Source organism: Notechis scutatus, chromosome Z (assembly GCF_049901735.1).
Source record: "Notechis scutatus isolate UNSWTSFEM ecotype Mainland chromosome Z, rNotScu1.2, whole genome shotgun sequence".
NCBI lineage: Eukaryota > Metazoa > Chordata > Lepidosauria > Squamata > Elapidae > Notechis > Notechis scutatus.
Window position 1 is genome coordinate 35,977,588 of NC_142025.1, and position 288,358 is coordinate 36,265,945.

A 288,358-nucleotide genomic window follows, 5' to 3' on the forward strand; every position below is an offset into this window, starting at 1 on the left:
AATTTCCTTGTTTTATCTAGGTGACCTTTAGGCAGACATGTATGTATAAGGTCTTAGATTAATCATTACTCAATACTGGAGTCAGAGTTATTCCCACAGTCTTGGTGTAAATATTCTCAGTATACATAAAAGAAAAGATATATTCGCCAAGAGTCAAGAATCATAAGGCACAACACTTAATGATAGTCATAAGGTACAATCAGCAATCAAATCATACTAGGAAACAGTCAATATAAATCGTAAGGATACAAGCAACAAAGTTACAGTCCTACAATCACAAGTGGGAGAGGATGGGTGATAAGGAGTGATGAGAAGATTAACAGTAATACCGTGTTTCTCATATAATAAGGCCGGGTCTTTTTTTTTTTTGAGCCCTGAAAAAATGGCTAGGCCGTCTTTTCGGGGGGTGGCTTAATTCCTCCCCCTTGCATCTTCGGGCGGGCGGGTGACGATGGCTTGGATGTTGACCTCAGCGTTGGTGGGGCACTTCGCATCGGGGTCAATGCAGGCAGCACCATATCCGGGTGTGCAACAAAAGTACTTCCTAACGGCAAGCCCCCCACCATTCCCCCCATTTCGCATGTTTTAATATAGGCCTTAATTTGGGGGGAGGGGCTTAATTTCATTTCATGCCTATAAAACATGCTGGGACTTCCTATTGGGGGAGGCCATATTGTTGGAGAAGCAGGGTAGTAGTGCAGACTTTGTAATAGTTGAATAGTGTTGAGGGAATTATTTGTTTATAAGTGATGGCTTTCGGGGGAAAACTGTTCTTGTGTCTAGTTGTTATGGGGTGCAGTGCTCTATAGCGTCGTTTTGTGGGAAGGAGTTGAAACAGTTTATGTCTGGATGTGAGGGGTCTGTGAATATTTTCACAGCCCTCTTTTTGACTCATGCAGTATATAGGTCCTCAACTGAAGGCAGGTGGGTAGTAATTATGACGGGATAGTTTATCTTGCTTGGTAGAACATGTAAAAAAGCTAAAAAAATTGGATTCAATTTCATACTTGTGTTGATTTTAAAGATTAATATTCCACTGAAACCAGAACTTTTCCTTTTACGACTAATGGATAAACAGATAGATTAAAGCCATGAAGATAATTTTAATATATGATTACTAGCATGAATACCCCCATGCTTCACGACAAAACTATGTGGTTGGGCTTAGTTTTTGGAGAGGAAAATAAGAGGAAAAAATTCTGCCTCTGCCTACCAGCATCCATCGGTTTTCATCTGGCTAGGGTCCTGTCAGTGTGTTAGGAAACTGAAACAGTATTTTCTGTGTGAGCAAGAAGACAACAAGGAGCCTGGGCATGGCTTAGCTCAACTGTTCTGTACTAAAGCTGCTTGGTGCTGTAAAACTAAAACGGAAACTGATACTCCTCTCCTCTGCTTGTGTTTTGCATTTGGAACAGATTTCTTTTCAGGGGGAGAGGGGGAGAACTCCTTAGCATCAGAGCGTGTTAATAATAATATACAAAATACTGAGGACTTCCGGTTTGTCGGCTTCGGCAGCAGCAGGGATTCGCGATACTGCGCGATCCCTGCGGCGCTAGCCGTCTTGGTGCCTCCGATCCGGACAGGTCTGGAGGCTAAGGCTGCCCGTAGAGGCAGCCGAAGATAGGAGGATCCGGACAGGGGTTGGGGTTTTCGCAGACCCCTTCCCCACCCGGCTTAACCCTCTTTTCTCAAGGCGGTGGAGCGGCGGTCAGCAATGGCCACCACAAAGAAGCTGACAGCTGGATAAGATTGTGCTGGAGGAAGGAGAAAGTTCTGAAGCGAAAGTTTTTGGCTGAACTGGACTATAAGATACAATTAATATCCTGAAAATCCTGATTTTTGAAAGATACTTTGTTTCCAGAAGAGATTTACAAGCGGCGAGTGAAAGTGCTTAAAGAGAAAGTTTACTCTCCTTCCACATGGATTTAACAAATGGATATTGAAAATCCTGCTATTTTATAGAAGGTAAAAATTTAAAGCTTTCTGTTATAAGTGGGAAGGGAGAGGACAAAAGGAAAATTTATATTAAGATTTTGTTGGAGGAGATGCCTGGAAGATTTTGAGATTGGAAGTTAATTGCAATAAGACTTTAAAATACAGATTGGTTTTTTTTTTCCCTTTTCAATTGATATTACCCCAGGAAGAAAAAGTGTGAAGGGAAGAACTTTGTGCTCTGTTTGGACTGTTTGATGACTTTGGGACTTTGGGAATTGTTTTAAGCCTTGAATTATCTTGGTTGTTTTAAGAAGAAAAAGAAGGGAAAAAGAAGGGAAAAAAGGTTTATAATGACTTTATCTGTTGATGAACTGAGAGAGGAATATGGCAAAATAAAGAAAGAAGGAAAAGACACTGTGAAAGAAATTTTTGCTTTTTAGAAATGGCGCTTGCTACTTATCAGAAAACACAACAATTGATGGAGGAGGAGGAGGAGGAGGAGGAGGAGGAGGAAGAAGAAGAAGAAGAAGAAGAAGAAGAAGAAGAAGAAGAAGAAGAAGAAGAAGAAGAAGAAGAAGAAGAAGAAGAAGAAGAAGAAGAAGAAGAAGAAGAAGAAGAAGAAGAAGAAGAAGAAGAAGAAGAAGAAGAAGCCATCTTTAATGAATCTACAAAGTTGATTAAGAAAGGAAGGAGAAAGAGAGGAAGGAAAAAGGACACAAGACTTAAAAAAACATCCAAGAAAGTGAAAAATAAGATGCAAAATCAATACAATGTTAAAAAGCAAAAGAAAAGAGAAATACAACAGAGAGGGGAAGTTAAGGGGGTAAAAGACCAGATGGGATAAGATAGGGAGGAAGAAGGGGAAAAAGCCATAAAGGTATGAAACAAGATGTGCAAAAGAAATTTTTTTTAGGGATAAAGGGTAATATAACTTTGTTTTAGGATTCTGCAAGGTACATAAGATAGTATTGTAGTATTTGTATTAGAAATAGAAAATTAGAATCTTATAAGACTTGAGTAAAGATTAAAACATTAAAGGTTTAATAACTTAATAAAATATTAAAAGGAATGTTTAAAATATTTAGTTTAAGTATAGAGTTCAATTGACTATTGTGTGGATGTTAGTATGAATATATTATTGTAGTATTTTGTTTTTGAGATAGATAATTGGAATGTTATGAGATTTAATCTTTAATTATATATTTAATTACTTTGTACTTAGTATGTACTAAGCAGAATCAGATAGGGAACTAGGTGTTAACTTAAATGTTGATTTAGGGGTGCGATGGAAAGGCATCATACTTCGATTAGTGATTTCAGGAGAAATCTTTTTTTTTTCTTACTATAGGGAATGAGATAAATAGATAATTGGAAAAGAATGGACAAAAGATACAAGTATAATGATTCAAACTAAGATGTAATAAATAAAATAGAATTAAGAAGAGTGGAAAGCGGGGAGAAGTTATAATGAAGATATAGAATGGTAAACAAGATAGGTAATGGCATATAAGATGAATATGAATTTAATTGAAGTCCATACAAAGAGAGGTAATCCGGGGCCAAGCTACTTTTTGAAAAAGAAGTTTTATTTTTTTGTGTTTTGTGTGTGTATGTTTATTTGAGATTTAATAAAACCTTGGAGGAAAGCGAGAGGAGAATAATTGCAAACAAGACAGAGGGAAATATGAATAGGATGACTAAGTGCAAAGAGAAGTAATGAGAAATTTGCTAAAAGATATTTAAGTGGAAATGGGATATATTAGAATTGTATTGTATAAAACAATGTTTTATCTGCCTTGTAAAAATTTATAATGGAAAGAGGTTTAATGATGTTTTGTTTGTCTTTAAAAATTAATAAAATTTGTTTCAAAAAAATAATAATAATATACAAAATACTAATGCTCTGAAAAATCCGTTCTTAGTGAGTACCTAGAAGTCAAGAGGAACATACGCGCCAAATTTCAAATTTGTAGGCTTTATGGTTCTTGAGATTTTGTGATGATTTGTGAGTGGTATTTTGCTTTTAAATATATAGAAGATGCAGTGAGATTATTATAAGTACAGAGTTGGAAAGTTTCAATACTGCTCACTATGGATCAGAGGTGGGATTCAAATTTTTTAACAACCGGTTCTGTGGGCATGGCTTAGTTGATGGGCATGGCTTGGTGGTCATGTTATTGGCTGGGCGTGGCCAACTCAATATCACTCACATCGAAACATGCATCTCCTCGCCTGGCTTCTCATGACTGTGGGGATGCTGCAACAGTCGTAAGCGTGAAAAATGGTCATAAGTCACTTTTTTCAGTGCCATTGTAACCTTGAGTGGTCACTTCACACAAGCAAAGGAGGGGAAAAAAACTCCAGAGATGTTCCTGAGACAGGAAGTCTAGTCCTGCCAAGAATGTAATATGGGTTAACGGAGAGGCAGTTTCCGTAAGCAACACCAGAATGTTTCCTTCCTGCCTTCCTTACAGGATTAAGCCAGTAATTTCTTCTAACAACCGGTTCTCCGAACTGCTTAGAATGTTAACAACCGATTCTAGCGAATAGGTGTGAATGGTAGAATCCCACCCCTGCTATGGATTAATGAACGGTGAAGTTCAGAGATACTTATTGCTGAGATTATAAACTAACTTCTTTGATTAAGAAACTATCTACACTTATTGGTAATTGGAAATATTTCTAGACTTTTTTGCATAAAAATAAAAAATATCTTTTTATTTATGGATTTGATGATTAGACAGAATAAAATATAGAAAGAAGAGTATTATGATGTTACTTTAATGAGAGTGGTTAAAATATATTTGTAATAACTGATAAGAATATGAAAAATCTGTTATGCTTTATATTCTTTTTTCCCCTATTTTTTAATTTTATTTCTTTTCTTGCACTTTTTACATTAAAGGAGAATATTTGTAGCTCAGGATTGAAATGAGGGTCCTTGGGTGCTCTCTGAGCTTACTTGTTTGTTTGTTTTTTGTAGATGATGATGTTACCAAATTAGGGTAATAAAACGTCTGCAAGAAAATAAGCTCAGACAACACCAAGGACACTTCACTTTACATACTTTTTCTTTTTTGTTTACTTTATATTAGTTTTTATTTTTTAAAGTTTCAATAAAAATATGTATTAAATTATATTTTTAAACTTCAGCCAGTTTCTTTTGTATGTCCAGTAAAGCAACAGATAGATCTTTCAAATCATTACTTTGGTCTGTCAATTGTTGTTCTACTTTTGTGACTTTTGCTATATAGTCAGATAAAATTTGTTCCACATCTATCATTCCTTCATTAACATCTTTTTTTTCTATCAGCAATTTTTGTAACTTCACTCAGGACAAAAGGTAAGCAAGGTTTTGCCTGGTGAACACCTGGATATGAGGTTTCAAGGGAAGAGATTAGGAGAAAGACTCAGGTTATTCATGCAGTGGTCCCAATCCAGCCTAACTACTGATAAATCGTCAACGCAATCATTCCTTTAGTGAAGTTACAATAGTGCTGAAAAGAGTGACTTATGAGCAGTTCACATACTTATGACCGCCAGTCTTGATATCCCTGTGGTCACTTGATCATCTGGTGGTCACATGATCAAAATTGGACACTTTCCAATTGGCATATATTTATGACTGCTGCATTGTCCTCAGGTTATGTGATCACCATCTATAAGTTTCCCAGCCAACTTCCTACAAGAAAATGTGGAAATCAGATTCGCTTAACAACCACAGGATTCACTTAAAAGTTTCAATGATTTGCTTAATAATTGTGGCAAAAAAGTCATTCAAATTGGGCGCAACTTACTTAACAACTGCCTTGCTTAGTAATGAACATTTTGAGCTCAGTTGTGGTCTACTTGTAAATAAAATGCATGGGATGATTTTCCTGATATATGGAATAATATAGTCTATCACACTATTCGGTGCAGGATCCATTAGAACATTTCAGACAAATGATCACCCAGACCCTAAGTATCTACAGCAAAGAAAGATTCATTGCTTTGGTAGTCTGTTCCATTGGATGACAATACATGGAGTTTCTTTTACTTTTGACACATTCACTTTCTTTTAACGTTTTAACTCAACCCACTTTCTTTTAGTTTTAACTTATTCATTTTAGCCCTGCTATCTTCCACGATAGCCCTTATCTGACGATTACTATCATCTCTCTCCTTCATTATGTTTTTTTAGGCTAAACGTAGCTTGAACCTTTAATCATTCCTCATGTAGTTTGATTTTCAGCCCCTTCATCATCTTGGTAGTCCTCATTTGCCTGACTCCTATTAATATTTTCTAGTTTAATTTAAACACAATAGTTTGAGTTAAGAGGCCACTCTTCAATCTGCTTTTGAGTGTCATTCTTATTGAACTTCACAAATATTGTCAATGTTTGATTCCGGACAGTCCCCAGTGCATAAATATGTTAATCCTAGTGGGGCTTAATTTGGGGTCCTGGATGAATTAATTTAAAAAACATCGTAAAAAGACAAAGAATATATTGATTGACTAAGATCTATCTTGTTAAATAAAGACCACTTTACATGTTTTTAAACTGGAATGATAAAAAAGCAGCCAACAATTGCCCCTCTATAATAGGAGTGGAATGCTGCTCCAAATATGGAATGCAATTAAAAAGTTAAAATAGCAGTCAAACCAGTATGTACAAAACTCCATCTGCATTTTATTTGTGAGGCACATAAAAATGGATGCAGCATTAATCATGGCTACTATCTTGATGTTTTGATTAGACTTTACTGACATCTTTGTTACAAGTATTATCTTAAAATCCTGGTCTTCATGTCAGATTGATCTGTTTACACATCTCTTTAAGCTAACAGATGAATTGTGCAATTTTATTTTTAAAATTTTTATAAAGCCAGCCAGTTATTTGTACAATAAGGTATGCAATTCCAGATGTGATTTATTTAGTAATCCAATTTTATGTAACCATGGTTTAGTTTAGTATGAGCATTTAGTCTTTGGTCCTTCTCCTCTGAATTGTTTCCACAAAGTGGCTCCAGTCTCTTTCTCTGAAGACATGAGAAATATTGGCATGGATAGTGTCACAAGCTGCTTTGGAACAAATTTCTCTTTATCTGAAAGTTTATCCAAACTTCTTTTATTCCATTAAACTGGATAGAAATCCCATAAGATTCCTTACACTGGATATGTGATGGAACAATCCCATACTGTGTCAGAGTAAATTTATTTTAGTTCAGAACAAAGCCATAAATAAAATATATTTGCCAAGAGAAATAAAACTATTTGAAATGTGTTGATACATAGAAAAGAAAGAAATATTGATATATTCATTTTGCAGATTACATTATGGACATTTAATGCATTCCACTACAATTCACTACAACCAATCAGCACACTTTGGCTGGGGAGGATTATAATAAAGGTAGTATGCTTTAAGAAAGAATAAATAAATTTAGATGTTTTATTACAACAGACTGATTGCAGTACAATTGCTGGATGGACTTTGTGCTTTAGCAGGAAAAATGATAGAGAAAGGCAGATCTTTCTCAATAGTGATATGGAATGATTGTTTCTACTCCTTAAAAATAAATATTTAAAGAACAAAATAAAACAAAACTTTGTTGGTGCTTCTGGAATTGATTATGTAACAATACAACTTCTAATTTGGATGGTACCTTTCAGAGTCTTCTAGTTAGTTTTTCGTCCAGCTACCAGTCAGATCAGTTTCAGCTCAGAAATGATTCATCCATATAGTCCACCACAAAACTTAAATCAAGATGTAGTTCTGAGTGCTTGGAATCATGAAATGACTGCCTCATTTAGAGAACATTTGTAGTTATGATAATGATGCAAAAGTAACTCAGTATTTCATTTAGTGATCTCTTTGCTTAATAATGAAATTATCAATCCCAATTTGAATAATCTCTTCCTCCATATGATAGGCTCTAGCAATTGCTACAATTTATATTATAAAATTATAATTTTATAGTTAAAGATTGTAAAATTATATACGTTATGTATTGAACTGATACTATAATGAAATACTTAAATACTGTAATGACAGAAGGCTTAATAAAAGGAATACATAAGATTTGCAAGGGTGGCCTATTCTTCATCTGCAAGAATACAGATATGTTCTCTGGAATATAAAAGAGCTTCTTCGTAATACAAAAAATTCCTCGCTACTGAAGATCCATTTATTTTCATCTTTCTTGACTTTCCATTACAAATAAGCATTTCTTTTATTCCATGAAAGAAGGTTTGGTAATTTGATGCTTTAAAAAGTTAAAACTTTGTGCCTATTTAAAAGATTTTAATGTTTCGTGGATTTTTAAAATTACTGTTAAAATCCAAGTAGTATTATGGTGATAAGATACAAATTTTCTGAACAAATTAAGATTTATTTGAAGAATAGTTAGAATCAATGGATTTTTCCCGGATACATGAAGTTTGACATTAAGTAAATATAAATATATTGAGAGAGTTGATGAAAGTTCAAGTGTGAATCATTTTCAAATAGAAAAACAAACTTGCAGATTACGTATTTATTAGTAAGCATAAAATTTCAGAGGCTTTCATTTTCCAAATGCTAATGAAAATGGTTTGCAGACTGTCCAGTTCACAATATTTAAAAGGTTGTTTTCAGATGTCAACATTGCCTTACCAAATGCTATTATTATCAACAAAGTGAATGTAAAGGTGATGCAATTTTCTTAAGAAATCTTTGTTCTCTAAAACCCTAAACTACAAACCTAAACAATTAGAATCATTTGAAGATATTTAGGTCCAGAATTTAGTAAACATTCTCCAGAACTGTTGAATTGAGCAATTTGATATTATGGTGGAAAATGGTTTATTGATTTCTAAGAACTGAATATCCATCCAAGGCTCAAGTGTGCCACCCAGTGACACCTTCTTAAATTACAGCTATTTACTTATATAGGTATAGTTTATCTAACTATCCATAAAAGATTAGAGAAGTTTGAAATAAGAAAAAGAGATGAAAATTTCAAATCTTGCATTTATTACAAAAAGAAAACAGAAGAATTTTTTTTTTTAATCCACACTCAAATGTTGAAAAATGAAAGTTTAAAAACAGTACAAAGAATATTTAGTTGATACTAAATGTAGGGTAATGTTTACACCAGGGGTCTTCAAACTTGACAGCTTTAAGACTTGTGGACTTCAACTCCCAGAATTCCTCCTCCAGTCATGTTAGCTTAGGAATTCTGGGAGTTGAAGTCCACAAGTCTTAAACTTGCCAAGTTTAAAGACCCTTGGTTTACACAAACATAATCAGAAAATTATAAATTAGAGCCTATGCATTTGAATCTAGTCATTTTCACTTTACAGTACAGAAAATCTGGATGATAGAATAATTGATTATAAAGTAATTTTAGTTGAAATACTGTAAATAACCATCAATTTGGTCATTGTCTATCCACTGCAGGATGAAAGCCTCTTCCACCTGTTTCCAACCAACACAGTCTTGAACTTTTTTTTTGCTAATTGGGCCCACAATACTTGATTTCATTTTCTATCTTGTTTTAGGTCTCTTTTTTCAATTGGGATCTATTTTATGATTGCCTTGGTCCTCCCATCAGTTCTTCTTGCTATGTGACCAACCCATTTCCATTTCAATGTAATATTCCCTCTTAAAAATTATCTGTATTTATATCCATTGTCATGTCTTGCAAATCATGTAACTTTAAGCCTAAAATGCTGATATACTTTTTGTTTGAACATCTTTTTAAACCTAGTATTTTACTACAGGACTGGTTGTTTGAGAATACTAATAGTTAAAGCTCAGTTAAAGCTCTTTGGATATGTGAAATGGGCTTATACTGGTAACAGGCTAAGTGAAATGGTTACTTTAAGTAAAGTAGTGATGACATTCAAGGTATCTGAATTACTACAATGGCCAACGAGACTCTTATAAAATTTTGTACCATTTTCATCATCTCCTGTTCCACCCCAACCCATGAAATAATATTGGATTGAACTCCTGAAGAAAAAGCAACTGCAAATGTAAATATTTTTATTCTGCTTCAAAGTATCTGAAAAAGCAAAGGTGAGTAAAACTGGGACAATGATTTATCAATAAATGTTATTTGCAAGTTGAGTCCATTATTAATCTATAACAGTATTTTTATTTTGTTTCATGTACGCTGTCTCCAGGAATTCAAAGTGGCTTTCTTACAACAAAAGCTACATAGAACAGTATGGCCCACAGGCTGCATGCAGCCCTGGACAGCTAGTAATGTGGTCCCAGCAAGATAAATAATAAAGGAAGTTTGTTATTTGTATACATTAATACATAATGTGTGTTTTATATGTGACCAGAGGCCATTCTTCTTCACTCATTGTGGCCCAGAGAAACCAAATTATTGGTCCATCATGACACACAATATGCAGGGTTCAAAAGAAGATGACTAACAAAGATGCCTTATTGAGTACAAGAGGGTAGTTGTAAAGTTGGATCTAAGTTTTAGTCCCTCACTTTATGCATTATAACACCCTGGTAGTTTATTATCAAAGAAAATGGGTGATACTACAAAATCATGTCATATTTTTACTTTTGCAACTTTAACAAGGAAATTACTTCAAAAAGTTTGGAAAGATACATTTGAAAAACAAATGAGCAAATATATGATACAAGTTACCATTTATGATCATTAAAAACCAAAAATGGGGGGAGGGGACATAGGAAGGACTTTATTTGCAGAACAATGTCTTTCAAAATCTGTCTACATGGCTGCTAAGAGTCGAAAACAACTTGATGACACAACCAATTGTTTACCAACCAGAATTGAAACAATTGAAGCACTGATAATAAATCAGTGAATCAGGTCACCGGTCTCTCCAGCAAAGAACCTTGGCACAATAGATTTTCACATAAAATTGTACAACTTTTCATGTAAAATTATATTATTACATGTTATAGGTTTTAAACCCTTGAATAAAATTCCACGGCACATCCTATGAGCCGTCTGGATTACTGGATTCGTGTAGCAGTGCTTACGTACGGTGATCTCAAGGATTTTCCCACCTTGCCGCCTTTGCCTGAGATCCATTTCCGGAGAAATCCTTCCGGACTAGAAACACGAATATCGCAGGACAAACCGATGGAGCGCCACCCCCAGGTTTACAACTCCGTCAGCTTCAGAACCGGATGAGGAAGTCTCCATTCTCGCACGTGCAGATGGTAAGTAAGCAAAGCCACCGTACACAAGATGGCCGCTGAATCACATCCGGAAAAGGAAGAGTCCTTTTCCTTTTCTACTTTCAGCCATTTGATAGGTTGGCCCCAGCAAAAAAAAAAAAAAAAAAAAAAAAAAAAAAAAAAAAAACCAACCCTCCTCTGTGATGACGTCATCACCAAGTGACAGCAAGGAGAGAGGGCGCCTTGGGACATAAGGGTGATCCATTTTTTTTTCATGGCGAAGATGGAGGCCGGCTCGACTTTTGGAGCGGCGGAGGTTGAGGCGGCTGTTGTGACCTCAACGGCGGCGCCTAATGCTCCGACGACCCTTCCCACCTCCGTCGAGCTGCCTTCTTTTGAGGCTGTGCGAGCACTGGCTGAGAACCGCTACTCTTGCCTTGTGGTGGTGCAGCACCGGAGGCATATCGCGCTCCCGCCGCGCTTCTTGAATCGCAAACGGACCGGGATTTGCGCGCAGTTAGATGCTGAACTGCGCCGCTACTCGGATAGGTACGTGCCATCATTGCGTGTAAAAATACTCCGTTTAAAGACTTCAGGCTCTAAAGGATAAACTGGTGAGAAAGCGAGTTACTTCGATGAACTTTCTAGAAGTTGTTCCATATTTTCCCTCTTAGTCTTATTGTTCTCCGGTTCTAAAACTGAATACAGGTTCCGAGGGTCCTAGTTCAAAGTATATTTCGGGACACCTTTTTTTTTACAAAAGGCAGTTAACAAATTACAGTCCCCCTTTCCCCCTCTCCCGCCACGGCCATTATATCAGACTTGTTTCATATCTTTCAGTAAAACCAGTCTTTTAATAAACCGCCTACATATAGAGCAACCCATCGTGCTATTCCTTTTCAGTGTAATACCTTAGAAAGAATACAGAAGATAATTTAGAAATACTCCCCACCCCAAAATTAAAGTATTGACTTCAATAAGCACTATTAAGTATTTCTATATCTTTTTGTCCTTGTAGTTTGTTTTTCCCATTATATCTAAACGGTGCATTGTTGTGAAACATGGTGCAAATGTAATTTTAAGAAATGTAAAACCAACATTAGTGGATTAATTGAATAAAACATTTTTGAAGGAGTGAAAAATTTGGTATCTCATTTGTAACTAGTAAGTGAGTCACTTGGGTAGAAAGAACATTCCATTGCTAAGACCTTCCAAAAATATCCATTAACCCTTTATTGGCAGGAACATCATTGGCTATCTTGGTTTATCACTTTAAAGAGCTTCTAAGGTCTGTGTAGCCAACATGAGGTAAATGGGGGGGGGAGGGGGGAAGAATGATCATTTATTTGCAATTGAAGTTCACTGTATAAAGAGGGAACAAAATAAATTTGTTCTGCAAATTTCTCACATAATTAAGATGTTACACAAATCCCTTTATTAAAATGTTAGTTACAAATCATTACACATTGGAAACCATTAAGGGCACAGTTGAGGTAATTGCTTAAATAAAAAACACAGGATTAATTTAAGAAAGAGAGTAAATTCCCTATTTGTTGTGAACATATGTGTTCATTATTTCCTCTGTTAGCTACAAAATAAACTTGGATGGAAATTTCTTCTTTTCAATCAGTAAGTAGTTCATAAACATATGATGGTATGTAACATAAGTGATGTTGTAGTCATCTGTTATATTGTACACTACTAGTGGGCCTCCTAACTACGACATTTTTCTCAGAATCATAAAATCTGCATTTGTGTAACTTTCATTTATTTGAATTGTTTGTTACGTCTTTGTCATGGTAAGGATCATAATTACAGTGTTTTCTTCCTAACCTTAAGTACATTTATGCTGATTATATTGTTAAGTGGTTTATTTTATTTATTTATTTTATCCTCTAGTTTTCAAGGAGTTCCTGTGGCTTATAATGCCATTAAAATAACTAAAGAACTGGGTGATATAATTGATGATATTGGAGCCATCCACCTGGATATAGAAGCTACTTTTGTTGTCTTTCAGCCTAAGCCAGGAAAAAAACTCATGGTATGTATATAAATAACTCAGTACTTTTATTTGTACGGTGTTGTCTCAACTTACATAGTAAGTTCATTTGCTTTTTTCATTAATTATTTAATTATTTATTGGATTTATCCTGCCATAATAATGACAACGATAGTAATTTACAATGCAGTGAAGAAAATAATAAAACATACATGGTATAATTAAAAATATAAAACATAATTTGACCAATTATCAGTCCACCATTACTGTTGTTACTATTGTACACATACTCATTCTAATTTTTCTTACAACAACCATGTGATGTGGGTGGGGCTGAGAGAAAGCAACTGGCCCAAAATATCTCAGTTTTCTTTCATGTCTTAGGAAGATCAAGAACTTATAGTCTCCTGGGTTCTAGCACAGTACCTTTATCACTATGCTACTCTAACTCTTTAGATTATACATATAAATAGTATATATCATCTCAGATACATACGATATTTAAGAAATTATTACAGTTGATTATATACTTAAGCATGTTTAAATTTTATATTTTGTGATTTATTAGGTTATAATGTTTACAATCTTTGACCTTTTTCAAGTATGGTTCTTTAGTTAATTATAAGAGTAATGGGCTAAAACTAGCACTGTAATTAATTGTTTTATATGAAAATATCTTTTTAAATGTTTTAGAAAAAATATCAAATGATCTTATTCATAACATTTGTAACATATTCTGGCTAGTAACTGTTAAAAATTAGTTCCACTGTTGATCTTTTACAGAAAAACAGTTTAGAGTTTATGCAATATTAGTCAACTGAGCAAAAACCAACTCGGAATGAAAGGATAGTGGACCAGTTGACCTAAAAAATTAAAAATAAATTGTTCATGTATCTTTAACATTCAAAATATGTAAGAATACATTTTAGTTCCATATATAATGGTACCTTGGTATTTGACTATTTTCCAAACTCATTGAATGTGGTACTCAATGCATTTTGATGTGAAAATATTGTCCCAGTATTTGTAGTTTCTGCATGCAAAACAAGATGGGGATAGAAGCAAAGAGCAGACAGGAAGTCGCCCATGCTGGTAATATAGTTGCAAAAGGAATAGGGGGATAGCCAAAACAAACCAGGTTTGTCACCTGGTTTGTTTGGCACTCATATTTTTTTACTTCCCGTCATGCTTCTCTATCAATTAATGTCAAGTAAAGAGGTACCATTGTATTTGGTATGTACCTATGCTAAATATTGATAGAAACAATAGTATAGTTTCTCCCAAAACAAATGATGTGGTGCTAACATTTCTTTTTTTCCTTTCCTTCTCCAGGGTATAATTAATAAAGTGGCACCTAGCCATATTGGCTGTCTGGTTCATGAATGTTTCAATGCTTCTATCCCCAAACCAGATCACATAACAACAGAAGAATGGAAAAACTTTGGTTTTCAAATAGGTATTAGACTGGTATTTAAGGTGCTGCATTTTGATTCAGATTCTGCTGGAGTATTCTGCATTCGAGGAAAACTTTGTAAAAACAGGTAATACATACATTTTACAAAATAGATAGAGTGGCTTGATTATGAATATAAGATTTAAGGACAACAGTTCTTTTATTATATAGCATATCACAAAAATCTTAAGATCTCATTTATTTCTCAAAAGTTTAATGGAAACTTATGTGAGATCTAAAATAATTTGGAAAAAAAAATGTGGAAAAATTCCTACCAATAATAATAATGGTTTGTGTCCCAAAATGTTTGTTTATCTTCTATTTAAAGGATATGTCAGGATAGTCCATTTAAAAGATAGAGGATAATCTAGATGTGAAGGTACTATTACAATTGAAAACAGTCAGGTATGAATAACTTTGGATAAATTGTACAGTGTTTTGCTTCTGTATAACTGCAGGTATTTACTAGTCTTGTAAAAGTTGTTTTCTCAGTTATTTTTTTATTTTTAGTCTTGGAGAAGAGATGCTGAAGGAAAAATGCAAGAAAAAATATGAAAAACATTGTGATGTACATATTGGCTCAGAGGAGATGGAAGTTGATATATCAAGTGTTGGGATAGAAGACAGAGAAATGCATAGTGGTGATGATGAAGATGATCATGGTATATATGATAAGCCCGAGACAGAGAATGGGCAAGATGGAGCAGAGGTGGGAATGCATGCCAGTGACTCCAGTGGTTATCATAGTGATCATGGCAAATCTAAGAAAAAGAAAAGAAAAATTTTTGAGGAGGAAAATGGACATTCTGGTTTGTTAAAATCTAAAGCTAAAAAGAAGAGAAAAGAATGAAAATGTCTGAATAATACCAATGTGCCTTACCTGTATTTGGAACTCTTCTAGCAGTAATATTTTGATATTTTTAGCATCTCTAATTGAATGTCTGAAGAATTCCATTGTAGATGCTGGACTTCAATAATGCCTAAAATAATAAATAATATGAGAAAAGACATTTATGTTTTTGTCTAGCCCTTAAATAGTAATTATTAGTGTATTTAAAGGTTTAGGGGGGAAAATGTCCAAACCCTAAATTGAGTTCATCCTCTGAGCTGTATGTTTAGTTTAAAGTATTTGTTTTCAAAGTGATATTAAAGGATCTTCCTGAAAAATTACTATATGAGAACTTACTTGTACTCTTTTAAAATTCCAATATCTTTAAAGACTTCTATTATGTCAACATAGTGAGTAAGAAATTGATCTCTTAATTATAAATGTATATATATAAGGAGTGGGACTTGGGTTTTCTAATTCGGTACTTTGAACTACAGCATACCTAGGGACATTTGAATGCACTAGGTTCTCTCACCACCCTATGAATAAATAAGCAAGCAAATTGGCATATTGAAAACAAAAGTTCCAGGTCCAAGTATCATCTTTATAAACAAGGAGGATTTGGAGCTCAAATACAGACCCATAAGCTTTATTTAAAAATAAAAAGAGTGGAAGGCTGTATCCATCAACCTTGTTTAAAAATGTCCATTACTACAATGAAAAAAATAAGTTGGTGCAATAGGAAGGGTCTTTGGTTCTTTATATTATTAAAAAGGAGGCAACTTAGAACCTTGATAAGTCCATGTTTTGTAGTTAATTATGTTCTTTGGTAGTCATGCCATTTCATTTGCTATTTTGTGAAAATCTTCACAACTTTTTAAATTTCTAATATGGCACTCAGTTTGAAAAGAAATAGTAATAGTCTTTTTAGAGTATTCTATTACTACAAATACTTTTGAAAAGAAATTTTAATGATTTAATAAATTGTCATACAGATGAATGTATACATTTTCTACAATTTTTTAAGACAGGACTCTAATCAATGGGTTTAAACAAACAAAATATATCTTATAAATGTTGGGTACTTTTGCCTACAAAGTTTTTAAACAATAGAACAACATCTTGGAAGAAAGTGGACATCACTTTCATTAAATGTTTAAAAAGACTAGATAGCCACTTAGGAGTTAAAATACCAAGAACTTAAAATATGACCCGTAGTATCAATCGTATATAGGAATACTTATACTGTGTATATTGTGTTTTTGAATCATTTAAATACAGAAACGTAAAGAAAAGGATTCACTTTTCAGATGACTTCTAGGAGATAGTATGCAAACAGTTTTGTCCTCTTTGAGGTTCACCAGATATATATATAGTGATAGATTCAGCTGTGCAGTTCAAACTTTCACCAGGAATTGAATTCATAGGCCATTAACTGATGATTATGCATCATATCAGAATTGGACAAGCAGCAGGTCCTCCCCAGGAAATGGAAGTTGGATTTTGAAAAAGCAAGATAGAAATAATATTTATGCTTTTGAAATTAGTACTGGAGAAGACTTCTGAGAATGTCATGGAGGGCCAGAAAACAAATAAATGGGTGGTATCGGTAACAGAGTCACAAATTACTGTGTTTGGACATAGATATATACTGTATACTAGTGGTCAATATATATAAAAATACCAAGTAAGATATTCAGTATTTAAAGACAGGGAAATTCCCCTCCTTGCAATCTTCATGTGTCTATGGGTAAGTCAAGTTAAACTTTGCATGTTAGAGTATGATGTAACATTCCTAACTGGTCACAAAGTTTAAGAAAGTAAGAGAGATTATATATAAGTAATGCCAGTTAGGTGATTCTTCACTCAAGTCACTTCGTAGGATTGTTGTAGGAAAAATAGGAAGAAAGATATTTTCACTGTTTTGAGTTATTTATAAAAATAATATAGGCGGGATTAAAAAACCTTTAAAAAGTCTTTAAAAAGATACTTTCTATAGGATAAATAGTAAATGCTCTCTTTTACAGAAGAAAAGAGCTCAACTGGATCAGACTAACAACTATTTTAGTCTGTTACTTCACATTGTTAACACGGTGCTCACAAGCTGAAGTTAGAGGCTTGATTTGTGCATTAAAATATTAAATATGTAATGTAGACATTTTCCTGCCAAAGGAATGCTGTTGGCTGCCATCTAAAATGACCCAGAGTTTATATTTTTATTGTTACCATGGGTTTAAAACTTCAGAATGAGCAGAATCCAATCAGATGTAAAGCTCTGTGAAAACACTTGAAAACTATATATCATCTTCAACCATAACTGTGAGATTATAGTCCATTGTGAAAAAAAAAAGAAAAGAAATTATGATTTCTCAGTTCCACATAAAATTGATGACTGAAACGTGGCAACTCAACTGAGGGTTTGTGTTAATGTGAAATAAATGGCTTTTAAATGAATGAAGATGTTTTTCACAATATAGGGTGGATTTGTGATTAAAGGGGAAAAATACCTGGCAATCTCAGTGGAAAAGTATGGAAATCCAGCTTTTACCTTCCTTACTATATAACCAGGGGAGTGGGGGCATACACTTTCTTTGTTCACCTCTGGGTTTAATGGTCTGCAGTACAATGGACTGCACATTCCATTGAATCCTAAGTGGGAAGTCCACCAAGGCATTTTTTCCCCTCCAGATCAGCAAGGGTGGCCAGTCAGATATATTTTTCTTATTTTCACAATATCTTCCTACCCAACCCATCCTCACAAATAACTTGGAACACAAATTCAGAACAGACACATACAATGAACTGTTATAACTTTAAACTCTCTGAATATCACAAGATGAAAACAAGCTCTAAAGATAATTAAGCAATACTAGAGTGCTGCAGACAACAAATAGGAAATAATAAAGACTTGCCAAAGTTAGTAGTATTAGTATTTAAATGCAAGTCCAAAACATAAATAAAAGGAGAAAGAAAGTTGAGAAATTTGGGAAGGATCATGTTCCAAATTGAACTGCTATATGTTCCATCGATTTAAAAACGTAGACCAGGGGTGTCAAACTTTCGGCCCGTAGGCTGGATGAGTCACACACAGGTCATGCCCACCCCAGTTCCGCAAAGGAAAAAATATTGTGATACGTCATAATACGTCACGTGACGCGATCGAGTTTGACACCCTTAATTTAGACGTTTATTCAGTAATAACCCATCACTCAGATACTGGTAGGACTAAATTAAGTGGGATTACTTTAGTGAGAGAAAGCTTTTACTGTAATGATCAATATGCTATCCTGTTAGAGGCTAGATTATTTTTAAAACAATTAGGTTTCTTTAATCATGACTCATCAGTTTTGATTGCATTAATTTATAACACAAGTCCCCAATCTTTCTGCCTCATGGATTGGCAGTGGTAATGGGGGAGATGGTTTCGTATGTGCAACCTATAACCTGCACATGTGCAAATGAAGCTACCGTACTTACCCAACAGGTCACAGACTGATACAATAAGACTATTTCATAAACAAATAAAGGCTAACCAAATTCATATATTAACCAAATTCATACATTTTAAACATCAAAACTGAATGTTCTTGCCTTACTGCCATAACTAAGATGTGCATGTTTCTATTTATTACAGAAAAAAACATACAGTATATTGTTCTGCTCATCTTTATTAAGAATTAATTCCCAATTAGTGAGGTAGACTTATATTAATCTCAGTAAGCATGTATAAATTTCTAGCCTTGATTTTCTTCACAGCTATAAAATATGTTTTTAAAATTACCAAAAATGTTTACAATATAATTCTCAAGAGGGAAATCATCAAATGACTCCATAATACCTTGCGGGACAAGGACACCTGAATGCAGCTGAGTGTTTAGTGGCTGGATACCCTTCCTGGCACCAATGCGGAGTCCCCCACCCAGCAGATATATTCTCAGTGTGCCCTGAGAGATAAATATCTGCCTTTACCTAGGATCGAACTCGGCTCCTAATTGTGAGGTGAGAGCTCCACCTCTAGGCCACCGCATCACTCTAAAGAAGGAAATATGGAGTGTAAATGTTTTATATAGGATAAGAACAGAAAAAGAAAAGGAGAAACGTTCTGAATTTTTGGATCATGTTCTGGAATTCTTTGAGAATTACGTCCTTTTAGAGGAATTACCTCTCACAAAATGACTACTTTTCACAAGTTCTATGCTGTTCCAGTTTGCTATTGTCCTAGAGTGAGGAGACAATGGGCATACGTCCAAATATTAGGAGGCAGCTACTAAACTTTTTTTAAAAAAATCTAGAAATATTGTAGCAATATTTAAAAAAATCATGAGCAGCAGAGGAACCCTACTTTCCCATTTACAGGTTTCATTGTGATATTTGAATGTTTCCCCATTCAAGCTTATTGTATTTACTTATATTTTTATAGCAGAAATTTGTAAAATGCTTTTAGGATTTATTTCATTTTGAAACTTTCTCAAAACATTTTTATTTAGGGGAACCCTGTCTCCAAATTATTTCTACTTATTACCCAGTATTTATAAGAATGTCAAACCTTGTGTATTAAAATCTAAAAGACTGTTTTATTTTGCTGTTCTCTAATGCCACAGGGTGGAGTATTGTTTTATATATTGATAATAGATCCTATGCTTACATAATAAAAATTGTGGAAAAGTCATCAGGAGTTTTTCATTTACAAGCCACATAGAAACTGTATGCCCAGTGTGTGGAGAAGGTATAAGAAATTGTAAACCAATTAAATTAAACATTTCATTCACACCTCTATTTCTGTTCTCGCAAATCATTCTTAAAGTATTTTCGCTATAATCATTGTTTCATGTATTATTTATTTTTAAAACTTTTCACCTCACTATTTCTCAAAATCTTAACTTTATTTAAACATAGTGCAATAGTCTTTTCTTAATTTTGAACCCTTAATCTTTTTCATATATGTGGTCCTCATTTTTTTTAATTTGCCACAAACCATGCATATGCTTCTGTACTCTTCAGTGACTTTTATAATCAGTTCTCACTTATTAATATCTATTCATTCTGGATCCCATTTTTTCTTTTTTTAAGCATCCAATTTTTCCTGTATTCAACACAGTGTTTATGTTTCTCTGAACATATCAACTCTTATTTCCAAACAGCAAAACTGGCAGTAATATGCTGTTGTATGCTGCCATTTTATATTATTTTGACAAACAACATCCATTCATATCTTTTTACCAGCTTCCTCTATCCATTCTCTTAACTTTAGTAATCATTCTACCAAGGTATCATAATTATACTTGTTCTAGGTTTTTGCCATGTATTTATAAACCTGCCACTTTCCTTGTCATCCTTGGTTTTAGATATATTGATTCTCAGATACATACTATATCATTGCATACAATATTTCAGGAAAATAATTTGCATTGTCTAATAATAACATAGAATCATTGCGGTATAAAAGTACATATACATTTGTCTACAGCTACTTGTGATATCACAAGCATTTCTTATTAATACATGAAACTATTAAGATAATTATGCATCTTTATTTCATGCCTACTTAATGTTAACTGATTGGCTGGACATTCTATTTCGTCTCACATATGCTTGATTTCTGTCATATTGCTCTTATTGCATTTAGCAACCAATTTTCAACTGAATCATTATAGTAAAACTTCCATAATTCAAGCTAATTCATTTTGTCACTGGATTTCTCTAAATCAAAAAATGTACATAAACTTTCTCATTTTCATAAATTTGTAAATGATGTTAAGGAAAAAATCAAGTCTGCTTATCCTTTATCTGGTAAAAAAGAACAACCCTTTTACCAAAATTTAAGTCATACTGTGACAAAACTTCCAGCAGCCTTCACAAATTAATCCCGCTTCGGATTTGCTAACTTTTTCCTATTATAAGGTATTGTAGTGTTGATACATGTTATACAAGTGGCATACAAGACCATGGGCAACGATTATACTTCAATATTTATTTTATATGTTTCTTTCCTATTTTTCCTTGTCTGCTGTTCCATAGCATGCTTTTCTTCAGCATTCCACAAAACATTCTTTGGTTCCCATGAGCATTATTCTCACACTTTTATGGCATTGTGCACAAAGTCTTTCCAACCTATTCCAAGTAGCTTTATGTGTATAGTGTTGAGACATCAAATTTAGTTTCCTCTCAGCTTAATTGCTTTTTTTTCTGCAGACATTTCATTACCAGGCTAGATAACATCATCTGTTCATAGAAAAGGAATATTTGCTGATTACTAGTGTTTACTAGTTTGCATTATCAGTCTTGATTGTAGTTTCTTCATTGATTGTTGCTTGGATATAGTTTCCTCTGGTTGTTTATTTGGATGTTGGGTGCTATGAGTGATGTTTGTTTTCTTAGTTGACTTTTGGTGCTATCTTTTAAATGGTATGTGGATGGAGTTTATCTCTATGTGTCTGTTGATGGCTGATTTATTGAATGTCAAGCTGCCAAAAATTCCCTAGCATTTTATGGATTTGGCTTGGTCAAAAATGCAAAGTTTCTCTACTAAAATTGTGGAGAGAAATTAAGGAATTTGTATCCTGTTTTCCAACTGCTAGCTGATATTCATGATTTTAATCTGAAAGGGCAAAACTTAGATCATGGTATCATGTTGCATCATTTTGATGTCATCTTAATTAGGAACAGGCAAATTTGCAATTACAGAGCACATAAATATACATAATGTATTACATTTATAGGCATGTACCTGAGATGCAGACTTTCTTTGTGAACAATTGAATAAGCTATCAAAGAAGAAAATGTAGATGACCAATTCTAACTTTATATTCATTAAGAAGTTCCAATTTTCCATATTACAATGCAGCTGTAGATGTATCTTAAACATCTTTTACTTAACTGGCAATATCTTAGCACACAGATTTGGCAGCTTGTCTTTGATCAAATGCTTTTTTCTGCTCTGCTTCTTCTCATGACCTTTTGAACATGATAGGCTCTTCCTTTGCTTCCCTCCCCCACTTTGCACATCTTTTCCCCTATGGAAAAATCAATCATCCTGTCTAGAGTATTTTAAAATGATGTCAAGCTTTTCAAGTGCACCTTCCAGTTCTCTTGTGTTGATTTATAATTTTGCATGCTACTCTGTTGTCTACACTTCCCCACTGTCTGTTAATTTCTTAAGAATGGCTGAGGACAAATTCTGTGTTAAATTAATTCACACTTTCAGTAGCCTTTCCTGCAGTTGTAGGAGGTTACAGTTTGCAAATTCCCTTGATACATTCCTTTAAAAAGTTCCATATGATTCTCTTAGCTTAACACATTTTTTAAACTATTTCTGCCTCCTTCGGTTGACTTTTACAAGTTTGGAGATTGATGGCAGCAACTTTTGATTAATGACTTCCCCAAAAATTTAAACAAACATTAAGATGTTTGAGGAGAAGAAGAAGAGAAAAACCAACCACAAATATTCTTTCTGAGAGAACCTGTACATATATAAACAGGCATATATACATTCTGTTTGTTTTCCAGAGCATAATCTGTGCTGGAACATGTCATTATGCTCTGGAAAATATAGAATGGGGTATAATTCTGAGGCCCCATTTGGGGGATGATCCATTAGGTGGTCATTTTTTTTCTGCAGAATCTTCCCAAAATAATTATTAGTCCTGTGATCATTAAAATACCAACGGAGAAATGGTTTCCTATAGTAAATAAAAGTTGTCAGAGTGGGATATCATTTTACAACAGGTGGGAATTAGCACCTGTAGGAGATTTCTGCATTTAGAAGTAGAAAAGAGACAGTCTCATGTGAAAGTTGGAAGTTAAAACTTTTCTTTTAAAATTATCATGATAGCAAATTTTGAAACCTGGTTGGAGTCATGGATTTTTACATTCCACTTTTCATTTAATATACAGAGGGTGACATTAATTTTGGATATTACAGTATAAAATCTGAAATAGTAGGTTGTCTCTACGATAATTCCTAAGGTAACCTTAGGGTAAGTAATGGAATATTGAATTATAGGATATATAAACCTCATTATCCCAGAGGCATTCTTGAAAATGAAGATGAAGCCACAGACAGGCATTGGGCCACATTTTGACTTGTTGCCTCTGTGCTTGTGTGCCTGCTTGATAGAGCAAAGAACATGGAAGGACTAGGTCTTTCACTACTACCAAATTATCATGTTCTAATAGGAATTGCAATATTTTGAATTCTTCTTGAACTAGAAAAGAACACGGTATTTCCCCTTCTCTGTATTGAAATATATTTTAAGAATTGGTATAATAAAAAGGCCTAACTGCTGTGCCAATGGCTTTTTGACATCTGAAAATGCTGATATGAAAACAAAGTGAAAGAACCCTGAAATGCTTTGAAATGCTCCTGGCCATTGCTACTGATCATATACCCTGACATATGCAGTCCCGGATGCATCTGTTTATCTGATCTAGATTGGAAAGAGACAGAAAAGAGCTAATGTTGCACTTCATAAAATTGCAGCCAGACTGATAAATCTGTGTTTATTTGTCTCAGAATGCATCCTGGTTTCTTTAACAGAGACATCTTGTGTTTGTGCTGATGGCAACATTGCCCCCCCCCCCCCAATAACCCCTTTGGGAGAGTTTGCTGAGAATTATTTAACCTCAACCACTCACCCCCCACTCCTAATTCCTCCATGGCAACTGAAAACTTGCAACTGGCTTGGTTTAAAGTCTGTCTTGGTGATTTCAGTACAGCTTTTGCTTTGGTAGCAAATTATGATCTTGGGAATGATTGATACTGTGTGGGAGTTGATGACATAAATCTGCTAAAGTGTGCCTGATGTACAGCTTCCCAGACTTCAGCTTTGGAGCCATGTTGCTGTTCTTAATATAGTGACACTGAACAGATTGTAGCAAATAAAAAAGGGAGGAAAAAAAAAACCCCTCCCAAGTCTTTTTTTGCAATGGGTATGAATAAAGTTTATTACCTTGAAACCAGCAAAACATTCAAGTACTATTAAATGATTTGTGATTGGGAGGGTTGGAAGAGATGAATGAAGAATGGTAAGATTATTTTGTTAATGGGTACAGAAACAAACAAACAAAACCTAAACAAAAAATAATTTTAAAAAACCCCAGGAAATTAGACATAGATAAAACAAATTAAAGATTCTCAGGTTTTTGTGATAAGGGATCAATGTTGCACTCTTGCATTTGCCTAATTCATTTCATTTTTAATCTCAAATTAAATGCATTTAAAATTGACTCCTAAATTTGGGAAGAAGTTGACTACACTACATTTATATGCAGAGGACCAGTCCTGAGTCAGATATTGCAGACAGCATTTGTAAATCCTTTTGAAATATAAATTATTAATACTTTTGGATAAAGTTCATTATATAAATACGTTGCATGAGATTGCATCAGAAAGTAGTACAATATACTATGTAAGAATACATTAGTGTTCTATAATATGGTTGCATCCTTATTCACACAGACAATCAAAATGTATGTAAAAATAGTTTTTTGATTGCTTTAGTCTTGCAACACAGGTTCTGTTTTGCAACCAATGCAAAGAGATTATAAATTAAAATGTGATGTATGTAAAATTATCCTATTACATATAATTTTACTAAATGTAAAATTGTACAATTATATTATTTACATTAATACAACTATTAGTATAATAAATTATATTAAATTATTACAAAATAAAAATAATATTATAAATAAATAAATAAATAAATAAAGAAAGAAAGAAAGAAAGAAAGAAAGAAAGAAAGAAAGAAAGAAAGAAAGGATACTTTGGGTGAAATATTGTTTAGTGTAATTCACATAGCTATAAAAGCTTTAAAATGGGAGTTAGTTTATTGGCAAGTAATAACTATGTTGAACTCTGTTCAGAATAGCAGAAATCAGCATTGTTAATTCAGAACTTGATCCCAAAATATTGTGGCTATATCACTGTCATAGGCCCAAGAATTACCATACGTATTAAAACAATGCTCCAGTTGTTCTAATTTTCTGCTCAACCAATATGGCAGGTGGTGGATATAAATTGATTGGCCAGTAAATCAATAAAAAAGTATTTTATATGCAGTCTTCCTTTGCATTTCAGGAGACTGTCTAAACTTTGCCCAAATGTGCAACATTTCTTCCAGAGCCCATCTCATTTACTCATCAATATATCTTATCAGCCAAGAATTGTTTTTGAAATTTTTCAAGAATTCTACTTTGGAATAGCAAAAATGCAGCTTGAAGTGTGGGCAGATGAGGGTAAATGTTTGCAGGTTTGTTTGCATACCCAGAGTTGTTTTGGACTTGAGTGCCTAAATATAATAATAAAACAAAGAAGTAAATAAGTAGTAAGTCAGGATACATGTTGTTAAGGGAATTTGTGTGTGTTGGGTGTTTTCATTTTCAGAAATAATATCTAAAGTTTATAACTAATTGAAAGAGGCCAAAGTAAAAGAAATGATATGTAAAAACAATGTATTATTAAGGCATTAGAATATATTTCTAAGTAGTCTGCCTATTGCTATTTTAACATACCATTTTGAAAATATATACATTTAATGTGTGTTTCCCAAATCTGTCATTTCTCTACCAGTCATGGACATTTGGGCAAAATTATGCCATTTAATGAAAGTTTTTGGTATTAATAGTATACATCAGGAATTATTAATATTTTTTTCTTTGAATCTATGAACAGGACTTATATTTCATTGGAAATTATATTTAGTCATTTGCCATAAATAGCAGATTGGCTTTGAGATAATTTACTAATAGCAGGACAGTCTGATACTTCTTGTTGGCTTCTAAAAAAAATTATGTTAATACAAATGTTCCCAGCATTTCTGACATTTATCCTAATATTCCTGCCTAAAAAATGTAAGCAGAACTTTACAGCTGCATTTCTAAATGGGCACTTAACAAACATACACAGAAACAAAGAATAATTCAGTTACCTCACTTTTTTTTACAGCTGTGTTCTAATAGGATAGATATTGTGGATTTATTCCAAATGATGGGTTGTATTTATTTTAAAAAAAAAGTAAGTGTGGAGAAGAAAAATAGGCATTTTATAATACCCACAAAACTTTGAGATGTTCAAACCTGTAAATACTAAAATATAGTTTTCTTTCTGAAGAATAGATTAAGTGTTACTATTAATTAACAATCTGATAAGTAATCCAATTTATTCCACTTAATTAGTTTTTGTGTCGTTTGGTACCATTTAAGGCTAAAATAAAAATGTGCATTGATAAAAATGTGCATTTCATATCAGTTAAATAGATGAGTAGATATTTGGCTACACTTCTTAAGTGTGTTTCAAAGAAATCTTTTTCTGTTTTAAGCTAGAAACAACATCAAAAAACATGTAGTTAGACCTAAAGTTTGTTTAACTTCAAAACTCTCAATAAACAATTATTCTATCTTGGATAGTTAGGACTAAGGGGCAAGCAAGGAAATGGTCCTATCATTGTATCCAGGCACTCTTATGAGTACAACAGATGTATTTGTTCAATATTCTGTGTAATTCAAGAAGTTGGACTAGAACACTGTTTTTCAAACTTGGCAACTTTAAGATGTGTGGACTGCAACTCACAGAATTCCCCAGCCAGCATGATAGCTGGGGAATTCTGGGAGTTGAAGTTCACACATCTTAAAAGTTGCCAACATTGAAAAACACTGGCTAAAATTTCCAAGTCTTGTATTATTGTGCCAGCAGTGTAGAGTTTCCATAACCATTTGTATGCTAATCGTTCCTAACATAATATTGCATCTTTTAGAATTGAATGCTGGGATCTTAAATCTCTGGTGAGTACAAGATTGGAAAGAAGTTATAGCTCCTTAGCTGGCAAACTTCCAGCACAAATTTCAGAATGATTTCTCAGAACATTATTCCAGTATCTACTTTAAAAAGTTGTTAATAATATTCTTAAAAGGATTGCTGTTACTCTCAGTGAACGTACAGCTTGTTAGACCAAGTTAGGGATTCTTCGTTGATTTCAATAAGAGTTGTGCTTAAGTTTAATTGAGATTTTCTATTTACTTTTTAAAATATTTCTATGGCTGCCTATCTTAATTCACTGCTGGCTCATGCAGCAGTATAACCCAATAACTTAAAATATAACCCAAAAATGACAAAATAGTAAAACAGAAACAAAAAAGGGATAGGGGGATGTTCTACAGTCAGATCCAACATTCCATTCTGTCTATTCTTTATTATCACAGTGATTTGCTAAAAACAGGTTTTGATGGCCTTCCAAAAAGCTAAAAGGGTGGGGGTCTGCTGAATCTCTGGGAATGGATTGTTCCATAAGCAATAGGAAAAGCAGAGGTCCCATAGATGGCAGATCTCAGAGAAGGAATCTGGACCATGTCTATGCTATGCATTCTGGATGGATAGACAGACATTCTTAGGGAGCATTGTGATTAAGGCATGAGTGACTATAAAAAGTCCAGGAAAAGATGGAAAAATTGGCATACAAGATGATCTATGCAAAAGCCTTCCTAGTTATGATTGTTACCTGCTCATCAAGAAAGAGCCAAGAATCCAGGAAGACCCCATAATGGAACACCAGCTTAGTCCAGGGAATCTCATCCAAGTCAGATGAAGAATCAATAGATGGGCCAAACCCCAGAGCCACTCCATATTGCTAGCACTGAGCCAAAGTTAGTTCCTCTCATCCAGAACTTTATATCCTCCAGAGACCATAACAGCCAGGGGTGGAGATGTATAACTGGGTATCATCAACCTACCAATAATATCACACCCTATGTGTTGGATGACACCCCCCTCCCCCAGCAGTTTCAAGTAGATATTTAAAAAGGAGAATAGGAGGACCTGAGCCCATGGCATCCCATGCTGCAGGGGACTAAAGCTTGACCTCACTTCTTCCTGAACACCAATATCACTGACCATGGAGAAAGTAGCCATCACAAAACAGTGTCTCCCACTTCTAATCTCCAGAGCTAATCCAGAAGAATACCATGTTGGTTTTATTGAATAAGAGAGGTAGGAAAGCCAGATCAGTTGTACCACCCATATCCTTCAAAGATAAGCATAACCAATCCCTTCAATAAGCATAACCAATCCCTTCTCAATGGGTTTTTAAAATGGCAAGACCTATTATGTTCTACTTAATATTTTCAAGGACAATAAGCTGGGGAGATTTCAAAATCAAAATTGATTAAATAAATAACAATAGATGGTCTAACCATAAGTCCAACAAATCTCTTTGCAATGAAGATAAGGTATTCTCTCTGGTAGTACTTTCCTAGCAATTTAACATGACGAGAATGGTGACAATTTCATAGTTACAATCAGCAAATTATTAGGTTTTGGTATATTACATTGCCTTTAGTTCTTTCATATTCTACTTCAGTTGTATTTTAAACTTTTATATATTCTTCCCCAACCCACATTTTTATGTATCCTATTCCTAGAACATAAATAGAACAGAGGTGTGGCCAAATAAACAAATAAGTGAAATAAAATACTCCCCCAAAGTTGTAACTGTTTATTCTTTAATAGAATTCCTAAGATCTTTCCCAATTAATGAACCAAAAATCAGCTGAGATATTATTTAAAAGGTTGATTTCTTTCTAATAATAAAAATTTAAAAAGCACATAGTGGGAAGAAAATAACCAGCCGATTTAAGAAGTTAATGGAACTTTAAGCATTATTGCAATTTTAATCAGTAGAAGTTTTGTTCCCACTACAAGGGAGATATATATTTTCATTCAAGAGTTGTTAATTAATAGTTTGTCCCTGGGTTGTTGTTTTTTTTACATTTAACAGCTTGAATAATGCTGTTAAATTTCCTCAACAAGACATTATTTTGCCAAGAATCTAATTCTAGTTTTTTAATCTATATCAAAATCTGTATCTATATCATCATCTGACTAGTACTTTAAAGCAGTGGTCCCCAACCTTTTTTGTGCCAGGGACCAGTTTCACGCAGAAACACTTTTTCAAGGACTGGGCAAACCACCAAGTTCAGGGAATGCCAATGCCTCCTCATTGCAACCCTGAGCAACAGATAGCCCCTGCAGGACGGCTGAGAAGCCTCGCCTCTTGGCCCTGCCTTCATCAGCCCCATCCCTCAGGTGTCTCCCTCCCTCCCTCAGCCTCATCCCTCAGGTGTCTGCCTCGTTCCTCTCTCAGTCGCTCTCTCGCTCCTCCACCAGCCCAGGAAGAAACTGCTTCAAAGAAGCCTGCAGGGTGGCTTTTCCTGTCGGCGCAGCTCTTCCAAAGCGCCCGTTCACCCCCACCCCGCTGCCCATGGTTCAATCCAGTGCTCCATTCTGCCTGCCTGCCTTCGTTTCTGGTGGTTTCGGGAGCGCAGCTCCTCCCGAGCGCCTGTTCACCCCGCCCGCCCGCGCCTGTGGTTCAATCCAGTGTTCCGTTCTGCCTGCCTGCCTTGGTTTCTGGTAGTTTGGAGCAGCTTGGCTGAGTAAAAGAGGCGAATAGTTATTATTCTCAGCGAAGCTGCTCCGAAACTACCAGAAAGCGAAGGCAGGCAGGCAGGCAGAATGCGAGCACTGGATTGAACCTGGATTGATTGGCGGCGGGGTGGGGTGAACGGGCGCTTCGGGAAGCTGCGCCGACAGGAAAAGCCACCCTGCCGGCTCCTTTGAAGCAGTTTCTTCCTGGGCTGGTGGAGGAGCGAGAGAGCGACTGAGAGAAACGAGGCGGAGGAAACCGGCCGCTGAGCCGGAGAGCAGGACAGGCTTTGGTTGCTTCCTCCCTCCCCTTCTTTCATTTGTGTCCTTGATCCCTGATCCCAGCAGCATTCACCGAAGGCGAAGAAAGCCGCCATTTTTTTAAATTTTATTTTCTTTGCGGCCCGATACAGAGTGATCCACGGACCGGTACCAGTCTGCGGCCCGGTGGTTGGGGACCCCTGCTTTAAAGGAATACAAAAAATAAAATGAACCCCATTATTTTGTATCTACAAACCTAATGACTAAAACATATGGGGTTTTCCAGGTGTCTGATCAATGCCATAGACCTAAAGATTGATGAATAGGCATATAACAAAGGAAGAATAAAAAATGAATTGGATGAAGGAATATTAGTGAATGATTAAACCGATTCCACCATACTACAAAAAAAGAGAATGTGATTTATAATTAATTAGTTATTGTTTTTGTATGATCAAACTTTCAAATTTGATTATATTTTATTCAAAAATGGCAATTAATTTTCACTAACACTTCTGTAGGAACTGATTGGTAAGGACTGAAATCAATACATTGTAACCTGTCTTAAAAATATCACTGTGGTACAAAATTTAATAAACTTGTAATTCAAATTTAGGTTGAGCAAGATTAATACCTTTTAATAGCAAAATACTTTCATTTGATCCATCTCATATTTTATGCCTGCTGATTTTATAGATGTCTATTCTGAAATAATCCTTGCTTCTAGAAACTGGTAGTTTGAAGAGTATATTTCAAGCTATTATTCTTATAACAGAATTCAGCATGGGAGGGACTTGTGTTTATTCTGATAGTTTGGGTGACTTTTTGCCCTCTCTTTTATTTGGCTGTGTTGCTTATAGCCAGCTCTGCAAAATGTCAGAGAACATAATGTCTAGCTAAACTATTCTTCATGGGGGCCATAAATAAGTTTCCCACTCTAACAGAGGTCCTCAAATACTTGCCCAGAATGCACTAGATGTAATCAAAGACTTTTTGAGCCAAGATATGTTCACATCTCGGCGCTTTCTCACAGCTTCCCTACCTCATCTAACAACTGCTTTGTTGTGATTTCTGGTCTCCTACATAATCTTACTGTATAGTTTTGTAGTATTCTTGGAGATACATAACTATTTATTTATTGTATTAGTATCCTCATTCCTCTTTCTCTATGGGTGTGGGTGGGTGTGATTGATACAAGGTACCTAACAAAATAAAACAATTTTTATAACAAAGAAAAAAAATATTGCTTATAATAAAACATCTAACAATGTGAATAATTACATTGAAAAGATGCATTCTGACTCTCTTTTCAAGAGAAAACAGCATTGGCTGGCACTCGTTAGAAATCCAACAATGGTGCATTGACAAAGGAGAAGGCTCTGTCCTACATTCCCGAAAAGCAGGTCTGTATTACAACAATCTCTTCTGCAAATCTGGGAGGAGACAGGTACTTCCTTAGTAACCAATCTCTGGGCCATTAAGAGCCTTAGAATCTATTCCTCCTCCTTGACATATTAGAGAGAAAATGGAATGCAGTTGGCAACCAAAGCAAATTTTTAGTATGGGTGCGGTCTGATCAGATTTCTTCAAAGCTATAAGTTTCTGGATACTGTTTGAAGATGGTTTTAGATGTAGGGTATAGAACTTGTACTATCAAAGTGGAATAACGGCCAGAAACAACTGATTTAAGGGATAGATAAGTCCAGCAAACTTGGCTTTATCCTCAGTTTTAGCTTGCATGAATTCTGGACAACTTGAATCTAAAATAGCAGAAAATGTGAAGTTACTTATTCTATTTCATGAGGATTCCGTGTTAATATGTTATGTATTGAATTTATATTTCCACCTATTCGCACATGGCTACTCAAGGTGGCTTACAGAATATACAGTCTCATTTAAAACAATAAAACAAATGAAAAAGAATCAAATAAATTAATATAATAAAATAAAATCATCCCCCACCCCTGCCCCAATGACAGCAGATCATATGAGCCATTTAATGGGCCCCATCCCGCTCTGTGTTCCCCAGGCCACTGACAGAACTAGGTCTTCAGCTCCTTCCAGAAGAGTGTTAGAGTGGGGCCAATCTAATCTCTGGGGGAATGATGTTCTAGAGAGAAGGAGCCACCACAGAGAAGGCCCTTCTTCTGGGTCCCACCAGATATATCTCCCTGGGGATGGGACCCACAGCATTCCCTGTCTCCTCGCTCTGGTTGGTTAGATGTGACCAGTAAGAGATGGTCCCTCAGACAAACCTGGTCCCAAGCCATGAAGGGCTTTAAAGGTGACAACCAGCACCTTGAATTGCACCCAGAAGCAAATTAGCAGCCATTGCAGCTCCCGCAGGAGAAATGATACATGTATACACCGGGGTCTGCACAAAATCATGTGGGCTGCTGCATTTTGTACCATATTAGAGGGTAGGTCATTCATTACATGAAACTAGGGACAGTGCATTATAAAAAAAAAATGATGATTAACTACAAATTTGCTAAATGTTTATGGAAAGGCACACATTTAAAAATAGTTACTATGATAGAAATAGAAATGCAGGCTACAGCTGTGACAATATTTATTGTACAGTAAGCCTGCTTAGTTAGCTCTCCCGGTATTAAACACTTCTGCACAAGTTAAGGTCCTTCTTCTCTAGTTATGACCACCCACCCCACTGTAACTTGAGCTGGAAGCCATTCAGAATTGTTTCTTGACAAACCATCAAAGAGAAAGATAATCTTTTTAAGGATAAGTTACATACTTAAGTTACATACTGTATAATGTCCAAATATGACATAGTTATGTTGACCTATGCTTTACTGAATAAACCACCATATGCTATGTCATAAATTATGGTTAGCACAACATGCTAATCTGAATCCAAACCAAATACATTGTGGCTTAGCCTGACATGTGAGCCAGATCAATCTTAAGATACTTGACCACACGCATGGAAGCTAGAAATTTTGCTGAAGAATACTATACATTAACTGGACATAGGTCCCATTGAGTTCAATGTGGCTTACCTTTTAGGAAGTACATTTATTGCTGCAGACTTAATATAGTAAAACTTCCATTCTCTTCTGTTCAATGAACATTTCTGGGCAGTTCGACATTTGTTAATCTCAGTACTAGATGATATAATATATATTTTAAGAATTCACATATCAAACAAAAACAGGGTTGCTCTATATCTATTGAGCTATCCTGTTGCCGAAAATGTTAAAACTTGCACATGCTTTAAAAATAAAGCCCAGATGTACAGATATCCAATTTAAGTGAGCCAGTGATGAGATACATTTTTCCATGACTGCTTCAGCTTTTCCTTATTAAAATATTTATTTGTAATACAGTAGCAATTACAGTGTGTTTTGTGGTAAAACACAATATGATCCCTTCATTTCAGATGTAATGGGATTTTTTCACCATGCATGCACCAATGCCATACTAAAAACAATAAACCAATAAAATAAATCTATGCTTATAGAAAAGTATCAGAGATCATAGATAGATTATTTAAGGAGATGGATAATGTATCCAGATCACAGTATTTCTGTTTTTAATCATCTGAAGTAGGTTTTTTTATCTAATTTATTTTTTAACAAGAAATAACCAAAAGATATATAGGATTTTTAGATGACATGCTTCAAATATTGTTGCCTTGTGATCTCACTCTCTGACCATAAATGTTAAGCTAGCAATTTGGGAAAATACAAAAAAGATCCCCTTCTCCTCTTGATTCCCCACTATGGATATTTTGCTGAATTTGCCCTTTGCTACTCATCCTTCATTTGCTGAAAATATGCCAATGTATATTAGCATCTAACAAAAAGCAATTTGACAATTGATCCATAATTCTTGAGGCTAGAAGTGGAACTTTTGATGTGAAATTCCAACTTCTTGGTGGTTGGAACCTTCTATGGTGACTTGAGCACTCTGCTAGATAGGCAAGTCTACATATAGACAAGGACTTTTTTTTTTTTTAACTTTCCCAGGTTTGGAGAAGCGAGTAGAATGTAAGGAAAAATGGAGGTAGAAGAGGACTGTTTCTTTGGTTTAAAACTTGTGCTATATTGATTTAAGAGCTTATACTATAATGAGATCATCATGTCAAAATGGCAGTAAATTATTTATTGCAGAAATTGGCATGAGAAGAAGCTCTGTAAGCCACAGGCACATACACACATTCACAGAGAGACAGAGAAACTCAAGGTCCACATGTGGCCCGATGGTCATAAATTGCCTATCACTGATTTAGGTAGTAGATTAAATATACAGTAATTTTAATAAATACTTAGAATACACCTATTGAAAACAAGGGGACCTAAGTATTCATGACTCTGATAAGATCCAACAAAGTTGGTCTACTGTCCCACCAAATTCAGTAAGGAGTTCAATAACTCCTAAAAAGACATGTTGTTCATCATGTTATATTTTGAGCATTGATAGACAGCTTTAAGCAGGATAGAATTGTCTAACAAATACTTACACACAGCTTTTAAAGCCACAGTTCTGAGCACACCTGCATTTCAGTTCAAGCATGGAACATCCTATTAATTCTCTCCCCCACCATCTCTCTCTCTCTCTTTCACACACACACACACCCACACACACACACACACTCTTCTGCTTTTACTTCTGAGTCTTTGCTTTAATTGGTTAGTTTCATTAAAAAATATCATGGAATTCTGGAGTTCTTACTCCTGAATAAGCATGTTAAACTGTGAGCTGTAGACTTAGATTTTTTAAAATTCTTTTATTTACCTTGTATTTGACATTTACACTTAACTGAGCCTTTGCTGCTTTGCTTCTCTGCTCAAGATGAACAAGATTTTGTTTGGGATTGCAACGTGCTCCCTTCTACAACTCTGCAAAAACAACAGAAAGGAGCAGTTGGTAAAGCCATCAGTGTCTCTCACTCAAGCATACAGCAAACATGGACTGTGACCTTAGCCCTTCTCTTTTGATTTACAGCTGCAGTGGAAGGCAACTTAACAAGGTGGCAGGGAACTTCAAGAGCAGTTGAAGTCAATTTATTGTCTAAGTGTTATGGATGTTAATTAGATTAGGAATATGCTGAGGCTATTACAATTCTTTTAGGGGAAGAGAGAGAGAAGAAAACTTTCTGAGACACCCTTTTTGTGGCATGAAAACACAGGAAAAGGAGAAACCCTACACCGAAGGAAATTGTAGGGTTCCTTTGGAGTCCACAGAATTGTAAAAGCTCCAATAATAATAACATTTAAGAAAGAGCCAAGAAAGTACCACACATGTTTTTAAAAATAAAAGACCTCTATTATTCTTGCATTGTTTTTGCTATAATGTTGATAATCAAGAGACAACTAATGACAAAACAAGTTAAAGCATATTTTCTGCATATGAAGAAATATGTTTGAAAAGGGATCAGTGGGGAAGATAAAAGGTAGCAGGAAGGAAGAGTAGTATCTTAGCTGTAGCAGTCTAAAATAAGCCAGTTACACTGTGTGTGTGTATGATTGAGAAAGAATGTGTACACTAAAATAATTGTTCAGGAGTCATTTAACACTCATCAGCAGCTTTAAGCAATTATTTTAAAATTTTGGAAAAATATGCTTAATTCATTAACTGTGGCTATGTAAGTGTAGCTTCAAGGCAACAGATGGTTAGTCTGCATTGATTATTTAGAGAGCTTTTAACTTTGGTGATGGTTGCTCACAGTTTGCAAGTTATAGCCACCATGTCCTAAAGCAACAACATATAAGTACTTTTTAACAAAATCAAGATTGTTTTAGAGGAGACAGAAGAAGAGGAAACAGCAGTAGTAGCTTTCCATTTTCCTGATTAGAAAGATGGTAGAAGGGAGTGCTCAATTTCCAGGAGAATAGACTTTTCTGTCAGATATTATCTATTTCTTTCATATTTCTGTGTAAGATTGGAGAAAGCACTGAAGCTGATTTGAGAAAGCAACACAGAGGAAATAATTTGCATGATGTAGGACAGGGATGTCAAAATCAATTTCTTTGAGGGCTGTATCAGAACTGTGATTGACCTGGGGGGGGGGGTGTCCGACAGGGTAGGTGTGACCAACTGGGTGGGTGTGGCCAGATTGACGGCGCTCCCCAAACTGCTAGCATGTTTCCTCTTCACATTGGGTAGACCGGACCGAAGCCATACTGGCCTGATCTTTCCTCTTCGCACTGGGTAGACCATGATAGCTCCGCAGGCCATATCTGACCACATCACAGACTGGATCCAGGCTGCGTGCCTTGATTTGACACCTCTGATATAGGATGTAGTAGTGATGAGAAAAATAAGGTCCTGCACTTAGGAAAAACTAAATTCATATGTTCAGGAGAGACAGTACCTGGCTCAACAGTAGTAACTGTGAGAGGGATTGAGGAATCCTAGTGGATAATCATCCAAGAATCAATAGAATGCTGCACTGCAAAAAAAAAACAAAAAACAATTCAGTGCCAGGTTATATCAACTGACAGATAGTATCAGGAACAGGGAAGCGATTGTACCATTCTATACTGGATTACTGAGGCCACATTTGGAATGCAGGTAATCCTCAATTTACGATCACAAGCCAAAAGTGGGAGGAAATGAAAAAGAAGAGGATTAGTGATTTTGATGCACATCTCAGCATTACATCTATCCTACATCATATTTGTTTCTGGTTTTAAAATTTGTTTTAATTGTGTTTTCTGTTACTTCAGAACAGGGATTTCCTAAACAATACCAGGGGTGGGATGCTACCAGTTCGGCCCAGTTCTATAGAACGGGTAGCTCTGAAGAGCAGCAGACACTGAACCGGTTCAGTGTCTGCTGTTCTGTTTGGCCTACCCGCCTACCCGGGCTCTTGGCTGTCCTTTATTTCCTGCTTTTTCAACCTCAGCTGCTTTGCGTGGCATAGCTGAGATTGAAAAAGCAGGAAAGAAGAGGATTTTCAAACGCTGCACACCCACCCACAGTGCTTGTCAGCTGTCCAGGCAGCACAGCTGAGGTTTTTAGGAAATGGTCTACATGCGCGCTTAAAGCGCACTCTCACCAGGGGTGGGATTCTACCTGCCAGAGAACCAGCAAATCATGCCACTGGCTGGCCGCCCCACCCACTCACTGCATGCCATCAAACTTGACTGCTAAGTTGCTATTTTTCCTCCCCGATCATCAGGTGTTCTGCTGTGCCGGGAGATTTAGATTAGCTAGAAAGCAGGAAACTGTCAGATTTCTTGCTTTGTAGCTAATCTAAAAACAGAGCTGAGCCTGAAGCTTCTGTTATTCAGTGCAGACTCAGGTAGCAGATGGAAGAAACACAGATCTCTAAGTGAATCTTGATTCTGTGAGCAACTCAATCTGCCTGCTGCTTTGCCTGATTTTGGGTAAAAGTTGCTCTTTTTTATAACAATTCAATATTTACATACATGGTGTGTTTGTGAGTTAGCAAATTTTATGTGACAGACTCAGGTAGCCGATTGTAGAAAGATAGACCTCTGAATGAATCTGTGATTCTGTGAGCAACTCAATCTGCCTGCCTACTTTGCCTGATTTTGGGTAAAAATTGCTCTTTTTTTATAAAAAATTCAATATTTACATAAATATTTATAATATTTACAAGCCATGCCCAGCCAATAACACAACCACCAAGCCGCACCGACAAATTAGGCCACACCCACAGAACCGGTTGTTAAGAAATTTGAATCCCATCCCTGAACAATACCAATAAAAAAAATTGTAAGGAATGATTCTCTCTTTTTTAGGCAATCTAAGGACACTGCACTATGAAAAATTACAGTTTCTAGTAGCAATTACTGCATGATGTTTATTCACTTGAAATTTGTCGTTGTCAGTAGAAGAACTTTAAATATGTCCTTGAGGGAAGACTGTTATAGGCTACTCAATATTTGGAACATTGGATAATGCAGATGTTTCTATCTAGAGGAAAGTTTCTAAAGTTAGGAAGGGCCTAGACAACTGAATTGGGATTGTTTAAGCAAAGCATTTGTGAACCAGTCAATCTCCAGTTCCATTGGAAAATAGTCCTAGAATTCTGAGCCATTAAAACTCTCTCAAATATCTCCATATCTCTGGAATGTATCAGAGGCTGCCTTTTCCTGTGATCCTAAAATGATGTTAGTTTCAGTCCAACTTTTTCAAGTGCACCAGATTGCTGAAGTTAATAGATTTGCACCTTGCTGCTCTTTGGTTTGCATATTCCATAGCCTTCTGTTGAACTTATGTGCATATTAACTACATGTGGTATTTAACATATAAAAGATCCCATAGTTTTAAACAACTGTAAACTCTTTTGTTGTCATTTTCTTTTATTTGTTTAGAAAAATTAATACATTTCCTACTTCCTCTTGCTGGAATAAGGGGAAATAAAACATTAGTCGGATGTTTTAAAAAACCCACCAAACTAAGTTAGTAAGTTTGATTACCAGTCTTGTATATCAGTTGCATTTGTGACATTGTATATCAATAACATTTGTGACTTGAGGAGAAAGGGAGAAAATAAATAGGGATTGCCTTTGTTTTGAACTTATAAAGCCACGTATGTGAGAAATGTGACCCATTTTTAAATTTCATCTTTAGAAGACTGGTTGTTTAACAGTAACAATTTAATCAGCAAAACTACCCTTGTAAGGTAAGCATTCAAATTCCAGGCAAGAAAGGCAGACATTTTTTTACAGCACTTTCACAGTATAAATATGGGCAATGGGTTGTCCTGTTTTTCCTTTAGCAAGATATTTGTATCTTCATGGTGAAACAACAATCTGCTTACTTGTTGGACATAGTGCTCAGTTCCATTCAAATTATCTCTCATGACTGTAAAATATATTTCCTAAATGAGGATTGAGGTCCATCACGTATTATTGAATCATAATTGATAGTCTCTTTCACCACCAGCAACATCAGGAAAGCTGCTGGTTTCTCCTTTGTCTTAAAGGATGAAAAAGATCATATTTATTCTAAATGAGTTGGTGAAGGTATGAAAATTCCAATCTTTATGCTAATGCCTCTTGAGCTTCTTCTGGGCATATCTGTCTTAGAACAGTATATTTCCAAGTCACATCGACACTCTTATGTCTCTTATGTCTTGTGTCTGATTCTTAGTAAAATTCATATGAAGATGACAAAGGAGCAAGCCTTCATATAATTTCAAGAGAAATTGAGTTGTGTCATTGTATGTTTCATAGGAATGGAAAAGTAATGAAAAATAGCATATTGGGTATTGCCCAGATGTGTCCCCCAATATTTTATCTGAAGTCTTATCCAAATTCTTTTGAAGTGTTCAAAATCTTTGTATCCTATCAGAGAAAAGCTTTTGGCCACCATAAAAGAATAACCTTTATGACCCTCGGTAGAGAGTAATTGAGCATTTCTGAGTGAATTGTTCAATTTGCAATCAATTTGCCAATGTGTTTTCATAACTAAACAGCCAATTCTGATAAATTACAACTGAAACTATTTTGTCTCTTCTAATAGTAGCCTGAATGCAATAAGAAAGTTGTCTTATCTATTTAAACATTTTGATAATAAGTTATCTTTATTTTATATTTGGCAGAATATTTACCAGTTGTCACAGGACTAGATTGTTTATGGGACCATATTTCATCCAGTGTGTTTCTCCTTGACCCATGAGATCTAGCAGAGATGAAATACTTCAAGTCCCCTCTGCTAAACAATGCTGTCTTGTGGGATCCAGCAGTTGTGCCTTCTCTGGGGCATTGCTTGCTGTGTGGAACAACATTCCCACAAAAATCTGAATGGACTTGACCCTGTTAGATTTTCTTAAAACTCTGAAGATCTGGCTGTTTCCCCAGGGTTTTGGATCCAATGTTATACTATTGAAAAATATCATTTACCAGAACTTGTATCGATTATTGTTTTAATATTAATACCCAACAATTAAAACACAGAAGAGTCATGGCTATGAGGTGGGCAGCCATGTAAATTATTTTTATATCTTTTTATGTATATTTTACACTAAAATGCAATAAAACATAAATTTGTTAGAGATAAGACTATTGTCCTGGAAGAATTGTCTACATTCTAAATTTTGCCAAGCAGGGATTGGGGTATTTCCAGTAAATATGTCTAACAAATTCATAAAAAGTTCCAAATAGCATGATGACTTAAAGTCATAATGTCAAAATATAGAACCACATAGCTTGTCGTTGCAAAATTTGATGGCTCATGAACCACAAATCAAAAGTGAGTAGAAATGATGCTTTTCTTCTTGAAAAAAAAAATCAGCATTCCGAAATAAAGGAGGAAGAAAGGAAAGAAAGAAGGAAGGAAGGAATTAATTTGGAATTTCATCTTTAAGTAAGGAAAAATGTAAACAATCCATTTACATCCTGGAATCCAATGCTCAAAGATGAACATTTAAAAATAATTATTCTTAGGTTAATTACATTAATGGGACAGCATTTCTGTGTATTAAGCTAGGACTTTAGAATTTCCCTTCCCTGATGCTGTATTTCATCAAGACATTCTGTTTACAAAGCAAAGGGCCTCACTTAAACTATGTTTGCTGAAAAAGAGTGCTGTGCCGAGGAAATGTGAGTGGGTTGAACCGGGGATCCCTGTAGAGCTCACTTGGCAGGACTAGAGATCCTGGCTCTGCCTGATATTAAAAGTGAGTCATCAGTTTACCCACCCAGCAGGGCTTCTCTCTGGCTTTCTCACAGCGAGCAACTTGACAGAGATCCAGAAGTTTATTGTGTAATTAATTTTTTAAAAACTATTTGAAAGAAGCTCCTTGTTAAAAAAATGTCTGCCTTCGATGTGTGGCTGCTGTCAGGAACAACCCATTGATAAATATCCAGAAGTACAAATCCAACTTATCACTTAAAAGGAGAGTTTAGATGGCAATAAAATGTACACTTATGGAAATGGACTGAAAGATGTGCCTGAATTTTATCTGCATGATTATCAGTTTGTTTCTATAAATGGATTATAAATATTTCAGAATTCAAAATAGCTATACTGTAGGTTGGTTAGATTTTTTTCAAACAGGGCACACAATGGGGGTGTTAAAAAAAGTCATCATGGTAGCTGTGATTGCACAAAGTTCACTCTCCCCTTTTTTCATACAAGCTTTGCATGCAGAGATTTAGGTAAGCATTTGAGACAATCATCTGGGTGTGAGAAGTTCTCAATGCTTCTGTCCCTGTGGAGGAAAATCCCTGGATCAAGGGCACTATTTCTGTAACAAATGTACCTTTAAATAAAAAGCATTTGTATTTGGAAAAGGAACACAATAAAACAATGAATTAATATATTATTTAATCATTTTATTCTTATTTTCTTTAAACTACCAAAGATACAGAAAGCGTAAGTGTAATCACTACTCTTCAACCTGAGCTTGTGATGTTTAGTGGCTAAATTAAAGATCTCATTACTTAACTTTTTATTTCTACCAGATTCTTAGCATTTGTAAAACCATTCAAAAGATTCAGAAGTCTTCAAAATTTAACTGCATATTAGTTTTTTACATATTTTGTGACAATATGCAGCCTAAGAATCAGTTCTTGTATTTCATATTTGCTCTTATATATTTTTAATTCATGCCTTGTGGTGATGACCTAAAATACTTGTCTCTGAAAATGATGACAATGTGATGGTGTTGATGATAATTTCTATATACATCATTCTGTTGCCTTCCAACAATTCTGTCAAACAATCGAAATACTAATTACTTAACATAACTTTTGGCTTTTTTTAAAAAAAATGGATTAACTAGGTAAAAGTTCACATGTTGGCTTGTAACCAGACCTTTTTTTGGAATACCGATAAAAGTTTGGGTAGCATAACATAAAAACAGAGAGGAAATCTAAAAAGGAGAGCTTCTGTTATATATAATCTTTATCTGCATCTCAGCATTTTGATTTTTCTTCTATATATTTATAGTCTGTAATTAATTAAATTGAACTAATATGTTAGCATGATTTGAATTTATAGTCCTTAAATTAAAACTTATTATTGTTTAGGGATGTACAAAACATCCAAACCCCAGAGATGATGTCTCAAATACTTAGTTCAGAATAAGCACTTCTACTTTTGATATTTTTAAAATCCCAGTAAAACCAATAGAAGCATTAGATGGGCCGGACTTTTGCACCTGGTCTAACATGAATTTGCACACATGCACATGCATGCATACACATAAACACACTCTGAACGAAGTTTTTGTGGGATTAGTTCTAGGTATTATTCAGCACTGATTTCTATGCCGTTTATTTTTGTGGCTTTTAGATGAAAGCAAGGTTGTTTTGTTCCAATTGTTCTTGATGGAAGAACTTTTAAATGTTTTGAGTTTTCTCCCAATAGAACATATCAAATAGAACATACCAAATGAGACTGTTCCGTTCCTGAATGGAACAAAATGTTTTAGGTTAACATTGTCCACATCCCGGATCATGCTTTAGTGTAGCTTTCTGGTAGCTTAGTTTTAATGCATATCTTATCTGGGTACAAGCTTCATTTAACTTACTAGAACTTGCTGTTAAATAGATATTCTATAGGACTGTTTAATTTAACTGATCAGACAAGGAATTCTTTCCAAGGAACTTCAGTTTTATTTTTGCAGGATCGAAACATGTTAGCTAAACGAAAAAAGATTTAAAAGTCTTTTAGTTTTGAAATAACTACTGAATAATATATAACACAAAAATTATTAAAAAATCAATTTATTTTCCAAGTCTTTTTTTCCTTTTTAATTGAAGCAAGTTAGAAGAAAATGCTAAATAAGTAGATTCTTATTTAAGATGGAACTTAGAGAAATAGAATGAAAGTTTGGAATATTGTAAAAATGCATATGTTCTTTGTAGGGGAAATGCATATAGAATATATTTTCAAATTATAGTTGAATGAATGGTATGATTACTTCTTCATTATACCTTTTATTCAGCTTTTATTTGAAGGCTTCTGTTGAGATAGAGTTGCAGAACAAAAATCAGTAGTTTTGGAACAATTTGTCATTTCATGATTCTTCCTTCCATGATTCTTTTTTCTCTCGTCCCAACAGAAACTTGTTAACATAATCCTCTTTTCAAAATCTCTAACCTACTAAACACATAGAAGCATAGTTAATTATGTCTTTTGGCTTGAAGTTCTATTTGAAGTTTGCTCTATCCATATTCAGTGATGACAATATATTAATGAATTGTTCATATTAAATGACAGAAGTTCTTTAATTATTTCCCCCCCAATATATTAGTTTTCTCTATAGCAAGAGCTAAGGTGTAATCAGAAGACAATGTTGGTATATTTTTCCATATCCTGTATTCACAATGAACACGTGTCTTCAAATTTTCAGACTTCAGTTGTTGAGCCAGGCAGTCTGAAGGATTGTATTCAACAACAAGAGACCTGAGAAAGCAATATCTGCCATCAAGCTGTATGGACAGTTATACCTGAATATAAATAAATGGAATTGCAAATGCAATTCTTATTCAAACTTAAAGAAATTGGCACCGAAGGGCATGATAGTATTGGTAACAGAAGGGTAGAACAAGCATTCCTGGATTCCTACATATTTTGTTCTAATAAAACCCCAATTCTGAAGATGTTTCAGAATAAATTTTTCTTTATATTATAGACAGCAAAGGCCTACATTTATTTATTTGTATTTGTCTTCAGGATTATACCTTATGCATTTCAACCACACCGTGATTTTGTCTCTTGTACTCCTTGAATGTTGAACACAATGTCCACAATGATTGTGAACCTTGACATGTCTAACAATTATCAGAGTTGACTGCCAATCTGTTGCCATACTCACAAATTTTGCAACTCAAGCAGGACTTTAAATCCCAACAACACTACTGTGCTGTAACATCCACTATTCTTGCCCTGGATTTAGCAACACTAACTAAATCAGAAGAGTTGTTTCTAAGTTAGTGAACAAAGCTGTAGCAGAATAATTGAAACATACAGAATTATTTGCAACTAACCTGGAAGTACTTGAGGTTTGATTTGGACCAGTTGTGTCAGATAGAGTCAAAGATTGAACTATAATTGGGGAGTATCCAGGGGCATTTATAAATAAATTTGCAAATCCTAACTGTATGTTTAATGGAAGGTACAGCAAGAAGCCTGACTAATACCAAGGGAAATGATTTGGGTATAATATGCATAAGTCTTTAGAGGTTGTGCGTATGTGTGTGTTTTACATGTGTTCCCCATCTCTCGCTTTTAGAAGAATGACTGATTCCAGCATTTTACCATTTGAAAAAAAAAAGTCCTATTATTTTTATAAATCCTATATTTTTTAAATATTTCTGATTTACTTAATTAAATCTTTCAAGGCATAGGAAAGTAGTTTGCATAGGGAATTTTAAGAAATTCTGCACAAACTATGACATTTCCTAGCAGAGTATTAAAGGAACTGCAAACCAGATATCCAAATATCTAATACTAGTTTGGAGTTCTGTTGTCTTAGCAGGGGGTAGTTAGAACTTCCATGTATTTTTCCAGGATAATTGGATTTTTATCTCACTTTCCCTGTTCTATAATCCTAAATTAGTGTAATATATACATGCATGAATCTTGTTTATATTAGCCATATTTCATTCTTTATTACAATAAATTGATTTCTGATATACTAAGCTTTTGATGTACAGTCCCTTCATTTCTGTTTTAAAATCAATTACCATTATTATGCTTATCTATTCAAGCAACTCCTATTTAATTGGAAAGATTTATTCCCAGGAAACTATCTATAGGCTGCAAGTCAATGGAAACTATTCATTAATATGATTGGTTTATGGATGAAAATTAACATAAAACAAATTGTTGGATATTGGCTTCAGAAATAGAAATGTCAAAAAAAATTAAAATATGTTGAAAAATGTAACAATGTTCCTGTACATTTCAGTGGGAAAAATTTATAGGAAATCTGTCCTGCACAAGATACTAATATGTGACTGACCTTAAATTACTCTCTAATTTGAGTGAATAAAACGTGGATGAGTCTATTTTAGAAAACATGACCAGATTACAAGTCAAGTACCTCTTGACTCCTTAAGTGTGCTGTGAAATATAATCACTTTAAACTGATTTGTCTTTCTTCACTCTGTTCCTAACAGCAACTATTCCAAACTTAGACATCCTATTAACCCTCCAGCAGATGTATCAAAAGGATTCTAATACACAGCAATTCTGGCAGATTCTAATACACAGCATAATCCTACCTTCATTACTTGCAGGGGGTCCTTGTTTTCGCTTTCATCACCTCTACTTTGACTTTATTCTACCCCTTCTTTATCCATTTAATGCATTTTCACATATCCATGTGTTTGCATATGTGTTGCAAACATATTCAAATGTTTTAAATTGTCAAGTTATCACCATACAACCATGAGGATATCAAATTAATAAATATATGATGTGACAGTTCACACAGTGCTTAAGTGTTTATTATCCACATACTCAATATAATGCCTTTTCTTTGTCTTAGTCTACAATAACTATATGTCCCTTGTAGAATAACTTTGAAATTCTGATTTTCATTATTCACACCACTGATAAACATTCTAAAGTCATTTACAGGCAAATTGTTAAAAGTTCTTGAACCAAATACAGCCATTTGGTCATCTTCTAATGGACTTTTATTACAAATTATAATGGTTTTATTTCTACATAAATTAATTGTATAAGAACAACATTTGGTTATATTTCTGTATAAGACAGGTATTGAGAAATGGCAACTTATTTTATGTATCAATCAAGTTCATTAATCCAAAGTGGAAGATTGAAGGTTGCCTTGATCATAATGTTATTTTCGCTATCCATGACCCAATTATGATCAAGTAAAGATGTTTGTATTCTTTTTTTAACTTGGGATACTCTATTTTTCACTTCCTTTTCTATTGTTTCTTCATTTTCCTAGACCAACATTTATACTAGCATAGGAGCTTTCACTTCTTATAGAAATTTGGACCTATCATGCCTATGATGCTCTTTCTACTCTTTATTTGGTAGCCTATGGAAACATAAATGAATTTCATGTATTCCTAAATACTTCAACAAGAACAGATATGGTTAAAGTTTGGGAGGAAGACAATGAGAAAATCCTAAAGATGTATATTAACCTGGAAGTTGGGGGAAAAAAGAAATCCCAGCAGAAGATAACCACAAATCTTTTTTGTAAAGTAGCCAAGAAAACTATAGAGATGTTTCTGTGTAATTACCAGGAGTTTTTCCTTTTCCTTTTAATTCCCCAAATTCTTTTTGTTCTGCTTGTTTCTAGGACTATTAGAAAGTAGCGTACCTTATCCATGCACTTTATTCATCCATCCAGTTTTACCAACCAAATAGCTATTATCTTTTATAATCTATGTTTCTTATATATAAAATACATTGTGTGTAGAGTGATATTAAAAATAAATGGTCCAATGACTCTATATTTATAAAGAATTTCCTAGGAAGACATGCATAAGAGGACAATATGGCTATGGACCCTCACATTGGGAGTTAGTTATAAGAAGCAGCCATCGTACTGATCCTCTGCTGTACATCAGTTAATACCTAAAAATGAAAGTGATTAGAGACCTTGACTGAAGAAAGGCTATACTTGATATAAGTGTCATTTCAGCCATGTAATTGTGGACATTCTTTCCCACTTAACTTCTGTACTTTCCTCAGTAGTATTTGTAGTAGTATTTATTAATAATATTTAATGGCAGCTCATATGCAAATGTGCTTATCTATGTTTGCTAACTACATATTCAACTTTCGGTCAACATTTGTCTCTTAAGGGTTCCGGAACTTGTAACTTCATAAGATCATAGCAAGCTTCATATTATAGTTATAATTAAAGTATAGGGGAAAGAAAAGAAAAAGAAAAAGGAACCCACTAGGCAAATGAACTAAAATGTCACACCATATTAAGACAAAAACCAGAACCTGTTTTCCACTTCTGAAGTGGCATTTCTATTTGTTGCCCAGAACAAAAAAAGTCACTACATTTTCTGTATGAGATATAAACAGATGGATAAACCACTTTAACAGCCAAAATGTTTCCTGAAATCCATAGAAGACAATTATATTTTTCTCCTGAGTGTGCAAAATAGATTATGCATTTTAACAAGCACTTGTTATACACTACACAGAGCAGAAATTTATAGATTTTCTTTAGAAGAATTTTAGTAAAGAATCAGAACACCTCTTTTGCCTGTGTGTTAATTTTTTACAGCCAACAAAAGGTGAATTACATATATCTCTATTTTTTTCTCCATCAAACTATTCCTGCATTCCCAATTCATCATATTTCAGATTGTTGTTTGCTGTATCGCATAGTATAAAACTATGTTAAACATTTTAATGATATTAAATGCTACTTACATTTTATCATATGAATATATATTTAATTTGATTATGTGCCGTCAAATTTGTACTGAATCTTAAAAATCAAATCAAGTCATTCTTGTCTGAATATAAATGAAGAATAAATTCTCTAATGAATAAGACTCTGTTAATTATATTTTGATATCCCTTTAACTTTTTTCATTTCAGTTTTCTATGAATACTAACTATATAAACTGTATATGATCATAACAAGATGGAATGCACCAAAATCAAATTGACTATATTACTGGCATTAGAACCTGGAACAATAAAGATGTGACCAGTGATTGTCTGTGCAACAGATTATGAGCTGCTTGTGTGCAAATTTGAAGTCTGAAGTCAAAGAATAAAATCAACCATGATATTAGCATGTACCACCATTCCAAGGAAAAATGAAAAACTTCTTTCAAGTTCTGCAGCTTATTGACAGGGAACAAGAACACACCAGGACTATTATTGAATATGAATTTTAAAAGATACTGCCTAAGACTATGACATGTAAGAAGAAATCATTAAATTGCCAAGAAAAATTGCCAAAGTCTAGAGAGAGAAATATCTCAGAAGGGAACTTAATGATGAATTTCAGGGAGCTGTTAAAAGAGACAAAAAACAGTATTTGCACCGACATCTGTAAATATATTCAAGATAAAAACAGACATGGAAAAACAAGAAAAAAAGTTCCAAAGAGCTTTGAACTCAAAAAGAGGTTTCAGACTTTGATTGGTTTGCTGAAGGATACAATTTGACAGCAAGCAACTGATACAGAAAAGATCAAAGATAGGGGGGGAAAGTACAATGAAATTCTGTAAACTAGAGGTGTCAACATCCAAGGTACCTTAGAAAGGTATGCCCTATTATCAAGAGCATCTAGTATTAAAAGATGAAATTAGATTAGTACGCTAGTAATTACAAAGTTGGAAGCATACAGCAATTTATCAAAGATCCTTGAATAATGAGAAACTGAAAAAGAATCCTGTAAACCACCTTGAGTTGCTATGTGTGAATAGGTGGCAATATAAATTTTCTAAATAAATACATAAATTAGTAAAGTTTCTAGCCAAACTATAGATAAGGACACAGTTGCAGATACATTAAAAAAAGGTCAGCCTACTTGAAAATGACAATGTCAACAAAAAATATCAGCATGTACAGCTACCATACAATCTTCTTAATCTCATATTCCAGCAAAATAATACTTAATTCAATGTACATTAGAACATTATATGTAAAGAAAGATGCCAGATATTTATGAGCTGTGGTGATGTAGTGGTTAGAATGCAGTACTGCAGGCTACTTCTGCTGACGGCAGTTCGGTTCTCACTGGCTCAAAGTTGAGTCAGCCTTCCATCCTTCTGAGGTCAGTAAAATGAGGACCCAGATTGTCAGGGGCAACAGGCTGATATTGTAAACTGCTCAGGGTTGTAAAGCACTATAAAGCAGTATATAAGTCTAAGTGCTATTGCTATATTTAGAAAAGGCCAATGCACATAAAGCATAATTGCATAAGCATAATTGCATAATTACAAAAATAACTCAAAAATGCTTAATTTATATACTCATAGAAATCTTTCTGATTATGTTGACAATGTTAAACTGGACTGTGCTTATGAAAATGGAAATTCCTAAATATTGTCTTCATGAGATATCTATACCCAGATCAAGAAGCTGCAGTCTGGGTGAAATGTGGTATAAAACCAGCAAAGGGGTAAGGGTGTAATATAATGTTCTCTATTTATTAAATCCCTATCCATAATACATATTGAGTAAGGCTGGATTGCAAGATAAATATAGTTTTCAAATTAGTGGAAAAATGTCAGTAGCCTGCATTTTTCTGAGATTACTCTGGTAGCTGAAAAGGCAGATAATCTGAAAGCTGTAGTACTGAAAATCAAAGAATGGGGGGAAGTGGGACTACAGTGGAATTATAAAGAAGGTCTAAATAATCACAACAGGTACAGCACCCAGCCTGAAACTGACAGTGAAGATATTGAAGTGCTAGATAGCCTCTACTTTTTGAAATTGACTATAAACAGTAAATGAATTAACAGTCAAGAAACTCATCACAATCTAACACTTTGATAGGCTTTGTTATAGATACTCTGAAGCTGTGCACATCTACAAAGATCAGAAACATGCATTAGTTTTTCCTATTATATTTAATGGAAGTAAAAGTTGGATTTCAGAGAAGCAGAATAGAAAGAGAATTGATGCTTTTGAAAGTTGAAGTGGGAGAGGACTCCATTTTTATGTAATAATTTTATCAAATATTATAATTACAATAGTAAAAGGTAATACAAACTAAAATAATGGAAAGAAGAAAAAGAAAAAAGGGGAATTTTTTTTCATCACGTGTATAAACAATTTCAGTAATTCATCTAATCACTTCTTCCCATATCCCGTTTCTTATCTATAAATAGTTTTTATTTACAGTTTAGTCTAATGACTAATGTATCATATTAGAGAATAAAAGTCATGAGTTCTAGTCCTATCTAAGCCATGAAAGCCAGCTGGATTATCTTTCTCTCAGCCCAACTCACTTTCAAATTTCTTGTTGTGGGGAAAATAGGAGAAGGAAGGTGCGTTGAATATGTTCTCTGCCTTCAGTTTTTTGTAGAAAAAATAAAGGTGGGATAGAAATAAATAAAATAAACTTTGTTAACCTCACTCAAATAAACCAAAATTATATTCATTTTCTTAATATTTAGTCCATTGAAATAATGTCACAGAACTTGATTTTTTCAATGTCTTCTTTGACTCTTCTCATGAGATTCTTTAAAACTTAAGGCCTCTTTTGTGAATCCTATATAGGAATATTACCCGGTCACTCTTATTCATTATTTGTGTATACATTTAATTATTAAAACATCAGTTGTTTCTTTGGTATGTCAAATATAACATCCTTTTTCATTTCATTCTTACAATCTGCCCTTTATAAATCTATTTTCAACTCAGTTTTGATCGTGTGTCAAGCATGAAAGATCAGGCCTGCATGTAAAGGTTTAATTAATTTGAAATGATTTATTGCTACTCACACTTAGGAATATTCTCAACTAACTGTTAGCATCTGCTAGGAATTAGAAGAGGGTCAAGGGATTTCAAGGGGGTGTTGGACTTAGATTCCTTATGGCTATGTAGACATTCTAGGCTGATCCTTCTTTTAGCTTCAGCCTCAAGTACTTCTTCCCCTATGTCGTGTTAGGTAAGAGTTGTTCTCTTCCATAAAAATTTTTAGACAAAGGGTCACCACAAAGGCAGATGTCTCTGTAGATATTATTATTAACTTCTGAGTTCAATTTTAAAAAATATCCCTCAATATATCCAATGTTATAATATTTTGTTTCATTCTGTAATTATAAGTTGAGTTTATATATTCTTGCCTTTTAATTTCAATTTTAAATTTACTGTCTAATTTTTAAAATGTTACCTTATTTTTTTAAATCAAAATAAAAGCATATTCTCATGAGAAGGAGTCTTTAAAATTCTAAATAATACAATTCTCATTTCAAATTTATCTGGACCCTTAGTCTATTTGTAACTTTCTAAAATCAATTTTTAATCACCTCTTTACTATTTATTTCTTAAATTTGTAGTTAAAACTTCCATTCACTAGGGACTAAAAGGAAAATTAGCCAGTGCTATTGAATTTGTCAATACAAATATTTTTTACTAGCTGAAAAGCAGTTTGCAAGCACCTTCCAAATTATGATTAGAAAAAAAAGTATGCGAATTTACTGTATTTTCCAAGGCATTTACTGTGGTTTGAGGGAGATTCATCTCCCAGAACTTTGAAACCACTGGAGATTACTGTCTTATGGTAGTTTTTTGAGAAGCAGTTGTCTGGAGCACTTATTAGTAATCTCAAGTCCTCTCTTTGTTAGAGTGGTTTGAAGTGGTTTATTTGTTCACTTGTTGGCTCTTCATTCTTCACTGTGATTGTTGGCTTCATTTTTTGTACAGCCATGTTCAGTCTGCCATTTGTTCCTTGGAAATCACTAAAAATGATGTGGGAGAAGATTGCTAGATATCAAGAAAATAAGCAGATCATGGAACACATCAATCCCAAATTCTAATATAAGGAACAAAATGACCCAGCTCAAATTATCCCATTCTGCATCCATTCTTCCAATACCTACCTATCTTGAAAATTTATAAAATTGTGAAAGGTGGAAGGATAGAGTAGAAGAGCAAGTAGCAAGATAGATAGACTCAATTGCAGTGGCAATGCATGTACCATTGCAAGACTAGAAGGGTTAAGGTAGGAAAAGATTATCTGAAGAAGGTCTATTTATGTCCTCCCTAAGAGCCGACATTGGCCTGATCATAATCAAATTCCTTTTGGCATAAAAAATATTAAAAGTGTCATTTGCTCAATTAAGTTTCTTCAACTGGTCAAATGCATTTCATGAAAGCATAAGAAACATAACATTCAATGTAGACTTGTACTAAATCATGTAATGAGTATAGTTCTGTTTATATGAATAAATATAAAGTTGCATATGAATAAAATCCCAATGAATGTCTTAGATGACAGCTGAATTTACTACCCTGCATCAATATCTGAAGAAAGAAAATTATCCAAGCCTCATTATTAGGTTGGCATAAAATTAAATCTTTATTTGCAAACTTGGCATGATAGAATTATCTTTTGCAGTGTCCTGAACACATAGTTTAGAAGCCATGAGTTAAGATGTGTTTTAATTAATTGAAACCTGGCTTGCCTCAGTTCTCTAGCAATCTTTGCAGACCTGAACATGAAAGCAAGAAATATTTATTGCAATCTGTAGCAGGCACACTTTGTTGCTCATCTCAACATATTGCTGGTATTTCACTCCATAAAATAATGAACATTGAAACTGTCTTTTCTAAACTAGGCAGGCAGACTTATCTAATTTTAATGGGAAAAGGTAATAAAAGTCAAGAGTTCCAGCAGTGAAAGTAACTCTACGATTGCCTTAAAAGGTTTGCTTTAGTCTTGGCTTTTACACTAGGATCTAAGAATGTCAAAGGCCTAACATGGAACAAGGATTAATTCTAACAATATTATAATAGTATAAAAAGTAAGTTCTCTAAGAGTTATGGAATATTTGTTTCTGCTTTTTATATTTGGTTACCAGACATTTTTCTTTTGTGGCTTCCTGCCCAACAATCTATTATCTTTTTACACACACACACAGGGGGGGGGGGTTGTTTAAAAGAAAGATAAAAACTAAAAGGGAAAGGGAAAAAAGAAATAAAGATAAATGTGCAATAAACAAGTAAAATAAAAATAGGAAGGAAAGAATATATTATCAAACATAATGTATGCACAGAAGTAGGTATAGCATGATGTTATTGCTTTTTTTAAACCTTATAGTGCTATAGGAAAGTAAAATGATAAAATTGCCTTATCATATCTAGCAAAAAAGGAAACACTTCAGGTCACGTGCTATCTTCTTGGATCCTAAATTCGTGAGCTCGTACCTTCTCAGTGGCGGTGCCTATCCTGTAGAACTGAATAGAATAGAATAGAATAGAATAGAATAGAATAGAATAGAATAGAATAGAATAGAATAGAATAGAATTCTTTATTGGCCAAGTGTGATTGGACACACAAGGAATTTGTCTTGGTGCAAATGCTCTCAGTATACATAAAAGAAAAGATACATCCATCAAGAGTCAAGAATCATAAGGTACAACACTTAATGATAGTCATAGGGTACAATAAGCAATCAAATCATACTAGGAAACAATATAAATCGTAAGGATACAAGCACCATAATTACAGTCATACAGTCACAAGTGGGAGGGGGTGGGTAATAAGGAGTGATGAGAACATTAACAGTAATAGTAGTGCAGACTTTGTAAATAGTTGAACAGTGTTGAGGAATTATTTGTTTAGCAGAGTGATGGCATTTGGGAAAAAAACTGTTCTTGTGTCTAGTTGTTCTGGTATGCAGTGCTCTATAGCAGGGGTCACCAACTTTTTGGACCCCAGGGACCGTCAAGCTCATAATTTTAAATCCTGCAGACCAGAGACCCTGGGAAAATCCCCAAAAAAGTCTGCAGGAAAATTCCCCACCCCTACCAATCAATCATTCTTTATTTGGGATCACAGGATACTGTCTCCAGCTCCGTTCTCAGGGTGGGGAGAGACTTTGGCTTCATGCAACAAAAGCAGCAGAAGCAGCAGTCTTTCTTTCTCTCCCCCAAACTCTGCTAGAAATGAGTCTTTGTGAGATTTGTTGCACCGGTGCAGCCTCTTGGAGCAGGATTCTTTGCAGGGTCCCAAAGACTAATTTCTGGTGGAGTTTGGGGGAGAGAAAGAAAGACTTTTGCTACTTTCCTTGCGTGCAGACAAAAACAGAAGAAAGAAGCAGAAAGAAGCAGCCCAGTGGCCAGGCCAGGCACATGGGACGAGTGGAGCAAGTTCTCCCTCTCCGCCCTTCTCCCCTTCCCCTCACTACCTCATGTTGTTCACAATGCAAGTGACGCAAGCCTTGTGTTCCCGTGGGCCATGTGGGTGGCGCAGCCTTGTGTTCCTGCACAGCCTAGATTAATTGCTTTGGGGGAGGTGCTTTGGGGGAGATGCTTTGGGGGGTGACAATTCTCTGTGGACCACCAAAATTTTCTCATGGACTACCAGTGGTCCCCAGCCCATTGGTTGGTGACCACTGCTCTATAGCGTTGCTTTGAGGGTAGGAGTTGAAACAGTTTATGTCCAGGATGTAAGGGGTCTGTAAATATTTTCACAGCCTTCTTTTTGACTTGTGCAGTATACAGGTCCTTGATTCTGGATTCCAATAATTCTCCAGCAGGTATAATGGTTAAGATGCTGATCTAGAAACCAGGAGACTGTTAGTTCTAGTGCTGCCTTAGACATGAAAGCCAATGGGGTGACTTTGGGCCAGTTGCTGGTGCTGAACAGAAGGCATTTTAAGTTGGAGCGGTCACTTTCACAATCAATTTAAGTCCTTGGTGAAGGCTGTAACCTGAAAGGAGGGGATGACAGCCATCATCTTGTCACTCTGCCTTTGTAACAAGAAGTTATACCTTACACCATCTCTTCGGCAGGTGATGAACAAATGCAGAGATTTAAGACCATACAGACTTTTTTGGGGGGTAGCAAAGGCCAGTTTATCGAGAATGCTTATTATCAGACTAGTGTTCCATAATGCTGAAGTCACTGTAAATTTCATGGCTCAGAAGCATACATGCTTCTTCCTGAATCATGATTTCTTTCTTTCTTTCTTTCTTTCTTTCTTTCTTTCTTTCTTTCTTTCTTTCTTTCTTTCTTTCTTTCTTTCTTTCTTTCTTTCTTTTTTGTAGTTAATTAAATGTTTCTTCTGGTATTCTACCAGGAGAGAACAATATTGTCTTCAACAAGAAGATGAAGGAGAGAATGCAATATTGTCTTCATCAAGCAGCCAACATTTCAAAAATATTTGGGTCTCTGATCTTAGTGTGGCTATAATAGCTGAGTAGGGCAGACTGGTTAAAAAGTTAGCAGCCAAATTATGAATGCTATGAGATGGCTATGAATTAACATTTATTTCTGCACCAGAGGATTTGACTATAACTTTGGATCAGAAAACTCCTAGAAATTTCTGGAAGCTATAACTAATCCTATTTTCTGTTCCATGCAAGCTGCATTGTAATTGTGTTTCCAATTGTCAGATTTCCACAGTGATGATAACCCACAAACCCATAAGTTGAACAGGAAGTTAGAAATAGTATCACTGAATTCTATCATCATTCCTGTAGCACATTTCTGCAGGTACACTTTGAACCAAAGATAAAACACTCAACGTGAAAATTTGCACAGTTGTCATTGCAGTGTAAGGTTCTGACCATTTCCCATCATCCATAAATATCTTAAGATCACCACAAAAATAAACTGTAAGCTATCAAATTAAACATTGTTCGATTTGCAATAAAACATATATGCCTTTCTTATTATAATTGATTGAAATTACAAGTATCTATTATTTCATAGAAATAATTGCTGTTATTAGGATGTGGGGAGGTGCTAGATTGGATGTATATGGAGATTCTCAGACATCCAGGTCATGTTTATCCCAAAGGTACTGTTTCAAGAGGCAACTGGCCTTTCTGGTTTTTCTTTGGAGATATTTGGCTTCTCATTCAAGAAGCTGAAGAAGCTCAGTGTAGAAAAAATTGTGCTACTCCTGAATAAATAAGGAAACAAGAGGAATTTGGGTGCTGTAACAGTCCTCTGAAAAATTATTGTTGAGATTTCCCATTTGGTTCTGCATACTGAAATATGGTAGCACCCTTTCTGGAATAAGATTTCATAAGCTGACTTTTTTTGCTCTCATAGACTAGCAGAACTGTCATCCTACAATGCATATTGGTGTTTTTCTTTTTGTAACTTTCCAGTCAAATCTCTTATGTGGCAGGTATCTTACTCATCTATGTCCCTCAACACCCATTATTTTTAGAAAGCTCAATACCTGGGGGGAAGATAAATTTCATCATTATTCAACCCATATTTAAAAAAGTAACTCTCCTCCCATCCCAATTTCCTGTGAATCTCTTATGATAAAAATTGATCTATAACTTCTGGATTGTTATAAGATGCGTAGTTAAAATTGTTTCTACCTTGGGAGAAACTTTGGCCTGCTATAGCTAACCCCCCAATTGGGGTATCATTTTTAAAATCTAGAATGTAATTATTATTGTGTTATTTTTTTCTCTGGCTGTCAAAAAAAGACATACCACTTCAGTTATTAGATCCATTAATTATATCAGATTCTAAAAGACTGATTTCAGAAAATAATTAGACATATTATTTGGGAGGATGGAAAATGGATTTTAACAGCACTTTAAAATGTATATAACCAACATTTACAATATATAAGGATTTTTCATTCCAACATCTCACTTCAAGACTATTCCTATACTTTAAAATTTTGTTATGGGTGTTAATTGTTGCTTTAATTCCAGAAATACCATATATATATATATATATATATATATATATATATATATATATATATATATTTTCTTAAGTTTTCAAGGGTACTTACATGTATGGTGTTTCGGCTTGGTTCGGGTATTTTCCCACGTCATTGTAGTTCTTTTAAAGTTGTAGCAACGCTTTCAGCAGAATCTCATCTGCCATCATCAGGCTTCTGTATTGTGTCCGTCTGTGAGTCAGACTTTACAGTGGTTTCAGAAACCACTGTAAAGTCTGACTCACAGACGGACACAATAAGCCTGATGATGGCAGATGAGATTCTGCTGAAACGCTACAACTTTAAAAGAACTACAATGACGTGGAAAATACTCCGAACCAAGTCGAACATTATATATATATATATATATATATATATATATATATATATGTGTGTGTGTGTGTGTGTGTGTGTGTGTGTGTGTGTGTGTGTGTGTGTGTGTGTGTGTGTGTTCTGTGTGTGTGTATATATATAAATATATATATATATATATATATATATATATATATTCTTAAGTTTTCGTGGTACTTACATGTATGGCATTCAGCTTTGTTCGGTATTTTCCCACGTCATTGTAGTTGTGCTTTTAAAGTTGTAGCAACGTTTTCGGCAGAATCTCATCTGCCATCATCAGGCTTCTGTATTGTGTTCATCTGTGAGTCAGACTTTTATAGTGGTTTCAGATTTAAATTTGGGGCAGCCTATTGCTGTGCCAGAATGTTTTTTTCTTCATCCTGATTGGTTGGGAGTCTTGGTCTGTGTTTATTGGTCTTGGAGTTTGCTGTGTTCTGCTTGATTGGTGTTTCTAATATCTTTTGTCTGTTTTGTGGCTCTTTTTGTATCTTGATTGGCTGGCAACATTGTATTCCTTTATTGGAGGCCTTTAGTGCAGCTTGGCTCCGGGTAAATGGACGGTTGGGATGTGTTTGAGCTGGAGGTATCAGGGGGGATCTGTTTGTGCCCAGGTGCTTGTCTGGCTAGCGGTGTGGAGATTTTTTTTGTTTGTGAGTGCAGGCTTCCAAATGATTGACAGTCTGGTGGAATCATCTCTTCTATTCATGCTTTCTGGTCTTTTTTCAATCTCTATGGCTTCTCTGATGATTCTGTGGCTGGGGTTTTCTATAGTGGCTAGGGTTTTGGTGCCATTGAAGTTGATGCTATGACCTGTGGCTTCCATGTGTTGGACTAGTGAGGAAGTGTGTTCCAGCTTTTTGACTGCATTTTTGTGTTCATCCAGGCGGGTACTTATTCTTCTATTGGTCTGTCCAATGTATGTGGCCAGGCATGATGCACAGGGGACTTCGTATATGCCTTGGTTTTCCTTTCCAAAAACACACTGAGACATAATGGAGACCTAGAAAATGAACAGACCTATGGAACAGCTGTCCTGCCCTACATAAGAGGTACTACAGACAAAATCAGTAAGATACTACACAGGCATCACATCAAAACTGCCTTCAAAACAGACGGAAAAATAGCAGCCATCCTTAGAAACCCCAAAGATAAAATTGACCTGGAAAACCAAGGCATATATGAAGTCCCCTGTGCATCATGCCCGGCCACATACATTTCAAGGGTCTCTTTTATTGGGACTTGAGTGAATAGTGAAACCACATCAAAACTTACAAGCAGATCTTCTTGCTCCACGTGTATATATATATATATATATTTTCTTAAGTTTTCGCGGGTACTTACATGTATGGTATTCAGCTTTGTACAGTTATTTTCCCACGTCATTATAGTTGTACTTTTAAAGTTGTAGCAACGTTTTGGCAGAATCTCATCTGCCATCATCAGGCTTCTGTATTGTGTTCGTACATATACATATACATATACATATACATATACATATACATATACATATACATATACATATACATATACATATGTATGTATGTTATTCAGCTTTGTTCGGGTATTTTCCCACGTTATTATAGCTTTGCTTTTAAAGTTGTAGCAACGTTTCGGCAGAATCTCATCTGCCATCATCAGGCTTCTGTATTGTGTTCGTCTGTGAGTCAGACTTTTACAGTTGTTTCAGTTTTAAATTTGGGGCTAGTCTACTGCTGTGCCAGAATGGTTTTTTCTTCATCCTGATTGGTTGGGAGTCTTGGTCTGTGTTTATTGGTCTTGGAGTTTGCTGTGTTCTGCTTGATTGGTGTTTCTAATAACTTCTGTCTGTTTTGTGGCTTTTTTTGTGTGTGTGTCTTGATTGGCTGGCAACATTGTGTTCCTGTATTGGAGGCTTTTAGTGCAGCTTGGCTCCGAGTGAATGGACGGCTGTCATTTGTTAGGAAGCTAGGTTTCATCTGGGTGCCTGGTTGGGGTGTGTTTGAGGTGGAGGTATCAGGGGGGATCTGTTTGTGCCAGGTGTTTGCCTGGCTAGTGGTGTGGAGATTTGTTTGTTTGTGAGTGCAGGCTTCCAAATGATTGACAGTCTGGTGGAATCATCTCTTCTATTCATGCTTTCTGGTCTTTTTTCAATCTCTATGGCTTCTCTGATAATTCTGTGGCTGGGGTTTTCTATAGTGGCTAGGGTTTTGGTGCCATTGAAGTTGATGCAATGACCCGTGGTTTTCATGTGTTGGACTAGTGAGGAAGTGTGTTCCAGCTTTTTTACTGCATTTTTGTGTTCATCCAGGCGGGTACTTATTCTTCTATTGGTCTGTCCAATGTATGGGGCCAGGCATGATGCACAGGGAACTTCATATATGCCTTGGTTTTCCAGGTCAATTTTATCTTTGGGGTTTCTAAGGATGGCTGCTATTTTTCTGTCTGTTTTAAAGGCAGTATTGATGTGATGCCTGTGTAGTATCTTACTGATTTTGTCTGTAGTACCTCTTATGTAGGGCAGGACAGCTGTTCCATAGGTCTGTTCATTTTCTAGGTCTCCATTATGTCTCAGTGTGTTTTTGTGGATCAAGCCAGTGATTTTTCTTTTGTGGAAGCCGTTGGCTGTCAGTACTTTAGTCAGGGTGCATAGTTCAGTCTTTATGTGTGTCTTGTCTGCCAGGCGTTTGGTTCTAGCAATTAGTGTTTTAGCCACGGAGTTTATCTGTGCTGGGTGGTGGTGGGATTGGGCGTTGAGGTAGCAGTTGGTGTGTGTTTTCTTCTGGTATATGGTGTGTCCTAGTGTGCCATCTGTTTTTTTTGTAGATTAGTACATCTAGGAATGGTAGTTGTTTGTTTGTTTCCGTTTCCATGGTGAACTTGATTTTGGGGTGTGTGCTCTTTAGGTGTGTTAGGAAATTGTTTAGGTTTTCTTTTCCATGGGGCCAAATCACGAATGTGTCATCGATCTATCTTAACCATAGTTTGGGTTTGATGATGGCATTGGCCAGGGCTCTGGATTCAAATTCTTTCATGAACAGGTTTGCAATGACGGGTGACAGTGGTGATCCCATAGGGGCTCCTTCTATTTGTTTGTATCTTTGTCCTTTGTATATGAAATATGTGTTGGTTAAGCAGTGTTCTGTTAGTTCCATGAGGTGTTTAGCTGGTTGGTATTTATTTTTGATGATTTCAAGGGTCTCTTTTATCGGGACTTGAGTGAATAGTGAAACCACGTCAAAACTTACAAGCAGATCTTCTTGCTCCACGTGTAGATCTTTGATCATTTCCAAGAAGTGGTATGAGTTTTGTACATGTGAAGCTGCAGTTTCAGCATGGGGCTGTAGCTCTTTTGCTAGGTGTTTAGCTAGGTTTTGTAGTGGTGCTCCTCTGGAGCTGACTATGGGTCTGAGAGGTATGCCTTCTTTGTATATTTTTGGGAGGCTGTACAGTTTGGGGCATCTGGAAGATTTTTCTCTTGGGATGATCGTCTGTTGGATCTCTTTGCTCATGTGGCTGGTTATAATTTTCTTCTTGGTTGATTTTTCCAGATATGTGGTTGGGTCCGTGTTTATGGGTTTGCATGTGGAGTCTTGGAGTAGGTCTGTCAAATCTGCTGGAAGTATGATTATGCTGCTATCCTTTTTTAGGGCTTGCAGCGCTTTTAGTTCTTTGTGCAAATTGCTTTTGGGTGGTTTGCTTGTGCATAGGATGTTAGTAACTTGGTGTCTTATTCTATCAGCTTCATCTGTATTTAATTTAGTTAGGCTGGATTCTACTGCACATATGATGGATTCTGTGGGGATTTTTTTGGGTGCTATAGCATAATTGAATCATTTGGTTAGGACATCTGTTTCTGTTTTGGTGAGTTGTTGGAAACGTTATATACTAATTGTTTCAGGTGTTGTTGTGAGTTGTTGGGGGCTTTCTTGTCATGTTCTAATTTCTTTAGTTTCTTCAAGAGTTTGTCTTTATGTGTGTCTTGTCTGCCAGGTGTAAAGACTGAACTATGCACCCTGACTAAAGTACTGACAGCCAACGGCTTCCACAAAAGCAAAATCACCAGCTTGATCCACAAAAACACACTGAGACATAATGGAGACCTTGAAGATGAACAGACCTATGGAACAGCTGTCCTACCCTACATAAGAGGTACTACAGACAAAATCAGTAAGATACTACACAGGCATCACATCAAGACTGCCTTTAAAACAGACAGAAAAATAGCAGCCATCCTTAGAAACCCCAAAGACACCATTAGCCAGGGAAACACCTGGGCACAAACAGATCCCCCCTGATACCTCCAGCTCAAACATACCCCAACCAGGGACCCAGATGAAACCTAGCTTCCTAACAAATGATAGCCGTGCATTCACTCGGAGTCAAGCTGCACTAAAAGCCTCCAATACAGGAACACAATGTTGCCAGCCAATCAAGACACACACAAAAAAGCCACAAAACAGACAGGAGACATTAGAAACACCAATCAAGCAGAACACAGCAAACTCCAAGACCAATAAACACAGACCAAGACTCCCAACCAATCAGGATGAAGAAAAAAACATTCTGGCACAGCAGTAGGCTAGCCCCAAATTTAAAACTGAAACAACTGTAAAAGTCTGACTCACAGATGAACACAATACAGAAGCCTGATGATGGCAGATGAGATTCTGCCGAAACGTTGCTACAACTTTAAAAGCACAACTATAATGACATGGGAAAATACCCGAAAAGGATAAGGCCATTTTCAACACCATCACTTAAAATCAGATAAAGATGTATGTTCAGTAATCCAGAGATCACCTATAGGCTAGGCAAAATACCTGAATTAAACATTAGTGAACATATTTCTTAAGGCTCTAAGCCAGGAAAAGCAGAGTCAGTTGCATCAAAACAAAAGGAAACAGAACTAATTAAAATGTATCAGGAATTTGATCTATTAGACATATGTATTTTATCACAGCAATTTGAAAGAATTGGGTTTTTTTGATTCCACAATGAAGTAAGAGTTTACTCTTGACAGTTCACCAGCACTGCAGACAAAGGAAACTGTCACAATATAAAGAGCAATAGAAATGCAAAGTGACAGAATACTTGGGATAACTTGTTCATATGTCCTGAAAGTGTATTTTTAATGTATCCTTTTACTTTTGTGTCCAATCACACTTGGCCAATAAATAATTATATTTACTTTAGACTGAACTTCAGGTAAAAGGCAGCTTTAAATGTGTAAGAATTAAGATTTTATAGGCATAACCTCATTCACAGACATAACTACAATTGATATCAAAATAATGTTGCATTGTAATGTCACATACCGGTATACAAGAGGCAGAGGTTTCAACACAATGGAGAATTCATCACTTACTGCCTCTTGTCCTCCCCCACAACACATCTATAAGCTACAAGTTGAATCTAGTCTTGTTATTATAAGTTTCCTATGTTCCCTGCTGAGGCAGAAGAGTAACTTACAAATTGCATTTTGCTAATGGCTTCTTCAGAACTCAAGGATTTCACAATTGTCCAGTATGATGAAACTCTGCCTCTTGTGAACTTGAAGTTCTGGAAATTGAAGTCCACCACATACATCTTAAAGTTGCCAAGTTTGCAAAAAAAGAGTTCTAAAGTCGTATCATAAACTGTTACAAAAACTGATTTTAACATATTTTCTATTTTGTACAATGCTTCTTTTATTTGAGTAGCAGAGATAAGCTAAATAACCATAAGTATACAGAGCATTCATGATTAATATTTTGATTATAAAGCTAACTGCCAAAAAAATAAAAATCCTAACTTAAAAGGGCAAAAACACTCCAGTGCTGAAATGAAGGCTCTTGGAAGCTAGAGGGCGCTGTCTTTCTTTTTTGAAACTGATGGTACTTGTAATCATCTTTGCCAAAAACACAAAACATTCAAAAGCAAGATAGTAGAATATATTTCTGAAATGATGTTTCACATCTGGAAAGTTTCCAGAATAAGATAGAGCTTGTGTGTGCATAATACCAGAATAGCCATATGTGAACATGTAGCACAGTCTTCCAAATCTTTCAGTGAGATCTCTGTCAGTTTTCCTACATTTGGTCAATTTGGCACTTCAAAGGCCTTTGCATCTGAGCATTTTTTTTTGACTCTTTCCAAAAGTGTGTTTTAGAATGATGTTTGCCAAAGTTACCTAAGAGCGCATGAACTTGGAGCGTGACACATTTTAACAAAAACTAAAGTGATTTAAATTAACAGCACAGCAAATGAGCAGCAGATTAAGTAGTTTCTCTTAAATTAGGCTTATTCAGTCTCAAGAGCACTTTGCCTGATTTTCCACAAATGCACTGACAATAAAGCTACATTTTAAGTTTTCTACATACAAGTTATTGATTGATCAATTGATTATTAAATGAAATATAAGCCCAGAAGAAGAAAATAAAATAACAATTGTTAACATATATCTTTCTAAATACATTTATTGTTTATTTTAAATTAAGCAGAGTGGGATAATAAAATAATTATTGTAACAATGGAATACATGCTTAAGTACATACATGCACACATAAACCATATTATTGGGACTCTTTAGATGTAAGTATCTGTGCAACTGTCAAATGTTGCATATTATGAATCAGCAACGGAGTGTCAGTAGATTGTCCTGCCCTCTTTCTGAGCAGAATCCTTCCCACAAGCATGGCAGTAAGCTTCTCAGTGATAGGGTGACTTTTATCCACTTGGGCTTCAAGAAATGCAACTGTAAATAATGCCTCTGTTGTTTTGCTTTCTTCTCCATATTCCTAGAAACTAAAGCCATTACTGTCCAAATATAAGCCATTGCTTTGGATTAGTTCTAAAGAAACATTTTTGATTTATCAGTGAGTTTGCCAGATTTTCTTAGAAAATGCCGCAAAAGTTTTAAAAGTTTCATATTATCATTTGACAAAATTTCATGCAGAAATACTTGTACCAAATGAAATCAAAGTGACAACATGCATGAACTGATGCTACTATATCAGTTGTGATTATAAACTTGCTTCCTAGTGCCTGATACAAATATGTAAATGCCAGTATTTGTACGGTTTATCATTTATTCTTCTGAGGGTCTCCCTGTGGAAGCTTATGAAACAGAGACCCAATTCAGTAAAAACCCAACAGCATTTCCTCTTTACACTTTTCTTTTTGAGTTACTTCTGAAAGATCATTGTTGCACGTACTGTAGTATATGTATCTTACAGTTGGTAAATGCACATCCGTCTTATTGTCAGTTTTTCTAAAGTTTAGTTCTAATGTGGTTTATATTATCATTTTTATGTTTCAATGATAAAAGTTTAGCTTGATGTAGTGTCAAGGCAGGGCTGTCAAACTCCCGGTCCATGGGCTGGATGCATCACACACTGGCCACGCCCAAGCCCGGTTTAATAAAGGGGGGAAAGGTTCTGATGCATCACATGATGCTGCCGTGATGACATGAATTTGACACCCTTGTGTTAAGGCATCATGTTACGAACAGGGAAATCATGTTTAAACTTCTGCTGAAGGCAAAGAATCAGGCAATCATTGTTTCCAGTTTAGATCAGGTTGCCGGTTTGGTGGTGTTTTTTAATGCACCAGGTTAGAAACCAGGAGATTGAGTTCTTTTTTTTTTTTAAACAAATTTTATTAATTTTAAAGACAAACAAAGCATCATTAGACATTAAAGACATTAAACCTCTTTCCATTATAAATTTTTACAAGGCAGATAAAACATTGTTTTATACAATATAATTCTAATATATCCCATTTCCACTTAAATATCTTTTAGCAGATTTCTCATTATTTCTCTTTGCTCTTATTCAATTACATTTCTTCTATATTTATCCATTTTATACTCATCATATTCATATTTCCCTCTGTCTTGTTTACAATTATTCTCCTCTCGCTTTCCTCCAAGGTTTTATTAAATCTCAAACGGACACACACACACAAAACACAAAAACATAAAACTTCTTTTTTAAAAAGTAACTTGGCCCCGGATTACCTCTCTTTGTATGGACTTCAATTAAATTCATGTTCAACTTATATGCCATTACCTATCTTATTACCCTTCTACATCTTCATTATAACTTCTCCCCGCTTTCAACTCTTCTTAATTCTATTTTATTTATTTCATCTTAATTTAAATCATTATATTTGTATCTTTTGTCCATTCTTTTCCAATTATCCATTTATCTCATTCTCTATAGTAGGAAAAAAAAAAAAGATTTCTCCTGAAATCACTAATCGAAGTATGATGCCTTTCCATCGCTCCCCTAAATTAACATTTAAGGTAACACCTAGTTCCCTATCTGATTCTGCTTAGTACATTCTACCTACTGAGTTTTCTTAAAAAAGAAAAAAAATAAAGTAATTAAATATATAATTAAACATTAAATCTCCAATTATCTATTTCAAAAACAAATACCACAATAATAAGTTCATACTAACATCCACACAATAGTCAATTAAACTCTATACTTAAACTAAATATTTTAAACATTCCTTTTAATATTTTATTAAATCTTAAAATCTATCATTATTAAACCTTTAATGTTTTAATCTTACTTAAGTCTTATAAAATTCTAATTTTCTATTTCTAATACAAATACTACAATACTATCTTATGTACCTTGCAGAATCCTTTTGAAACAAAATTATGCATTACCCTTTATCCCTAAAAAAAAATTTCTTTTTCTCATCTTGTTTCATACCTTTGTGGCTTTTTCCCCCCTTCTTCCTTCCTATCTTATCCCATCTGGTCTTTTTACCCCCCTTAGCTTCCCCTCTCTGTTGTATTTCTCTTTTCTTTTGCTTTCTAACATTGTATTGATTTTGCATCTTATTTTTCTCTTTCTTGGATGTTTTTTTAAGTCTTATGTCCTTTTTCCTTCCTCTCTTTCTCCTTCCTTTCTTAATCAACTTTGTAGACTCGTTAAAGATGGCTTCTTCTTCTTCTTCTTCTTCTTCTGCTCCTCCATCAATTGTTGTGTTTGCTGATAAGTGGCAAGCGCCATTTCTAAAAAGCGAAAAATTTCTCTCACACCGTCTTTACCTTCTTTCTTTATTTTACCATATTCCTCTCTCAGTTCATCAACAGATAAAGCCATTATAAACCTTTTCTTCTTCTTTTTTCTCTTCTTCTTCTTAAAACAATCAAGATAATTCAAAGCTTAGAACAATTCCCCAAAATCCCAAAGTCATCAAACAATCCAAACAGAGCACAAGGTTCTTCACACTTTTTCTTCCTGGGGTAATATCAATTGGCAAGGGGAAAAAAAACCCCAATCTGTATTTTAAAGTCTTATTGCGATTAACTTCCAATCTCGAAATCTTCCAGGCATCTCCTCCAACAAAATCTTAATATAAATTATTCTTTTGTCCTCTCCCTTCCCACTTGTAACAAAAAGCTTTAAATTTTTACCTTCTATAAAATAGCAGGATTTTCAATGTCCATTTATTAATTCCGTATGGAAGGAGAGTAAACTTTCTCTTTCAGCACTTTCACTCGCCGCTTATAAATCTCTTCTGGAAACAAAGTATCTTTCAAAAAATCAGGATTTTCAGGATATTTAATGTATCTTATAGTCCCAGTTCAGCCAAAAAACTTTCGCTTCAAAACTTTCTCCTTCTTCCTCCAGCACAATCTTGTCCAGCTGCCGGCTTCTTTGTGGCGGCCATTGCTGACCGCTGCTCCACCGCCTTGAGAAAAGGGGGTTATGCCGGGTGGGTAAGGGGTCTGCGAAAACCCCAAACCCCTGTCCGGGTCCCCCCTATCTTCGGCTGCCTCTACGGGGCAGCCTTATCCTCCAGACCCATCAGGATCGGAGGCACCAAGACGGCTAGCGCAACAGGGATCGTGGAGATCACGAAACCCCACCGCCACCGAAGCCTGGCAAAACCGGAAGTCCCCAGGAGACTGAGTTCTAATCATGCCTGAGGCACAAAGCCAACACGATGACCTTGGACCAGTCATCTTTCTCAGTTGCAGGTAAGGATAAACTGCTTCCAGAATCTTGCCAAGAATATTTCAGGGATTTGTCCAGGCATTTAGCAGATGTCAACACTGACTTGAAGGGAACAAACAAACAAACAAATAAAACACAAAAAGCTTCAGTGAAACACATCATAGATTAATTTTGTGAAGCAGTAACAACTCGTCATGATAACTCACAGCAAAAATGAACTAAAAATAATAATTGAACTATCAATTTATTGAAAGCAGGTAGTCTGAGAATGGAAGATGTACTGCAATTGTTTATCTTTTCCTTGCAGCCATGCTGTTTCATGGCTCCAGATAGCAATAAGCATAATATTTAATAGAATCATTATTTTACCAACTCTATATAGAATGGTTTTGTTATGGAACCTGAAGTTGTATGACATCATTTAAAACACAGACAATCTCAGGATGCAGTCAACAGACAGCTGATTAGCAGTGAATGCAGGGAGGTCAGAAGGATTTTGTCCAAGAAATTTAAAACATACATTGGAGATTTGATAGACCTCTGTAGATTCAGTATGAGAATCTTACAACTTTAGAAGTAGCTCTTACCAATCTTGGTCTCCTTTATTTCATCTTATCATTATGAGTCAATTGCAGCTTATCCCAAGGACAACAGATGTCCTGAAGTGTATCCCTGGCCATAAGGTATATATTTAATGTCAAAAGTTCCATTTAGCTTGCAGGATATATTTATTTAATTGTTGCATGCTTTTGCTAACTGGGGATGTCAATTTTTTATAACTAATCTTTTTTCAATATTACGTTAGTCATTCTACTTGTCACTCTGTATTTCTTTGTCTACCACTGCCAATTAATAATTTCATTTTAAATGATTGCACCAATTATTTAAGTCATATTAAATCATAATATATAAGAAATTTAACTCTGGCTCCAAATACCAGTTTTACAGAATAGTTTATTGGACCAGACAACAGAACTTGATTGTTACTAAACTTCTTAAAAGTACAGTTTCCAATATTTTAAACAGAACTGAATCAGGAACACACAGGTCTATTTTCAGTCACCATGATGAGAAAAAATGTTATTTAACTAATGTAATACTTTTAACAAAGATTTCTGTTGAATGACTAACTTCTTTTTAAATTAAATGGCAAGCATTCTTAAGCTATAATTTACTAGCACAGCTGAATCCCCAAAAGTAATAAAGCAATCTATAATGTTTTATTTTGGAATTCACTATAATTTTCCAGAAATGGACAGCATTAGGTCAAACAATAAACCCAAGCATATACATAAGATAATTACAGATTATACTTTTAGTAATAGATTGAAAATAAGGACACAACTCATCCAAAATTAAAGACTTTTAAGTCCCATTGATTTCAAGAGAACAATTAATTGAATACATAATCCTTTCCTTTGAAATAAAACAGTTTTAAAGGTAATTGTAATTTTGGGAAAATAGAATACAGAAACATAATAGAGCTTATTCCAAATAAATATGCATAGAACTGAAATGTATAATTTGGCCTGGAAACATCCTCAATATTTTTTGTCTTATTTTGCATTTTTGCTAGCTGTAGTCACTAAGATATCTGTTAACCCTTTAAGACACAATTTAACTATTAATGATATCAACATTGACTTAAGAAAATGGGAACAGTCTTTGTCAGTGAGAACTTCTTCCCTAAATTCTGTGAATTACCCTAATTTAATCTCATTATTAATAACATAAGAGAAATTTCCTACTTTTTGCTTTGAAATATGCAACCTTCAATAAAAGGAAGGATGAAAGTATTACTCCTAAGATTTTCTATTTTGCACAATTCTAATGGATTATTATAAATATATATTTCAATAGTAAACCATTAAGGTGTTAATTATTTTATTGAAAATACAACCAATTGAATTTGACTTTAACATGGACTTTGATTTTGACTGGTAACATGGAGTCCATTTTTAAAAACTATCCAGGAGCTTCATTATAGTATTGCTTTGGGTGCTATGATTAACCAAAATACATCTTCCTAAAACTAAACACTTCCTTTTGAAATATTATCTTCTAAAAATGATATTTTTACAACATATTTTTTCTTTCCTCTTTTTCAACTCAGTACAATTTATAAACCAAATTAAAACCCCTCTGCTTCTTCCCTTTTGCAGAGGCCTTCAGTCATATCTTGATTTTCCTCCTATTGTTTGACCTACTTAGATCACATTATTACTGCCCACAGTACTGTATCCACATCTATTTCTTATGCTTTTGTAAATTTATATTGAACTGTTGAACAGCAAGTTGGCTGTAAATAAGGCTGATTCTTTGAAATACTATATTTCTAAATAAAATTTCTCTGTCAGGATTCTAAGATTAGGTTTGGAGTCAAATTCATGTTTGGTTTCTAAATAAATGCCCACCTAATCGACCAGTTCTAGCATAGAAATTGCAACCCTCCTGAGATAGTGTGGGAGTAATGGCAGTTGTACAATGCCTGGAAAATCTAGTTCAAATCATAAGCAACCCATAACATTTGGTGCATTAGGTGAATAAATAAATAAATAAATAAATAAATTTGCTTCCTCTACCCATATGACGTGCTTAACTAACTCATGACAGAAGAACAAACAGGAATTCCAAAGCTGTATTAAAAAAATACAATGCTATTATTTTCCATAGGTTGTATCATGGCACTCAAAGAACCTTAGGGCTGCCATCTTAAGCTCATTTATGTAAAGAAACACCCACTGAATTCAGTGGGATATACTTCTCAGTTCATATGTAGAAGTCCTAAGGCATTTGAGTAGAAGTCATGTGTGACTTGCAAGTTCAAAATCAACAATATTAACCCATGTTTATGACTTTCACTTCATCTGTATAATTGCTAAGAATTAACATTGACTGGATGATCTATAATCAATTAAATTATCTTCACGTGGATTTATATTAACAGGAATTAGTGTTCATGGGACATACCATATATTGAAATATGGATTAAGATCCTCATTTTGACACCATGTACTCACCCTCATTATGTGATGATATTAAAGACAGGAGTTAGCAACTTCTAATATGGACCTTGGCTGTTGGTGAACTTTTCTGGGAATTCTATAACTGTTTTTCACACTTACTATCATTACAGCATATCTGTGGTCATGTATTCAAGATTCAGATGCTTGGCAACTGGCATGTATTTATGACAGTTGCAGGGTTCCAAAGTCATGTGAACATCTGAAATATACAGTACTCATGGTGCTAACAAAGAAATATTTAAAATAAATATTTTCTTGCTTAGTGCTTTTGAATAAGTCTAAAGCAATGAATACTCAGATAGTAACATTCGAAATAATAGTACAACATAACCGAAGAAGTATATGAACTGAGATGTAAAAGTAGATGTTATTTGAGAAGTCTGATTATACAAACTATTTTTCAAAATTTGATTTCATCGGATATTACAAGCCACAACTACTGAAAAACTAATTTTCAACTACTATTGTATAAAACTACATTTTATACAATGCTTCCAATTAATATTTTCTTTTCCCTCATATAAACCTGGAAAATTTTACATGTAGGATTCTGAAGTGGAAAATTAGCTCTTTCCTTCAATAGATGGAGGCCTTCTCTTGACCCAGTGATTTTCATGTTTACAATGTGCACTATAGGATTATTAATTTATTAGCTCTCCAGTTTTGACTAAAGATGGAACATTCCACAAATCCCAGCATGGAGGTTATTTGATGATCTGTATTGTACAGTATATCCAGGAGTTACAGTTCTTTTTTTCCAAAGAACTTTCATTGTCCAAAAATTTATGGCAGCAATATAAACTTACAAGTGTCTCTTTGTTGCAGGGAGTTGGCTTTAGTAGCTGGATGATGGATGATATAACCAAGGGTGATAGCAAGCACAGCTGCAGGGGAAACAAGAAAAATAATAATTAGAAAATAAAACTGGACATCTCATTTTAAATTATACGTAATGCCCATATTATAATATATTTGGCTTAGTTGTTAATTTTTTTGTTTCACTCTGTTAACAATCAGAATTACAGAGTTAGAAGACTTGATTAAGGCTATCAATTCTTACCTTCTGATCAATGTATAGAAAATTAAAGTATCCATGACAAACCAGGTATCTAGCCTTTATTTGAACACATATACATCTAAGTGCTGCTCCAATTTTTTAAGCATCACTCTGAGTTAAAATGTGCTGAAAATACATGCTATATTGTTTTGGACAGGAATACAAACACATCCATTAATTAGATGGCTCATAACTGCAAATTACCAGTACATCTCTATTTTCACATTGTTTCTTAAGGCATTGCCAGAAGACGTTTTTTTATTTCTTCTTCTAGTAAGGTGTATAACAGATTTGTTTAGAGACCGCATTAAATTTCTGTGAGGAAACTGCAGGCAAGTCTGCCCTTTGGAATATTGTCTCCCTTGACATGAGATTCATACCCAGGCTCTTGGCTATAAGAAAGGGCCTGAAATCCTGACTCTGAGAATTGTCCTGGGGGTCTAATAGAGGTGGAGCCCACTAGAGGTAGATAATGGATTAAAAGATTATTCTACTTCCATCTTATGTGTATCTTGCTCCCTTGCTCACAATCTTTGTCAATTTTAAGGTTAATTTTATTGCTAATGTTTATTAATGGAACATTTTTTATTTTTACTCTGTTGCTTTTACTTGTTGTCCGCCACTAGAGTCGCCTCTTGGTGAGATATGTAGCATATAAATTTCAGAATAAATGAATTAATGAATGAATGTTATTAATTTCTAATGGATTTTCACGGTTGTTGCTGGGAATCTGACTGCCTTATATTCCTCTTAGGGCCTGTGTCCCATCATCTACTATCATCAGCTCTCAATTCTCATACCTGGCAATCATTAGCTTAAAAAACAATCCACTGACAGAATTTGCCAGAACAATGATTTTGTGGGTAAAAAAAGTTTGTGTAGAAGGAGTCAATAAACTATGAATTTTTTTTGGCATTTGCTAATCAATAATGCTCAGCGGCTAAGATGCTGAGCTTGTTGATCAGAAAGGTTGGCAATTCGGTAGTTCGAATCCCTAGCGCCATGTAACAGAGCCCCCGTTACTTGTCCCAGCTTCTGCCAAAGTAGCAATTCGAAAGCATGTAAAAATGCCAGTAGAAAAATAGGGACCACTTTGATGGAGAGGTAACAGTGTTATGTGTGCCCTTGATGTTTAGTCATGCTGGCCACATCACCACGGAGACGTCTTTGGATAGTGCTGGTTTTTCGGCTTTGTAACAAAGATAAGCACTGCCCCCTAGATTGTAAACAACTACCACCTTTTAATCAATAAGGATCCTCAATAATGAGCATTAATTGAGAAGACGTGGTAAATCAGAAAACATGTATGTGCACACAAGATGTTTAATTTACACATTGAAGTAAGCAAGTCTGTTCTAAATTTATGGTGAGTTTGCATGTTTACATTTATAAGCCTATTGTACACTTTCTATATTAATTAGTATTTTTAAAAGAAATCTACATGCCAAATCAATATATATTTTGATAACATATTGTATTAATTTTTCAGACTTCAATTTAGCAGAATTTGGGTGCCATGGACAAAATCAATTCAGCGTTCTACACATAAGTGAGATCAAGTTACTTGTAAGTAAAACCCAATTTACCATTTAAGGATCATTTGGCATCCAATGCCCACTGTTTTCATATATTAGTTTGTTAATTAGAAGGTTTATTCTCCTTAAATATTAATATATGATGCCATTTTACTAATTTTTTATCAGAACCAAGACACATTAAATGAAATGTATTCTCCAAAATTTTCAATGAAATGTTTATATTGTTTATATTTGCAATATAAAATAAATTTAATACAGTAGTTAAATTGTTGTGTTTAATGGTCAGAGTAAAAGTAAAAGTAAAAGGTTTAAATAGAATGTTCCAGTTTGTATCAGACTATTGGCATAAGGAGGCATCGTTATGTTTCCTAGTATTTATTCGAAGCAATTGTTTTCCATTTTTAATATATTCTTTTTAGATAAATAGAATAGATAGATAGAATTCTTTATTGGCCAAGTGTGATTGGACACACAATGAATTTGTCTTGGTGCAAATGCTCTAACTGTACATAAAGAAAAAGATACATTCGTCAAGAGTCAAGAATCATAAGGTACAACACTTAATAATAGTCATAGGGTACAATAAACAGTCAAATCATACTAGGAAACAGTCAATATAAATCATAAGGATACAAGCGACAAAGTTACAGTCATACAGTCACAAGTGGGAGGGGATGGGTGATAAGGAGGGATGAGAAGATTAATAGTAATAGTAGTGCAGACTTTGTAAATAGTTGGACAGTGTTGAGGGAATTATTTGTTTAGCAGAGTGATGGCATTCGGGGAAAAACTGTTCTTGTGTCTAGTTGTTCTGGTGTGCAGTGTTCTATAGCGTCATTTTGAGGGAAGGAAGTGAAACAGTTTATGTCCGGGATGTGAGGGGTCTGTAAATATTTTCACACACCCCTTTTTGACTCGTGCAGTATACAGGTCTTCAATTGAAGGCAGGTGGGTAGTAATTGTTTTTTCTGAAGTCCTAATTATCGTCTGAAGTATGTGTCTCTCCTGATGGGTTGCAGAACCAGAGGTTCAGATGAGGGACTCAATAATTCCTCTGTAGAACTGTATCAGCAGCTCCTTGGGCAGTTTGAGCTTTCTGAGTTGGCGCAGAAAGAACATTCTTTTTTAAAAAAATAAACTTTTAGTTTTTTATAACTTTTAAAAAAACAAGTAGTAGAAATATCTTAACTTCAACAGTTTGTAGCATTCGTCTTATACTATTTTGTGAATTATTTACAAATATATACAATTTATGTGAATGTAAACATAGTTTATATGTTGCTTATCATAAATTTTTTCATCATCCATTTATCTATCTTTGATCAATCCAGTCATACCATTTTCCTCAAGTCTTATAATACTCGGTCTCCTCTTTCTCTTGTAACATCAGAGTTAATTTATACCTCTCAGCACAAGTCATTATTTTTTGAATGATCAATTCATCTGGTGGTATCCATGTATGTTTCCAGCACTGGGTGTAAGCAATTCTGGCTATAGTTAGAATATGTAATACTATATATTTTATATTTCTCCTGTATTTCTTTTGAATATCCCCAGTAAAAATGGCTCCAGTTCTAGTTCTGTGGGTTCATTAATAATCTCTTGCAACCATTGCTTAATTTTTAACCAATATTTTTGGGTGTCCGTGCAGGACCACCACATGTGGTAGAATGTACTTTTTTTTTTTTTTGCACTTCCAACATGCTGGATTCATGTTGGGATACATTTTCGCTAATCTCAAAGGAGGCAGATACCATCTATAAAGCATCTTGTAAGCATTCTCTTTATATGCAGCCGATTTAATTTATAATTTCAATTTCACATGCTTTCCCATTCTGTCAAATTTATGTTGTAACCAATATTTTGGGCCCAGGCTATTATGCATCTTTTAACAATCTCTTCTTCCAATTCTACCTCCAACAAATACATATAAATTTTTGTATTGTTTTTTTTGTCTGGGCCTATTAAAATTTTGTCTAATTGTTGTGGTTTCAAATATATTCCAAATCTTTTATGTCTTTTTTATACCTATTATGTAACTGAAGAATATGTATCCCTTGTCTTTGGAGGTCTTGCATTGATTTCAAATTTCCTTCTGCATCTAATACGTCTTTGTATTTTGTCATCTTACCTAAATCTAGATTATTTGGATGAATCATGGCCTCCATAGTAGATAGCCAAATTGGGATCTTCATATAGTGTCTATTTTTAATTTTAGTCCAGTTTTGTAATAGAGAGTCCCTAATTAAATGCCTATGAAAATACTGTTGCTTTCTAGTTCTTGTTTCCCACAAAAAGGCATGCCATCCTCTTTGCAGGTCATGACCTTCCAAGTTTAATATTCTTTTATTGGTTACATTAATCCATTCTTTCGTTCAGATTAATGCTGCCGTCCTATAGCATAACTCCCAATTTGGAAGCCCAAATCCTCCTCTGCTTTTTATATCTTGTAATGATTTTGTCTTTATTCTGGGTTTTTTAACCTAACCAAATAAATTTCACCATAATTTTATTGAGTTTATTTAAAAAAAGATTTCTCTAATCTGATAGGGATCATTCGGAATAAATATAAAAATTTCAGTAAAATAGACATTTTTATGGCTGCTATTCTTCCCAGCAATGATAACTGCAATTTGGCCCGTAGTTCTAAATCTTTTGTTGTTGTTGTAGTAATCTATCATAATTATTCTCCATTATTGTTTTGCATTGTACAGTCAGCAATATACCTAAATATTTAATTTTCTTTATTGTTTGTAATTCCATTACCCTTTCTAATTCTATTTTTTGTAATTCTGTTAAATTTTTGGTTAAAAGTTTCATTTTCTGTCTATTAATTTTCGGACCTGCCACTTCCCCATATCTTTCTAGTTCACTAATTATCTCCTTCCCTGTCTCTATCGGGTCTTCAATAAAAAAACACCATATTGTCCACAAAAGCTTGCAATTTGTATTCTTCCTTTCTAACTCTAGGTCCTTTTATTCCAGGATTTTGCCTAATTCGTCTTAATAAGGTCTCAAGTGACAATATAAAAAGCAGAGGAGAAAGAGGGCAGTCTTGTCTAACTCCTTTTCTTATTTATAAGCTCTGGGTATTTTTACCATTAACTATAATATTTGCCTTTTGGGTAGAATATATTGTTGTTATTATGTTCTCAAATTTAGTTCCTAGATTCATACTGTAAATTTGTTGTATCATAAATTGCCAATTCAAGTTGTCAAATGCTTTCTGAGCACCCAAAAAGACAAATGATATTTGTTTCTCCAGGTGGGCATCATAATATTCCAAAATATCTATTACTATCCTTACATTGTTCCTAATTTGTCTATCTGGTAAAAATCCATTTTGGTCTGAATGAATATATTCATTCAGGAGTCTCTTCAATCTATTCACTATTATAGTAGTAAATATTTTGTAATCGCCGTTAAATAGAGAAATTGGTCTATAATTTTGGGTTAGTCTAATATCTGTGCCCTTCTTCAGGAGAGAAAGAACATTCTTTGTTGTGCTTTTTTGATGAAGTTTTTCATGTTACATGTCCATTTTAGGTCTTGTGTTATGATAGAACCTAGAGATTTGAAGGTCTCTACTGTTGATACAGTTTTGTCTAGTATTGTAAGAGTGGTAGTATGGGAAGGTTTCTTTTAAAATCTACCACCATTTCTACGGTTTTGAGTGTGTTCAGTTCCAGATTGTTCCAGTTACACCACGAGACAAGTTGAACAACTTCCTGTCTGTATCGGATTCATCATTGTCTCGAATGAGACCAATCACTGTTGTATCATCTGCAAACTTCAGTATTTTAACAAATGGATCGTTTGAGATGCAGCCATTAGTACCGTATTTGCCGGCGTATAAGACGCCTTTTTTGCCCTGAAAAAGATGCCTCCAATTGGGGGGGTCGTCTTATATGCCGGGTCGTCTTATACGCCGGCAAATAGTAATTGGGAAGCACTGCAGCTGCCCGCGGCTGAGGCACTTTTGCGCACCGTGGAAACGAATCCCGTGAAGCCGAAAAGAGCAGCCAGCCTTCTCCCAGCTCCCAAGGAAACGAGGCTCGCACCGCCCGAGCTCCGCTGAGGTATCCGGCTGGGGCTGTCAGGAGTTGTTACCGCTGGCGCGGCTCCGCGCGCTCCAGTCCCGCTTTGCCTTGGGAAGGGAAAGGCAAAAGCAGCGGCTCTTCCTTTTTGCAACCCGAGGCAACGCGGGACTGGAGCCGCGGAGCCGCGCCAGCGGTAACAACTCCTGACAGCCCCAGCCGGATACCTCAGCGGAGCCCGGCGGTGCGAGCCTCGTTCCTTGGGAGCTGGGAGAAGGCTGGCTGCTCCTTTCAGCTTCACGGGATTCGTTTCCACGGTAGAAAAAGTGCCTCAAAAAAAAAAAAAGTGCAAAAGTGGAAGGCGTGCGGAAGAGGGGACGAGTATATAACAAACTATATTTTGAGTGGAAATGTTGGGGGGTCGTCTTATACACCGGGTCGTCTTATACGCCGGCATATACGGTATATAGGAAGAAGAGAAATGGAGAAAGCACATAGCCTTGGGGAAGCCCTGTGCTAATTGTACAAGTATCAAATGTGACTCTGCCTAGCGTCATCTGCTGCTTCCTATCTGTTAGGAAGCTTATGATCCACTTACAAATGTGTTCAGGCACCGCTAGTTGATTTAATTTAGTCAGAAGAATGTCTGGAATGATAGTATTGAATGCTGAACTGAAGTCTACAAAGAGGACCTTGCGTAGGTATTTGGAGATTCAAGGTGTTGTAGGATGTAGTGCAGAACTACATTAACAGTATCATCTGTCGATCTATTTGCTTGGTATGCAAACTGCATGGGATCTAACAGCGGATCCATGATGGTTTTCAGGTGGGAGAGCACTAGCCTTTCAAAGGTTTTCATAACTACAGATGTTAGACCAACTGGCCTGTAATCATTCAGTTCTCTGATGGAAGGCTTCTTTGGCACTGGGATGATAGTAGAGTGTTTGAAGCAAGAAGAAACATAGCCCATCTCTAGTGATTTATTGAAAATTCGGGTGAAGATGGGGGCCAATTGGTCAGCACAGACTTTTAAGCAAGAAGGAGTTATCTTGTCTGGCCCTGGTGCTTTTCCTGGCTTTTGTCTGTGAAATAGATCTTGCACTTCTTTTCTGTGATCACCAGAGGTTGTGAACCCAATGGGTTGGGGACAGTTGTGGGAGGTTTGGTTGTTGGTATGTTTGAGATTGGCATAGTGGAGATAGGTGGCTGCAGGTCCCTTTCAAACCTGCAGTAAAACACATTCAGGTCATCTGCTAGTTGTTGATTTTCTTCTGCCTGGGAAGGAGGTTTACTGTAGCCAGTGATGTTTTTAAGAGTTTCCACATGTTTGCTGGTTCATTTGTTGAGAACTGATTCCTTAACTTTTCAGAGTAGCTTCTTTTTGCTGTTCTGATCTCTCTTGTTAATACGTTTCTGGTCTGGTTGTATAGCATTCTGTCACCTTTTTAATATTTTTGAAGCATAGTTATAGAGGCTTGGTGGCTCAGTGGTTAGAGTGCAGTACTACAATCTACTCCTGCTGCAATTTGGCAGATTGAATCCCACCAGGCTCAAGGTTGACTCAGCCTTCCATCCTTCTGAGGTGGGTAAAATGAGGACCCAAATTGTTGGGGGCAATATGCTGACTCTGTAAACCGCTTTGAGAGGACTGGAAAGCACTATAAAGCTGTATATAAGTCTAAGTGCTATTGCTATTGCTATAATGAAGACTGGATACTCCCAATCCTTTGTTATTCAACATATAATACATATGGCAATTTATTTGGGATCATTTTCTATTTCAATGCCAAACTGAATACAAAGGAATTTCCAACCAGATGAATGTATTGAATTAATTGTCATAAATATATGGCAATGGATTTCAGCATTAATGCTTATTTTTACTAGAAATTATGCAATTTATCTTCCAAAATCCAGTCCTCTGACTTTCTACTCTTGCCAAGTATTCAACACATTTTCATACTGTAAATATAATTCAACTGAGATCAAATTATGGAATTTTAATTTGGTAATATGTTCATTCTAAAGCTAAATAAAACTGTTTTACAAGAACCATCAATAAGTACCCTAGCTTTTGAATTATATATTGGTTTCTACATGTTCTTTCAGTTTTTTTATGGGATGAACTGAGTGCATTCCATTCAATCATATTGCTTGGGCAATTGGCTTATTTTTTACATATCATGCCAAAAGGGAAAACCAACAAACACTGTTCACTTACATTATAATAATAATAATGTTCTACTTAGGTAACCATTAAAGAAACAGTTCCAATAAAAGATTATCTTGGGTCCCCTATTCTTTAGAAAAAACTTTTTCTTTTTGCCATCCCCTTTTTTCCTGTTTCCCCCTTTTCCCTTTGTTTTTTTTTTTAATAAAAGTTAAATTTCCCCTCATCTTATAAGAATTAGATTTATTTTACTCCTATATACAAATTTCATGCTATGATTAAAGATGAATAGTTTCTTAGTGCCATCAAAAATTACCTTTCAATTATGAGAATAACATTTGGCCTTTGTTGTAGTTGGTTTTCTCCAATTTTGTAAGCGTACCCTGACAAGAAGGTGGTGAAAAGTCTCCTAAGATCTTGACATAAATTTACATTCATCATGTTATTTCCTTTTATATAAACTTCTCTGCCAGGCCACAAGATTGTCAACCTTAACCACTGGATCTGATTGTGTGCTAATTGTGCTATTCTTTCAACTTCTCTTGCTTTCACTAGCTGACCTAGTACTTTCTTTCAGGAACTAGTAATTTCAACCAACAATTGAGAAAAAGAAAGAACAATTGGGACAGAAAGACATGTATTTCTTTGTAGATGAGAGACTGAGAGAAATTGACAGGTTATTGGTTAGTACACTAGTACAACCTTTATAGATATTTTCATTTCTGGGAACATATTTGCTTTTTCAGTGTCCACATCATCACTTCCATTTTATATATATGTACAATATGGAAAGGTTATGAAAATAACTGTAGAATCTTGCATGCTTGTGCCTTTTTTTTGAAAGAAGGCCATTTTACATAGTTGGCTTACTCCCAGTTAATTGCATGTAGGGATTATAACTGACGTCATCATTGCTTGCTTTCACTGGCTGATCTAGTACTTTTTTCAGAAACCAGTAATTTCAACCAACAATTGGGAAAACCACTCAGTCACATAAAAATAATCCCTTTTAGCATCCAGGATTGAATTAGTAATTATGATGAGGTAGTTTCAGTTTTTTTTAAGACAAATCCCTCTCTAGAGAGCCAAACTGCATTCCATATTTCCAAAAACACAGCTTTCTAAAACAAAGACTACATTTAACACATTAAAAAAGCTACTTCATAACCCAAGTAACATGGCCCTGGAATTTTTTCCCCTACATTCCACTCTAATATTCAAATAAAGCCTTTCTGAAGCTGGTTTGCCATAGAAACATGACCAACCATGAAATGGCTGCTGCGGAGACCAGAAATGGGCAAGAATATAACTGCATATAATAAATACAAAATAAGTCTTCATAATTTTTATATGGGATCTACCACAAACCACCATTAAATTAAAGTTTACATTTATTAACTATACATTAAAAGTTATAGATCTAGAATTTGCTATTGTCACAGAAGGACAATAGATGTGGATCCAAGGCATATTATGGAGCATCATGATTGCTACATGGGATGCCAAGAAACATAGTGTCAAATTATAGGATACTTATAAAGACAGAGAGATGACTAGTAATTTTATTATACTTGTGGAAATATACTTTATAAAAATCATGAGGATATATAAATATTCCAGTTTCAGGTGTATATTTCTGTGTCATGGCAGAATAGCTGGGCCTGTAATGTTTAGAGTACAATTCACCAACCCCAGTATTCAGTGTAATGTTATGGTAATAGCAGGCAAAAATAATAATGCATATCAGGAAGAAGCTTTTTATGTTTTCAAGAATACAAGACCACATTAAATCAGATCAAAGGCCTACACAGTTCAACTTTCTTCTTACATAGTTGTTAAAATTATAGATCTGTACCACTGTATGGGGAAATAGCATAGGTGCATTTTTAATTAAAGTTGTCAGAAATAATTTGCAAGGAAAAAATTCAAATATAAGATTTCCAACAGTTGGCTGCTAAAGCAAAGGTAGTATAAACCTAGGCTTTAGGAAGGAATCATCCAACTTGTTCACCAATTATTTATGTTGGGACAGGAAAACAAAGGGTTAGTCTCATAATGTTGCTCCTACAGTTGCAGTTGCTCATGCCATTGTTGCTCCTACCCTGGGTTTCCAAATGTTTTCTCTTAACTTTTTCCTTACTGTGGATGAAAGCTATAAACGCTTTTTTGTGGATAAGATGTGGGACTTTTATTGTTAAATTTATTTCTGAGGGCTTCAGGGAGATGGTTTATGCTAGCGCAATTATACAAGCAGAGAAGGCAATACACAACTTTTGCAACGATGATGAACATGATTTATCTCTCTTTTAAAAGGAGGAAAATGTGTGTGTTAAAACTAGCAGTTTAATATACTTAAAACTTTCTATTGTGATTTTACAGAAAAAAAAGAGTAATTTATTTACAGAGAGGTCTATCAACTGTATAGTAGTGTACAAAATGCAAATAAGAAGATCATTTCATTCCTTAGAAAACAAAAACAACAGGTGTAATAAAAGGCAGTTTTGAGACAGGTGGATAGACTTAGAAGCAACATCATAATCCCATTCATATTTCATTTTTTAATTTTAAAGCATAGTCCTTTGGAACTTCCTGCCCTATTATATTAAAGACCTGCCTTAAGTATTAATTGTTTAAGTGCTTTCCAAAATAAATGCATAGTTATGAAGTTTAAGATACTATAGCAGAAGTGGTATTCAGCAGGTTCTGACCAGTTCTGGAGAACTGGTAGCAGAAATTTTGAGTAGTTTGGAGAAATACCACCTCTGACTGGAGATTTTACAGTATCCTTCTCCTGCCATGCCCACCAAGCCATGCCCACAGAACCGGTAGTAAAAAAATTTGAATCCCACCACTGTACTATAGAAAGATAAAATGGTGCATATCTGAATAAAGCACATTTCAATGAACACATTTCCCCCCTGGTGGGGGAACCAGGGAGAGAGAATCAATATAGTCAAAATGGCAGCCATAACCATGCAGTCAAAACCACACCCCTTTTTATGTGTGACATGATCTTGATTTTGTTATCCTCCTGTAGGATAAGATGCAGGATAAGATATCCCCCTCTGCAGAAAAACAGATCTCTCTCTGAGCTAAACAAAGCAGCTGACGCAAGGAGAGACTGAAAACTCAATAGAAGTAAAGAGATGAGTAAAGACCATCTGTCTCTTATAATAAATTTAAGTTTCCAGTGCTAGTTAAATTATAAAAGCTTGTGAAATATCATTTCCGAACCCCACTATGTGATCTTTGAGAACTCTTGAAAATTTGTTCAGTGACAGAGAACTGATGAAAAGGCATTATTTTTCTGTCTTCAAAAAAGGGGAGAGAGAGAGAGATGAGAGAGAGAAAGCGAGAATATATATGTGTGTGTGTATATGTGCATGTGTGTGTGTATACATACGTATATACATACACAGACAGACAGACAGACAGACAGACAGACAGACAGACAGACAGACAGACAGACAGAGTAAAACCAACCAGATTGGGAACACAGTGTATAAGAATGTATGTAGACTCCAGTGAAGAATTCAACAATGTCTCCTAAGAGATTCTAGTGTCTGGCAAAATGTCAATTGCCACTTAGTATTATAGAGAATTTCTAACCATGCCCACAGAAAGTATATCAATGGCTCCAGGTCAAGCTGGAAGGAAGTAATAAGTGTCTCAAGGCTTCTTTCCTAGGCTTTATGCTATTTATTTATAAAAAGTCTGCAGGCGGGATAAGGAAATATGCACAATGATACAGGGAAAGCAAGCACCATAGAGGGCAGAATCAAGATTCAGGAGAGCTTAGACAAGGTGGAAGCATATGTAGCTACATGTCAACATAGTCAGATGCAATATCCTAGTTTTAGGTGGTAAAAATCAACAGGATCAGATTGAGAAACAATATGTGGAAAATGGATCTGCATGCTAGAAATTAATCATGAGTCAATAGTCTAAATAAAGTAAATGTAATCAAAAGCTGCATCAAAATAAGAACAATGTAGAGATCAAAGGAATTCAGCATTCTTCTCTTTTTTATGATGCTCATATCAGTTCTAGAATATTGTAACCAGTTCTGGACAATGAATTTTAAGAAATATATTGACACACTGTCCAGAGGAGAGTGATTTAAGTGATTAGGAGCTAGCAGGAAAATACATCTGCAATAGTTTAAGCCACTTGGTATGCTTAGTCTGGAGAAAAGATGCTGGAATTATGTGTCCTATCTTCAAGGATCAGAAGGGCTGTCCTATAGAAGATGGGATTGTAGATTAGAAGAATTGTTTAGAGGTGTTCCAGAAGACAAAAATAAGTGGATTTAAAATACAAGGAAATGAATTTTGGTTGACTATCAGAAGCCTTCAGAATTGGAACAGATTCCATAGGTAGCAGTGGACTGCTCTTCATTAGAAGTGTTTTCACAGAGGATGCATGGTCATCTATTGGAGATTTTGTAGTGGTACTACAAAAGAATTGGAAGTGACAATCTTCAAGACCCCTTCCAACACTTGCTTTCTATGAATCTAAATAAGGGACCATTTATCCCAATATAAAAATCACTTGTTTTTTAGATCATCACGAAATCATCCTTTGGAAGATCTGCCCCCTGGAAGTAGCTTTCTTATATAGTATGAAGATGAGGGCCTCCTGTTTGTGTCCCAAATTATGGAATACATGCCCCAAGGGGGTCTGTTTGGCTAACATTCTCTCAGTATTTAGGAAAATGGTGAAAAAACAAGTCTTTCACCTAGCTTTGGCTCTTGATTGGATTTTGATTTTATTATTGACTTCATTGTATTTTTATTACTATGAGGTGAAACATTAATTGATTGATTGATTGATTGATTGATTGATTGATTGATTTCAGTGGAACATGATTTTCTAAGCTCAGTTTTCACTGACTCAATTTTCATCATCTAAAAATATAAGATGCATGTAGGAGCAATTCCACAATTATGTTCTTGATTGTAAAAATCGCAGTAATTCCTGCTTTGTTTATGTCTATGATAAATTTCAAACAGGCTTCTTGGCATTGGGGTTGTTTAGTGACTTATGTCATCTGACCTCATTATGCAGTTGCCACTTTTCATTATTTCATGGAATACTTATAAGATTGTGTTCCATATTCAGAAAGTTGCCCTTTAGCATGTATGAAACTGCAGCCAGTATTTTCCATAAGCAGAGAATGGAACCCTTAGGTTATCTGAGCAGCTGCACATATTGTACCTTTAAATTTGAAGACTCAATATTGTAGAATTTGGGAAAATTATCAATGGCTTGTAAAGTCCTTTAAATATTAATTTGTAATGAAAGATTCAAGAAAAATGCTTATGGGATTGTTCCATATCTTCATACAATATTTTTCTTGGAACAGATGTAATTCACAATTATTATTCTGCCATAATGTTATTTTAAGAACTCATTCAGCAATCAGTACAGTTCCAAATTTGCCAATGCACTGGAACAGGATACAAGAGGAATTGGGAGAAAGAATGATTTAAAAAATCATTCTAAAAGGAACTTCCAACAATTGGAATACTACAGTATTGTTTAAACTTGAGTCTTCTAGTTGCACTAAACTGCAATTCCCATTATCCATAGATATGTCACCTGTATTCTGTGGAGAGGAATCATTCATTTCCTACATAATTCTAAGGTAGCAATTCTACAAAATTTAGATGGCTCAGCAGTTTAAGACCATGTCAGCTGGAGAGCTGGTAGCCCAGGTTCAAGATTGAGCACTATGCAACAGGACAAGTTCCTGATACTTGCCTCAGTTCCTGCCCACTTAGCAGTTTGAAGACATAAAAATAAATATAGATTAATAGGTACCACTTCAGTGGAAAGATAAAGCATTTCATGTGCCTTTGGCATATGGCCACAGAAATTGTCTTCATACAACATTGACTCCCTTGACTAAGACAGGGAAAGCTTTACTATATTTATTATATAATTTCTGAAGGCCATTGACATCTCTCACTTTAAAATATATGGATTTTCCTTATTTAAAACAAATCTTTAATTTATATTCAACCTTTTTAAAAGTATTTTTGTGAAGATTACACACACACACAATGGTAAATGGTAGTTTTTCATAGTTAATAAATTATGGTATGCAGATTGGGAGCTGTATTAACAGGTTTCAGTGCTTACATGGGTGAAAGAATGGGTAAATCTGAGGAATAAAAGAGTATTGACCTTAGAAGGACATGATTTACAATTGAGGTGTCATGCATTCATGTGGTATGGGGAAAATAAAATACATAGTTATTTCCAAAGACATTATATTAGAAATGCTTTATTCTCAGTATGGGAAAGAATTAAAGAGAAACATTATATGAAAATACTGATTTGGCTATCCACGATGGAAGCACTATTTCATCTAAATGTTGTTGAATTAGGAAAAATTTTAAGATATAAAGATATTCTAAATGAACAAGGGAAATTAAAATTGAAACAAAAACTGGAAAACCAAGGAATTGACTTGGCCTGGTGGCCATTCATCCAAATACAATCAAGATACAAGAAAGATGCAGAAATGTATGGATATTATAAAGAACCTTTAGAACTAGACCAGATATTTTTAGGGACAGATAACAAATTAATAAATATATATATATATATAGTTACTTATTGAATTTTAAATGGAAGAAGAACAGGTAAAAGAAACAATGATAACATGGTCTAAAATTTTTGGGTATACTATAAAATTAGACAAATGGCAAAAACTTTGGTAAAGGAATTATAAATTGACAATATAAAGAAAATTTGTATAAAATGTTTAGTTTGCTTTATTGTCATTGGACCTCGTACAACAAAATTAAATACCATCTGCAGTGTACATTATGACTATGAAAATAAACACAAAAACACATCCTTCACTATATATATATATGGTATTCAGCTTTGTTCGGGTATTTTCCCACGTCATTATAATTTTGCTTTTAAAGTTCTAGCAACATTTCGGCAGAATCTCATCTGCCATCATCAGGCTTCTGTCCAATCCAATACAGAATCAATCCAGAATCAATTGCTTCAATCCAATACAGAAGCCTGATGATGGCAGATGATGTTAGAAAATTAAAATCAAGGAGAATATGTAAATGAAAATGAAGTAAATGTATAACTAAATAATGAATGTTGAATAAATAGGATAAGGAAATCTGATGATAAATGTGATAAATGTGATATTTATAAGGTCTGATATTAATTAATTATATGATAAAACTGAAGAGTGTTTAATTAAATAATGGAAACTGTTTAACAAGGATAAGTGAAGATTATGGTGAATAGATTGAGTGAATAATATTTATAATTAATGTGTGTATAAGGTTTGTTATTTGTATTTAAAAGAGATTGTACCCAGACAGTAAGTACACTGCCATTGTGGTTATGGAAATTTTATATATAATAATGGAAATTGCACAATAAAAATAATAATACAATAAATTCTGGTATGAATATGACTTTTGAAGTCTATTTACATTTTTAAGGTAAAGGGTTTTTTTCATTTCTTTTTAAATTGCTGTTTTCTTATGACTTTGATATGCTATTAAAAATATATTTCCTCTGTAGTTTTTCTGAACTAGACCAGTGTTACTCCTGCCCTTCATATGTAGCTCAATCCATTGTACTTGCATGGAGATGGGGGAATTAAAAGAAAGAAAGTCAAAATGGTAACTGAAAATCATGCAGTCAAGGTTCTGTCCTTTTTCAATGTAGATTACAATGCAAGTAAAGGAGGACAGGATTTCAATTACATGGTTTGATATACCATCTTGATTTTTTTAAAATGGTTTTTCTGCAGTACCCCAGATCTCAATCCTAAAATGATCTGTGTAAAATATTACATCTTCTCAAGCTGTTAGAGATTTTTAGCATAGATTATTATTGTTAAAATTGGTCACGTAGTCAGCCAGATGTTGAGACTAGATTTGACATTTTTATCCATCTATCAAGTCCCATTCAAAGACCTCGGATATGCTGATATGGTCTGATGGGGTTAAAGATATCATCACAGTATGTAAATTGTTCCAAGTAATGCCTTTTGAAATTGACTGGTGGTGATTTGTCAATGCCAATGGTGTTTAAATGGTACTGCAGTTTGTTTGGGATTACACCCAAGGTACAGATTACTATTAGTACTGTTTTAGCAAGCACAGCACAGCACAGCACAGCACAGCACAGCATAGCATAGCATAGCATAGCACAGAATACTCTATTGGTCACGTATGATTAGACATACAAGGAATTTGTCTGTATGCAGAATCTCTCAATATACTCTCTGCAAAGCAAAAGAATAATAGATACCATTATTATGCATAATAATGGTATCATTATTATGATTCCTTGTAGGTCTTTGCATTTTGTGATTTTCTCTAGTTTTTTTCAGTTTTAATTTGCTTTGTCCAAATACTGCCACTTCCACTATTCAAAGTTTTTGTCTTATCAACAATGATTAAATCTGGGTATCATGTGGCAGGTGCTTATCCAAATTCTAAAGTCCTTCTCTAACTTCTTCATTAGCTATTACTTTGTCTATGGTCTCATCAATTCTTACTTACAAGGAAATGTTATTTCTTCCAATGCACCATTGTTGCTATTCTGTCATATAATTGTTTGTAGTCAATCTGTACAGTCTTCTTGTATAAGCTAGCAAAATAGTTCACTTTTTCTACAGCTTCTTTATGGAGATAGCATTTACTGTCAGCTATTTTCTTCGCAGGTCTGATTCTGCATACATTTGTTCTTAATATTTAGTTTTCTGCAGCCAGAATTAGCCTTTATGTCTCTTTGTTCAATTTTCCTGCTCATGGCCATTGCCAGATCTTCTTGTTATCTGCTGTGCCTGCTAGTTTATGTGTGTAGTGGTCATGTAATATTTTGTTGTGTTAGTTAAACTTATAACATTATTGTTCATTCACTGCTTCAACAGGCAAACTCTTACTGAAATTCTATATTGGGTTTGCTTTGGTTCCTTAAATTATAATTCCAACTTGCATATTCCATGGAGGTCTATCTATTTGTCTATAGATTCAAATTCTAGCACAGGTCATTGACAAAATGTAAATAATAAATAAATAATTTTATGTAAGTAAAAATAACCATCAAATCACAAATTTTTAAACTTTAGTTTTTACTTCTGTCACAAATTATAGTCAGTCTGTAAAAGAACTTCTATTATAGGAAGAAAGTCATATTAACTTCTGATAGCAAGAAATAATAGCCACCTTTTCCAAAAAAAAAAAAATTGCAAAACTCACATGCATCAGAAGATTTCAAAGCCATCAGAAGGTCCAGCAAACACAATGGGCTTTTTTACAGATTGTACTTGTACAATCTGTCTCACATGTAACCTGCTTCTGCCTAACCAGCTTGTTCCCCCTCCTTCTCCACTTATACCACTTTAAGTCAGACTTCTCTATAATATGATGAAGGGAACTGCAGCTCACTAAAGCTGATACCTTTCAGTGAAATCAGTGAGTTGGAAAACTCCCTCTGATGTTTTGCTTTTTCTTGCTGTGCCTTATACTAAAGCTGAATGTGGCCAAACAAGTTATTCTAAATTTAAATCAAAGGGAATATCACTTCAGTTCAATTTCCTGCCTTGAATTGTTGGCCACCTATTACTTCATCAATGAGAGAGGAAAATCATTTATTTACTTTTGATTAAGATGAGAATTTAATTTCCTCATGTAACTGAAAAACCACCACCTCAGGAAATGTTTCATAAAAAATCTCCGTTGCATCAGTCCTGTTTTCCTTCCAAACGTGTTGGCCTGTAACTTACATTATATCCATATACCAACTGTATCAGAAAAGTACAAATGTAACAATATGTATATCCTCCTCCTCCTCCTCCTCCTCCTCCTCCTCCTCCTCCTCCTCCTCCTCCTCCTCCTCCTCCTCCTCCTCCTCCTCCTCCTCCTCCTCCTCCTCCTCCTCCTCCTCCTCCTCCTCCTCTTCTTCTTCTTCTTCTTCTTCTTCTTCTTCTTCTTCTTCTTCTTCTTCTTCTTCTTCTTCTTCTTCTTCTTCTTCTTCTTCTTCTTCTTCTTCTTCTTCTTCTTCTTCTTCTTCTTCTTCCTTCTCTGATTAAAGAGTTTTAAAATGTGGTTTTACTCTGCTCTATTATCTTCTAACAGGTGCTGGCTTGAATTCAAATAGAAATACACACTGAAAGCTTTTGGCAAGACCAAGGTTTAATCAAGACCAGAACTCTTGTCTGATTCTACCATTGCTAATTTATACAGTAGTACTGTAATGAATACTGCATTGGTTAACCATAATCTTCATTTACCTCATACATCTTTCAATTGAGTTAAGTCATTAGGGTGGAAAAAATAGATTAAAGAATGAAGCATACAGTGGGACAATCTCTTCTCTGCTGAAAACAGCAAAGTTAATGGAACATTAATGTTTAAAACATAGGATGTAGGCTAATTTGAAGTCAAGTTTTTACTGGAGTGCTAAACTGTACCTGTACCCATTTCAGACATCAGATGAGGAAGTTCATCTGCAGGGAAACAAAAGACACTGTCTATGTTGCTAAATCAGATGTTGCTAAATTACAACTCCCAGCATTTTACCATTACTAATTCAGGCTGGAGCTGTTAGGAGCTGCAATTCAGTGAAAATTAGAGGTTACACCATATCAGGACCTATATAAAATACAGCAACAGTTAAATATTGGGGAAGAGGTTTGTAGCTTGGTCTTTCCTGACATACTTTGGCATGAAGGATGTAAGTCACACTTTGCTGGCTTGGATTTTAAATGCACATCCTAAAAGTATGATAATATTCCTTATCATATTTTGGAATAAGTAAAACACTATACATTTATTTCATTGATTTTAAATTTGTATCCCATTTTGTTCTATGTGCCCTAGGTAGTTATAACAGTGCTGTTTTCAGAGCTCTGTGAAAGATTACAATTGGCCCAAAGTCATCCAGTGAACTTATAAGGTAAAGGATAAAGTTGAACCTGATTTCTCTAATTCCCAATAATACCTTGGGCCACACCCGCTCTGGTTCACAATATTGCATCTAATTCATCGGATTTAAATTTTAAATCTAAATTTACTTGCTAAAATTATCAGAAGACCATTTAATCAGGAAGCTTTTTTATTGTACATACCTCCTTAAATTGAAAGAAAGCTGCATAACCATTTTATAAAGTTCTGGTTTATTTAAATGGAATTTAAGATTTGCTGGTGCATCATATGGTTCATGAACTTTATAATTTGCAGATCAAAAGTTCATCATAAAGGAAGGAAATGTTTTGTTCCTTATTCTCTAGTTTTGTGGGTATTTGCTTCTCCTGTAGTATTTCAGTTGTTAGTATTTTATCTCTCTCCTTCTTTCTCATGTCTATCTATTTTATATGACATCCATCTTGCCTAGAGCCAACTTTAGGCAGCTAACAACCAATTAAACCAAGAAGGTAAAACATAAAACATGTAAACAATAAATATTGATGTTAAAATTGACTTCAAAAATAATAAACAAGGGAGCTAGCAAGCAAACAGAGCAATACTCTCTACACTGCCCAGGGCAAGAACCACTATTTGAAGGATTTACTATCATGGTTATTTTATTTTATTAGGTTTATTTGTTAGATTTTTATTCCACCTTTATTACTTTATAATTGTGAAGGTGGCAAACGTACATAATACTACTTTCTCCATACAACAAACCTGTGAGGTGGGACTGAGAGACAGTGTTTGGTCCAAGATCACCGACCTGGCTTTCATGTCTAAGGTAGGACTAGAACTCACAGTCTCCTGGTTTCTAGGCTAGCACTTTAAGCATTGCACCAAACTGACTCACAGATGCGTAAAATTTTTACAAATGCGTAAAAATATCACTGTAATAATAAATATAAAATTTCTATAAAGTAGAATATAGTAATGTTAACTATACTCTTTACTCAGACAGCATACTCTAACTCTGTTCTTCAAAGGTCTTCTGGAATAATCAGGTCTTAATGATCTAGAAAATTGCCTATTCCAAAGAAATGCCTGCTGCCATGCCCTTTCAGTCAATTATCTCAGTGGGATGGAATAGTCAATAGGTTTGTACACAGTGGGCAGGCAGATTCATCTGGAACAGGATCTTGTATGTAGAATCATACTTTTCATGGAAAAGAAAACTATGTCTGTCGGTTACAATGAGGCATTCAGCATGCATGATTCTGGTGCATTATCTTACTGATTTTGTAAGAGTTAACAAAATTTTAGCTATTAATTTGACTTAAATTAATATGGAATGATGGAATCTGTTCTTGGTTTCTCTCATTACTTTTCTATTTATATGTAAAGCTAAACATTACCTATTACATTAATCACAAATAGTATTACACTATAAACCATGATTTATAATGCAAATAGTTTATGGATTCCTGTAACATACTAAGCCAAACTAGAAACAAACAAACAAACAAGAAAAATAAACAAAAACATTGTGGCTTATATTTAATTTGTTATGCTTCTTTGTTGTACTGAGGAAAGTTTTTAAAGCACTTTTCTATGTGTGTTATTTGTTCTTGCCTGATATACAAACTTTAACAATATACTTTCCCTAATAGCAAACAATCTAATATGCTTTTTCTGAAATACATGTTATGTAGTCCACACAATTTGTATATACTTTTTGATGGAAGAATTGCATCTCAAAATTTAAAAAAATTGCCAATTATAAAAAATAAGAGGTTTTTGTTTTCATATGGACCTTAAGTTCTATACTTTCCCATAGTAGGTAACAAGAGGAGTTGTTGAGAAGTTCTAATGGGTTTAAGCAAATATATATAGATCATTGTTTCAAACACACTCTACTATGTCATTATTAAAGTGTTAATGAATATAGTAGAATTGTGGCTGTTAAGAAATGGATTTATGGAAATGTATCATGACTTATCAGGCAATTCAATTTGGATTGATAAAATCACTGAAATAGTATTCAGAGTGAAGGGATAAAATTATTGTTAGAGAAAGTCTCAGTTTGATCTGTCAATTAATATGTTTACAGTGAAACACATTAAGTAGGAACCATGGGAGAGGCCTCAGACCTTGGCTGGGATTGTTAAGACTCTTTGTGAACAGCTGGTCTCTTTACAGTCTTTGTGATACAGATTAAATGAAAATAATACAGGCAAAGAAAAAAAAAGGTAAATCATTTGAACTTTGCAAGTTATAGCTCTGATCCATTTTGCTACAGCTCATTAGGGAGTTTATGTTTATACCATAATGCCTTTAAATATATCTGGTTTTTCTAAACAGTTTTGAAAATTATAACTTTCCCAAGGGGCTATCTTAGTGCAAGCTGTTCTAATTGGACTGCAGCCTGGAAGAATAGGCGACAGCGGGGATGGGCAATATGTGGCCCTCCAGATGTTGTTGGACTGGAACTCCCATCATCCCTCCTCACTAGCTATGCTAAGGGAAACTGAACATTAAATGGAAGGGGATGTGCTGCTCTGTAGGATAGAAGAAACTACCAAAATAGGCAGGTTAGGATGTCTCTTTGCCAAGAAGCTGCCTGTGGGTGGCTTTCAGCAGTCCATTCTTTCACAACTTAGTTTTCATTACAGACGTCTCCCCAAATCAGATAAGAGAAACATTGGAATAACAATGAAAAATGATTGTATAAATATAAAAAGTGGTTTCTATTGTTATATATGACTGTACAAGGAGGATTAAAAACCCATATATATATATGGCCTTCGGCTTTGTTCGGGTATTTTCCCACGTCATTGTAGTTGTTCTTTTAAAGAACAACGTGGGAAAATACCGAACAAAGCCAAGTACATGTAATCCATGAAAACTTAAGAAATTATATATATATATATATATATATATATATATATATATATATATATATATATATATATATATATATATATATATATATATATTCTTAAGTTTTCGCGGGTACTTACATGTATGGCCTTCGGCTTTGTTCGGGTATTTTCCCACGTCATTGTAGTTGTTCTTTTAAACTTGTAGCAATGTTTCAGCAGAATCTCATCTGCCATCATCAGGTTTCTGTATAGTGTATATGAATAATGAGGGACATGAAATTAATTTTGAGGGTACCAACTTAATCTCCAATACTGAACACTTCAACAAGAGAATAATCAGGGAAGCTATCGAAATAGAGAAACACCCCCATAACATGAATAAACGGGATGATATGTCCCACCTACCAGACATCTGGAAACTAGCCCTTATCAACAAACGAATCCCAGCCATGAAAACCAACACCAGACCCAAAACAACACATGATGCCACCATCAATCTCCCTCACCAGACTCAAACCCAAACCCATCCCATAGACGAAAGGCAACCACCATCCAGAAACCAGACCATGGCTGCATCACCAGCTGCCACACACCCCAACCCCCAAACCAAGCAAACTAACACAAGCCATGAACACATAGCCAGACCTCAAACTCAGAGCCAAACCAAAACCTGGAACATTACATCACAGCCACCCACTCGGGATATCACATCATGGAACTCAGGAGGTTACACCACAAAACCTCAGGATGTTACAACACAGCCAACAACCCAGGAGATTACAGCACAAGACCCAGGAGGTCACAACAATAGAACTCAGAAGATCATCACACAGCCCATTACCCAGGTCGTTACAACACAGGAGATTACAGCACAAGATCCAGGATGTTACAACAATAGAACTCAGAAGGTCATCACACAGCCCATTACCCAGGTCATTACAACACAGGATATATACACACAGTATACAGTATACACAGTACACACACACACACACACACACACACCATGAAATAATGTGACATTAACCTAATACATGTCATTTAAAATTATTATGATATCATCCTGGCATGATGAATAGGCCCAAAATACCAATGCACTACAACTATATATGAAAAGGATTGGCACATTGAAATTGCTACAGATACAGTTTGGCTCCATGATTTCAGCAAAGTCATAGTGAAAGACCAAGATATTTAATATATTACACACTTGGTCATATCAATATATATCTATATGTTGAAACATGTAACCGAACAATTAGGGCAAATGTTGGCTAATGTTGTTCCTTACGTATATTTCTCTTATTCTATTTCCTCCCATGCAGAGGTGGTATTCATAAGGTTCTGACCAGTTCTGGAGAACCGGTAGCAGAAATTTTAAGTAGTTCGGAGAACCAGCAAATACCATCTCTGACTGGAGATTTTACAGTATCATTCCCCTGCCACGCCTACCAAGCCACGCCCACAGAACCGGTAGTAAAAAAAATTTGAATCATACCGCTGCTCCCAAGCATATTCTTAGTTTGTGAAGGGAAATAATCTAAATGACTTGATATATTACTAGGTATGAATCTGGTCTATAGAAGTCTTAATAAGAAAAGACCATGAAAGGTGGCTTGAGATTTTATAATTTCTTCAGACAGCTGTCTGAGAACATTGGAAGCTTTTCAATGTTTTTTTAACGCTGAGCAAATCTTTGTTCAATCTGCATAAATGGAAACTATATATAATCTGAACAAAGGGCAATGAGCACTAAATGAAATTTATCAAACTTCTTTGGAGAACTAGAACAGTTGATTGTGTGTTTTCCGCACTGTCTTCTTGGCCTCTACATCTACATCTACATACATCTACATCATACATTGCAATGTCCTACCTGTCAATGAATACTTCAGCTTCAACCATAACAACACAAGAGCACACAATAGATACAAACTCAAAGTTAACCGACACCAAACTTGATTGCAGGAAATACGACTTCAGCAATAGAGTGGTCAATGTCTGGAATACTCTACCCGACTCTGTAGTTTCTTCCCCAAACCCCAAAAACTTTAACCTTAGACTGTCTACTATTGACCTCACCCCTTTCCTAAGAGGTCTGTAGGGGCGTGCATAAGCGCACCAACGTGCCTACCGTCCCTGTCCTATTGTTTCTCTTATTCTTCTTTTATTTTTCTTATATGTACCCATTTCATGTATTCACAACTATGTATACACTTATACTTATTATCTTGTAAACAATTGGCAAATCAAATAAATAAAAATAAATAAATAAAATAAATCTAACTCCTGTCACCAGATAGCACTACTATGTTAGCTCAATATGATAGAATCTTTAACCCCAAATATATGATGGTATCAGGTTCAAGACTGTCAGTCTTACGAAGTAGACCAAATCAAAAAATCAATTCCACTTGAAGACTAAAATTACTTTTACTAATATTGCCTATAGTAAATAAATCTTGCAAATGTAATTATATTGTCTCCTCATCTGCTTATATTTTTATGAATTTAGGAGATGTCTGTCTGCCTTCTTCCCCTTTTGGACATAATTCATGTGTTAGCCTTGGTCTGAATTGGTCTGACCTATTTCTATCAGAGTTTCCTTCTGAAGCCTCTACAGAGACCAAGGTATAGAATTGGACTTGCTAAAAATATATTTGTTTTAATGAAAAGGAAGAAGTAGATTCCTCCTCAGTTTACAGGCATTTTGAAAGGATAAATTGGGATATCTCCATGCAAGCCATAATGAATTATTTGCAGTAGGGGAGAGATTCATGACAAATAATAAGATTAAGACCGGTTTAAGACCATCAATGACTAAGTGTAATCCAAAAAATATTTAAAGAGCATTTGGAATTAGTTAATATAATGTCCGTATTTCAATTTTTTTCCTCATAAGTATTTACAACATTGTTCATTCAGGAAAAATGAAACTCACACCCTTCACACAGTGTCATTATCCATGGCTTTCTGCAATTCTCATATATTTTGCATGCAACTTTTTCACTCAGTAGTAAATGCTTGATACAGCCAATGTCTTTATAACATCAAAAAGGATGAAGAAGAGTGCTGATATTTCCCCAAGGTTGCTTTCGAGTCTGCATTTCTAAACCAAACTAACAAGCAATGATAATTGTTTATAAAAATGAGGAGAGCAAGGAAAAGAAGATGTGGTTATTTTACTAAGACCTAATGAGGACAGGAACCTATTCGGCATCTCTCACGTTGCTTTAAGATGGAGAAGATAGACCCCAATACCAGGGTAGAGTTAGCAAATACTATATACTATCATTCAGACTTGTTTAGACTTTTTCTTTTGATTCATGCCGTTGCTGCATTTTGTACATCCTCCTGACCACTTTAAGCAGCTGTAACAACACTTGTGGTATTACCAGTAATTTGCAACTTATCAAACATGATTGAACCTTGTTCTTTTGTGTAAATGAAACAGAACTCTCTGGTTAGCTTTCTTTATACTTTGGAAATAGTGCAAAGGAAACCAAAGTTATATTTGCATGCCAGACAATGAAATATAACACACAATGTATACATGCCTTTGACACTGTAATTACTAGCTGTTGTTTAGATTCCATGTATGGTCACTGACTTTGGCGGTGTTGAAATCAGCTGTATCAACATTTAATCAAAGTCATATAGATTTGGGTTGTATATTTTTCTAATGTCAAAATGGAAAAATAAGTTGGAGTGGGAGGAAAATGCTTGCTTGATAGGCTGCAAAAAAAAATATCACATGTTTGCAGCATAATGAGTGTGGCCCTCACTGAGATTTTGTCCCTAATGAAACAAACCAGAGCTAGCCATTTTTTTCAGCTAGAATGTTTTTCCTCTGATTCTCAGCAACTTTTAATTAGTTCATCTGGGAATCCAGATGAAACATTAGATATTTATGCTCTTCCATTCAATGCCTTTTAATTGACTTGGGTGCTCTTTTGAGCTTAGAGATTGATTCCTTTTTGTCACAGATAAAACAACTTGTGGTTTATGTCTTCCAGGATGGAAAAAAATACTGAAACACCATTCACTCTTAACCTTAGATATGCATATACATATCTTATTTCTATTCAAGGAAGGAGTTTGTAGTCCTCTAAATTGCATGCCCATATATGCTTATCACTGTTCATATTGAATGCTGGGAATATTATTCAGCAATTTCTAAATATAACACAAAATATCCTTTCTTGATCGAATGAAATACTAATGCATACCATAGGTAGTAAGTAGTCCATTACATTATTTCCCACATAATCTTAAAGACCAACAATGAAGTGTGCTTACAAAACATTCAGAAAATAAAAAAGGGGCAAACTGAGCATATATTTTCTTGCTCAGGACATTTAATGTTACAATGGTTTTATTAAAACTATGCTGATCTTCAAAGAGGCACTTTATTGTATATATGTGCATATCTATATATATCTCAAATGTATATGATAGAATCAAACATATCTGATTATTATAATATAGTCTGTATTTTCTGATGGAAGATATCCATCTACTGAAATTCATACTACATATGTACTCAGGATTGCATAGTTTTATCTAGTATATGCTTATTTTATTTGTTTATACAAAATAATTATGCCCATCTCTTAATTTCATCAAAATAATAAAACTTAACAATAAAATGAATCAATCAAAATAATGCAGATTGGCAGTAGCATCAGATAATATGAAAAGGAGAAGAAAATAGAAGTACTGTCAAATTTATCTAAATTTGAGCCAAAAGGAAACTTGATCAGCAGAAGGGAAACTTGGAATTATTGGTCAAGTTTTCCTGCTTTTTGTAATCATATATATATCAGATTGCTCTGAAATGTTTTGAGTTTATTTTATTATGAATGGAGTAAATGGGCTGCATGCATTCTCTTGTTGAATCTACAGATATGTTTGGGAAGATCGGTCTTGATTCAAAGATATTTTGCATATCTACCTACCTACCTGCATTTGTCAATAAGGCAAAACATAGAACACATGGTCAATCCTAGGAATTTAAGAATTGCTATGAGGACTGTTACTTAAATAAATCTTGCCCAACCTGCTCAGTATGATTCAGGAACTGGTTTTGGTACTTGGAGTTATGAAAATGGAAGCTCAGGAGCTTCCGGTAGCACCTTCCTCACTGACAGACTGGAGACTGTGATCATGCGCAGCTTCGATCCGTGCTCTCATCGGAGGGCCACGAGCATCTGCTTTTGGAGTCAGAACCACCCTGTAGGAATGGTGAAGAAGGGGGAGACCGCCATCTGGGTTGAGGGGAGCTGCATTTCCCCTCCCTGGTTAGACATACTTCCCTCCGAAGATGGGCTGTAGTAGCGGTGGTCAAATATGGCCACCCTGAAGAGGAAGAGCTAACCGGGACAAAGATTGTGCTGGAACAGTGAAGAAGAGGACAGCATGAAAACTGGGCTAACCAGGCACAACATCTGGACATAAAGGTACCCTGGAATTAAGATTCTAAGAAATTTTTAAGAAAGAGAGTAAAAGCAGCGACCAGAGAAAGTGGGGGGGGGGGAATTGACAGCTGAAAGTGGCTTTGAACTTTGAAAGGAGGAAGCCAGAAGAAAATATCTTTTCAAATTGGATAAATATATGATTTTGGCACTAAATAGGCATAATTAAATCTGAATTTGAACGTGTCAAAAAAAACCAGTAATATTTTGATTTATTGGATTTTTGAAATTTAAAAGCCCTAAATAGAGAAGACAAAGTGGGGGGAAAAGGGGGGGGGGATTTGGATATAACAGAGAGTGCCACCTAGTGGTAAGGAAAATTTTTGTGACTTTTTAAAAAAAATCACCTGGCTCTTTTAAAAGTAGAATTTGATACAAAATAAGAGAAACTTTGTTACAATAAAATAGAAACTCTGGAAAGTGGAAATACAGAATATGAAAATAAAAGAAAGAAGTGTGAAGAAATTACTCTGGGATGTTTGGTGATCTTGGCATAAACTTAAATTTATGGATCTTGGACTATTTGATGAATCTGGGAAAAACTTAAAGAGAAATTAATAAAAGCTGATCGCTGGAAATAAATATTAAAGACGCTGGTCAAATTAAATTACTGGACAATTGGTTTGGACTCAAAGAGTTAAGAAAGAGATAAAGAAAATATAACAGAAGTGTTTAGAAATGGCAGAACTAATAAATTACTTAGAAGGTAGGAAAATGTAGACTTTTAAAATGAAAAGATTGGAACTGATGTTTTCTTGTTATTAGAATACTTTTTTTGTTAAATTATACATAGAGATAAATAGAATAAATGTGAAAAAGAGAAATGATGATAAGTGTATTAACTATGTTTAATGAATTCAAGAATATAATTGAAACAAATTATGAGGATTGTTGTAAAGAGATTAACACCAGTTTTTATGATCAATTGAATAGATTAATTTATTTGAAATTATTAATGATTTGATGTAACTGAAGGGGAAAGTGCCTTGCGAAATCCGGTCTAGAATTAATATGTGTTATGTAGTTGTTAGGAGATTATTGTTATTAATTTTTAAGATGATAACTCAAAAGTTAATTATTATTGGGAATTAAAGAGGAGTTAATTAAATGATGTATAAGGTAATGGGGTGGTACACTCAAATTGGTGATTGAGGGGGGAATTTTTTTAAAATTGTTTGTATTGGGATGGAATTTTTGAAATGATGAAATAAGAATATGCGATGAAATTGCAAACCTGACAGATAAAAGTATAAAGTATAATGAATATGAAGATATGAGAATTATTTAAAGTAAAAAAAAAAATGGTTAAGAAAGGAATAGAAAATATATAAAATAAGTCTGAGAAAAGTATTTGAGAAAATTTATAGAAAATGTGTAATGTAATGATAAGACATGAAATAAAATGTGAAAGATGAATATGTAACCAAGGTCATGTTTGTATGGAAATGTGAAAACTTGGAATCATGCTGTTCACTAAAAGTGATGTTTTTGAAATGTGAAAAAATAAAAAACTTTTTACAAAAAAAAAGAGAAAGAAAATGGAAGCTTCAGTCAGAGTAATTTAAAGTTTTGAAATATTTTGGGGAAAAAGAGAAGGCATAATAGATGAAATCAGATAAAGTGAAGACTGATTGGAAAAACAAACCAAGCTGTTTTTCAAGAATTTGAAACTGTATGTTTGTAAAACTACTGGACAAATGTGGATGCATTCCTAGCTATAGGAAAAAAATGAGTCCCACAAAATTTGCTCAAACGTGTGTGGATTAAGGCCAAGAATTATAACCAATGGGGGAAAATACTATTGATGCCAATGATCAAGGAAGTTTCTGACCCTACAAACCTTGTAAAGTTTGTCAAATCTCCAATAAGGTCTTTCATCTTTCTTCTTCAGAAGACTTGTAGCAAAATTAAATTGTAACATAAGAACAGTTCCTCCTGAGACAGGAGGATTGGGATGATCACCTTCAGTGCTATGCAGAGGAATTTGTAGAACATCTTATTTCTGAGTTGAAAATTACTAAAATCTGTTCCCAGTTGGTATATAAAAGACAAATCCATTATAGATACATGGGGAGCGACCTTACCTGGTTATCTGGAACAGCTTGATCCTGTTTAGACCTGATGAAGTTGACAGAGACTTGAGGCTGTCAGTGAAACTACCTGTCAGTTAGATCTGTGTCTCCTCTGGCTAGTGAAAGCCCCCAGGATGGTGACCTCCAGGTGGGTTCAAGCATTGATAAATATATCACTGCTGGAGGGGACATTCCTGAGACTTTTAAGGTGGCCATGGTGTGCATCTCCTTAAAAAGATGAAATGGATTATCTGACTCCTTCCTGTTAGATTTCAGTCCCAATTGTGGGTCAGAAACAGTACTGGTCACACTTGTCAATGATCTCTACAAAGGGAATAAACATCCATCCTTGCTCTCAAAATCCCTTTGTATCAGCTGGGGGACCTGAGAATGGGTTGTGCGACTTGGGTTTGATTCCTTTCTCCAAATTCAGTTCCAGCCCATGGCCACTCCTTTGTAGCATACCTCAGGGCTCAATATTGCCTCCACCACTTCAATTTCTACATGAAGTCACTGGTGAGATCATCTGCCACTAATTTATATATCCATCCTGGATGACTCAATTATTGTGTTTCTGTCCTTTCACAGTACCTGGAGATTGGGAGTCTGGATGGGGGGTGTTCAGTAAGTAGGCTTCAGCTGAACCTTGGTAAGATCAAGTGAATATGGGTATGGGGGCTTCAGGATCTGCACATTTAACATCTTTAATTCTGGCTGGGATTGCACTGCCCCAGACATACCAGTGTGCAACACAGGCAAGCTTGGAAGACAAAGTAACTAGTTCCAAATCTACTGTAATGATTTGTACCAGTGATGGTGAACCTTTCTGTTGTGGTGTGCCGAAAGCACGCACACATGCAACAGCGCGTGTGCATGCATGCTGGCACCCACAATGCAATGCTCCCTGTCCCCCCTGCGCATGCATACGCAACACCCCCTCGCCCCCTTACCTGCACTGCACATGTGCACAACTCCCAGCTGATTTTTGGCCCATTTGAGGCCTTTTTCAGCCTCCCAGCGGCTTGAGGGAAGCCTCTGCAGCCTCGGAAGGCCAAAAACCAGGCCTGTTTCGGCATTTCCGGTATTTCTGGAAGGCCCGTTTTTGGGGGTTCCTGAGGCTGCAGAGGCTTCCTTCAAGCTTCCGGGAGGGCGAAAAAGGCCTCTGTTCTGTACAGTCATTTACATACTCATAAACGCCGCGCGGTGATTGGACAAGACGCACGGCGAGCTGATTGGCCGAGCGAGCTGCAGTGATTGGCCCGCCGCGAATCTCCCGCGATTGGTGGAAACTAATCGTGGGAGATTCAAAGCGGTGTCATTGGTCGCGGCCGCCGCGGCCAAAGAATAAAAGCCGCCGCTTTTCCCCTTTCGAGCCGAGCCGATCTCGGAGCAAATAAAGAGCTGAAACTAAGTCACTGGCTTCGAGTCTTTCTTCCACGACGGACATGACACTGGCGACGAGGGTGGGATACCAAGCCTAAATCCCAAAAGCACGTGTCCGGAGGAAATAAGACCAACGAGATGGCCAGCATCGCCCCACCAGCGCCTTTCAACCCCGCTACTGAGGATTGGGAATCGTACACCGACCGATTCCTGATGTTCCTCGAAAGTAGCAACCTAAAGGACGCGAATGGGCAGAAGAGCCGTCTTCCTAACGCACTGCGGGCCCGCGGTGTTCAAGATGGCGAAAGCCCTTACGAAACCCAAAGTTGTGAAAACGATGGACTGGGCCGATCTCGAACCCTTACTCCAAAACCACTATGCCCCCGCCGTGCCCACCCTCATCAGGCAGCATGATTTCTACCGGAGGGACCAGAGAGTGGGCGAGAGCATCAGCAATTTCGTGGCTGACCTGCGGAACCTCGGGAGCATGTGTGGCTTTACGGACATGGACGAGGCACTCTGAGACCGCGTCGTCCTAGGGCTCCGAGATCCGGTACTGCAAAGCCGACTAATGGCAAAAGGCGACATCGCCCTCGCCGACGTCCTCGCAGATGCCACCGCGGCCGAAGCAACCCGGAAGTCGGCGGCTCGAATGCGGAGACCCACTGCGACCACTGATACAGGCACGACAACCGAGACACGTGCCGAAGCAAGCCTCCGGGAGACCACCATCACACACCAGGGCGACCTCGACTCGGGTTCCGACACCACGGACAAGGAAGAGGACATCCATCGACTCCAGACGGAATGAGACCGGCGCGATCGGCGGAGTCGTAAGTCAGGGCCCCAATGCGCCGGGTGCGGAGGCGACCACCCTCGATCGGAGTGCCAATTTTTTAATGCGATATGCCGGCACTGTGACAAAAGAGGCCACATCGCCCGAGTCTGCCGACTTAAGAAAAACCACAGCCCCCGGCGGAGAGAGAGCAGCAACCGGAGATGAGACAGCACCCCCCCCCCCAGGCCCAGAGACCGCCAATCCGAAAATCGCTGGAGCCGAGAGGGACGGGGCCGCCGAAATGGCGACAATCGGCAGAGAGAGGAAACCCACCAGATGGTCGTCATCGGCCATTCGTCCAGCAATGACGCCCGGAAGGTATATGTGGAAGTGAGCATCGAGGGCGAACCATGCAAGATGGAGGTGGACTCTGGATCCTACCTCTCAATGGTTGCATGGCGGGAAATCAAGCACCTGGTGCCCAAAATCCAAAGAAGGGGACTAGAAAGCCAGAAACTAATCCTCAAGGACTACCAGGGAAATCGCATCCCGGTAGTCGGAACAGGCCAGTTCGAAATAAAATTCAAGGGACGAAAGGCAAGGCTCCCATTGACGATCGTGGACCGAGACCGACCCAACCTTTTAGGACTACAATGGTTCACGCCACTCAGGATCGAGGTGACGGGCATCGATCACATCGGGGAAGCCGATTGGGAGGAACAACTCACAAGGGACTTCCAGGAAGTGTTTGACACCACCCTAGGCAAGTACCAAGGGCCCCCTATTTCTTTCAGCCTAGACCCCAGCGTTCCCCCAAGACGCCTAAAACCACGGCGGGTACCTTTCGCACTCCGGCCCAAGATCGACGAGCAAATAAACAAGCTCGTCAGTCAGGGGGTTCTCGAACCAATTGACCACATCAGGTGGGAGACCCCCATAGTCACCCCAGTCAAGCCCGATGGGTCAGTGAGAATCTGCAGGGACTATAAGGCCACCCTCAACTGCGCATTACAACAGAGCGCCTATCCCGTCCCAGTGGTTCAGAATCTCCTACACTTACTGGGGGGAGGCAAGGTTTTTGCGAAACTCGACCTGGCGCAAGCCTACCAACAACTGCCGGTCGACGCAGAAACCGCCGAGGCGCAAACCATAGTAACCCACCGGGGGGCTTTCCGATGTAAGAGACTCCAGTTTGGAGTCAGTGTGGCACCAGGAATATTCCAGAGCCTCATGGAGAGACTCCTGCAAGGAATCAAGGGTGTGGTGCCCTACTTCAATGACGTACTGGTGTCGGCAGCCAACCAAAAAGAACTGGAGGGCCGCCTGAGGGAGGTCCTAACGAAATTCAAAAATGCGGGGCTGAAGGTTAAAAAGGAAAAATGCCAATTACATACCGAGAGGGTCGAATTCCTAGGGTACCTTTTAGACCGGCACGGAATTCACCCAACCGAAAAAAAAATCAGAGCGATCAAGCAAGCCTCCAGGCCGAAGAATAAAACGGAACTACAGGCATTTCTAGGGCTGCTTAATTTCTATAATGTTTTCCTGCCACAGAAGGCGACCGCGGCGGAGCCTTTGCATAGGCTCTTGGACAAGGCGGCCCCGTGGACTTGGGGGAAACGCGAGGAAGCCGCCTTCAACAAAACCAAGGACCTACTCACCTCGGATGCTGTCCTCATCCAATACAACGAGACCCTACCGCTAGCTGTCACATGCGACGCATCACCCTTCGGCGTCGGCGGCGTCCTCAGCCACACTCTCGCCGACGGAAAAGAAGCACCCATCGCCTTCTTCTCAAGGACCCTCACCAAACCGGAAAGAAACTACAGCCAGCTGGACAAGGAGGCCCTGGCTATCGTTGCCGCTGTCAAAAGGTTCCATGAATACATCTACGGCCGGACGTTCACCATCATCACCGACCACAAGCCGCTGCTGGGAATCCTGGCAGGAAACAGGGCCACCCCAAACATTCTATCTCCAAGAATGACAAGGTGGTCTGAATTCCTTGCCGCCTACAGTTACCGGCTCACACACCGACCCGGTAAGACAATCACCCACGCAGACGCCCTGAGCCGCACGCCGCTACCCGACCTGGACACCGACCCAGCACCCACGACGACCTCCCTTAGCATAGAGGCTCTGCCCGATCTACCCGTAACGCGTCAGACATTGCCCTTGAAACTAATAAAGACAAACGTCTGGCGCGAGTGTTACATTGGGTAGAGAAGGGGTGGCCTAAAAAGACGTCGACGAAACATTCAGGACATTTGAACCGGCAAACAGAACTGTCATTACAAAAGGTTGTTTACTTTGGGGGATAGGGTTGTCATCCCGGAAAAATTACAGGGAAAGGTATTGGAATTGCTGCACGAGGGACACCCGGGCATTGTGCGGACTAAAGCCTTGGCCAGAAGCTACGCATGGTGGCCAGGGATAGACAAACAAATCGAGGCTTGGGTGGCAGCATGCAACCGATGTCAGGAAACCAGGCCTAGCCCCCTGCCGCCCCAATCCTGGAATGGGAAACCCCCAGGGGACCATGGTCCAGGATTCACATAGACTTTGCCGGACCCACAAAAGGACACACCTTCCTCATTACGGTAGATGCTTACTCCAACTGGTTGGAGGTAAGCAACATGAAAACTACCACCACAGAGGCTGTTACCAAAGAACTCAGCAGGCTGTTCGCAACCCACGGCCTCCCAGACATCGTCGTATCCGACAACGGGCCCCAATTTACCTCGCTAGAATTCGGAAAATTCCTAGCAGAGCGGGGGATACGACACGCATTAACAGCGCTGGCACATCTGGCGGCGAACGGGAGGGCGGAACAGATGGTTCAATTTACAAAAAAAACAATCCAGAAAATAGAAAACGGGGAAATCCAAGACAAAATAAATAAAATGCTTTTGATACAACACATAACCCCGAACACAACAACTAACAAAAGCCCAGCAGAACTATTAATGGGGAGGAAATTAAGGTCCCCATTAGACAGGCTGCACCCCACATACAACCCAGAAAAAACCCCAAACTCCTCAAGCAAAGACCGAACATTTAAACCAGGTGACACAGTATACGCAAGGAACCTTACCGGGGACCCACTGTGGATACCAGCAACCGTAACCCAAGTGACAGGTCCCCGCTCGTACCATTTACAAACAACCGACGGACGAGCATGGAAACGACACATCGACCAATTAAGGTCAAGAACTACCACGGGAAACACAACCGACACGCAAACAGACACAAACACATACCCAGAAAAGAAGGGGACCCCCAACACAAACCAAGGGGAGGGAAGACCCCAATAACCAACCCACACCAGAAAGAAACTGGGAATACTCACCAGCAAACAGCCAGCTCGAAGCCTCACCAGGAAGAAGCAGCCAGGCCAGCTCAACCAGCCCAGAAAGACCAGGCGGGAGCGGCAACAACCGCAGCTCAACCAGCCCGAGTAGACCGGGAGGGAGCTGCGACGAAAGGCCCGGTTCACCCTTCCAGGCGGTTCCATGACGAGGCAGAGAGCAACACAGAACCCGACTGAACCGGCCAGGAACCAAGCACCTGCGTAGGTCAAGTAGGCAAGTACGAACCCCCGCCTACTTACGGGACTACGTCACGTAGGACCATACCAAGAAGGAGGGGTGTTCTGTACAGTCATTTACATACTAAATGCGCGGCGGTGATTGGACAAGACGCACGGCGAGCTGATTGGCCGAGCGAGCCGCAGTGATTGGCCCGCCGCGAATCTCCCGCGATTGGTGGAAACTAATCACGGGAGATTCAAAGCAGTGTCATTGGCGCGGCCGCGCGTAAAGAATAAAGCCGCCGCTTTTCCCCTTTTGAGCCGAGCCGATCTCGGAGCAAATAAAGAGCTGAAACTAAGTCACTGGCTCCGAGTCTTTCTTCCACGACGGACACAACAGCCTCAAATGGGCTGAAAATCAGCTGGGAGGCGCATGTATGCGCAGTGCAGGTACGTTTGGCTGGGGCTTGTGTGCCCGCACAAATGGCTCTGTGTGCTACCTGTGGCATGCATGCCATAGATTCGCCATCACTGATTTATACAATAACTCAGAATCCTAAATGTAATATAGATAATAAAAAGAGGTATGCTGAGCCACATAGTTTTATCTATGTATGTAAAAAGCTCTGGCCATTTATTAATCTATCACTGAGGTGATGTACATAAAACCAAAAGTTTTGATTGCACTATCATGATCATCATCCTGAATTGGTTTTTATTACATCCTGTAAGACTTGTCCTAAAATTGAAAAGATATCATTGTAGGGACTAGGGGTTTAAGAGCATTCCTTCAGTTGAAAGACTAATGTAACTGGCTTTTAATGTTTCTCTTGTCACCAATTTTGTTGGGAAACAAAACCCCATCATTACCTAGAAATGTACAATTGTAATATGCCTGCAAACAAAACCTATCTTCATTAGATATGTGGATTCTTTTGACATTTAAAAATATTATGAAAGTTAAGCATGATATTTAGTAACATTTAGCTCCAAAGTTACTGCAAGATCTTGGATTAGTCAGCCACTGGAAAGAAACTCGAGTACCTCTCAATAATCAGAATAATTATAATATTACCTATTTCTCAAAAATTCAGAGGATAATCAGGTGGATACAACGGTATCCAAAGCAATAATATTGATTTAAAAATGTTCACTTCAATTGTATGTAACCCCTTCCACTTTTTACATGAATGCAATTTAAAAAAAAAAATTTAACAATCTATCATATATTTCATTTTGAAGCCTGTGACCATTGCTGTGAATATCCTTGGATAAATAACAGTTTAAAAATGATCTACAGAAAGTTCTTGACTTATGACTACTATTGGGGCCAATTTTTACTTTTCTAAGCGAGACTGTTATTAAGTGAGCATGCCTTTTTGCTACAGTTGTTAAGCTAATACCTGCTGTTGTTAAGTGAATCATATCATTGTTAAACAAATGTTAAACAAACTAGCTTCCTCCATTGACTCTGCTTGTCAGAAACCAGCTGAGAAGGATATAAACGGTGATCACATGACCCCAGGACATTACAAATATTATGTCGTAAGTACTTTCCACCTGCCAAGTACCTGAATTTTAATTAAATGACCATGCAGAATGCTATGAAGGTTGTAAGTGTAAGCTATAATTTGAACAGTCGCTATATAAATGGTTGTAAATTGAGGATTATCTGTAATACATTATTCTAAAGTTTATGTCTACAAAAATGTCAATATATGTATTGGGAGACTGTACACATTTTTATATTTTATATCTTAAAGTGGAAATGGATGGAAATTATGGGTAAAATATGCAAAAATGATACAGAATGGAAAAACGAACACACAACTCATTTTCATATTCTAGATTTTATTTCATATACAGAAAGGTGGATATATAGATCACCCTAAATGTTTTTTCACTGTGATAACGTCTCCCAGTCCAATCAATGTCAATTCTAGTAAAGAGTAGGGCATCAATTTATGTTTCTATTAACTTCTTTAAAATGATCCATTAGAAAAAACATTAACTTTTTCAGTTTCCCCTAATTTATAGAGCATTGATAATGACATTTCTTCTTCCGGTTTGCAACCTTTCGGCGGCAGCAGGGATTCGCGACCGCGCGATCCCTGCTGCGTTCACCGTCAAGGTTCCCCTGATCCATTTGGATCTGGGGGATATAGCTGCCCCGCAGAGGCAGCTGAAGACAGGGGGGATCCGGCAAGGGGTTTGGGGTGTCGCAAACCCCTCCCCAGCCGGCTAAACCCCCTTTTCCCGAGGCGGAGGAACGGCAGTCAGCAATGGCTGCCACGAAAGCTGCAGCCGGACAAGCAGGTGCAGGAGGGAGGAAGCTGAAAGAAAAGTGAAAGTTGCTTCTAACTGGGACAAGACGGGAGAAAGTGACCTGGAACCTTGAAGGCTGCTAAGTATATATTGTTCCCTGTGAGAGTTTTAAGCTGCGAATATTCTAAAGGGGAAAGTTTTTTCTTTGTTCTACTCTCCTTCCTAAAGTGACAGTGGGGGGAAAAAAAAAAACCTTTTTGGCTGTGAGTGGGAAGGGAGAGTGAAAAAAAGAATTAGAGCAAAATTTGAATAAGGAGAAGATTGCCTAGAATTACAAAGAGTTTAAAAACTTCCAAAAGATAATGACATTTCTTAATATTATTTTTTTCCTAAAATATACTACGCAAGTCATAGAGATAATGACTTACATTTTGATTTGTAAAAAGGGTAGTCATAACTATCTGTTGTTCCTTTTTCTACTATTTTCTACTATTCTTCCAATACAATTGCTATTATGGATTTGCAATTAAAAAGTTGCTGTTTTATTGCTGCTTCATTTGGTATTACATTTTTTTAAACCGAAAATGTATACCAAATGAAAATAATTTGAAAATTGCAAAGAGCAGCTGTAACTTGTTGAGTCAATCACAAAACAGGATATCTCGAAGTCTGTTTTAAAACTGTGTGTGCATGCATATATGCAGGATACACATACACTCACAGGCATATCAGATCTGGGAAATATTGAGATTCATAACAGGCAAGAATTTTTCAGTAATTATTACTCAAATAGCAGTAACAGATTCTCAATCTTCAAAGCATTTTCAAGTTGAAACAAAGTTTTTGTATTATTAAAATGAGAAAATTGGTTGGATCCAGAACTTTTTTGGTCTGCCTTAATTGCTGTGGGCTAGGGAAATGATCTCTGTAGCTGTCAAAGTTTATCTTGTATATAGGACTGACAAAGGAACTCTGGTCTCCCTGTAAACAGAAACACTGAGAAATCTATACTTCTGTGGTCTATATTATTATATCTATCTCATGCCAACATTTGTTTTTTTAACATCTAATCATCACGTAGAAATCATCTCCCACTGTCACCTAGCCAACAAGCAAAACCTCAGGCTTTAAAGAGCAAGAGCTACAGCACAATCTCAGTTGAGAGATTAGACGGCACACTAACCATTCTACAAGAAGGGAAAGAGAAAAGACAGCAAGACCAAGTTTATTCTTCTGCTGAAAAGGTAGCCCTTTTGTCTCTTGCCAATTGTAATCCATCCCAAAAAGATTCCATTATGTCCCCCCAAACCTTTCTTCATCCCATCTGATCATGATAAGTGTACTAATTTTAAGAACTGGAGTATGATTGCTTTTCTCCACCCCCGCCCCCCCTTCAGATTGTCTTTCTATATATCATTCAATTGTCCATCTTAGGCAAAATATCTCATTCTCTGACATTTATAATCCTCTGCTGAAGGTAAGGAATCAGGAAATTACGGTTCCAGTTTGGATTAGATTGCCAGTTTGATGTGGCAGTAAGGTACCAGGTTAGAAACCAGGAGACCACGAGTTCCAGTCCTGCCTAAAATAGAAAGCCAGCTGGGTGACCTTGGCCAATCACTCTCTCTCTGTTCTAGGAAAGAGGCAATGGCAAACTACTTCTGAACTCTTACCAAGAGAACTGTAGGGATTTGTCCAGGCAGTTGCCAAGAGTCAAATGGAGACTAAAAAAGAAACATGGCAAGGCAAAGTACAGAACAAAAACAACGAAAATCAGCAGATAACAAGACCTGGCAATGGCTAAGAGCAGGAAAGTTGAGTAAAGAGACAGATGGGCTAATTCTGGCTGTACAGGAGCAAGCAAATGCATACAAAGCCAGAATTGAGAAGATAGTAACACACACAAAAATGCATTCTCTGAAAAAAAAAGCTGAAGAAACAGTGGACCAGCTAGTTAGCTGCTGCAAAAAGATAGCACATACCACACAACACTCGGACTTAACAATTATTAATAAGAAAAGACAAAACAAGTCTAGATAGTGGACTTTGCAGTATTTGGACAAAACAGAACAGAAAGAAAAAAAGTCACAAAATATTTCTTCTTCTTGTGCCATATCCATCATTGGATGTTGGCGATCCTTTTTTTATCAACAGCCGCACAAAAAAGTGCTGTTGAATTTTGTCCAAACCAGTCCTTCAGATTTTAAAGCCATGATGTTCTTCTGGACCTTGTTTGCCTTCAATCTTTCCTTGGATAATTAAGTGAAGTATTTTTCTAGGTATCACATCACATGTCCAAAATATTCTAATTTTTGCTTTTCTAGGGTTTTAATGATTTTCCTTGGTTTTTCTAGGCGGCTTATCATCTCTTCATTTCTGATATTATCAACCCAACTTATACGTAACAGCCACCTGTAAATCCACATTTCAACTGCTCCTAGTCTCTTCAAGTAGCTTTCTGTCAGAGACCAACTCTCCACTCCATAAAATAGGATATAAGGACTTGCAAATAGAAGTATAATGATGGTGGCACAAGAAAGCAGAGATAGTGTCAATAGTAATGGGTACAATCACAAAACAACTGTAAATCATTTGAACACCACCAGCACCGACAAAATTACCATCAGTCACTTGCAAAAGGCAGCTTTACTTGGAACACCTTACATCCTGTAATTATATATTTAACACACCAAACAATGCTATCTGCCCATCCCAGGTTCTTGGGAATGACTTAAAGGTAGATAAAAATGCAAAACTCACTCTAAATATATAGCTCACTGTGTGGCCAATGACAATAATGATGCATTCTTATTGTGTAGAATACAGTAATAATAATGGCAGCAATAAACTGAATCATTATATAATTTGGTAGTTTTTGATAATTAACCCAGGATTTTTGTTCTGTATTTTATAGGTGACATACCATATGAATGAAAAGCCATAGGGTCTATTGTTTGTGGAGAGAGAAAGCAAAGAAATGTGAATTGTAGAAATGAGGGGGGGAGAAACCTCTGCATATGAAAAATTACTTAGGGAAAGTTTTGCTCCAGAGCCATTTAACAAATATTAAAGTTCATAGTTTTGGATAAAGAAAAGGAAATACTTTTGTACTGAATGTAGTTAAACCTGCCACATCAATGATCCAGATAGCATTCAAAAAGAAGATAAGACTTGTGGTGGTTAGAAATAAGGGGTTTGCATTCATTTACAGCAGTGGTCCCCAACCTTTTTTGTACCAGGGACCAGTTTCAAGCACAAACACTTTTTCAAGGACCTGGGGGGGGGGAAGAATCCGAGTTTGGTGGTTTGCTTGCAGACGTTTCATTACCTGACTAGGTAACATCTGATGTTGTTACCTAGTCGGGTAATAAAACGTCTGCCAGCAAACCACCAAGGTCAAGGAGCGCCTCGGCCCTGCCTCCCTCAGCCCCATCCCTCAGGTGTCTCCCTCCCTCCCTCAGGTGTCTGCCTCGTTCCTCTCTCAGTCGCTCTCTCGCTGTTCCACCAGCCCAGGAAGAAACTGCTTCAAAGAAGCCGGGGGTGGCTTTTCCTGTCGCCGCAGCTCCTCCGAAGCGCCCCTTTACCCCCTCCCTGCCCGCCCACGCGCTTCAATTCAGTGCTCCGTTCTGCCTGCCTGCCTTCGTTTGGAACAGCTTCGGCTGATAAAAGAGGCGAATAGTTATTATTCTCAACCAAGCTGCTCGAAACAAAGGCAGGCAGGCAGGCAGGCAAACGGAGCACTGAATTGAAGCGCGGGGCGGGCGGGTGGGGTGAACGGCGGCCGGAGGAGCTGCGGCGACAGAAAGCTCACCCACCCCCGGCTTCTTTGAAGCAGTTTCTTCCTGGGCTGGTGGGCAGCGAGAGAGCGACTGAGAGAGGAACGAGGTGGGAGAAAACCGAAGCCGCTGAGCCAGAGAGCAGGACAGGCTTCGGTTGCTTCCTCCCTCCCTTCTTTCATTTGTGTCCTTGATCCCGATCCCAGCAGCATTCCCGAAGGCGAAGAAAGCCGCCATTTTTAATTTTTTTTATTTGCGGCCCGGTACAGAGTGCTCCGCGGCCCGGTGGTTGAGGACCCCTGATTTACAGTATCAAAGGAAGAATGGAAAGATGCTGTTGCTCTTTTGAGTTACCTGTGGGCATCATATCAGCATTCATATATCACTTTATTATTACTTTTGGGCTTACAGGTGTTTAGTATAGCCTAACTCATCTATTCTCAACAAGATGAGAGGTTTCTAAATAATACACACACACACACACACACACACACACACACACACACACTTTTTTGTATTTCATTACTATATTTCAACCAAAAAGGTATGTGTGTAGGGCTGTGTAAACATGACTTATTTTGCTGCATGGTTGATTTTTTTTTAATGTTCCATTAAAAATATATATTTTTAAGCATTTGTGATGCTTTTAAAACTTTAAATGAAAGGGATAAACTAATTGTTCTTCTTAACCAAAGCATGTATATCTATTTCCTAACATAGTTAACATTTCTGATTAGACCAGAATTGAAGAGCTTTGTCTTCATCAGGAGCAGAATTCATTTTGAACAAGCGACTAGGATACTGTTTAGAAATTGGAATGACTTGTGGTTGCATTGCTGAAACTCAATAGCAAAATATAACCTCATATTTGCTCTGCTGAGTTTTGGTGGAGTAATAAAATGAGGTGGAAGAAATAAACGCTATTTTTAAAAATGATCGTGATATTTTAAACAACTATAATAAATGAAACAGAATTGTTGTATGATATTAAAGATTTGTTTTTTAAAAATATTTTTGATCTAGAATGCAACCATTTCAATTATCATTAAAAGAGTGATTCTTAAAAATCACACGTAGAACATTTGCTTCATAATTCCTAACAAGAAATTACATATCATTAATTCTAAATTATACCAACCTTATCTGTAAATAGATATTTTTCATTAATAACATTTAGTATGTTGGTATCTCAGTTGTTTTGCATTGATCGGTCTGTGAAAGATGAGTTTATTTACTTGCTGTATGTGAAAGTTCGTTCTCTGTATCAAGTTTGTTTGGTCCACTAACTTTGTTAACCTTTGCATTATTTGGTGTCTTTCTGTAAGTAGCCTGGATGGAAAATAGTTACATCAGGGTTAAGGGTCATAGTCATTATGGGATTTCAAGTTAAAATACACTCTGCTCTTGAGGATCAGAATCTGTTTATGCATAATTATTTTCTTTGTGAGAATTTCTGCGAAGAAGATTATTATAATATATAAACCATCTGGGGCAGCTTTAATACTTACCTAGTTGCTTAATGAAACAACAATCCAAACTTTGCCAAGAAACAGCTACATTCCATCAGTCCTCAATATTAATATAGTTATTGCTACTTGTGGAAATTCAATTAACTAGAAATGGAAAGAACATTATGCATCATGCCAATATATTTATTAAAAGTGCTGCTCTTTTGCAAAATTAAGAGTTTTGCAATATATCAAAACTAAGAGTTTATAATAATGTAACATTGTATGTCGCATCAATACAGCTTTCAAACAATCATTTGTGTCATGCTACTTCTGCATCACTTTCTTTTTGTCAAAATACCAAATAAAATTTGCAAGTTCCCATTGAATTGTATTTACTTCTTTAAAACACTGATTCCTAATCACTAAGCTAAGATTCATAGCACTCAAGAGACATTGAAATCACTGCTTAGAAACAGTATTTGCTGACTTCACCAGGGTAACAGTTTAATCTTTAAAGTAATCAACATTCACCCTCATCTTGTGGTCTCCTTGACTTTTAAGTTCTCCCTCGTCTTTTTCAGAAGAGGAAAAGAGACTCGGTGCTAGGCGACAGCTATTATTCCCCTCCATGGGATAGTCCACTTCATTCAGACAAGTAATATCATCTTCTATTTACACTCATTTGAAGCAAGTGCACAGGGTCAACCCTCCATTCCACTCTGATGTTGCCTGTAAAGTAAAAGGGAAAGACATGGCAGCAGGAGTCAGCAGGGTTTTGAAACCAGAATAACCTGGGAAGCAGATACAGCATGCCAATTTCTTTCTTTCATTTGATCCTTTAAGAAAAAAGAAAACACACACATGCACAGTACCTCAGTCTCAAAGGATTTCTCACATGATGAAGCAGGTTAATGGGGAGGAAACAACCTGAAGCATTCTTCTTTTTATCCAACTTCAATCCTTCAGCACTGTTTTAGACCAATGTTTAGCAGCTAAGAATTTTTTTAAATATCACACGCAGAAATCTTTATTAAATTACTGGGGTGGCACAGTGATTCACCAGTTAAGACACTGGGCTTGTTGGCTTCAAAGCCTGCAGTCCTGGTTTAAGACCCAAATGCCAGGGTGAGCTCCCATCCTTGCTGCAGCTCCTGACAGACCAGCAGTTTGAAAGCAAATAAATATAGGTACCAATTTGGTGGGAAGGTAACAGCACTCTGTGATGTCATGCTGGCCACATGACTGCAGAAATGTCTTCAAACAGAGCTGCCTCAATAGCCTTGAAACAGAAATGAGCACTGCCCCCACAGCTGGCAAGGACTATCAGAATAAAATCTGCAGGGACTCCTTTACTTTTACTCTTTATTGGGGATGTATAGCTAAAATGAATTCTGTTTTCAAAGCAATGAGGACTGTGGAATCTGCAGCAGACCATAATAATACCAAATTGATAACATGAGTGTGCTGACATCATCATGCAAATACTGCTATTAATGGACTTCTGTTTTATCACCAGAACCTAAATCATACTATTTGTATAATTACTCCACCAGACATATTGTCGTTTATTCCATACTGAGGGCACATGAATGAGGAGTCATCTTTTATAATTTAATAGCCATGAAAAATAAATAGTATTGCACAATTTACCAAAACCATACTTGAATTTTTATTTTGATATTATTATAATCTGAGCTTTTTGAGGACTATATTATGTTCCTTGAATGACTTTGGATGAATCGTGTGCTGATATACTATGCAACATGAATGCTATGTACATTTTAAAAATAAAAGAAATAATACTTACAGGATCCAGTCTGAAAAAAAAATCACGCAAAAAAGCAATGGGAAGTATTGTTGCCAGGAGTTCAGCTCTACTCAAGAAGGTCCATGTTATCATATTATCTGTATTACTTTAATGCTTTAAAAGACTGTCATATAAAACAATGTTCACATTTGAACAATCATGAATTAAATTCATAATTGCAAAGTTTAATCATTTTTATTAGTGATCTCAGAAGACAATGATCTGATAATTTAATGAGACTAGTCTTGGGTGCATAGTTATCAGTTCGTAACATTTAATTTTAATGTGAATCTTTCAAACTATGTTAGCTATTTCCAGGGAACTGGTTTTTCTTCCATTCATGTTTGTTCTTAAATAGAAGTATTTCCTCAATATTAACTGCTATATAGATAAGTCATGCAAATGGCAGACCCCATGATTTATTGAAACAGCAATCCTACACATGATTGTGGGACCATAGTTTTTGACCTATCTGGAGCTTGCTTCAATTATTGATCAAATTATGTTTTTAGCAGTTTAGCACTTTTTATATGTATTTGTCAGATGGACTTAAGATCAAAAGATCTAAATAATCTTTAAAAATATTTAAGAGTAAAATGATTCCATATATTATGGGCAGACCAAACTTTTGACTTATAGGGAAAAGTTTCATACATGCAAGACTCTTATACTCTCACTATAAAACACACTACACTAGAAATATTTCCCCATTAATTCAGCTTCCAAATCTCAAAATAAGACGAATCCAACACTAAAATGAGATATCATTGTTCATTATTTCCACTGAAATTACATAATAAGGATAGCAACATTTAGCTCAAAGGTGATATGTATATTTGACTTAATTTCCTATAATTTTCAGCAAATGATTAATTTTAACCTACAGTATTGTTGTTAAAATCCAAACTACAGTTAAAGCCATACTGTGATAACAATAAATTGGCTAAATTTTTATAGGATCCAAATCCACTTAGTCCGGAAAGGTGGGTGATTCTAGAACCTTAACTGAACAATTTAGGATTTAAATAATTAATTTTGAGAACAATGTGTTTCTTTTTGTGGCATAGAATCTATTTTAATTTTGGGGACTTGGGTCCACTGCTCTTTTACTAAATATGTGAAGTATATTTGTTTTTTAGACTAATAATACAGAGCACAGAAGCAATTTTTATAACACCCTTTCAGCCTGGAATGATATATAAAATATTATATAATAGGTTGTCACACAATGTTGGAAATTTCTTCCAAAAGAAAGTTTCTCTTTTATGTTAATAACATTTGATTTAATCACCCCATTATTCTCTTGCTAGTTTTTTTTTAAACAATAAAATCTATGAAGCCAAATCAGTAGTGATTTGCTGGGTTGCAACACAGAAACACTTTCCCATAAACCACTACAGTGCTTTAAGATTTATTTTCATTCCTACTGAGGGTGAAAAGTTCACAGAGCAGAGAACTTTATTCAGATGAAAATTATCATGGAAACATCATATGATATAAACCAAACATTGACCTGTTTGTCAAGTAGAGAAAAAGGAAATATAAAGGTGCTTCCCAATGCATAACAAGTTTATTTTTCAAAGTATGCACTGGCTCCCCAAACCTGCTGCTTTTCAGATGTCTTTAACTTCCATTTCCATCAGTTTATTGGCAGGTTGCCTGGGGATAATAGGAGTTGAAATCTCAATGGCATCAAGTTAGGAAAGGCAAACTTAAAACAGCAAGTTGAAACACATTTTTTATTTACTTATTTATTTAAAGAGCCAGTTTAGTGTAATGGTCAAGGCATCAGGCATCAGGTTAGAACCTGGGATGCTGTGAGTTCTAGGGCTGTCTTAGGCATAAAACCATTAGGGTGACTTACCAGTCACTCCCTTTCAGCTCTAGGAAGCAGGCAATGGCAAACTACTTTCTAAAATGGGTCGCCAACCTTTTGGACCTCAGGGACCACCAAACTCATAATTTTAAATCCCAGGGACCACTAACTGGTTCTGTGGGTGTGACCTAATTTGTGGGTGTGGCTTGGTGGTCATGTGACTGGCTGGGCATGGCTTGTATGTAAATATAAATATTTGTATAAATTTAATATTTTTTATAAAAAAGAGCAACTTTTACCCCAAATCAGGCAAAGCAGGCAGATTGAGTTGCTCACAGAATCATTCAGTGATCTATCTATCTGCCATCGGCTAGCTGAGTCTCTCAAATAGAACATTCAGTCCTAAGGGAGGTTTGGCTGTGCTTAAAAGCAGAACCGAAGATCTAAAGACTAGCTAGAAAGCAAGAAATCCAACCATTTCCTGCTTCCTAGCTTATCTAAATATCCCGGCACAGCAGAACAGTTGATGGTCGGAAAAAGGAAAAATAGCAACTTAGCAGACAAGTTTGCCGGGTAAGGAGTGAGTGGGCGGGGAGGGTTGCCGCGGGCCATGTGGGTGGCACAGCCTTGTGTTTCTGAGCAGCCTGGATTAATTGCTTTGGGGGGGGGGGGTGCTCTGGGGGCGAGATTTCTCTGCTGCCCACCAAAATTTTCTCACGGCCCACCAGTAGACCATGGCCCACTGGTTGGTGACAGCTGTTCTAAAATGTTGCCAAGAAAACTGCAGGGACTTGATCAGGAATCAAAAACTGGCTGAAACGTGCATGTATACAGAAAGAGGGAGGGGAGGAAAGAGGGAGGGAGGGAAGGAAGGAGAGAGAGAGAGACTTCTTTATTCAGTTTACATAGCTGACCATCTCACATATGTGACTCTAGGGTCTTAGAGTCTTAATGCATCATGAACAATGAACAAAATACAAATAAAAGAAACATAAACACATTTTTAAAAAAATATTAAAAATATTGTGAAAACACAAAAACTTAGATTGAATACAAACATTCGTAATTTTCAATACAATTTTTGAGCATACTCTATACCACAAACCCCAATAATTCTCTTTGGCAAAAAAAAAGGCATTAATATTCCTCTAGGCACACTGTGAACCCTTTTTCCTTTCAGATTGCATACATGGGGGAAAAGATGCTGGAACAGGATCTGTGAGTACTGAGTGTAGTCTGCATCTTTGTTTGTGGTGGCAGAAACCTGGTGGCTGAACATGATGATATGTTAAAAAAATGCTGTTGCGAATTGACTGGGACTAAGTTAGCCAAAGAACTTCTACACTTACATAAACCTTCGCAGGTTTAGAATAAGTATCATTGTTCTTTATTTCATCATTCCGAACTATTTTTTTCTTTTTAAAGTATATATATTATTTTATTGTCAGGCAACTTGGAGGACTGTTGTCAGTGATAGAAGAACCATGTTTGAATTGGATAAGTATGTTCACTTTCTGATGTCATGGAACTTCACATTCCAATGTTATCAAATGAAGTGTATTAGAACATATGAAAAAAGTACCTACTATAGGAACTGTCAGTTATCCTAATGATTAAAGAAGAAAACAATACCATTGGCATATATAGCATAGAGAGGAAATGAGTAAGTTATAAAACATATACTTTAATGTTGCATAAACTCTATTTCTTAGAATTATTTTGATAATTTTTGGTCTGGGTTCAAAAGCTAATATCCTGCAAGAGACATAAAGAGTTAATTCAATTCCTCAATGGCTTCTGATACTGTCAACAACAGATACTTTCTGGATCCTATATAATGACTTGAGATGGAGGCATTGGATGATAGTGTTCTTCCTTTGGCTTGAAGTGATAATCTCAAAAAGCAGCATTGGATCATTGTACCTCTCCAGCCTGACAACTATGCTATAGAGCAGGGGTGTCAAACTCAATTTCATTGAGGGCAGCATCAGGGCTGTGTTTGACCTTAGGGAGGCTGAGGGTGGGTGTGGCCAGGTGGGCATGGCCAGCTTGATGTTACTCATGTGATCAAATGCCACTTTTGCTAGTAGTTTGTTTTGTTAGCACTCTGCCAGCAAAAACAGAGCTTGTGAGGCCCTCCCAAGCACATGGCCCTCCTGGGCTCCTATTTTGCTGGGAGAGGGCTGCAGGAGGCTGTTGCAGCCAAAAATGGAGTGACCCTCCCAAGCTCCATTTTCCCTGGCAGAGATACCATGGGCACGGCCCTCTTGAGCTCTGTTTTCAACTGCTACAGCCTCCTGAAACCCTCTGCCAGCAAAACAGAGCCCAGGAGGCCTCCCATGTGTGTGGCTCTCCTGGGTTCCATTTTTGCTGGCAGAGGGCTGCAGGAGGCTTTTGCAACCGAAAACGGAGTGGCCCTCCTGAGCTTTGTTTTCACTAGCAGAGACACGGCAGGACAGTCCTTCGCTGTTTCCAGGGCAGCCCCATGGGCCAGATTTAAGCACACCATGGGCCGGATCTGACCCATAGGCCTTGAGTTTGACATCCCTGCTATACAGTATCATAAAGTTCTATTTTATCTTCAGTACTATTAATAAATTTTGAATCCACCTGGCCAGTTGTTATCAACACCCTGAGATCACTGTACTACAGCAAATGAATCAAGAGAGGCTGTGCATCTTCTGAACCTGGGTCTGCATGCAATGATGAGCTAAATGAGACCCTAAACAGTTTGGAAGCAGGATGATTGATAGATTGTCTCACTATCACAGACCTGGATGGTCACTGTAATCATAGAAGGGCTCTTGCTACCTGTGTTTCTCCAAAACAAGACCGGGTCTTATTTTCTTTTGGGTCCCAAAATAAGCACTAGGGCTTAATATGGGGGGTAGGGCTTATATGTAAAAATATGCTGGAGCTTATTTTTGGGATAGATCTTATTTTCAGAAAAACAGTATAGGTGTTGCATTGAAGTTTCTCATGGATGGTCCTTTTCTGGAAAGGTCCTTTTGAGGCCTTTTTTTTTGAACCCACCAAGATTTTTCCTGCATGAAAATTGTGTTATTACTTTTGCTTTGATTTTGTTTGTCTGCCTCATTTGAATGAATATGGTTTTGGTTTTTATTTATTTTAATGTGATTAAAAAAATAGCGTTACATTTGGGGTTGTGGTAGCAATTAAAAAAAATGGGGGTGAGATATTGTTTTAAAGAAGAGAATATTCTATACTTTTAGGTCATAAATGTCAACCTTGCATAATAAAACTGAATTATATTTCTTTTCAAAGTCAATTTCTTTCTTCCCCAGTTCTCCATATGAGTTACTTACAGTCAGATTGCAAAACACCATCAAAAGTTACATTGAAGCAAAGGAAATAGCACAAGATAAATGTCTCAGAATAAAACTTGCTACTGGAAAATGTATCTACAGCATCTATTGCCTTGATTCTGATCCTTTTCATTTATTTTAGTTTTTTGTGGTCATTTTGTTTTGTTTTGGAAGGCAATGTTATATTTTGCCTTTTTTTTAAAAAAAAAATCAATATTATTATTTCTTTTCAAAATTATCAGATCTTTAGCAAATAATTTGGTGGTCGCAGCCATGAGAAATCCTTCATAATTACAAAATATTTTTTTCTTGACAATACTGAAAAAAAGATTTTATAGTTTTTTTAAAAAAATGTGACAATCTGGATAGATTTTGATGGTTCATGCTAAATTAATGAAGGAAGCAAAGTTTCCCATGTGCAAACCTCATCAAAGTATAGGAAAACACCACAGAAGTAAAAGTGGAATCATACTTGCCTCAGTCAAATTACATACCTGTTTCTGAGTAACTCTTGAGATTACAAATGGGTTATAACTTAAAAAATTGCAAGAGGAGTAGGAAGGAAGGCTGTCATCAAGCATGTTCATTAAATGCTCAGACTGGAGAAGACAAAATTAAATGGTGAAATGTACAATTTGTTAAGATGCTAATACTGCACTCCTAATTTATTAGGCTACATATACAACAATTCTAACTTATATAACTGAACCAGTCCAGGCAATCAAGTAATAATGTAGTCACTTTTTTTTTAAGAATGGTGCTTTTTCAAATTCTTTTAATATATCAAAACCTCCATCAACCACTTGACTCCAACTCATGGGTTGACTAATACATATTGAGTACTGCATATTTTAATCAGTGAATGAAAATAAATTTGTACTGGGGTTCTGCATATAGTAATTCATGTTTCTGTAAGAGTTAAAGTGAACTTTCTCCTTTTTTTCTTTTCTGCCCTTTGCATTGTATCATTTAGTTTGAAAAGAGTCTGTTTACTTCCAAAACCCTGTCCTCCTGGTCCTTTCCTCACAACGTGCTAATTACAATTCTTTGGTATGCCTTTTTTGCTGGCTGCATCTGTGTTTACATATCTTCTGTGATCAGTCAGAGGCCCACTCTGGGGCCTTTCAGCTCCTTTCAAAACTCGTCCTCCAGGAGTTTAACCAAACTCAGCATTGCTAAGATCAGTTACTCCCTGGAGCCTTCCCTGGTCAATTTCTAGCATCCACTGACATTTTGACATAAATCGGCAAGCAAATGCTCCCTAGTCTAGAGATATGAAATTTGGAAAAGTGTGAATTCAAACAACTGTTGATAAATTGCTCTATAAGGCCTTCACCATTAATTTCTGTCAGTAGACAGTAAAATGGCAATGGCTGCTCAACATGGTTCCAAAAACAACATTTTCTTCTCTGGAGTAGAACACACAACACTGACAAATTGGAATTCATCTTGTTGAGTTGAGGGATATCTAAAATTACACAGATGGTGTTGAACAAAGTTTGTGTTCTCTTTCCAGTTTAAACAGGATTGTGCCCTTTAGTTAGATTTCAAGGGTTTTTGTTGGCCTTTCTCTGGGCATCCAAAGAAAGTCTTTATCCAAAGTAGAAACTCATAAAATAATATGCCCTGGTTGGCCAGGATTGGTGCCCTGATTGGTGCCTCTGAAACACCATGGACCCTGAAAGCAAGCCTTCTCAGTAGCAGCCTAGGTCTCTGGAAGAAGGTCTCTGGACCAGAGACAAAGCTGGCTGAGGAATTCTGGGAGTTGAAGTCCACAAGTCTTAAAATGGCCAAGGTTGGAGACCCCTGCTCTGGACCACCCTCAGAGACAAGGGTGGATCAGATTGACTAATGGTTCTAATGTTGACTAAAACATATTAGTATTTGATGTTTTAGAATTTTCTGCATTGGTTGGCTTTAAAATATTGTTCAAAATTTGTAATTTATAATATTGCATATACACCTCAATACCAATAAGGTTAAAGATGAGCTGTTGCAGTGGTGGGATTCAATTTTTTTTTTACTACCAGTTCTGTGGCGTGGCTTGATGGGTGTGGCGGGGAAAGGATACTGTAAAATCTCCAGTCAGAGGTGATATTTCCCATTTTCCAAACTATTCAAAATTTCCACTACCGGTTCTCCAGAACTGGTCAGAACCTGCTGAATGCCACCTCTGAGCTGTTGCCTCAAGAGGAAAAGCATACCATATATAATGAATATTATGGGAAAGTAAAGTTCAATACTTGTTTTAAATAAAGAAATGGAGTTAGAATTTTAAACAGTATCCAAAGATATGGTAGGAAGAATCTCAAGTTCTTTCATTTTGCTAAATTAATATTTTGAGACTTTTGAGCCTTGCTATTACTTTAGATTGTGCAAGCTATTCCCCAACCCCATCCCCGTTACAATAGCAGCCATTTTGTGAAAACACTCCTGACATATTTCAAATTTCAAACACATCTACCAGCCCCACAAAGATTGCCAACTGCAGGATACATTTTCACATCCATTTCATTAGTGGCAATATAAAATTTGATATATATTCTGAGCTCAGCAATAATAAAAGCAGATGTGGTAAAGTATTCAGCATTTTCAAGGCACTTAAGACATGTTGTATTATAACTGTTGCTACAACAAAGAAATGGTAAGTTGGAAAAGCACAGAAAGGGAAAACCAAAATAGTCAGGATGATGAAACAGTTCCTTATAGGATGAAAAGCAACAGTGCCTGAACTCAGGGAAAATAAAAATAAAAAAGTTGACAAATTAAAGGCATAGATAGAAGGTGTCGAAAGTTTTATTCTCTCTTTCTCGTAACACCAAAATTCAGGAACATCACATTTGGCTGAATGATAGAGCATCAAGAGAAAAATGATTCTTAAAGCATAAACTATATAAACTTAATGAGAAGAGTAGGAAGATTCGAGGCACCCTGAGATCACCAGACTTCTCCATTGTGAGTGACTACCAGCTGTTTTATAAAATTTATAGGCTGCTCATCTTACTTCAGAGTAAGTCTGGGAGGCTTCAGTTTCTGTAACAGGCATTGTTATCTTCTATTCTAGCTCTCCACTGAAAATATGTCTTTCACTTGTCTTTTCTTGTTCCAAATTTATTTTTTAAAATGTTCTTTAATATTATATTTCATATTTTACTCAATGAACAGAATTGGAATATGGCACAAAAATGATGTAAATAAATAAGGTATTGTGGATGTTGAAGCCAGGATTGTGTAGCAATGTGAAGTGACCCATTTGGCTTTCATACCTGAGGCAAGCCTGGAACTCAAGTCGTAGTTTCTAGGCTGCATCTTAACCACTGCAGCAAACGGGCTCCAGTTGTTACAGATCACTAAGGTGAATATTATTTGGTTAAATAGCAACAGCAATAGCACTTAGACTTATATACTGCTGCTCCATAGCCCTTCGCAACACTCTTTGAGCAGTTTATAAAAATAGAAAACAATTTTGGACACAGGTTCAAAACAAGAGATGATAAATAAATAAGAGTATTTTTGTTTTACAAAAATAAGAGATGTATCTAGAACACATGAATGAGAGGCATAGCTTTGAGGAAACAGCTTTTACTTTGTTCCAGGAGATGGCCACAGCTCAACAGTTTGTGCAGATTAAGTAAAATCTGAGTCCAAGGTACCAGTTCAGCTGTCACATAGTCTGGACAGCTCAGAGGAACAATCATTGAGTGCCACTGACTTTTACCTAGCACAGATTATTTTTAAATTATCTACCAAAACTGTGGGGTGGGGAGAAATTAAATAGATTATTTCTCCATGTTTCTCTAACAGAAAGAAAATTTATCAAAGACAGGAATCTTACTAATGAGAGTAGTACTGCCATTGGGAAAGTCGATATTGTCCCTCATGATATCGTCTCTTGGTTAAACGGGAAGCTAGGAAAACTTCCAACTACTACAAAGGTGCATAATGAAAAACAGGACATTTCCACATACATACATACCGCACTTCAGTCATGGGAAATTCCCTACAGTACTCCTTCTTTCACTTCCAAAAGCAAATTCTTTTTTTATCCAATAGGTGGAAACTGGCAGGAAAAAAAATGCATCAGATTATCTTAGCCTGCAATTATTTAAATCTTCAGATGGTGCTTCAGAAACAGACCATGCAAACCCCTTTGGAGCTGCAGGTTTTTTTGTCCACTTAAAGTAATCTTAGCCACTTCACCACTTGCTCATTAGTGCTTGTGGCATTGGAGTGATTGTGAAATCACCTATGGTCTTAGTCAGAAACCCCAAGTTGCCATTCTGTGCAAAGAAGTAGTAGTCAAATGTCTTTCATCTGCAATGTATAAAAGGGATACTACTTTCTTCCACAAATGAAATGGCAGAGAATTATAATTCCTTAGCATCTCTTATAGGGAGAATACATTAATGCACAGGAAAAAAAACTTGATAATGCTCCCCAATTCATTAGGCTCAATAGTGAAATAGTATTTCAACTAATGGGAAGGTCTCTGCTGAGGCATTAGAAAGATTATGGATCCATAGTGTTGGAAGAGAATTATCTAGGATGACAGAGCAATTTTCTCTCTTTTGATGATGTTGTCACTACATAATGGAAATTAAAAGGCAGAAACTTATTTTATTAAGATAACAACTTGTTTATAGCCTATTGTTTAGGATTGTCACCAGAGAAATAGAACAAAACAAGGCAAACTTTCAATTTTAGCAGAAACTATATTAAAAAGTGGAAGTGTCCTTCAGTGTTAAGAGCCTCTAGTGACAAGAATGCAGTGGTTCCTTTGAGGGAAAATTGCACATTTGCAGATACAATAGATTTTCCATCTGTGTCTCATGAAATGTGATCTTTTTGCAGTTAGCATGCTTGCTGAATAAAGTTGCCTGAAAGTTCCCCCCTCACCATAGTTGAAATGATTTTATACTTGTATTAGACAACCAGCTTTACGTAGTGGTTAAGGAACTAGACTAAAAACCATGAGACCATAACTTCTAGTCGCACAATGAGGACAAAGTCACTGGGTGATCTTGGTTCAGTTCCTTTCTCTCAGACTTTCGAAACAAGCAATGTCAAACCATTTCTGAAACCTTTTCAAGAAAACTGCAGAGATTAGTCTAGGTACCATGATGGTGAACCATGGCATGCATGCCAGAGGTGACACACAGAGTCCTCTCTCTGGGCATGCGAGCTATCACTCCGGCTCAGCTCTGCTGCACATGCACACACATGCCTCCCGCTGGCCAACTGGTCTTTGGGTCTCTGCAGTGCATGCGTGGCGATAGAGTCCACATGGGGGTCATGCGTGCAGGCACAGGGCGCATGTGTGGAGTGTCACACACATATGTGGGGGGTCACATGCCCATGTGCAGGGGTGCGGGGTGCATGCACAGGGGGACACATGGATTGCATTTTGGGGGTGGGCGCACGCTTTGGGCACTTGGTGCCAAAAAGGTTAGCCATTATTGGTCTAGGTAGTCTTCAAGAATCACTGACTTGAAGTCCTCTCTTCTCAAAAGGGGGTTGTTACTTAGCTTATCTAAATCTAATAGCCTCAGGTGTCCAGACTTCCCTATCCAGATGAAATGATGAGAGCAACATATCTGGAAGATACCATGCCCAGGAAGAGAGTTGCATAAAACCCTTGTCTCATACTCCTTAGGACTTTGAATTGATTTGGAATCATCAACACATCTAAGTTATGTACGGTATAAGCTATATATTACAAATGCAGGCAAATATATGTGTCCCAGGATAATGTTGCAAGATCCAATTTTAATTGGTCACCAGGGCCAGAGGTTTTGTATTCTGAGCTTTTGGATTCATCCTAGAGCCCAGCTTCTCTCTAGCACAAGTCCAAAAGTTTGAAATACAAAACCTCTGATCCCGGTGACCAACCCTGATTGGATCCTGCAAGCTATTTATTGCCTAAATAATAGGGGTTTTTTTTCTTAGGGAGGCCACTTTTATGAACTCTATTTTTGTCTAAAATATTTTGGAGACGGGAAAACCTGTAATGGAGATATTGGCACGCATCTATTGCCTCCTCTGTAATCAGGCCAAGCTCAATAAATAATTTCTGGGAATTATTTTAAAGAAATCACATGATGGAACTCTTGTTATTTTTAAAATTGGCAAAGATTAAAGAAATGGAGACTGAAAACAGCCAACTTGGGCTACAGACAATCATGCTTTAAAATCTGAAGAAAAAGAATAATATGACAGGCCAACTGCACACCTACCAAAATAGCTCAATTGCAATATTTCACCTACTGTTTATCCTAGAGGAGGGGAAGGCTATGTAAAAAGACAATAAATTTCTCAGATTTCTTCAAGCTGCCAAAGACATTATTTTGCTAGTATATTCTCTGAGTATATTTGAACACAAGGATCACATGAACTGTATGGCTTTAGCAAAGCAGTCCAAGCACATTTCAAAATCATGGAGTCATGTGCCATTTGGTCAATAGTTCTTAATACAATTATGAAACTGGAACCAATAAGGGACTTTTAAGACAATTATTTTTAAGTATGTAGTTAATGATTGGTTCATAGCAGTGACATTTAATTTATAGCAAGTCAAAGTACTCACACACCTAGCAGAATATTAGCTACGCTGACTGGCAGCCAATCAGTAAGGTTTTAGAAATCCTGTTCACTTCAGCCTCCTTATAAAAAAGAATGAAATTGTGACCTGCTCCATGTACAACTTATGATCTACTTCTTCATTCATACAGTTCTTCTAAATCTAATGCATAGATATCTAATATCTAATATAAATTAATATAAAGAAAAAGGGAAAAATAAATAAAGAGAAAGAAAAAAAGAAAAAAGTAGTTTTTGATCTTCTTTACAGCATTTATAAATACAATTATAAAATTCATTTATAATTATATACAGCTATAAAGGAATTATAAATTCCTTGGTGGTTAAATAATTTTGTACTTTCTATAGCTTACTCTGCAGAATCATCATCAAAAACATAAATCATAAATTCAATTTTTCTGTTTTACACAAAAAGACTGTAAGGTACTTCCAGCCTGCAGTAAATAGATAATTGTCTTTTCTCTGATCAAAGAAATCAATTTAGCCATCTTAGCCAATTTTGTTATCTTCACTGAATATTCCTCTATTTTGGGTAGTGTTGAATCTTTCTATCTTTTTATATACAATAATCTAACTGCAGTAACCATGTACAAAAACAAAATTCCATATCTTTTTTCCAACTGTTTTTTCATCAATTCCAAAACAAAAATCTATAGTCCCAACTGATTATCAATCTTTAAAATAACCTTAATTAATGTGTTTTTTTGAATCCAAAAATATCTAACTTTTACCAAAAATTATAAATATCCTTTCTTGTTGTTTATATTTTCAACATAAATTTGAAGTGCCTTATACATTTTACACAATTTTCCAGAAAAAGTACCAACAATACAGCATTTTTAAAAAAAAATCATTTAAGATTATAATTGTATAAATTCCAGTCCTTTCAACTACATCTTTCCCCATGGTTCTATTGTATATTATACCTTTTAGCCCACTTTATCACTTGTTTTTATTAATTTCAATATACATTTTAGCAATAATATGTTCATCATTTGTACACAATTCTATTTAAAACTTAGTCTTACAATGTTCAGAACCAACAACTTTTTTGTCTCATTTAAATATTTCTAAGTAAGAAAATAATTGACAACTATATCCTTTTACCACAGATTATTCACTTGATTTTATTTTATATTCCCTTTGACAAAATTCTCATAATAAATTAGCCATTTATGTTTGTCTACTTCTCATTTGTAAAATGCTTTCTTGTGCTAGGGCCACAAAGATGGTTTTGGACATAACCTGGGTTAGAAGCTATTTCATATCTTAAATGTGACATGTCTAAACATAATTATTTTTAAAATCCACATTAACCTTGACTTTATCATATCACAAATATCCATGCCACTCAAATCTCAAGTTGTGTTCTTCTAACTCAATAGACTTCTGTACCTCTATAGAGGTATGCATTTTTTCACTCAAATCAAATAGCAAGCTACAAAATACAATTTCCACTCAGGTAGGCCCAGTCCTTCCCTTTTCATTTTGAAATACCTTATATTTAACTCATTTTTTTTTGCCCTGCCAAATTTAGATATATCATTCTGCCAGTGGTAAATGGTGCATCAGTTGTCAAAAGGTATATTATCAGATATCTGCAGGTTCTTTCAGGAAAACAAGAATAATATATCAGCAATTTGATATAAAACTGTAATCTGCATATAGAAAAAAATTGTCCACTTTTCCTTTGTATGTACAATTAGTACCAACCTGCCTTTCATTGAGGACCTGTATACTGCACAAGTCAAAAAGAAGGCTGTGAAAATATTTACAGACCCCTCACATCCCGGACATAAACTGTTTCAACTCCTTCTCTCAAAACGACGCTATAGAGCACTGCACACCAGAACAACTAGACACAAGAACAGTTTTTTCCCCGAAAGCCATCACTCTGCTAAACAAATAATTCCGTCAACACTGTTCAACTATTTACAAAGTCTGCACTACTATTACTATTAATCTTCTTATCACTCCTTATCACGCATCCCCTCCCACTTCTGATTGTATGATGGTAACTTTGTCACTTGTATCCTTACAATTTATATTGACTGTTTCCTAGTATGATTTGATTGCTTATTGTACCCGATGACTATTATTAAGTGTTGTACCTTATGATTCTTAGCTCCTGATGAATATATCTTTTCTTTTATGTACACTGAAAGTATATGCACCAAGATAAATTCCTTGTGTGTTCAATCACACTTGGCCAATAAACAATTCTATTCTATTCTATTCTATTCTATTCTATTCTATTCTATTCTATTCTAATATACAACATATTTGATTTCTCAAGGCTTCAAGAGATCAATACCTTAGTATAAATCACAAAAAACTGATCTTGCTACCAAAGTTTGTACAGCAACTATTCCAAGTATTGGATATTTCTATTAGCAATACTATCTTTTTCATAAATTAACAATAGCATATGAGCTGAAGTTTTTCTGATATTTTGAAAGCTTTCATGAATATTTGAGTCAGTTGGGCTTAATTTCAAAGCACATTCCATAAAAAAAACCAATCCAACTATGATTAGCATTAATCAAACATAATAATGTTGTACAAATTCATCTGCTAGATCTGTAATCAAGCCACCAATTATAATTGGTGCTGGCTTTTCTTGCTGTTAAATACAGGAGACTACCTTTCTTAAAAATAGGCAAAATGGTGATTCTATATTTTATTCCTTGGCTTTGGAAGAATAAGAGACTTCATTTTTAAATGAAGGCTGAAAATCTGAACTTTAAGGCTTGGCAGGAGAGCAATTGATTTCCTTATTGTATATCCTCATTACATTGGCTATCCACCAAAAGATGCAGGAGATCCCAAATAAGCACAGTTCACAATCTATCACACCAGCCACCTGTCTCATAGTTCAAAAGGGCCATAGAAAACAGGAGGCAGGCAGCAAATCAGAGTCCAAGATTGTAAATAGCAGCCAGAAGATCGCAGTAGCTTGGCAGAATCTTCACGTTAAGAGAAAAAAAATCAAATATTAAAGAACAACAGTTCATTGAGATTAGAAACAAAGCAGCATATAAGAGTACTTGGCTTGGTATTACAGATAGTCCTCAACTTATAACTAATCACTTAGAGATCGTTCAAAATTACGATGGGGTCCAAAAAGGTACTTACAATACAGATTTGAAGTTCTGTCCATCAGTTGTGCTGCCAGTGACCTAACTGCATTTTGAGCACTCAGTAACTGATTTGTTTTTGCAACTCTTTGCAATATCCTATAATTTTTGTTGCATCTTGTTACATCTTGTTTTTGGTAGAAAATGCCCATTGTACACAGATTCACTTAATTTGTCAACTGCAAATATTGTAAAATTAGGTCAATCACACGGCTGATTTAACAATTTGGCATGACTTCTTACTGTAATTCCAGACTCAATTGTCGTTGTAAGTCAAGGACTACAATTATACTATCTGTACTTAACCGCCTGCAGATCTGCAGGGTATGGGATAGCTGGACAGAAGATGGAAATATTTTTAGCCAATTGGATATTATAAAAGCTGGTATGTTAAAAAATTTACCACTGAAGATTTATCAGTCTTGCAGTATAAATGGAATACTGGGGACAGTCTATAAATCTATAGCCATGCACTACACACATATGACCACGTACATATGCCAGGCTCCTAGTTAAAGAAAGATATCACCAATTCTCTTTGCTGGTCACAGACTTTCAGAATTACAATCAACTATTAAAGAGTGACATTGTTATATTGCTGGGAATGCATCCATCAAGGAAGAAAAATGACATATTTACCTCTCTTCCTTCAAGAACTTGCCAAATGATTAAGGGTTGCCCTCAGTCTTGTGGTTAATATCTGAACATCTCCAGATGTAACATTAGTGGGAAATATGAAGTGCTGACATGCTCAGGTTAAGGCGGTAGTGAGTTATGTGTCTGTGAAGGAAACATGCATTTAGCAGCAATTATGATTAAGAGGAGAAAGGCACATATATTGCATATGATTTTATCTGTTTGAAGGATATGTGTTGTCTCAACTGCCCATTCTTTGTTGGGTTACATTACTAGTGCCACTTTTTGTCTTCCTCTCCAATCCATGTTTTTTGTTATAAAGGAAAACTCATAGGCGAGCTGGCTTGCTTGCTTCCACTGATATGTTGCTCCAATCTAACAGGACTGCAAAAGACCTATAATTACCTTGTCCTTGACTATCTTCCATCAAAACCACCTGGAAGGAATGCTTTATAATATATTTGGCCTTGAAGAAGACTATTGGCTAAATTATAAACAACAATTTTCAGCTGATCATTTTTAACTGGCCAAGCACCTACCTCTGCCTCCTTCAACTCTGCATAGTACTTTAAGATGACAGAATAAAAGTGTTAGCAGCTGCACGCATCCCGCATGCTATACATTGTCCTTTTGTAAAATTGGTTGGCTTTTTTGTAATTTATTGTGTTTCATGAATCTATTTAGCTTATTTTGTGACAGAGTGCTCTAAAATGTGTGAACAGGGGTGGGATTCAAATTTTATAACAACCAGTTCTGTGGGCGTGGCTTAATTTATGGGTGTTGCTTGGTGGTCATATGATCGGGTGGGCTTGGTCACGTGACCAGGTGGGCATGGTTTGGTGGTCATGTGACCGGATGGACGTGACTTGGGGGCCATGTGACAGGGTGGCTGTGGCCAGGTGGCCATATGACTGACAAACCAAATACAAGTGGTCCTCGCTTAATGGCCGGTTGCTTAGCAAGTGTTCTAATTTATGACTGATCTACCCAGAGCTACTTGACCTGTTTTTGGAGTTTTGATAGTCATGCACCCGCATCCACACACACACACACACATACACCCTTCTAACCCTGCTATTTGATGATTCTGTAAGGATCTCCTGCTGAAGCAGGGGGATGGACTAGATGACCTCTGAGATCCCTTGCAGGCCAGCCCTAGATTGTGTGCTGCTTCAAAGAGTCTTCTGAAGCCAGGGTTTGTGTCCTGCCTTCCTCTCCTTTTTTTTTCTCTGCCTCCCTCCCTCCTTCCATGTATTTATCTATCCATTCATATATCTCACTCACTTTCTCCTCTCCCTCCCTTTCTTTCTCTCTTTCTTTCTCTCTTTCTTTCTCTCCCTTCTTCCTTTCTCTCCCTTCCTTTCTTTCTTGCTCTTTCTTATTCTTTCTTTCTCTCCCTTCCTCTTTCTTTCTTGGTCTTTTTTCTCTTTCTTTCTCTCCCTTCCTCTTTCTTTCTTTCTTTCTCTTTCTTTCTGTCCTTTCCCTCCCTCCTTTCCACTCTCCTTCTAAAGCTAGGAGACCCACCTGAAACAAACAAACTCACACACTTTTTAACCCTGCTATTCTATGATTCTATTGGAGCAGGGGGTTGGACTAGATGATCTCCGAGATCCCTTGCAGGCCGGCCCTAGATTGTGTGCTGCTTCAAAGAGTCTTCTGAAGCCAGGGTTTGTGTCCTGCTTTCCTGTCCTTTTTTTCTCTCCCTCCCTCCCTCCATGTATTTATCTATCCATCCATATATATCACTCACTTTCTCCTCTCTTTCTCTCTTTCTTTCTCTTCCTTCTTTTTTCTTCCCTGCTCTTTTTTTTTCTCCCTTCCTCTTTCTTTCTTGCTCTTTCCCCTTCTCTCTCTTTCTCTCTCTTTCTGTCCTTTTCCTTTCTCCTTTCCTCTCTCCTTCTAAAGCTGCGACCCACCTGAAACAAACACACATACACACACACACACACACACACACACACACACACACACACACTTTCTAACCCTGCTTTTCCAAGATTCTGTAAGGATCTCCTGATGGAGCAGGGGGTTGGACTAGAAGATGACCTCCGAGATCCCTTCCAGCCCTAGATTGCTGTGCTGTTCCAGAGTCTTCTGAAGCCAGGGTTTGTGTCCTTCCTTCCTCTCCTTTTTCTCTCTCTCCCGCCATGTATTTATCTATCCATTCATATATCCCATTCACTTTCTCCTCCTTCCCTGTCTTTTTCCTTTCCTTTCCCTTCCTTCCACCTCTCCCTTTCTTTGTCTATCCCTTTTCTTCTTTTTTCTTTCTTTCTCTTTTCTCTTTCTTTTCTTTCTTGTCTTGCTCTCGCTCTTCCTCTCTCATTCTCTCTTTTTCTCTGTCTTTCCCCTCTCTCTCTTCCCCACTCTCTGTATCTCTCTCTATGGCTCCTCCCTATCTTCTCCTCTCCCCCATTCTCTGTGTCTCTGTATGTATGTGTGTGTCTCTCTTTCTCTCTCCCTCAAAGCTGCGGCTGGGCCAAGCCAGCAAGCTCTCCTTGGTGCTCTTCGCTACTTCTTTCATTTCTTCTTTTTGGAATCCAGATTGGCTGAACAACAATCGCCAGCTCCAGTGGAAGCATCCCTTTGGGGAACCCTTCTCCTCCTCCTCCTCCTCCTCCTCCTCCTCCTCCTCCTCCTCCTCCTCCTTCTCCTCCTCTCGCGACCAGTGGCCGTGGCAGGTTTGGGAGGGTACACACGTGTGGGGAGACCCTCCTCAATTGAGCAGCTGCCCGTCCCGCGCCCGGTTTTGCTGTACTTTGGCACCTGCTTGAGGAGTGTCTCCCCTCATGTGTGCACCGTCCCAGCCATGCCATGGCCACTAGTCACGAGAGGAGGAGGAAAAGAAGAGTCGCCCAAAAGGATGCTTCCACCATGGCTGGCGATCATTGTTCAGCCAGTCTGGATTCCAAAAATAAGAAATGAAAAAAGTAGCAAAGAGCTCCAAGGAAAGCTTGCTGGCTTGGCTCAGCTGTGGCTTTGAGGGACACACACAAACACACACACACACACACTCACACAGAGTGGGGGAGAGAGAGGGGAAGATAGGAACCCAGCTGCTTCACTATCCCCTACTGTTGTCCTTACCTTCTCAGGCCAGGCAAGGGAGAGGAGGGTGAGGGGCAGGGGCAGCCACTTTGGGCAAGGTGAAGAGGTGGCAACCAAGCACAGGTGAGTAGACGCCTGGGAGTGGTGGCTCCCGGCTCAGTCGACCCGAGGGGTTTTGAAGTTGGACAGCCTGGAGCAGCCAAGAGCCAAGTGAGCATTGCATCGTGGCGTTCACCCACGGGTTCACCTGAATGCCCACTTCTTTGGTGTTGGCTTTATGGGGCTGTGGGGTGAGGCCTGGGCTAATGTGTGACAGCAGCGCCTTTAGCTGCGCTCACTTATAAGTGTCCAAATAATCCGGCGAAGACACCGGAGGAGTCGCTCAGGTAGACCTCCCCCCTCTGCCCTCCTCCTCCTGCAGAAAATGGCCATTCCCTGAGCTAAGAAGGCAAGGAGCTGTGGCTCGGCTCACCCAATTCCTAGGACTACCCCAAATGATCCCAATTCGGCACGGAGAAGGCTGCTCCCCCTGGCAATCCCCCTTTCCTTCGGTGCTCTGACTTCCCATGGCTTGCTGGCCTGAACACCGGGTCGGACCACTAGAAGGCCACTCCCCCACTTCTCAGCGGCACTCCTGTGCCAGTCACTGCAGGACCCTCCACCTCCTTCCCCAACTTCTCCCTCAACTTTGAAATCATGATGCCAGTTGCCAACACAGTTGCAATTGGGCGGGTGTGGCGGAGTCAACCAGGGGTGATTTTTCCGAGTCCAACAAAGGGGCTGTGGGTGGGAGAGGGAAGGGGTGGCAGGCAAAGGGGCATCCAGATGGCAAAGTGTCATGCTCCCTGGTCGCCCACTCCCCCTTCCACCCTCCCTGCTGGCAAGGCCCAGCAGCTGCGGTGAATCCGAGCTAAATTTTTCTGTACCAGAGAACATGTGGAGAGGCTCATGTTCTCCTGCTGCTGGGAAAGCAAGAGGGTCTTTCCCGGCACAGCAAAAAGTTTGCAAAGTTCCCCTCCAATAGGAAAACTGGCAGCTCCGGGCAGCAGAGAAGCAGCCTGGTTGAATCCTGTTTCTCTCTGCCACTCAGAGCTGTACCGGGAAAGACTCTCTTCTTTCCCAACAGCAGGAGAACACGAACCTCTCCACATGTTCTCCGGGACAGTGAAATTTAGCTCAGGTCCCCACCAGTCTGCATCTCGCCCCTCACCTGGATTCACCACAGCTGCTGGGCCTTACTTGCTGGGGGTTAGGGCGGTGGTGGCAAAAGGCAAGTGGAGTGGGGTGGAAAGGCAACCGGCAGTGGCAGGTAGGCGACTGGGCCCTGGAGCTTGTAGAGCCTCATTCTCCCAGGGAGATCAGGCAGGGCTACAGCAGAAGGCATGCGGCAATGGCTGGCCTGGTGAGTGGGCAAAAGCAGGCTGCAGGTGATGCCACGCATGCACAATAAGGACTGACTGGGCGTGGAGGGGAAGGGCAGGTGGAGAGGGGCAGAGGCAGCCACTGGTGCAATTTGCCGGTTCTCCGAACTGCGCAGAATCCTAACAACCAGTACTATAGAACCGGACAGAACAGGTAGAATCCCATTCCTGTGTGTAAACCAAGAAAGTGTAACCAAACTAACCTCTCTGTCATGGGAGATTAATATCTCATGCAACAGAAACACTGAGTTAGTTGAGTTGGTCAACTAAGCATAAGGGTTATTTTTAGTTCTGAGTCTACAGCAATCCTTCCTAATCAGTCTTGTTGTATAAACTGGTAACTTAGAGATTTAATTCTCAGACTTTCATGACATAGATTACATTCTAGAAGACCTTATTCTCTTTTTGGTTACTTTACTTTTAATCCCTGGGCCCATACTAAGGGGATATGTGCAAAGTGATAATAATGTAGAAAGAATAGGCCTGACCTCTCTATGATGGTAGTAACTCTAAATTAGTTTAAGTGTTTCATGACATACCGACATCAGTTACAATCTAGTTAAACCCATGTTGTGAATTCTTTTATTTTAAGCAGGAAAAAAGGTCACTAGAAAAATTATGCTAACCAAACATCTTCATTTAAATAGTGAAACCCAACATTTAAGTCACTTTCAACCATCAGGATCCATGTACATAAGCAAACTAACAACAAGGATTGGCTATCCCCATCTAAACATCCTGGGTAAATTTTTCCTATACTCTTACATTTAAAGGGGATACAGAAAAAGGTAGGCTGTGTGTAAGCAGTCCCTAATTTATATGGTACATGTGGTCAAATGTCTGCATGAGGAAGAACCGTTTCTTTCTCAAAGATAACTCAGCAGAGCAATTTTTCTACTTTATGTTTTGTAGGCTTCTCTCTGTAAGATATACGTTCATGTCATGGCTGAAATATTTAGCCCATCTTATTTTGTTGTTGTGTTGTTACACTTTAGCTTAACATACCTATTTTGGTTGCATAAATAAAAATTGTGGTGCCAAAAAAGTGGGGGTTTGCCAAGTTTAGTGATGTGATCTTTGTGGTATGAATTTCACAGGAGTACAAGAATGGTGTCATATTTCACATATATCCTGTGGATCATGGCTGTCCAGTCTTTATCTGCAGAAAGATAGAAATAAAGGCATGCTAAAATATTTGCCCCAAATAGGGAGTTATACATTCATGCTACTTTTCCTTATATAACTGTTTCTTGTACGGATGTATTTTTTCAGTCAGAACAGAAATCAGTACAACCTGCTTGGATGTTTTCCCTCAATTTCTACCAGTTCCTGTCTTTGACCTAACAAAGGGAGAGTGAATAACACTGAATGAATAATTTATTTAAAGAATATTAGAATGCCATATATAGCCATCTACTGTAATAGGATAGTTATGGTACAGGATTGGCATCATGGAGTTTCAAATTTCAAATTCAATTTCAAATCTGCCCAGAGGCTCACTAGATAACTTTGGATCCTTAAGTAATCTCTTAGCTACTAAGAATATTTGGTAGTTTCTTGTGGGGGAAAATGGATGAAATAACCACTGTGCACACAACAGTGAATGAAATCTAACAGAATAAACTTCTCCCAAACAAAATACTTTTCTGCACTTTGAAAAATCCCTGTATATATTGAGGATTCCATGCGTTTCACCAAAATAATTTGAGTCCATTTATTATATTTTTCCTTCCTCTTCCCCCTCTTCCCCCTCCTCTCCCCCCCCTCCTCCTCCTCCTCCCCTCCTCCTCTAAAATTGCTTTCTGGGTTTGCTGAAATAAATTCAGATGTTCCATGAATTCTCTATTATGTGATCTCAGAATCTTCTGCATGGCGGGCGGTGGGAGGTTTCCACAGGGAAATCAAAAGTCCAGAAGATGGCCACAACCATACAATCATTTTTATATCTGTGACAAAGAGAACTGAAAAACCTGAAAAATTGTGGTCTCCTTTGTGTCGTTTTCCTTAATTCTAATAAAGGAAAAACAACACTATAGTCTCAATTAAGCAACATTTTTGTATCTAGCACTTAATTCATGACCAATAATATAGGTAATCAATATTCCCTAATTTCCTTTTCCCATTGACCCCATAACTAATGCCCACCCTTAAATTTACTTTAATCATATTGTTAATCTATATTGTTGCTCCCGCTTTCTTTTGTTAAAGATAATATTGTTCTCTAACTTTATGTTAATCAGGCATTAAAATTGAATAGTATAAAACGATCTCAGAGACCTGCACAACTAGATCTCAATAATTTCCTTCTCAGAGCCTGAAGAAGTATATGGGGGTGGTTTCTTTCTTAACCTTAAGTAGTTAACTTCTGCTGTTTGGAACAAAGAGCTCTTTAATGTTTCCCCCTCACATGTTTGTTTAGTTCTGCCAGCATTTGCTCTTTCTCCCATTCCATACCCACTTCAAAGCTAGCTCTTTGTAATAATCTTTCCTTTTAGCAAGATTACCACTGTTCGTGCAACTCAGTATGCCTGTATTGTTTTGATTAGCATACAAGGCGGCATCTTCTGTCACAACAGAAGAATTTGTGTTATAATCATGTCTTATTTCAGAGCTTGAATATAATAAAACAGCGAAACAAGGAAAATTGAAAGGGGAATGTATGGAACGTCCTATCTGACATAAACACAGACCTTGTTTCAAATACTGTATATCTCTAAATAAATGGGTAAGTTACCCAGGTCAACCCGTCTATTCTGTAGATTCCTTCATCTCTATCAGAAAACATTTTGTTCGTTGGAATATCCTTTTTCTCCTGCTACTATCTATCTTTAAAAAAAACAAAATTTAAAAGCAACAATATATTTCATTAATAATCTTAGAAATCATCATGTCATAGCCTTTTTTGATCCTGCTCTAATAGAGGATGCCATGTTGATGTTAATACAAAAATAATCAGGGTATTCCTTTTGTTTCTTATTTATCTCATGTTTATGAACAAACAACACACAATCCATGATATATATATCAATCATTAAGTGCTAATATTTTTGTTTTGTTTCACTTTTTTCTCATTGAAAAAAGCATTAAAGTCCTTTGTGTAGTGATTGGGTCCACACCATGGTAAGCAGAGCTGGAGGCTGTTCTTACTATCCTTGTCTATTTCAGGCAGTGGTGGGATTCAAATTTGTTTACTATCGGTTCTATGGGCGTGGCTAGGTGGGTGTGGCTAGATGGGCATGTGACTGGGTGGGCATTGTTATGTGGTCATGTGACTGGGGGGTCAAAAGTTCATAGTACCCCCCCCCCGGTGCCCTGTTTTTGGCCTATTGGACTTCAGGAAATCTCCTGGGAGCAAAAACATGGCATGGGGGGGCCATGCAGCAGCCCTCTGCGCCCTGTTTTTGGGCTATTGGGCTTCAGGGAAGCCTCCTGGGCACTGAAAAACGAAGCATTTTGAAGCCTTCGGAGGGGGGGAAATCAGCTGTGCCGCATGGTTTAGATTAGCTAGAAAGCAAGAAATCTGACTATTTCCTGCTTTCTAGCTAATCTAAATCACGCAGCTCAGCTGATTGTCAGAAATACCGATTCAGCCAAACTGGAAGCATTTTTTAGTACCGGTTTGGATGAACCAGGCCGAACTGGCAGCATTTCACCTCTGATTTCAGTCCTGGAAGTGTGTGTGTGTGTGTGTGTGTGTGTGTGTGTGTATTTATGTGACCAGTGGGGAAGAGGTAAAGATGGAAAACTATAGAGACAGAGAGCCTAAAAAAGCCTAATTTTCACATGGCCTGTCTAGGATTTTATATCTTAGTTATAGTTACAAAAGGAAAAGCTTAATGAACTTATGGCTTTTTGTTTCTCCCAGTTTTCTTTTTCATCCAATTAAATATGTTGTGTGAGCGGAGATAATTATATTAAACTTTAAATATGTTGTGTGAGCGGAGATAATTATATTAAACTTTAAATATTAATAAAACATTTATTCATTTTTGTCTGGATCCATCATCATATATGCATTTCCCCACCTATTTCTTGGAATGCAGTACCAGGGTGCCATTCAAAGACCAGAGTGTTTCAGAATATGATCAAGTTCTGTGTTCTTGGTTTACACTAAGTCTTTACTATGTTCAGGATTTGCAGAGGATTCAATGACTACAACTCTGAGAAATGTCCTCTAACTATTCCATTGAATAGTAGCACATTTTCTTCCAAGCCAGCTTGATCCATTTTTGAAGGACTTAGGTTTATCATAAATGCTTAATTCATTCTAAAGGTGTTGACTCTTATTACTTAAGGTTTCTAGATAATTTTTTCTAGCTATATTCTATCAACTACTGACTTACAGAATTGTGAAAATACACAGTGGATACATTTTAACACTACAGAAAGATAATGTTCAATTATTGCAAAATCTTAAGTAGAAGAAAAATAGTAGATGAGACACAGAAACCAAATAAGGCATTTTGTGATCTGGTGAAGAATAGAATAGAATAGAATAGAATAGAATAGAATAGAATAGAATAGAATAGAATAGAATAGAATAGAATAGAATAGAATAGAATAGAATAACAGAATTGGAAGGGACCTTGAAGGTCTTCTAGTCCAACCCTCTGCTGAGATAGGAAACCCTACACCACTTCAGACAAATTGTTATCCAACATCTTTTTAAAAACTTCCAGTGTTGGAGCATTCACAACTTCTGGAGGCAAGTTGTTCCACTGATTAATTGTTCTAACTGTCAGAAGTTCTAAGTTAGTTCTCTCCTTGTTTAGTTTCCACCCATTGCTTCTAGTCCTGTCTTCTTTGTGGCAGCCCTGAGATATTGAAACACTGCTAGTCCTTCTTTTTATCAAACTAGATATACCCAGTTCCAGCAACTGTTCTGCATATGTTTTAGCCTCCAATCCCTTTGTTATATTCTGGGCATGGGTGCAAGTAATTGAGACGAGTCAGTGACTTAGTGAACTTCAACTCTTTATTAAAGATCAGAAACAGAGAGCCAAAACCCTTGGGCAGCAGTAGCCCTTTTATAGAGCTAGCTACTGACCTGTTAACCAATGACCTGTGTCCACATGCTTAACTTTTGGCCAATGAAAGATGTTAAACTAATAGCCAATCAGGTTGCTCCGTGAGGACCAATCCCAGTTTGCTATCCAAGGGCCAATCCAAAGTGCAGGATTTCAAGCCTGCTTAACATAATGTTAATAAGTTTTATTAAATGGTTTTTTGTTAGTTCATAACACCCTCCCCCTAGGTTCCGCTTTGAGGGGTGCGGTAACATATTCGCGTAGATATGCAGGTCGTTTCACCTGCCTGTTTGATTTTCGCAGTTCCACCGGTTTTGTCTGCAGTCCGATTCTGGTGGAACGCTATCAAGGGTTTCTGGTGCGGCTAGTTCCGCTTTCGCGCTGGAGGACTCGGCGCGGCTCTCGTTGTTGTTATCCCAGTCTCCTAGGCTTACTTCCGGGTCCCATGGGCTTGCCTCCCTCGTGCTATTTCTGGGCGGAGATATCACCCCGCTCCCTGATTCTTCTTCAGGTTGCGCATTTCTTCGGTTAGGTTGCTGGGTCCCCGTGATTATGTTGTCATCTAGCCCGTTTTTGGCCTCGATATCTCCTCCCCCCTTAGTTTGTGAATTATGGAAGTCACGGGAGGTGGGTGCCATTCTGGATCGAAGTTGATCTATATGGCGTTTCCAAAGCCTCCCGTCATTAGTCTGTAGGTGGTAGGATCTGGGGCCGGTGGGTTGGGTAATAGTTGCAGGGACCCATAATGGGTCACCTGAAAAGTTTTTAGCAAACACCAAGTCGCCTACCTTGAATTCGCGGCACTTCCCGCTAGATCCACAGGGTTTTTCTGGTGAATAAGAGGGATGGAGGTGGTCGAGGTGAGAGCGAAGTCTCCGCCCCATTAGCAGTTCGGCAGGCATCTTATTCGTGATGCTGTGTGGGGTGATGTGTTGGAGCAGGAGTATTCGGTTGAGCTTGTCGTCGATATCCCCAAAGTCAATTTTATGTAGGGTTTTCTTGATGAACTGTACCATTCGCTCTGCCCTTCCGTTAGCCGCAGGGTGCGCTGGCGAGGTGAGCGTGTGGCGGATGCCCCGGTCCGCTAGATACTGTTCAAAAGCTAGGGCCATGAACTGGGGCCCGTTATCAGAAACTAAAACGTCTGGTAACCCATGCGTTGCGAATAATTTATTCCATTGATTAATGACTGACTCTGTTGTGGTTGTCTTCATCTTTTGAATTTCTAGCCAGTTTGAATAGGCGCCAACTGTTAATAAAAACGTGTGTCCTTTGGTGGGTCCCGCAAAATCAACGTGGATACGGGACCACGGACCTCGAGGGGTTTCCCACTCGGTTGGCGTCGCTTTAGGTGGGGCGTTGCTAACGTCTTGGAACTTCTGGCACGTGGTTACCCAGTCTGCAATCTGCTTATCAATGCCCGGCCACCATGCGTAGCTTCGTGCGAGCGCCTTCATGCGTACGATGCCCGGATGTCCCTCATGTAATACTTTTAAAACAGTCTGTTGTAGCCTCTCTGGGACGACTACTCTATCCCCCCAGAGAACACAACCTCTCTGGGAGAAAAGCTCGGTCTGCCTATTCTTGAATGGTGCGAAATCGTCGTGGATTTGGTTGGCTGGCCATCCTCGTTTGACCCAGCTGAGGACTCGTGCCAGGACAGGATCCTGTTTTGTCTCGATCGCGATGTCTCTCGCCGTTAGTGGCGGCGAGTGCAGCGTTTCGATTTGGAGCGTCGTGAGGGTTGGAGCTGGGTCGTCGACAGCTTCCGGAAGTGGAGAACGACTCAACGCATCAGCATGGGGAATGGCTTTCCCTGGGCGATGTTGCAACACGTAATTGTAGGCAGCTAGGAACTCAGACCATCGAGTCATTCTTGGCGATAATATATAGGGGGTTGGCTTGTCTCCCGCTATAATACCAAGCAATGGTTTGTGATCTGTAACTATTGTAAATGCTCGTCCATACACGCATTTCTGTGAAAACGCTTCACAGCAGACACAACAGCAAGGGCCTCCTTATCAAGTTGGCTATAGTTCCTTTCGCCTTTGATAATGTTCGTGAGAAAAACGCAATAGGTGCTTCGCTTCCATTTGGAAGTACATGGCTTAAGATTGCTCCCACTCCAAACGGTGAAGCGCCGTAAGTAATAGTTAAAGGTAAAGTCTTGTTGTACTGCATCAAAACAGCGTCGGAGGTTAGCAAGTCTTTCACTTGTTGGAAGGCGCGCTCCTCTCAACGTCCCCAGACCCAGGTAGCTCTTTTATCAAGAAGTCTGTGTAAGGGCTCCGCTACAGTCGCCTTCTGGGGCAAGAAAATGTTGTAGAAGTTAATGAGCCCCAGAAAGGCTTGGAGGTCTGTTCTATTCTTGGGCGTTGGGGCGTTTTTAATCGCTTTTAGCTTGTTATCAGTGGGATGGATTCCTTGACTATCGAGAAGGTATCCCAGGAACTCCACCCTCTCAGTACACAGTTGACATTTATTTTTTTTAACCTTCAGGCCGGCGTCTTTAAATTTCTTTAGAACCATTCTGAGATGCTTTTCTAAGATGTCTCTATTAGGGGCGGCGATTAACACATCATCAAAATATGGTACGACCTCTTTTATGCCTTGTAAGAGTCTCTCCATTAAACTTTGAAAAATTCCCGGAGCTACGCTCACTCCGAATTGAAGTCTGTTGCACTTAAAAGCGCCTCTATGCATAACGATAGTTTGTGCTTCCACAGTTTCCGCATCAATGGGCAACTGTTGGTACGCTTGTGCCAAATCCAATTTAGCGAATATCTTCCCACCACCCAGGGAGTGGAGAAGGTGTTGAACCACCGGCACCGGGTAAGCACTCTGCTGAAGTGCGTGGTTCAAAGTGGCCCGATAATCCCCACAAATTCTTAACAATCCATCTGGTTTAATGGGTGTTACTATTGGGGTTTCCCAACGGGCGTGGTCGGTTGGTTCTAAAACGCCCTAGGCTATTAATTTATCGAGTTGCTCGTCGATCTTTGGTTTTAGTGCAAAAGGCACCCGACGAGGCTTAAGGCGGATAGGAGCTACTTCAGGGTTGAGGTTAAACGATATTGGGGTCCCCTTGTACTTGCCTAGTCCGTCTGAAAAAATGTCCTGGAATTCTTGGACGAGAGACTCCTCCCAGTCGGTGCTCTCAGCTCGGTGGACGCCGGCTACCTCGATCCCGAGCGGGGCAAACCATTGTAGGCCTAATAAGCTAGGCCGATCACGATCGACGACAGTCAGCGGTAGTGATGCGATAGGGTTCTTGAAGGAGACTTGGACTTGGCTGGAACCGACGACTGGGATTCTGTTGCCCTGGTAATCCTTGAGTATGATCCTTTGGGGGCTGAGGTCCTGTCGACGGATGGCCGGGATTAGTTGCTTGAAGGTTTTCCAGGAAACCATTGAGAGGGACGACCCCGAGTCGACTTCCATCACGCAAGGTTGGTTCTTGATGGCGACCTTTACTCAGATCTTCCTTGCGTCTAAGGATGTAGCATGGCCGATGGTAATGGTTTGGTGTGCCTCTTCCCGTCTCGTTGAAGAGGCAGGTGCTTTATTTCTGTAGGAGTGGTTGTTCCATTGGTGGTTCGAGTGGTTCCGATTCGCGGGTGCGAATCCCGAAGACTGGCTGCAGTTATTCTCCCTGCGCTTGGGACTGGACCCTCGCTTGCTTCTGCAGACCTTTGCGATGTGGCCTCTTTTCCACAGGAACGGCAGAGTGCGTCTAGGAATTTGCAATCGGATCGTGGGTGGTTTGCTCCTACAACCCGCGCATTGTCGCGGGAATCGTTGGTTTTGTTGGTCTCGCTCGACCGAGTCGGTTGACCTCTTCCTCATCACTTTCTGATGGGGATTCCAGGTCTTCATGATGCGCCGTTGTTGAGTGCCTCTCGGGCGAGGCGAGGTGTCATTCGCGAGTTGACGTAGTGGTGCGTTGGTGCGGCGCATTCAAGCAGCCGACTTCCTGGTTGCTTCTGCTGCAGTAGCGTCTGCGATGGCATCGGCAAGATCGATGTCCCCTTTGGCCATGATCTTGCTTTGCACCGTCTGGTCATCTAATCCCAGAACTATGCGGTCTCGCAAAGCTTGTTCGAGGTTGGAAAACCCACAGAGGCCTCCCAAATTCCGGAGGTCAGCGATGTAGTCTGCGAGACTTTCGCTTCCGCTGGTCCCTCTGGTAAAATTCATGTCTTCGGACAAGTGTGGACACTGCGGGTGCATAGTGGGCCTTTAGGAGAGGAGCGAGGGCGTCCCAGTCCATTGATTTCACTTCAGCCGGTTTTGCAAGTGATTTCGCCATTTTAAATTCGGCTGGCCCGCAATGGGTCAGGAATATTGCTAGTTTCTTCCGGTTGTCACGCCCTTAAGTTATTGGTCTCCAGAAACATCTGGAACCGATCCATATATGAGTCCCAGTCTTCGCTTTGCTGGGTCAAATGGAGCGGGTGGTATAGCACCGCTGGCCATGTTGCCGTGTTGGTGCGTATTCAGCCACATGCTCTGTTTGGCGCTCTTAGTGTTCAGTCAGCTCTATCGCCTCTTGCATCCCATCCTCGTCGCCAGTGTTATATTCTGGGCATGGGTGCAAGTAATTGAGACGAGTCAGTGACTTAGTGAACTTCAACTCTTTATTAAAGATCAGAAACAGAGAGCCAAAACCCTTGGGCAGCAGTAGCCCTTTTATAGAGCTAGCTACTGACCTGTTAACCAATGACCTGTGTCCACATGCTTAACTTTTGGCCAATGAAAGATGTTAAACTAATAGCCAATCAGGTTGCTCCGTGAGGACCAATCCCAGTTTGCTATCCAAGGGCCAATCCAAAGTGCAGGATTTCAAGCTTGCTTAACATAATGTTAATAAGTTTTATTAAATGGTTTTTTGTTAGTTCATAACACCCTTAATCATCTTTGTTGCTCTTCTCTGTCCTCTTTCTAGAGTCTCAACATCTTCATAGTGATCCTTAGTTTTCTTCACTTCATCTTGACAGGTTTGGGCTATTTGCTGATACTTTGCCTTAGTTATTTGCCCCTCTTTCCACTTTTTATATTTGTCCTTTTTGTCTTTCAATTTGTCAGAGAGTTCTTTATGCAGCCATGCTGGTTTCTTTTGAGAGCTGTTATTTTTCTTCTTCATTGGTATTGTGTTAGACTGGACTTTATAATCTGACTTTTCAAAATTTCCCAAGTTTCTTGAATTGTTTTCCCCTTGAGGATTCTCATCCATGGGATCCTTCCCAAGCTCTAAATTTATTGAAATTAGCTCTTAAAAGTCCAAGACTTTAGTTTGACTTTGTTCTACTACTTGTGCTTGCATAATGTTGAATTCCAAGATTGCATGATCACTTGCCCCTAGGGTTCCTGTAGCTTCAACACCTTCTATCATTTCATCTCTGTTAGTGAGAATTAAGTCCAAAATGGCTGATCCCCTTGCTCCCTTCTCTACTTTTTGTGAAATAAAGTTGTCTGCTAGGTTTGTTGGGAACCTGATGGATCTTCCTCTTGGTGCAGAGTTTGTCTCCCAGTTGATATCAGGGTAGTTGAAATCCCCCATTACTATTGTGATATGCTTCCTACATACCTTGATTAGCTGACCAGCAAAAAGTTCATCTATTCCTATGTTTGGTTGGGCGGCCTATAGTATAGATCTATGGCAATGTCATTTCCCCCCCCTTTAATATTGACCCAAATGCATTCAAGATAATTTTCATCAATGTTGTGCTCTATTTCTGTAGAGATGTAATTATTTCATATATATAGTGAAACTCCACCTCCTCTTTTATTTGGACTATTTCTTTTAAATACTTAAATACCCCTCTAGTTGTATGTTCCATCTGTGGGTTTCAACCCACCAAGTTTCCGTAATGGCAACAATATCATATCATTTAAGTTGAATTTCTAATTCACCCTGTTAATTCCTCATACTCTGTGCATTGGTGTGCATTTGAGTCCATTTTGATTGACCCTGTCTACATAACCTGTGTTGAATTTTACATAACCTGTGTTGTTGAAGAAGAATTGCAGAATTAACTAGCTCAATCCATTTCCTTTCAGACTGACAATGACTCACTACTTCATAAAAATTTTATAGTCTAGAGATATTATGGATATTTGCATGTATAGTTCAGTATAATTAAGAGTCAGTAGCAACTGACTGAAGCTTAAACCTGTCAAAAAGATTATCATGGATACTTAATATATATCTCTTGGGTATTCAAGGAAACTTACACTATGATTGTTTTTTTAGAAGTAGCCTGATTGTGCTTCAATGAGGCCTCTGTTCTGAACACTTCATAAGGAGCATAGTTTAGCAATCATAAGCAATTCATATTTCTAAAATCTCTACTGCTTCTGAAAATTAACATTTCTTTCTCAGTAAAAGCGGCTGACATTTTCTGATGTAGTGATTGTGAACTATGCAGAATCCATGATAGGAAAGGCTTACAGAACCCATGAAATAAGAAGCTTCAAACATATTGATAACATGATTTTATTATAATGAAATTGTAAATGAACAATTCTGACTGTTTTTAGAAAAAAAATCAAATAAACACAAATGACATAAATATACACTGAGCTGAGTGAATGGAGTTTCCCCCCACTTCAACCTATTTGTTAATGGTCTTCTAGTTTTGAAATTTTAATTTTTGTCCTTGGTGATTGGTACTTTTCTGATTTGGACCTTTTCTTTTATAAAATTGATCAGTGCTCTGGCAATAATTTATAAGATTTTTTAAAGCTTCTTTGGAAAACACACTTGACACTATTTTTAATTTTAGTTTAATATGCTCAACTTTTTATTAGCTTGATTACAAATGTTTAAAAAACCTTTTACCATATGAAAGACAGGAGAAAGAAACAAAAGAGTGACTGGAAATGGATGATACATTTTTAAGCAGTGTGTCTTGATTTTGCCATTCTGTATAATTGTAAATGTACTGCCTTCCTAGATATTTAATTTTGTAATTTATGGCAGAGATTCAAAAATAATTCCAGCTGCCATACTGCCACTGAGCAACATGTATTTCTTGGACTTATTCAAATATTACTCTTCCCATGAAGTCACGGTTCATCTACCTGTCACTGTGACCATCTTTCCTGGAGGAAGAATATCAGAGCAGAACATAAAGAACAGGGGCTCCTTGAGTATTATAAAAGTTGCTGAAAGCCATGGTTTCTCTCATTCTTATCCGATTCAGTGACAAATAAATATGCAGAAAAGGCAAAAAAAAAAAAGACCATTTACTTACTGTAACCGCAGGAAATCAAGCAAAGAAAATAAACAGGACGTGAATTCTTGAGCATTTAACCTGCTAGTCAGACAGGTTTTTTTTTCCTCTCCTATAGTTTCAAATCTGTGGGCATTTGTGCACTGGTAAAAATGGCAAAGAGGAGGCAGAGGAACTGAACGCATGTGAGATCAGTGGAACTCCCACTGCTAAAAATGCAGCTGTACAAACATAGCCTCAGCTTTGTTAAAATAGGGCGGGCAAGAGAAGCAGAAGTTGTTGAGCCGAGCTGATCTATTAAAGCCCTCGCAAAGACTCTACCTGAGCAGATGCCAGCAGCTATGTGCAAATGCTTTAAAATCAGCCAATAAGCATACATTTCCTCCCTTAACTTTTTTTTTTTTTTTTTAGAAAGGAACAGAAAGAGTGGGGGTAGAAAAGGAAAAAGGAAGGGAATGTCAATGTTAGCTAGACAATTTCTAAAGTTAATATATATCGGTGCTCGAAATGCCTTAGTGGCAATCATTTGACTACTTGCCAGTGCAATGGGAGGAAAGGAAAGGAGGGGAAAGGAGTAACTACAATAACTCAGAAAGTCTCTTAGTGAGGTGTAAAGGTTATACAATAAATTAAATAGTTAGGGGGAGAGTGTAGAATGGCTTTCAAAGATAGTACTTGGAAAAATTCAGTTATACTAGGCAAAACAGGTGAGCTTCGGGGTTGGGTTAAAAGGGCAGGAGTACTGAGGTTTACAAATAATTTCATTTCTAAATACACAACCACATACTACAAATCAAGGGCAGCATTCACTTGTTCCTATAAGCATTGTTATATCTTCCTTTCTTTCTCTCTCTCTCTCTCTCCTTCGCCATTGAATCAACTGAGGTAACAGGTAAATGCAAATAATGTGCTGGCTTCCAAAAAGGCTTTGTTCCCTTAACAAACAAAAAATATTTTTTTCCTTTTGGGCTTTCTTTGATGACGAAAGAAGAATGTCGCCATTTTTCTGTTTCATATTGCAACATCATTGCTCTGATTCCCTGGCTTCTTCTGGGTCCATATCTAAAGCAGGGAAAATGATAAGAATACCGTAATTATATCTTCCTTTGGGGTTCAATTGAACATTAAGAATAAAATAAGCTTATTCTTCATCATCAGATGAACTGCAGTCCACTAATTTGAAGGGGCGGGGGGTAGATTAGAATCCAGGTACCAATAAATCTCAGTTGCCTCATCATTAATGGGGCAAAGTTATTCTTTTTCGATAAATAAATTTTGATGCACAACTCGTTCATTCAATTTCATTGTACACGTGTTGTGCATTGACAATAAAGGTTTGATTTTATTTTGATTTAGTGAATAAAAAATGGAAGGTAGTCATTGGAAGAGCTATTTAGATTTGCTTCCCGGCTGCTATATAGATATGATCTTCTACCGTGGGATAGTGATCTTCATTACCTACAAGGGATACATGAACATCCTCTGAACATTAGCTATTTCTGGAATTACAGAGCCGCCACCAGAATACCCTCTTAAAAGATCTTTCCCAGTTCCCTTCCCCACCCCCATCTCCTTTCTAAACATTTCTGAACTGTATATGACCTCTTTTAAACTTAGTCCCAGAACCTCTAAATGCATACTGGAGTTACAGCTTTGAAAGCAGAGTAATACATTAGAAAACAAAAGAAGCTCAAATAATGGCACAACTTACCCAGTATAAAATTAAAATCAGGTGACCCAGAGCAAACTAAGGCAAATACATGGATCAGGATAGTAAAATATAGAATAAAACATGCCATTCTTTGTACCTGCACTCTTTCTTGCACTCTATAACAAGCCTTTTAAATACATGATGGTAATTTCCCAACTGGATTTATGAAACTAAAAACAAAGGGAGTAACATTACTGCTGCAAAGATCACAATCCATGAATTTCAGAAAAATACTATTCTCCTTCAGACACAGTTACTGCTAAAGCCAAAAGAGAAGAGATTTAAAGATGTGTTCTGAGAAATATTGTGTAAAACAGAGGCAGATCTGGCAGATGCATGCAGATTGCAGAAATAGGGTCACTTGTAGTAACTCAGTAAAAGACAGAAGTTACTGAAGAACTAAGTACTAATAAAATTCAATCCCCAACTGAGATGAACATAGAACCAAGGTTATGCTAGTTATGACTCCAAAATCAATTTTTCAGAATCAGATCAAAGATACAGGATACAAAGATTGTATCTTTTATCTTTCTTGGTTACTTCAATCTACCTCATATTAACTGGACCCTAAATGAATGTACAACTGAACCCATACATGCAACCTTCTACAATGCAGTAACAACTCTGGGACTGGAACAATTAGTAACCAACAATACTAGGCTTAACAACTGCCTTGATCTCATATTCTGCAATAGTTTGAATTCAATGTACAGAATACAGTTTAAAGAACCCTTTTCCAACAGTGACCACAACATGATTGACATTTGTTTCAACATACGTTCACACAAAAATCATCACGACGACGGAATCCCCAATTATAACTTCAAAAAAGGCAACTATGATCTTATAATCAACAATCTCTCTTCCCTTGATTGGCAATTCCTATACACTGGATGCAATACTGTAGAAGACCATTACAACATATTCTTACTAGAAGTCAAAAGAGTCATCAAACTATATGTACCAATAACAAGTCCCAAAACCAGGAAAAACAGATTACCCACAACAATAAGGAAGCTTCAATCCAAAAAGCGATCACTTTGGCCAAAAAACAAATGTGGTCAAATTGCCAACTTCAAAAGCCGATACAAAAATTTATGCCACCAGATAAAAACCGAATGCACTAATTATCACATTAAACAAGAAGAAAACCTTCTATGCACAAATTCCACCCGTGCTTTCTACAATTTTGTAAACAACAAACTAAAAGACTCAAGGACCATCCCACCCCTGAAAGGACCTAATGGCAAAGACTGCAATGATGACACCATCAAAGCCAACCTCTTTAACACATTCTTTGGCTCAGTATTTGTAAACAGCAATGGATCAAGCCCAGTACTTCATAGTCGAACCACAGACAACTACAATGATCTAATACATATCGATTTTACAGAAGACATTGTTGAAAAAGCACTACGCAATCTAAAACTATCCCTTATCTATTGGACCAGATGGAATATGTGCCTACTTCTTTAAAAAGCTATCCAAACCTCTAAGCATAATCTTTGAAAAATCGTTCAGGACCAGCTCCTTGCCAAAACTATGGTCACAAGCCATGGTCATCCCCATCTTCAAAAAGGGAGACCCCAGCCTAGTTGAAAATTACAGACCAATCTCCTTATGCTGCATCACCTGTAAAGCCATGGAATCAATTATTAACCAATCCATTATCCTCCACTTAGAGACAAACAACCTACTCTCTAATAAACAATTTGGTTTCAGAAAAAACTATCCTGTAATCTGCAACTCTTACACTGCAAAAACATATGGACTACAAAATTTGATCAGGGCAAAGCAATGGACGCAATCTACATAGGCTTCTGTTAAAGCCTTTGATTTAGTGGTACATGACAAACTACTACTAAAACTAAAATCTTATGGTATCTCTGGATACCTACATAACTGGATAGAAGCATTCCTGTCAAACAGACAACAAATGGGCAAAATTGCGAGCGTCCTATCAAATTCTGTACCTGTCAATAGTGGTGTCCCCCAAGGCAGCGTTCTAGGACCAACTCTCTTCATACTCTACATAATAACCTCTGTGGTCATATTAAGAGCAACTGCGTTCTCTTCGCTGATGATGTAAAGCTATTCAGCACCACAGACAATACTACTACCCTCCAAAAAGACCTTGCCTATGTATCAGAATGGTCAATCAAATGGCAACTTCAAATCTCAACAAATAAATGCTCTGTCTTACATATTGGCAAAAAAAAATCAGAAAATAAAATACAAGCTGAATAGTCAAGACCTTGTTGATGATCCAAACTCTGTCAAGGACCTCTAATGATCTAAGTGCTAGAGCCCACTGTAACTACATAGCCAAAAGGAATTAAGAGTTGTTTATCTAATCCTATGTAGCTTCTTCACTGGTAATATCATACTACTAACTAGAGCATACAAAACATTTGCTAGACCTATACTTGAATACAGCCCATCAGTCTGGAACCCATATCATGTATCTGATATTAACACAATTGAGAAAGTCCAGAAATATTTCACAAGAAGTGTTCTCTGCTCCTCTACCCATTGCAGAATACCTTACCCCACCCGACTTGAAACTCTAGACCTAGAAAACCTAGAACTATGCCGTCTTCAGTCTGATCTAAGTATGGTATATAAAATCATACATTGCAATGTCCTACCTGCAAATGAATATTTCAGCTTCAATCATAACAATACAAGAGCACACAATAGATACAAACTCAAGGTTAACCGCACCAAACTTGATTGCAGAAAATACAATTTCAGCAACAGAGTGGTCAATGTTTGGAATACTCTACCTGACTCTGTGGTTTCTTCCCCAAACCCCAAAAACTTTAACCTTAGCCTTATTGACCTCACCCCTTTCCTAAAAGGTCTGTAGGGAGCATGCATAAGCACACCAATCGTGCCTACCATCCCTATTGTTTCTTTTTATTCTTCTTATACGTATCCATATCATGTATTCAAAACTATATATATACTTATACCTGTTATCTTGTAAGCGATTGACAAATCAAATAAATAAATAAATAAAGGTACAGGATATATTACAATAGAATGTAATGTTACTTCTATCAACCTGTTCAAAGTCTTTGATAGACGATTATCATCAAATACCCAGATTAGATATTTTAATTTTCTACGTTCCTCAAATTTTGGAAGGACCCATAATAAATAAACTATTCCATAAATAATACAGTCAATTACATTGTGGTTGGGAACTTTTAGAGTTAAAATGCAAAACATTTAGAGACAGGTTTGGAAGATAGTCAGAATGAAATCCTAGTTTGGATGAGGTATTTTATGATAATCCCAGTGGCACCTTGTAACATTGTTCAAAATTTTCCATACTAACTCAATTTAAAGTTCAATCAAAATGTTTATATCAATTTGTATTTAGGCTCTAATCTGCTGTCAATTTTCCATTAAAACTTTTCCCTATTTATCCGATATTGTGATACGGGAGTTATTTTTTTAAAAGTTTTTACGGTGTAAAAAATGTATTAATATCATATAAAGGTTTTATATGTAACAATTCAATTTATTGTTTTACATATTTGAATTGTATTAGTTTACTGAATTAGCCCTTTCAGTTGAAATAAAATATAGTATTCCTTTCATTTTACAATATAAAGAGTCAACTTTCTTCGGGTTTGCTATTTCTATGCTCTTCCCACAAATACTGCTTTTCCTAATCAATGAAGAAAAGTCAGGAAGCAATCATGTTTACAGAAATCATGAAGAACTTATTGAAGTGCTATAAAACAACATATAGTGAGGTGATTGTGTTAAAAATGTATTAACTTCCCCCCCCCCACTTCCCCAAGGGTCAAGTTTCATAAAAGGAGCAATGTTTTTCTTGAGGAACTTTAGCCTACTTGAAATGTTTGAAGTTCTGCCTGCGACCCATGTCCTGTCTGCATTGTTAATCTCCTGTCTACTTTGATGTTTCCCTATGGTTAGGCTTGGGCTACCTGAGAGCATTTGAAATTCTAATGAAAATATGACAATTTAAACAATACTTTTTCTTGGTAATAGAGTTTACCTCTGACAGTATTGTACAATCCAGCAATTAAGGTAACTGGGTCAATAATAGTATCCATATGAATGTAATACATTTATGGATATACGCATGCATGAATCAATAGCTTTTATATATTCAGTTCATACAAAACAGCCTTCCCCAAACTAATGTTTTCTAGATATGTTGAACCTATATTTTTCAAAGAGTATGAACAGGATACCTATCTTTCTCTGTTGTCCAATGAATAGGATGTACAAATTTATAAAATATTTATTTATATGTTTTATATTGATTTATATGGAGGGCAGGAAAGTAATCAAACCCACACTTGTGAATATTGTGTTTGGGAGCCAGATTGTGGCAGCTGGCTGGGATGGTGTGTATTCTATAGCATCTTTCTTTCTTTCTTTCTTTCTTTCTTTCTTTCTTTCTTTCTTTCTTTCTTTCTTTCTTTCTTTCTTTCTTTCTTTCTTTCCTTTTCTTTCTAGCAAATATTGTATTTCAATTCCTGACCAGTTGCATTGGTAAAATAGCAGTCATAAATAAACAAACTAACAATGGTTCTTCAAGACTTCAGAAGATTAGCATCCACTTTGAGTAGATTATTTTAACCCTTTGCCTAGAAGTTACTTTAGTTTAATTGGTTTAATGCCTTCTAAGCCTGCAAAGTCTATTTGAAAGCAAAACTGTTTTCAAAATAGAGCTGAAACGTAAATTCCTCAGATACAGATCCAGTCAGACAAAGTTCAAAAATCAAGTTAATTTACAAAATTTCACAAGGCATCCTAGAAAAGAACCTGACATAATGTAATGTACAATAATACATAAAAAAAATTAAGAGCACCATGGAAATATTGACCTGTGTTGCATTCTGGGCTCAGCCTCACATTAGATGCTCTTGTAAAGATATCTGAAACATTGAAAAATGTCCTTTAATTGGTTTCACATTATATCAGTTAGACTAAAATTAAGGATCTTAGTCTACACTATACACCAGGAAACAAGACAAGAAACAATGGATGGAAACTAAGACAAGCTACCGAGAACTAAGGAGAAATTTCCTAACAATGTCAACAATTAATCAGTGGAACAGATTGCCCTTAGAAGTTGTGAGTTCTTCATCAATGGAGTCTTTTAAGAAGAGATTGGGCAGCCACTTGTCTGGAGTGATATAGGGTTTCCTGATTGAGCAGGGCAATGTCAGTGTTCCAAATAACAACCTCCATGAACAAAGACTCCGAGGCTAGCATTTCTTCAAAGTTCTATTTTATTAGAAATGTCATATTGGCACATCTGAGAAAATCCGAATCTGAGAGTTCTGGGTTTTCCCCCACCCAAAAGAAAGTCAAGAATACATCCCCTGCACCCACAAGTCCATCACATGGTCCAATCATATCTTCATCTCACCTGCAGGGCAATCTTCCTTGACTCCCAGAGAAAGGAATGTTGTTGTGGCTACTCTTCTATCGCTCTTTAAAATCCCCCTTCCTGCTTTCCCAGGCACTAAATGTGGCAAGCTCGAAGCTCCAAAGGAAAAAATGGCTTCCAAGGCTGATAGGGATTGGACTAAAACAGGAGTCTCCAACCTTAGCAACTTTAATATTTGTGGACTTCAACTCCCAGAATTCCTCCGCCAGTCACGTTAGCTCAGGAATTCTGGGAATTGAAGTCCACAAGTCTTAAAGTTGCCAAGGTTGGAGACTCCTGGACAAGAAGGCTCCAAGATCCCTTCCAACTCTGTTATTTTGTTAAAGGGGTATATAGGCCTGGTACTAAGAATTTTGTAGGGGAAAATAGATGGATGCTGTCAAAATTAATATTAAATAAATTATAGCCTTTTCACAATGGAATTTTGCTGATTTAGAGGGGGAAAAAACCTTTATCAATCAGCAATTGGAATACTTTTAAATATTCAAATCATGCTTTTAAAGTAGTGATGAAGAACTATCTCTTTTCCCCCAAATGAAAGATTATTTTAAACAATTTGTTTATAATCTTGACATAAATTTTATAGACATAAACTTTTTTGACCATCATCCTTAGCTGATTGTTAAAATCATTGTGTCAACTGCCAGTTTGATCTAGTGGAAAAGGTGCTGGGTTAGAAATCAAGAGTTGTGAGTTCTAGACTTGCCTTAGTTATGAAACTGGCTTTGGGCCAGTCCCTCTCTCTCCACTCAACCTATCTCACAGAGTTGCTGTTGTGGGCAAAATAGGAGTGGGAAGCAATATTATGTAAGTTTATCACCTTGAGTTATTTATAAAAATAGTAACAGCAGCTAAGAATAAATAAATAAATATTTTAAATGTTTTACTTTTTTAAAAGAAACATCATGTATAAACTGACTTTCAAATTCAAATATGTATGCATTTATATCATATCTTAAAACTGCTCAAGAAGTTGGTGATTAATGATTAAAGGTCTTTAGAGCATAGGCTCTAGGTGATAATATACTATACAATTCAAAAGTCTTCTCTTTGTGCATCAGAAAATCTGAAACAGATGAAAGAAATCCTGAATATATAAAAGGGTCAGAAAAATCAAGAAAACAATACACCATTTTAAAATCTGGAAAGAGAGCTGCAGAAACATTTTAACCTACTGACACAGAATATATAGTGTCATTTAAAATGTAAATAAAATGTAAATATGCAATACAATATGAATGTATAATGTATTACTTCAGAGACATTAATTATAGGACTAACTATAATCAGAACTAAATAATTGACCAGCAAATTTATTTCCAAGTTTCTAATCATATTTCTCCTGTTTCCAAAACAACCACATTTCGAGGGGGAAAGGGGAATGAAGAAAAATATGGAATGAACAAATAGCTGTCCATATAAGTTTTAGCACAGCAGTTAATGTGGAAGTAAGAAAAGGTTAGGTTTGAAAGGTCACTATCAATGTGCTGAGTGACTAAAGAATCTGGGAATGTTCAGGACAGACTTGATCTCAGAAAACAAATTCAACTCTCAAGTCAAAAATAAACAGATAAGTTTGAATATAAATTCTCTAATCCTTCAGGGTTCAGACTTTTTGTAGCATTGCACCTTCTCCTTTTTGGCTTTCTTTATTTTGGATAAAGCTTTTGTATTGAGTCATTACATCATTCAACAGCCCTTTTATTTTCTTCCCACTGCCCACATGTGTTCCTGATGTTGCCTATTTCACTATTCTCAAACATATGTACAGTAAAAGAATTGTTAAAGAATGAATCAGCAGTATACTGAGACTCTTCATCAAGGGAATTGAAACATTTTGATTATAAATCAAAGAATTTAACCAAAGAAAAAGTAATTCAAGAAATTAACAACAGAACTGCACTATAGGTATTGACCAGTTTAATCCAGAGACAATTACCAACATAAAATGTATGTATGCATGTATGTATGTATGTACGTACGTACGTATGTATGTTTAATGAATTAATTGTTATCTATCTGCGCAAAAATGGATTTCAGATAATTGCTATCCTTTTAATTGTACTTGACACTATTTTTAATATTCAAAGCAGGAGTGGACAATGCACAGACATCCAGCTTCTGCAGGCCAAATCTCTCAGCACCTCCTATTGATGCAAACTACTTAAATTGTAATTCAGTAATATTTGGAAGCATCTCTAACACGAGCTAGAGATACATAAGCAACAATGGGATACATGTTTCCTAAATTTATTAATATTCACATTTTACATATATCAGTCAGAAAAGTAGCATTGTCCTATTTAATAACATGCTATGTTTCTATGGGGAAGTATAGCATATCTAATCTGGTCTGCCCCACTAGATCTACCGTAGGCCTAGATAAAGCTTGATGTGCAAAGGGATAGAATTAACACTCTATATCTTTGCTATAATTATATTCAGTTATCAATGAACTTTCTATTCAATAAGCAATATTACAAAATTTGGGGAAAAGAGATTAAATTCAGTACTAATAGCTTGTAATAGTTACTGCTACAGCACAAAATGTGTTACAAGTGTGCTTGGTTTATACTATAAAGAAGCTTTGTATGCTCAAGACTTTGTATCTTTTGATCAGTGATTGTATATATGCTAATAAATAAAGTTATGCTGTCCCAGCTTGCAATACATATAGTATCTCCGCAATTATTATAGGCACTGTAATATTTGCTGCCAGCAAATTATTAATCTCTTCATCCAATTTATTAATAAAAAATAATGAAAAGTCAGCATACAGGGTAAAACTCTAGCATTCTATGCAATGTCTTCAAGTTGATGACAAACTCCTGATGAACATTTTTGAGGAAAGTTTTTAGGCTAAATAAATATTTAACTATTATTCTATTAATTAGAATAATTTTTCTAAAATTAAGATGTGCTATGTCGACAGCATTCTCACATTGTTTTGAAGAATGGATCATCAAAAAAAACAACCAAATATCTTAGTAAGGTATTGGTTGGCAAAGACTTTACAAATCCTTGATGACATCTCATACTGGTTACATTATCTTCAGAACACTTTTAAATCCATCACTTTGTGTTTGCTAAATGCTATGTAATTCTTTTGAACTTCCTTTCCCTTTCTTTTGAAAATAGGGATATTTGTCCTCTTCTAGTCTTTTGACACTTCATCCATTTTACAGAATATAAATGTTTAGCCAAGTCATCAGGAAATTATTTTAGTACTCAGCAATTCCTCTGGTCCTGAGATTTAAATTCATTCAAAGTAACTAGGAATTATTTGCCTGAATTTGTATCAATCTATCAGAACCCCTCCATTCCTGCCCTTCACTGTTGCTGGTAAAATACATCCCTTCTTCTCAGGATGTGGCCTGAGCCAAAATAGCGGTTAAGTAGTTCTGCCTTATTTTTGGCTACATGTTTGCAATTTGCTTTTTTTGCTGAACAGCTGCTATACTCATTCTTTTCTGTTACTTTTATTTTGAATATATTTTAAGAAGCGTTTTCTTCTTTCTAGTATTGTTTGCCAATCCAATTCCTTCTGGGCTTTAATCTTTCTGACACCACCCATATTTTTTTACATTCTGTGTGTATTCTTCTTAGGTGATCTGCCCCTATTTCCATTTTCTCTGTATGTGTATGTCTTACTTTTCTTTCAAATCTTCACTACACTTTTAATACAGTGAAAAGTTTGGCTTCTTTTATTCTTTTTCATTTTTTCCTTGCTGGAATTTATCTAATTTAGCTTCTGATAATATAGTTTGAAAAGTCCCGCTATGATAATTCCTTTCCTATTAACTTTTCTTGCCAAGGAATAATTGCTTCCAGTTTATTAAAAAATTCTTTTTTCTTGAAGTCCAAGACACATACTGGACATAGCTTTTGTTTCTCTTAATATCAAGAACTCTAGCTTTGTATAGTCACTTTCTTCCAATGTTTTTTTTTTTTTACTTCTAATTCATAAGAGACTATGTTCTCCCAATGGTTAGGGTTAGGGCTGTCTCCTGACTTCTGGAACATTTTTTCATCAGAGTTGAGAATGAACCCAACCATGTAGACTTTTTGTAAGGCCTTGAAGATCTGGCTTTTTGCCCAAGCCTGGGGTCCCAAAGTGTGAAGAGCCTTGTTGAGGTCTATGATTTTTTTAGGCTGCCACGTATATTTAATTTACATTATATTGTAATTATTTTTGATTGTTTTATGATTGTTCATCACCTAGACTCACTTGCTTGAGATGGGCAGCTATAAACTGGAATAAATAAATAGTGCTACTAGCAAGAAAGAGATAGCTGATCCCTTTGTGCCTTCCACTACTCTGAAGAAGAAAGGATCACCAAGACAAGTCAGGAATTTACTAGAAGGTCACTGTTTGGCAGAGTTTTTCTTTCAACAGATATATCCGACTAATTTTCTAAAGCCATTCTGGAAGATGATGATAACATTGACTTCAAATCAAGAGTCTAAAAAACATATATAGAGTTGAAACAAGACAGTTATTATTCCAATTAAAGATCCAGTGAAAAGTTTGAAATTGTATTTGATAGGCAATACAAAGGCATATTTCAAAACTGTGGAAATTATGGGAGGGAAAAGATTCAAAAAAGTGGAAAAACTTAAAAGTCTCTCTTAAAAGATGAAGCCCAATGGCTGAAATGATTATTATCACGTGGTTTGTCATACAGTTGGCCAGATGTTCAGACTAGATTTGGAATTTTTGTCTGCCTACTGAGTACTTCCCAAGGACCTGATATAGGCAGATGTTGATGTTTGATGGTATTATAGATGTTGTCACACAATGTAAGCTGTTCCAAGTAAAGCTGCCTTTTGCAATTGACTGATAGTAAATTGGTCAATTATTATCATTAAATTTCTCTGCTGCCTATTGCACATTTCTAGGTTATCCTGAGCAGTTTACATTGAAATAAAATATATATAAATATCCAAATAATTATAAATATAAAAACAGATTAAAATTACAAAAAGAAAGAAAGAAACTAAAATAAGTTATGGGTTTGAAGCAGAGAAGTGGGGGGTGCCTTCTCTATTAATATACCAACTACTATCTCAAAGTTTATCTATTTATTCAATTTGTATTGCTGTCATCTCAAACCAATGAGACTCAGCAACAAACAAACATAAAAACAAAACAAAAAACAAAAAGAAATTGAATACAAATAGGAATCAAGAGATATTATAATCCATTGGTGTCAGCATAACCAGAAAATGGAGATTTCACACACTTAGTGTTCCAAGCTGGTATTGATCTCTCTTAGACCCTAATTTTAAAAATAGGGTCTTGCACAGGGCAATCTAAGGAAAAACATCCTGAATGCCTCTCATGAATTTTGTCTGATCATCACCACTGCCCTGCAGTTTGGCTGATGTCACACTAGGAATCCAATTGGGCATATTTCAGAAATAAAAACTTTTTCCTTTCCTAGCCAGTTCTCAATAATACATATCAGATTAGTATTCACATCATAGGAACAATAAAACTCCTACATAGAGCTCCTCTCTGAGGGAGATGGACAGAATAGAAACAGTTAATATACATACATACATACATACATACATACATACATACATACATACATACATACATACGTAATATTAACATGCAAGGTATTTGTCATAGATAATCAAATGGATAAAATCTCCAAATAGCAGAATATATTACAAGGTAAACAGTAAACAGATTTCACAGATATTTAAGGTATAAAGTATAAGATATAAATATACAAAAAAGGATAAAAGGAAACATACAAGTAAAAAAAACATAGAAGTCAGTCTTATAAAAATATGGAATTCCACAAAAACAATAATAAAACAATAAAAAAGTCCAGCAATCTTGCTCGTAGCCTTTTCCTAAAATGCCTTTTATTCTAGAAATGATCATTATAAGAGAAGTATAATTATATATGTGAATACAGTGCATCCACATTTTAGAAACAACTGAAGTTATTTATTGAAAGTTGAAATGTTCTTTAGCTGATACAAATTTTGATTGAAAGAATGACAATTTAAATTTTTTAAAAAAATAATTTTAAATTCTTTTTAAAGAATTAAAAGCAATCTCAAATAAGAGGGCTTTTGACAAATGACAGAACCTGAAATATTAACAATATTAAGACCAGTCTGTGGAGAGTGGGGGGCAGTATTTATAGTTCTGCCTTTCATATAGGAAACCTGCATTCAAATACAGACTGTACCTACCTTATCAATTGGGATTCTTAAGCAAAGAAATCCTAATACTTAAATGCTTTCCTCATAAATATGAGAACACAAACTAGGAGAGTGATACAAGCTCAAGTGTCACCCAGATTAACAAGATCTGCATCAGATCAGGTAGTAGGACAATCTGATGATAAAGTGGGCTACCAGAACAAACTATACATAGACAAGACAAGAAAACCTGAAATTGATGAAATGCTACTACAACAAAAGGCCTAATGAAAGGGGATATATAAAGTGTATGAGGAAACTATGGTTGGGCAGAATACCTGCATCTATACTAATTGAGAAAGAGCTTGTTACCCAAGCCTTCAGCATAGTGAAGAGGAAACTGCCTTTACAATTTGAGATAGACCAACTATGCCTTATATCTCAGACTCAAGAAGAGTTTCAAGAACAATAGGACGTGTAGTCAATACCTGAAACTGGAATATCACTACCAACCTTTCCATTAAAGAGTGCAGCCGCTGATATGAGGCATAAGATCATGAATACATTAATCAAACCTCAAGATGGGTTACCAAGGCTTCATAGAAAAATACCATCAGATAGTATTGTAGAAGATGCCATGGCCTGGCTAGTAAAAAAATACATCTGACACCCTCAGGACTACTAAACAAGGCTCACAGCAATGGTTACCAAGCTAAGAAGATACACAAGAGAATTAGAGGCCAAGAAGATAAACTCCCTGTTCTCCAAAGATCAATAGAAGTGTACTTCCAATTATAGCGTATATAACATATAACAACATATCATTAACATGTGTGATCCGCCTATCTTGCCAGTATAGTAATTGACTAAAAAAGTTCATGGAAGATATCTATGGAGATTCTCAGTCATCCAGGTCATGGTTGTTCCAAAGATGCTTTTTAAGAGGCAGCTGGGCTTTCTGGTTTTTCCTTGAAGACATTTTACTTTTCATCGAAGAAGCTTCTTCAAGTAAAATGTCTTCAAGGAAAAACCAGAAATTCTCAGTTGTACGGGTCGGAGAATCCAAAGCATGGGCTGTCTCCTGCTTCCTTGCTTAAAGACGGAGTCAATCAAAGTTTAGTCCAGCCTCCTTTCCACTGAGCATGCCCAGTTTTTGACTCCGTCTTCATATGAAGAGAGAGTGCTCAGAAAGAAAGATAGAAAATATAGGATCAACGCTTTGGATTCTTCGAGAAAAAAAGAGAGAAAAGAGAAAGAGTGAAAGTCAGCAAACCGTGAGTAAGCGAAAGAGCCGGGACTTCATCCCAAGACGGGAAAGTCCACATAGCTGTTTGGTGTTAAGAGAATAAGTGGCAGCAGCCTCATTAAAAATGGGCGGGCTCTTGATCGGCTAGCAAAGAAGGAAGGCAAATTAACTCAGCTTTCCCAGAGCCTTCGTTAAACAAACCAGAAGCCACACAAAGCTTCCAGTGCTCTCTTTAATTGGGGTAAACTCAGTCTTAGGCTGAGCAAGCTTCCAACACAGCCACACAAGCCTACCCGAGAGAAAGGAAGGGTAGATCCATGCTCAGGCCGGTCTGAGTATACTCTATCAGCAAAAGCCAAAGGGAAAGACTATGGCCGAATTTTCTGAAACAGAGGCAAGACTGGAGGAACAGGAATCCTCTGCCCCCAGTTTGAACAGAGAGCAAAGTACAAAGGAACCCAGAGAGGCTGGGAGAGCTTCAGAAAGGCCTCTCAGCAGGGTGTCCAAGGCAGATGAGAGGGAGGCATTAAAGAGGCAAAGGGCCATTGAGAAATGTTTCCCAAGGCGGAAAAGGAGGCGGAGAAAATGGAAATTCCCACGCTCCAACAGGCAAACCAATGAAAGCAAAGTATCAGGAAAGGAGCGCAACACTAGAGGGTGCTGAAGATCAGCCTTTTCAGCCTGCTCTTTGTGTGAACTAAGGATTGAGTGAATCAGAAAGACAATGCTCTCAGGCATGCAATGAAGAGCCCTCCCCCAAGAGAAAGAGATTTTCTACAGAGTCCAGCTCTTCCTCCACAGCACTGGAAGTCAGGGAACAGTCCTTTAAAGAGGAAATGAGGGCTATGATGAAAAAAATGATGGCAGAATTCAGGGACAGTCAGGGTAACAGACCCAGCCTGGCACATAATGAGAGGAGACAGGATGCTCATCATCATTCTACTTGAGCAGGAGGAGTAAGAGAGGAACCGGGCTTCCAGGGAGACAGTTCCAGTAGATCAGACACTCACAGTGAGGCCTCTGTTTCAAGAGAGGAAGAATATAGGGAGTCAGCTTTCTCAGATGAGGAAATTAATGAACCAGAAACTCCAATGTTCCACAGGTCTATTTCATCACCAGCTGTTTAAGATGCTGCTGGGGAAGGCTAAGATAGCAACAGGCCTGGGGAGAATCACAGGGACAGAAGGGTCTGAGTTAGAACCATCTGATCCCAAAGATAGATATTTTGCTAGAACCAAGGTTGAAAGTGAATCCATACCTTCACCTGAATTGTTCAGGGAAATGGTGGAAGGTCAGTTGGACAGACCAGTTATTTTCCAATGCCAGGGGGGAATGAGAGGAAATTTTATAATGCGGAACTAGCGGACCTATTCCCAGTTCCCACGATAGACAGCCCTGTGGCAGCCTCCATGTCTGCTACAGTGTTGGCTAACAAAGCTGAGGATGGTCTAAAAGGGGAGGATAAAAAAACAGAACAGACTCTACAAAAAGTTCACCAGGCCATGGCATGAGTGGTAAAGGCAACATCCACGGCATCATTTTTCAGCAGAGCAGTCCTGATATGGATTGAACAGATGCAGGAAAGGATGCCACCTGGAGATCTTCGATTGCAACAGGATTTGAACAAACTAACTGCTGCAACAGAGTTCATAGCAGACACCACACTTAATGGGGTCAAGCACGCAACTAAGGCCATTGCAGCTTCAGTGGCTGCAAGGAGACTTGTTTGGCTCCGCCACTGGCAGGCAGATCTGAAACATAAATGGAAACTGGCATCAGCTCCAGTTAAAGGGGACAAGCTTTTTGGGGAGGCCATTGAGCCATTACTGATTGAAACCAAGGACAAGAGGAAGGTCTTACCCAGGAAACTTGGTCAGGCAGATAGCCGACCTTCTCCATATACATGGCAACAGCCCTTTCCTATCTCGGGGGGTGGCTTCAGCCACTCCCCATACACACAGAGACAGTACATACAGACCCCTAGTGGACATCCAGATAGGTCAGGATTTAGAGATAGGGGTGGACAACGGTCCCAGGGAAAGCGCCCCTTCTGGAGTTCGACTGGCAGGGCCTTCCGGCATACAAAGTGACGGCTGGAACAATGCACCCATCGGCGGGAGGCTGGGCCTATTCACCAACCGATGGGCATCAACTAGAATGGACAAGTGGGTCCTAGACACATTAAGAAAAGGCCTAGTTCTGGAATTCATCTCCATACCCCCGAGCTCATTCAGAAGATGCCCGACACCAAGGGACAGAATCAAAAGGGTAATTATGGAAACAGCAGTTCAACATCTGCTGGACATTCGGGCAGTACAAGTGGTACCAGAGAATGAACAGGGACAGGGTTCTATTCAAACCTGTTTGTTGTGCAGAACGCGTCGGGGGGGGGGAGACCAATTTTGGATCTCAAATTACTAAACAGGTACATAATATACAGGAGATTCAAGATGTAGTCCCTGCAAGCTATACTAGGGAGCATACGGGGGGGATGTCCTGACATCAATAGACCTCGCAGATGCTTACCTACACATACCTCTTACCAGGCCCATTAGAAAAATGGAAGCATTGTTCATTTCATTTAGACCGAGTTCATTGGGACAAAGGGTTTCACCATCTACCACAGGCAGATGGATGAAGACATGTATCACAAAAGCTTATGAAAGTCAATCACTGCAATTGCTGTGTAACATAATGGCACATTCAACCAGGAATGCAGCCACATCAGTGGCATGGAACACACAGGCCTCGATTGAAGAGATCTGTAGGGCAGCAGCATGGTCATCGCCATCTCCATTCATCAGAAATTATAAACTGGATACATTTTCATCAGCAGAAGCATCCTTTGGAAGAACAGTACTACAAAGTGTTCACACGGAGATGGGGGCTCGGGACAAGGAGTTGGCCCAACCTCAGGACAATTAGCTTGGGTACATGCCATGCTTTGGATTCTCTGACCCGTGCAACTGAGAAACAGTGTTGAGCTTACCTGAAACGCATCTTCTAGTTGTACGGGAGGAGAATCCAAATCCCACTCTTAGATAGTTAGTCCAAGCTCAGAACGGTCAAGAACGAGCACCAAAGAACTCTCCAAGTCGATCATCAACCTTCATCAAAAACTGGGCATGCGCAATGGAAAGGGGGCTGGACTAAACTTTGATCAACTCCGTCTTTAAGCAAGGAAGGAGACAGCCCATGCTTTGGATTCTCCTCCCATACAACTAGAAGATATGTTTTAGGTAAGCCCAACGCTCTGTCCAGTTGCCTCTTGAAAATGCACCTTTGGGACAAGTACATGGAAGCTGTCAATGTGAAAACCGAGAAGCTTCTCACAATGTATTTTGTTTCCATCACAAGTCCAACAACCAGAAACTCTGCACCAGATGCAAAGAGGATGATTGGGAACTAGTAAGTGTCAAAGTCACTGTCATGGATGAAATCTAGACCACCCAGGAATATATCAGCAAGATGGCTCCCAAAGATGAGTTGCTGAGAGAATGCCTTGGGCAGCAGCAGTGGGAGGATGATCAAGCAGAATAAGTACCATGGCAATTCAATTGTGATGGCTCCCTTGGGCACCAGCTCAAGCAAGGAGGAAGAAGAACTGGCTCTGGGAGCACCTTAGAGGGACTATGGGACCACCAGGGGAATGTGGAAAACTCTGTGATAGTTTCAGATAGTCTAGGTGAGGCAGTGCAAGGAATGTAGGAGGAATCTGGGAGAGAGCAGCTGGATAAACATCTGGCTGTGCAGCCAGAAGGAGAGACATAGCTGCAGCCAATTAGCATGATAACCAGCTAGCCCCTTGGGCTGGAGAAGAGACACACCTGCAGCTCACTGATGGAGAAAAGGTCGAGTTGCCACCCCACATAATCCAAGGTCACACAGACCTGAGAGGTACAATAGAGGTCAGCAAAGCTACTTGCGAGGAGGCAGCCTGAGTCTTTCTAACAAGGTGCACCAGTCGGCACCTTATTTACTTCAGTGTTTAGAGCCTGGGGGATGTCAGAGACAACTGTTCATAATCCATCCATCTGTGAATGTTCTCAATCCATTTTCTTGAAGCCATTAAGATCCTGTTGCTGTCATTGTGCCTTTAACTCATTGATGCCAAATTATGTTCATTGTGTCTTGCTTCAGTTTTGTTTCCCCATTGTACCTTGAGCCCATCTGACCAGCGGCTGCACCTTGAACTCTGAGCATCATGGAGCTGCTGTTCTGCTGGTGCAGTTCCTGTGCCTTAGGTGCAAAAAAGACTGCATTCTGACTTCCCTCATTGCCTTTGTTATATCCATATAATTTAGAACTGACTTTAAAAAAGACTGTTCACAAAGAGTTGGGATCTGGGAAATTACGATGGGCTTGGATGTGCAAAATAAGCATGCTGATTTCATTTGGGTTATGTGTGTGTAGATTGAGACAGGACAAAGACTCTGTATGGGATGAACCATTAACAGATAGTTAACATGGCAGATGTTGGGAAATCTTATCAGTGACTGGAATGGGCTGGACTAAAAGACAGTACTAAGGCACTTATCATAGCAGCACAAATACACAAATACAAACACAATAGATACTAAGCAGCAATTCAATAGAAGTGGGTTTATTACTTCTACACAGGACCCAAACTGCAGACAGCATAGAGAGTCATAGTTCTGAGACAGTTCAACACATAGTGGCAGGGTATAAGATGCAGACAAAAACAGCATATACTGAATGGCACAACCAAGTAGCTTGCATTATGTATAGGAACATCTACATAGAATCCAGATGGTCATAAGGTCATAAAGGTCACAAGAAAGCTAAGATCTTGTGAGACCTTCCAGATCTAGACAGACAGACAGGTACTGGCCAATCAAGCATATATTATGGTAAATATAATTCTAATAGACAAGGACTACAAGCAGTGATGGTGATAGATGTAGTGCTGCCAAGTGACAGCAAAATCGGGAAGAAAGAGTACAGTTTGACTACAGCTTGATTTAAAAAAAGAAAAGGAAAAGAAAAAAGAAAAACTGGAGCCTGAAGGAGGAACTGGATATGGAAGGTAAAGTCTGAAGTGGCAGTAGGAGCACTTAGAGCTATGACTCCTAAGATGGGAGAGTGGCTTCAACAGATTCCTGCTTAGGACAAGTAAAATTTTGTATGATAAAATGGATACAAAATTTTAAAGAAACAATTAAATTAAACAATGGGAAATCCTATGGAAGAATTCATTCAAATTTATTTCAAATTATACATTATTTATAAAATAAAATAAAAGCAAATGTTGAATTGAAAAACCATTTTTTTCCTATTAGGAACAAATAAACTTTATTAAGATATAGGCTGACAGTTGCACATATAAACGTTTGAAAAGAAATGCTTTGTTGACTATATCAAATAATAAAAACTAACTAGGAAATATTAGAAATGGCAAAATGAATGGTATACAACCAAAACATAAGTTTAAAAAGATTCAAAAATAACTTTTGTCTATATTATAGGGTACAATATAAGACAAATATTGAAGAAGAATTTTTAAGGGAAAATATTTCATGTAAAAAATAATAACAAGAAGCAATTCTAACGTCAATCAAACAAATTTTATATAAACATTCATTCTTATTATGTAATCACCAGAAAGGTATACAATAGAAGGGAGTTTAGAATTCAATCTGTCAGAAAGAGAAGAATGGTTCAAAAATCTTAAAAATAAATATAAATAAATACATTTTTTAAAAAACCTACTCTGTTTTTCCCTAGAACATATATATTTATTTTAGGAATAATTATAAATGGTGGTGATATTTATATAAATATTAATGTTTAGAGTTTTGTAGGGATTTTAAATTATTTCTTAGCATGTTATAATGAGGACAGTTTATATATTCAATTATTTAATTAATGAAGTAATAAATTTTAATTTTTATGTCAATTGTAAATTCTCTCTTTATTTTCCAACCATTATTTATTTATTCCACTTTCTAACTTTATGTACTTTATGTGAGTATATTAAAATATCATAATCATAATTCTCTCCCCCCCCTCCCTCCCTCTCTCTCCCTCTCTGTTTAGGAATCAAATCTTCAACCTAGGAAACCTGGATAAATTTGAGGCAATCATTCTCTCTCATGCCAACCTACCTCACAGGTTGAGTGTTGTGAAGGTAAAACAAAAGGAGATCCTTTCTAAAAGTTGCCATGAGTTCTTGGAAGGAAGGTGAGATAAAATCTAACAACTAAATAATATACTGATACTGTAATTCTAATAAATTTATATCACATACACACACATATTTCTTACCATATATATTTAATATTCTAGATATGTGATATGTTTTAGCAATTGCATTGCTAAATGCAAATGGGCTCTTAGGAGACATTTCAAATATATAGCAATAGCAATAGCACTTAGACTTATATACTGCTTCACAGTGCTTGACAGCCCTCTCTAAGCGGTTTTAACAGAGTCAGCATATTGCCGCCAACAATTTGGGTCCTTATTTTATCTACCTTGGAAGGTTGGAAGGCTGAGTCAAACTTGAGCCTTGCTGAGATTTTTTTTTTTTAATAAAAATTTTATTTGGGTTTTCACAAAAAATAATACAAGTAAAATTTCTTTTTTTGAGAATAGCATGGTCCCGGATTATCACTTCTCCATACAGACACAAATTCAATTTCATATTCATCTTTGTGTTCTATTCCATATTTTATTACTATTTTAACATTTTCTCAATAATTTTTCCCTTCCCTTAGTTTTCACAATCTTACTTTTAATCATCTCCTTCCTTCCGAAATTCAATTACATATATCTTTTTCTAAGTTTCAATATCTTTCTAGTCATTATATTTATACTTTTGTCTGTCCTGTTTCAATTTCATATTTTCTTTTCTCATTAAACAAAAATTTTCCCTGTAGTTACGAATTGGAGTATGACACCTTTGTATCTTTTAATTTTTATCCATTCAACTCTTATTTAAACTTCAGTTATGCCTTTACAATTATAACATTCAATATAACACATAATTTCCAGTCGAATTCTGCTTGGTCCATTCTTAAAATACACACTAAGTTCTTAAAGAGAAAATATATATATAACAATAATAAATAAAATACTTATTCTATTCCAATTCAGCTCTATCATTAATGTTAGTTATAATCTTTGACATCTTTAACATTTCTTTTCAATAGGGTATCATACTTCTAGGAACACTTATTATATTTCCATAATTTTTTCATGTTTCTTTCATTTCCTCTTCACTTAAATTTTTATAACACATTTATAATAATTAAAATGTTCCCCTCCTTTCCTAATTTCATTCTCTCATTCTCTTTATTTCATTTATTTATTAAACATTCCATTACATTACAATGAGTATTTTATCTATCATTTTAATCACACTTGTTTCATATTTTCAAAGTTCATTTCTATTTCTAATATAACAATACTATCTTATGTACCCTTGCAGAATCCCCCTTTCAATTTTCACCCATTATCTGTGTCTTCTAAATAGGCTTGTACCCTTAATCCTTGTACATTTTTCCTGTTCTCTATGTCCTGTTTCTGTCCTTTATAATTTCTTTTCCTTTCCCTCTTCCCCCTCTTCTTCTCCCTTCCCTTCTTGACCTCTTCTCTAATTCTGATTCTCTCTTCTGTAATCCTCTCTTCTTTTTCTTCCTAATGTTGTAATTACTTTTCAAACTATTCTTTTTGGGGGTTGTTTTTTCAAATCTTAAATTTTTCACTCTCTTTCCCCCCTTTCCTTTCTTTTCCCCACATAGAAATACTTGGTCATTGAAGATGGCTTCTTGTTTGTCCCGCCCTTCTTGTTCTACAGGCATTTCTTGTTGTTTCTCATAGTTCAGGATCTCCATTTCTAAAAATTGAAATACAAAGCCAAAAGAACCTCTTCCTTCTTGTGCATCTTCTTTCTGTTTTTTAAATTCCATTCTCAATTCTTCCAAGAGTGATACCATTTTAAAAACTTTTAAACAACCACCTGATTAATTTTAGTCCTTTAGATCCAATAGCCAAATATCACCAAGTAATCCAAATAATCCAAAGCTGTTTCTTCTTGCTTCTTTTTTCCCACTTTCTCTTCCTGGGTTCTCTTATCTTGTTACAAAGTTTCAGTTAAAATGTATCTTTTAGGAATCTTGTTAAAGTTTCACTGTTAATTCCTTTCACTTCCAGGTGGTCTCCTCCATTTTTCCAGATCCTACCCTTTTGGTTTTTTTCCCTTCTTTTAAAAGTTTTTGAGAATCCAGAAATCTTTATTATCCCTTTGACATTTTATTTTCAGCTTAAATACCTGTTAATGTCAAAGTGGATTTTTGCTGGTTTCTTGCTTAAATCTCTTAGTTGTCAATATAGGGAAGAAAAAAACACCACCACCAAATCGTTTCCCTTCCCTCTCTCATTCGCCGCTTCAAAGTCTCCTTTGGGAACAATGTTGTTCTTTATAATTCAAATTCCAGGGTACCTTATATTATTGCTTTTTCAGTTCGACCCGGTCAGCCAAAACTTTCTCTTCTTATCTTCCTTCTGCACATTCTTTTCCGGTCGAGTTCTTCTTTGAGGTGGCCATTTCTTTTTCTTTTTTTAATTTTTATTGATTTTTAAAACAAACATGAACAAACAAAACATAAAAACATCAAGCCATTTTCCATATATATATATACATACAGTGTGCCGGTTGGTTTTACAAATTGTTTTGTGCTTCCATTTCGTAGTCTTCAATTACAATTACATTGTATATACTCTTGTACTTTCAATCAAATATTAAATACATTAATATCATTATTAATCAATCATTTGACTATACTTTTATTCATTCATGTTTTACGAAATAATCATATTTTACTTAATTTGTTTTATAACGGTTCATATTATCATCCCAAATCTATCCTAAAATCATTTTGTAGATATAATAAGAAAAGAATACATCTTTATATATTTATTATTTTCTAAGAATCTACATATTTCATTACTAAGTTTTATTGTCTAACCATTGATAGAATAGATCCCAAATTTTATAAAATTCTTTATCCTCCTGTTCTCTAATTTCAAATGTCAATCTACTCATTTCAGCACATTCCAATATTTTCTTAATGATTTCCTCCTGTGATGGTATCTTCTCATTTTTCCAGTTTTTAGCAAATACAATCCTAGCTGCTGTTAATACATTTACAATCAGGTATTTCAAGTCTTTACTATATATTTCAGGTAAAATTCCCAATAAAAATATCTCTGGTTTTAAATCTATATGGTTTTTTTGTCATTTTTTCCAACCACGTGTGGATTTTAGTCCAGTATTTTTTAGCATCCGCATATGTCCACCACATATGGTAATATGAGCCAGGTGTCTGATGACATTTCCAACATTTTTTGGATTTATTCTTGAACATTCTTGCTATTCTTGTCGGGCGGAAATGCCACCTGTAAAACATCTTATACAAAATTTCTTTATATGCTGTTGACATTGTCATTTTATAATTTTGAGACCACAGTTTTTGCCATTTCTCTAACTCAATCCCATATCCAAAGTTCTTCCCCCAAGCAATCATTGTTTCTTTGACTTGTTCTTCTCCTAGTTTAATTTCTAATAAATATCCATACAAATTTATTAATCACTTTTTCATCAGTACCTGTCAAAATCTTATCTAAGTCAGTCAGTTTATCATAGAAACCTTCTGTTTTAGAATCTTTATCATGCCTTGAATGTATTTACGCATATGAAAACCAATTCATCTTTATACCTTGTTCCTCTAATTTTTGCATAGATTTAAGTTCACCCTTTTCATTCAATATTTCACCATATCTAACTGTTTGTTCCTTTTTCTATATTATAGGATAAGAAAATGCTTCAATAGTCGATAACCAGACTGGAATTTTCAAATAACATTGTCTTTTAATCTTCTCCCAGTTTAACCACAGAGACTCCCGTATATAATGTCTTCTAAAGTACCCCTGTATTTTAGTTCCCTTGTACCATAAAAAAGCATGCCAGCCCAACAAAAAATCATGTCCTTCTAATGTCAACAATCTAGTATTTCTTAATGTTATCCATTCCTTAACTCACATAAAATTTGTAGCTTGGTAGTACAACTCCCAATTAGGCAAACCAAATCCTCCTCTTATTCTAGCATCTTGCAAAAGTTTTAACTTTATTCTCGCTTTCTTACCTTGCCATATATATTTCAACACAATTTTATTTAAATCTTCAAAGTAATCTTTTCCAAGCCTAATTGGAATTGTTTGGAACAAATATAAAATTCTGGGTAATATATTCATCTTGATTGTTAATATTCTCCCTATTAATGACAGTTGTAAATTTTCCCATTTCGCCAGATCTAGCGCTATCTGCTGCTTAAGTTTGATATAATTATTCTCTTTTAGTGTACTGCATCTTGCTGTCAAATATATCCCCAAGTACTTGATCTTATTCGTAACCTGGATTTTCAATAGATCTGCCAGTTCTTCCTTTTGTCTTGATAACATATTCTTTGTCAAGATCTTTATCTTATCTTTATTTATTTTCAAGCCAGCCACCTTTCCATATGTCTCTATCTTTTCTATCAATTTTGATGCTGTTTCTAGTGAGTCTTCTAAAATGAAAACCAGATCATCTGCAAATGCTTGGAATTTAAATTCTTCCTTTTTTATTTTCATCCCTTTTATATTCTTTTCATCTCTAATATTTCTATTTAGCACTTCCAAGGTTAACACAAACAACAGAGGTGATAGTGGGCACCCTTGTCTTGTTCCTTTTCTTATATCAATAGAGTCTGTCAGTTCTCCCTCTATCATTACCTTTACCGTTTGCTTATGATATATAGCTTCTATTGCTTGAATAAATTTTTTAGCAAAGCCCATCTGTTCCAGCAGTAATAACATGAATCACCAATTCACATTATCAAATGCCTTCTGTGCATCTAAAAATATCAAAGCCATTTGTTTTTCAGGATGTGCCTCGTAGTATTCCAAAGTGTCCAAGATTACTCTCATATTGTCTTTAATTTGTCTCTTTGGCAGAAATCCTTTTCGATCAGGATGGATAAAATTGTTTAAGTATTTTTTAAGTCTTTCTGCCAATATTGAAGCAAAAATTTTATAATCTGCATTTAGTAAGGAAATAGGTCTATAGTTCTTGATTTGTAAGGGATCGGCCTCCTCTTTTGGAATAAGTGTAATATAAGCTTCTGACCATGATTTAGGTATCCTCTTCTTTAACATAACTTCATTCATAACTTCTAGCAATGGAAGGTTCAATGATTGCTGTAATGTTTTGTAAAATTCTGCCGGAAGTCCATCTGGGCCTGGTGCCTTTCCATTATTTTGCTTCTTGACTGCTTCAGTTAACTCCATCATCGTTATATTGCTTTCTAACATTGTTTCAATCTCTTTAGGTATCTGGGGTAGATTAGCATACTGTAAATACTGTTTAACTCTTTCCTCATCAATATTCTCTTGTGTGTATAGTTTCCCATAATAGTCTCGTATGATTTCCTTCTTCTCTTTACTACCATAGCAAACTTGACCTTGGTCATCTATTAATTGCAATATTTTCCTTGATTCTTTCTCCTTTCTCAATTTATATGCTAACCATCTACCTGGTTTATTTGCATCTTCAAAGTAGTTCTGTTTAGCACCTCTAATTTTCTGTGCTAGTTCTTCTTTTTCTATTAGACCCATTTTATGTTTGGTTATATCCATTTTTAATTTAAGGTCCTTTTTCTGTGGCATTTTCTGTAACTCTTTTTCAAGTCCTTTATACTCATCCTCTAATGCCTTAGAGGCTAATCTTTTCATTGTATTTCTTTTTCTTGTATAGTCTTGTATACTATCAAGCCTCTGGCATATGCCTTCATTGTATCCCATACATTCTGGATTGATGTATCTTCCTTTTTGTTTTCTCTAAAGAAAAAAGCCAGTTGTTTCTCCATCCATTGTGTGAAGTCTTTTCCCTTTAAAATAGTATTATTTAATGTCCATCTAGATCTTCTTCTTTGTCCTTTCCATTTAGTTGTCATTGGATTGTGATCTGCCCAAGTACTTGTTTCAATATTTATTTCTTGAATATTAGTTAACAATTCTGTTGACATCCATATCATATCTATTCTGGATGTCTATTTGAGTAGAAGGTGTATTGTTTGGTTTTAGCATTTCTTTCTCTCCATGTATCTTTTAAGTTTATTTCATCTACCATTTTAAAAAAAGATCTAGGGAGGGTCTTTCTGTTTTGCTTTATTGTTTTCTGTGCTGTATAGTCCAGTTTATTGTCTACAATTCCATTAAAATCTCCCATCATAACTATATTAGCATAGTCCAGTTCAATTATTTTCATATGTAATTTTTTATAAAATTCTTCTTGATTGTCATTCGGGGCATAGATTTCAATCAAGAGTGTTTTTGTATTATTGTCCATTATTTCCACCATTAGTATTATTCCGTCGTCATCAGTAAAAATCAATTTCACTGGGATAATATCTTTAATATATAAAACCACTCCTCTTTTCTTGCATTGTGTCAAAGAAGTAAATATTTTCCCTAATTTTGGCTGTATCAACAATTGTTCATATTGCTTTTTAATATGTACTTCTTGTAAGCAGATTATATCAAATTTTAATTTCTCTAATTTATGGAAGGTTTCCTTCTTTTAACAGCTGAGTTAAATCCATTTATATTAATTGTAATCAATTTTTTCTCTTCCATGGTTATATTTTGTAGTTAGGTTTAACAGCTCTTGTAGATCTTGGTTCACGTTGTTCTTTGGCTTCCTCCTTTCCACCTACTGCACCTTCTTCTTTTTCAGTCATCATTTGGCAGTCCTCTTGGAATTCAATTAATGAAATTTCTTTTTCTGTCTCTTCCTCTTTCCCTCTAAAAAATTATGTATAAAATGATTCAGCTTTCTCAATTGAGTCAATTCTATATCTCTGTTCTTGCCATGTGAACATTAAACCTTCTGGAATCAGCCATCTATAATTCACCTCTTTTTTAAGTAGCATTTTGGTCAGGAATCGGTATTCTCTTTTCCTCTCTCTCACTCTTCTGGGTACTTGTTTCAAGACCATAATCTCCTTGTCTTTGTATTCCAATGTTTTCTCTCTTGCCACTTGCAATATTTGCGTTTTAATGGCTTTCTTTGTAAATCTTATGTGAACTTCTCTTGGTAAGCTATTTCTCATTGCATATCTTGTGAAGACTCGATAGACCTCATCTATTCTGTCCTTCATCTTCTCTTCAGTTATTTCCAAAGTTTCAGCCAATATTTCTATCATTATCTCAGCCAGGTTTTGTCCCTTTTCTTCCTCTGTTTTGGAATCTAAGATAAAATTCTGATCTGTCCATCTCCCATCTCAGCATACCACTTTTATCTTGTTCAACCACAGTTAATCTGTTCTCAATATCTCCAATCTTCTTGTCTCTTTGTTTATCTTCTTCTTCATTGTACTTAATCATCATTTGTTGGATGTTCTCCACTTTTTCAGTGGTTTTCCCTGTTCTTTGTTCGATATTCTCTGTTCTCTTTTCAATATTCCCTGTTCTTGTTTGAATATTTTGAATTCCTTGCATAATCATCTGCAGGGTCACTTTTTCTTGTCCTTTTTCTTGCCATAACATTGTCTATATTGAACATTGTCCTCCAGATGGTGGAGAGGAAGAAGTAGAAGTTGAGGAACCAGGGGCTGTTAATTTTCTACTCATTTTGAGCAATTCAAAATCTTCAGGTTCTTCTAGACCTTAATCCAATTGCGAAATAACCAATTGCAATTCCAAATAAAAATAGTAGGAAAAAAGAAGCCAAATAGTAATAATAATAATAAAAAAAGAAAAAAAATCTTCAGGTTCTTGTATACCTTAATCCAATCGATTGGTTAGATAACAGTAAAAATTCAAAAATGAAGGAAAAGACCATAAACACACACAAAAAAAGAAAAAGTTGTAAAATCCTAAAAAAGGCGGAAAAGTGAAAAATAAAAAGCTAAAAAAGAGAAAGGGAAAATTCTTCAGGTTCTTCAACACCTTAATCCAATTAACAGGTCTCAAATATAAAAGGATGCATAAGAGAAAAAAAGAAGGCCAGAAAAATAAACAAAAGAAAAAGAAAAAAAAGCCAATATGAAAGGTAGATGAAAAAACAAAAATACCAGGGAGGGGGAGAGAAAAAAAGAAAAAAAAAGACTACTCCCTTAAAAAGAAAAGGAAGAAAATCATTAATACTAAAGCTTTTCCTTTAAAATAAAGAGCAACAGTAGAAATTTAACTTCCAAAGACAAGAAAAAAACAAAAACAAAGACAAGTTCCAAAGGGCCAGAAATCCAAGTAGTTATTACAAAAGGTAAACTGATGAGGGGTAGCGCAGCTTAGAAAAAATAAAAAGAGCACACTGCACTTTGTTTAATTATCCAAGGCTCTTGTTATAACTCTCTTCTCCAGAGACTTATCACCTTTTCTTTTTCTATAAGCTTCAACACCAGACTCCAGCTGTTGATAGAAACCCAGAAGAGCACCTGTAATAATACTCTCCCATGCTCTTCCCTCTATCTTATCCAATAGCAATGTCCTTGAAAAGAAGTCTCAGTTCTTTCTCAGCTTTGTCTGGTCAAAAGAGAAATAGAATATTTCCAAGCCTCTAGTTGGCAGTGTTACAAAGTTTCTTTGCTTTCACTTTCCCCTCCTTTTCCAAGCAAAATATAATAAGAATTAATTAAAAAGAAGAAAAGATATTTTAAAAAATAACTAAAAGGGAGTCTCTAGCCTAAAATATTATAAAATCAAAAAGGAGAAAAAGAAGAGAAAAAGAAGAGAAAAACCAGTCCAGTTTCAAAGTATAAGATCGTCTGTAAAAAAAATCCAGCAATGAGAGAAAAAAAAAAGTATTACTTTGACATTCCTGTTTAAAATCGCCGCTTAGTCACTTCTGTCAAAACTTTTACAGATTCTTTCTTTTCCTTAGAGTGTCCTTTCAAATCTTAAAATAAAGAAAAATTCTCACCAAACCGGCACACTCTCTCTTTCCGTTCTCTTTGTTTCGAGCTGTCCCAACTTCAGCAGCTTTAATGGCTGCCTCTTTGCCGCTGGCAAAAGAGCTTCTCCTGGATCTACCAGGGACTTTGCAATATCCCTGGGATCGACAGGATGCACTTTACTTTCACCGCTTTCTTCGGGATGGTTTAGATCCAATTGGACCGTCCAGGAACAAAGATATCGGCAGTGATCTCAGACCTCCAAGATCACATGCCATATCGTCATGATGCCAGCTCCACCCACACTGAGGTGGCCATTTCTGACCACCACTGCAACTGCCTTCGGGAAAGGGAGTAATGGCCAGCTGGAGAGAAGAGATGCGACTCTCCTCGATCCTGCTGGCAGTCTTCCCCCTCTTCACCACCTCTACGGGGTGGCTTAGTCCCGAAACCAGCCAGCTCAGGGCACTCCAGCAGCGAGCACAAATCGAAACTACGCACGATCGCAGATTTCGGTCTGTCACCGAAGAAGCTCAAACCGGAAGCCTTCAAGCCTTGTTGAGATTTGAACTGCCAAATTGCAGGCAGCTGGCAGTCAACAGAAGTAGCCTGCAGTACTGCACTCTAACCACTGTGCCACCACAGCTCATATGGAATTATTTCCTTATTAATGTGGTACTCCTCAACAAAATATCCATCACATTGTGTCCGAATGTCCAATAAGAGCTTACACCAGCCCAATGTCTGATTTTTTCAACATAGATCACCCTATCCTTGAATGGCTGGGTGGACTGGACATTAACATTTGAACCACTATAAGTCCATTTATTGTCCATACTCTAAATAAATAAATAAATTCTTATTAAAATATAAATTGGCTTTCAGAACTGTTTGTACTGAAACTTATCCTTGGATTTGTTTCAAAAATGTTCCATTTCACTAATAGGTGAACAATGAAATCAGATACACAATAACGCATCAATTTGATAAATTTCATTAACAAAAGGTCTTGATCTGTAGATTAATGTTCCATCATCATTTTAATGTTCCATCATCATGGCTCTGAATTACCTTATTTCAAACTGACTGGGTATTATCTTTATTTATGTGTTAGATTTGTGTGCTGCCCATCTCTTTTTGATATTGCTGTCAATATATTCAATAAAATTAAAACATAAAACTTTATTGGTTCATTCTTGACATCTGGTGCTTCACAGATATGCCCACATAGTTTTCTTGAAATATGGATAGCAATATGGAAATAGTTTTCCAATTCTTTCTAGCTTATTTTAAAAACTTTCTAGTTTAGCTTTCAGCTCTGAGATTTCCTGGTTAATCAGCCATTCAAATGGTATCCAGATTTGACACTACTTAGCTTTTTTCAAGCCCACCTGATTAATTACCTGACTGTGATTACTTCACAGTAGAGTATTCCTCAATATTAACCCTGGTATGTTACATTTCCACTACTGCTGTGTTGTGCTGCAAGAACTGTGGCATTCAACGTTCAGTTTAATGTCTGTTAGGAGGAGATCTGTTATACTTAACTAATAAGCTTCTGGGCATCATCTGAACACATGCAATGCAAATTTTCTGCTTGGGTTCTTTCCATATGATGCATATGATGCATTTGAAGCTTTTTGTTTTTAAAATAGTGGTATTATGTGGAGGACAGCTATTAAAATTCTCTAGTATGCTGACTCATGAAAGTCAGCATTGCTGTTTGTTATCAATACTGCTCTTAACATAATGGCATAATTGCACAAAAAACATCACTCTAATATAATGGCATAATTATACAAAAAATAATCTTTACCATTTTTTCCCCCTGATATTTCTTTCTCAGATCTCTCCCTTTCTAGAATCAAAGCAAGAATTGCCCACCTTTCCCCTCACAGGATATATTAAAGACATTTATTTCACAATGCACTGACTTATTTTACAGGATAGGAATACCAGGAAAGCCTGGAAGTAGAAAGCCAATTATATGCTGATTCTAGTAGTGTTATTTTTTCAGATTAAATGCCACTTGGAGTTATAAAAACTAGCACTTGAAGCTGTCAGTTTTCTGAATGGCTTTCATATGTAGTTCTATCATAACAAGCCGAATGCTGGACAGTTCAGCTCCATAGGAGGGCTACAAAACTCTCAGAGAGGTTTAACAGCCCTTGAAATTATATCCCTAAAATGTAGAGAGCATGCTGATTCAATGGGAAAAGACATCAACTAAGCAAGTTATAAATAAACTCATTTATCACAGGCATTACTGTCCTGGTGAGTTCAAAGGCCATGCTAAGGATATACCAATTTCTCTGAAGTTCCATAAACAGTAGGAACTTTATTGTGTGTACAACAGGTTTCACATCCAAACAGCGATTTATGAATCCAAAGTTAAGAAGTGCTACTATCATAATTCTTGAAACTTAATTGGTTCTTGTACGGTGTCTTTTAAATCCATCATAATGTGAAACTTTTCTATTTAAGATAACTGGAAAAACAATGAAAGAAGAGGAAAGGAAAGAAGAAATTTCTTCTGCCTTTTAAACCAGCAACTTTTAACTGATAGGATAAAAATAGTTAAAGAATTCTCAAAAGCTTTTAAAAACAGAATAGCGAGGAACGTTGCTTTAAAGATATTTGTTGTATCTGCATATGTGTGTTTTTGACACTATTATTTAACTTCATATATAATTTAATTTAACATCTACATATGTAAAGGCTCAGGAAGATCAGTCCCAGCAAACAGACTGACCATGGCTTTCCTGGAAGTTCAAAGGAACCACAGTAAATGAAATGTTCCTCATATCATGTTGCGGACAGAGTCCACAATGAACTGCCGGCAGGTGAAGCCCTTCCTTTATTTTTCATAAATGGTTAGAGGGAATGGAAAATATTAAATCAGTACCAATGATTCAAAAGCATGATAGTTATATAGTTATTTTAAAAAGCAATATGCCTTCTGTGTAACTACACAACACAACCTAGCATATCTCTACTGCTTCATGTTTTTGAGTATTCTATAAATATTTGGTTTGTCACTGTAACATAATTGACCACATAAAACGTTGGTCTCATCTTCTGATATTATGATTTTTAAAATGAATATTAAAATCTAAATACCATAAGTGAACAGTTATTGCAATTTGCATTTGTAAAAAAATGAGATCATTAATGATCTCCATACTTAATTGCAATCAAAATTAATATTCATTCACTAATCATTTATGAAGACAGAGGGCAGCATTCTGTTAATTTTAGAAAGGAAATGTCAAAATTTCCTATTCAAAGATAAAAGGCATTCAAAAATTCCTTAATCCATTTGCTTCTTTGGTTTTAAAGTAAACATTTCTGATTTTTAATCCATAATTATATTGAATTTTATTTTATTTTATATAAAAATTACAATGAAAAAAGTTAACACAATGAAAGTCTTCTTTCAAGGATCACAAACTTTCTTATTCTCTATTTCTGGTTTTGTATTTGATTCAACTATTGTTATTAAAAAAAATTTTTTTTCAGTATTTTCACCTTAAAGGCCTAACAAATCTTCAATCAAACATTTGTTCAAATGTATCATCATGTAACTAATAAATATCATACTTAGATTCCAATTTCAGGTGGACAGAATTGGTTACCTCCCAGAAGATTAACCTTTGAGTTGGTTCTGATTCATTAACTGTGCATATCAGCCATCAGACAGCAAAAAAAATTATTGCAATAAGCCCTACTTCACTGTAATGGCTGAATACGATTCACCATTATCAGTACCATAATAGCCTTCTGGACAGCTGCCAGTTTTTTAATTCACTCCACCCACTCTTAATAATACAACAATTTTGACAACAAGCCCATGTTTTAACATTTTTCATAAAAACAAAAATTTTAAAAAATCAGCAACAGGCCAGAAAATATCCCCCTCCCTTTTCTTTCCTGCCAAGATCAACAGAAGGGAAAATGTCAGTTTGGTCTGGTTCCAAAGAGAGAGGAAATTGAACAATCTTCGTTCTTATTCTTTGACTAGTAGCATTGTGCACATAGAAAACTTGACTCTTAGGCTCATTTTGATGAATCTGAAGTCTAGATAAAAATGTCGAGGACTAGATTTGGTAATTTATTGCCAATGATTCTGCTTAGGATCTTTCAATACCACATTACAAATCAGTGTAATTTAGAAAACAACATGGTTTCTGCCACTTGACATAAGCCATATGTGAGTTCCTGAGCTACTATGCAAACTACAGCTATAAATTGTAAATTGTTAGGAATGAATTCTGTTTTTAAAAATCTGCCCTGAATAATTTTCTTAATTGTGAAGAATGAGTAATGATCTTGAAGCTTTTCTATAGCTATGGAAAGATCTCTCATTCAAATTATGATTTTAAAAAATGACACAAAAATTATACATGCTCTTAGAATAAAAATCTAAAACAAACTTACCCATTTTATGCAATTTTAGAATTGTATAAATAACTAATGCAATGAAAGATTAAATGGCATACAATCTGAGATTTGCCTTGGGTTTTTCTGTTTTCACTTCCAGATTTTCTTTTGCTTTGCTTTAACAAGGATTTCCTGAATTATTTGATGAGAAAGGCCATAAATATTTTGATCAAAGTCTGAGTTCAAGTAATTTTATTAACATTTTAGAAACATTTTAACTGGCAAAACTAATTCATAGTATATACTAGATCAGTTCATTATGGGTTAGAATCCAGAATTTGTCTTAACTGTGTAGCAGAAATCAGATGCAAGTACTGCCAAACTACATAAATGATCTGATAATAAATTTTATCAGTTATCTAAAGAAAAACAGTGTCTCAGAATAATCATAATCATATAGAGCAAATGTTAAAACTAAGACTGTCCATAATTTCTCACAATCAACATCTTAATCATTCTAGACTCTGTGATTTCACTGATAATTTGAATTTAAGCCCAAGTATCAATTTGTTTAGGTAGTAGTTCAATCAGTCACTAAAATTCAATGCCCTGCTGTTACTATTATGGACTATAATTATAATAAAACAAATCAGGATCAGAGTTTCTTGAGACCCAGAATCCAAACACAGCTAGGTAAAGATCTATCCACACTACCCAAAGAAAATGAAGGTCTATTCCTAATTATTCCACTATATCTCAAAATTTGGAGATAGGACCAAATTCAAGACAGATGTCCGCTAAGAATACGCATTAGTTGTGATACTTATCCCTTTATGAGAATACAAAATTGCCTCATAATTACATAAACATATTTGTCTAGTCATATGTTAGAGTTTGCAGCAGAAATTCAAGTCCAGAAAACACACAATGACTGATTCAGCAGGATCATTAACTTCTTTATAACATAATGAGTATATTTTACAATACCATTTGTAGATTCTTTCAATTAACATAAGCAAAAACACAAGCAGCAGCAGCTCAGAGTAGAACTCTAGTTTCAGCAAGCAAACAAGACAGTTTCACTTTCAATTTTCAGCAAAGCACACAGAGCCAAACCAGACCCAGGCTGTCACCTCCCATTGGCTGGTCTGTTGCCATGCTTACTCACTTGCTACTTTGTTGCTACTTTGTTAGCCAGTTAATGAATATACTCTGGCATCATATTATTGACAATTTGGACTGGCAATAGCATTCAGAGAATCTAGGAAGTGACTTTTCCATTATTTCATTATGGGAAGATGCTACTCCTGTTGTATCTAATTATGAATAAAGGTTCGGAATACACAATATTATATTGGATAATCTAAATAATTGTTCTTCTGTTTTCAACCTTTCCCTTTAGGGAAGGTAATTGAGAAAAATGTGAAGCTAAATTTACAAAATTATCTGGACTTTTCAGTCAGCAATTAAGCTTAGATGTGAAACTGAAATTGTATTGGTTGTTTTCATGGGACTGGGGATAAGAAGTACAATAGGTGATGCTCATGATGGCGAACCTATGGCACGCACAGGTGGCATGCAGAGCCCTCTCTGTGGGCACACGAGCAGTTGGTCCAACTCAGCTCGACCGCACATGCACGCCTCCCAGCTTATTTTCAGGTCGAGATCATGCTGCCTTCCCCGTCCTATGTGCAAAAAAAACCTGGCCAAATGGTTTAACTTTTTCACCCACTGGCTGGCTCGCCCTGCCCTATCTGCCTCTCCTGCTTCCAGAATCACACATGCTGCCTAATGGTTCTTTGGCTGCACTTTGGTTCCTGCTGCTTGCTTGTTGTCATCGTGGCCGCTTGCTTGCTTGCTTGCTTGCCCGGACTCCTCGCTTGACTTCTGTGGCCTGCATAATTTTTTGATAAGTTGCTGACCTCTCGCTTACTTGCCGCGGCCCAGGTCCAGCTGCTCCCACTCCTGGCCTGCTTGCTGTCAGTGTCGTCGGTGGTTGCATGCAGCCCCAGGACATCCGCCCTCTTGCCAGCCAAGAGCGTTGCCACCAGTCGCTTCCCTGTGCCCGCATGCCTGCCTCATGCCCCAGGCGGCTTTTAACAATGCCACAAGAAAGGTCCTGGATCCACGTGGGCTGGTGGGGAGCATGGCTGGCTGGACGCTGCCCTGAGCATGATTCTGGCAGAGGGGGAGCAGGTATCCCTGCAGCCTTCGCCCACTCATGCTGCCGCTGCTGTCACCAGGAAAGGCTGGTGGTCTGCAGCACACCCATGTTGGCAACAGGGGTGATAAACGGGGAGGAAGGGTACCGCATGGGAGATCGCAGCATCAGCGCCTTTCCCAGATGTCCCCTGGCCTTTGAGGGGAGGGCATGATGTCCTGCGCTCCCCCCTCAGGAGCCACAAAGCGCTCCCCTCCCCTCCCACAGTGCTTCCTTCTTGCCAGAAGCGCTCCATGCCCAGCGGGAAGGAGGAGGCTTGTTGAGGGCCAGTGAGCACTTTACGGCTCCTGGGGGGGAGGGGTTGAGACTCCTCTTCACAACATCTTCAGGCATTGCTGACAGCCGCTTCCTGCAGCTCAGGAGTTTCGTGCTCTTTCCACTTCTGTTCAGCCTCCTCAATGCATGGAGGCAGGAGGCAGCAGCCATGACTCAGGTTTGCTAGGAAGACTGCAGGAAAAAAATCACCCCTGCCCTGCTTGGCCCTGCCCCTGCCTGCCTGCCCACCCTGTCACCCCCAAGTCTCATTTAAAGCTCTCATTTGGGTTAGCTCTGAGACAAAAAAAAAAATCCCAATCAGCGGGACTTCTATCTCTAAGCAGGAGGGAAAGCCATGAAGTGTCTCCCCTTGAGCATGGAGAAAGGTTTAATCCCCTTTACCCTCCAAAAGCCCTTTCTACCCTCCCACCTCGTTTCTCAGCACCTCTTCTCCACATACAGGAGGAGCCACATTCTTGTGGCAATTGGCTAGCCTTGCAGCCAAGGGGAAAAGCGAGGAGGAAGCAGCTAGAGGAAAAGTTGGGGAGACAGGAGGAGCTTCCCCCTTCCCAGACAGCCAGGGCTGTCTGCAATCATTACTGTTCCTCTTTGTGGGGGCAGAGCCCAATGTCTTTTCTTTCGCCCAGCAGTCATGGCTAAGGAAGCACCAGAGCTGGGTACTTTAACGCCCATCACAATCCAAAGCTCGGCTTCCTGCTCTCGGTCTCCCTCTGTCACAGGTGTCAGTTCAGGAGCCATGTGGGGAGTGCTACAGAAGGCTTTGCTCTCCTCCTTCCTCAGTTCATCTCCAGGCAACAGTGTGTGTAGCGAGAGAACCGGGAGAGAGAGGGAGAGAGATAGAGAAAGAGATGGAGAAAGAGACAAAGACACAGAGAGACGGGAGATAAAGGGAAAAAGAGGGATAAAAGGAGACAGAGAGAGAGAGAAAGAGGGAGAAAGGGGGAAAGGAGGAAAAAGAGAGGGGGATAAAAGGAAAAAGAGGGAGAAAGGGAGAAAGAGAGGGAGAAAGGGAAAAAGAGAGACAAGGACAGAGAGGGGGAGAGAAAGGGAGAAAGGGAGGTGAAAGGGGAGAAAGAAAGATGAAAGAAAGAGGGAAAGGGGGAGAAAGAGAGGGGGAAGAAAGGGAGAAAGAGAGAGAGAGGGAGAAATGGAGATGAAAGAAAAAGGGAGAAAGAGAGAGATGAAAGAAAGAGGGAGAAAGAGAAAGGGAGAAGGGGAGAAAGAGATGAAAGAAAAAGAGGGAGATAGAAGAGATAGAAAGACAGGGAGAGAGAGATGAGATGTTGCTTCTTATGGAAAAGGGGAGTTCTTTAAGCAAGAGCCACCTCCTCACTTTACCCCACCTGAAAGGGGAGAGGAGGTCTCTTTCTTATTATTTGAATAAAATGAAATCCACAATTTGTACCTAGTGTGGCTGTCCTTTATTTCCTGCTTTTTCAACCTCAGCTGCTTTGTGCGGCATAGCTAAGGTTGAAAAAGCAGGAAAGAAGAGGATTTTCAAATGCTGCGCACCCACTCGCGGCGCTTGTCCAGGCAGCACAGCTGATGATTTCTTGCAAATGCTGTGAACGCATGCACAGTGCTCGTCAGGCATGATCACGTGCATAGCACAATGGCCGCATGCAAACATGTGCTCACTGAACCAGTTGTAAAACCAGTTGGATCCCACCCTTGTGTGTTGACACTTCACAATAAATAAGTGGGTTTTGGGCTGCAGTGTGGGCACTCGGTGCCGAAAAGGTTCGCCATCACTGACTTATGCCATTGTCTCAGGGGTGGTATTCAACTGGTTCTCACCGGTTCGGGAGAACCAGTAGCGGCAATTTGGCATGGTTTGTCGAACCAGTAGTAACTTCTGGCGGGCCATACCCTGGACCCAGTCGCCTGCTCGCCACTCTCTCGCTTATTTCCCCCACCTGATGCTCACTTGTGCCGCTCCTCTGTCCGCCGCTAGCCCCACCCAGTCACTCCTCCCCTCCTATGTGGCACACTGGGTCCTTGTGGCTTGCCTTTCTACCCTGCCTTCCCCATGTGGTGCCTGTGCCCAAACTGAGCAACCCTGATCTGCCTGCTCACAGGTAAGCCTGCGAGTTGCGCTAGTTCCTTCCTCACCCGGGGCTTTGCTGGGCCTCCACCCACCACCTGGAGCCTTGCTGGGCCTATCCACGCTGCCAAGGGCCTTGCCAGCCTCCCCCACTGCCTGGGGCCTTGCCAGACCTCCCCTGCCACCCCTGGCCTTGCCAGGCCTCCCCCACCTTGCACCCATCCTGGGCCTCCTCCCACCTGGCCGCCAGCTTCTTGACATGAGCAGAGGCTGCTGGTTGGAGCAAGGGGAACCGCAGTGCTGGGCTCCCATGGTGGCGAGTGCCAAGGGCATAGCTAGAATTGGAAAAAAAAGGCTGTGCATCTCTGGTGGAAAGAGCCAGAACTTCTTGACACGAGAGCAGCCGCTGCCTCACTCGCATCTTTTCATCCAAGCTACTGGGTGTTGCCCCAGTTCTTTCCACCAGAGATGGTTCTTTCTGCTGAAGCCTAGCACTGTGGTTCCCCTTGCTCCAACCAGCAGCCTCTGATCGCGTCAAGAAGCCAGTGGTCAGGCGGGTGGAGGCCAAGGTGAGGCTCCATTTCCAGGCCAGGCCAGCTGATGGATGAGTGAGCAGGCGACCCTCAGCGTGATGCAGTGATGGAGGCAGCCAGAGCATGCCATGGCCATTCGCTTTCTCTGCTGTGCTGGGGCTGAGAGGGGCGGCGAAGGTGCCCCGACAGGGAGGGAATGAACTCCTGGGGCTGCTTCCTGCAGCCGTGCCGCTGCCACCGCTGCAGCCATGGTGCTCCAAAAAGGAGGGCAGATGGATGTTCCGGGGCTACTGTTTTCTTCGTTCTCCTGCTGCCTGCTGCTCTGGAGCTCACTGGATCAGTTCATCCCAGACCAGGTGTGTGTGTGTGTCATGAGAGAGAGTTTGGTGTGGGTGAATGAGATAGAAAGAGACAAGGAAGGAAGGAAGGAAGGAAGGAAGGAAGGAAGGAAGGAAGGAAGGAAGGAAGGAAGGAAGGAAGGAAGGAAGGAAGAGAAAGAGAAAGAAAGAAAGAAAGAAAGAAAGAAAGAAAGAAAGAAAGAAAGAAAGAAAGAAAGAAAGAAAGAAAGAAAGAAAGAAAGAAAGAAAGAGGAAGAAAGAAAGAGGAAGGGAGAGAAAGAAAGAGATAAAGAAAGAAAGAGGAAGAAAGAAAGAGAAATAGGAAAGAAGGGAGAGAGTGTGGTGTGTGTGTGAGAGAGAGAGAGACAAGAAAAGAAAGAGCAAGAAAGAAAGGAAGGTAGAGAAAGAAAGAAAGAGAAAAAGAAAGAAAGAAAAAGAAATAGGAAGAAAGAAAGAGAGAGAGAGAAAGAAAGAGAAAGAAATAGGAAGGAAGGAAGGAAGGAAGGAAGGAAGGAAGGAAGGAAGGAAGGAAGGAAGAAAGGAAAGAAAGAAAGAAAGAAAGAAAGAAAGAAAGAAAGAAAGAAAGAAAGAAAGAAAGGGAGGGAGGGAGAAAGAGAAAGAAAGAAAAAGAAATAGCAAGAAAGAAAGAAAAAGTAATAGGAAGGAAGGGACAGAGAGAGAGAAAAAAAACTCTGTGCTATTATTTTTATTTTTTTGATTATTTATCATATATTAATATTTTACACTGTCCCTACACCTAGAATGATTTTACTGCCTTTCTTTTGCCCGGGTATTTTTCAGGTTTACAATACATGCATTCAATGCCTATAGTTCAGTGCATAAATACATGTGTGTTTAACAGAGTTGAAAGGGACTCTGGAGGTCTTCTAGTCCACCCCCTTCTCAGGCAGAAAAACTGAGGATGCCAAACTCTGAGTAGAGGTCCTGGGAAAGGGGTCAGAATCACAGAATAACATTTAGAAGGGACCTTGGGATGAACCCTATACCATTTCAGAGAAATGGCTGTCCAGTCTTTTCTTAAACCTTCCAGTGATTGAGCACCCAGAACTTCTGGAGACAGGCAGTTCCACTGGTTAATTGTTCTCACTGTCAGGAAGTTTCTCCTTAGTTTTAGGTTGCTTCTCTCTGTTCAGCTTCCATCCATTGCTTCTTGTTTGCATTCTGCTTCTTTGGAAAATACATTGTCTCCCCTCTTTCTGGCAGCCCCTTAAAAGCCTGTTGCCTATCACACTCTTGGGTAAAGCATGTGAGCCATTTCCTCCTTTCAGTGGTCTATGAAAGTACATCTATAGTATGTAAATAATAAAGTCAAAAAAAGGTGAACATTTTTACAGAACTATAGATATATTGAGGCTGGGTGTGACAAGGTGTGAATGGCTGGGAGGGGAGAGGCCAGGCAAGGCACCCCTTGACGTGAGTGACATTGAGTTGGCCATGCCCATCCAGTCGCATGCTCTCCCAGTCACATGACCACCAATCATGCCATCCAGTCACATGACCATCAAGCACGCCACCCAGTTACATGACCACCAAGCCACGCCCACCTAGTCACATGACCAACAAGCCATGCCCACCAAATAAGCCACACCAACAGAACTGGTAGTAAAAAATTTGAATCCCACCACTGCATTGTCTGCTCCTGACTATACAACTCATTCACAACTCACTCTAGATAGACCTGTCCCTGAAGACCATTTGGAAGTGGTAATAGTAGTTATGGACTATTGAATTGTTCTGGGCATAATTCAAGTTTGTAAAATTAACTTTAAAAACCTTATATGGCACAAAAACTGGGTATTTCCAAAACCTAATACTTCTGGTGAAATTTGCCTGCCAGTCAAATCAGGAAAGCTCATTAAAAATGAAATAACTCAGCCATCAGGAATCCAATGCTTGATACTTCTCCATGAAGTTCCACCCATCCCTTAATATATCTTTTCTTCTAAAGTTAATTAGTTCTATCCTGATAGACTCTTTTACAGTGGTTAAGGCCTTGTTCTTTCAGAAGACTTTCTGGAATGGGACAGAAAATTTATTTTTACTCTCAAGGTTTGAATATTGTTGATTAATGGGGTGGTGGTGTGATCAATTATTTAATTTTGTTCTTTGTATTGCTTTAATTTTACTTGCTAGAGCAGATATTGTAAGTTGCTTATAATCTTCAAACTGGAGTAGCATGGAAGCCCAACTGGCTGAGTAACTAAATGTTTAACCATATAAGTAAATTGTTTCAGTATAATCCATCTAAAAAACTCAGTTATTAATTTAAATATACAATTAATTATAGAGTGCATGCTTGGATTTGTTTATCTGTCTGAGTTTAATATTCAGAAATCTTCTATGACATTTTGAGTTTCATCTGAAAATATCTACAAATTAATACTGTAGTAAAAATGATTACCACTATTAATTTTATAAATTCAGAAAGAATCCAATATGTCACTAAGTACTGTATATTGCATTTGTCAAAATGAAAATGACATATGCAATATACTTAGAAACAGAAATACCACAAATAAGGTTAATAGTCAATATGTATATTTACCTATGTAAACACAGAAAACACAATTCTCAAAATAAAGAAATTATAAATTTTTCTAAATAAATATAAGATAAAAATCAGGGCAAGTCTGTTGTGTGATGTATAAAGAAAAAAGAATTTATTGCCCACAGGGCCAGGTTATGATATTTATTTTGTCTATATCTAGGAAGAAAATAGCACCATTTCCATTTCTATGCAGTCAGTATATTATAAGTCAGTTGGACTAACTCTTTTCCAGCACTGTTGATAAAACAGGATTTTACTGCTTTTAAGGACACATGACTGAATAACAGAAAACAAGGTTGGAAGAAACCTTGGAGGTCTTTTCTGTCCAACCTCTGCTAATGCAAGAGATCCTGTATCATTTCAAGCAAATGGCTGTGCAATCTCTTCTTTAAAAACCACCAGTGATGAAGTATCTACTTCTGAAGGCAAACTGTTATACTAATTAATTGTTCTAGCTGTCAGGAAATTTCTCCTTATTTCTGGTTGATTCTCTCCTTGATTAGTTTCAATCTATTGTTTCTTGTTCTGCCTTCAAGTGCTTTGGAGAATAGGTTGAGCCCTTCTTTGTGGCAGCTTCTGAAATATTGGAACATTAGTATCCTTCACCCCTCAACCTTCTTTTCACTAGACATACCCAATTCTTGTAAAATCTTCATATGTCCCCTTATTATCTTTGTTGCTCTTCCTTTCACTTTTTCTAGAATCTCAATATCTATTTTATATTATGGCAACCAAAACTTGATGCAATATGGCTTACTAACGCATTAAGAAGTGTTATTAACACTCTACCTGATCTTAATTCTATCCCTCTGTTAATGCAACCTAGGATTATGTTGGATTTTTTGGCAGCTGCAGCACACTACTGCTCATATTTAAGTTATTGTCCACTAGGATTCCAAGATCCCTCTCACAGTTACTACTATTAAGTGAAGTACCACCTATAGTATAACTGTTCTTTTGTTTTTTCTTGCCTAAGTGTAAAAGTTTACTTTAATCACCATTGAATTTCATTTTTTTAATATAGTGTTCAAGTTGTAGAAATCGTTCTGGATCTTGATCCTATCTTCTCAAATGTTATTCCCACCATCTTGGTATTGTCTGCAAACTTGATAGATTCCATATCTGTCTCCTCATCTAAGTTGTCTATCAAGATATTGAACTGTACTGGGCATAAGACAAAACCTTGGGATATACATGCTTCCCTCCATGTAGATGTAGTTCTATTGATGACTGCATGTTGGGTATGGTTGTAGTTATAAATCCATTCCATCATCCAATCCTGAATTATACTGCCTAACCCACATGTTTCTACCTTATTAAGTAATAGATTGTGGTCTACTTATCAAATGCCTTACCAAAGTCCAAGTAAATTATATCCACAGCATTTTGATCTGTTTTTGACAAACGTATATTGACTTCTGGTTATAACTCTGCTTGCCACTAGGTATTTACAGATTCATTGCTTGATTCTCTTTTCCAAGATCTTTCAATGTATTGATCTCAGACCAATAACTCTATAGCTTTCTGGATCCATTTTCCCATTTTGAAGATGGGAATCATGTCATCTGCTTTTCTGTTCTCTGGAAGATCTCTGGCACTTTCAAAGTAGGATCTTTGAAAGACATGTTTCAGTGATTCTGAGATCATGTCTGCTAGTTCCTTCAAAACCCTGGAATGTAATCTATCTGGACTTGGTGATTTCAATTCATCTAGAATGGATCGGTGTTCTCTTACCATTTTTTTGCCAATTTTGTCTTAGTTGGCTGAGGAGGCACAAAGTAAGCAAAACATAGACTTTTCTATTATAATGTTTGGTTGATACCCTCTCAGCATCTAACTGTCTAAAATGGATGCCTCATTGATGATGGTAGGGTTGGTTCTATTTGTGTTACGCCTGCTTTTATCTTAAAGGTATTCAGCAGAATATGCCAGCAGCATTTGAAAAAAAAATGCTAATAATTTGATTAGAACAGAAAATTGCAACCATCTTTTTAACTTTAAATGTTAAAATTTTTATGGGATTTTATCTTTTCATCAAAGTCATTAATAAACAATGTAAAAAGAAGGAAGCTAAAAGATTGCAATATATTAACACAGTTTTTATTCATATGATTATTCCAATTGAGAATAAATATGGCTTCAAGCCAATCCACATATTAGTGTATTAATCCCTCTACATGTTTCTTTAAACATTTAAAGAATTCTATTGTACATGATCTCATGTGATTAATATTTTGTCAACATTGTGTAAGAACTCTTATGAAACAACAGGTTCTGTGTGTGTGTGTGTGTGTGTGTGTGTGTGTGTGTGTTTGTGTGTGTTTCTCTCTGTCTGTGTGTGTCTCCCATCCTCCCTCCCTCCCTCCCTCCCTCCCTCTTTCTTTCTTTCTTTCTTTCTTTCTTTCTTTCTTTCTTTCTTTCTTTCTTTCTTTCTTTCTTTCTTTCTTCTTTCTTTCTTTCTTTCTTTTTCTGTCTCTCTCTTTCTCTTTCTTTCTTTCTTTTTTATTTCTGTCTCTCTCTCTCTATCTTTTTTTCTTCTTTATGGATTTTTGCCTTAGAAGTTCAACAAACAAAAATGAGTCTTTTTTTTCTTTACTACAGCAACTCCACACAACTGTTTTAATCTGCCCCAACCCAAATCGAGACATTTTATAATAGTTACTTTGTTTGAAGCATGTGGCATTGCCAGATTAATGCAATTATTTTTTGACAAGTTGAACATCTTCTTGTACTTTAATTTCAATTTGACTTTAGGTATGCCCCACTTGGAACTCCCTGTTAAAAGCATTGAGCTTTGATAATGTTTCCTTTCCGTATTATATTTTTAAAACTTTTTTTAAATCACATAATCTGGATGTTTGGGGATATTTTTAAAAGATGCTCTTTTATATTGTTTGCTGTATTTCTATCAAATTATTGGTTTATTTAGTGGAATAAGGATATAGTCAATGTTTTGTGTTATGGTAACACACATATATATATATTCCTGTCTCAGTCATTGCAACTTGTTACCATTTGTAGCACAAACATGTTTTCTTTAAAAAGTCTCTGTAAAATTACTGAAACACCTAGAAGATTCATCTGCTCTTAATTGATTTGTATTAGCAATGAGAAATACTTGGAACTTGGAGGCTTAAAAACCACCAGCAGTAGAAATGTCCTGCAACTTTTAGGTTTCAACCTATGCGATGTTACTTAGCTTCCACTAAAGTCATAGGTAGTTATAACGATATAGTTGAGATTTTAATAAAAATGCAGAACGTATCATAGACCTTTCATTAAATAAATTAAAAGGTCACTACCATTTCACTTCCCTAATAAAGAAGATCATGCAATTGTAATTTTTATGAAAGAGGAGGCAGGGATCTTCACATCTAAATTCAGAAATTGTATTCACAATGGGAAGAAGCAGGATGTATGACTGATGTTTTAGCAGAAGTCATGGATTACAATAAATGAGTAGCAATTCCAACTGCATCCAAATAGAAGATTCTAGAATTAATTATCATTACCCATACTAGTTATTCACTCTCTACTCTGATTGTTAGTGACCTGTTATCAATTTAAACCATAACTTGCAAGAGTGGTGTAATCTATGTCTGCAAACTAAACTCCAAATAATCTAACAGGTTATTGTGGGTACGTTGTTTATGTAAGGCCAAGACAATCTTTTTTGAAATATGTGTGTCTTATGAACATGGTTGCAATGTATTTGTTGAAGGATCTATTTGTTTATAATAGACTCCTTATGTTGTGAGATGGTTGTCCCATCTATAAACGCAAGTCCAAATTAAGCTGTTCACTGTACTGAATGCTTTCTACAACTTAGCTCACAATATAACTTAAATGTTATGTTAGCTTCTTTGTTAGATTTTGCTAGAATATTATGTATGTATGTATGTATGTATGTATGTATGTATGTATGTTTGTATGTATGTATGTATGTATGTATGTATGTATGTATGTATGTATGTATATAATATTACAGTGCATTTACAAAAAAAATACACTGACTAATTTCAAAAGGTAAATGAAATAATTACCAACTCTCAAATACGGTATTATTATTGCACAGTAAAATGATTCCCAAGCTTGTCATCTTGAATTTTTTTTAAAATATGCTTTTTCTAGAAAATTAAACTTAATATTTATGTTCATTAAAAACACTAGCTCAGGGAGTTGAAACGTTCTGTAACAATAAAATAGAGAAGATTTTTATATTTTTTACATTTTTATAGAACTATCCACGTAACTTTCTTGAGCAGGCTTAGACCAGATTTAGACTTTGAACATCCCAGCACTAAATATTGCTAGCTAGTAGATATATTCTACTAATTATATAATATAAAAACAATGGATATTTTTCTTTTTCCTTTGATTATGTTAATAATATTTTAGAAATTTGAACCCAAGAGATAGTATATTTCACTGTAAATATTTCTGCTATTAAGTACTACAAACTATTCTAATAATACCACTCTTTTGTATCAACACCCAGGTTCATAGGATTAATTTTCCAGAACTATAAAAGAAATTCGTTTATTTATTGAACATATATGCTACACCTCTCCCAACTGTAGATAGCTTCCAATCAATAAAAATAATAAAAAACATTAAAACAATAAATATCAGAATTAAAATTCATTTAAATCCATCTTTTAAGTTGGATGGATTCATATGTGCTGAAAAGATCATGTCGCAATCATGAATTCAGTGACAGTATTGCTTGTGTTGATATTTTCTTACACTGTAAATAAGTATTTATGTTAACCAGCTCAAGGTGCTAATCATATACACATTTTCTGTATTTGTTTAAGATAATAGTAGCTCGCACAAAGAGTAAGCAATGGTAAAGAAAAAATGGCTAATGAGGACGCCATTCCTTTACATTTTTCAAAAAGATATTTGCCAGTTTTACTAATACTCCAGTCCAAGATTATCACCAATATAACACTCTGACACTTGGTGTTAATTCATACTGCAAGTTGGACTTATGATATTGTTATGAACAAATATAAAAGTTGATAACTTTCTTAAGTCTAGTTGATTATATTAGCTCTGAAGAGAGATTTCCAGTAAATATATTAGAGGCAGTCAAATATATCCAATCTATTAGAATATTTACGGTTACATTATAAGGTTTTGTAATTAAAAAGAAATGTAACATAAATAAAAGTAACAGTGTATTGCAAGTGACTGAACATGAATCAGGCTCACTGAGGGTTGTGTTTTTTCATTTTTTGTTTTGTCTTATCACTATTAGTTCAGGCAGCAAGAGGGACATTTTTAGTAATCAACTGTGAGTCATCAAAGAGTAAGGAATACATTCTTGCTATGAAGCAAAAAGGAGAACATTGTTGAGCACCTTCTGTTCCCACAGACATCTTATGTAGCTCCCTAAAATGTGCATGTATGTCTCATATCCAGTTGCTGAGGTGGTTTTCTCCTAAAACAAGGCAGGCGAAAAAACACTGTGCAGATGCTTCCCAATCAAAGACTTCTGTCTTTACAAGTTAACTTTACTGCCTCATTCTGAAGGTTTGATTTTCAAATGCCAGACAGGTTCAAAACGAATGTCTGGTTTTATTTCATCAAGTCTAATCCATACACAACATCCTTTCCCACTATTTACTAGACTACAGCTATCAAATAAAGATATGATGTCTGTGTTTGGGTTTAGTTAGTTTAAATTCTAATGAGCATGATGTAATCACTATAATCAAGCAAAGCTTCTCTATCTTTGGCTTTCAGTCTCTTTTGCCATCAGCCCTAGATGTATTTGTTGCCTTGTCATTAAACCAACCACAGTTCTACCTAATTTTCAACTAGCAGCAAGCCAGCTGTAGAAAGCTGTGTGGCCCTAATTTAAAGCTCATTTTATGGCATGCTTTGTTCTTTCATAAGATTACTAATATTTACATACACATCCTCAGTTTTCAAGTGAATGTTTTTATGAGAAAATTTCTCTATTCTTTTTGTTCCCCCCACTTAAAACTTTCCCCCCCTGATCAGAGCAGACTTTCTGGTTAGAATTTCCTGGAAAGATCGACATTAAGGTTGATGCAGGTAAAAGTGGCATTCTGGCTTGTTTTCTCCTGTATATCTCAATGTCAAAGGCATCATAATCAATAAAAAAACAGATGGCTTTGGTATTCCACTCTTCTGCGTTTGTTTATTTATTTATTTAAAACATTTATATAGCCACCCATGTCACACCAGTAACTCTGGGTAGTGAACAAAAGGTTAAAACCAAAACCAGCAACACAATATAAAAATAACATCCAAAAATGAGTAATATAACATATGTGCAAGGTCTAAACATCATTCCATCTCTAATCCAAAGACCAGAACTAAACAAATCAGCCAACAGGGCATGCTTAACTTCCCAATCAAAATCTGGAGGAACAGCCAGCCCTTTATGTCTTATGAATATCCAAGAGGATTGGGGGAAGGGGCACCTGGTTCTTCACATGTATATTGTTCCATAGGGAAAATGCTGTGCTATAGAAGGCTCATTTCCTAGGTCCCACAAGATGCCAGAATCTGGAGAGGTTCTGAAAATGCATCCTCAACGTACAACCCCAATTGAGCCCAAAATTGTGGTTGCTAAGCAAGACCATTGTTAAATGAATTTTGCCCTATTTTATGACCTTTCTTGCCACAGTTGTTAAGTGAATCACTGCACTTGTTAAGTTAGTAACACAGTTGTTAAGTGAATCTGGCTTTCCCATTGACTTTGCTTGTCAGAAGGCGATCACATGACCCTGGGGTACCGCAATCGTCATATGCCAATTGCCATGTATCCAAAGTTTGACCATGTGACCGCGGGGATGCTGCAATAATCATAAGTGTGAAAAAGTCACTTTTTCAAAATGATCTTTACAAAATGGTTTATAAAATGGTTACTAAACCAATGGTTGTAAGTCAAAGACTACTTGTATTCAGCATCCTATTACAAGCTGCAGCCCAGATAAAATAATGTTGAGCTATACTGAATACTCTCAAGAAAAGACAAGCAGAATTAGACCGAGTTTGAAGACAGATTACATAAAGATTCCAGAGCAGTAGTCTAGCCCAGGGGTCTCCAATCTTAGCAACTTTAAGACTTATGGACTTCAACTCCCAGAATTCCTCAGAAGTCCACAAGTCTTAAAAGTTGCCAAGGTTGGAGACCCCTAGGCTAGACTACCAAGTAAAAAAAAAAGACAAAGGCAAAAAGTTTCCCACTGTTGCTAAGAAAACTATCTGGGCATGTCCAGTCCATGCACTTATTGGAATCTGAGTCAATTCAAGGAAATATTTCTCTGTGTTTAGTATTTAAAATATTTTATTATATATGGTCCTTGGGATTTGGGCATTTGAAAGGCCCACAATTGTTATGAAAACACCTTTCTATATGTTTAAAATATTTGTAGCTAGAAAGGGGGACTTCTTTTTTTTCCTTTTTGTATGAAAACAGAAATTTCTGCTAATAAGAGAGGCAGATAAAGAATCAAATATGATGGAGAGCTCAAAGGTTCCGTTAGGTCCAGAATGTACTCAGGACTCAGGAAGTATATTCATTTTTCCTCCAGTAGTTGTGTTTTAGCTGATAGAAACTATTTGGACTTGTGGGATATGTTACAGATTCTCCCTTTCTATCCATTAGGTTACACTGCCTAATAATTAATTGCAAATAAATTAAATGAACCTTATCCTTAGGTTTTGCTCATGTTCCTTTTTTATCCATTCCTTCCTTTGTTCTGCTGTTCTCTTCAAATCCTATCTTCTCCCACTAATTGAAATGCAGACTGCATAATCTTTAGAGCAAAACTGGTTTTTTTGTTTATATTAACTATTCAAAGCTGTCAGTTGCAATGGTGTGCTGTCTAGAAATGGTTTATTTGGAACTAGTTCCAAATATTCTACCATATCTTGGAACAGTTTTCCAAACCTGCTCTCAGAATTTCCAGCTAACATGGTCCATATTTATCAGATTAGTTCACCCTAGTCTAGAAAAACTAAGAATCAGAACAGGAGGAAATCAAAGAGGCAGGCTTATGTTTGCCTAAATCCATAAATGATTCAACTGCAAAATGAATGGGGTTGCCTTGCAAGGCCTGTCATGCAATTCACAAATAATTATCCCTGTAGGGTGCAGTTGCCTATCTTTGGTTTAGTATTCCAGCATGCAGCAGCAACTTACACACCTTGTCTGAACATGGAACTATGTAAGTTTGGGCCTGAGTACAAATTAGATGAGAAAATAAAAGTACTGTAGCAATAGTAAAATGTCAAAAATATCCCCAAAGAAGTAAATAACAAAAACAACTTCCAATTGGCTACCAATAACATGATGTATCCATAGTCACAAAAAGTCAAGCTCAGTATGGAGGTAACTAAGCTTAATTTATATAATTAAACTTCATTTATATTGTAAACTAAATGCTATATAATATTAAATAAGGGGTGTTATCAGGGTTGGAAAAAATCAAGATGATGGCTGAGGCTGTGTAATTGAAACCCCAATGTTTTTTACCATGTCATGCACACAATGCAAAATTGGAATTCATTTTTAATGACACAGTCAGAGCTGCCATCTTTATTTCTACCCCCTCCCCCAATTGAATATAATTGCTCTCTAATATACAACCACATTCACTGCAAGTATGGAATTATTATTAGTAATGCTGCTTTTAACTTTTGCTGTAATATTCAGAAGCAAAGAACAAAGAAAAAGAAACAATACAAATAAAAGATTTGTAAACATGCAAAATATATTAAAAATTACAAATTCATGTTTTTCTAGTAAATGCTAACATGTAACTAAAAATTGAATAGGTCACACTTAAAATGTTTTATATTTGTTAAAAATATATTTTATTTTTGAACTCATATCCTGCAAACATGTTTCTTGGCTTTAGATAAATATTGGTTATGGTTTGAAAGAAAAACCCAGAAATTTTTCAGCTGAAAGGTCAGCAGTTTTTTTAATTAAAAAAAGAAATACCGGTATATGCAAATGTTGAGACAGTAACATTTATGAAAATTAGTGATTATTGAATGAATATAAAAATAGAAAAAGGCTATGTTGAAACTTCTGCTTATTTTAGAACAATGACTATACAAAACAAACGAAAGAGTAGGATAGCATTTTGTATTCAGTGGCATTCAAGAAATTTAATACACTGTGTCTGGAAGATTCAGAAAGGGAAGCAATTGCATGAAATCCACATAATAATGCCTGGTTAAGCCAAATCAGATTTTAGGAACATAACATAGTCTTAAAAATTCATAAGATCATTTTGTTTACGGTAGTAGAGACTATTTTATTGCTAATGGTTAAAAGGCACCAGGTTTTTGCTAAATTTTGTGTATGTGTTCAGAGATTTGCATTAAGTTCCTGGAGTTATGTTTCTTAATATAATTTTTCATTGGGTCCCCATTGTGCAGTGAATAATATCTGTAGATATTCCCTGACATAAAGAATGGTGTGTAAAAGTAAAGTTTTGTTACACTCCAAAATGCCAGATATCACACGTGTCAGCATTATGTCTGACCATGTGACTAAACAGCTCTTTTGCTGAATAGTTTTGCTCAGCAAAACATGCTGTCTTATAAAGCCAAAATGAAATGCCAGCTTTTCCTAAGAACTCTTAGATTCAAAACATACTCTTTTCCATACCTAACAATTTTGGTGTTTTGTTTTTTTTAACATACCCATTCATATTTAATTGCAGGATAGTTATTCCTTTTTTGTGTTTTTTTTTCTTTTTCTTTTTTGTAGAAGAATGACAAAGAATTTTCTGGTAATTTATGTAGAAAGAAAGACAAATCAGAATGGAAGGAAATACACAGATTTCCTAGAAATTCCTAGATGGACTACTGAAGCATTATCATAATTACATGTTCCCTACTGCTGTTGAAAAAGAAATAAAATCTAAATTCAAATCTGTAATAATAGAACAATGGATGTCATATTTGTTTTCTTCTCTTAAGGAAAAAAAACCTCAATGAAAGATGTTAGAATAAAGTCCTGTGTACAAATTATGGATATGGAACAGAAAAGAATCTATCTACATAGTTCCCATCCATTAGGTTTGGAACTTCTAAGGAGGACGATGCTTCAAATCAACATGAGCAGAACTTTTCACCTAATTTAGGGGTCTCTGAACTTGGCAACTTTAAGACTTAGGGACTTTATCTTCCAGAATTCCCCAGCCAGTATGGCTGGTACAGGGATTCTGGAAGTCTACAAATCTTAAAGTTGCCGGGTTTGGAGACCCCTGTTCTAATTGTATGAGGGATATAAATTCTGATTTATTAGAGTTTATGGTTACATACAAACTCTATTCACTTGGCTCAATCTGGTGAGGTAAGAAATTCATGCAAAGATACTATGAACCAATCGACAGTCTTATCTCCCCATTACAGATTTTGTCCATAAGATCAAAAGAAAGATAAGATCACTGACTAAAATTTGCAGCAGACTTCATGGCTGAATTAGCATTTGAATTCAAATACTTCAAATCTAAGTCAACATTCCATATATTTTAATACATTGGATGAAAGTACCACCCTGATTGTATCTAGTTATACCAACACATGATTGTTTGGGTTTGATCGACTGTTTAAAAAATTGAATTAGAATTATTCAAAATAGTATTTTCATTTCTATTTCATTCCATTCCTCTTTGTTCAGATAGAAGGTGAATTTCTATTCTCTGCTGTATTATTATTATTTTTAAAAAGTTAATCAGCAGAACAGTCATTTATAATGTGAATCACAAATGCTACAATTTTCAGTGATTTTTGTTGTTATCTCTAACCAACTTGGGGATTTTGGCTACACTGGATTGCAGATCCCATAATCTTAGTCAATGTAGTCAAGCGTCATATTAGCTGGGATAATGGAAAACACTATAAATGCTAAAATGTTTGGTTTAGAAAAATGTTTAAAGATACAAAAAATTCAGAATTTCTTTGATATTCAATAGTTTCTATGGAATCATCAAATATGCTACCTGAATTATGAATTTTAAGAATGATTGGCCAAGATAGCAATTACTTCCATTTCAAGGAGTATCCATTCAGCTAAATTTAATATATAGATATTTTTGCCATAAAAACGTGGCAAATGATTTTAATTCACTTTCCTCTTTGGTTTTGCATAGTAATTCTTTTCCTTTTCCACTATTCAAAGTATTTCTGGTACCGCAGGGTTGTGGATAAGGCATTAAGAGAAAGAGAAGTCAGAAAAAAAAATCTCTTCCTCTTCCCTAAGTGGAAAAATTCCTAGATTTTGGACCTATTCAGCTCCTTCAATTCACAGACGCCTAGTCTGGATCCAAGCCAATGTACAGCTTGGACAGCAAATACAAAGAACACAGCTTTATAATTGCCTTGCCATATGAATAGAGTACAGTATTTTCTGTTTATAATTCAGATTTCCATGGTTTGCCCATTATGAAATGATATGTTTGACTTCAGAACCAAAGTAAAATAAAGAATGAATGGGAAAAGCAGTATGTTTGAAGAATGCAGCAGAGTAACCCAGTAGAATACATTGAAAAAAAATAACTTTGGAATACTTCAAGGAATCTGCCTTACATTTTCTCAAAAAATTATTTGCTTCATGAAAAAGGCTTCTCTCTCTCCTTCAACATGTTCAGAATTTAGCATTTGATGTTGAAAAGTGAGATAAGATTATTCTGAGATAGATTATTCCAGTCATTTATTAGAAGTGTTGGTTTTTTAGCACAACGTCTGTGTCAGTATTATGATTCCTCTCTCAAGAAACTCCATAAGCTGTGAGACCCATAGTTCCCTGCTGCAGTCTTCTATAATGCCTTCTGTTATAATCCATGTTAAGAACTACTTGCAAAAAAAAAAAAAAGGACTTTAGCTTACCTCAAAGAGTTTATGAACACATAAAGACAACTTAGTCCAGAGTCTTTATAGAAGCACCTAAGTTTTGTGAAACCTTTTCTGGCAATGAAAGCGGGCTTTTGAGACAAATCTTTATGGACGGGTCTTAAGACATGTAACACATGTTCTGGCCATTCTTATATCATTTTTAGCCTCATAAATAAAATAGAACAAATTTCATTTTATGGCTACAGATTCAGAAGCTGACCAAATGAATGTTCTCTGGTCAACAGTGGCTTCTCAAATAAGATAGCCAACCCATTATTATAAGAATGCACATATAATTATGGGCAGCAAATTTGTTTTGACAACACTGCTTAAGTTAGCTTGAATAAGCTTTCTCCCAAAATTCTGTGCATTATTTCTAGCAATCTCATTTTGTTAAATTTCTTTTCTAAAATATATGATGAGTCTAATACAAACTGAATTACTTGTAGTTTGCACCAAGAAAATTGCAAATTTCAAGAATTTCAAGAAACATATTGGAGAAAATTTGCTTGTTTGATGAAAAAAATATTCATAAATCCCACACATATAAAAGACACTGCGGTCTTCGGGTCTAAAAACTATAAAGGCTATCTCGTAGCTTAAAACCTAATGATATCAATTAAACCATTCACACTTGAAATTATGTGACAATCATAGACTCAACAATGTCTTGAGGGTGGAGCAAAAAAAAAAAATCAAGGTGGCAGTAATGACCATACAAATGTGGCTTTTGCCTTGACTATTTGGCATACAAAACAACACAAATATCTATCCCTGACCTGTCTGAAAGTTGTCAGTGAGATGAAGGCTCCAGACTTCTTAGATTACTGTACCTGCTGTCCTCCAGATACAGTGCATTTTTAAAAACCCCACAATTCCTTGCTACAGCATACAGCAACTCTTACGAACATTATGTTGCAAGAGCCTGTTTACAGGTAATCATCGACTTAAAACTTTTTGTTCAACAACGTTCAAAATTACAATGGCACCGAATTATAAACCCATAAATAAAGTTGCAGCCTTTGCAAAGTTACAACCTTGATAAAAATTGGGTATTTTGCAGCAACCCATCCTTATGACTCTTATGATTCTTATAACTATGGGGACCCTTCAACTCCCCTCATCTACCTCCCCCCCCCCCCAAATGTCTCCCAGTCTCCCCCAACCTCTGAGGCAGCCCCAAGCTCAGCTTAAATGACCTACACAATTGATGGGAGTACCAGGATTGCATCATTAAATGAAGCAGTTATATGGGCATCTCACTTAATGACTACATCACTCTGTGGTCATAAATTGAAGATTATCTATGTTTATTATGGCAATTTCAATTAATATTGATACAAATTATTGTGAATAGGTATGTATAAAATTGTTCATTGATTAGTTTAATGATGTGGGAAATTATAGAGCAGAAATACATAATTAAATCTGAAACTTCTGTTAAACAATCATTAATAGGCTGACAGTATTAGAACAGAAATAATGTTAAGCAATGGTTAACTAGCTGACTATATCAGAACAAAGATACTGAGCTGTATAAGAAGAGTATGTCAGAGATGCACATTTTTAACAAAAGGTCTCTGGTGGTTTTTAGGAACATAAGGATATATTATAATCACTAGAGGAGGAAAATTCTGAATCTTTTGAAGTTAACTATTTGCATGGGTACTTTCAGTACTAACATACTTATTTTGGATGACACTTTGCCCTTGTAGCACACTCACACAGAGGCAGATGAAAACTTGTGGTTTCTACCAAATTGTGATTATACAATCTTTCAGATTCAGAAAATGGGATTGGGGACTACATGTTCTCTATGGGTTACTAATTGTCGACTTCTGAGCAATATTGTTTGGCATTAAGGGTCTACTGAGATATAGAACTGGTAATTGGAACCAAGGAAAAGAAGTGGTTTGGCCAATATAAAGGTCCTGCAGACAAACTGGATTGAAACAATTCAGATCAAAGTAAGAGGTTTATGAAAGCTGGCAATCCAAGAGATACATCAAGCCAAAAAGAAGGAACAACATGAGCAAATTTACAACAGAACCAAAAACCTTTTCAAATGTAAGCTGTCAACTAACATTCTAGAAACCTCTTCCTGTTTCTTTTTATAGAAGCTCCTGAATATCTGCTGCCAAAGACAGCAGGCTATGTCAAACAGCCTCGAAGAAGCTTCTATTCCAGTGTGGTAGCTGGAGCTTAGGAGAAATTCCCATTGTTTTTCTTTATTTGGAAGAAGTAATTCTAGAATTAAATAAAAGGCATGCAGCATTGGTGTGAGCTGTGTTCAACCCATTCATACATTCCTTATAATCTCATTTAGCTGTGGAAAATATGTAAAGCACTTCCCCTTCCCAATCAATCTTTACCAAAAAGTAAAAATTCCTGCAATGAGCAGTTACGTTCATTGCATCTAGAAACAACATGAACAGTTGCAAAGTGCCAATTGTAATCTCAGCTGTTTCGCCGAATTCCAGGCAGGAAGGGAAACAAAAGTCTCAAGGTAATGATCAAATGAGTCTTTATTCATCCATACAATGTTCCGGATTCAGGTAACAACTAGTAACCAAAAGGAATTAAAGTCAGCTCAGGTGCACCTCGCAGCCAGAGCTGTATTTATACACCAGTTAACAACTTAATGAGTTTATCCACCATCCGGTGAGCACTACTGGATCACATCCGGTCACCATGTAACACCCTAAACACCGTGCTTTTTATCCATTAATTATTTACCCCTATTTACTATACTTGCACAAATATCATATTCCAATATTGTATTTACGCCCATGAAGTGACCCTCTACCCCTCCTGAAATAGTTAGTTCAACAGGCAGCAACCAAATCACTTTGTCTACAACCCCCCGCAGGCTGTAACAGCTCAGCGTGTGACGTCAGCAAGGATCGTTATCTCCGTGGAACAGTTGAAGCCCCAGGTTGGGTGGTTAACAGCACTTCCCCCCTTGGTAGTATAGTCTGACATGGCACAACGCATGGTGTCATGGCTCCAGCATGCCCTGGAGACATGACAGTCGGCCCCTCTTACCAGGACTCTGCCTGCAACATAGGAAAAACATTATTATTACTTACAGTCATGGCAGTTACTCTAATTGCAACGTGGGCCCAGGTTTGTCGGGGTATGTATTATGGAAATGACGCACTAAACGATCTGCATATACATCTGATGCCTTCACCCAGGATGCTTCTGATAAAGGGTAGCCCTTCCAACGTACTAAATATTGGATACTATTCCTTCTTTTTCAAGAGTTGAGGATCCCAGCTATCTTAATGTAATCCGTATCATGTTGATAGCCCTTTTTTATTTCAGGTACTTCGACCTGGGAGTCAATGGGTTTTAATAAACTGACATGAAACACTGGATGTATACGGCCCAACACTGATGGTAATTTTAACTCTACTGTGACAGGATTGATGATTTTTGTTATCGAGAATGAACCCAGATATTTGGGCCCTAATTTCTTACTGTTTAATTTCAACTTAATATATTTTGTTGATAGGTATACTCTATCTCCAACCTGGAAAGGTTTATGATCCTACCGCTTCTTGTCTGCATATACTTTATAATCCATTGCTGTTTTATCCAGGGCTTTTCTCACATGTATCCAACTAGCTTGCACTTGTTGTGCTCACTGTTGGACACTGATTGGGTCATTGGGATAGCTATTCAAATCTGATAATGGACTAAACTCCATGCCATTAGCTATGTAGACTACATCCTGTACTACTGTGTACTGCGTTATTGTACACAACTTCTGCAAACAGTAACAGCTCCGCCCATTCTTGTTGTTGACAGGATACGTAAGATCTTAAATATCTCTCCACCATGGCGTTTGCTTTTTCTGAGGTGCCATTCGTGCTTGGATGATAGGCTGAATTTAATCCCTGAAACGATCCCAACAAACGGAGGAATGCTCTCCAGAATTGAGCTGTAAACTGTACTTCCTCTATCAGAAATTACTCGTCGAGGGATTCCATGTAATCTATACACATGTTGTATTAACATATTGGCTAGAGATTTAGCCGATGGCAACCCTTCACAAGGTACGAAATGTGCCTGTTTTGAGAATAGGTCGGTGATTGTCCATATAACTGTGTATCCGTTACTGGTTGGTAGTTTCACTATAAAATCCATGGCGATATCCTGCCAGGGATGTTGAGGTTCAGACACTGTTTGTAACAATCCTAGTGGCTTTCCCAGTCTTGGTTTTGACATTGCACAGACATGACAATTTTTTATATATTGTTCTATTTTGGAACTCATTTTTGGCCACCAAAATTGGCGTCGAACTAAATGTAAGGTTTTTAAAAATCCAAAATGCCCGGCTTGTTTGTCATCGTGACATTTTTCCAAAATATAATTCCTACATTTTTTTGGTACATAAATCCTGTTTCCTTTCCAAGCCAAATTATCTCTATAGGAAATTGAGTCAGCATTACTGGTAAGCCATGTATCTGTCCGAGTTGCCTCTCACAACATATCCTCCTTTATTTCCTTTAACCACGTCGCCTGTCCCATATTCCTGGGTGTGATTTCTGGGATCAGAGACTGAACAATCACATCTCGAGGTTCGTTGTATTGTGGTAGTCGGGACAGAGCATCCGCCATGAAATTTCAACCTCCTGGTACATAGCGCAGTTGGAAATGAAACTGCTTAAAGTATACAGCCCACCTGACCTGTTTGGGAGATAAACAGCGGGGCGCTTGTAAAGCCTCCAAATTCTTGTGGTCTGTCCAGACTTCAAAAACTTCTTTGGTGCCCTCTAATAAATGTCTCCATGTATTTAATACCCATTTCACTGCAAATGCTTCCTTTTCCCAAATCACCCATCCTCTCTCTGTTGGGGTGAATTTCCGGGATGTATAAGCACAAGGTTGTAACAGTCCTTGTTCATTTATTTGCAAAAGGACAGCGCCAACAGCCACATTGCTGGCATCAGTTTGAACTACATATTTTTTCATGGGGTCAGGATGTTTTAGAATCGGTGCCTGGAAAAACAATGTCTTCAAACTGTCAAATGCCTGTTGACATACGGTGGACCACTCCAGTTTTTGACCAGGCATTGGCTTTGTTTTCTGATTCTTTGTTTTTAGCAGTTCGGTTAATGGTAATGCAATACTAATAAACTGTGGTACAAATTGCCTATAAAAGTTTGCAAAACCAAGGAAACTCTGCAATTGTTTATGGGTTTGTGGGGTTTCCCATTCCAAAACAGTGGTGACTTTATTGGGATCCATTTCCAATTCACATTTTGACAATTTCACATACAATTTAGCATCTAACAATTTTCTCAATACACTTTGTACTAATTTTACATGTTCATCCAAGGTCTGTGTGTAAATTAAGATGTCATCTAAATACACTAGTACTCCACGATATAAATATTCATGTAGCACCTCATTAATCAACTCCATGAATACTGCGGGGGCACCTTGCAACCCAAAAGGCATCACCTTGAATTGAAAACTACCAAGGGGACAATTGAAGGTAGTTTTCCACTCGTCTCCTTGTTTAATACGTATCCTATAATATGCTTCACGCAAATCCAACTTTGTGAAGATTTTTCCAGTGGCCAACGTGACCAATAAGTCACTGATCAAAGGCAGAGGATATACATTATCTACATATACAGTGTTCAGCCCTCTAAAATCCACACATAAACGCAAGGTTCCATCCTTCTTCTCCCTAAACAATACTGGGGCAGCTATATGTGATCATCCAGGCTGTATGAAGCCATGGGCCAAGTTTTTATCTAAATAATTCCTCATCTCTTCCATCTCCTTGGGAGTCATTGCGTACATACGAGGTTTAGGTAACTGCACCCCTGGGATCAATTCTATTGCACAGTCGGTTTTACGGTGGGGGAGGGGTAGATGTTCACATTCCTCCTCACTGAACACTTTTGCAAGATCCAAATACTCAACCGGGTAGGAGAGTTTTTGATATTCACCTATGGTGGTTGCTAATTCCTTTTGTGAATTCTGCGTGAACTCCCCTGGATTTGCCTGAGGGGGATCTGGTCCTACCATCAGTCGTAAATGACGACAACCACCCTCCCACCATATAACGGGCTCCCACCTATCCAACCACACAAGGCCTAGTATTAGTGCCTCGCACATATGCGGGACAACAATAAATCGTAGCTGTTCCCAATGAGCTCCAATTTCAAGTTTAATAGGAGTAGTCATCATTGTAGCTGGGGACCCCCCCAAGCAGTTCGAAACTCATGGTGTGGGCAATTGTTCCACCTGTAACTTCAGTTCATCCACTACTCGTTGGCTAATAACACACCTGATACATCCCGTGTCTATCAGGGCCCCATATCTACCCCTTAGTCTTAGCATAGTCTGACATGGCACAATGCGTGGTGTCACGGCTCCAGCATGCCCTGGAGACATGACATGTAAATGGTGTTTGCATACAAGGGAAAGCTTTCTATTGAAAATAAAAATGGCCAATCAAGTCAAGAATTGACCCAAGTTATAAGCTAGTGATCTGGTTGTATACTTTAGCTCAAACCAACTTTTCACCTCTTTCCCTCTTCCAAGGCAAATTCTACTCACACTTAGAAGTGGAGCTCTCACTTCACAATCAGTAGGCTGTGAGTTCGATCCTAGGTAGAGGTTAATGTTTGGAATAGACTCTCCTGCTCGAGCAGGGGGTTGGACTAGATGACCTTCAAGCTCCCTTCCAACTCTGTTGTTCTATGTTCTCTGATAAGTTTAAGATTTGTGGATTTCAACTGCCAGAATTCCTGAGCTAATATGACTGGAGGAATTCTGGAAATTGAAGTCTACAAGTTTTAAAGTTGTCAAGTTTGAAGGCCCCTGTTCCATGATAATGAGGAGCCTTTTTCTAATTACAAAGGCACCAGAGATGGTATTCAGCAGGTTCTGACCAGTTCTGGAGAACCGATAGTAGAAATTTTGAGTAGTTTGGAGAGCCAGCAAATACCCCCTCTGACTGGAGATTTTACAGTATCCTTCCCCTGCCAAGCCCACCAAGCCACTCCCACAGAACCGGTAGTAAAAAAAATTGAATTCCACTACTGAAAGGCACCTACATGTTTTCTTTCCAGTTAAAAAAAAAATCCACCCCTACTTGAAAATTCCACCCCAGCTTCTTAAAATGAAACTGACCTTGATCATTTTCCCAAGATCTCTCTTTTTGAAACAAGAAAATTGGAAGAGTTGTAAATACAAAGATCTGATAAATTCCTGATCGATATTATTTACACTATTATACTTTCCAGTAATATTAGTGCTGCAGTTAGTGCTATGCCATGATACACCTGTATATCAGTTGCTTTAGACAACATCTATTTTTTCATATTCCCACCATCCCTTCCAAACTGTATAGAAAATAACATATGTCTGTAGAGGTTATGAGCTATATGACACAAATTGAATATTCCAAAACAACTATTAATGGTGATATTAAATTGTGATTAATTAAACCGTTTAAGTAAAAAATATGATTTGCAAGCATGGAACTTTATGTAGTCAAATCAGGCCGAACTAAACACACAAAAAGGAGACAATGAAGATTTATGAATTTCAAGCCTTACAGAAGGACATTCACAGACATATTTGCACAAAAAAACATTTGAATAAAGTAACAAATACCCAGGGTTTATTCTCAAGGCTAGGTATTCTGCTATCAAACAGGTGGCACTGATATATGAGGGAGAAAGAGATGATATCGTATTTTGTTAATCTGTACTCACCCTTAAAGCATCCTGATGATAAGTTCTTCAACTCTACTTTTCCATGTTTTGTCTCTCTGAGCATTTCTGTTTGTGATTTCAGTTGCTCGAGATTAACCCAGCAGCTCACTGGTTTTTTTACAGAGTGGGAATGTCTTCTCAACTGAGCATTCAAAACCTGCACTGCAGTGGTGGGATTCAATTTTTTTTACTACTGGTCCTGTGGGCGTGGCTTGGTGGGCATGGAAGGGGAAGGATACTGTAAAATCTCCAGTCAGAGGTGGTATTTGCCGGTTCTCTGAACTATTCAAAATTTCCGCTACCCATTGTCCAGAATTGATCAGAATCTGCTGAATACCACCTCTGCTACACTGAATAGAAAGATTACGTGAAAATTTTCACTTGTGTGATGATGTGCAATGTTTACCATAGTATCTAATACTTTTCAAAGCTTTATTAATTTGAATGCTATAAAAACATAATGGTTGAAACTTTTGCTTACAAATAAAAGTTGGCTGACCAAGTTTTTCTTTTCTTTTTCTTGTACTTAAAAGACACCTTTTAACTTATTTTTAAAAAGCACAGCTAAACATAAGAAGCTTGGGAAAACTAAAAATAATAGTAATTACAAAAATATTTTTTAAACTGGGTTTCAAATCAACAACTTTCTACTTAAAAAGCAAAGGCTTTAGCTATTATACTATTGTAGAATTCATGTCATAGATAGATTTACAAGATATTTATAAAGGCAATAGGTCAACAAGGAATTTTTTAAATGTGATTTGCTGGGTATTGCTTTAATTTTTCACATATATAGTAAATTATACAAAGGAAAAGAGAGACAGACACACAAACACACAAAAGTGCATAAGCCCAAGAAAATCTTCCATATAAATTAAAGTGACTGATAATTAAGTTCCTGGGGCAGAAATATGGGATGACACAACAGCCAAGAAATTGTCTAATATGTTAGTAAACTCTTCAGATAGAATACCCTAAAATCTGTTGTCAAAGAATTTTTTAAATCTGTCTTACAATCACAACTGCTTGGGGATATGACAGAATCAGTTGGAGTGGTAAATTTAAGCCTGTTCAATTGCTACTGATTATTGCATATTTAAATTTGAATATACCATTAACAATTATATTGTTACATATTCCATGTATTATGTTATTTTCTTGTTCAGGAGGCCCTTTAGACAGTCATTTGTGCCCTGCACACCTCATAATTAGATTATTGCAATACATTCTACTTGGGGCTGTCCTTGAAGACCACTCAGAAGTTACAGCTCGTGCAAAATGCATCATTGCATCAATAGGTGCTTCCCAATGTGCCTATTTGTCAACCCTGTTGTGCAAGCTGCATTAGCTGCCAGTTGGCTTCCAAATGTAATTCTGGTGCTGGTTATTATCTATAATGCTCTATGTGGCATAGAAATGGGATACCTGACAGATCACTTGTGTCTATTTGTTTCTGACCAGCCAGTCCATTCCAGCAAAATGGATGTGCTTCAGTTAAAAGGTAAAGGTAAAGGTTCCCCTCACACATATGTGCTAGATGTTTCCAGCAGTGTTCATCTCCATTACAAAGACGAAGAGCCAGCGCTGTCCGAAACGTCTCCGTGGTCATGTGGCTGGCATGACTAAATGCTGAAGGCGCACAGAACACTGTTACCTTCCCATCAAAGTGGTCCCTAATTTTCGACTTGCATTTTTACATGCTTTTGAACTGTTAGGTTGGCAGAAGCTGGGACAAGTAACGGGAGCTCACTCTGTTGCACAGAGCTAGGGATTTGAACCACCGAACTGCTGACCTTTCTGATTGACAAGCTCAGCGTCTTAGCCACTGAACTACCTCATCCCTCCTGTGCTTCAGTTACCCATCATTAAATGCTGTGAGTCCTAGAGGGCGTGCCTTTTTCTGTTGTTCCACCCCCTTTCTGAAACAGCATATCTACAGAGATAAGAATGGGGATCCTCTCTCCTGGGAATTTGGAAAACCTTCAAAACCGGCTCTGTCCTCAGTTTATATTTTATTTAATGATGCCTGATTTGTTTCATAATTTTTATTATTACTGCATTTTAGTCTGTGCTGCCAGTTGATCTAAGCTGTTTTTAGTGGGTGACAGGTTTAAACAAACAAAAAAATTGTTCTGTTAAACTTCTTGGTCATATCAAAAGGCCAGAGAGAGAAATAATGATGAAATAAAAGTCATAAGAAGGATCAGTCAAAAAAAAATTTTTATATGAATCCTAAGAGCCAATTGGTTTATATGGTCTATAAAAGAAAAACATGGATTTTTGTGGAAAAATAAGTTGTACTACTATGATCATCACCCTAAAGTTGGAAGAAAGAGGAATATAGAGTGACTGAAATAGTGAAATGGATGGTATATCAATTTGATTAAAAAATAATATATATATAAATAAATATGACAAATAACAAAATATTCTTCACAAACACACATTTCTGAAAATTGTGCTTTGGAAACCACACATTGAACCACAATATGTATTAGGAATAGGATTGTATGGGATATACAGTTGGATTAAGCATAGAAATGTGACATGTTAAAGAAAGATGTAATGTTGCAATGTATGAAGTTTTTGTGGACCAAAAGTTACAAATGGCAAGTTATGTAGATTTTTCAATAGTATAAAAATAAATTCTAAAAAATAGTGAAGGGACATAATAAAGAGCACTAAATAGGAAGAACATTTTGTAGCACTGAAATAGATTGCGTTTAAATCAATCCACAAAGCAAATGAAGGATTTGTTCCAGAAAAGACACTTGCCAAGTGACGTTGGGCCATATGTAACAATCTTGTGCCTCACTAAGAATATCTGAAAATACACAGAGAATCATCATGATGGATGGTGTTGCCTAGTTGGGAAGAGGAAACTTGTGTAAGCACATTGCTCAAACTCCCACTGTCTGAATGGAGGTGTTTCATTACAACAGTGTGGAAATTCATTAAGAAAAAGACCTGGTGGTCCATAGCACACAGAAAAAGCTGGCTCTGAAGGAGTTACTTGTGTGTGAGAGAGTAGGGGGAGGGGACCATGTTAATACAGCATTTCCCAGCCTCATTATTATGAAAGTAAAGACTGGGTTAGAGTGGAAAATATAACTGCATGCTAAGTATAGTGTGAGTGTGTTGCAAAGAGGTGAACGAGAGGTTACTGTGCAATATCAACAAAACTGTAACATTCTATAATGAGAGCCATGCCAATCCTATAGGGAATTTAAGCACATTTTGCAGCACTTTATAATGAAGGCCATTTAAAAAAAAAATAACTGCAAGAACATTTACTGCCTGCATGCCTCAAAGTACATGAATGTGGAATGGGTAAGAGAGAATGACTGTAGGCAGAATATGAAATTATCCTTCACAAAATACCAGTGACAGTTCAATATAAAGAAAACACCATTATGATAAAAAGAAAAATTTTAAAGTACTCCGTTATTTGATGTGGGATGGGGAATCCAAGGCAACATACTCTTCCAGAGCCAGCCCTACCATTAGGGCTGTTGACTAAACTAACAGTCTAAGGCAGTCGATAGTGGGGGTAGCAATTTGAGGAACAGGCATTTAGGTGGCAAGATAGTATTAGTTCCATCTTTTTTTTAACTCTTTGTTTAACATCATAGTTGGGCTAATAAGAGATTTGCCTTTGCTTCTACAAACTGTTCACAGTTGATTACTCCACAATTCTGTTACATTTTAGTCTTTCCTTTGCACCAATACTGATAGATGAAAGGGTCTGACTACTAGCTAGTTCTTAGATAAGCTTGATCTGGTTTATATTTGAAGAGTGCTCATTCTGCTAAATCAGGGGTGTCAAACATGTCATCATGGTGGTGTCATGTGACATATCAGAACTTTCCCCCTCCACGCTAAACTGGCATGGGCATGGCCAGCATGTGACACATCCGGCCCACAGGCCAGGATTTTGACAGCCCTGTGCTCGGCAGATGCAGACCTTAATAGACTCTTATACCTAGTCTCCAAATACTGGCAACAGCATTATTCTACCATCTGCTCTTTTATGCTCTAGCAGCCAATGATCCATTATTTTTATTATGGCGTATTAACTTCTTCTGAAGGGTGTGACTTTTTCAGAATTATATTGATCAGACTGGAAATACAGGAAACAATTAATGCATTGGTCTGACAGAATGAATACATGACCAGGTTCATGTACATGCAAAGATGTGCTTATACAAACATATATCTCAAACTCATATATACTGGTCTACCTTACATGTGCATAATACTCATCAGATAACTAGATAATAGGTAAATATACATGCTACATACAAATATTTCCTTACATCCATGGGGCTTATGTAATTATATATGAGGAAATGTATGTATGAGCATGAAATGTATATTTGCACCTATTCACACACACACACATTTATTCACCTACATATGTATGTACATGTCCTTGCATAAAAATCCTATGACTTAGTTTTTTCATGCATATAAACTGAAATCTGCATCTCCCATCCACATTCTTACATTCCTTTCACACATATACCAACTTTTCTCATATAGTAAAAGATCTTAAGTAAGATCTTAAAAAGATTTTAAGTAAAAGATCTTTTACTTAAAAGAAATTACATTTCCTCTAGAGAGTGAATAATAGCAATGAGAGCATAGAAAAATCATTGCACCTTTCCTTGCTGATGAATATGATCTAATCTAAAACCATTTTTCAAGTTTCAAAACTGACAAAAATTTCAAGACAAAAGTTTCAAGATTAATTATAAAAAAATGAGAATGAAAGATATTTCCAAATCTAGGAAATAGAATTTCTAAGGACATACTTATTTCTGTTCCTTAGGTGAAGTTCTGACACAAGATTTCCGCAGGAAGAAGGGAGCATTTTTTTCATTCTGCCAGACCTGCGCATTTGGAGATACAGGTAAAGAGTTTGCTCTTTAGTGGCTGTTATGCTTTACTTTGCTTGTATCGTGATAACTGAATGATCAATTAATGGCACTTTATATGGTCCTGTTAACATGAAGTAGTAACTAAAATGTAGAACCAGCTCTATGGTTAGGCAGGCTGAAATTGTGGTTTCAGATGGATGTTGGGGGTTGAGATAAAATCACTTGTGACCCATTAAAGATTGCCTGCATACTTAATATGAAACTTCTGCCTCATGTCTCAAATTGAATGTGTCTCCTTCTCCTTACTTAGAATTAATTCACAATGGCCAGGCCAGTTGGATTCTGCCCTTGTAAGGAAGCCAGGAGGACAGGGCACCATCTTGGCTAATGTTCTGACCAAGGCTTCCCAAGAATGTAATTAAGCACACGCTTAGTTAAAACAATTTTTGTTTTATTTCAATGCTGGGAATTATTTTCATTCCCAGCCGGTAATGAGTCCCAAACAGTTCCTTCAAGATAAGCACCCACCTTTCTTTCCTTTGAATTGCTGCCAACAACTAGAGTGCCAAATGAATTATAAAAAACCAACCGAAGTACAAAGTCCACACAGAGCTTCAAGGATTAATCCGAACAGAATTAACTACTTTGCTTCCTATGAAGGTTTCTTCACCTTTGCCTGTCCTTTATACCTTATGGGAAGGGCAATCACCTCCAAGCCTTACTCCCGAGTTGCCCCTTTTGTCTCAGCTACTCTTGTTCTTCTAGCAGCTCTGCGCACACGCGCACTGGGAACAGGCTCCCCTTGTTCCTCGGCCTCGCTGCTGCCAAACTCCGGAGGCTCAGGAGTCAGTACCCCATTCCCAGATGGTCCTAGCTCCATTTCTGCATCGGAGGCAGGACCCTCGTCTGAGTCCTCTCCAGATTCCCTGACTAGTCCCATTCTTCCCACTGTCAGATTCCACTGCCGGCTGCACCGGCTGCCGGTGAACCACAACAACTAGCAGTTTAGGATCTTTCTAGCCTATATGATGGCAAGGTTAAATATTCATATCGTAGAGATCTGCTTTGGAAAGTGTTTGCACTCTACTAAGTTGTACATTTGGTAACAGGATCTGTGTTGAGCACAATCAAGTCCCAACATTTAGGGTCTCTCAGTTATTATTCTTTTGGCTCTGAAAAGAAATCTGAAAGATTAGACTTCAGCAAAAAAGAAAGAAAGAAAGCCAGCACTGAAGCCAAATATTAAAATACTGGCACACAAGAAAAGAACTGCCAGATTGTCAAATTGTGAAACACCCATAAAAATCACAGAAAAGTCAGAGTTAATCTCAAGATAGTGTTTTCTTTTTAGCCCCTGAAGAAACTGACTCATCAATATTGAGGGAGTATATTTTTGGCTACTCTTCTTAGCTTTCTTCGACACAGTTAATATTTACCGAGTCTCCAGGGCCCAACATTACCTCAGGTTTTTCGCTTCAGGTCTACAGCTGCAGTTTCTTGCTGTCACCATAGTAATGCCTGGAATGTAAGCATTGTGTTTCCCTTTCTGTTAAGAAAATAAGTAAAACTAAAGTAGCCAGCTATGGAACCAGGGGTGAGGAGTGAGCGCCTTTCTAAGCAACTGTAACTAAGAATTTAAAGTTTGCATTGACATGATTAGGTTGAAAACTAAACATGATTTTGGGAAGAGAGGACTTTGCCATACCAACTAGCAGCAGCCAGATCATGATAGGAAATATACGAATGTCATCAAGTCATGTATTCAGTTCTGTTTATCTAAATTATACTAATTAAGCAATGTTTGCAAAAACTACAGAAAGCCACAAGAAACTTAATCTTTGAAAAATGACTGGAGGTCTTAGATATATTGATGTAATTTAACAAACCATCCGGGCATTTGAGTTAGCCAAGATCTGTTCAATTTTTTGTTCCTTCTTCCAGTGAAAAGGGATGGGGGATTGTAATATGAAAAGAAAAAAGAAAAGCAAAAAAAAGAGAGAGAGAGAGAAAAGAAAAGCTGTTTCTACTGCTAGGAAAATGTGGTTCTTTATAGTTTTTTAGGCAGAATTTGTGTATTTAAAAGATTAATTTCATTTCAAGAAGATGAACTGAACAATATTAAAAACTGTATATAAATATGTAAAGAGCAAGGGACAATAGCTTTAGTCATTTTTAAAAGGCAGGAGAATGAAGGAAAACTAGCAATGCCAGAGTTTTTTTATTAAAATAAAATGATAATAAACTTAACATGGTATGATAGGCACTATTTTTTTGTGGCAAGCAATGAATGATCTTTTAAATGTGGAAGCATACTGTCATTTTTTTTCTGACAATGAAGATTAGTTGGATTATTCAAATATTATTCAAAAGATATACAATACTTAAATAAAGGATAAGATCTAAAATTGTATTCATTTTTCTTATTTGCAATATATATTACAATTGCTGGTTATAAATCTGGTGTGTTAACATTTTTAGTTAACTACAACTTACTACTATATATTAAGTGTCTAAATAAGTTTATTTAAATAATATTGGAGGTTGTAAAAATACTATGCTGCAACAAATATAGACAAAAAAGGAACCTAGCTTGTTGTACTTTATAAAAATTTGAAATTTCTTTCTCAGTGCTTACATGCTGACATTTCAAAGTAATAAAATGACAAAAAATGTTTTATATTATTTAGTCCAACTAATTTCTTTTTCATGCCACTAAAAAAAAGTAAGAAAACTAAGCAAATGACAAGTAGTATGGCAACTGGATAGATTGCTCTGGATGGGTGCACTGCTGAAATTTTACTTTTCTTCCTTTTAATTAATTGCCAAAATTAAAAGCATGAGCATTAAAAAAAAATCCACACAGAGACTTTACCTCTCTGTTAAAAGAAGTGCAGTAATCAAAACAAAACAAAAAACAAAGATTCTCCTACATCTTTGGAATTTTAATAAACCAGCTGTTTGCCATTTAGTTTTGCATATTGTAGAAGATTCTTTTATTTTCTATTATTATTTTAGTGTTTATCTTTCTGTTTTTAAATCCTATACTTGTGCAGTATATACAATGTCTTAATGTATGTTTTCATTACACACTTCAACCTATTATTTTAGTTGTAAATATATTTTTAATTTTTAACCATATTGAGATTTATTTTAATGGCAAGCGCTATAGAAATGCTTTAAAAAGTAAAAAAAATCGAATTCTAAGAAAAAAATTTTTTCCTATGTGTTACTGAAGCATGCTGTAAATAACAAAAATACACAAAAATGATCAAAACATTCACTACTAAAATTATAATGCAAGATAGTCCTATGAAGACAAAGAGAAGTATATTCATTTCACATTAATTGTATTCCAGAATGACTATTTACAGCTATAATGTTGCACTGCATGAAACAAAAAGAATGGTTGATTTTCCAAATTCTTGATTTTCATTGAACCAAATTCTTGATTTTCATTGTTTGTTATGTGTAAATATATATGTACTTATATTTAATTTTGGAAGTAGATTAATTTATTTTATTTATTTAGGATGGTATAAATCCCAAGGGATTATACTACTGCCAAATCACAGAACATTGGTAAATAACATTAGGAGAAATAAAAGAAATATGTGAACTCTTTGTCTAGATTTAATTAATCTAAAATCAAATAATAAAATACAATGTCAATAAATCCACAATATGAGGGAAAATCCTTCAAAACTCTGCCATATTTACTTAAATTTGTTTTTTTTAAACTGTCCCCCATCTAACTAAATATTGTCTTTCATATAGGTGATTTATTTTAAGACTTTGGTATCACACTTTCTAACAGATTATTATTATGCATTGTATGAAAGTTAATTGTCTGGTTTTAATAGCCTGCTTTTTTATAACACATCAGATATGCCCATATAATAAAGTAAGAGAATCAAATAAAAATTTTCAGTGTAATATATCAGCTTCTCTTTTTATATAAGCATAAGTATAACCATTGGAAAGCTAACAAAACAATTTCCTTTCTCTTCAGTCTATCTGGACATAAAATACTTTATTTTGACAGCGGACATCAGAATTTAATTTTAATATATGCCATTGTGTACACAGAAATGTTACAATAAAAGTTATCTAATCATCTTATCTTATCTTGGGACAAACAGGCAGAAGACTAGAAGAGTACATCTATGAATGCCAGTCAGAAGACATGATGAAAACTTCTTAATTTTATAACACATAAACAGACTAAATCATAGTTTCAGATGAAAAATTGTGAGCATCATAGACCAAGCTAAGTTCAAAAATTACTACAGAATTCCTGGAAGCCTGGCACTCAGACAAATCAACTATCAGCAGGCACATGGAAAGAAACAATATCAACATACCATTCAAAAAAGGCACTCAAAAAGCCAAAAAGGAAACAAAATTACCAGCAAACAGATAAGCAGAGATTAAGACCAAGATTAATACTAGATCAACTAGATCAATACTAGATCAAGATCAAGCAGCAAACAATACTTCAATCAAGGGATTCAGACAAGCTAACAATAAACAGTAGCCTATTTGAGGATCCACCAATACTGGCAGGAAAACAACTATTATATAAATAGAGAGAAGACTCCATTCCCTCCTATCATGGATTATGTTGCTTAATTTGATAAGTAAAACACCTGCTAGAAAACAACCATTGTTAGAGAACACCAACGACCCCATAGTTCTATCCTGCACTGCAAATATTCTCTTTTATCATAATTGTTCTTAAATTAGGATGAAGACAATTAATATTGCCTCTTTCTCTGTATAACCTCTTTTTCTTTAATGAAGAATTTTTAATAAGAAAATTTTGTACCACTTTGTAATAACCAAAAAATGTGAAAAATACCATCCTCATCTTCCAATAGCTTGAAATTGCTATAAATCTATTCTGTAAGTTGTGCAGTTTAAAATTGCTTCCTTGACTAAAGTTTTTTTTTTTTTAAGGCTTCATATTTTCTTGCAACACTATTGTATTGTGGTCTTTCTCCATACTTTTATCAATATTTTTTCTGTCAATGTCTCCAAAATGATGTTTATCTCTTTCTGAATAATGACATAATTGTCGTGGCAAACAGTTTTAAATGCTTGTTAGTTTCTTGTGGTATGAAGCCTAAGATTTATAGGATCAGAGTGAGCTCACATAAATACATTTACCAGATGAAAAGTCTTGCAGACTGATGGTAATGCAACAGGCTATTGTCAGGGGAATCCTTAAACTCATGTCCCAAACTAAGGTATAACAAATAATGAGGCCACAGCAATCCCAACAGAGACTTTGAGACAACTAGATAATAGAAGGAGAAAGCAGCGATAAAGCTTCCTTATGGCATCAGTTGTGTCAGTGACATAATAAACTCTTTACTCAAATTACATGATCTGAAAGACAGTCCTTAAGTTATGTTAAGTGTGTTATTTGCTGTGAATAGAGTGAATTTGTAATGACTTTGAGAAGAGGAAAACAAACCACATTCATATTGCAATGTGAGACTTACCATCCAGTAGATGCATTAGTACAGGGACAATCACCTTTCTATTGTTGTAATGAAAGCATAAGCGGGAAGATAAGGTTTGCTATCTGATACATGTTGCAAATCCCAAAGTTCTACAGCACTGGCCAAGCTGTATGGGAATGTTAGAATTTATAGTCCAATACATGCAGAAAATACCAGCTTGTAGGGGAAAAAACCCTCTCAAAAAGATAGTTCTTTTTATTAAGTCATATTTAAATTGTTATCCAAAAGTATATTAAAAATATGTAATATAAACAAGTTGTTCTATTTTCACAACCATTACAGTTTAGTTCCGGGGTTGATTGGTTAGCTGCCTTCTATTGCAAGGAAGTTTATAGCAGGAAGCATAAAACTTTCTAGTATTAATCCTAGAATACAGCATTGGAACTGAAGGTTTCTTAGATCATCATACCTATTAAGGAATGAATTTGCCCTTCCTGATATTCCCCACGGAAATTAGCAGAATTTATTATCCTAAAGAACACAGACTATCAGTACTGAAACTATAATGCACACTGAAAGCAACCTAGAGATGATATTAATATATTCCATAAGAATAGCATAGTCATTTAAATCAGGAGATAAAATCCCTCAGCAAATAATTTTTAACTGATATAAAACATCTCTTAGAGTGGTATGTAATATTCTCCCATCTTGTGTAGATCAAATAGCTATAACACTTTTCACTAGCTTTGTATGTGAATTTAGCATCAAAATGATTTACCTGACATTCCTCCAACTCTCAACAAGACATGTTCTCCCAATGATAACATCAGGTTTGAAAATTTGGATCTTTTTTGATATTTTTCACTCATATGAGGCATCTGACAACTTCAACTGCCATATTAAATGAATTCAAAGTCCTTGGACTCCTGAATTCTCTAGCAAATTAAAACCAGGTTATCCAGTTTCCCGCCCCCAAATGTTTTGCCAATAATTGTGGCTGGAGCTGATAGAATACTATCTGGAGAGCATCATATTGGCTTTCCCACTTCCAAACAATACAATAATCCATCAACTTCTTTCACAAACTAAATATCCCAGGATATATGAAATGAAAAAGTTTACTGATTGTATGGATTTCAGTATTCATGCTTTAAAAATGTTGGTTTTGATTTTAATATTTGCTGTTGAATATTATCTTGTAAACATTTATTTAATTCCTCTATAAACACTAGGGTGGTTAAATCTGCCCAAATATACTTACATTTAGATTTCTATTTTCCAGCATTCAAGTTCCTATAGCCTATTGATCAGCTAAAAATCAGCGAAGAGAAGGGAGTGGGAGACAAATGAGAAGACATAAATTTGTGAATGTATTTGTCTTGATATTTATATGCTCTTTTGTATACTTCTAAAAGTGATGTGCAGACCTTTTCTTTTTGTTCATGTGTGGAGAAGGGCGAGGAATTGCAAAGCTTAAAGTTCAAAACATGAAAAATTTAAGACCAAAAAAATACAACCTCATTGTAACGTCATCTTTAAAAAAGTTAAACCAGACGTTTTCTCCATCTTTACTTATCACACCACTGAATACATTCTATCATAACTCTGTAATTACATCTCCAAAAGAACCCAGTTTTCAATCTGATTTTTTAAAAAAATCATTACTTGCACTGTAAAATATATTTCCTCATAAAAGAACTGTACTGCTAAAAACAATAAATATAAAAGCACTGCTTCCTTAACCAGATTCCAAGAATTTTATATGCTGTAACTTAAGCCTGAAAAAAACAGAGGATATTAAATGAACTAAACTGTCTTAGCCAGAAATCTCTGATTTGGACTGCCTCTTTGATGTTTGCATCAGAAACTCTTTGATGTCTTAATATTGTTTTAGAATTTTTTTAAAAAAAAAACTTGACTTGTAAATCATTTGGGTATTATATAAATGACAATATGATGATGAATGGCACAGAATTTTGAAAAAAGATTCTTTTTTCCTCCAGAATATTAAATTAATCACAAACTAAAGACTGTCTAGCATTAGTGACTTCAGAGGTTCTTTTGGCATTCCAGATGCAGAAAGAAAAAAATATTTTGACTTTGTTGTGAGCACCTTTCCACATCTGCAACCTTGTTATACAATAAAGTCTTGTTCCTTTGTTGCAAGATTGCAATGGTTCTTTTTTTTCTTAAATAATAATTTAAAACATGTGGCCACAGAGTAATCCAGTAAGCCATAGGCATTTTATATCAGAGCTTTCATGCAATCATATATAACGTCAACCATCTGGATGAATGGCTAGATAGAAAATTTTTGTATTGATAGATTAGAAATGATAGCACGATCAAGAGACAAAATACCACATTGCCATTATATCATTATCATTCATTTTGAAACAATGTCCTTCTTATAGTATGACTATTCTGTATTATATTAAAGCTAAAAACAAATAAAACCATTACCTCCTAGAGCAACTAATTTATCTTTACATTCTGATATTTGGGTAAATAAAATTTGCTTAAGTTACTGCAGATGATAACTTTACATCATACCACATTGAAGCTGAATGAAATGAAAAATCAGATTATATATTTAAAAGCATCATGGCAAAGCACTTATTAAACTGTTGCAAAACTTTTGATGAAAAAGTGATAGCATTGTATCATCCTATCTATCTTCAACTATGAGCCTAATACTCTAATTTGAAATTGTATCTTACTTAAATTACTGTTTTACTTCAATCATTCTATTTTTCAACAGAGTTCTAGATGCAGAAAGAGCTTGGATTAGAGATCTTTTGCACATACTATTTCATTTTCACTAAAGTGCACACACTTTGTGTGTACTTTACACACGTTGTACCTATGCACTGAAAAGCAAATTCACTGTTGCTTCATAAAATAAAATAACTTTTCCCAAAGCTACTTTTAGTTATGAGTAACCACAGTTCGGTGGAAAAACATTGAATTCTCTTTGCAAATTGTTATTCTGAAGTCTTCCAGCTCCAGAAAATGACTTCTTGAAAATGTAAAGAGCCATTGCTGCTTATGTTGACTCTGCCTGGCTGGATTGACCAATGGTTTGGCTCAGAATAAAGTATCTTATGTTCCTATGAGACTTAACATTGTACCACACAAAACATTTACTACACATTGCAAAATCTGGGCGAGGCTTGCAAGAGGCTTACACATGTAACAATAACTTCAGTCTCATTTGGTCACTTCTGACTCTTCGTTGCCAGAGGGATATCATTTCACCAGGACTCTCTATCACTAACTGCTTTTTAGGCAGCAACATGTTATTTGGCAAGAGGGCAAATAATAGGGTTTGGTTTTAACATCATTTGGTTCTCAACTGAATGTAGATAATAGCAAATGGAATAATTAACTGCAATCCTGTGAACATTTATTAAAGAATAATCTTCACTCTGCATACCAGAACTATCAAATTTTGATTAGATATGTATCGAATAAAAACATGAAGTGAGTTTTCTAAATTTAATAATAAAGTCCATTAAATTCAGTGGAACTTCCTACACTGAAAATGTTTATAGAATTATAGTCTTTTCTTGTTTGTGTCCTTATTTATTTATAGACTGTAGCTTTTTCTCATTTCTTTGTTTAATTTTCAAATTATATCTTCTATAACAAACAAACTGAAATCCATTATTTTATCTATGTAAAATAATTGTGGGAAAATTTGCTGTTGGGAGTTTCATAATTCAATGTATAATCACCTTAGAAATATGTATATATATCACATGCATTTTGTTTGAAATTTTGGATTTCAAACAAAAAGATCTGCAATCTAAATATAAAGCTAAGATGAACAAATAGATGTATTGACAATAATGCCCAGTCCTCTTTCTCAAGCACCATAATTCTTGCACAGCTGAGAGTGCTTAGACTGTCAATGTCTTTAATGCATTTGTGATTTTCCCTATGGGATTTCACCTCTGCTTATTGAAGACTGACATTGAGCTTTGTTCTTGGCTATCACTCCAGTACAAGAGGGTGGGAGACAAGACTACAGTAGGATAAAAGAGCATAAAAAATGTGTGACAAATGGCAATGATAAGGTCATATCTTCAGCTTCTCTGAAGCTGTGAAATGAAATCCGTGTGCCAATGCACAAGGCTGAGCCCATGGAGAGGCCTGGTCATATACCTGCACCTGCTCATTAATGTTTAAAAATATATATATCCTAGCAAAAGAGGCTGCTGCAACATTAATCAATCACTAAATAATTAGCTGAGTAGAAATTAGGCTTTGGGATATTTTTGGACCTGGACAACAATTACTAAACTGTCCTGTTTTAGCCTAGTGAGTAAATAAAATTTTCAAAATGTATTATTATTATTATTTGTTTTAAATTGGTAGAGAAAAGCTTACAGAATTTGGAAAATAATTAAGTAAAAATTAGGTGCCTTTTTCCTCTGCATTAAAAAAGTCTGTGATTTGCATTATTAATTTTGATCACAATGCTTTGTTGTGATTTTAAATTTCTAACAGGAACCTAATGTCATATTTGAACTCGTTTAAGATGCTTTATTAATACTAAATATGTCCAATGGAGCTTATTCAAAGTCAATTATGTATAGTATTTCAGACGTATTCAGAAATGTTTTGGGATTGTTGAATTTTATAATGGAATTTTTGCCCAGAGTATTTAGAAATAAAGAGAAAGCATGGTATTCCTTCTGTGGCTTGAAACAGTGAGCAAGGCCTATTAATTAGATCCAAGATGAACAATAAGTTGAGAATAATTCTGTGAGGTTTCTGAGATGCAGAATCTGTTTTTCTGAATGTTTTCCTCCAATGTTCACTGCTTTTCTACATCAGACTAAAAAAAATTCTAGACAACATTTCATCAGTTATTTGAGCTATATATTATGATGAAATGGTTAAGGGCAGTGTATATTACCAATTATTGTGTGTTTTTCCTGTATTTTATAATTATGGTTGTTATACATTATGACTGCCCTGGGATTCTTAACAATTAAGAACAGAATATAAAAGGAATATAAATATGGACATATTATGGGTTTATGATTATGTATTGTCCTTAGTATCACAATGGGAGGTACCTGGAATATCATCACTCAACATTGCCATAAAAGTGATATGCTGCACCTTATTCATATTAAGTGGAACAATCTGTGATACTCTATTTCTTTCAGACATCTGAAAGAAGATGTCTGAAAGAAATAGAGTCATTTCATTTGGAAAGTTATTGCACCCAGAAAGACTGAAATAGTTTTATCTGCATGAGAGCATCAAATCTTTCAATAAGAATCTTTCTAGCAAAAGATGAAAGAGCTGCCAACTCAGACAAACCAAATTCAATGCATATCTATGCTAATAAGAATCTTTCATTAGGAACACTGATTTTGGGACATGTTTAGTTTCTTCTTGGCTTAGCAAACATGTTTTCTTAAACCAAGAAAAGTATACCAAAAGGGAGGCAGCATGATATATGTGATATTCAAGATTGCATATTTGGAAGTTTCCAGGGAATTAGTATGCAATCACTGTCTAGACTATCTAATATCAGCATTATAATGACTGCATAATAAACCCCCAAAATTATGTGTTGTTTTTATTCCTAGATACTCCACTGCTAAATAACACAACAATATTGCCAACATCAAAATATGAATAAATGAGGCAACTAGCCAATTCATGTTTCTAAAGGACATGCCCACATTCAGGTATCATTAATTAACAATGCTGCAAGAGAATCATGCATTGTTATGTAATTGCCACGCCAGCAAAATTTATGATCAGCCATCTAGTTGATCCCAGCATATGTTTATAGGGAACTTTCCATCTAATATACATATTGAGAAAATTACGTAAGAAGAGTAAAAAGAAAAAAGAAAGCAGACACAGAGTTGGAGATAGTATCCAATGCAAAGATAATAAAGCATATCAAGATACCCTTTGTATTAATACATGTATTAAATAAAAACAATTTACTTCTGAACATAGCTATTCTTTACCATTTCACTTTAATGCCTATGATGGCTACTCAGTGATGGTTTATGTTGCTACTGATTAAGGAATAGGGCATGTGGTAATGGGTATACATAAATATAACAATATAGATATATATATATAAGTGACCAGGAACATTTAAGCTAATGACTGCCTGGAAGAGACTGCAAACTGAGCAGCTTCTTCCCATTACAAGCCTTCACACTGAAGTGGGGTTGTGGATTTTGCCCTACCGCAGAACTACCCCTTCACCTCATAAGAGACTAAGAAAGAGTTTGGCCTGTTTGGCTACCCCAAACAGGCCAAAGTCTTCCCCACAGCCACCACTGTAGCTCACCAGCCTTGGCCCAGCTCTAGTCTAGGCTGTGGCTGTGTTTTGATGTAGGGATATTGCTGTGGGAAGGAAGCCGTTCCCTGGCATGCCCTATCTGCACTTTCTTTCAGTCTGAAAGACAAATGTAGAACATTCAGCTGAGATCATGACCTGGAGGACCACCTGCTGCCCATGGTCACATGTTAGAGACCTCTGATCTAATACAACCTTGCCTTGACAGCTGAATTCAGTTCTGCTTAAATACATTCAGCAAACATGAGTTCTTATTGTTTGGAAATTCTGGCTTACATTGTTAAATTCACATTGAAATTCTTTCTCTTTTTACTTCTGTCTCCTTCCTCATACTTGCACATGGAAACTGCTTTATATAATATTAGATCATTGGTCCATCTAGCTCCATGCTGCCTCCTGTCTGTTTTTCATTCAGTTATGTGCATGTAAACACACTCACAGAAACACATTTGTATCTCTTGTTATATAGATAAACAAAACATCCATTACATATTCTAACCTCATCTTGGGGGAATGTTAGGAAGTAAAATCGATGAAGGAAATTGAAACATCCCTTTCCTCCAGCCTTTCAATCTGTGGAGAGAGAAAGAGAGAAACAGTGAGCCAATCTTAACATTTAAAAGATAAAACACAAAAGAAAATTTGACAGGGGGATAAAATGGAAAAACAAAGCAGGAAACTCAAAAGCCATTCCTGTTGATAAATCTGAAAAGATTGTGCTGAGGTGGAAGGAATTGTAAGGTGGAGGGAATTGGCTGCATTTTGTACTTGCATTCAGAATTCAATGCTTCCTCTTTGGCACTGATTCAAAAATGATATATTTCTTTACTAGGTCCATGTAGAGTAAGCATATTTGCAATTAATCTCCTTGCCAAGAAAATAGCTTTTCTTGGCTAATATGAAAATATTAAGCAGGTTTTATGCTAAAACTATATTTGATATAAAGATATAGCTACATCAAAATTTCTTTCAGTGTTTTCCACAACTATTATACAAAATTACATTTTTACTTAGAAAACAGAATAGAAATGTGCAACTGTAAACAGAGGTGACAATTCTTTCAAAGTCAAAGTCAAAATTTTGGCAGAAAATTTCTATGCATATTTATTCTGAAGAAAGTTGCAATAGGTTTGATCCTGCTTACATGTAATGTAATTAGAATAAATGTAATTAATCTAAACTGCACTCAGCCTCTGTTGTCACTTTATCCATTTCTTTGAGATAGTTCTATATACTTTTAAAAGTATATCCTCTGAAGTTCAACTGTGGACTTGGTTTAAAAAAAAATTTAAATTGATGCTTTATCAGGTAAATGGCCAAAACTAGACTTGGTCATCTTGAAAGATAATAAAAATGAGGAAAAAATGTACTTAATCAAGTCAAGGGCTCTGATACATTTATTTATTTTAATATTTTTTATTTCATTTATCCATTCATTAATTTATTTATGAATTTATAGTTTACCATAATCTCATGATTTTCACATAAGATATGAAATAAAAAATATTAAAATAACTATGATAAAAATGCAAGCAACATAAAAGAGAGACTAATCTTTATTTAAACAGTTGACAATAATGTATAGTAAATCAAAATAAAAAGTAATAGATGGCACAGTAAGTGAAAATCACTGGAACATTCACCAGGAAAAAACCAGTGTTTAGTATTCTTTTCAAAGTGATCAAGAAGTGAACTAATCTAATCTTTATCGGGATTCCATTCTGCAGTACTGCCATTGGAAGCAGTTGTTTTCCTATCTTGACTTTTCTCTCTTCCTAAGTCAAAAAGACCAAAGATTTGTAAGCTGGGATGGAAAAGACTGGAGAAAAAAGTCCAAACATGCAGATTCCAGTCCAATCCAATGATATCAGAAGCTGTTAAGTGATCTAAAATGACCAGCAGATCTAAACTGCCTTCAACCTGCTCCTCATAAAAGTCATCTAGTAATCAAAGACATCTCAGTTTCAAATTGATTAACTAGGTATCTAAGGAAAGCCCACAAGAAAGACATAGATACAAAAATACAATATTATCCATGTTTCCTAGACAGTGGAATTAAAACACATACCACAAAAATTTCTCAGTCATTGGACTGAGACCATATATTACCTGTGGTCAAGATAATATTTATCCTTATTTGGATATAAACCCTAACAAAGATATTTTTTTCTTTAAATTTCTGAATATTCAAACTAGATTAATAGTATAGGTATCTAGAATTTCTGTTAAAATGCCATTCTGCAATAGATATATTTCTATTCTTTTCAGAAGATAGAATTACTTTTGCCCAATTGAATAAACTGTAGCTATTAACTACTACCAAGAATTGTAGCTAACAACTATTATAAAGAACATTCTATAAATACAAATGTATTGATACTTTTAACAGGAAGCAACATACAAATGTTTTAAATAAATAATAGTTGACAGTTTTTATACCTAACAATTAATATCTGCAAGATTCCAGCAAATATGATTAAACACAATCCTAAATTGATTCATTGTCAACCTACTGTGCAAATTATTTCTGTACAGGATTATGTTATAATCCATTCATTTCAACATCGCTGCGACTGCATAATAACAATCTTTACTTTGGTGAAATACATAAGAACTGGAATATTGTCCTGTCTTATGATATCAGCTGTACAAATTAGATAGGGAAATAGCATATAAAATAATGTATGGTGATTACATTTACATTACTTAAATCAGTCAATGAAGCAAATATTTACTAGTTTAAAATATTCATGCTCTATCTTTTTGTTGAATTATTTTCCAATGCAATTTAAAAATAATTAAAACAATTTGCTATATTGTTATATTGTTTTAAAGAAAAGAATTTAGAAACAGGAAGCAATAGGCAGAAGATTGTAAACAATTCTGTACTTCAGTCTTTCCCTAGATTGCCACCCTACTCACCCTACTTTGCCACCACAATATCTACCTAACTGCCTGTTTTACAGAAATCAGCTTCTGTCCCATATATATCTTTACAGGGAAGAAAATATCATTGAACACAGTGGAGTTTTATTCTGATTATATGGATTGTGCCTCGTGATGCAAAATGAGCGACAGAGAAATAAATCTTTGTAAATCTGTGCTACAAAACTAATGGCATAAATTTTAATGAATACAACCCCTGCAGTTATCAATTCAACTCAACAATATATATGACCTGATCTGATTACATTTTCTTTTTTGATACCTGTGCCAGCGCAAAAGCTATGGTTCTGCCTGCAAGATTAAAGAAAGAAGACAAGGGGGCAAAATAATGAACCCTGTTGCGGTACAACTGTTGTTTACCTGAAGCATCCGCCTTGGATGATGCTGAGTTCCGGGAGCTGTCCAATGTGCTTAAACTTTGTATCCCCTGGTTTCATAAAAGATGCTAACTCCCGGTTTATAAGATTATTCTCCATGCCCTCAGATTGTCTGTGTCCGACTTGAACCAGATTGCTTGCTTTTCAAAGAATAAGGAGTGAAGAAAGAGAGGTCTGACTTGTCCTTTAAAAGCATCGAGGACTAATAATGGACACATTCCGTTTTCCACAGCCAAGGCTGATTGATTTGCAGCAGCTGTTGCAAATGTGTATAACAAATAGAGAGGGAATGTTTACTGACCAAGAGCCAAATAAGAGCTCTGCCAATTATGATGTTTTGGGTGTAGAAGCAGAGAAAACTGCTTTTCCTTTCCCCCCCTTTTTTTTTAGTAGAAGGAAGCAAGAGACGAAATATGCATCCTAAAGGAATTCATACTTCAAAAGAAAGCTGAAAGTTTGCTCAAACACACCTATATGGACCAGCAAGCTTCAAACGTATTTTACCATGATCCTAACATGAGATTAATTGGGAAAAAGCTATAACTCTAATTAATTAGTACTATTAAAAAATTGTACTCCTAAAAATCATTTTTATCTAAAAAAAAAACTTCAAAAGAAGAGGATAAAGGTCTTCAATATTAAATTATAGTCAAACAGGAAAATGCAACATCAATCCGTGTGTGTGTGTGTGTGTGTGAAGCTCTGCTATTAAAATGAGGAAAAACAGGGCTGACCTGCACATGAGAGAGTTGCCTCAGACATTTACTTGTCTTTATTTTATTGCTACCGCCATTGTTTTTGTACAAGGCTGACCTCCTAAATGCCATCTCCTTGCCAAGAGAGACTGGAAGGGAAAAAAAAGACTAAAGCGATTTCCCCCTCCTTTTGCAAAGCGGTGTTTGCCTGTCCCGCTGGGTAGATATTTGCACACTCCTGACAGAAAATCGGTTTTGGATGTAGATGATTCCAAGAGTTACTCTTAGGAATGGAAGTTCGCGTCTCTTCTGTCCTCCCCCGCCCTCCCCGGTGCTTACTTAGGCAGCGGAGGCCCTTGTCATTCATCTCCCATTGCGCTGGGATACAGGACAAACATTCCACCGCGACCCTTGGCATGCGGGGTCCCTCTTCAAGACATCATTAAAATCATCCCTGCGCTTGTCTGACATCAATTGAAAAAGCTTCTCTTCCCACCCCCGCCGCCACCCTGCCCCATGTCCAACTCCATCCAGGCTGGAAAATCTTTTGGTCGCGGCCGCAGATGCAAAAAAAAGTGCCGCGCTACAGGTGGCAGCGCAGCAGCTTGCCAAGAAGGACCTGGCCCTAATCCTTTTGGCCAAGGAGTTGTCCTCGCCGACGATTCTCCTGGGCACAGCCCGGTCTCTCCGGTCTCTCTCTCTGTCTCTGAGTTATTGCTTCTCCTTTTCCGAACCAGGCAACCTCTCCCACATCCACACCCCGATATGAAGAGGGGAGGGGGGGAATAAATATAAATGGTCCCACCGCGCTTCGGACTGAGATGGGCACCAAAGGAACGCGTGTGGGGTAAGGGATCTCCAACCCGAGCCAGCCTCCCTCATTCATGCATGAGCTTCTTTTCCATCAAGGCCAGCAAATGGCCCAACACCAAGCGATGTCTGTGCCCCCGTCCATGCTCGATTTGCTGGCCAATTTGACTGAGGATCAGTCCGCCGGGGAGATTCCTTGCGTGGATCTCTACACTTGTTCTACCTCTGTGGCATCTTTGGGCCAAAGACCTTTGTCCGCTGCGGAAGGACTGCTGGCTTTGGAAGGAAGAGAAGCCGAGATGGAGGAAGAGGAGGAAGAAGAGGGACGGGTGATGAAACGAGCTGCTTTCCTGGGCAGGCCCAAAAGAAAACGGATCATCACCTCCACGCAGCGCCAGGCAGCCAACGTCCGGGAGAGGAAGAGGATGTTCAACCTCAACGAAGCCTTTGAGCAGCTGAGGAGGAAGGTCCCTACATTTGCCTACGAGAAGCGGCTCTCCAGGATCGAGACCTTGCGCCTGGCGATCGTCTACATCTCCTTTATGACGGAGCTTCTAGAAGGCGACCAAGCTAGCTAGAATGCCGGGCTGAACAAGCCAGCTGGTGGGACAAATCCAAGGATGGACAAAAGGGGCACCTGACACGAGCGCTGCGACTGAGAAGGGCGGTTAGGTCATCCTCTCCTCTTTTCTTACTCGTATTTCCCGGATCTCGTGTTCCTCCAGAGGAGGTGGACCACGGAGTTTATCATCTTCAATCAGGCGGGGAGAGATGGGTATTGTAGTACTTGCCAGGTTGGGAAATTGCCTTAGAGGCTGCAGTACTGAATTCTAAGCGATACCAGTGGATTGAGTTTCAGAGAAGTGGTTCTACTGAGGTGAAATTGTGGGGGGGCGGGGGGGGGGCGGACAATGAAGCGCTTCAGCCTCTTTTTAAAGAGGTTTGTAGGACGACCAAACAACTGACTTTCAGGGAACAAGTTCAAGAAATGTAAAGAGTGGAATTAAAGACGTGGAGAGGTCTTCAAAAGCAAAGGAGTGGGATCTGGGTTAGAACGGAAAAAATGGGCAGTCTTGGTTGAGGAAAGGAGAAGATTTGGAATAAAGCGGGAATTCTGAATTACTCTTCATCGTGTTTAGGTGAAAATATTCATTTCCTAGATTCAGGGATTGGGTGAAGAAGAGATATTGTCCACTACTGATCGATCACTGCTGAGATATTGTCCACTGCTGAGACGTTAAATGCTTCTTTCTGTCTAACCAGTAGCTCTTTAAAAATGCACATTTCCTCAGCTGAAAGAAGGGGATAATTAATGGGATCAGAGTAGATGGGGATAATATGTTAACTTCCTTTCTATTCAGTAACAGAATAAAAATGATTTGGGGACAAAGCTATATGCAATTTCATATTCTTTCTGTGTGTGCATGTCTATGCACTGCATGCTTGCACATTTTACACAGAGAAAACGTTCCTTTTTCATTGTGAGGTTTCTCTTTTTAACTGAAGCACTGATTTTTTTTACAACTATAAAGTTTTTGAAATACAAACTGTTGTTGGATGAACAGTGTTAGCATGTTAGAAATTAACACCCCCCCCCCCATTCTCTCTCTTTCTCTCTCTCTCTCTATCTCTCTCTCTCTCACACACACACACACACACAAAGACAGACACACAAATAAAAAGGAAGATCCAGATTTTCATTTAAGAGTGTGTGAAAACTGAGGGGTTGAATAAAACACACACACACACACACACACACACACACACTGCATTATAAATGAAGACTTGTCTTCTTCCCCTCTTCTCCCCCTCCCCATTTCCCTTGGATATTCATGGGTCAAGAACATTTTTTTACATCAGATTTCCATGTGTCCAATCCAAAGCATAATTATGCTCACGTTGTAAATGTATACACATTATACAACTATATTTATACTATATACATTCTCCATCATGCAAAATGGTCCCTTGGAACTTTAGATATGTTTCTAAGTACTATGCCTCAGTTGGGTGGTTTGCTCATTGTAATTCTGATTCTCTTTCCATTTGCTATTTGGTTTCAATGAACAAGATATCATTGAAGAAAGAGATTACCAAATGATTGCGGGACCAGAGCATTCTCCATCTGAGAAGGCATTGCTTCTTTGGAACATTTAGCTTGGAAGCTAAATGTCCCAAAGGAAGAGGGAAAGTGATTAAAAGTGGAGATCAACATTATTGCTTCCCTAACTATTATGGAGTCCTGTCTCATCTTTTGAAATGAAGGATGGAAGTCTCAGGGAGGACAGCATTAAAGTTCCTTCATACAGTACTGCATAATAATCCAAATTCAAACTATGGAATTTTCTTTGGTCTCTGATTTAGAGAGTTCTACAAAGGGTAGACCATGGCTACTTGTATGTACTTAAAAATATCAGAAGCATTTTGCTTCTCAATATCAATTCTCTTACTGGGAAGTATGAGGAAGAGGCTGGTGAATGTGTGTGTAGGTACGTGAAGCAGAAAGAAAAAAATGTCATAAGAAGCAATGAAAATTGATGCAACAAGGCAAGGGAAGGAAGATCTGAAAAACTATTGTCTGCAAAAGTGTACATTTATTAAAATCTACTTTTTTGAATGTAAAGTACTTTCCCCAAATGTTCTACTACTTTAGCTTTGCCAGTTACGTTTTCCTTATTGGTTAGAATATTGTTGAACCTCTTGTGTTTTCTTTCACTCTCTGAAGGAAACATTTGTCAGCCAGGTGGATCATGCCCTGATTTTTGGAGTGTTTGGGGGAGATGATTGAAGATTTTGACATTTGAGGTATCAAATTAGAGATTTAATAGATACGTTGTATTTTAACATTTGTTGTTTAAAGGGTTCATTCAGACTTACCAATATAATTTTGCTCGCTGGATCAAGAACATGAAGCCACAGGTAAGTTGATTATTGGTAACTTATACAGAGCAAAATCTGAGAGAGCTTGACTAGATTTTGCAGTCAGTTTCCATATGCATCATGATAAAGCAATATTTATATTATAAGCAGCTTTGGCACTCATTTCAAAACAGAATGTTTTAAACATGTTTAAACTTTCAGAAAGATTAAACATCTCTATTTTTAAACTCTCCTTCACAATTTGCATTATCAACAAGCTGTTTATGTTGTTTTTCATTATTATTTTCTATTTATTACTATTTTACCTATTCATTGCATGTATATTCTTTGCTGTAATTTTGTAAATGCTTGCTAAGCTACTTAGAAGGAACAGAATAAATGAAATTGTTTTTTTCATGAAAGAAAGAAACTTGAAGGAAAAACAACTTTAGCTTTCTGCAGTCATCAAGAATCTGTAATAGACATTTTTAAGTCTTAACATTTTATGTCTTAAATTCCAACTCCCAAAGCTACTTGCCTGAAAAATCATCCCATGTAAACATTTAAGATTGGCTTATATTTTTTAGTTTAGATAGGGTCTTGTGAATGCTTCTGAACAGCCAACATTTGTTACTAAAGGCAGCACTGCATTTTCTTTCCATTTGCTCCCAGAGCAAACATCATGTCAGGTTGACAGCTGGCGATAGATGGATGTAAGTAGCCCTCTAAACTGCTAAGTAGCCACAAAAGTAGAATATGACTGTTTTCCTTTGTTATGTATTCCAGCTGCATTTTGACACCCAATGAAATTCATAATGGTTCAACTCAAGGGGGAAAAAATCCTGCAAAGGGCAATAGGTGCTAAAAGCCAATATTTATATCAATTTCTAAATCACCTGAACAGAAAACATCTCTATCTTTGCCTTATAGATATGCTTTATTTAACCTGCCCCATTCAAAGATAATATTGAAAGGAGCCAAATTGTAAATAAAATAAAATCTTATGCCTTGAAAGGAATATTGAATTAGAGTTCTAAGTTCTAAGACCTAAGTAGGCGAGCATTTGTTTTGTGTATCAAACATTAAGTCTGAAAACTAACCTAATATGCCTCCATGGATTGTGTCGGCATCGGCTACAGATCCTGTTCAGACTCTGGACAAGCAATATCAATTACATGCATGGTAAAAAGGTATGAAATTCATATGCAGTGAAGAATGGTTAAAAGAGCAGATAAGCAAACCATTTTATGAGGGCTTGAACACGATTCATGACCACTTTATGGTTCTTTGACTGAAAACAATTGTTTCATTTTGCTTAAAGATAAGGCTGGCCTTTCTTATGAATACAGTTTATTTTATCATTGAGGTAAGGAGCATATACATTTGATAAATAGCATAAAAAGACTCATTACATCTTGTCTAAAATGGATTCTCTCCTTTTAATAAGGGGTAAAGCAAAAGTGAATGTAGGAATGGTGATTCTAAAATGTATTAGAAGTGACTAGGTTACCTGGTTTTGATCATTGCTTAGGCTATAAAAAGAAAATAACCAGTAACAATGAAACAGAAAAAGGAAGTTTTTTCTAATGGGAAAGGAAGAATTTATGGAAAGTTTTTCCCTTTTTATTTTTTAAATTCCCATTTGTATGGAATTAATTTTATTCTACATTGGTGTTGGTATTGAATTTCCACAGAATCTTATCAGATCCCTAGAAACCTTTCCAAAAGATCATTAAGATGATATTTTAGCTGTTCTTAAGATGATATATTTTCTGTACACAGAAAACAACTGTTATTCATGAATGGATGTAGATTATTATCCAATAAATCCAATAAAAAATAAAGCCATTATCCAAGAAATACTTCCTTTGCTCCTTACAACCCAACAGCAACAAGTAGAAATCTCTGGGGTAGATCAACCAGACAGTTCAATACCTAACACCCTATAGCAGCATTAAACTATTACAACAAAATATGCCCCATGCTTTCCCAGAGTACAGAGACAAAAGGCAATTCTTTTGTGCCAAACTAGTAAATTGTACTCCCAATCAGGGTGCCCTCTAAATAAATGGACTTCAAGTTCCAAAATTCCCCACCAGCTTCCAAATCTTAAATCTGCCGATATGGCCCAAGTTAGCAAAGTATATCATTAAGACAACACTCTCATGCTCATTTTGTAAGCATGGTCTTTTTAAAGGCCGCCTTGATTACCAATTGATTTAAAAACACCTTTCTCCTTACAGCTTGTTTTGGTACTAGAATAATTTAGCAATCCTGATGTTTAGTTTACTTTATTTTATTGTCACTGCACCTCGTACAACAAAATCAAACACCATCTACACTGTACATCATGACCATGAAAATAAACACAAAATCACGTCCTTCACACTCCACACATTGAACCGAAAACCCCCAACACTGCACCAACACTGCACTATATAATAGAATTCAAAAGAGCTACTGCCCTGGGATCAGGGGTGGGATTCAAATTTCTTAACAACCGGTTCTGTGGGTGTGGCCTAATTTGTGGGTGTGGCTTGGTGGTGATGTGACTGGGTGGACATGGCTTTTTATGTAAATATTATAAATATTTATGTAAATGTTGATTTTTTTATTAAAAAAAGAGCAACTTTTACCCAAAAGCAGGCAAAGCAGGCAGGCATTGAATTGCTCACAGAATCACAGATTAACTTAGAGATCTATCTATCTGCAATCTGCAACCTGAATCTGTCACATAAAATTTGCTTGCAAGCAAACTCACAAAATTAACTCACAACACACCATGTATGTAAATATTGAATTTTTTTAATTAAAAAAAGAGCAACTTTTACCCAAAAGCAGGCAAAGCAGGCAGACAGATTGAATTGCTCACAGAATCACAGATTAACTTAAAGGTTTATCTGCAATCGGTTATCTGAGTCTGCACTGAAAAGCTTCAGTCCTAAGAAAGATTTGGCTCTGCTTTTAGATTAGCTAGGAAGCAGGAAATCCTGCTCTCTAGCTAATCTAAATCTCCTCACAGAGCAGAACAGCTAATGGTTGGGAGTGGTGGAAAATAGCAACTTACCAAACCAGCCAAGTTGGATTGCTCGTATGCCAGGTAAGGAGTGAGTGGGTGGGGAGGGGAGGGGCCAGCCACTGGAGTGATTTGCGGGTTCTCTGAACTGGGGACAATCGTGTGTGCAGCGTTTGCAAGAAAGCATCAGCTGTGCCATCTGGACAGCTGACAAGCTCTGCACTCGGGTGCGCAGCATTTGAAAATCCTTGTTTCCTGCTTTTTCAACCTCAGCTGTACCACACAAAGCAGCAGAGGAAGGAAAAGCAGGGAATAAAGAAGTCCGGGCAGGCGGGTGGACCAAACACCGAATCGGTTCAGTGTCAGCTGCTCTTCGCAGCGACAGGTTCTATAGAACCGGGCCAAACCGGTAGCATCCCACCCCTGCCTGGGATAGAAGCTGTTTTTCAGCCTGTTTGTGCTTGTTTTTATTATTCTGTACCATCTGCCAGATGGTAATAGTTCAAAAAAAAAGGGTGCCCAGGATGAGATGGATCTTTGAGAATGTTTTGAACTTTTTTAAGGCAGCAGGAGCTATAAAGTACTTCCAAAGAGGGGAGAAGGCAACTAATGATCTTCTGGGCAATGATCTTAACCCCCTGGAGTGCTTTCCTATCTGCCATTGTGCAATTGGCAAACCATACAGAGGTGCAGTAAGTTAAGATACTCTCTATGGTGCAGCGGTAGAAGGTCACCAGCAGTTTTTCATTCAGTTGTTGTTTTCTGAGAAGTCTCAGGTAGTATAATCTCTGCTGGGCCTTTTTGACCAAGGCTGCAATGTGAGCACCCCAGGTCAGGTCCTCTTTTATGGTAACACCCAGAAACTTAAAACTGGCCACTTGCTCCACTCGGTCTCCATTGATAAGCAAGGGCTGGATGTCTGATCTTTCTGTAGTCCACTATAAGCTTCTTGGTCTTAGTGGTGTTGAGGACCAAGTTATTGTCTCCACACCACGAAAGCAACCAGTCCACCTCATCTCAGTAGGCAGACTCATCTCCCCCAGAGATGAGTCCCACCACTGTTGTATCATCTGCAAATTTAGTAACAGTATTACTAGCGTGAGGGGAAACGCAGTTATGCACATAAAGAGTATAGAGTAAGGGACTCAACACACAACCCTGTGGTGTACCAGTGTTAAGAATAAGGGCTGAAGAGATCTAATCTGACCCTCTGTGAGCGGCCAGACAGGAAATCCATAATCCAAAGGCAGGTTGAATAAGAAAGTCCAAGGTCCAGAAGTTTAGATACTAGTCTATGTGGAAGAATTGTATTAAATGCAGAACTAAAATCTACAAAAAGCATCCTCACATAGCGCCCGCCCCTTTTAGATGAGTCAGAGCAGTGTGAAAAGTGATGGCTATAGTGTCCTCTGTAGATCTATTTCTTCTGTATACAAATTGATGTTTATCAAATGAATGCAGAAGACCAGAAATGATGTGCTGGCAGACCAATTTTTCAAAACACTTCATGATGACAGGAGTGAGTGCCACTGGTCTATAATCATTGAGGTTATTGATAGGGAACTTCTTTGGCAGCGGAACAATGGTGGAAGCCTTCAAACAAGATGGAATAGAGGACTGGGATAAAGATCGATTGAAGATCCTGGTAAAGACTCATTGCCTGGGTGACCGATGCCTCGGTGGGATCGAGGCACCTTCCTGTGCTCCGTATACAGAAGGCCCTCCATGTGGCTTCGTAAATTCGAATGGTGCTTTTGATCCTTTGAAATAGATCTCATCTTATTCTCAACTCACGTTTAAAATAATCTTATGTTAATCTTTCTTGGTAAAACAAAACCAATCTAAACAGTTTTCCCTGCTTTAATTGACAATGGCCCATTAACTTCATGATACTCTTCTATGAATCACTATATGTCTTGATTAATGTTTCTGAACTTCACCAATTTTAAGATGTGTGGATGTCTAACTGGGAAATTCTGGGAGTTGAAGTCCACATATTCTAAAATTATTGAATTTGAGAAATACTGATTTTGGCCAGTCTTGATCTGTTATTGGTAGATTTCTAAGGGTTATACTTATTTCTTAAGGGAGGGGATAGGAAATACACATCACTGCCTATTAGCCAGTGACATCTTCAAAAACACTGTGTTTTGTCTTTCTCTTCACTCAAAAGGAGCATAATAACCAATGGGGCAATTAGTCCCATTAGCCAGGAACAAGAGTGAGGGCAGCATATAATCATATAGCTAGAACTGAATTATACTAACTAGTGAGGAAAAACACACACATGAACATTTGGTGATTGGATTTTAAATGCTGAATAAATTTGTAAATTGAGAATTCATTTCTCCTGACAAATAACCTAAGTGGATAAGCATGAATGATAAGTGTGGCAAAATTGGATGCTATAACAGCTCTTTTCATATCTGAAATATAAAAATAATAAAACAGTTAACTTTAATTCCTGTTTTGATTTTATAGGCTACAAATCTTACTTGAAAATCATAAAATGAATTTACATTACAAATAGTGTTGTCCAAAGTATTTCAAGCCCTTTCTATTGTTCACTTGGAATATGTCCCTGCATTTGTGTGTGTGCATGTTTCTTCTTTATTTGGGATTAATCTCAACTATGCATTGGTGGTATAAATTGCAGAAATTTATATCATGATTCATAGTATGTTGCAGTATTAATTATGTTTTTCAACTATTTATCCAAAGATCACATTTAGCGCTATATATGGTATTAGTGAGTAAAGTAACAATAATAACAGGAAATTTGTTTAAGCATTTTGTTACACACTACCATCTTCAGGGGATTTTTAAAAACAACAACAAAAAGAGTACAGTGAAACCTTGGGTTGCAAATGCTTCTGTTTGTGACAAAATCAGGTTCTGACCAAAAAGTCCACCCAATTTTTGAATTGGGTCATGATTCAAACATTGGGTGGCAAACAAACCCAGCCCCGGCAGATTTCCTTTCCGCACGGATTTCCCCTTCTGCACATGTGCAGTCCGCACAATTTTTGTCCATGCATGCACAGTCGGTTGTGCTTCCAGTCATGACCAAATCTAGTTGCGACCATAGTCCTGAAACAGATTACGGTTGCAACCCAATGTTCTACTGTAGTTTCAATTGTATGATTGAAGCCCCTCTCCTTTGTGAGCAAAGTTCATTCATGCTCAAAAGGGGGTGCTTTGATCCATGTTCATAAGCACCATCTTGTTTTTTTCAAGTCCTCCTTGGACACCAGTGCTGCCATGTGGGGGCCAGCTCTGCAGGTGATCAAGAGAAGAAAAAACGTTGGCTGTAATATCATCTAATTTCTGTCACACTATTATGGTCTAGTTATCTGAATAAGTGAATCATTCGGTTGTCTGGTATCTTACCATAGCATGTCATTGCTTGGAGAGGAATGCAGAAATAACTTTGATAAAGTTATACAGGGAGTAAAAAAGACAACTTAGCCCTGGGAAAGGGTAAAGTGTGTGAAAGATACTCAAATTACCCCGCCTTGATTCTGTTTTGTATAATTGGGGACAAACTCTGCCACGTTTTTTGGATTCTGTTTTTTATTCCTGCAACAATAAAGTAGCATTCTTGTAATCCTAACATTGGCTGGCCTGATTCACATCAAAGGGCTGACATTTATTTGTTTATTTGTTTGTTTGTATCCTGCCTCTACTCATTTTATGAATAACTCAAAATGACAAACATATCCAAAACACTTCCCTCCTCTGATTTTCCCCACAATAATAACCGTGTGAGGTGGGTTGGCCTGAGAGAGAAAGAGTGACTGGCCCAGAGTCACCCAAATGGCTTTCATAGCTAAGATAGAAAGCTGAAAATGAACTCTGTAGTTTTCTGCTTTCTGGATGGTGCCTTAACCGCTAAACCAAAATATTTCTCTTATTTCTTATTTTTATTTTTAATCAATGTCCAAGACATTCTTCAAGAAGGAATGCAGGAATCATTTAGGAATGCTCAACTTTCCTTGAAAAGAAAAAGGGACTGAAAAAGAAACACAGGCTATTCCTCCTCTGATTCTGTATGGTATAAGAGTGGGGAGTGGGAAACTCAGATTTTCAACATTCTATTATTGTAATCAATATACTAGAATTCCAGTTGTTATCTATCTCCAGCCTGGCCTGCCACAAAGGCTTGACATTCTGCTGGAATCTTATCCCAGCTGAGAAATTTATATCCTATTAAGAAAAAGAAAGCAAAGAAACAGCAGGCCTTGTACAATTATCCTGAGACATTACTTGGCTTGATTACTCCTTAACCCTTGTGATTATGACTGACCAGCAGATCCAGATTCAACCTACTCTAATGTTAAATATAACCCACTAAAACACTGGCATTTTTGGTCTGCAAAATGGAATACTATATCCTAGTTGAATTTGTAATCCCAACAATGTGGTCTTGGCTTAGCATATTGTGTGAATCTAGTCATTCTTATCTGAATTTATAACTTCCTCTACTTCCACATTTTCCTCTGTGTTTCCCTGAGGTCAAACATATACTTCTCAAGATAGAAACCTATGCCACTCTTGAAAATTGCAATAATACACTTCTGGCAAAATGTCAATAATATCAAGGGGAGTGAAGAATTATATGCAAAATGGCCTTTCATGTGCTTGAATAAATCTTAGATTAGAAGAAAAGAAGGAGACTGCCAGGCATAAACTGTATATCTTAAAATTATATGAAACATACAAGAGAAGAGAAAGAATGAAAATTCCCCACTACTTTCAAGTCCTGCTGCAAATTGTTATTAAACCAATGGTTCCACTTTGGTCTTTTCTATTTACAGAAAGAGACAGGATTTTCTGCAATGATAGTACATTCCACCATCCCTAAAATGCTCAGATGATCAAATCTCATTGATACAATGATAAAAAGGATGTATAGCTACAAGGATAACTTAAAAGGGAAGTATGTTTAGAAAATGGGTGAGCTGCTGTGATAAAAGTATTCTTTCCACATCTTAAAAAGCAGTTATAATTATCATAAAAGTATGAGATGGATCTTTATTGTGTACATTTACCAGATGATATTTTTCCCCATTTCTTAAGGTCCAAACTGACCTGCTTATGTGGTCTCTGACTATGCTGGGTGCGAGTAAGGAGGGAGATGGAATGGTTTTAGCCCTGATCTTGATGGAAATATTTCCACTTATCCTTAAGAGCACATGTGCCTATTGGGAAAACAAATGTCTATTCCTTTTCATTCACACCAACCTTTGAATAATGCTCACTTACTAGCCCTTCCCTTCTTAGTCTCCTCTCAATGCTTAGTAATTCTTTCACACCCATCCAGTAGCACCAGGACAAGCTATCCGTTTGCTGCAGTAGTGGGATTCAATTTTTTTTACTACCAGTTCCCTGGGTGTGGCTTGGTAGGCATGGCAGGGAAAGATACTGTAAAATCTCCAGTCAGAGGTGGTATTTGCCGGTTCTCTGAACTATTCAAAATTTCCCTACCAGTTCTCCAGAACTGGTCAGAACTTGCTGAATACCACCTCTAGTTTGCTGTTAAAACTCATTTATTTTTTATATCAGTGGTGTTTTTTAATCCAGATGGAACTCCCAGTATTCCCTAGCCAGACTCGCTGGGAGTTGAAATCCACACAGAGATAATTGTCAAGGCTGAGAAACACTGGCTTATATAGTTCATGCAGACACCCATATCACAACAATAACTTTTAACCAAGATGTGCATCTGTCTCAGAAAATAAGAGTAAGTAAGTAAATAAGTAAGTAAGTACCTGATCACACCGTCCTTTCCAAATAATGATTGTTTATTTATTTATTTTATTTATTTGATTTGCCAATTGTTTACAAGATAATAAGTATAAGTGTATACATAGTTGTGAATACATGAAATGGGTACATATAAGAAAAATAAAAGAAGAATAAGAGAAACAATAGGACAGGGACGGTAGGCACGTTGGTGCGCTTTATGCACGCCCCTACAGACCTCTTAGGAAAGGGGTGAGGTCAATAGTAGACAGTCTTAGGTTAAAGTTTTTGGGGTTTGGGGAAGAAACTACAGAGTCGGGTAGAGTATTCCAGACATTGACCACTCTATTGCTGAAGTCATATTTCCTGCATTGTGTTTCCAAGTGTTGGATTCTTTGTTATTTTTCAATTATTACAAAGAACCAGGTCGATTTTCTCAAAGAAAGATCTTTCAATAGAGATGTTCTACTGCTGAGCGAGGAAGGCTTTTTTTTAATGTGTTACTTAAGATAATACATTATCCCCATTCTATGCAACTGAAGAGCATTCTCTGATATTCTACAGAATAATGGAGAAAAGCAATGAAAACACACAGAAACAACCCAATATCTTTCTTTGCTGTAAGGCAATGATTTAGTCAGCTTAAAAACAAACTCTGAAAGAAATTCTAAAACACTTTGGGAATGAGGCACAGAAATACAGCAGTGTCTGCAAGGAACGTCCCCAAAAATGAAAATGGCAGTCATGGTTGTGTGAGCAAAGCTACCATTTTACCGTTTTTTGGTTTGTCTTCCCTTGCAGACATGTCCATTAACATTTAAGTAGCATACCTGTTTTTGAGTTATATTATACCTTACTTGAGTCTGGATTTTAACTACTCTTATGCCTTATGAATGAAGGTGAATATATATGTCTCATATATATATATATATATATATACAACATACATATATAGACAACCTAGAACTACACTACCTTCGGTCCGACCTAAATGTAGTACATACAGTATCTATTGCAGTGTCCTACCTGTCAATGACTACTTCAGCTTCAACCACAACAATACAAGAGCACACAATAGATACAAACTCAAGGTTAACCGCACCAAACTTGATTGCAGGAAGTACGACTTCAGCAACAGAGTGGTCAATGTCTGGAATATTCTACCTGACTCTGTGGTTTTTTCCCCAAACCCCAAAAACTTTAACCTTAGACTGTCTACTATTGACCTCACTCCTTTCCTAAGAGGTCTGTAGCGGGCGTGCATAAGCGCACCATCGTGCCTACTATCCCATCCTAATGTTTCTTTGTATTTGTATCCATTTCATGTATTCAGAACCATGCTTATACTTATACCTGTTATCTAATACTTGCTTGACAAATAAATAAATAAAAAATAAAAAAGTAATGTTGCAGGATCCAATCTGGATTGCCCACTGGGGCTGGAGGTTTAGTCTTCTGAGCTTTCGAATTCATGCTGGAGTCACACTCTGCTAGAGAGAAGTTCCCTGAGGATGGACTAAACCTCTGGTCCCAGTGACTGACTCAGATTGGGTCCTGCAATCTCCTGCCTGCTCATTGTTTTATTAACAAGTCATCTTTGTAAATCAATGTATGATAGAATTACAAATGATATGACAGACTCTCCATACCTGCTTTGAATGCTAGAATAAACAAAGTCTTATTATTTGAATAATAATAATATTATTATTTCATTATTTTATGAAATTCAGGTGAACATTAATGTACTCAACTGCAAGAAATACTATTTTAAATTCCAAATAACTCCATGGAGGTTTAAAGACTGATTTAAGCCTGGCTGATCCAAGAAAGAGAGAAAATGTGATTCAGACATGTTTCTACCAAAGTGTTACGTTGAGAAAATATAGCTTGTGATGGTTTACTAAACTGATAGACTTACTAAGGTCTTTCTTAAAAAAAATTAATTAATTAAAAAAGGGTTCTCTGGGAAATTGCGTCCTCTTGTGGCCATTAGCAATACAGCATACCACCTGAATTGTCTAATATTTCTAATGCAAGTGAAGCTAATGATTTTTCTCCCTGCCAAAGGAAATCATACATGATGTTTTTTCTAAATGAATACATTCACATATAATTATTATATACTGGTTTGTTTCTACTAAAATGTATATAGATAGTTAAATATGTAGACAGACAAGAGAAAGCAGCAATTTTTAATGGAAAGATACATTACACTTCTGTTTGTAATGTGCTTCTCAAATAAGTTCATTAGAATTTAGGATTTTTGTATATACAAAGATAAATTTTTGTTTCCTTGAATGAGCAGCCTGAAGGATGGCCACATCAATGGTTTGAAAAAAAACAACCTTTTTTTTTCAATCAATGGTTTGAAAAAAATCTCATATGTAAGTATGTGGAATCATATTTACATGGGATGAAGTAGCATAGATATGATTTCTGCAAAAGTATTAAATGGACTCTAATTCATGTATGCATTCAGGTTTGATTTATGAATTATGGCATCCTGAAATTTATCATAAATAAGAACATTGGATCTGCTTTGGGTGTTTGAAAAAATCTTATGTAAGTAGAACAACTAGACACAAGAACAGTTTTTTCCTGAAAGCCACTCTGCTAAACAAATAATTCCCTCAACACTGTTCAACTATTTACAAAGTGTTCACTACTATTACTGTTAATCTTCTCATCGCTCCTTATCACCCATCCCCTCCCACTTGTGATTGTAGGACTGTAACTTTGTTGCTTGTATCCTTATGATTTATATTGACTGTTTCCTAGTATGATTTGATTGTTGATTGTACCCTATGACTATCATTAAGTGTTGTACGTTATGATTCTTGATTCTTAACGAATGTACCTTTTCTTTATGTATACTGAGAGTATTTACACCAAGACAAATTCCTTGTGTGTCCAATCACACTTGGCCAATAAAGTATTCTATTCTATTCTATTCTATTCTATTCTATTCTATTCTATTCTATTCTATTCTATTCTATTCTATTCTATTCTAACAATTCAATCAAAGCCTATTTATCGACAAATGATCTAAAAGTTATAATTAAAATTCCCTTTGTTATAGTGCTAAAAATTTTCTCCAATTCTTTGCCATTTGAACCCTCAACTTCATGTCTTATGGTCACTTGTTAGACTATAATTTGAATTTAATCTCTTTGGACTATTGGTGTGCTTATACTTTGTCTATTTGTCTGTTTTACTTTGCTTCTGAATCAAAATACAATGGCTTACAAAACAATTAACAAAATCCACAGTGAATACAAATAAAACAGCAAATACCAAATCCAACTTAGCATAATATAAGATAAATTATAATTACTAATAGCGGTAATGAAAAATAAGTAAAACAAATCATAATAAAATAATATAAACAAAATAATAAAATTATTCAAATTTAAATAAATTCAGGAGAAATAAAAAAAATTCAGTCAACTGTTCCCTGGAAAAGTTTTTGTAACTTCTGTAATATAAGAAGGTTTTGCTTTAAATTCTAAGAGAAGAAATTTTACAAATACTTCCTGCCTTCCTCCTCACTTTACAAAAATGAAATATGACCTATCACTTATCCTGAGAAGAATCAATGGAATTCTGGTAGGTAAAAGCAATCTTAGCGGTACCTAGATACCAAGCAATATATAACTTTATAGGTTAAAAATAGCACCCCCAGAAACCCACTGATAACCAATGTAGAGTGAACAAGTCAAATAAAATGTGTTTTGTGGGTGATATATACCAGTAACCAAGTTATTGAATTTTGGGTTATCCTCAAAGTACCATAATAGCACCAACACTTTATGGTAGTTAAATAAAGTTAAATTGCTTATATGAATGGATGCATCTGTTCTTTTTTCCCTATTAACTTGATTATTAGCAAAAGAAAATGTTACAAAGGCAAAAAGACAAAGGATTGTAACTTCAATATTTCCCATTGATATGAGTAACCGATTCTGAACACACATGCATAGAACTCTATCGTTCATATTGAGCAACCTAATGACTCTCTCAATATTTCTGAAAGCATGTTTCTTTTTTTGGGTGAGTGCTGCATGACATCTGCATCCTTAACATTTTAGGCTGATTCATTTATCATTAAATAAATAGGTATCTCAGGTATACAACTCAATCTTGTATAATTACCCATGCCATCAAAATGTCAAATGAAGAGAAGATGCACCACAATGCCACTTGGTGGTCCTTTAATTCAACTGCCGTAAGTGAGGTGTCCTTCTGCAAACAATTTTATTCTTAAGGTTTACTCCCAAGACTTGGCTGGATATAGCCTTGGAAATTAAGAAAATTACAGCCTAGGCAAAATTGACCAAGGTCAATTTCACTCTGTTACATAGGTACAGCTGGTTGTTAACTCATTTTATGGTTGAAGCCCACCAAGCACCCTAGAATGCAATTTTACAAAGCTACTTTTCATTTTATGGCTTTGTCAAGAACAATCCAGATGACTTTTTAAAAAAGATCAGTAACAAGGGTATTTGGTACACACTGATTGCTCTGGGAAAGTTCCAAATTAATTCATAGCCTGCTGGTCCAAATGGATCTAACGTGCTGATCGAGGGATTTTATTCCCTCTTTCTACTATGAAAGAATTATTTATTCCTTTCTCCTTCAACAAAACACACACATATACACCACTGGCCTTGACCCTTCAGCCTTTTAGAAAGGCAGTTAAAATCTGCCTCAGTGTTTGGGTTAGAATGATTAGAGTTCCTGTCTAAAGGACTTAAATCTAATTTGAGTTCCTGATTACAGGTAGTCTTCAACTTACAATCATAATGGAGCCTGCTCATTATAGACTTAAGACATGACAAGGTGATTTGAATGAATCACTCCACTGAAGCATATCCAGCAAACCATTTATCCTCCACCCACTTCTAGAGGTGAAAGGAAGTCAGTGAGTTACCATACTTCATTTTATCTCATTTTCAAGATCTCCAATGGTTCTTTGCTCAAAAATCACTTCCAACTCCAGAATATTAGATGGAGTATCAAATAATGATCCTTGTTGAATAGAACTGTGTCACTTCCTCACATTGGCAAACATCATAGTATCACTTGTGATCAAAAGTAAACTTTTAGTAAAGTGAAGCCAGACAGAGCAGTTCTAGAATGAGTGTGGAAAAAAAAATCCCAATGCTTCCAGCAGTATTTATTTCCAGTTACATGTACTTAAGATTTGATCCTTTGATTTGACCAAAACCCAGTGATTTCTCTGAAATTCACTTTGAAGGAATGTATTCAGATAATTTCAGTTTTCCAGAGGAAAACTTTGATTTGGGTTTCTCAAACTGCACTCCCGAACATCCACAACAGCTCAGTGTTGGACTGTAACAATTTAAAAACCATTACTGAATAGCATGTAAAAACCATTGCATATCTTTATTGAAAGTTCAAAAATATTTTTAAGTTATATTTTGGGGGATTTCAAACATGGGCTAAAGAATCTCTGAAAATGCCCCATAAATGGCTTCAAGTCCTTAAAATGTTTGAATGGTATCTGCATATTTGAGTGTATTTGCTCCCCAATGAATGCATTTGAAATAGGATACATCAGACTTCCTTGGTTGGATGTATAAAAAATATGAAGTTTATTAACCCATACAATATAGCCAATTTTATAATCTGATTATCCTTTGGAATGATGTTTTAAGGTATATTAGAGGTTTTATGAGAAAATCTTAAATGTTAAATATGTTAATAGATCTTTACCTTCACCAGAAAAGTATGTTCATTTTGTCTTCAGATAGTTTACTGGGACACAAACAGTATCTAGGGCTGTAGTCCTTTGTGTGTGCTTGGGTGTATATGGCTCTACCTGTATCTGTGTGTGCTCATATACGCACATGTCCATGAACATGTGTGCACATGTCCATACACACACACACATTCAAGTCAGTATTGTCTCCTGACAAATGCCTGAATACGTTGCCAGAATCCTGAGGCTGAGAGAGGAAAACTGGTTCAATGTTACTTTGTACCTAAGACAGGACTAGAACTCATGGTCTCCACTTTCTAGTCTGATGCCTTAACCACTATATTAAACTGGCTGTCTCATTATACATCCTAAGGAATAATTCCCTTTGGACATATTAGAGTTTACTCCTGATTAGCCATTCATATAATTATATTGCCGATGGAATTTGCAGGTGCTTGCAAAAGTAGGTTGCAATGGGGATTTTAGCCCACTAGATCTTCTTGGACTTCAATTCGTATGGTTTTTATCATTAGCCAAAAACATTTGAATAATCATGATAGGTGTCCTGGATAGAAAATTGGAAGGAAAGGAAGAAGACAACCGATGACTTCATTACATGCTTTATAAATGTCAGGATATTGTATTCATGATGGAAAAAATGAGTAATAGATACACGCCTGTATGAGAAATAGACAGTCTCATACACAGGGTCATTTAATGCCTGCCAACCCCATATGACTTGAAATAAAATAATGAATAAACAGACAAGGCATAGAAGTACAGAGGAACATGATACAGAGAGAGGCTGCCCAAAACCATTGCTTACTGGTTGGTCATATTAATAATAACAGCTGTGAAAAATGCAAAATCCATGTGAGGATTTCCCAGAAGGAAATAAACATGCAACTATTATAATCCTATCAAAGTCAAAGATGATTAGATATCATTTTAGTCACTCTATCTCAAAGTATGTTATTAGTAAGAAAAGTGAAGAAAAAGATCAAGTAGACTGTAAGAAAAAACATCATCTTTGAAATGTGTAATTAAAGAAAAACTAAAATTCAGCAGTCTATAAATTAAAATATGATACAGATATAATTTGCTACTCTGTACTACATATGATTCTATTTACCTTATGAAGAAAAAGGGGTGTGAGAAGGGCTCAAAATGAAGTAATGCAGTGGTCTTGTTTTGTTCTTTAAAATAAAGTGTTGCTTTACAAAGCAACACTGGGGAGGAAAGGACTTCACACAAAATATCATCAAAGCAAAACAGCATTCAAAGTTTTATTGGGCTTAGGGTGTGATGTTGTACATGGCTCCTTATCCTTCTGTCCATAATGTACTTATTTATTCATTTATCAAATAAATATTTGAGAATTTGAGAATTCTTAAAGCAGGGGATGTCCCTGCTGCTAAAGAGTTCCAGATCAAGATAAATGCAAAATATTTTTTTTCATTCCTCTTTTTCTCTCTCCCTCCCCCACTCTTTCTTTCTCTTTTTTATCTGCTATTCCAAAATGTTGTGGTAGCTTTAAACATACTCATGGGGGGGAGGGAATCCTCTTCCACTACATGGCACTACATGGCACCAACTTTGGCCATCTTTTCTTTCTTCCCAAGTTCTCATGTCATTAGTTTCCTATCAACTTTTAGTCCACCAGCCACCAGCTTTGATCCACAATTGTACTGATGTTAAAGTAATATCTTTTTTTTTCTTAAAATACCTCAAGGTGTATAGAATGTATCACTTGGTACCTTGGAGGAAAGTTTGGTGACTGGAAACTTGGGATAGGAATGGACACTAAGAAAAACCAATTTTATGGCCAAGATATTTTCTGCAGATCTAGTCAGCCGTGGGCAAAGTCCCTTAGCTACTAACCATGATGTCTATTTATTATAATCTCTAATATTGTGGGGGTGGTGCTGTTAGATCAGAAGTGATAATGCAATCATACTAGATGTCTTATCTTCGAATACATGGTTCTCTGTGTTGGATTAGTCACTCATCTTTATTTAATATGCACCTGGCTGAATTTTGAATGAGCAGAATGCTCTATTCTAATCTCTAGATTGGTATTAGAGGTGCCTGTGGGGTGTAGTAAAAAAAAATGGCAGCCTTGATTGTGTGATCATAACACAAACATAAAGCAGACCGATCTCACTGTTGCTGCTGTCATTTTTATTCTTTGACCAATACCCTATAGACACCACTGTCTGATAAAAGACAGTTCAACTTTCTGATTTTAGGCTAGTATTTTTAATTCAGGCTGCAGTAGATCAGAGCAGAATCCTTTTTTCATAGCTTGCCCAGTGTTGAAAACATAAGGGTTTGTTTGTTTAATTGATTTATTTACCAATAGTCCTTTAAAAGCTGGGTTAGGAAAATGATATATTGGAAAAACCCTCTAAACAGTATGTAAAATATATATTTCCTTGATAATCAGGAAAGCAAAATCCTTGTTGCTTCCCCACCCGTTTTTAAAAATTATCCACTAAATATTCATTGGCAGCACTTGAAGGGCTTGTGTTTATGCCTTTTCTTCCAGCGTCTTATCTGTAGCTTATTAAAAGCTCCATCTGATGCATTTTGTGGGGGTGGTGCTGTTAGATCAGAAGTGATAATGCAATCACTTTGGCTGAAAGGGAGGGGTAAAATTTGGGAAAGCAACAACTCTGGTGCACTTTAAACCCCTTGACTAGAGACGCCAAGAAGGAAATCAAATTTGTTGGCAAATTTTGAGTAGCCTCCTAGAGCAAAATCAGTTCATTTTCAGGGTTTTCCCACAGCTTTCCAATGCTTGCATGGACCTGGAAGATAAACGCTGATTATTCTTTAAGAAACTATTTTGGAATGAGGGAAGATATAAGCAAAAGTTCCAGATTATCAAGGTATATTATTCACTTAAAGAAGACTTGGTCCTTAACTCAGTGAGAGAATTAAGGACATCAAAGGTTCCTGGCCTCTTCCTGGCTAGCAAATCAAGCATGAAGAGTTTGAATCACTATAAACTCCTGTTATGCTATGTAAGCCACAGTGACATTCAAGAAATAGCAGGATTTGTGAACTGAACAGTCCTTTCTTAAAACAATCCCTAACTGAATCCCTTTTGGTCATTTATTGATTCAGCATAATTTACCTCACAGAATTGTTGTGAGGCCGATAAGAAAATTACTATGCAAAAAGTTTGAGCAAGCAAGTTATATATGTGCCTCCATGTCTGTCCCGTCTTCTCCAGCCCCTTGTAAGACCAGGTCGTTTTCTGATCATGCAAAAGGCCCTTTGACTGATTAATTGGTTTATTTGTCTGTCTATATATCTGTCTGTCTGTCTGTCTATCTATCTCTACTTACCTACCTACCTACCTATTTATATTAGCCCATCTTGCTATTCAGAAGGACTCTGATGGTAACTCCTACAGAGCTGATAAGATTCCAGAAAGTAGGTGCCATCAGAGGCATTTCGCTGGGGACTTCCCTTTCTCAGGTCAGAAGTCCTTCTTTTATAAGGTTTTGGGGAACATCTGAAGAGAATAAGGGTCTTCTGAGTTTAGATCTCCTGGGTATAATAATAATCATCATTTTGGAAATGAAACGAGGCTGAAGAGATAATGGTACTGCCGGAACCAGTGTGAGGAAAGCTCGGCTTGAGTTTTAGGACAGGTTTAAAGCGAGGGGGAAGGAGGACAAAGACGTTTAAATTCTGCACTTTGCATTTCTCTTTCCCAACGCTGAGTTTTTATTTAAAAAAAAAAAACGAATAAAATTTTGTCGAACTATCTTCAGCTTGGCCTAAACAGGTTTTCTTCAACCTGCTGCCCCCTAGACGTGCTGTCTGCCTTAACTTAAAGGAAGACACGCGGAGAGAACCTCTCCCTCCATTACTAAATCCAACCTTTGAATTAGATTAAGTCTAGATTAAGACGTTCGCTTGGATCTTTTTGGACGGTTTAAAAATGACTTTGATCCAAAAGCATCATTTGGAGGGTGACGGGCCACTCTTCCCCCAACGCGGATCCAGCCGCCAGAAAAGTTCTCTTCGCCTTTGAAGACGTGCGGGCCACGTGGATTTTACTCAGTCTCGAGACTGCACCGCGGTTACTCTGAAACCTCACCTCGCTCCTTCGGTCTCGCCTGATTGATTGATTTGCAAAAGCGACAGTAGCGGCCTCTGGGCAGAGGCGCGGCTAGAACTGCGCTTTTAGTTCTGATCATCCAGCGGGCAGTTCTTGGGAAACCAACGAAATCTTTTAAACTCCCTGGATTTTCTTTTTAAGCGACACACTTTCTCCCCAATCTCTGCACTTTGCAGACGAAAAGGTTTGAAGTGTTAGGAAGAAAGGAAAACAATAAAGCAGAACAAAACAGAGCAATTTTGTTTAAATTTTATGCCGTGATAGTTATTGTATTAATGTATTGAAGGACGGAGAAGGTTGGGTGTGCTTGATGGCTGGAAGTATCCGCTTCCAAAGACCTTCAGCACACCTCGCTCTCCGTCTTTAACGCAAAGCGCAGCGTTATTTATAAAACAAGGTAGAGCGAAGATACTTGAGGGGGGGGAAAGATAGATGTCCTCGCCATTAGATAGCAAAGCTTTCACTGCCGGCAGTGGAATATCTTTTACCACACATCCCTGCTGTTATTTGGCTAACAGAGGGATCCTGGTCCAGTTTATTTTGGAGAAGAACTCGCTGTCTTTCCGCTGTGGAAGGAAGCAATCCAAACAGTATCTGAATGCTAACGCCACCTCGAGTTTATAGATTATTCGGACACCTTTAGAAAGATCTCCCCGCCCAGTTCAGAAGCAAGAACGCGGCAGGATATCTTCGGTCCCTCTTGTTTTGCTTGTCGGCTAGCAAGGAGCAGTTGTCTTTTTGGGCAATGGAAGGGAAGTTACAATAAACGCCGCATCTGTCGATAATTACCTGGGATCTCTGCCTTTAGAAGTCAGAAATGAAGCTAGACGGCACTCTAATCTTGATTTCTGACAGACCGCAAGGCGTAACCTCTCTCTCCTTTCTCCCCTCCCCCATTAACTCCCCCCTCTCCGCTCACGAAACCAGTCATCCTCTGATCCAGCGTCCAAGAACTGCGTGAAATCAACGTTTTGGGCAGACTGCCCGAAATAGGCGCTGGGGCTTTTAGGGAAGCGAGCAGGGCTGAAGGGCCATCCTTGGAAAGTGCATCTCTGGTCCTCTAAATGACTAACCGGACGCCGTGACCGAGGCGTCGGAATCTAATCCCCCAAGTCGCGCCTGGGGAGATCTAGTGAGACTCCAACATCAACTCGATTCAGCATGCATTTAAACAGGCTCCCTGGAATGTAACATGGCCCCGAATTAGTTCACATTCTGGACGTAAAATTACCGTCCCATTTGATATTCTTGGAATCCACTCCTGACAGAAGCGGAATCCTTCTCCTCAAACCCAGTTCACACTCTACTTGTAATTAGGGGCCATTAGTGAAATGGGGTTTCATTAAACCATTCTTGCTGGGTTGTCTGGAATATACCGATGCAAATGCTCCTTATTTGGAAACAAAGCATACAACTACCACTTGATTTCGATGCGGAAAACTGCACTTATTTAGGATCGCAGTTTAACTTTGCCTAAGACTTTGAAATCTTGGTGGTGGACATAATTGGCCCAATAGTAGTGGGGCTCCTGCCTGAAAATGGACCCCAGACCCAAGGGCTAACACTATCTTCTTCCGCACTTGGAGGCCAGTGAAGGCAACCAATTCCGACGACCCTAAATCGACCCTCATCGCGCATTCAGATAGGAATGACTCGGAAGTAAATCTTGTGACATAAATCGGCCCTCCTTCCAGCAGACGACGATAGCATGGAAAGCAATGCCTCTCGATTAGACGGAGCTGAGACGGATTTTAAGGAAGTATTTAAGCGGGCCGCCTCGGAAGGAAAAAGTTTGAGGATCTCAGGAAAGGATAACCGGTGGAATCGGGGTGCTTATAACCCGTTTCTCCTAAGCCCTTCAAAGGCTGGTATGTTTGGGAGGGGGAAGGGAAGGCAGAAGAGTAACAGCCTCTGAGAGCAGCCGGCGCCTTGGGGAAGGGGCTTCCTCCGTTCTCTGGCTAACGGTCTGGGAAAGGCAGTGGAGAGGAGGGAGGGGGAAGCGGAAACTTTCGCCTCAGCCTCTACAAAGTCCCTCCTTCTCCACGTCAAGCCAATGACACCGCTGCCCCCAAACTTTCCGCCAGCAGGAGCTATAAGAGCCTCCCAGGCTGCAACTTTCGCCCAACTCCCAGCCAGCTCCGAGGAGCCCTCGGGAGGGGAGCTGACAGCGCCAGAGATTCTCCCTCCTCCGCTGCTTTTCTTTTCGGCTCCCGATGGCTTCTACTCTCCCATCCAATTGAACGTTGCTGCCGCCCTCATCTGGACTCTCGCAGGCCAAGGATCTACCCGCGGGGAGCTGGCTGGGTAAGCATCGCCCGGCCCCCCTCGCCCCTTCCAAAGGGCTGTTCGGTGTGCCGCAGGTTGGCCCCAGAGATGATGCAGCAGCAGCAGGACGAGTCCAACTCTCCAGTCTCGCCCGCCGACGACAGCTTGAGCAACAGCGAAGAGGAGCCCGATCGCCAGCAGCAGCAACAGCAACAGCAGCCGCAGCCGCAGCAGCCGCAGCTTCAAGGCGCCGGCAAACGAGGAGGACGGAAGAGGCGCTCGAGCCGTAGGGCGGCCTCAGGAGTCAGCGGAGGAGGCCCCGGAGGGGGCGGCGGAGTGACCGGCGGGGGTCTCGGCTCGGCAGAGGAGCCGTGTAGTCCGGCGCAAGGCAAAAGAGGCAAGAAGTCGGGCGGAGGCGGCAGCAGCAGCGGAGGCGGCAGCCCTCAGTCCTACGAGGAGCTTCAAACGCAGCGGGTGATGGCCAACGTCCGCGAGCGCCAGCGCACGCAGTCGCTGAACGAAGCCTTCGCGGCTCTGCGCAAGATCATCCCGACGCTGCCGTCGGACAAGCTGAGCAAGATCCAGACCCTCAAGCTGGCCGCTCGCTACATCGACTTCCTCTACCAGGTTCTGCAGAGTGACGAGCTCGACTCCAAGATGGCCAGCTGCAGCTATGTGGCCCACGAGCGCCTCAGCTACGCCTTCTCCGTTTGGCGCATGGAAGGCGCCTGGTCCATGTCCGCTTCCCATTAGCGTCCTGTTCAGCCTGGCCCGGAGACTTTAGGTAAGAGCGCAGGATTCGGTGGAGCGGGGCCGGGCTAAGGAAGTGAGGGACCCTCGCGAGGAGGTCGCCTAAGGACCTCCAAGGGACTGGCTGTACGGGGAGGGGGGGGGGAGTGCCGAGTAAGCGCTCCCCAGGGATATCCTGCCTGGAAATCTCCGGAATTCAAAGATCTTTGAAAACACAATTGACTACTCCTACAAGGAATCTAGTCAGGCTTCCGGGGCCAGGTTTTCAAGAACTTTTCTCCCCTCACCAGGGTCCTCGACCTTGGAGTCCCTTGATGATTTGCAGAGCAGCAGAAATGGAGGGGGGTGAGGGGTTTTTCTCAGAAAGATAGAGAGGCTGCGAGGAATCCTCTGCAACTTTAGAGAGGGTTGAATTCGTTATCTCAATCCTCTTCTGGATGTCCCTCTGGGTACCAACGTAGCCTTCCCCTTCTCTTGAGCTATGCCACCACAAGGTGGGGGTAGCTGAGTGAGGAGTAAAAGGAGTTGAACATCTTATCAACCACTTTAGCCACCCTGTTGTCTTTGGCATGAAAATTAAGGACCAGGGTAGCTAATCCTTGAGCAATCTTGATTCCACAGGTGTTTTCAGAGAGATTTTCCCAGCTCAAGTACTCATCTTGTTCTCAAGCCCTGACCCAGCTTTACTCACTCCACTTCTTTCATCCATATTCCAAAATTGTTCTTGATTTTTAACAAGACTTTAGGCCATCCCTTGGCCTTATTAGAAAAATCCTATAGAAATTTAGGCAAGGGAAATGAAGCTTTCTTTAAAATCCAGCTGTTAGGTTTTCTCTCCAAAGCACAACCTCTCCCTGTTCTGCATCCTTTGCCTTCAGAGGTGTTTTCATTTTTATCCATTTTATTTCCACTTATTATATTTCAATATTTCCCCTTGGAAGGAGCATATACTTGAAGAAAAATAAGCTTTTCTTGCATTTTTTTCTCTCTCTCTCCAGAACACTTACACATATCCAGGCTCATCTTCTTGTGCACCTTCTTGCTTTATGCAAAGTGAAGTCCACCAATATCTGTAAATGAGCAACATAGAAGAATCTTTTTCCAAGATTCTCCTGGGAGCACTCTGACCTTAGGAATGTTTATAGTCCTGCTAGCACCTCTTGGATTTTCCACACACATTCCCAATTGCAGGAAGGGATGGTGGGTGTAATGGTGGCTGTGCTTAATTGCATGTTTCTTCTTCTTCTTCTTCTTCTTCTTCTTCTTCTTCTTCTTCTTCTTCTTCTTCTTCTTCTTCTTCTTCTTCTTCTTCTTCTTCTTCTTCTTCTTCTTCTTCTTCTTCTTCTTCTTCTTCTTCTTCTTCTTCTTCTTCTTCCCTCTTTCCCTCTCATTAAAAAAATTAGAAAAAACACAAAATGGATTCAACTTACCAAAATTTGGGTGGAGGTTGCAGATCCCAAGCTAAAAGTCTTGTTTGCTAGACTTTCTTGGCTAACTATTTCCAGTAAAGCCAGTTATATTACAAAAGGTCTACTAGTTATTTTGAGAATGGTAATACAGGGAGTGCTTGGGTAGAAATTTCATTTGGTGTCACAAAACATAAAACAACATATTTTGAAAGCACATATGCCAGAATTACTGTCCCAGGGTTGCCCCAGATTATAGCTGATAAAAGCCCATAATTTTTATAGAAATGCAATCAAGATCCTATGCAGACTTATGATGTAAATAGCCCTGTGTTAGAGTATCTCCACTTGTAATATTTGCTGATCTTGCCCTAGAAATGTGCATTGATGGTGCTAATAGCCTGAAGCCTAATGTGTTTTTAAAACTTTAGCTCTTCTAACATTTTTTTTCATACTTTCCTACTAGAAAATTCATCAGGATAAAGTGTGCATGGGATCATATAGTTAAATCTGTTAATACAGAATCAAAGGATTTTTAAAATAGTAATGGAAACTGGAGCCTCATTTTTAGAGCCAAGTTATTTTACCTATGGAGAGCTTTATTTACTTGCATGAAAGTGGCAGGATACCCAAATAAAGCTATGAATCTTCTTTCAAAAATGAATTGTTCTGTTTTGGCCAGGCATTGCAAACACACATTATTTTCCTTCAGGAAGAACTAGTTATTAAGTCCTATTACATATTCCAGAGTAAAGGCATCTAGAATTACCTGGCAACAATACATGTAATTCTGAGGCAAGTCACATTATTTTGTTGGAACTGACTTGTACCAGTGTGAGTAGAATACATGATCCTTTATCCTACTGAATACAACAGGTCTTACTCCCAGGTAAGATGGAGTTTAGCACTGCTGAGTTGAGGGAGCGGGGAGGGCAACTGGTTAAATTATTTTTTTACATCAAATGTATTGGTGTAAAAAAAAATATGAGCACATGGAAATACCACCTCACAGATTAAAGGTCCTCCAGAAAGTTGGATTGGAGACCAAGAAGAAGCTTCAAGCTTGAACTGGTGCCTATTTACTCAGAAGTCCTACTGAGGGTGGTAGCTTTATCTGCAGCCTTAGGCCCAGGGGGGAAAAATCAGCACTTCCTACCCTATAACTGGCATTCTTTTGGAGGAAATATCACCAACTGGAGTTGATGGGAGAATCAACTGCAAAAATCCTTATAATTATCCAGAAATCCTTCTTTTATTAAACTCAAGCAATTTGGATTTATGTCTGAGAAAATCTGATCAGGCTCAGAGGATTAGATGAGCCTTTCCACAGTTTCCCCCCTTGCCAGATCAGCCCTGGCCCCATTTGGCTGGAATGAGGGGTATTGAAGTCCAAAGTGTCCAAAAAGGCAGTAGATCAGGAGAAAAAGGCACTAGCCGATCCCTCTCTTGGTCCCCTCTGCCCTCCCTTCCTTTCCGTAACTGCAGCCTGGGAGGGCCGAACTGGTGGTGTTCTGGGGGATTGGAGAGAACTAGGCTGGGGTCGAAAGTCAAAGAGGCTAAACTTCTTAGCTAAGGGATGGGGGGGGCATAGAAGAGGATCGCTGCGGCAGATCTTCCATCGGTGGATAAAGCTGGCTAAACGCCAGACTGCTCTCGGTCAAATTGTTCAAAAACCTTGAGATCTCATTCGCTGGAAATCCAAGGCCAATGACCCTGTTCCAAAGCTTCGGCGGTTGCATGTGATGGGCGTGTAGAATTTTACAATATCTGTACAATTCTTCGCGCGTTCTTCTTCGGTTTTCTTGGAGCCAATGCTTGATCCAGGATGCCAGTGGGCCAGCACACATCAACTCGGATTATTTTCATTCTTCCTAACCCCATCCAGTTCCCACAATACAGTAGGTGGTTAAGCGTGGCTGCTTCCCACGAGGCGACTGGAAAATTCAGGAATTCCGGCTCCCGAACCAAGTTACCCCAAAAAGGAGCGAGGGCTAATTTAAGGGAGAATTTAGTTAAGCTCCAGGAGGATAATGTATTCCCCATTTACTAGATTCGCCCGAGATAGATCTCCGTGACGCTTCCTTCGGCGCGTTTCCTGATTTCATGCCTTGCCAATGTTCCTTCCACCTCCCCTCCTCCAATCCGCCTTCCTTTGTGCTTTAATTTCCCCCTACACACACGCGCACTCGCACTCACACCCTCACGCAGCCTTGCAAACCGCAGCTTGAAACGAGCAGAGTCATAGTTCTGGAGGGTCGCGAAAAGAAGCTTTTTCTTCTCGCTTCGCCCTCTCTTTCTAAGAGGGTTAATGTTTTTCTTTTTTCTAGTAACAGTTTTCTCCCTTCTCCCCTTCCCTTCTTGTCTCTCTCTTTTTTTTCCTCCCAGATAACATTGTTCTCAAAGGGAAGGAGAGAAAATGGACAAAGTAGAGACTCTGCAATTGGATTCGCCCTCACTTCACATCCCGGGGTTATTTCCCCCCTTCTCAGACTATAGCACGCCAAGGATTTTCTTGGAAATGTAGACCCGTTCTTGGTCCAGGTTGCAAAGAGCAGGGCGTGGGGAGAGCAATTGAGGCAAGAGACCTAGAGCCCCTCAGACGGTGAGGTGGCTGATCCAGAGTGAAGGCTGGATGATCTACCAAACATCTCTGCATTCTGATCGAAATCTGAACCAGCTTCCCCCCCCCTTACCATTTTGACGAAGAATGTTGGAATTTTTCCCCTACTTCCTTTCCCTCTTTTTTGCATGCATGCATTCCCTAGAGAGCTTATGAGCCACTCATGAAAGGAAATATGTTACTGGAGTCCCCCACCTTTCTTTTTGAACAGATCTAATGACAACGAGCCCCCCCTTTTTTTAAGGAGTGAGAAAGGGAAATTCTCCCACCCGCCGCCCAAAAACCATTTCAGCAGCAAAACCTTACTGGCTCAAACTCTCATGAGCAAAATATTTCAGGTTCCTTATTAGTTTTGCTTTGTTTTGGAATTGTTCCTGGAAAAAAAGGGGGGGTGCGGGGGACAAAAATGAATCATTCTATTTATTTATTGATGACCCTTGTTAAAATGCAAATAGATCCGGTGTCTAAATGCATTCCTATTTTGATGATTGTTTTGTAAATATCATTGTATATTTTTCTGCAATAAATACATTGAACTGTTAAAGAAAATTAACAGTTTGATCTGTACTGAGAAAAATAGACTTGAAACTCATGGTAAATAATACTGGCAGATAGATCTGGAATTATCCAGAAGTGGAGGGGGTGAGAGTAGTAGACAGGAGGGAAATATAAACAAATGGGGGGAAAGCGCAAATAAACCAGCTACTGATAGACACAGGAGTGTTAATTATTGAGACAGCTTTATGATTCTGTTTGTGGATTTACTGAGCTTCAGATATTAACCCTCTTTCAGTCAAAACAACTAAGTACTTGACAGGTTCAAAAGCAGTGAAATGTGTGCAATCTCTTCCTCCACTCTCTTAATGAAAAACTATTGCCCTCTCTATATCTAGTATCTTTATTAATGTAGAGGCTTTTTGCTATCCTGGAAATCTATGTTAAGATTTGTTGCAGTGCTAAATAAACGGATCATCCACAATTACACTTCAAGTGCATGCTTTTTTTTTGAGACAACGACAAGGGATTGGTTAGATTTATTCTAAAGGACACTCAAGAGCCCCTTTGGTTTTTTTTTAACTAACATTTAATTAGCATAGGCACAGAGGCTTAATACCTGGGAAACTAATAACTGGGAATATAGCGTAACTTGGAAATAATTGATTCTTTGTAAGCTTTAGAATGTTTATATCACCCGGTCTTCAAACTGGCACTCTCAATGCGTTGCCCAACCAGTGTAAACGTGGTTTAGAAGTGATGGGAGTCAGAGTCCAATTACATCTGGAAAACGTCAGGGGAAAGGTTGGTTCAGACTAAATAGATCCGGTAAGCTCAAAATAACATGAAACAAATCCCATTCATTTCCACCAAATTGCCAAGGAATATTCCCAGTTATTATTTCAAAGCAACACTTCCTTTTTAAAAGAAAAAAAAATATCCCTGTTGCTGCTTTCCTGATATAGGGAAGCTCTGTCTTCTGGCGTTTCACTGGGAAAAGGATGCAAACACCTTCAACACCTAGCAAATGCCAGATTGTGTTCCCTTTGCAGATTTCTAAGTAACCCCTCAATTCACAGTCTAAAGATACAAAGGCGAGTTCCCTTTTATGGGCTGAAGTAAAGGGATGAATCCCAGTGGACCATTTATACAAGTAAGGTCCAATGGCAATTAGAGCCAGGGGCTCTATGCAGTTAGTCCAAATCGCAGCTTGCACCCTCTGCACCCTTTCTTGAGGTGGGGGTTGCTTTGAATAACAAGACCCTGCTGCTGCCCATCAGCTTGTCTTTCTGCTCACGTGGGCTGGAGATATAGCTGAAACATCAGGGTTGGTCTCTCTCAGATTTCCACGCTAGCAGCTCAAGGAGGAAAGCATCAAAAGTAGACTTTGACGTCTTCCTTCCATGCCGAATCATGAAGGAATTCTGTTCAGGTCGCTTCAGATTCTGGTGGCTTCCCAGCCTGCAACTGCTATTTGCTCCTTTCTAACTCTTAGAGAACTCTAAGAGAAATGTTAAAGTGGCGGGTTTCCTTCGAAGTTTGTGGTGTTTACTTAGCCTAGATTGTGCTGGCATTCTTGTCTCGCTTGTTTGTCTTTCCTTATCTACCTATTAACAACTCTGAGCTAGCTTAAGCCTCTTATCTACCTCTCGACAGAATATATATTGACTCTCTACACTTCGAATATGTGTATGTGTGTATAGTTCTTCACACAAAAACACACATGTTTGAAGTAGCAGAACCTAGGTATATTAAAGCTGATTAGCCAGGACTTTGGAAATTTTTCGCTGGCTTATTAAGAAGAAATATATATGGGCAGAGGGCATCGTGAAGGAAAAAAAATGAAGACGGTGCTTTGGTTTCCTAAGGGCCAATGGTTTAAGAACGGAAATATTTAAGGGAAACCTTCAAATGTGAACCTAGAGACCCAAACAAGATCCTTTTCTGGGCAATGTGGAAAGGTAGGACACCAAATTATGTCTGCATGTTCTTTTCTCTTTCTTGGGTTGCTCCTGTTATTATAATGGTCATAATAATTACAACGTTAATCTAAGTTACGGTGGCTATCAGCTTTGATTATGTTTGGGGTAGAGTTGGGAGATATGCCATAACAGTTTCTATCAAAGCTGATTTCTAGCATGAACAATCATTGCATACATTTCGGTTCTGTTATTTTTAATTAATTTTAAGTAAAGACAAATCAATTTTAATCTAATCCATTACTGTAACAGTTGGCAAAGAATATTCCTATTTAACTGAAGTGATTTACTTCAGGACAAGAAGGCAAAGAGTTGATCAACCCTTGTCCATCTCTTTTTAGAATCAACTTAGTTTGAACCAGCCAGCACACTTCTAAAGAAATAACTGGATGTACCGTTTTGTGTCCCTTTGATTTTCAGCAGATTTTCTTTCCAACTAAGTAAGTTTAGAATGGCTATTTATGACTATCATACTAAACGCACCTATTATGGAACAAGCCCCACTGAACTCAGCTGAGTTCGAGAATAGAACACGCTTAGGGTTGCACTATAAAGTATATATCCATACGCATTGCATATCCTAATAGGATGTCTGCCTTGCAGTCTGTGCTAAACAAACCGGCGGCTTAACGGGAAGGAACAGCCGCTGATTTCCAACGCAGCTTGTTTTGATTTGTAGCTGAAATGAAAGTGAAACAACTGATGGGGGAAGCGCCTGCAATCAGTAGCAGGTTTTGTTTCAGAACCAAGCAGCACCTGGTTGAGCTTGTTTGAATTGAGAAACTAAGCAGGATTGGGTTTGGTTACTATTTGAAGGGGACACTTCCAAGGAATTCCAGTGGGAGGAAAAACATTCCAGAAAAAGGCAAAAGGAAACCACTTCCTATTCTTGGCAGAAGATTAGACAGTTTGTCCGTGCCTGAGGTCACTAGGCTCCATATCGACGATGGAGTTATACCTCTAAGCAGGACTGGGTGCTTGCGACTGGGTTAGCCCATCATCAGCCCCAGTCCTTTTGAAGGCAGTGGATACAACTTTCAGAAATGTTCTCACAATCTATACCTGATTTCCTGTATCACTGAATTCAGGAAACCTGCATGGAATCGATACCTTTTCTACCTTTTTCCAAACTGACTTGGAAAATCGCAATTAAAGCCTGCTCGGATTTTGAGACCACTCGCTTTCCTCCCTCGCCAGAACGTTAGAAACACAGGCGTTTGGAAAGATCAAAGGGAGGTGGCCGGGCGGACCAGAAGGAGAGACAACCTTTCTCCATCTGGCGTTCCCACATGTATGGGCTTACAATCCATCATCACCCGAGGCCGAGTTTTGCCGGGCGGGGATGGCCGTTGTAGTGCAAGGCGCCTGAAGAGTCCAGACGTGGAAGAGAACAGCCACGCAAGCACTGAAACTGCGCAGCAGCTCCTCGTGCCTTTTTGAAGGCGGGGGAGGCATCAAAATCTCCTTCCCGAACTCGGGGTCTTGCTTGGAAACCTGCGTCGGCCGTCTTTCCAAAGAATCAGGACTGCTGACTCTCGGCTTCCCTCCTTCGGGACCCGGGGTCTCAGCAGCGGCGGATGCTGGGACGAGAAGCAAGAGGCAGGGTCTCTGCCCCATCAGAACTCTTGAAGGCGACCCAAGTCACTCTGGAAAGTTACATTCTTCTGTTCACCTTGTAAGGTCCCCTGGGAAGTTTCTGTGCCAATCAGCTTCAAAGCGACGCGAGGCCTCCCTGTTCGGGTGGGTGGGTTCCTCGCCTAACCCGGGAGGTGGAGGGTGAACACCCGCCGGAGAAACCCGGGTTGGAACTTGGCGAGTCCGCGGAGCTTTCCTGCACATTCCATGGTTTGGCAAAGGCTGACCTAGTTATTTTCCCCAAGTCCTGTATCAAATTCTTCTCAGGCATACAGTTTTATTTGAAGTCCTGCCCAGGCATCCTTCAAAGTGAGCGTTTGTCCCTGGTCTAATGATGTCAGGCGGTTTCCCCCTGAAACTTTTTAATGTCTTTTTTTTTTTTAAGTTGCGGGGCGGGGGGGGACGACAAAACAAATTGAAGCGTGTGGGAAATCGAACTAGGATTCGGTGCCCTTGAGAGAAGCGGATGAAGGGAAGGACCGCTCAAGGATGGAGTAATGCAGGGATTTGTTCTGAACCGTAGCGAGAGAAGGTTGCCGTGCGGTTTCGGCATGTTCACTCTGCGGAGTAACTTCCCCGATATTTTTGAGGTGGCCTCCCAGGGAAGCGCTCTGCCAACTGCAGCTCGAAACACGCTGTAATTCCAAACTTAAAACGCCCGAAAGCCGCTTCTTTCATTTCATGGGAAGTTATCTGGATCTCAGGGGGTTGGACCCTAGCCCCGATCGGCAACACGTGCAGGAAATCAAAATGCTCGTCTGAGCAAAAGGAACGTTTCTGAATCCACTAAATCAAAATGGCTGCTATGCCTGGAGTTTGATCGTGATCTGAACCGTCTTCATTGGAGCCATAGTCATAAAACTGCTAAATTTAAGAATTGGCAGTTGATCAATTTATGCCGCAATTTCTGCAGATCCGTATATTCGTGGTTATTTCCAGGAAAACATCCTTCCCTAACAAAGTATACAAGGTTATAACAGTAAATCCTTTTGAATTTAAAGGATTTGTTTCTGAGGAAGACCTACTTTCGAATCACCTGCCTCTTAGTCATTGATTTCAGAATCGCAGGAAACATTTTCTTCCAGGAAACCCACTTATACCAAAACCAAAGAAAACCGGGACGAAATGAGAGCATACATTTCAAAGCGATGTAGACTTTATTAAAGAGGGAGTATAAAGCCCCATCACTTAAAAGAATCGTCTTTCCAAGTAATTACTATTAAAGTGTGAGATTTAATTTCAGAGTGTTTAATTGCTTAGGAAAAGAATAAAGAAACAAACTGCCTTATTCTGAAATGGACCACGTGAGATTATATTTTGAGATAATTAAGTTCTAAATTAGAATGGTCCAGTTGGAACGTGCATTTGTAATACTATGGTCTGCTTCATTGGAAGTAGCGTTTCCTCACCCCCCTCTTTTCAAGGACTAATTAGATCTCCAGAATAACCTTCAGGTCTAAAGGAGATTTAACATCTGGACAGTCACATATCTTACTTGTAAGCCAAGCAAGTGTTGAGTTCTTGATTTCTGACTCCTCCTAGCCTTGCTCACCTTTGTGGAAATCAATATTATTAAAACCCACACAGCCAATTCTGTTTGAATGCTACTAATATGCTAGTTGATCTATTAAGAGGCATCCCCAAGATAATCTCTGGTGAGGACCCCAGAAGTTACTAGGGGCCAAGGGTGGGTGCTGAGAAATACATTTACTTCTTTTTTTTCCTTCTGCTCATAAATCCTTACTTCTTATGCTTCTATTGAAAAGCAACTAGAACTCAATTTACTACCTACCATTTTTTAATATTTTTTTAATTACCCCTTTATTTTGATGTGCTTTCATAGAAAAATTTTCAGTTTCATCCCTCTGTTCAGATCCCATTCTCTTCTTTGGCCTTAGAGATCAAGGGAGTGTGCTGGGTAGGATCTATGTAGTACTTAGGGTTGAATGAACCCTGTCTTTTGATTATATTGCACACTGTCTCAAGATTGTTCTTTATCCACTATTCTGTACTCATTAATTTTCACGTCTCAATATTAGAAGCGCATGGAGAAATCTCAAATACTGGAATAAAGGGATTACATTCTAACCCTTTATTTTCATTGTGGATGCATTCTGATCCTGTACAACCAAATCCTTCCAAACATGGGCTCTTGGCTGGCAGCAAATGAAATACTGAAACAAAGGTTACCATAATCTGCTCAACAATAAACTGCCTAGTCCCATTTTTAGTACATTGTGCAAATGCAATTGTTAAGTTCAGTGGTGTATATAGGATGGTGTAACTCGTGTAAATCCTGTGCATAATTGCCCAAGTCAGTGTGTATAGGATTGTATCTTAGTCCATTTTCTGTACCCTTCCCTGAGAAAGAAAAGACGTTAAGGCCCATGCAAGTTGAATAGATTCATTCATTCAACAACATGACCAATTATTTCCACACAGAATCCTTTACCTGCTTTTTAAGAAACTGAAATTTCTTTTACCCTCTCTGTTCTTAGGACTTTCTTTGGTGGACTTAAATGGTCTTGGCAAATCAAAGCACGTGTCCTTTGAAGAAGGTGTGTAATTGGCGTTTAAGGCATGTATGGAATTCCCAGATGTCTATAAAATAAGAAAGTGCATTTGGCAGGTCACTTCAGGGTGGAACAGGTTAAAATCACTAGCACAAGCAATCCTGCCTCAACAGTATGCCATGTTTCCACTTTAGGAAATCAGACTGTGTTAGATTTTGGAAACGGCTACCATCTAGAGGGAATAATCAATTACTTGTTTTAAAAGATGCCTAAAAACCTATTGTTTTAAGTAGAAGTCATCACTTCCCAAAAACATTTCCAATTAATTACTGGGATCTGTGGGTTAATAGAATAATTTAGTTGTAATTACATTTGGAAATGCTGCTTAATACAGATGCGGAAAACCCTCTAAGGTGGCATTTGAAACCAGTTTTCATTTCATTTTCATTTATTGAAAATAAATTATTTGAAGTCAATAGGATTAGCTTCTCACTTAATGTACTAAATATTACTGATTTTTTTTTAAAAAAAACATCAATCTTTACTATCTCAGGTGGTTGCTGTTTTCAGGGCAATCCTATGCTTATTACACTGAAGTAAGCACCATTGAGTTCAATGGGATTCATATCCACCTAAGTGGATACCTGTCCTGATCAGACTAAGCCATGTAGCTTGATACAAACTTTGTCAACTGGTCTACTTCCCAAGAAAGTATATGTCTTATGTTTTCCTAACATTTTATAGTACACAAATCTTGCTATGGTACTGCAAAAACATTCTCTACTAATTAATTAATCTTGTTCATCAATCCTCACCTAATACCAAGTTTCAAAAAGTGAAGGAAATTATTCCAGTTGCACAAATAACATAATCTTGTATTTATTTACTAGAAGCAAGCCACTTTTCCATAACAGTAAAAATTATCTCTTAAAGATTACATTCTAATAGAATGAAGAGCATTTCAGGACAGACAGATAACTCAGTTCAAGGAGTGCAGATTTTACTGGGATTAGTCTAAATTCCTATGATAATACCTGTAATATTCCAATTTTTTTCCACAATAATAATTAAAAAGGCAAGGAAAGAGATGTCTCTCTGACTCACTGATTTGAAAAAAAGCAGAGAAAGGGAACTGCCTTTTAATTATTTTTTTTCCAGCATTCAACTTGAAGAATCAGTAATCTCCAGCAATCCTAGAAAAAAAAAGTCTTTCTCAGGCTTTGAATTGTACCCTTCTTCAGATGAATTTACCACAGTTGTGTCAAAAATCTTGAATGGTTTTTACATTGCTCAACCCATTGAATTTTGTTGTATGACTCCAACCATTGTATAAACCATGAACTACCAAGGCTTAGTGACTGTGGTTTATTGAACAAGAAAACCATGGTTTAATGATGCCACAAAAATATGGTCAGGTTCAAATGTTTGTTCCTACAGTACAGTATAAAAAATATGTCTCATGTCAGCAAAGAAGGTGTGATTTCTTAAAATCTAGCAGATGTATAGAGTCAATCTTCACTTAAGGTTTCAAAAGTACTGTGTCTTATTCACAATTAAGCTTAGGCTGTCCTAATCTCAGCAAAATCTTCAGATGAATTTTTTTTTTTAAAAATGTATGATGTCACAATAAATCTGATAGTCTTTAGTACTGCTGAGAAATAACAATATAGTGAGTTGGGAGTGGGGAGGGGAAGTCAAAGAACAAAAAGATCCAAAAGTTAAAAGCAAATGAGATTTGATTTTTCCACATCAAAGTCTTGCTTTTAATGTGGTGGTGGATTTTCCTTTTAAACATCCTGAATTTGAGATTGGGCTGAGTGAGTGTTGGTTCTGCAATTTTTTTTTAAATCCTGAAATTATGGTTGTATTCTTCAAACTTGCTCAAACTTGTTGATTTCATGGAACCTTGTCATTGCCCCCATTCCAGAATGTTTCTTCCTGTTCCAATGTAGCTTACATTCGTGGGATTTCCTCATGGTCTCACATTCCTGTACCCCCAACCTTATCCTACTTAGCTTCCAAGTTGGCTTGGTAAAAGCAGGCTAGATGCTGCCACCTGTTACAAATAAAGTCCATCCCATTTATCTCAATGGAGTTATTCCTTAGGAGATGTGGAGTGCGTTGTTTGTTGTAATCCATGAGATTTAATGACAGTCAATAGAGATTCAAGTGTTTTGTCTATAAGCCTCCCTAACTTGCTCAGGATATTTTTTATATATCTAAGTAAGTGAAGGAGGGAAGTTTTGCTATGGAAAAAAGTTGGAACTATGAAAGAAACCAATTTTTAAGCGTACAGTATGTTGGAACTGACTGGCACAACTAGAAGATATGACTATTGCCAGTTGACCTTCTACCCCACCTCCCCAATCATTGCCACCAAAACAGAGCATCTTTCAAGAAAAAATCACCTATGTAACAGAATGTGATTATGATTCACATTATATGCTGAGGTACCCATCCACTTTAGCTTGGCATGTTTTGCAAACTCATAAAATTAGATAAATTGAATAAACCATACTTAGATTAACTATGGATAAGTATACCATATAAACACAGATAAATCCACAGTTATTAACATCCCCTGTTGTTAATGTGTTCTCTTTTTAAGAATTTCATGATACTAAAAAAAATAAAAAAAAATAAACCTTAGTGGGAGCAGGTTGAAAAACCTCCACTGATGGTACTTTGTCAATTTCTCCTTCCACTTCTTTCTCTTCCATCAGTGTTGTCTTGGCTTTGCAGGTCTTTGGCCTGAAGAGAGACTTGTGAATGCTGCAACTAAATCTTGGAGCCTAAGTTATTTCTCAGCAAGTATAAACAGCTTTATAATCATATGAATAAATGCCCCTTCTCACTTCATTCCAGGATTAGTCACAGGAAGCATTCAGGGCAGAGAGTTTTTAATTGGGTTTCAAAAATTTGAGTACTGTATAAGGACCATTTACTTTAGGGAACTAGCATCAGGGATTTGTAACAGAAATAAAGTGGAAGATGGCAAGAAGATGAACATATGGTTGAAGTATCAAGAGAGTTTCTTAGGGCAAACCTAGGTGAATTCAAAACATATAGGAAGACCTAAGGTGAAAATAGCCCCCAAGAGGAGGAAGGCAGGCCTTTTCATGATTAGGTTGAGTCCTTGGTAGCAGAATTAAAACTGACTAGCTATTGGGTAATACTGTCTCTTAATTTATTGGTGATTAAAATGGACAAATATAGAGAAATATAGGCACTTCTCTCACTGTCAGAATGCTGAGATGAGGAAAAACAGGACTTTGTATCTAAACATAAAGATACAGCCTTTGGTTAAAATATGCTGCCCTCTTCTCTAACTAAGGGAGTCTCCTCTATGTTATCAGATGCCTTAAGAGAAGTTGATGTCAAAATAGAGATGGAGCAAGGGGAATTTGTATAAAGGAACTGGAAGGAGCAAAATCTTAGAAATATATCTGGTTATTAACCAGAGGACACTGTGCTTGTGCCTGCCAAATGTATCTTTGATTATACTCTAAATGGCTCATCTGACTTCATCAAGATGAAGATATCAAATCTAACACACTTTGAGGCTATGCTGATACTGCCAATGACACTTGAGGCTTTTTCACATTTCTGCAATACTTTACACATACTTTATCTGTACTTAGGTCTGTATGCCAAATAAATGGGAAGAATAATGTTATCAAGATAGGATTATGCAATATTCCAAGTGGGGACTCCTTCACTGTTCACTGAAACCTTAGTTGTGTCTACTCACACACCAGAGTCTCCAAATTTAACAAAGCTGTGTGGGATTGCAACAAATGAATCTTGGAAGTGTATCCTATTTACCTGTATGTGTAATGTTACCATGATACATATATAAACTTATGAGTTCTCTTGGATATTTATAGTTATGTAAAGATGTATTGTGTATACATAATACATTACGGCTGGATTCATATGAGATGTTAGAGATCATGAATGAATACATGCAACACATTAAAACACAACTCAGCAAATGGTTATGCTTTTCAATTGAAGTTCAAGTTTTTACCCATTAAGAACAGGAGATAGAATGGTAGTCTTTATAAAAGTGGCTGTTATTCATTATGGATAAATATTATTCAATCTTGATTTAGGGCAGCTTCCTGTATTTTTATGTACAAAATTCTCTTCAAATGAATTGGTCCCAAGTGAATTAAGTATAAGCATGAGGAAGCCAGAAAGATGTTGTAGAGGTAGCTGTAGAGGAAGTTAAGATCTTCCTCTACAGCTTCCCCTTTTCAGATCACATACTTCTATCCAGCAGCTGCAAAGTTTATGCAACAAGTGATGAGGACTTAAAAACAAAAAAAAAATTGCTATTGAGTTCATAACCAAAATGATGGATCAGACAATACTGTCAATTTTGCTTCTAACTGCAGATAAAAAGAAAGGTAATCTGGATAATTTGCAAAAGGTTGTATGGTTCCCACTCAGGAGAGACACAAAACAAAATTAAGCCTTTTTTAAAAAAGCAAGTTTGATAACTTCCCATTATGGTGTTTCACACAGAGGGAGTTAACTCATTAATAACTCATGTTGACAATAAGAGTGCTTCTACTTTAAAGTTTAATTGTAGCAACATAAAAGTTGATAACTCCAAGGACATTCTATCACCACTATTCTTGGAAGAGAGTGCCTGAATAAATAACCTGTACTTCCTACAGCAAGTCAAAGAACTCTTAGAGACAAACTTGATTAACTCTTCAAGTATCCTGCTAAATGCTGAACATATCAATATTATAAAAAGTGTGATGATCTGAGAGAATTATTAGCTACTATGCATAGACCTGCTAAACTTCTAGTAAAGCTGTTCACCCCAACTGCTAAGAAAATAAGATCCATTTTGGGAAACCATCTGCTGGTTGATCCTCTGTTTCAACATGACATATGGACATGGAAGAGAGCAACAAAGAGTCCTTGGGAATATTTTCTATTTTATTCCCACCACTCCCTGATAAAACATCATCAGGTACAGAAAATGTAAGTAACAGGAAAAATAGAGGTCAACAGGTAAGAAGTAAGATGCAGCACAAATCTTGGTGAGTTACTAACTAAGGTTGGTCTTGGAGTAAAAATGAGTTATAAGGAGGTCAGCCTTAGCTCAATACTTCAAAAAGTAAATACCAGCCCCAAATCACAAGGTAAGGCTATATCTCATGAAGCAGTTCAAAATGGGCTAAGGAGAGAATCTGAGGTAAGAAAATCATCCCCATTTAGAAATAAGATAGCCATCCCTCCTGGATTTTTTTAGTATTCTGAGGTGTCAACCTGAAAAAGTATTCAGTCCAAATTGCTACTCACCTCAAAGCCTGCCCAACAGCAAGGCAGTGATGAAGGGATACAAACTCCAAACTGGTCTTTTGTTTTGTTTTGTTCACTGAAGGAATTATGGGCATCATTCCCACTAAATCAGAGGTCTCCAAACTTGGCAACTTTAAGACTTGTGGACTTCAACTCCCAGAATTCCTCAGCCAGCTACAAGTCTTAAAGTTGCCAAGTTTGGGGACCCCTGCACTAAGTGGTGGAAAAACCGTGTGTTTCAATCCAAAATTCCAATAACTTAATTCCCGCTATGTTAAGAACAAGGGTTCTAGTAAGTCAGTGACTTGGAATATTGCTGGGTGGAAGAACAGAGTAATGAATAGTGCAGTTCCTCTCTAAATTTGCTATCACAGCACTCCAAGAGACTACTGATGAGGAAAAGATTTCTTTAGCAGGCTTTAGATCCTGGACTACTGCTACAAGGAAATATAAAACTAAAGACTAGGTATCAGGAGGACTCACTACGGTTGCCAAGGCAGAGGCAAGAACAGGAATTGGTCCTTGGAGTTGATACTCCCCATTATTTAGCCATAAACATTTTCATATAAATTTTCTGAAATAGTTCCATCTATCACCACACGCAACTTATCAATTTTTCCTTATATTTGTGTGGCTCTAGAAAAGACAGCGCTAAAGATAAACTCAAATTACCCTAAAGCTACTGTAGTATCATCAGGATACTTTAATGCCAGAGAAGGAACCTCATTAGTAAATGTTATTCTTGGGATTATCTTGTAAATGTACCACCCTGAGTCTCCTGAGAGCCAAATGAAATACTACAGACCCATAACTGATCTCCTTGATTTATAAATGTAATCTCCATGTTTTTGGAAGTAAAGAACCTGATTATATATACCCTTTCACATATCATCCAAGCAACTCTAATAGTTTTTTTAGATTACATAAATTTTATATGAAAAAGAGGCTTGTAATAATTCATTTTCTTTATCCAAGGCCAAGATAAAGTCTTGACCCATTACATTGATCTGTGTCTTTAACCAATAAGCTTCCTACCAGAAACCAAGAGCAAATAAGTTCAGATTGGTTTGATTTAGATTGTTTTCATACTAGAAAGTTACTCAGGACAGCAGTGGGCCAGGGCCAGGGACACCCTAATGAAGAAATATTTCAGAAATGCTAAAATATTAAAATTAAGATATGATTACAAGAAATTATAAAAAATTGGTAACTTCTAAAGATGTTCTTGCAGGGTTAAATATGGCCAAATATTTGGAAGGACAGATATTGAAGATTAAGCTCAAATACTTTGGTCACCAAACATGAAGACCCTGATATTGGGAAAGATTGAAGGCAAAAGAAGATGGGGACAAAAGAGGATGAGATGGTTAGATAATGTCATTGGTGCAGTGGGTATGGGTTTGGGCAGACTCTGAGAGATAGGAGGATAGGGAGGCCTGGCATATTATGATCTATGGAGTCATGGAGGGCTGGGCACCACTTAGTGATTGAACAAGAAATGGAATTTTCAGCAAGAGTCATTTTTTTTACTGGAATATTGTATTCTGTTGAAGGAATGCAAATTTAAATTTAACATTCTTATTCCAGCTTCAATTTGGGAGGATTTTTAAAAATGGATTTTTCTATTTATTAATTCTAACCAATATCTCCTACATAAGAAATTATTGATATTCTAGTCATTAAAGTCTTCTGCCCTGGTGTCCAATGTCAGTATCAGAAATCAAATTTATTATCCATTGTCTGAAACCCAATAAGGTTACCTGGAGAAGATCATCTAGAATTCTTCAACAAACGTATTGATTTATGGCCCCATTGTTAGCAGGGCTTTTTTCTCATATTACTAATACAAGTTGAATCCCAGTCAGAAGGGATGTCATGCCATTTGCCAGATGAAAGCAACTAGATCTACATTTGAAAAGTTAAATTATTTTACTGATCAAGCCTATATACAGGAATCTCCTCAGGCTGACCATTTGTGCCTGGATGAAACTAGATAAGGTTCAAGAGGGATTGGACTTTGCCTTCTTGTACCCATGTAAGGACTCTAGACTAATTTCCTGTCTGACACCTTCCCCTGACATGGCCAGTCTCTGTCTTACACCATTTTGTATATGTATTTGAAGCAGAGGTCTTCAAACTTGACAGCTTCAACACTTGTGGACTTCAACTCCCAGAATTCTTCCTCCAGTCATGTTAGCTCAGGAATTCTGGGAGTTGAAGTCCACAAGTCTTAAACTTGCCAAGTTTGAAGACCTTTGATTTAAAGGGAGACAAAGGTGACCCAAAATTATAGACTAATAAGATTTATTGTAATTGTGACTAAATTGTATTCAAAATATCTTTTGAACAAAATAGAAGATTGGGTAATGGAAAGAAATCCCTTAGGGAAGGAACAAGCAGGATTAAGACTGCTGCATTCCACAATAGGCAATTATTTTATTTTACACCATGCCATAACAAAACAACTATCTAATAGGAAGAAACTATTTAATGCCTTTATAAAACTAAGGGTGGCTTTTGACTCTAGAAACAAAAGCATTTTGTGAAGAAATTTGTCAGCCTAAATATGGAATCCAGACTCCTATATTTGGTTAAGGCCCTCTACTCAAACACTCATTTGAAAATCCATACAGGTATAAATGGTTTTTTAACAAGAATATACAGTACCTACCCATAATGGTTTTAGACAGGATCTCTTTATGCTTCAGACACTCATTTGCCAAAGGTCCATAATAAACTAATTAATATCCTTTTATATAATGATGATATGGTGCTCATGGTTGCACTTTCAAATACACCTGAGAAGACTGTTGCAAAAACTAAATAGCTGTGATTTTAATTTTCTAAACATCAGTAAAATCAAAAGTGATGGTATTTAGCAAAAAAAAGGCATAAATATAATTTGCAGACAAATGGGGAGTCTATTGATCAAGTGATTTTATTTATTTATTTAAGAGTGTTTTTTTACCAACACAGGGCTATAGGTAAATCATGTTAAAAGAAGGTCACCAAAGTTGAAGCAAGTATTAAAAGATTATATAAACTATCCAATTCTAATTATCCCAGTACCTTGACTCCTATACTGGAAGTATTCAGGGCAAAAATAGTTCCAATACTGACTTATAGTGCAGAATTGTTGGGCCTTACAAAAATCAGCTTACTTGAATAAGTCTAGACCTGTTTTTCAAGAAGTACACTGGGATGATAAAAATATGTCAGCCCCTTGAGTCAGAGCAGAAATAGGTACCCACTTTGTATATTTATTTAACAATTAAAGTGCTTGCATACTGGAAGAGTATCTATTCAATGGACCCTGAGAGGCTACTCAAAAGAACTTTAGCATAACAGGTAAGTATGGCTCACCCCAATTCCTGGGTAAGTCAGCTTATCAAAATTAGTTCACAGCATGGGTTACTTATTTTCAACTGCCTCCATGGCAAAAGGGTTTTTTAAACAGAGAATCATAGATATCAATACTCAAACTGGCATGGAGTTATTGGCAACAAATAAATCCTTAAATTAGTTGGCTAAGAACAAAACTATTTTCCATTTGAAAAATACCTGCATTGAGTTTAATCCAATTCTCAAAAAGGACCTATACTAGGACTAAATTTGTGTTGTTGGATTCCATGGCCAAATATGGGTATGAAAGGAGGTATATAAATATATATGCAGTGTGTCCCAGCCATTGAAGATGTTGTTCATGTTTTGTTTGATTGTCAACTATATATTTTTTTAGGCTTAGATATTTAACATTGCAAATTGAAAGAGCAGTTCACTAGGCTGTGCATCACTGATTTTTGTATGTCCTCTTCTAATCTATACATCATGAATACCACTACTAAGTTTGTGAACTAAGGCAGTTGACCAAAGGAACCATTATATTGAACAGATTGGAGCATCTATAAAGGTGATGTATTTACCTGAATGCTGATTCTTTGTATTAAACACATATGTATTTTATTGCTGTATTTTCCCTTTATCTATTTTACCCTAGATTTGTATTCTGCATTTTATTTTTGTTTTATATTTTGATACAGTCATAAGACTAATCAATCAACTGTCTATGAGACCTAACGTAATCTAGTGGGGGCAGAACTATGGAAACTAATCTATCAACAACTATGGAAGCTAATTGATTTGGGGTCAATTGTTCTAAATTCCAGTAGGATCATTGTACAAGGAATAAAATGGGAAGTGAAATGAAAGAATCAAGTGAATTGATTCTTTGAAGAAAAGTCAGTGAGACCAGGGATTCAAATAAATAGCTTTAAAGCAATGTCTTTGCTTAGCATTTTAATTTCCGATGTAATCAGTGTACTGTTGCTCTGACTGCTGTAAAAACCACGAAGCAAAAAAAAAAAAAAAGTTACAGCATCTAAAGTCTCATACAAATGGACTATGTGATTTGTTTTGGTTACTGTAATAATTGTGTTAACTTTAATCGTACCACATTACCCTGTTTGTATAGTTTATAACATATATACCCTGTATTTCAGGGTAACCACTGTGCCCATTCTACAGATTAAGGTTAAAGATTCATATATTTGGGGAAATGTATACCGTACTGTCTTTTTATCAAACTAACTGTGTCCTGTAAATCGACAGTCTCACTCTTCTGCCACAGGAAATTAAGAGAAACTGAATTATTGCTAGTACCTAGTACAGTATACAGTATTGGATTGCATTTGAAAACAAGACCTGTCACTATAGTAAGCATTAAAACTGCAGCATCAATCTGTCATCTGCAACAGACTCACTTGGAATAAATTGCAATCGAAATTAGAAGTCTTCTTCCCAAGTTACTTTATAAAAACCACAGCTTTTGAATAGTTTGGGTCTCTTTGAAAAGTTACTTTTGAAATATATTTCACTGCACCATTCTATAAACATTCACTCAGGAAGCAGTCCCACTAGAGAAAAGAGGACTTAACTTCTGAATAATCATACATTAACCTCCAGTCCACCTCTGGAGAACCTCATCCGGATCCAGGCCTCAATAATTTCAGCAAAGATGTCAAAGTATAGAACATGAAAAACATGTATATTTAAGGCAAGCATTTTTAACTACTCTTGATTTCAGTAGTGTATTTATACAAATACTCTCAGCACAATTTTGCTGTCTTACTCAGACACTTAATTTTTCTATTAAAATCAATGGGACTAAGGAATATTTAAATTAGGATGAATGATGTGAAGGTAACATATTGCTGAAGTATAATTTGTTTAATTACCGCTTGTGAGTAAGTTATAGCTAATTGCCTTCATATGTTGCTCTTAGGTGCCAATTAAACTAATTACCCCAAATTTCAGTGTCATCAGCAAAAAGAGCGTTACTGAAAAATCTTGGAGGTCATGATCAATATCTGGAGGCTGAGTAGGTTGGGGACTCTTTCTTTTTTTTCCAGTGCCATCCCTCTTCCCATTTTCCCTACAATAACTTGAAAGGTAGGTTGGACTGGGTTTCTGGTATTAATCCAGCTCACTGCAATGAACAAATTACAATGCATCCACAAAGCCAGGACCAAGTTATGTTATAGTTTAGTTGATTGTTTAGTTGATTGGTTGGAACGATATCTCCCAGAATTCCAAGAATGTGGATGCAATTCTAATGTTGTCAGAGGAGAACAGGCTATGGAAGTCTGCTTTATCGGCATTGCAACTTGCATTTCACATGGTGCTTAAATATGGAGGTTTAATTTTAAGATGATGGCAGGCTCTTTTACTCAAATTCTATATATTTTTTGCAACATTTTCTTTTGTGTTTAAAGTCTTAACTTTACCATTTTTATTGTAGTTAGCAAAAATATGTTAACAATCGAACATTTTGATTTTATGATTAACAAATGTTTTAGTAAATCCCTATAGCATGTAAGTTGCATTACTACTTCTGTGGGATGATTGCAATGCAATCAAAGCTTCATTTTGCTGGATGATGATAAGAGCCTTGGCTTTGCTGAGCCCTTTCTTCTTCCAATACCAATATCATTCTAAATCGGAGGTCTCCAAACTTGGCAACTTTAAGTCTTGTGGACTTCAACTCCCAGAATTCCTCAGCCAGCTATACTATGCTGGCTGAGGAATTCTGGGAGTTGAAGTCCACAAGACTTAAAGTTGCCAAGTTTGGGGACCTCTGTTCTAAGTTCTCCATTTATAAAATAGGAGCAACTTATTCCAGTGTGTCTTGAGAATATTGAACAAATCAATCCAGAGTTCCCATTTGAGGAGTAAATAATCAGGCTTAAATTATTCTGCTTCAAATACATTATGCAAAGACACTTTGGAAAAGTCTCTAGTGTTGAGAAAGGTGGAAGAATGACCACCAGCAAGGTGGACTCAGTTATAGTGATGATGACTGCACCTGAAAAAACAGGATGGGGATAGAAGATCATGGCGAAAAATCTATCCATGTGGTCGCTAGAAGTTGAAAACTCCTAATCAATCAGCACTTTAATCCCTTTTAAGGTTCAGCAGCTTTTTGAATGAGTAAGGAAGGAGCAGGGATTTGTGTGGACCCCCCATAGATTTCTTGTATTCTAGGGGTTCCAGATTGTTGACCTTGGCGATAGAAAGTCCACGCTCCAGTCCCTCCGGGAAATCAGCCGGGGAGGTGGGAGGAGTAGAAGCCACCACACAATTCACTCGGCTGTTTTTTGCTGGTTCTTAGGAAGCCAGGAGAAAAGTTAAGAGGCGCCTTGAAATCCTCGGGGAATGTAACTTTTCGGAACAGCCCTGACATCCGTTGCAACTATCTGGATACTTCCGAGTAGAGAAGTCGGAACATCCAGTATTTAGAGCAAGGATCTTCAAACTTGGCAAGTTTAAGAGTCGTGGACTTCAACTCCTAGAATTCCTTGAGATAACATGATTGGAGGATGAATTCTGGGAGTTGAAGTCCACAAGTCTTAAAGCTGTCAAGTTTGAAGACCCCTGATTTAGAGCCTTCAGCTCAGCGATCCAACTCCCCCCTCCCCCCACCGCCGCCTAGAGTCGACGTCGCCTCCTGTTCCCCTCTTCTCGTAGATTCCAGCGGTTGACAGAAAGGCACTTTTCACACACTGAAATTATAATTGATCCCTCATCAGGAAATTAAAACGAGGCGGCAACCCTAATCCTTAACATGCTTTCTCCAAAGTTAACTCCCTCAAAACCAGCGAGTCTTACTCCAGAGAGAAATGAGGCCTTCTGATGAGGGGACCCGACAAGCTTTCTTGTTCTGGGAAGAGGTAGAAGTTTTAACCCAAAAGGGGAACGCTGTGCTCCCAAGTTCTAATAAGATCTGTTGGTTCAAGTTTAAAAAAGGAGGTGGTATACAAGGTGTCCTTAGCCCTTTATAATTGCTAGGTGTCCTTAGCCCTTTATAATTGCTATGTTGGATCACTAACATTCCAGTATAAGTATGTCCCATTTGTTTTTCTCGCTTCCCGGTAAGATCACGAGGATTACTAACACTACATATGAATGCTTTACAAATGATCCACATGGGGAATAATCTTGAAAGACGCGGCAAAATGAATGAGATGGGCGTAAAAAAAGAAATTTTCCTGTTCACAAAGCAGCGAAAGAGAAATGGGCTTCTGTCAGTCTCTACTTTATCGGACCCCTTTGCTTACATATCCTATCAACTTTTCCTCGTCTCCCGCTGATTTGCTCTTCCGTCGCCAAGACTTAAGACGATTTCCACCACACCGAGTTGGAAACAAAGAGTCAGTACAACTCGAGTCGCCCGCCTCGCAGCTTTTTCGATTAGTTCGTTTACAACAGGTTTTCTAACATTAATCCTATTTTCGGGTTTCAGGGTATTTAGAAACTACCCTGTGAGCGTGGCAAGCGCAGGCGCGTGGGGGCAACGCTCCCTAAGAAAGGGCCGAACTAATTGCGTTATCCTTGAAGCTCTCTTTCAATCGGTCTCCGACATCTGGACACGATCAGGAGATGGGCGCCGAGAGTTGAAGTATTTTGTATTTCGTTGCTGCCATCTCATGGTGGTTCTTATTTGTGCAGCTCTTATTTTGTAGCCCTACGTTGGGCTTCCGGTTCTTTTCTTCTTTTCTTTTTCTTTTCCTTTCCTTTTTTTTTTCTTTGCGGCCAGTATATTGGGAATAAGCACCTCCCCCACCTCTCAGTCAGTGAAGTCAAAAATCTAGTCAAAAATCGATTTTCCAGTGTGGAGGAGGGATCGGTGAGTGAAGTTTGCATTTCTTTTTTCTTTTGAACTTACTGTCATTTCTCCTACTCTTGAAATGATGCTAGCCAGGTGTATTTATGGTTATTTGAATATAAGATGCTGTATTAACTGAGTTCAGGATATCACAGTTCATGATCGTAAACTCACTGAATCATAACTGACATTGATCCGCTCACTGGATCAAAAGCAAGGTTGGTTTATATTGAGCCACAGCCAAGCATTATTTTACTTTCATGTTGTGCAACCAAGCTTTTGTATAAAAGTTATTAAAAGTCCTCAAGCTTTCAAAATGCCTTGATAAAAATTTCCTTCTAGAATTGGCTATAGCAGGAGCAATTATTTCTACATATCTTGTCCAGGAAAGAAAGAGGCTTCATTTTCTAATTATTTTTCCCACTAACACTACTTCAGTCTTCTCATTCAAATGTTCTTTAGGTGTGTTGGAAACCAGCCTGTCGCTTCCAGTCTGCGTTAAGCAGATTTACTCTAAGGATTTAACTTATTACTTTATATGATTTATTATTTTACATAAGGATATCATAAGGATATTCAAGAACCTTGTGCTGTCTGAAAGATTTGCAGCATGATTTCTGGTTTTGCATCACAGTCTTTTTTATGGTTAATGGTAAACACAAGGAACACAATTGTCATCCAGTGCACATTTGCTCTGGAAATACAACAATTCAACTGATTACAGCTTTTTTATGAAATCCACATTCTATCATAATATAAATGTACAAGTAACTTTTAAAGTGTCATAGCACTATAACCTAATGTAGATATTAATCTAAACCAAAATATAGCTTTCTTGTTTATGATTTAGATGTTGAGTGAACTCAGCCAGTTTTGGTTTAGTCTGTAAAAATGATTAGGCATACTATAGCTCACAAGAGTTGTATGAATCCAGTTTATTTGGGCATACTTGCTGTCATAGTTCATGCCAATTTAACTAGGGGTTCATTCACAAGCATTGGTTTCTGAACAAGCATGCATTAGATCCCCTAATTTCACATTTTCCCTTTAAAAATGATTTTTTTCCATTGTCCTTTGATCATGGTAACAGATGTGAAAAACTTTTTTGGGGGGGATAAAATAGAAAACAAAGAAGCCCTCCCAAAATTGGTGCTGTCCAGATGTGTTGGATTACAACTGCTACTAATCCCAGCCAGCACAAGAGAGCTATCCCTACCCACTGCTTTCATTTTCCCTCATTTGCCATTCTATTTTTGCCAGAAAAATGAAAGCATTTAAATAAGTGATTGGCAGTTTTAAATTTTAAAAAAGTATTCTATATTAGTGATTAGCCAATTTTGCTGCAATGTTTCAAAGATCTAACTTTTAAACAATAGTTTTGAAATATTTACATATTTTAAACCAGATTAGTCTGGCTCAGCTTGCCTTCTAGTTTCATTAAATTTCAGTGCCCATCATCCCAAGACAGCATAATCAAATGCTGTCAGATTGTTATGAGAGATAACATCAAATATATTTGGAGGATTCCAACATTTTCTAGTATTTTAAACTTAACATCCGCCTTTAGGCAGAGAATCTCATTGGTTATATTGGAATTGGAATATGGTCAAACTGTGGTTCAGTTTGACCATATTTTACTTGAGCCTAGTGGATGAATTCAGCCCATGTAGTAAATGTATGAGCTCAGCTAGATGCCATCTCAACATTGGGTGATCTTAGTAAATCATAACGTGGAGTTTTTTTTCCCTTTCTCTGTTCAATCATGTTGGATAGTCAGACACTGCCTGGAGTAATCTGTTGGCGTTCCTTGTCAAGGTTTTTCTGAAGTGGTTTGTAATAGCCTCCTTCTTAAGAGAGAATGATTGGTCCAAGGTCACGCATCTGTCTTCATGGCCAAGATCTCTCCATTTCTAAGCTGATGCTGTTAACCACTGTATCAAATGGGCTCTGTAGGTTAACGTGATGCAAGTGTAAACAATGGGATAGGCTCACATCAAAGTCTTTCTCAATCTGACCTTTTCTCTCAGCATTGTTATATAAATGAAGTAGATAAGAGGCATCTCAAAATACTTTTCTAAACGGAAATCATTTTTCCTTCACTTCAATGTTTTAAAGAAAGGCTTCCCATGTATTTTGTATCCTTCAGCGAGCCAGCAGAATCTTGGGGCACATAATATAGATGAATGCAGAAAGGCTTAACTATTAGGGGTGGGGAAGAAAACTGGCTATAGGCAGGTATGTTGGGTTCCTTCTCCCACTACTCTCATTCCCTTTTGAGGGGAGGGGGGATGTTGAGCCATGTGTTAATGCAAGTTAATGAAATATTTCAGCTATGCTGCTCTGGTGCATCCCTCCCCCAGCACATACCACCTCCCCCTTTTCTCTTTTCTTCTTCTTCATGAGCTTCCTGAACCACCTTTCAACTTCAAGGGCTTTACACCAATATAAACCAGATCCAGAGCAGAGTGGCTTTTCCTCCCCGCGCCTCCCCCTCCCTTCAGATCTAAACTTAAAACATGTATCGTAGATCAGTTTTCATCCTGTGAATTTAGGCACAACCCCGAGACCTGTCTTTTCAAAGAGAGTGGAGGCTGGAGTCTGCTATATTTAATCCAGCCAGCTATTAAATGTCCTCAGGCTTGAATCACGAATTTCAAACAGGAACCTGGAAATGGGGGTAATGACAGATTTTTTCCTCTCCCCTTTTTCAAACAGTTAGAATAAGAAAGGAGAGCAGGGGGAAAAACTTGCTTTGATTTTGGGGCAAAAACAATAAAACCCTTTTTCCAGCACAAGAAAAAGTATCCATGGACAAAAATAAATGAGAGAACATGGGGGATTTTTCATGGGGCCCCAATACAATTTTAAAACCTATGTTTTCCTTAATATTTATAGGTAAAGTAAAATCGCTTTTAACCTGAGCTTGATTCCTGATGACTTCATGGACATTTTTATTTTGTTTTCTTGGCAGGATTTAAAAAAAAAAAAAGATCTGCCACAGCCTTTTTTTATGGAGGATTTTTCAACCTCCCAGTCTAACTTATGGCACAGATGTTCTTGGTGGTGCTGTAGCTTCCAAATCCAGGGAAATGTAAAAGTATTTGCCCCAGTCTTCTCATTTGTCTTACTTTCCATATTGTGATGTGTCTGATTTTTGTTTATTGGGATAGATCCATACTTTCTCTTTATTAATTTTGTTAATTCGAGTGGGACTTAAATCAGTTTTAAGGATTACTATTTTAAACTCTTTAGCATCTGTGAGAATATGACCATATTTCAATCCAATTTACATTATAATTAGTATTTTAGAAAAATAACAGTATTTGCTTGTCGTAGAAAATGTAATTATGAGACATGTAATATATTAATGCATTAAACCTGCACTTCCACAGCCACCTACTCTGAGTATCATTTAGCTGATTCCAAGAAAATACACACAGGATTGCTGAATGAGACTCCGTGGGACATTTCTCAGTAGCCACAGGTATACAATTTCTGCTTTAGGAGATATAAATTTTTATCAAGTCTATGTTTATTTCAGTTTGGAGGACAGATCCCTTCTCTTAATGTGTAAAGGAACAATATTTTTTAAAAGTATAGTGAATAATCTGATTCAATGGCCAGGGAATTAAACATTGTTCAAAATATTATCAGCTCCTTAAAGTTGACATTGCTACCTTTGAAGTCTGGTGAGAAAGTATATTTTCCTAGGTTTTCCTTCCCAAATGATATTTTAACATGTATCCTAGCAAAAAAAAACCAAAAAACACCTTGGTCTCAGTTGTCTTCCAAATACATGGATTCAAAGCTTGTTGATATGAATTCTACAATAACAGTTTTACAGTCGCATCTTTGAAATTCTTCAACCTAGGACTGTTCTACAGTAAAGGACTATTAGCCACCAAAGGACTTGGCAGAAAAGTGTGCTGACTTTAAAAGAAATACTAGTGACCACATTTCTAACCATATTTTGCCTTGACAAAAAAAGCAGAAGGGAGATTACGCTCATATGGAGATGAAAAACAGATGACACTCCTGGGGTAAAGCAATGGGCAGCTTTATGCGGTTCCAACCCCAGAATACAGCTGTCCCTTCTCTTGTACCCCACCTCCCACAGCGTAGGTGCTTTAAGTTTTAAGTTAATAGACATGTCAGATAGTCTATCAAAGGCTTCCCTGTCCTTCAAGGGATAGATTTGGGGCCCATGGAAAGAGCCCTGGCATCCCTGCTGCCAAAAGGGAAGTAATTCTGAAAATCAATTACCAGGAACCAAATGTGTGATGTGTTCACAGCAGCTTCATATGGCCAAGAGGAAAGATAGTTTTACTGGATCAACAGAACATTCTGTAGTACTGGTACCAAAGAAACGTGGTGGCACTGTGGTTAGAATGCAGCACTGCAGGCTAATTCTGCTGCCTGCCGGCTGCCTTCAGTTCGGCAGTTCAAGTCTCACCGGCTCAGAGTTGATTCAGCCGTCCATCCTTCTGAGGCCGGTAAAATGAGGGTTCAAATTGTTGGGGGCAATATGCTGACTGTGTAAACAACTTAGAGAGGGATGTAAAGCACTGTGAAGCGGTGTCTATTCTCTCTCCCACTCCCTCCCTCCCTCTCCCCTCTCTCTCTTCCACCCCACCCCCACACTGGATTAGGCATAGCAGCAAGCACCTAATCCAGGGCTCTAGACATCTGGGTAGTAGACTCATGAAGGGACAAAGTTTATCAGCTGGCAACACCTCCCATTACAAAGAGATTTATTTCCTAGAAAAGTAGAGTGAGGGATCACGCTTCTTCCCCATACATATCTCACTATGATGACAGGAGACACAAAGGAAAGATAAATGGCAGAGATTTGTCAATCCCACTAATAGATGATTTAATGGATCACAGTACTGATGGCATAAGGTTCATGGATCCCTTGATGCTGGTCAAAGGAGGCATTCACTCCCCCAACACCCACTTCAACTATAGACAGAATCCTTATTTGCTTTCCTTCTCTAGGAAAATTGTGCGGAGTTTTGATTTCATTTTGAATAGCATTTAATTGAATATCTAAATAAAACCAACTTTCTAAAATGGTAATGAATAAATTGAAGCTCTGATCCAGAATCCAAGAGAGCCTTTTGAACTTTTTAGACAAATGTGATGGCTTTCATACATGTGCACAAGCCTCTTTCAAAGTTTAGCTTGAATTTGACTAATTCCAATAATCTGATTTGGGCATAATTAAGCCAATTTTTCAATTCAGATTATCTATTCAAATTAGACCAACACCAGTGGTGGGATTCAGCCAGTTCGCACCACTTTGGGAGAACCAGTTAAGTTTCTGAGCAGTTTGGTGAACTGGTTTGAAGAAATCATTAGGGCAGAGAATCAGTTGTTAAATTATTTGAATCTCACCATTGACCAATACACCTGCATATTCCTATTCTTTTTGCTATCTGAAATCCAAGAGCATGTTTTCCTCTATCTCTTATTTACAAGCAGCATGCTTTAGATATGACTTCCTGGAGAGCCATAGTGAAAAATGATAATCACCTCCAGGTTCTTCTTTTGACCGGTCTCTCTGCATTGTCTTGGTTGTTGTGTTGACTAGAATTTACAAATTCTATTTCTGCTTAGATAGAGTTATCATCTAAAATCAACCAATTTGTGAATGAATCAATTTTGAGGTTTTGCTTAAATTAATAGGGTCCTCAAATGAGGTCTGTTCATCAGACCAAATCATAATGCAGTATTTTGATTTATTGTTTAGCATATTGTGGGTATTATCATTTGAAAAGTGCATAATTAGTAGCTAATCTAGCTAATGATTGGCTACCTTTAAAGGAGGGAGAGAAGAAGATACTTTCTGGACTAATTCATCCAGTGAGTAACAGAGGATAAAGTTTTTAAAAATCAAAATAGAAAACACAATGGAAATGGCTTTTATAAAAGTCGATTAAAATATTGATAGGATAGGTGCATATATTTTACAGAGTGCATTTTTCTCTTTTTCCTCTTCCTCCTTCTCCTCCTCCTCCCCCTTCCCTAACACCTGAGGCTGAGTCAGTTAGTTTAGCTTTTTATTTCTCTGGAAATAATAATATAGGAACTAATAAAAGCGTTCCTCCCTTTTCATGTTGCACCAAATCACTCTTATTGTTGTTATGGCCATTCTCCAAAACAAAGACAATTGCTTTCTTGAAATTTCATTTGCAAGGATTGTTTTCAGGAATAAAACGGATGACAGGGTGGAGAGGAGGCTTCTAAAAGGATTGCCTTTGGATCCAGGACATTCTTTACCTAGATGAAGAGCCTGCTGCCTCTCCTATGTGTTTTAGACATAAAGAACAGTCCTTTGATCTTCAGTCCTGGAAGGGTGAAACATGTGATGGGTCCCAAGGTGGTGGTGGTGGGTTGATAGGAGTACATTTTGGCTATGATTTATGAGCAAAACTCTTTTCTGACATTGCCAGATGTAGAACATTGTACCCTTCTGAAAAAAAATATATAGAAAAAAAGCAGGAATCTGTGTACTTTTTCTTCCATGTCAGCCTATTCTGGCTTACAGAAGTAAATCTGCCTGTACTCAGCGGACAGACTCATGTAGCCAAGTATTTTGTTATTCAACACACTGATCTAAGGCTTGATGAACCATAATTAGTTGGCGGTATTCAAAGTATAAAATGAGTTAAAAACTGTTATTTGCAAACCACCCGCATTATGGTGTTACTTGAACCAGGACATCTTTGACTGCAGCATGAAATAATCCAGTGAGTGGAATACAATGTCTTTAAGATGTTTGTCCAGACTTTTGATACTTTGGAATCCAGCACTGTTACTGATCCTTCTTGTAAAACAGAGAGTTGAGTTCTAAAGAAAATTAAACGGGCTTGAATGTTTAAAAAAAATTGGACTGTTGACTATTTTCAAAAGCCCAAGTAATGCTCAAACAGAAATATTGCAGATTAATATTAAAATGTGTAAGGATGGGGAAAGTTAGAATTAGAAAGGGCTGTATTGTAGATGTGAAAATTACAGATCCAAGTTCAAACTCACCCTCAGCTGAGACAGTGAATTCAAGATGGCTAGTTTGCTCAGTCCGCCCTATCTCATACGGCTGAAGCAGAGATAGAATGGAAGGGTGCACTAGAGCTAGAATCTTTTCAGTCACACTCCAAGAGCTCTATCAAAATGCCATGTTGTCTCTTTTAGGCTGAGAAATGTCTGACAAAATTTTACTTTGCTACTGAATGTGCATAAGTAGTTGTTATATCTTGACCTAATTTATTTTCCTGGTTTTAGTGACAAAAAAAAAAAAAAAGGGAGAAGTGATTGAGTGTCCAAATACCTGTTAGTTTAATAACATTACATACATTGTCTAGGAATGGCAGGTTAGCACTACTGTACATAGTATGATCTGGGTAACTTTGCTCATTCATTCAAGACTCATTTTATATCTTTATCAAAAGTGAAAAAACTCTTTCAAGTTTAGATGGTTGGATCTGTTTTCTAAAACTTGATCTGTGCTTGGCTATACCATCCAGTTCAACAAAAATCAAAATCACTTTAGGATAAGCCATAAGCAAATGGCTACACATAGTTCCTTTCATGAAAACAGAGTGTTACTCTATAACTAAGAATTGAGCAAAAGAGGCAAGTATCCTCCCAACATGATTGCATTTATTACAGAGAAAGATATGAAAAGGATATAAATGTATGCTTATTCTCATAGTTCAAAGCAGTTTATATATTTCATTTAACATTTTCCCTTTGTCAAAAAATAGGTTGGAGTGATTGGCCTAATGCTATCCAATGAGCTTCCAAACTAAGGCACGGCTAGAATCTAGTTTGTTATGAACCCAGACCACCTTAACCACTATATTATATTTTATTTCACCAGCTCTCTATTCTTTTCATGATAATCATATCTCAGCTCTTGAATCATTCCTGGGTAGATTCCTCATTGCTTGCTGTAGTGTAGAGTAAAAAAATATTTTAGAAAATCTTTTGAATTCATCCTAGATTTAATGAATTGTATTGGGAACATTGCGAATTTTACACTTAAATAGATTGTACTCATTTCTTAAAGTACAAATTAAACATTAACCTATCCATTAATTACAAATTTGCTATGATTGTCCTGGCCTAAGGAAATGTGAAAATAAAAACAATATTGAAAAGATGGGTGCAATGTGACTTTGGTAGGAGGAACATTCCACAGCCTAATACAAAATTCCATTGGATGACTGCAGACATTGAGAAATGAACAGTGCAAAGATTTTATCAATTCCACCTGCATGGATTCAGTCCTCATTCCAGCTGTCTTTTACTAAGTATGGAAGACAGCAGTATTTCAAGCACAAGGGAATAGTTTACATTGCTACACAACTAAGGATTTCCTAGTTTTCCCTCAGCCACTGGGTTACATTAGACAAGTTATAACAATATGGTAGCATATTAGGTATAGTGTGATATCTGGACCAAATACTGTAGACTTTGCTCTGATATTACCCTATGCATGTGTAGGACATACATCCAGTTTGTCATTCTGTTTGCAGCACAGTAATTTTTGTTGCATTGTTTATTTCTTAAAACAACTTACTTTAAATAAACAAGAGTCATTAAAGACTATGAAAGTGAGAAGTTTAATAGGATATATTGTCAGAGCTTGTGAGCTCAGGTCTGTCATATCTGTACCTTTATAATGTCAAGGGTAAACGGTAAGTAATGACTATTTACAGGCAAAATGCTAATTCCTCCCTATTCCTGCATTTCTTTGTTCTTGCATAGCAATAATATCATTTACTATTTCCAGGTTTAGAATGAGGTTCTTTTACTTTCTGGATATTAGTGAATTCTTCCTAGGTTTCCAGCATGCAAATAATCTCTCTGTAACTATCTTGTACCAATTCTAGGATTCAAATTCATACAGGTGAAAAATTAGAATATCATACAAAGTTCATTTATTTCAGTAATGCAACTTAAAAGGTGAACGTAATATATGAGATAGACTCATTACATGCAAAGCAAGATAGTTCAGGCCGTGATTTGTCATAATTGGGATGATTATGGCTTACAGCTCAGGAAAACCCCAAATCCACAATCTCAGAAAATTAGAATATTGTGAAAAGGTTCAATATTCTAGGCTCAAAGTGTCCCACTCTAATCAGTTAATTAAGCCATAACATCTGCAAAGGGTTCCTGAGCCTTTAAATGGTCTCCCAGTCTGGTTCAGTAGGAATCACAATCATGGGAAAGACTGCTGACCTGACAATTGTGCAGAAAACCATCATTGACACCCTCCATAAGGAGGGAAAGCCTCAAAAGGTAATTGCAAAAGAAGTTGGATGTTTCCAAAGTGCTGTATCAAAGCACATTAATAGAAAGTTATGTGGAAGGGAAAAGGGTAGAAGAAAAGAGTGCACAAGCAGCAGGGATGACCGCAGCCTGGAGAGGATTGTCAGGAAAAGGCCATTCAAAAGTGTTGGGGACTTTCACAAGGAGTGGACTGAGGCTGGAGTCAGTGCATCAAGAGCCACCACAAACAGACGGATCCTGGACATGGGCTTCAAATGTCGTATTCCTCTTGTCAAGCCACTCCTGAACAACAAACAATGTCAGAAGCGTCTTACCTGGGCTAAAGAAAAACAGAACTGGTTTGTTGCTCAGTGGTCCAAGGTCCTCTTTTCTGATGAGAGCAACTTTTGCATCTCATTTGGAA

At 37.1% G+C, this 288,358-nt stretch overlaps 3 protein-coding genes and 1 long non-coding RNA gene across 6 annotated transcripts in view; 3 read left to right on the forward strand and 1 right to left on the reverse strand.

Moving 5' to 3' along the window:
* The first annotated feature begins 9,467 nt into the window (after nucleotides 1–9,467).
* POLR1F (RNA polymerase I subunit F) lies at nucleotides 9,468–222,166 on the forward strand. Of its 2 annotated transcripts, XR_015745935.1 has the most exons (6): nucleotides 9,468–11,621; nucleotides 12,972–13,113; nucleotides 14,404–14,612; nucleotides 167,616–167,759; nucleotides 213,345–213,425; nucleotides 217,533–222,166. XR_015745935.1 is itself a non-coding variant. In XM_026678016.2 (4 exons), the coding sequence occupies exons 1-4, from the start codon at nucleotides 11,347–11,349 to the stop codon at nucleotides 15,372–15,374; spliced, it is 966 nt and encodes a 321-aa protein (XP_026533801.1). In that variant the 5' UTR covers nucleotides 9,468–11,346; the 3' UTR covers nucleotides 15,375–16,354. The 2 variants fall into 2 exon arrangements, 1 of the variants encoding a protein (XP_026533801.1); XM_026678016.2 differs by lacking the exons at nucleotides 167,616–167,759; nucleotides 213,345–213,425; nucleotides 217,533–222,166 and adding an exon at nucleotides 15,035–16,354.
* Nucleotides 66,577–87,936, reverse strand: LOC148128819 (uncharacterized). The gene is made up of 3 exons (XR_015745936.1): nucleotides 87,687–87,936; nucleotides 70,437–70,514; nucleotides 66,577–66,706 (listed from the first exon to the last, which is right to left on the reverse strand). It is a non-coding gene; the product is annotated as an uncharacterized LOC148128819 (long non-coding RNA).
* A 7,991-nt stretch (nucleotides 222,167–230,157) lies between the features above and the next one.
* On the forward strand, nucleotides 230,158–230,610 carry FERD3L (Fer3 like bHLH transcription factor). The gene has a single exon (XM_087945834.1). The coding sequence runs from the start codon at nucleotides 230,158–230,160 to the stop codon at nucleotides 230,608–230,610; it is 453 nt and encodes a 150-aa protein (XP_087801960.1).
* Nucleotides 230,611–253,578: 22,968 nt separating this feature from the next.
* TWIST1 (twist family bHLH transcription factor 1) overlaps nucleotides 253,579–288,358 on the forward strand; it is a 92,120-nt gene continuing 57,340 nt past the window's right edge. Inside the window, exons 1-2 of one of the 2 annotated variants that reach the window (XR_015745918.1) lie at nucleotides 253,579–254,558; nucleotides 282,048–282,139. Coding sequence is in view for 1 of the 2 variants with exons in the window: in XM_026678046.2 (XP_026533831.1) it covers nucleotides 253,883–254,527 (645 nt within the window). In the remaining variant the exon portion in view is untranslated. Of the gene's footprint in view, nucleotides 254,559–258,315; nucleotides 259,535–282,047; nucleotides 282,140–288,358 lie in introns of those variants that run through there. The other variant, XM_026678046.2, reaches the window with a different exon arrangement.

Excerpts from the sequence above, each read along its gene's own strand:
- FERD3L (XM_087945834.1), top strand. The coding sequence starts at position 230,158 with ATGTCTGTGCCCCCGTCCATGCTCGATTTGCTGGCCAATTTGACTGAG.
- POLR1F (XM_026678016.2), top strand. The coding sequence starts at position 11,347 with ATGGCGAAGATGGAGGCCGGCTCGACTTTTGGAGCGGCGGAGGTTGAG. Across the intron at positions 11,622-12,971 it reads CTGCGCCGCTACTCGGATAG|TTTTCAAGGAGTTCCTGTGG; the intron begins GTACGTGCCATC and ends TTTATCCTCTAG. Across the intron at positions 14,613-15,034 it reads GGAAAACTTTGTAAAAACAG|TCTTGGAGAAGAGATGCTGA; the intron begins GTAATACATACA and ends TTTTATTTTTAG.